Raw genomic sequence first — 288,358 nt, 5'->3', positions numbered from 1 at the left:
GGGCCTCCTTCGTGAGGATCAGAGCATCAATTATTCAACCTATTTGTTGAATTATTTCCTTATCGTCAGTGGCAGATCCGGGGGGGTGATCGGGGCGATCGCTCCCCCCCAGAAGAGGAAACTTCTTTATTTTATATATACAAATGAAACGCATCCCAGAGTTTGGAGCTCTTAAAAGTAGCTCTAAGTAGCAGTATTACAACCCACCACCCCCACCAGAAGTCCGTCTTGGATCCGCCCTTGCTTAACGTACGTTCTAAAGAAAGGAAACTAAACATATCATCGTATAACTTACTGTGGAACACCTAAAATGGAACAAGTGTTACAATAGAGATCTCGGTCGATAGTGACGTTTACATCATTTATCAACAGTATCCAATGCCTTTACTTCAAAATGTTCCTTGAACTACGATGCAAGCATAAGTATTCAGCCACACAAGGGCGGCTCTCATGAGGGTGAGGGTGAAATCAAGGTTTGATGAGTGGCGGCATAGTGACTGCCGCGGAATATATCTGTCAGAATTTGACGGTCAACACGTTGGCCATCCCTGATGTATGTAGCGTAACTGAGGAATTTGAACAAATTCAAAGGGAAAGATCTAAAGAGCTTAATTTTGAAACTCCGTCAGCAAACAAATAAAATACTTCAGAACACTATTGTTGAATTATCACTCGGAAATATATACCCACTCTAACCTATAACATGAATGACTTCATTGATTTGAATGTGAATCTAAGTTAATTGGTATTTTAAAATATAAACTGAAATGTGTCAATGTGCTTGTAAGGTTAATTTCGATGCTCAAATATTGTTAATATTCACCACTAATAGAGATACATTTGTCCTACCTTAACAATGTTAACATTTTTAATTATTTTCAATAATTGCCATAAATATGAAACTTTGTCTCAAGAAACTACCCTAGGGGCTAATTTGTGCACTTTATCACTTTGGTTTTGGTTCATTTTTGGCAGCTATCATTGCTGGAAAGTTTATTTTCAGTAATTCCCACAATTATGAAATGATACTTTCAAACGTTGTCTCAAGGATTCCTTACACTACAAATACGTAAAGGCAAATAAAAAATGAAATCTTTAGTTTAAGATCCCACTATTATGCAAGCTAAATGCTAGAGACAGAAGTGAATGATGAAAGAAATAGTTGAATGAAAATGTGGTAGGAAACTGGAGAATCCCCAGAAAACCCACGAACACGATGTCCTCCACCACGAACTTACTTGGACGGGAATCGAACATGCGACCCTTCGAACAAAGGTAATTTCTCTATCGCTGAGCCACCGTTCCTCCCTAAATGGCACGCTCAGAGCTTTGCACCTCCAGGGGCCTTGGAAAGATTATCGAGCCTAAAATGATTTAGCACTGACTTTTATAAATCCACCAATTTAACAATTAATAATGTCGTGAAAACTTTAATACGTGCAAACTTTAAGATTGTAGTAATGAAAGAAAAGATGAAATATTTAGTTTAGCGCCCCAGAGTTATGTAACTGCTAAAGGAGATGGATGAAATTGCAAGTGAATGATGATGAAAGAAATGGTGGAACGGGAAAGTAAGAGAACAAACCTTTATTTTCTTTAGCACAAATAATTAAATGTGTAGATTAATTGATTTCCAGAAATTTTATTATAGTTAGCAATTAAAAACTGAAAAGGCGATCACAAACTTTTCTTGCCCAGGACCTCGCAACAATTTGTTACACGCTGCCATACATCATTAAAACAGGAGTAGAGTGACTGAATTATTTTGCTCTGTGGTTGAAAAGTAATAAACGCAAAACAGACAATTATTGACTTGAAGAGATAGGATAGTTTAAAAATTCTGACTGGGGAATAAAATCTTCATTTTTACGTCCTACGATTATCGCAGTCTTGTAGCCAACCTGGAACGAAAGAGATTCAGCCCACTGAAGATTCTTTGCGAATATCATTTCAATGTGAATTTCGAACAAAGATCTAAGCTTACCTTCATGCTTACGTTACGTCAAACAACTAACATATAAGGTGGAAATTATTCAACTTTTTTCATAAGATGTAATCCAGCTGACTAATTAAAATTTTATAAGCTTTATATGTTATATGTTGATTGATTAAATGTTGCACCTGATAATATTTAAATATGTAGTCGTTACTGCTTGTTACATAGTATTAGCGTGTGTAATAGTTGTATGGGGGAGAGGAGTATTTAAACGCTAATATTCTAAAGTGAAATATTTACATAAAAATTAGGATAATTAAACATTTTCAATAACTCCCTCTTAGACTTCGACTCTGGTTATAGGTCGATTATCGGTGATTACTGAAAGTTAATGATATTGAAATATACAAAGGAAGTTAGTATAGTGTCTAGCAAGCATGTCTGCTTTGCAGCAAGTCTCAGGTTCGATTCCCTTGAGTGAAGTTTGAACGCGTTATGGTGGTTCGGATCCTACCATAAACTATAGATTCACGTACCCTTTAGCATCGGCATCGGTGATGAATTATAAAGGGACATTAACTCTAATACGTCAGAATACAGACAGATCGACTGATTCCCAGATATTCATAAGCTAAACTTATATTTTCCAAAACAGCAAATTACGTTAGTAGAGTGCTATTTTTTTCTAAATATAGATAATGAACGGTTTGAAATTATGTTTATTCTGTTGTGTGAGAACGTTTCTCTATAGTTAGAATTGAGGACATCTTCGAAAGTTCCCCTTCGGGAGGATGAATACTAAGAATCATGAAATTATAGGTGTAAATCTGAATGCAGTTTTACCCACTTATCTCAATAGTAATCTATGTAAATGTAAGGTCACTTGACAGGTCCAAATGTAAGGTCACTTGACCAAAGGCTTAGATAATGTCCCCACAACCTCCACGATGCGGGGCCACCAACTCCAGGGATGTAAAATATATAGAAAATGTTTAGAAAGTAGAGGCGAATAACTAGGGGCTGCAGCGGGCAGGGGCTGTGTTGCAATAATAGACTATCAAAAACTTCCTACTCAAGTCCTAAAATTTCACACGGCGTACACCATAGTCTTAAAATTTTCACAGAGTATACGCTAGTCTTAAAAATTTCACAGGTTATATATGCTAGTTTTGAATATAGTACTACACGCCTTGAAGCAGAAAATATGCGCAAATGACTAAGATTGAGCAATACACCTTCGTATACTCTCGACTACACCCCTGAATATATGCTTTTATTTTCTTAGTTTGCTTACATACGTGTGACGAAAATCTGGGAGGAACGCGACCACCCAAGCCCCTCGTTACGACGCCCATGATTAGATGAACCATAGCCGAATACTTCAGGTAGTTTTGTTTCTTTATTTCTAAGTTTTCCTATGCTTTGCTGACTAAATATCAGTTGTCAGGGAGCTTTAAAACTTGCGATATAGAACCAAATCATTCTATTTTAATATCCTATTTAGCGAAAAAAATAATAATAATAAAAACGTCGATAATGAAGGGTAACAGATCACAGAAAGAAGCCTACTGGACGCCCAAAATAGTCTCTCTTTTCAAGACTGTGCGCTGCATATTCTTACACTATATTAAAAACGCTTTCAAAGATACCAATCTTTAAAAAAAAAAATAAATAAATAAATAAAAAAATTTAAGAAAATAAATCTTTAGTTTAACATCCAACGGTTATGCCATCGATGGCTAAAGGAGACTGATGGAATTGCAAGTGAATTATGATGAAAGAATAGGTGGAATGAGAAAACTGGAGGAAACGGGAAAATCCCAAGAAAACCCAAGTATACGCTATCGTCCTCCACGAACTCACTTGGCCTGGGATCGAACGAGTGACCCCTGAAACCAGAGATTGGCTGTAGCACTGAGCCAACGTACTCACGTCCAATAATACCAATCGTGTTAATCGTTTAATTGCAATAAATATTTTCGTTTTTAGTTTTCTATGGCCATCTATGAACCAAAGTCATTCCATCAAGTCTTTTTCCATCTGATCTACTGCATTATGATGGTTCTCTCATTGATTGTGTTTGTTCAGATATCAGCGCTCTTGTCATTTACTGCTGAATGACGTGAGTGACTGTCTGTCTGTCTACCAACGCTCTTTAAACATGACAGTGTAGTGGACACTTCTTATCTAAAACGTCTCCAGCACAGGGAGGGCAACAATGAGGCACACTTACTTCTTAATGTAGCGCTATTTCTACCTGGAAACTTTCATGGGAAAAATCAAATATTATTCTTATTTGCATTATTATTTTTAATAATTATGTATGTACACACGAGAAATTGTCTACTGCAATTAATTGAAAGAAAAAATACGATTAATGTATAACCTTGCTATGACACTAACTTTTCATCTAGGGGACATGGCAGATAATATTTTAAATTTTGCCTCTCTCCAAAAGAGGTCAAACAGCAAACTCCAAAACAGTTGCTTTTAAGGAAACTTGTCCTCCTCCCTCGCGAGCCCTCGTTCTCCTGAAGGAAGTTGTCTCTAGCCATCGTGCACCCTCGCTCCCGCAGTAACACTTGGCCCTCACCCTCGTTCACCCTCGCCCTCTTCGTCGAAGCTTTTCCTCGCCCTCGCGCACCCTCACCTCCGCCATCGAAGCTTATCCTCGCCCTCGCGCACCCTCACCCTCGCCATCGAAGCTTGTCCTCGCCCTCGCGCACCCTCGCCCTCGCTGCCGAAACTTGTCCTCACCCTCGCGCACCCTCACCCTCTTTGTCGAAGCTTTTCCTCGCCCTCGCGCACCCTCACCCTCGCCATCGAAGCTTGTCCTCGCCCTCGCGCACCCTCGCCCTCGCGGCCAAAACTTGTCCTCGCCCTCGCGTCACTGTAGGCGAGGGAACTTGAGGGTGAGGATGCCCTCGAGAGGGCCACCCTCGCGAGGGTGAACATCTCTGACGGGAACTACTGATTAACATGGAATCCGAACCACATGAGATCCCACCGGGAATCGAACCCGGGTCTCCTACCTGGTATGAATAATGTATCTTGTCTAGTGTTTCTTTAGGCATATAATATTGTTCTCCCGCTGGCCTTATAGCTAGCACGTGCCTCTTTGGTCACATGGTCTCACGGAAGCATTAATAAAATCTGAACTATTATAGTGGTTCGGATTCCACCTTAACTTATAAGTCTCTCTTACAGCCTCGGTGCTGAAAAGAAACCCTAACCTTCATCGAAAAACAAACAGATATAACCCTACTTTAGTCTCGCCATTCCATTTCAAAATGAAATTAAATCTTACAGTTTAACGTCCCACAAATATCCTTGTTAGGTTAAGGGAGGCGATGGTTAAGGCAAGGGAATGACGATGGAATAATTAGTAGAATGAGAATGTGGAAGGAAATGGGAGAGTTTCGAGAAAACCCATGGAAACGATGTTGTCCACCACAAACTAACTTCTTCGGGGATTGAATCAATGCAGTATTCCATTTGAAATCAAATGAAATTTCTAGTTTTATATCCCTTGGTTATCATCTATAGCTTATAATCGACGGGTAATTAATGAGAGTGAATGATTATGAAATAATTGGTGGAAAGGAAAATGTGGAAAGAAATTGGAGGGCCCAAAAAAATCAACAGCATATATCCATGTGATTCATTTGCTACAAAGTTAACTAGTGTTTAAAGGAATTGCTCTAATTGCATTGCTCACATTTACTCACTGAACTCGCATTTTACACATTTTACACACAATATCTTTGTTTGTTTGTTAGTGTCTTCGTTTGTTACAATTACTCCTTTTGCAAATGCCCAGTTGTTTTGGGTGCTCACTTGTACGTACCCAGTCAGGTTCGAGATACTGCATTCTGGTGCCTCTGGAAATGTAGCTTTATCGCTGGCGCAACTTTTGAGAGCGTATCAGGAAAATAGCTCCATTGGTAAAGCAGATATGAGTGCATACTCGGTTTTCCTATGGCCCAGCTTGCATACACCTTTTGTAGGGTAGACAAACAGGTGTGTGTATGTGTGTGTGTGTGTGCGTGTGTGTGCGTTGGTGAACCCGCCAATCTTTGTAGGTCGATCGGCTAAAGAGCAGCACTCTGAGCAATTTTTGCAAAGCGAGAATTTTTTAGTGGTTGCTCGAAAAGTTTTTTACTTTTAACGCGTGCAGGACCATTATAGGGGTCCCCCCGCGAGTTCTTTTGACTCCGCTCGTTTATACGGATACAGCCGGTTTGTGTGTGAAAAGTGTGTATTCAGACTGAAAAATTTCGTTTCTCGATCGGTGTGTATTCCGACGCAGTGCCATCTACGTGTGTATTGCAAGCAGGAACTAGAGCAATTCAAACTCCCTGCAGCAACGTTCACCATTGTTGCCAATCAAGTATTTGTTGAAATGTTAAAGAAAATTAGAAGCTATAGCAGAGGAATTATTCACAGTACGAACTAGGATATGAATATTACGTAAAAATAACCCTATGCCTAAATTTTTTTCGTTTGAACTGAGGGGAGAGAGAGGTGTATATATATATATATATATATATATATAAAATCTATATTGTAAAATTGAAAGTGACTATGTTTGTGACTTAATCTCTTGAACTGCCCGACCAATTTCGATCAACTTTGCAACATAGATGCGGCTCTGGCCTGGGAGTCTTTTTAGCTGCTTACTTTGACAGTAGAACTTAGGGCTGGGGGAGGAGGGGGACGTATAAAAAATAAATAAAACTTAATAACTCTTGAACCAAATGACCGATCAGGATCAAATTTTCAATGTAGATGAGGTTTGGGACTGGGATGACTTTCATCATTTCATTTTGACGGAGAACGTAGGGGAGGGGGTGGAGGGGGAAATTTATGAAATCAATAAATATAAAAATAAAAGTGACCATGTTTGTGAATTAATAACTTTTGAACAACCCGATCGATCTCAATCAGATTTTCAACATATATGAAATTCAAACCTGAAAAGTTTTTTATCATTTCATTTTGACAGTAGATTGTAGGGGAGGGACAGGGGGAAGGGGAAAATGTATGAAAATGAATAAAACTTAACTCTTGAACCACCCCACCGATCTTGATCTAATTTTCAACATAGATAAGGTTTGGGTGGGGATGGTTTCTTCATTTCACTTTTACAGTACAAAGAAGGAGAGGGGGAGGGGAGGGGACAGATATATAAAAATAAATAAAACTTAATAAGTCTTGAACCACTCAACCGACCTTGATCAAACTTTCAACATAGATAGGGTTCGGGCATGGGATGTTTTTATCATTTAACTTTTACGGTGCAACCTAGGGAGGGAGGAGATATATAAAAAACAATTCATATAAGACTAAAAGTGACTATTTTTGTAATTTAATAACTCTTGAACTATCCGATCGATCTGAATCAAATTTTCAAGATACATGAGGTCCGGATCTGAAAACATATTTGCAATTTCACTTTAGCGCTAGATCCAAGGGGAGGGGGACGTATAAATAAAAACTAATAAAACCTAATAACTTTTGAACCACCCAACCAATCTTGATCAAATTTTCAACATATATGAGGGTCGGGCCTTGAGAGTTTTTTTTTATTGTTTCACTTTGACGAGCCAACGTAGCGGAGGGGAGGGGGAGATATATATGTAAAAATAATACAATAAAAATGACTGCATTAGTGACTTCATCACTTTTCAACCACCCGACCGATCTCAATCAAATTTTCAACATACATGAGTTTTGGGGCAGGGATTGCTTTAGGTTATTCAGTTTCACAATGGAACGTATGAGGGGGGGGGGGAGAAATTTCTAAATGATCCAAAATGACCGAAATTAGTGTTGAATCCATAGTTTTCGGGGTCGATGAGAGAAACAGTGAAACTTCTGATGCTGTTTCAATCCAAATTCAGCCCTGATAGTTGGGGAGGGGGAGGGTACAACGTAGTGGAAAGGAATAAACATTTAAAATGATCGAAAATGACTAATATTAGTGTCGAATTCATAGTTTTAGGAGTAGCTGAGATTAACAGTGACAATTCTGATGCCGTATGTCGCAGGAAGGAGGAGAGCTATATAAAATAATGATCGAAAATCACCGATATTATTAGTGTCTAATTCATAGTTTTCGAGATCATTCAGATGATTAGTGACATTTGCGATCCGGTTTAGGTCTAAAATTAGCCCCGCCACTTGGGGGAGGGGAAGAAAGAGATATATAAATATGATAGAAAATGGCCACTATCAGTATCGAATTTATAGTTTTCTGGATCCCTTCTATGAACATTGGTACTTCCGATCCCGTTTAAATCCAAATTCAAACTCACAACTTGGGGGAGGGGAAGAATATATAAAAATCATTGAAAATAACCGATGTTAGTGCTAAATCCACATTTTTTGAGGTCGCTGAGATGAACGGTAACACTTCCGATGTCGTGGCTCGCAACATGGGGCTGGGGGAAATGTATATATATAAATGGTCAAAAATGACAGATACTACTAATAAATCTATAGTTCCTGCGGTAGCCGAAACGAACAGTGACACTTCTGATGCTGTTTAAGTCAATGTTCAGCCCTGACACTTGGGGGATGAGGAGGGATGACATACATTAAAATGATCCAAAATGAGCAATATCAGTGTGCATTTAAATTATTTATTTCAACGCAGCGAAACGGGTAATATATGCTAATAAATCTATATAGATAGATAGATAGATGGATAAAATTGAAGATAACTGTTTGTGACTCTAAATCTACTGAACCGTCTGACCGATCTGGATCAAATTTGTAACATGGATGAGGTTTGAGGCTGGAGGCTGGGCTGGCTTTAGGCTATTCAGTTTGATGGTAGAACTGAGGGTTTGGGGTGGAGGAGTGGCTATAAAAATAAATATATCTTAATAACTCTTGAACAACTCAACCGATCTTGACCAAATTTTCAACATAGATGAGGTTCAGGCCTGGAATGGTTTCTATGATTTAAATTTGACGGAGCAATGTATGGGATGAGAAGGAAGGGGAGATATATAAAAATCATTTTATATAAGAATGAAAGTGACTATTTTTGTAACTTAATAAATCTTGAACTATCCGACCGATCTCAATCAAATTTTCGAGTTACACGAGGTTCGGATGTGGAAACTTTTTTGTAATTGCACTTCAACGGTATATTCTAGAGGAGCGGGAGGGGAAGGGGACGCATGAATAAAAATTAATAAAACTAATAACTTTTGAACCACACAACCAATCTCGATCAAATTTTCAACATGTATGAAGGTCGGCCGTTGGGTGTTTTTTATCGTTTCACATTGACGAGCCAGCATAGCGGAGGGTGAGGGAGGAGAAGTATATGAAAATTAAAATAAAAAAGACTGCTTTGTGACTTCATCACTCCTGAACCACCCGACCGATCTCAATCAAATTTTCAACATACATGAGTTTTCGGGCAGGGATTGTTTTAGGCTATTCAGTTTCGCGATGCAACGTAGGGGAGGGGGAGGGGGAGAAATTTAAAATGATCAAAATGACCGATATTAGTGTTGAATCCATAATTTTCGGGGTCGATGAGAGAAACAGTGACACTTCTGATGCTGTTTCAATCCAAGTTCAACCCTGATAGTTGGGGAGGGAAAGAAAACAACGTAGGGGAGGGGAATAAACATTAAAAATGATTGGAAATGCCTAATATTAGTGTCGAATCCATAGTTTTAGGATTAGTTTAGATTTACGGTGACAATTTTGATGGCGTGTGCCGCAGCACTGTTGAGGGGGAGGGGAGCTATATATGATAATGATCGAAAATGAACAATATTTGTGTCTATTCCGTAGTTCTCGCGATCATTCAGATGAGCAGTGACATTTCCATCCAGTTTAAATCCAAAATTCCCCGCAAGTTGTAGGAGGGGGAGAAAGTTTTATATAAAAATGATCGAAAACGACCACTATCAGTATCGAATGTAAAGTTTTCTGGGTCGCTTAGATGAACAATGATACTTTTGATCCTGTTTAAATTCAAATTCGAACCTTCAACTTGGAAGAGGAAGAGATTTAAAATGATCGAAAATGACCGATATTAGTGCTGAATCCACATTTTTGGTGGTCACTGAGATGAACGGTGACACTTCCAATGACATGGGCTGCAACATGGCGGAGGGGGATATAATGGTCGAAAATGACCGATATTAGTCTTGAATTTATAGTTTTTGAGATCGCCGAGATGAACAGTGACACTTCTGATGCTGTTAAAATGCAAATTCAACCCCACATCTTGAGAGAGGGGAAGAGAAATAAATCAAAAGGATAAAAAATAAGCCATATTAGTGTCGAATTCATAGTTTCCGAGGTCGCTGAGATGACCTGTGACACATCCGATTTCCTGCCGCGCAACATAGAAGAGGGGGAGATATATAAAAATGGTCAAAATTTTTCGATATAAGTGTTTGATCCGTAGTTTTTAGGGCCGCTGAGATGAAGAATGACACTTCAGATCCCGTTTAAAACCAAATTCAGTCCGCAACTTGGGAGAGGGAGAGATAATAAAATGATCGAAAACGATTAATATTAGTGTCGAATTCATGATTTCCGGGTAGCCGAGATGATCAGTGATCTTTCCGATGCCGTTTAATTCGATGCCATTAAAACGAAACAGCATATTTCGTGGTGACTGAACACATGAGAGACGGGATTGTGCATTTAAACTTTCATTTTACCCAACGAAGCGGGTAAATATATGCTGGTAAAACTTCATAACTTTGGAACCACTGAATCGATCTCATTCTAATTTTCAACGTGGATGTAGTTCGGAGCTGGAATGACTTTTATCATTTTAGTTTTACGGTATCTCTTTGCCTTTTGCAACCTCCGCGGCAGGTAGTTATAGAAATACGGAGTTTACAAAACCTCCGTAACACAAAACGATCTCAGAAATAGTTTAGGAAGGTCACTGGATCACCACTGGGACTTATTCTTCTGTCCACTTGAGGTCCTCTTTTATGACTGTCTTCTGAAGAGGAAGTTGGTGAAGAGAGGGTTGACCATCTTCAATTTCCTTCGGAACCAACTGCGCGTCTTTATGGTATCCTTCTTCCACCGTCTGTTGGTGATTATGTTTTGAATAGAAAACACGTGCTCCTGAATGAAGCATGCTTTATGGTAGTTGCTTACACCTGAGATACTGAACCTTACATCCCCCACACCAGGAACAGAATTCACAAGATTATTTGAAAAACACAAACATTGCTTTGGAAACATCTGTTAAAAACGTTCTATCTTCATGGCAAAATCCTTGATATGTGCCAGTAAGTAGGAACATAAGCCCGTAAAACTGCAAAATTCTCTTTTGGTGGAATCTTGAACTCTATATTTTTAGCTTTCTTGCAGAGGTTTTAAAAGAATTACCTGATACTAAATATACGAGAACATTCACTCTGAGTAAAATAAATTTGTCTTAGGTGAAGCACAAAAATTTCTTATTTTTTAAAATAAAATTCCCTTAGGTATTATTGAAAAGTGTAGCCTCTCAGCACGATGTCATCGGCAAAAGATCTTATTCGTTAATCAATGTAAAATCATCCTAGTTGCAATTAAGAGAGCTTGTGTGCTAATTTATTAGGTGGTTATGTATTTTTTGCCTTTTAAAGTGTTTAACACATACTCAATTGACTGGAATGGCACCCACAGGTATTTAATGTAAGTTTTACACTGCTGTAAATTCAAAACAATTCTAAATGCGTTCGTATTTGGTTTCTTGACAATAATTTGTGGCGAGGCGAAGCTATTATCGTCTGTGGGTTGTATAATTCTAGCATTAATAAGGTCTTGAATTTGTTTGTTTTCCTGATCTCGAACATGCATTGGAACAGGGAGATTTGTTCTGGAACACTGCCGATTTAGGGATTCTTATTTTATGACTGTAGCCCTAAAATGTCCAATGCCGTCCGGAGTGTATAAAAACATTTTTGTAAGTAGTTATATGTAATTATGTATACAGGAAGTCCGGTGTGATAAGATTGATTTATTAATGTATTTCCGGTATTGGTATACACTATGTTATAGAGACTGTATGTTTTGATATCAATGTTTTCCGGATGTTGATAATGATAAAACGTTAATTGGATGTAGTGGAAGGGGGGTGAGTGGTATGTTGTTGATAAGTAGAAAATGATAAATAGGAACAGGATGTAATAGAAGAGGGGTGAGTATCATATAAATGATAATAATAAAGATAAGTTCCGGAAAACGCGACGCGGCGCGGGGGTGTGGGCGCAGGGACGCGAACGGGAAATATGTGCGGGCGCGGGCGCGAGCGCGTGACGTCATTGAAAATTTTTCTTTAAATATTACTGTTAAAATTTGAGTGTATAGTTTTGTCAGCCATGGACAAGCATCACTTGGTTGAAGAACTTGTTGAGAAGCGAAAGTCTGACGATGAGAATGATACATCTTGTAAAAAGAAATCAAAAATAGAAGACCATCCAGATTCTCCCGATTCATCATTTAATGAAACGTTGTTAGAAAGATACGCAAATAATGTAGAAGTTTATCCTTGCTTATCATCAGATAGTGAAGAAACAAATGATTTATCCGATGACGAAGTATACGAGTTTTCGGAGGATCAATTGGATTCTGAGGCGGAATCACACGAAGCCGTGGTATCAAATGTGGATACGTCGGCACCATCACCTGCTGCATCGGAATTAGCTTGGAATTGTGAATGTAGTGATAACCAGGTGGATGTAAACTGTATTAGAGATTGTATTGTGAAATGGATTCCCGATGGTTATGTGATATGTTATGCATGTTATTGGAATGAAACATTTCAGTGGGCTCATGAATGTTTTTATTGTGAGGATGACATTTTAGGTATACGTGCATGGTCTGTGTTGATGACTCCTCGTGTACAAGACGAATTGTTTTATATTTACGGATTAACTCATGCTATTGGTCCATTAACAAGAGACTATTTTAATATTACATATGGTGAACTGACGGTTGATATGAATGCACGAGAAGATCTCGTACGCATATTACTTGAAAAAGACAGATATAATCCTGATAGTGAATGTGATTGAACTGTGTTAACAAAATGTCTTGCGAAAATAGTATATGTGTATATTGTAGTGATGATGAAATTAGTGAACAATGTGTTTTGAGAACTATAAACGTATACTTACTCTTTAATCCAACTGTACTGAATTCTGAGAACGTTGGTGATTTTGCAGTGCAGTATTTATCCAATGAAATAACTCTTATTGATTTGTTTGAAGTGTTTGAAGAAAGACATAGTGAAATCTCAAGTATAAACTTTATACGAAAAACGCGTGAATGTTTAAAGAACACTGAATTTGTTGGACAAATTATTCCATTTTTATTGCAACGTAAACATGAAATTTCACCATTTGCTAATGAATACATTATTGACATACAAGGTTTCAAGATTTCAAATCATGAATTTATTATTCGTGAATTTTGTTTAACTGCATGTGATGATACAGTAAATTTGCATTGCTTAATAAGATCACCAATAGAATATAATTTACTACCGTTAGGTTGTCAAAAACAAATTGATTGGTTAACATTACACTTACATGGACTAAGTTGGAATGATAAATGTGGTTATACTGTATCACACATACGTAACCTTGTATATCAACTTTGTAAACACGATGCAACCTTTTATTCCAAAGGTGCAGAAAAATCAGTTTGGATTAAAAAGATTTTTGCATTAGATAATGTTATTGATTTAGAAAGGAAACAATGTCCATCATTAAACACATTGCATGCGAACGTATTTAATGATTTGTGTTCGTTTCATGAACAAAATATTAAACTTGAGAAAAAATCCGGATGTGCATTTCGTAATGCACAACAATTATGTTCTTGGTGGAAACATGTAAGATCAACATCATTAACTAATGCATTTGCAAGAATGTGATTATTGTTGTTGTTGTAAATAAAAACACAAGATTTAAAATTGTAAATAAAACATTTTATTAATCTAATCTACTTGTTTTTTCTTTTTTTTTAATATTTTGGTTACATGGTTAAATACAATTTTATCATTTTGTTTAAGATTATTTATATTGAATAAATTTAAACATGCTTGAAAATTTTTCTTGCGTACAATATGATGAAGAAAATATAGAACGAAATATCCACACAAGATTGAATTTCCATCTTGATATGCGGAACTGTTTGTAAAATATATTTTGCAATTTTTATTTAAAAACGTTTTTATTTCTTTTGGAATTGGTAATGCCAGGCTATCAAAGTAATAGCCTCTTTGATTTTCATCAATGAATACACACACCCAATGTGATCCAGTAGAAGCAGAACTGTCCAAGTTTATGATAAGTCCACCCGGTGGTTGCACATTTTTAGGTATTCTATCAATTGCATAAATTCCAGTAATACTTGCACCAGTGAGTTTATCACGAAGTAACACTTTTATTATATCGTCCGTGTACATGACTTTTTGGAACACATCACATTTTATACATACGTGCGTATATGTTGGAAGACTTAGTGACGTATATGAAATATTCTCATGAATTCAATTAACATATTGAAAATATTATTGACAGATATTTTTATAACTTTACCAATAATTATAAATGGTGCTAACGATAGGAAAATACTTTTCACACACTTCATGGTATGACACCTTGCAAACTCTTTTAATAATCAGGCAGTATATTACAATATAGAATGTCTAGCGCCAACTTTGTACCAGTAGAACACATGTAATTTGATTGATTGATTAGAAGTTTACAGTTATACTTCTTTTAGTAAAATGATAATTTTAAAAAGTATTATCGGTATATATATTCCTATCTTTATCAATTTGAATTAAGGAATCGAACTGTGCATATACAATACAAGTTATAGGTTCAGTTAAATTTTCAGAAAAAGAAACTTTGATATTTACAGGTGCATCATGCACAAGGTCCCAAGTGCAGTCATCTAATGTTGCTGTAGGTGATAGGATAAATGCATAAAGAGTATAGCCGTGTGGATATTCTTCAGGAGTAATAGTATGTGCATCATCTTTATAATATAAACCAGTACCGGAAAACAGAGAATGGTAGCTTAGAAGGTACAAATCATTTTTAAAATCAGGGGTAAGAGGGTTGGGAGGAAAAGATTTTGATCCGACCTGTAGCTGCAGTTTGTTAACGTTAAAGTGTTGAAAATGAAATGGATTTAGTTCAGATTTTCCATTAAATGCCGAATTAGAAACAAACCCAATAACGAGACCTTTAGGTACGTTACCCAAGAAAATATTATCAAGATTGTATGAATTAACATTTGCAGGAATAGTATAAGATCTGGTTTGAACTCTTGTGAGAGGATATTTTGTTGTTTCCCGAACCATGTTAGTATTAATTTCCATTGCTAAATGGGGTGCAACATCTATACGTCGAATATGTAAAGTTACATCTTCAAGTTTTACTTTATAAGAAGTATTTGCAGGAGACATTAAACAAAAAGCATCTTTAGTACGATGCAATTTTATACGAAGACCTACTTTATTTACCAGTGCTCGTGGCAATCCAGCAATGTCTGTATACAAACGACCATACATTTCAAACGATTTACTATTTTTAACATAATTAGCACGTTGTTGAAAACCTGTATTATCAGCAGTTAATGTATTGAATTGTTTTGCGGTATCTTTGTACCACATACCTAATTTTAAATGTGTATCAGTAGCATCACGGGAATAATTTAATAATGTTTCAATGTATGCACGATAAGGATAAAATCCTGATGATGAAGTAATTAATTTATCATTTAATGAAATGTCAATTTGACTAAATAATTATTGGTTGGTGCTACCTTATCATTTTCACCTAAAGGTGTATCATCGGGTTTTGTAATTTTACAACGAACATATAGATAAAGATATGCAGTATGAATAAATTCACCTGTTTCACCCGGTATAAAAAATTCAATAGGACCATCAGAAGTTAATGTAGAAATAGGACGATATTCAGCATTGATTGAAGACTCAATTGCAGTTTGTGTCATTGGCGTACTAAATAAATCAAAATCATTGGTGCAACATTCTACACTGCCTGAATTAAGTAATGCCATTATGAAAATATATCTTTAACACGATTTATTTTCCTTTTTCGTTTGCTTTTACTTTTGTTTGTGCGTTTATGTTTTGTTAGTGGCCCAAATCGAATAATGGTCGGAGCTTTACGTTTGCGTGCCCGTCTCTTACCACTTCCAGTTAATAACTGACCAACTTTGTTAACAGCTTTTGTCTTTAATGTTTCACCAGCTTCTTTTACACGTGCGCGAACAGACTCTTTAAACGGTTTATCTTGTAATACATCACCCGCTACTTGTATTCCCGTTTGTAATGCTTGACGACCTATCGTTTTTGCACCTTGTTTAAGAAATGGTAATGCAAATCGAAATAAACCTTGGAAAAAACTACCTATGCCATGTCCCCGTTGATATACAGGTCCTGAAAAGTATGGGATACCATGCCCGTAATGTCGTCTAAATTTCATGTTTTAAATAAATTATATTTTATTAGGAGCACGCTTAAAATGAAGTGTTACACTCAGCGTCCCAGAACGAAATGGCAAATTTCGCCCTGCATGGTCTTTTAGTAGTATTTCAATAGTGTTGAAGGAAAATTTTGCAAGTGGTAAATAATGAATATCTTGAAATGTTAATGTTCGCACTTTACCGTATTTCACATTTGATATTGTTCCAATACGTAATAAAGGTGCTTTTGTATCACCTAAAAACTGATATTGTATGATATCAGTATAAATAAAAATTTGATGTGGATAACCAATATCAACGTACGGTTGTTTAATTCCGCGAGGATAAATTACAAGATTTTTATTTTCAGGAAAACCTAATTGTAACGCTAATGTTGGTGACAAAGTAACCGATTCAACGCGTTCATTACAATCTACTTGCACAATAGTTGATAGAGAAAATTTTATATCTTTTGACACTTTATTTAATTCATCAATGATATGATGTACAGATGGATAATATCCACTTACAATTTTACTTTTTTGCGGTTCATTGTTCTTTAGTTTATACCAAATAACATTTTCACCATCGGTAACATTATAACATGTTAAAGGAACGTGTAATTCAGTTAATCCTACATACCAATCGGTTTGTGATAATTGAATATTATTTTTTAGTTGATTTATAAAATGTGACGGATTATTTTTAGGATACACATCGGTACTAGCATTTGAAACTAATGTGATGTAAAAACTATCATCTATACTTTCAGAAATCATTTTCGTTTAAAGTGAAGTGTCAAGTTTGAAGTTCCAAATTGAAATGGCAATTTTAAACCGTGCTCATCTTTTAAGTTTACTTCAATTGTGTTAAAATATGATTTTTCAACTTTTACATAATGTGGTGTGTGAAATAGAAAACATTTTACATGCCCATGTTCAATATTATACGCACTAATTTTACGAAGTATCGGACCAATATTTTCTTGCTGTTTTACAATATCAACACAAACATTAATAATGTTTGGTATATTGTACTCTAAATTACATGGAAATTTTGCTCGTGTTATTGATGGAACTTCTATATTAAAAGGTTTTAGAAAAACAGTATCGTGAGCATAGCTTGTATTTTCATTTAGAAATCCAAGGATATGTTGTAATCCTTCTGTTATACCAATTATACATTGATCTTTTAATTTTAAAGAATGCTTAATGTTAATTTGATTTTTATTTTTATAATATTTTAACATGCGTACATGTTCCGGAATCATATCTAAAATAGATTGAACGGAAGAATAATATCCTGGTATTATATGAATATCATTAATTTCAAGTTCATCATCAATGATGCTTTGAATTACAATTTTTTCCTTTTCACGAACATTATAAAAGCTAAATGGTATATTAAGTTGTGTTAATGCAACATACCATTCTCCTTCACTTAAGTGAATAGGTTGTGCAAGCTTTACTGTAAATGATGACGTTGTATTATTACTAAAAATATCACTACTAGCATTTGAAGGAAGAGTAACATAGAAATCATGTTTTATCGTTGAACTCATTTTGAAGACTGAACAGAACTCGTTTTAATCCATGAATTCATACTTGACGGATAACCTAACCATTTTACATACATCATATCTTTCTTTCGTTTTAAGACTTTTTCAATTAAAAATGTTTTGTTTGAATTAAGATTTACTTTTTGTAATTCTTGTGTATAAAATATACCTTTAATTTCTTCCCCATTCCAATCTTTTAATTTATACGTAATAGGATTTGTTCGAATACATTTATCAATAATAAAAATTTCCTGTGACCATTTTGGTAAATACCCCTTTTCAAACTTATGTTTATATTTACTAACACGTACATAATCACCTGGATGAAATTTACATATTAATTTCTTTTTATTCAGTTTATCACCGTATAACGTATTCCACACTTGATCTACATTAGAATCATTTACTTTAGCAGGTGCCATTTTAATACTTCTGTGATACGTATGATTATAATTTTTTACAAATTGATCTAAAACATCTATATAACGATATGTATTTTTAGCAGTAAAATAACGATACAATTTTTCTTTTAATGTTCTTATAAACCGTTCTGCTAATGCACATTTAATTTCTAAATGCACACTATAATGATTAATTTCGTATTCTTTAAATAAACGTTTTACATGACGATTATAAAATTCTGTACCTAAATCAGTTTGTACATTAAACACGGGTAGTTTAAAGTTTTTTAAAATTTTTGTGATTGCTTTTACCATTTCAGGACCTGTTTTTGTTTTTAAGGGAACACAATACGCGTATCGTGAAAAAATATCTATACAACACAAAATATATTTAAAATTGTTGTTATACTTTGCAATATTTTGCATATCTGCTAAATCCATTTGTAATGTTTCATTTGGTGCACTAACATAATATTGCTTACGTTCAAATACTTTACGTGCTGGTGCATGCAATGTATAGGCATCTTGAGAAGCTAACCAATCTTTAATTTTCTTTTTTGATAATTTGGTTTTCTGTTGTATTGTTTTAATACTAGATAAAGAAGCAGGATTGGTATAATCATAATATAATTTTGATAATTTTACCATTTTCACATTTTATAATCTTTCCAATTTTTAAATATATTGGCTACTATTGACGGACTTCGTGATTTTTTAATTTTATTATGTGATTTTACTATAGGAGTAGAAATAAATTCACGTGGTACATTAAGATCATCTAATAAACTTTCAAAATTCATGAATGCCTATTGGATTTCTTGAATATTTTCGTGTACTTACAACATCATTTATTAAATCTATAATATTAGAACCTGGTATTGTTTTTCCTTGAATACGCACTGTTCCTGATTGATCCCAATGAATTTTATTGGAACTTGTTAACTGTTTTAATAATAGGTCTGTTTTCCTTCGTTGTGTTTTTGGTACTGATTGTAAAATATCAGATACAAAGGGTAAAATAGAATTATTCTTTTCTTCAGTTGTTGTTTCAACAACATCTTTTTCAATAATAGGTAATGTGATAGGATTTTGTGAAACTGATGAAGTATAATTTAAGTACTGTTGCAATGCTTGTTGATACAATTTCCATTTTTCATCAATACTAAGATCATTACGTTTTAAAATATTATTCATTTCTTCATCTAAACGAGATTGATGTGAATCTATTGATTTCATATTTGTATGCATTTGTTGCATAGCATTTTCAGGAACTAATATCATTTTACGAAATTCTGACATAACTACCTTCCAAATAAACTACTTGCTACTGCACCAAGTAATGGTCCTAAGATTAATGGTAAAAATGCACCTCCTTTTTGTAATAAAATTTTCTTTTTCTTCTTAAGTGATGAACGTTGCGCGGATAAAGCACGCAAGATCTTTTTATGTCTACGTAAACGTTGCTTCTGACGCGAATTTAACGGAATGTTTCCTTTTATTGTATTTTTAGCAACTTGTGAAATAGTACGTATTAAATCACCAGACGCATGTTGAATCATTTGTTTCCGCTTTGCACTTTTGCATTTGCACAAAGCACGGAGACTATCAATGTGTTGTTTCACCTTCAACATCTTGAACTAAACTAAACGTAAACTACAGAATTACTGTCTTTTACATTTGCATATACGTGCAGTGTTTCACCAGGAAAAATATTTGTACGTAATCGTAATGCATCACTTGTTTTTTGCGTTAAATCAAATAACAAATAAGTGTGAGGTTGGCGTGTTACTTCTTCGAACACATTTACAACTTGTTTACTATATCGGGGCATGATTTGTCTAGCTAAATATTGTATTTGTAATTTATCACGTGGATTTTTAAATACTATAATATAATGTGCATTTAAACTTATATCACGTGCATGTTTTCCTTTTGGAAATAAATTTTGTACGATGAATATAACAGTTAATTTTTTATGATGTGCATATTTTGTGAATAAGTTTGCAACATCCCCATTGGTTTCAGACATTAAGTCATCTAATATTAATAATGAATTTTCTTGTATTTCAAAATTATTCATATCTGGAATTCCTTCTACGAATCTAATTTGTGCACTTGCATCCAAATTTGGTATTACTGCACCATAACACCATACAATTTCATTAAACTTTATAGTAAACATTTCATTGCGTTCATTTAATAAACGGTTCACAAAACAGGTTTTACCTGCACGTGAAGGACCAGCAATTAAAATAGTAGAAGGATGTTGAAACTTTAACATTTTGTTTTAAACTGAATGCATACAACAAATACCTTACTTTATACACACACACACACACACACACACACACACACACATTTAACATTTTACAATGAGCTCTTAATATAATCACACATTTTAGTATTTTCGAAACGTATAATTTTATTCGATCACAATCAATTTTAACAACGAGTTCCCAAAAGAAACGATCCAATAAATAATCACAATCTACGATTGTTCAGAGCTTCTATAAGAATTTTAATATTTTCGCATTTTAACAACGAGTTTCCAAAGGAAACGATCCAATAAATAATCACAATCTACGATTGTTCAGAGCTTCTATAAGAATTTTAATATTCTCGCAACTATGTTGCTCTCAGTTTGCATAGCAAGCGACACAACTATTTATAAGTGTACACTGTAAGTGTTCTTACGACTTTTCAAAGAAAAGGAGAATATAAAATATAAGAAACGATCAAATAAAATAATCACTTATAGGTCAGGCTAAAATTACTGTACATAACCATGAGGTAAACTTCGTGTTTTTGGTATAGGTCCAGTATAATGTATGTCGTCAATTCGTTTTCGTTTTTTGTTTACCTCCTGGTGTGTTTTTGTTTCTTTACGTGAAAAGATCCTGAACCCCTGTTTTCGCACAATACTATTTGGATTCTCTATAGTTGTTGAATTTATTTCACCACTAACTAATGCATAGAAGCTCTCAAAGTTTATTTTTTGAGAAGTTCTATCATTCAATGTAATTCCCCTAATTTTGTGTATATATCGAAATTCCCCAGAGGCATTTTTAAGCCTAATACTGTAGTTTTTGGGCCCAAGACCTATAAATGTTACAAACTCCCACCCTTCTTCTATTTCATCAGTTAGATCACCCAAATAGTTTCCAAGCTTTAACGGAGGTTCCTTATCTTTTCTGCACGTAAACATAATACTGTCAGTGTCACAGTAAATAGCGTCATCAGGTCCTACAGTTACAAGCAAGTCATATAATTCTAGCCTAGCCCATGAGGTAATAAACCCAGCAAGTATGACATTGGAAAATTCCAGAGGTACATTCTCAGTTTCCAGGTCTTTATATGTGAGAATAAGATGTTCGTCACCAACTGGAATAACACTATGAACCTCATATCGCGGTGTTGTAAGATACCTATGGAACTCTGCCCCACTATCAACAATGACACACTGCGTCATATCTGTACGTTGTCCCCATTTTCCGTATAAGGAATTGAGGTACAACTTTGCGCATTGCCTAAGTCCAGGGTTCGTCCTAATATTTTCTTTATTTAATTTGATGCCTTCATGAGCATAATAATCGTCAATGTATTTTTGTTTGTCTTCTTCAGTTTTGCACCAAGCAGGATAGCCTGAAGCTTCCTGCTTCATTTGAAGAAACGTATTCACATAGTCCCGGAATAAACTAGGTGAATTCCGATCTTTTGAACCCATAAGTTCGAATTCCCAAATTTCATATATTTTGACGATTTGATAACCGTTTTCAAGAGCACGGTGAAGCTCTGGTGTACAAAAAGTTCCAGTCATTGCGCGTTCAGAATCGCTATGTGTGCAATTGTCAATACTTTCTTCTTCCATACATGTTCTACAAAGTCCAAATAGTAATCGACCTTGTGCCACGTACGGGAGAATGGGAAAAAAGAGTTGTTTTGGAGCCAATACAGTACATTTTATAATCCCATTTGTTTTTCCCACATCTGGGAAAACTGGCTCCTTATGCACCTTAGGTGGTCCCACCGGAAGAGGTTTCCTTGCCATGACATGGGGGTATAACGATGTAATATCGTAATATTTTACGGTTTCATTATCCGTACAATCCACATACGAACGAAAGACTTCTGTACGTCCGCCGTTATAGCAACTCTTAGGAATAAGAAAGTCGCTTGCATTAGTGCAATGTTCTTTAAGGAACTTTTGCAACTGTACATCTGTGCGAACTTTATCATCCCAAGAGCACTCCCATATTTCATACAAATTCATTTTTAGAATTTCCTTGAAATATTTACGACGGAGTTCCGTATGTTCGTATCTTTTTTCGAATGTGCTATACGGACCATGTGCGTTATCTACTACGGCATTACGGTTATACGGGAAACAAAGCCGACACCCGTGCCAGAAACAGCCCAGAAATTCAAAAACAGCGTTAAGCTCTGCGTGGTATCCGTCAACATTATACCTTCCAAAAGATTGTTCTCCATTTCGTCCAGCATGTTGGATTTCTATACCCAATTGGTGTTCCATATATGTTAGCCATTTTATTGCTTTTTCACTAGTTTTAGTTTTATGATGGAACCCCAAAGGTGGTATAACAGAAATACTTTCTTCAGGAAGATATGATGTACGATACGTTTGCATGGCTAAACTTGCAATTGTAGACGAAACAAGAAAACACTGTAACCCATCCGTTTTCTCTTCTATAATATTAGTAAATTTGATAACAGCTTCTGTGAGAATTCTCACATCGTTTTCACAGTACTCCAGCATTTCCTTTTGCAAATTAAATTGCTCTCCCAAACGCACACCTTCTTCGTGCCATGCCTCCAACCGCTGCTTTTCTTCAGCACTCCGCGATTCAGGGTCATAGTATTCTATTTCCGGATATGGTCCTACATAATTTTGATTTTCTAAAGTATTAAACAAATATGGGAAATCTCCCTTCTTCAAATTTCCAGAAAGGCCTAATGTTTTTGGTAATTTGCTTAATTTGCATCCAAGAAAAAGAAAAGAATCTCTAAAAATGATTTTATCTCGAATAGAAATACTAAAAATCTTTTGACCCTGAATTAAAGTTTTTGGAATAATGTGCTGGGACTCAATGAGAGATCTCAAACAGAAAATGTTGTCATATTTACCCCCATTATGTGCCACTACGCAAATCTTAATAAATAGAGGTCTATCTAATAAAATATGCGTAATAAACTCATCAATGGTTTTATAAGAAAACGAACGATTACCGTTTTCATCACCACATGTAGTGCAGGGCTCATCAATGTTTTTGTTTATGCATACATGGCAAACATGTCTAAGGCAAACTAGGCAAACTTCATGTTCCCTTTCCCCACGCTCATTTTCCGGCTTGAGCATGGTTTCCACGTCATAAACAATATAAAGAAACCTCTTGATATGAGTTGGTTTCAGTTTCTTCACATAACATGTGTGACCTTCCTGTACATGTTCACGACATGTACTACAAAAATATTCCCCACATGTATGATCCGATTTCCGTTTTCTTAAATCATAGAATGCATTACAGTTGGTGCAAACTTTAACATATTCACACACACTTTTGCCAACTTTATTACCTTTTAAGTGATTGTCAAAACATTCACCTCTAGTAAAGTATCTGTTGCATGCATTACATTTCATTTTATACATGTTAATATCTCGCTGATGACAATGTTCACAAGATGAACACACTACTTCACACTTATGTGTTCGAGGATTTCCATTATAACCAACTAAACAATGTAAACAATACTTTCTTCTTCTTAAAAATGAAGTAATGGTTCTAATTGGCCTAAAATGACCAATACTCCCCCTTTCGTCATAATAAATGTAAATTGGTTTTCACCCTGTAAATCTGATCGCTCTACTTCTGTTCTTGGGTAACGTACTCTAAATTCCCGTACTGTTTCCGGAACTTTTTCATAAATAATAATTTGATAGTTTGGACTTAAATGTTTTTGCAATAATTCAACATCATTAAAATCACAACCATTTCTTCCTTTAACACTAACACCTGCACGCGTACAGAGGGCAATAGCTCTATGCTTTAATGTGTTTCGATCAGGGTTTGTTAAATGACTTAAATTTACACGGTTTTCAGTATGCTTAGCTATGCCCCAAGCGATACTCTTTGGCAAACAAAGTTTGTCCGTATCGCTCCCCGGAAGATCTACTAAATGCTGAACTAAAAATTCGTTCAGGGGTAAATATTTGTTCAGTGAGGAATTATTACTTCTACTTTTTCCAGCACCAAACATTACGTTTACTATTTGAAAACGAAACAGAACATGATGACCTAAAAGGAAGTCTTCATTACTATTTAACACTCTAGTAATAGAAGCTAAGATGGATTGTGCAGAAATATCTTTGCGGCGTCTCCAGGGAACATACATTGCCTAGTTTGCCTTACTATTTGAGGAATCAATGTACATCCCAACAAAATCATTAGGTCTCGCATCAGTAAGTACATTATTTAATGCGAAGTTCATTAAGTTTTCAATATAGGCCGCAGGATTTCTAATGTCTTGATTTCCCCTTGGCCTAACCGCAATTTCATGTCCCACCAAGTTAAACTTAGTAAAACTTTTTCTGCTTTCACGTACCACTTCGAAGTTACCTTCCCCTGTATTTTCAACATCTTTTTGTGCGCTACGTTGCACCATAGGGACGTACCCAGACGTCCCGGGCTGTGGAGACCTCATCCCGTAACCCCGAGTATCGCGTGAACATTGTACACTTGAATGTTCTATTTCCTCAGGTACAACATTCACTTGATTTTGTCCAATTTCAGATAATTCATTAAACAAGGCCTCCACATACTCAGATGTTCCGTATTCATCACGATTCACAACCACAGCGGAATTTTGATTCATGTGTGTACCATCTGTTTCATTTACTAAATGTTCATTAAGAATTTCATCAATTAAATTAAAGTCTTCTTCTTGAAGTGTATTTACCAAGGGTTCACTTTCTTGGTGGACCGAAGTTACGGGATTCTGAACAACAGATGGCACCACGTTATTAATCGAAATAAATCGCGAACCATAATTACAAAATTCGGCTACCTCCGCTGCATTTATCCTATCAACCTGTCCTTGATTAAAATAATTTAAATGTATAAATTTATCATGTGCCCACTGGTACATGACTTGTTCACGGAAAAATCCGTGTGTAAACAAATCAACAATGTCAGCACTAGACATTGCGTATTGTAAGATTACCGCCTGATCATTTTGATAAAATTGAAACAGAGTGGAAAGCAAGGTATCATACCTTTCATTTCCCCGTAGGCCTTGGCGTTGCTTATCCATAATACGCCACCAAGTCTCCAACACGCGCTCCTTCGTGTGCAGGCCTTCTATAACAGCAGCCAGGTAAATTTCGTCGATTTCATTAAACTCGTTTACCATCGATGCGCCGAGGAATTCCATCTGAAAAACATACATAAAATAATTTTGAGTATTTTATAAACAAATACATACAACATATACAATAGAATTTTCATCTTTAAAAAAAATCTTCAAAACTGCTATACTGTGAAAATATTAAAATTTTAATAAAACACTTAATGAGTGTAAACCGAAAAATATTTAAAATATGATTTGAAAATAATAAATACATGTGTTCGCTAAAATCGTTATACATAAATGTATTAAGTTTAAATAATTGTATTGCATTATTCAAATACTCGCATATATATCAAACCTCATAATTATAATTTTCATTAACATTCAATATTTCTTTCAAAATCAACCTTAAATAATCAAGTATGTATAATATAAATGTACTTACGATTTTGTTTTTCTAATTTAATCTGCTAACTCTGCTGGAAGTCTGACAACAGTTCTTCTTTTTCCCCTTTAGCGTTTTTTATGCTGTCTCTTGCACTCTCTGTTATTCTTAAAATCTTCTTTATATATGTACAACTGCAACAATATAATGAATATTACAATACTTCTTTTATGTATTAACTGTGATATCTTTATTATAAAAATATTAGCTTAAATTTGCACAAGCAATAAAACACGTCATACAGCTATCCTCGCCAACAAATCTATGATAACATTCCCTGAACAATGCAGTATATATACACTACAAGATAATAAACTGGTTCAAACCAGTTTCAGCATGTTTCAACACATGTGCCAACACAAACAAAAAAAATCCCTGATAAAACAATAGTAGGGGAAAAAAAACAAACGAATACCGCGCCAATGAAAATACTTTACTGATAATAAGGAGGAAAAATACCGAAAACAATCTTTATACCGTCAAACAAAATCTTTATTAATGGTAGAAAAAAACAAATTATTTGTTACTTTACTTTTACAACTTTCAGTATTTTTCAACATTTTCTCTTTATGAGCTTCTATACAAGCGATTCAACTATTTGTAGGTTTACACTGTAAGTGTTCTTACGACTTTTCAAAGAAAAGGAGAATATAAAATATAAGAAGCGATTCAATAAATAATAACAATCATAGATTGTTCGGAGCTTCAACATAAAGTGAACCAATTAAAATTCAATAAAATACTAAAACAGTATTAAATAATCAACTCAATTAAAATATATATATGTACTACATCCTATAGTACGCACAACATTCACATTAATACTAACCAGTACGTATCCTGTGCATTCCACTTACAACAAACTAATATATTCCCAATACAAATTAATATGCACTGTACGTATTTGCTATACGTACTATAATTAAAAATCAAACGTAAAATAAAAATGGTGAAAAATTAATTTATACTGTACATATACCAATCACTATGACTATTTTAATACGTACAACATATAAAACAAATAAATATAAAAATGGCGGAACATGAATACTAATTAGTAACCAATTGCTATATATAAACAGAAGTTAATATTTGTTTACTATAAATGTTATCGTTACCCACTACAGTTTATAATATATCGGATAAAAAAGGCAATAAAATATGTTTACCGTATAATGAGCCAATAAGCCTCATACAAAGTGTGTATACGTGCAATGGTATATTAATATATGTATTATAAAATGAACATGTAAGCTTCATACAAAGTGCTAGCCAACCATTGTATATATTTCCTATACACATAAAATAAAAAATCTGTTAATATTTCCTTGCTGTCTACAATATGAGTCGGTATGTATCACATAAAGTGGTAGCTGGTATACGTTCATTCAAATAGTAATATAAGTATGCTGTAAACCTAATACAAACTGTTTTGCTATCTATTCACTGACATACTAAAATTATACGGCCCATATGGCAACCACTACGGTTCTGTGCTGTGCTTTATTCCATATACCGTAGCAAAGGTGAAAATGTTCACATTAATATTAGTACTAACTGATATCCGGTATGCATTGATCATATCTACTATACTTTATTACATATAGCACCTAAAACGTACTAATATAAAAATGGCGGGAAAGTTTCACGATTACTAAAAGCTAGCCGGGTAATGTGTCAATGTACAATGGTCTACTAATACTTTATTATAATAACAAATCTCCAATACTTTATTATATACTAATATAAACCCTTTATGCTAATATTACGTATTATGCGGTATATTTCCCATGTATTATGTATATCAATATATATATATACGAGGCATAAAAATCAAATTGTGCTAATACTAAGTGGTAACCGCCCCTATTTGCTATACATAAACAAAATCAAACTAAATTATAGGGTATCCATGCCACTCAGTGTACGCCAATGTCTGTATAATACATGGTCGCCATGTTTATTACACATAATGTAGATAAAAAAATTCCTCACGCTATTCTTTTCTTATGTTATACGTTTACTGATCATCCATTAGCAATAATGTGTACTATGTACACGATAGCGGTCGCTAACATTAATAGTGTGGCACCTACTGCATATACTACGCGCTCTGCGTCTACTTTCACTATTCATAGGATCTAATGTATACTATGTACACGATAGCAGTTCCTAACATAAACAATGTGAAAGCTATTCCATTTAGTACGCGCTTTGCGTCTATTTTCCGCATCCATAGAATCTAATGTATACTATGTACACAATAGCAGTCGCTATCATACCGCCGCTGTGCTAATGCTGTATCTTTCATACCATGTTACTGTCACCCGCTATACAACTAAGTTACATATCCATAAGTATAATTATATACGTCATCCCTTAATATCATTCTCAACCATCATATTTACTAAATGCTAAATTTGCATTTTCATACGCTATATACGCCATCCGTTCATGCTGTTGTCACCCATTACATCCATCTATTTTCCGTACGCTATATACGTCATCAATTAATACTATTGTCACCCAACACGCATTGTACATGTATTTTGCATTTTCCATACGATATATACATCATGCCTTCCCGCTGTTATCCATTGAATTTGCTATACACTGTTCACCCATTTGCAATATTGTATGCTGCATATAGCACAGCATCTATTCTTGTGGTCATTTATTACCATTACTACTCACGGTGTACCTATATGCAATATAGTATACTACATATAGCACAACATCTATTGTTGTGCATATTTAATGCCATTACTACTCACGGTGTACCTATATGCAATATAGTATACTGCATATAGCACAACATCTATTGTTGTGCATATTTAATGCCATTACTACTCATTATGCTCCTATACGCAATATAGTATACTTTTCACAATGTGACATTTATTGCCATTAATATTCACTGTACATAAAAACTTGGCAATGTCGGCCATCTTTGTTTTAAATCTGCAACTTTGCATACTATAAGCGGCCATTTCCACAAATATCTCTTACGCACGCTTCACCATAATACGCTACCATCAAAACCATATACGCAATGCCCGCATTTTTTTTTCATCGCACCGCATCGCAAAATACACGGGTCGCATATACTTCGTCACAAAATTAGCGGTCATGCAAAACAAATAGGGTTCCATAAACAAAATCATTCACAAAAGTATATTCCGCATACATATAAAATCAAGTAAATTCCTGTGTTCTTTTATTCAAATCATGTACAGTTTCTACTATACATTAGTATCAGTTACCGTAACGTAAAGTGTGTTCTGCCATATGAACATTAGGTAAGTAAACTATTTCTTGTTTTAATCCACTATTCATAAGTTCGGACCAACACAACAATATACTAACTTAAATTTCATTATTGTCTACAAGCTAAAATGTTAAAGCATTCATCTTTGGTGCTTCGGGGTCCCGGGTTTAATCCTAGTTCCCGCCAAGTAAACTTCGTAGTAAACAAACACCGTATGCGTGCAATTTTTTCGGGAGTTCCTTCCACTTTCTATATACCTTTCTTTACAAGTTTCATAAAACCAATAGGGCAAAAATTACCGTCTCCTTTTACCTCACCGGCATAATAGTGGGATGTAACACAATAAAATCGTTACATAGTTCTCTCAATATTCCCCTTCTCCGCCCGTCATCGTTCAGTTACTTTAATCATACGTCTCCCGTTAAACTCACACATCTCATTTCGCAAATGTACCATACTTTGTATGCTAAAACAGTCTCTTTTTTTCCCCTACATATTTAAATAAGGCAATGTCATTTAAAACTTGTACACCATTTATTCATTCATTCAAAATCTTTATGTTCGCCATTGCTTCTTACTCTGCTAAAAGAAAAAACAAAATGGTGGAAAACCACCAATGACCAATCTATCGTAATCGACACTCCACCCATTAAAGTCAACCCTTCTGTCAATGTCTTCAACACCCTCTGTAAGATAGCACTATTTTCAGCCCCGCCTTCCTGTCAATTTTCAACAGCTTAAAACTCCTTCAGCTCAATTTTCAAGAGCTCTGCAAGATACCAGTTTTCAGCCCCGCCTCCTATCATTCAACAGCTTAAAACTCCTTCAGGTCAATTTTCAAGAGCTACGCCCTCCTGTCAGTTTTCAAACCCCCTGCCACAGCCTCGCCTTCCTGTCATTCAACGCTAGTCATAGTTAACAACACTTCAGCCATTTTAAAAATCAAGCAAAGTCTCTTCATTATTTTTGTAATTCTGTTTTAAAATTACATGTAAATAGTTTCTTTTTTCAAATAAAGCTCTTTTAACTTCCAAGTTTAAAGCACTTGGCTTCAAACCCCAGCACCAAAATAAACATCCGTTGTAGCTAGCGTACGCGTCTTTGCCGTGGCAAAGCCAAATTCCATTCCCCCCGCAACAACTAACATACGCATCTTTGCCGTACAAAAGCCGGGTTCCATTCCCCCCCCGCGGCAGCTAGCATACACGTCTTTGCCGTGGCAAAGCCGGGTTCTATTCCCGGCATTAGCTAACGTGCGTGTCTTTGCCATAGCAAAGCCGGGTTCCATTCCCCCGCAGCAGCTAGCATACACGTCTTTGCCGTACAAAAGCCGGGTTCCATTCCCGGCATTAGCTAACGTGCGCGTCTTTGCCGTGGCAAAGCCAAATTCCATTCCCGGCGGTAGTTAACATACGCGTCTTTGCCATAGCAAAGCCGGGTTCCATTCCCCCGCGGCAGCTAGCATACACGTCTTTGCCGTGGCAAAGCCGGGTTCTATTCCCGGCATTAGCTAACGTGCGTGTCTTTGCCGTAGCAAAGCCGGGTTCCATTCCCCCGCGGCAGCTAGCATACACGTCTTTGCCGTGGCAAAGCCGGGTTCTATTCCCGGCATTAGCTAACGTGCGCGTCTTTGCCATAGCAAAGGCGGGTTCCATTCCCGAAAAAGCTTATGTCTTTCAAATTGTTAATATAATCATTACAAGCAAAGTCTTGTAAGCATATACAACAATATAGCCTCGCTGCCAATAATTAATAATTGCCAATAATTGAGTTAATTCAAAAGCAACTCAACAATCAAAGTACTACCATTATATATCTAATAACAGGGCATTTATCTCATCTTATATTTTTAATATTCAATTCATATAAATAAATAAAATTCCTTACCTTCAATAATAAATCCAACCGTTCCAATCAAATTACACCGTCTACAAACAACTTAGCACTTAAAACACAACATTAAAATCATGTAAGGCAATATACTTTATTTATAAATCAGTTTTTGCTTCTTATCCACAAAAGGAGGAGGGATTTATCTTCGCCCACGTATTTCATCCCACGTTCATACAAACGAAATCAATATCTCTATGCTTATTATCCAAAACTTCTCTTTTGCCCACGCAAAAGGAGGGAAGTCTGCTCCAATTAAAACAAGATGATACACATATCATTACTTCCTTTGATATTCTAATCGAACACACAAGTTACGTGACTCAAAGCATATATTGCTTTCCGTGAATATCTTATATTCAGTTTCCGCTACAAAAAGGGGAAAAAGAAATCATATCACATCCTCTTCCGCTCTAATTAAAATTATCATTACAGATTTTCAAAGTATCAAACTTTCTTCCCGCTCCAATTATCAACTCACAAAATTAATCATTCTTTGATAATTTTTATCACTTCCGGGTCTAATCTCCCCCAGTGCTATTCAAGGGAACACACAATGATAATTTCCACTCTATACTATACGTTTAATATGGGAATTAAAGTCTTATCAAAACAGGACTTCCTGTATACATCCTTACATATAACTACTTTTGTATTTGTATAATAACTCGTGAATGGCATGTTTCTGCGACTGGTCTAAATTAGGATTAATATCAAAAACATCAATTTTGAAAATTTTTATCTATACTTCAAAGAATTGTCAATCTCCTATTTTATTGTACAATTTTTATTTTCTTCTATTGAGTTTGCTTCCATTATTGCAAAAGATTAATCTTGACATGCCACAAGTTCCACCACTGGCGTATTTTCCTCAAAGTTACAGGATAACTGGACTGGACATTACCAGTCATGTTGTTTACGTGTAACCTTTGCTCGATAGCTTGTATATGTCAAGGAAGTCTTGGAGAAACGATACGAAGAAAGATGTAGAATCATCAATCTGTCTTTTTGCTATCACCGGAATAAATGCGTGGAAAAGTGGAACTAAAGTAATGCGTTTGTCGATAAAAATGCAAGCTTGTTTTCGTTTCCTAAGTATATGAGTCGTGCGTTGTGATAAAATGTTTTCCTGGTTCTTCTCTGGGAATGTTGGCTTTTTATGATTTTTAAATAGAGAGATAAGATTCTTTGTTAAATCGATTGTAACATGTAAGCGTTTTAGCAAGTCTAAACCAAAAATAACTGGAATACATGATTTCTTCATCACACGAAAGTAATGATAGAATTTCGTTTCCCAACTTTGAATGATACCATTGCTACATATTTCAAGTTAATTTTATTTCATATCCATTTAACCGCTGTTTTATGTTATATTAATTGAACATCAGGAAGTAAATATTCGAAGGGCCAGATGGAAATGCTCGATCCGGTGTCCACTAGCACTGTTCGTCTGCGTAATTTAGTGATTATTTATAGGATTTGTTCTGTCATTACAATTGCTTGATATTTGACTCCAGAACAAGAGTTGGCCCTACTCGCTTTTTGGACGTTTAAAATAGGTAAAAGCATAGGCGCCGGAACCTAGGGGCTCAGACCCCTTCAGCCCCCCCAATATTACCGATGAGGGGGCTGAGCCCCCCCCCCAATATTTCAGTTATGTTTTCGTATTATTTCTTCAAAATACTTTTTCCAGACAGTTTTAGAAAATAACTACTCAGGTGCGTTTTCAGTTTCAGAATATAATATTTAGTTTTCTTTAGTAAAATTAGTGTCGTCAAACAACTATTTTTCCGTTTCAGAACTTTTATTGAAAAGAGGAAAGAGAATACTTTTTTTCTCCCGTTCCCAGCTTCAATTCTTTACTGGTGACTGTATTGGTGAGTATTGTCTTCCTGGAGCATCAAAACAGAGAGAGAGAGAGAATTACCGTCATTTTATTACTATATGAGCGGATGTAAAGGACAAGTATAGTGCGCCTTTCTTTCTAGGGATTCTAGAAGCCTTCTGAACTTTCCCTGCTAGCAGTTGCAACACATGCTAGTTTATATAGGGGTTTATGACCCCTGGTTGCAGAAAATCAACCCTGCTTCCCTTTCTTTGTTCTGAAGTTTTTCTTTCTATATTTTCAAATATTGAGTTTTGGTCATTTTGTGGAGATAACGCAGTCAGTAATAACGTATACTCCGATGTGTTTTGTCCCAAAGATTTCGTGTCGTGTCGGTGTGTTAGTTTGTCGATAATGTTGACAGAAGAAATAAATATTATTGTGGTGACGTGTTATTGTTTCAGTTTTCTGGAAGAAGAGGAGCGTGAGTTTTAGTGGTGTTTGTTTTATTTATTCACTCATTCATTATTTGCGGGTCAATAGTGTTAATTGAACACTTGAAAAATGGATCGTTTTATAGTGAGAACGAAAAAAAAAGTGCAAAATGAACCTTCTATTTCAGTGATTGACAATATTATAGTAGTGCTTCTGTTGTTGAGGAAGAGAGAGAGGAAATTTCAATGCCGTCTTCATCTACAGACAGATCTATATCAAATAAAAGAACCTTTCAGGTACATTGGGGTGAGAAGTTTCCTTGGTTGTTTTATGACGCTAAAGTAGACGCGGCATTTTGTAAAATTTGCAAAGACGCATATGAGAAAAAACTTTTGAGGTTTTCATCAAAAATGGAGTTAACCTTTATTGAAACTGGTTTCCGTAATTGGAAGAAAGCGCTGGAAAGAATGAGAAAACATGAAAGCTCTGATTGTCACTGAGAATCGTTTTCAAAACTTCATGTTCTGAATAGCAAGATCAATGTATCTTCCCAGCTCTCTGATGGTAAAAGAATTCAGATGGAAGAGAGTAGAATTGCCCTACTGAAGATACTTTCTTCTTTGCGTTATTTGGCTGTTCAGGGACTAGCTATAAGGGGTCATACTGACGACAAAAGCAATTTCAATCATTTGCTCCGGTTGAGAAGTAAAGACAGCCCTATCCTTAAGTTGTGGCTTGAACGAGAGAGAGAGAGAGAAAAGATGGATATCACACGATATATGCAACGAAATGTTATCAATTATGAGTAATGCTGTAGTGATGCAACTTGTGTCCATTATAAAATCCACAAAGTTTTACGCTTTGATTGTTGACGAAACAGCAGATATCTCAGTGAAAGAACAGATTTCCTTTTGCTTTAGAATAGTCACCAACGATCTTGAAATTGATGAAATTTTTCTAGGCTTTTACTCAACAAATGACACACAGTCAAAAACGCTTTTCAAAATAATTCAAGATGTTCTTCTACGTTTCAGTTTGGAAATAACGTATTGTAGAGGCCAGTGTTACGACGGCGCTTCCAATATGGCTGGCGTACGTGGAGGACTTCAAGCAAAAGTATCTCAATTAGAATTGAGGGCTTCTTATGTACATTGCTTTGCTCACTCTCTTAGCTTGGTTGTTCAAGATACTTTAAGAAATGTGACAGGGTGTCGAAATGTCCTCAACCTGGTTAGGGAAATAATTGTTTTTGTAAAACATTCCCCTAAGAGACTGGCTTTCTTTCATCAACTGCAAAGTGAAAATGATAAGTCGATTAATTTACGACCGTTTTGTCCAACAAGAATGACAGTACGACATGTCTCTCTTCAGTCGTGTTACCTTAACTACCATGAGCTTATGGATTTTATGTCAGAGCAATCTTTATCAGATAAGTCAGATGCTGGTGCCAAAGCACATGGCTTCCTGGTTCAAATGCACTCGTTCGATATCTTTTTTCATCTCGCATTGCTAATGAAGCTGTTTTGTCACATACATAGCGCAAATACAGCATTACAAAAGAAAACTTTATGTATTTAAGATGCTGTAAATATGATTTCAGCCTACAGCTCACTTTGCAGAATTTCCGAACAGATACTGAATTTGACACGTTCTGGGCAGATGTAGTAGGAAAAGCAAACGAACTTGAGCTTTCAGAACCAGCTCTCCCGCGACCAAGAAAACTTCCAAAACGGATCAATCAAGGTGATAATCCCCATGAATATGAAAACCCGCAGCAGCTATATCGTCAACAATATTTTGAAACTATTGACACAGCAGTACAGTGTTTAGAATCACGGTTTGATACTAAAATAAAACATTTTCTAGGGCTCTGTGAACGGTTTATCATTGGTGAAACAAATGATGTTAGTGCTATAGACGAATTTTACAAAGACGATATAGATATCGAACGGCTCAAGCTACATCGTGATATGGTACTTGATCTTCGCAAAACACAAACTAGCTCCGAACCTTTCCGAAGTTTCGCGTGTGTTCTTGACCTCTTAAAGCAAAACACTTATCTTCAAACCATGTTGCCAGAAATCGTTAAGTTCGTTCGATTATTTTTGACGCTACCATCCACTAGCGGAGAGATCCATTTCTTCTTTAAGACGACTAAAGTCCTATCTACGATCTACCATGGGACAAAACGGCTCAACGCGTTAGCAATTTTAAATTGTCATCAAGAACTTTCTGCAGGACTCGATCTTGATCTTATTGCAGACGAATTTATAATGCGCACCGAAATTCGCAGGCAAACCTTTGCTATGAAAAAGAAGTAATTCTCCATTTGCCACCTACAAACCTGAACCTGGATAGAAGAAAATCAACTAAATACAAGTAAGTTAATATTAACATAATATTACAATTTAATAAGAAATTTAAATTTGGTAATCATATCTTATTCCTACATCTATTTTATTGTCTCGTATCATTCAAACATTGGAAATGTTCAAACTTTTTTTTTTCTGCCTCCCAGCACAAATATATGTATTGTTACGGGAGAGAACACTCCCTTTTACAGTCGCCTTTCATATATGAACAAATAGTCATGTCCCATTGATGTCCGTTATTAAGAGGTTTAACTGAACTTATTATGAGATAAAAGGTTAAACAGTTTATTGGTTATAGTGAATTCTTAGCCATTATCGTTTCTGAATTGTTGCAACTGTATTGTTGAGTTGATTTGATTATTATTCATCGTATCTTTTCAGCAACAAGGCTATATGAGACATGGATCTACAATTTAAGCTGAAATCCGACCCACTGTAGTTCAACGCTCTCCCAACGGGAATCCAACCCGGGACTATGTGCACCAAATGGACGCGCGCCAGCCACTAGACCAGTTGAGAGGACTGCAACTGCATTGTGACGAGTTGTCAGTAGTCCATTATTGACGCACAGAAACGGGGAACGTAAATAGTGAGAAAGTGAATGAAAACTGTTAACCAAACGAAGCGGAGGGAGGGAGAACTTAGGCTACAAGCAGGGACGTAAGCAGGGGTGGGCCCTGGGGGTCCGGATCCCGCCCCCGAAATCCGGACTTTTTTGTAAATTTAGTCTAATTTTAGGGGCAATTTTACAATTTTTAATATAATTTAGCCTGAAATTGTGTTTGGACCCCCCGAAAAGCTTTGGACCCCTCCCGAAATAAATTCCTGCAACGTCCCTGGCTACAAGGTGTCTAAATCCACTCTGATTAAAACCAGTTGGTTTTCAACCAACTAACCCTAAATCATTGTTTCTATTTAGAGTAGTTGAGCCCCCCCCCCAATGTTTTCTTCGTGTCGGCGCCTATGGGTAAAAGCACAGTGCCTACGCTTTCTGCATCTTGCGAAGTCCAGTATTTCATCTTCTGTTGTGGATTTTGTTGGAGGTTTTGTGGTGACCCCTGATTCCTCTATACTTCTCCCCGTTCTAATAGTTTTTTTTTTTTTTTTTTTGCTTCATCGATTATTCCCTTAATTCCCATTTCTGTTTTGGTTATGTAAACTGGTTTGTGCAACTATTAAATACGGCTCTACTATTTTATTGGCCAGGGAAGAAAAATCGTTTTAAACAAGTTTTCTCCTGCTGTGGAGATTCTACGACGTCGAGGTTAGACTTATGATCTTTCTCTAGTTGTGGTGGTGATATTGGAGTATGTAATAGCAGAGAGGATTATATTGAAAAATAGGATTTTGTATAGGTACTGCTAAATCGACATTAACTTTATCCTGTAATGATTCAAGAGACTGAGGTAGTACATTTATGTATATACAAGTATAGTGCGACAATAATATATCGATTTTTTTTTTTTTTTTTTGCAATAGAGAAATGAAAACTGCGCCGAAAGCAAATATGCTTCTTCGTTGCTAAGCGGTTATCGTGCGCGCCTTTGGAGTGGGAGACCCGGGTTCAATTCCCGGCGGGAGCTCATGTGTTTCGGATTCCACGTTAATCAGTAGTTCCCTTCTCATATAGCCTGAAAGGGATGTTAAACTCAAAATCAACTCAACTGAAAGTATATGTCTATCAAGTGCCTAGCACAAATGTCAGTAGTCGAACAATAACAGTAACACATTATTATTATTATTATTATTATTATTATTATTATTATTATTATTATTATTATTATTATTATTATTATTGAATAGAATCTTGCAATTAGGTTTTATTCCCTGAAGATGGGAAATTCAACTACGAAATCTCATAGGTAGTTATATAATGCTCATATATTAAGCATTGTGTAGCATTTGAGTTGCGCAATATTTCGTAGGGCAGTGAGTCTTTGAAGCATATCGGTAAGACAGAAAACCGAGAGAACAATACTGCACATGTAGAAGCCACTGATCAAGTTTTGTTGGTGACTAATTTTGGTTTCCAATGGTCTCGCTATTCTTTCATTAAATTAACAGTTGAATCCTTTAAGAGCATATGTATGAATTTCATGAAGAGATCGAAGTAGAAAAAATTCTGTAAGAGTACTGTAAATATGTGAGACAAATGGATAAAAAAAAGTTATCAGAAAAGTGAAGGCACAGATTATTGCTAACCATTCGCATTAAAATTGACAACATTGCATATTAGCATAAGCTATGGTTTGTTTCATAGTTAGTACGGCTAAAACAGTAAAGTAGATAAATTGATTCGATTAGACAAATATATTATAATATTCCAGAGAAACAAACATTTTAAGTGATACAAGATTACGACGTTTAATAGTATAATAGTATATTTGTGTTTTGTTGCTAAATGTTAATTGAAGTAACATGATAATGTCTTAACCTCTTAAAATCCACCCTTTGTCACTTTTAAACTTACTACCTTTTTCGTCTTCTTTTGCAGTATTCTTACCGTTTAGTACTTCATTTTCGACGTTATAACAAAAATATTAAATTCGGTGGTACGAATATTTCAGTTTAGTTGATTTTGAGTTTAACATCCTTTTCAGCAGCGAGGCTATATGAGACGGGAACCATAGATGTTCATTTTACTTCGACCTCACTCACCCTCGCCCTCGCAGTAGCAGTTGGCCCTCGCCCTCGTTCACCCTCGCCCTTGCGAATGATATTGTCCGTCGTCCTCGCGCGCCCTCACCCTCGCTGTTGAAACTTGTCCTCGCCCTCGCGCACCCTCGCCCTCGCCGTCGAAGCTTGTCCTCGCCCTCGCGCACCCTCGCCCTCGCAGCCAAAACTTGTCGTCGCCCTCGCGCACCCTCACCCTCGCCATCGAAGCTTGTCCTCGCCCTCGCGCACCCTCACCCTCGCCATCGAAGCTTGTCCTCGTCCTTGCGCACCCGCGCCCTCGCTGCCGAAACTTGTCCTCGCCCTCGCGCACCCTCGCCCTCGCCGTCGAAGCTTTTCCTCGCCCTCTCGCACCCTCACCCTCGCCATCGAAGCTTGTCCTCGCTCTCGCGCATCCTCACCCTCGGTGTCGAAGCTTCTCCTCGCCCTCGCACATCCTCGCCCTTTTCGTCGAAGCTTTTCCTCGCCCTCGCGCACCCTTACCCTCGCCATCGAAGCTTGTCCTCGCCCTCGCGCACCCTCGCCCTCGGGATAGGAGTTGTCCATTATCCTCGCTCGACCTCGCCTTCGTGCTCAAAACTTTTCCTCGCCCTCGCGCACCCTCGCCCTCATATCATTGAGGGCGAGGGTAATTGAGGGTGAGGAGGCCTCGAGAGGGCCTCCTTCGTGAGGAACAGAGCATCAATTATTCAACCTATTTGTTGAATTATTTCCTTATCGTCAGTGGCAGATCCGGGGGGGTGATCGGGGCGATCGCTCCCCCCCAGAAGAGGAAACTTCTTTATTTTATATATACAAATGAAACGCATCCCAGAGTTTGGAGCTCTTAAAAGTAGCTCTAAGTAGCAGTATTACAACCCACCACCCCCACCAGAAGTCCGTCCTGGATCCGCCCTTGCTTAACATACGTTCTAAAGAAAGGAAACTAAACATATCATCGTATAACTTACTGTGGAACACCTAAAATGGAACAAGTGTTACAATAGAGATCTCGGTCGATAGTGACGTTTACATCATTTATCAACAGTATCCAATGCCTTTACTTCAAAATGTTCCTTGAACTACGATGCAAGCATAAGTATTCAGCCACACAAGGGCGGCTCTCATGAGGGTGAGGGTGAAATCAAGGTTTGATGAGTGGCGGCATAGTGACTGCCGCGGAATATCTGTCAGAATTTGACGGTCAACACGTTGGCCATCCCTGATGTATGTAGCGTAACTGAGGAATTTGAACAAATTCAAAGGGAAAGATCTAAAGAGCTTAATTTTGAAACTCCGTCAGCAAACAAATAAAATACTTCAGAACACTATTGTTGAATTATCACTCGGAAATATATACCCACTCTAACCTATAACATGAATGACTTCATTGATTTGAATGTGAATCTAAGTTAATTGGTATTTTAAAATATAAACTGAAATGTGTCAATGTGCTTGTAAGGTTAATTTCGATGCTCAAATATTGTTAATATTCACCACTAATAGAGATACATTTGTCCTACCTTAACAATGTTAACATTTTTAATTATTTTCAATAATTGCCATAAATATGAAACTTTGTCTCAAGAAACTACCCTAGGGGCTAATTTGTGCACTTTATCACTTTGGTTTTGGTTCATTTTTGGCAGCTATCATTGCTGGAAAATTTATTTTCAGTAATTCCCACAATTATGAAATGATACTTTCAAACGTTGTCTCAAGGATTCCTTACACTACAAATACGTAAAGGCAAATAAAAAATGAAATCTTTAGTTTAAGATCCCACTATTATGCAAGCTAAATGCTAGAGACAGAAGTGAATGATGAAAGAAATAGTTGAATGAAAATGTGGTAGGAAACTGGAGAATCCCCAGAAAACCCACGAACACGATGTCCTCCACCACGAACTTACTTGGACGGGAATCGAACATGCGACCCTTCGAACAAAGGTAATTTCTCTATCGCTGAGCCACCGTTCCTCCCTAAATGGCACGCTCAGAGCTTTGCACCTCCAGGGGCCTTGGAAAGATTATCGAGCCTAAAATGATTTAGCACTGACTTTTATAAATCCACCAATTTAACAATTAATAATGTCGTGAAAACTTTAATACGTGCAAACTTTAAGATTGTAGTAATGAAAGAAAAGATGAAATATTTAGTTTAGCGCCCCAGAGTTATGTAACTGCTAAAGGAGATGGATGAAATTGCAAGTGAATGATGATGAAAGAAATGGTGGAACGGGAAAGTAAGAGAACAAACCTTTATTTTCTTTAGCACAAATAATTAAATGTGTAGATTAATTGATTTCCAGAAATTTTATTATAGTTAGCAATTAAAAACTGAAAGGGCGATCACAAACTTTTCTTGCCCAGGACCTCGCAACAATTTGTTACACGCTGCCATACATCATTAAAACAGGAGTAGAGTGACTGAATTATTTTGCTCTGTGGTTGAAAAGTAATAACGCAAAACAGACAATTATTGACTTGAAGAGATAGGATAGTTTAAAAATTCTGACTGGGGAATAAAATCTTCATTTTTACGTCCTACGATTATCGCAGTCTTGTAGCCAACCTGGAACGAAAGAGATTCAGCCCACTGAAGATTCTTTGCGAATATCATTTCAATGTGAATTTCGAACAAAGATCTAAGCTTACCTTCATGCTTACGTTACGTCAAACAACTAACATATAAGGTGGAAATTATTCAACTTTTTTCATAAGATGTAATCCAGCTGACTAATTAAAATTTTATAAGCTTTATATGTTATATGTTGATTGATTAAATGTTGCACCTGATAATATTTAAATATGTAGTCGTTACTGCTTGTTACATAGTATTAGCGTGTGTAATAGTTGTATGGGGGAGAGGAGTATTTAAACGCTAATATTCTAAAGTGAAATATTTACATAAAAATTAGGATAATTAAACATTTTCAATAACTCCCTCTTAGACTTCGACTCTGGTTATAGGTCGATTATCGGTGATTACTGAAAGTTAATGATATTGAAATATACAAAGGAAGTTAGTATAGTGTCTAGCAAGCATGTCTGCTTTGCAGCAAGTCTCAGGTTCGATTCCCTTGAGTGAAGTTTGAACGCGTTATGGTGGTTCGGATCCTACCATAAACTATAGATTCACGTACCCTTTAGCATCGGCATCGGTGATGAATTATAAAGGGACATTAACTCTAATACGTCAGAATACAGACAGATCGACTGATTCCCAGATATTCATAAGCTAAACTTATATTTTCCAAAACAGCAAATTACGTTAGTAGAGTGCTATTTTTTTCTAAATATAGATAATGAACGGTTTGAAATTATGTTTATTCTGTTGTGTGAGAACGTTTCTCTATAGTTAGAATTGAGGACATCTTCGAAAGTTCCCCTTCGGGAGGATGAATGCTAAGAATCATGAAATTATAGGTGTAAATCTGAATGCAGTTTTACCCACTTATCTCAATAGTAATCTATGTAAATGTAAGGTCACTTGACAGGTCCAAATGTAAGGTCACTTGACCAAAGGCTTAGATAATGTCCCCACAACCTCCACGATGCGGGGCCACCAACTCCAGGGATGTAAAATATATAGAAAATGTTTAGAAAGTAGAGGCGAATAACTAGGGGCTGCAGCGGGCAGGGGCTGTGTTGCAATAATAGACTATCAAAAACTTCCTACTCAAGTCCTAAAATTTCACACGGCGTACACCATAGTCTTAAAATTTTCACAGAGTATACGCTAGTCTTAAAAATTTCACAGGTTATATATGCTAGTTTTGAATATAGTACTACACGCCTTGAAGCAGAAAATATGCGCAAATGACTAAGATTGAGCAATACACCTTCGTATACTCTCGACTACACCCCTGAATATATGCTTTTATTTTCTTAGTTTGCTTACATACGTGTGACGAAAATCTGGGAGGAACGCGACCACCCAAGCCCCTCGTTACGACGCCCATGATTAGATGAACCATAGCCGAATACTTCAGGTAGTTTTGTTTCTTTATTTCTAAGTTTTCCTATGCTTTGCTGACTAAATATCAGTTGTCAGGGAGCTTTAAAACTTGCGATATAGAACCAAATCATTCTATTTTAATATCCTATTTAGCGAAAAAAATAATAATAATAATAAAAACGTCGATAATGAAGGGTAACAGATCACAGAAAGAAGCCTACTGGACGCCCAAAATAGTCTCTCTTTTCAAGACTGTGCGCTGCATATTCTTACACTATATTAAAAACGCTTTCAAAGATACCAATCTTTAAAAAAAATAAATAAATAAATAAAAAAATTTAAGAAAATAAATCTTTAGTTTAACATCCAACGGTTATGCCATCGATGGCTAAAGGAGACTGATGGAATTGCAAGTGAATTATGATGAAAGAATAGGTGGAATGAGAAAACTGGAGGAAACGGGAAAATCCCAAGAAAACCCAAGTATACGCTATCGTCCTCCACGAACTCACTTGGCCTGGGATCGAACGAGTGACCCCTGAAACCAGAGATTGGCTGTAGCACTGAGCCAACGTACTCACGTCCAATAATACCAATCGTGTTAATCGTTTAATTGCAATAAATATTTTCGTTTCTGGTTTTCTATGGCCATCTATGAACCAAAGTCATTCCATCAAGTCTTTTTCCATCTGATCTACTGCATTATGATGGTTCTCTCATTGATTGTGTTTGTTCAGATATCAGCGCTCTTGTCATTTACTGCTGAATGACGTGAGTGACTGTCTGTCTGTCTACCAACGCTCTTTAAACATGACAGTGTAGTGGACACTTCTTATCTAAAACGTCTCCAGCACAGGGAGGGCAACAATGAGGCACACTTACTTCTTAATGTAGCGCTATTTCTACCTGGAAACTTTCTTGGGAAAAATCAAATATTATTCTTATTTGCATTATTATTTTTAATAATTATGTATGTACACACGAGAAATTGTCTACTGCAATTAATTGAAAGAAAAAATACGATTAATGTATAACCTTGCTATGACACTAACTTTTCATCTAGGGGACATGGCAGATAATATTTTAAATTTTGCCTCTCTCCAAAAGAGGTAAAACAGCAAACTCCAAAACAGCTGCTTTTAAGGAAACTTGTCCTCCTCCCTCGCGAGCCCTCGTTCTCCTGAAGGAAGTTGTCTCTAGCCATCGTGCACCCTCGCTCCCGCAGTAACACTTGGCCCTCACCCTCGTTCACCCTCGCCCTCTTCGTCGAAGCTTTTCCTCGCCCTCGCGCACCCTCACCTCCGCCATCGAAGCTTATCCTCGCCCTCGCGCACCCTCACCCTCGCCATCGAAGCTTGTCCTCGCCCTCGCGCACCCTCGCCCTCGCTGCCGAAACTTGTCCTCACCCTCGCGCACCCTCACCCTCTTTGTCGAAGCTTTTCCTCGCCCTCGCGCACCCTCACCCTCGCCATCGAAGCTTGTCCTCGCCCTCGCGCACCCTCGCCCTCGCGGCCAAAACTTGTCCTCGCCCTCGCGTCACTGTAGGCGAGGGAACTTGAGGGTGAGGATGCCCTCGAGAGGGCCACCCTCGCGAGGGTGAACATCTCTGACGGGAACTACTGATTAACATGGAATCCGAACCACATGAGATCCCACCGGGAATCGAACCCGGGTCTCCTACCTGGTATGAATAATGTATCTTGTCTAGTGTTTCTTTAGGCATATAATATTGTTCTCCCGCTGGCCTTATAGCTAGCACGTGCCTCTTTGGTCACATGGTCTCACGGAAGCATTAATAAAATCTGAACTATTATAGTGGTTCGGATTCCACCTTAACTTATAAGTCTCTCTTACAGCCTCGGTGCTGAAAAGAAACCCTAACCTTCATCGAAAAACAAACAGATATAACCCTACTTTAGTCTCGCCATTCCATTTCAAAATGAAATTAAATCTTACAGTTTAACGTCCCACAAATATCCTTGTTAGGTTAAGGGAGGCGATGGTTAAGGCAAGGGAATGACGATGGAATAATTAGTAGAATGAGAATGTGGAAGGAAATGGGAGAGTTTCGAGAAAACCCATGGAAACGATGTTGTCCACCACAAACTAACTTCTTCGGGGATTGAATCAATGCAGTATTCCATTTGAAATCAAATGAAATTTCTAGTTTTATATCCCTTGGTTATCATCTATAGCTTATAATCGACGGGTAATTAATGAGAGTGAATGATTATGAAATAATTGGTGGAAAGGAAAATGTGGAAAGAAATTGGAGGGCCCAAAAAAATCAACAGCATATATCCATGTGATTCATTTGCTACAAAGTTAACTAGTGTTTAAAGGAATTGCTCTAATTGCATTGCTCACATTTACTCACTGAACTCGCATTTTACACATTTTACACACAATATCTTTGTTTGTTTGTTAGTGTCTTCGTTTGTTACAATTACTCCTTTTGCAAATGCCCAGTTGTTTTGGGTGCTCACTTGTACGTACCCAGTCAGGTTCGAGATACTGCATTCTGGTGCCTCTGGAAATGTAGCTTTATCGCTGGCGCAACTTTTGAGAGCGTATCAGGAAAATAGCTCCATTGGTAAAGCAGATATGAGTGCATACTCGGTTTTCCTATGGCCCAGCTTGCATACACCTTTTGTAGGGTAGACAAACAGGTGTGTGTGTGTGTGTGTGTGTGTGTGTGTGTGTGTGTGTATGCAAAGTGCAGAGAACATACCTCGAGTTCGTAGAGTACAAATATCCCATTCTATTATTTAAAATTTCAATTTATTAAAAGTCATGAATATTTTCCTATTCATTAAAACATACTCCACTTATTCATTCGATTCATGAAAAATTGTTCCACTTGTTCCTACATAGTACTGAAAATTGTCTAAGCCATGAAAATTTTCAGATTCTTTAAACGATCTTTCACTTTCTAACATTTCTATATATGAATTCAATCAATTTTATGAATACTGACGAATTGTTATTTGATCATTGATACTTGTTAAGAACGGAAAATTTTCCGGAAAAATATAGAAGAAAATTCTCCACCTCACATCACAGCTAAACAACGATGTAGGAATAAGTGGAGTATGTTTTTACGAATCGGAAAATTTTCCGTTTCAAAATTTCCCAGAAAATTTTCATCACTGTAGAGGACAGACAATTTTTCGATTCATGAAAAATTGTTCCACTAGTTCCTACATGCTACTGAAAATTGTCTGAGTCATGAAAATTTTCAGATTCTTTAAACGATCTTTCACTTTTTAACGTTTCTATATATGAATTCAACCAATTTTATAAATACTGACGAATTGTTACTTTATCACTGATATTTGTTAAGAACGGAAAATTTTCCGGAAAAATATAGAAGAAAATTTTCACCTCACATTTCGACTAAATAACGATGTAGGAATAAGTGGAGTAGGTTTTTATGAATCGGAAAATTTTCATCACTACTTATACGTCATTCTCTTCAGAATAAAACAGGCTTTCAAATGGTATCATAATAATATATATATATATATATATATATATATATATATATATATATATATATATATATATATATATATATATATATATATATATATATATATATATGTGTGTGTGTGTGTGTGTGTTGTACGAGAAAAGGGGAAATTAGGGTAAAATTGGGTAGATGTCATATATACTGATTTTCTAAATCATTTGACGTCATTAACCATGACATTCTCTTAAACAAACTGGCATCCTTTAACTTCTCGAAATCAACTCTGCAATATTTTGCTTCCTACCTTCAAAATCGTAAACAAACTGTACTATATCGTAATCATAAATCTCAAATCTTTCATGCAACATCTGAATCCCTCAAAGCTCGAATCTGGGACCTCTACTTTTCATTTTGGCGGTAAATGATCTTCCTGAGTGCTTTCAATTTTCTAAAAATCTACTCTTTGCTGATGACCTTAAAATATTCAACAGAATTGAAACAATTCAGGACTGTTTAGAACTTCAGAGTGACCTACAAAATCTTGAAATTTGGAGTAAAAACAATAAATTTAAGTTAAATATTCGTAAATGCAGTTATTTAAAATTCACTAGAAAAGAAAAATATACTCAATATAATTATTCAATATTAGGGGGAAAACTGAAAAAGCTTGATTTTATAAGGGATTTGGAAGTTATTTTTGATTCAAAATTATCCTTTATTCAACATATTGAAACTATTTGCAAAGAAGGCTACAGAAATCTTGGATATATTTATCCAGTCAGTAAAGATTTCCAAAATTACCAAACTTTAGTTGTTCTGTATTATGCATGCGTCAGGTCGAAATTAGAATATTGTAGTACTATATGGGACCCTAATATACAGAAATAATCATTCTTGATTGAGCGTACTCAAAATAAGTTTCTAAGGCTTCTTACTCTTAAGAAAATAAAATTCTATCCAAAATTTGAAAGCTACATTAACCTTGTTGAAAATTTTAATTTTGAAACATTAGAACTCAGGAGAAGAAATATTGATTTATTGTTTTTACACAAACTCTTTCATGACAAAATAGACTGTCCTGATCTTAACGAACAAATATGTATCCAAGTACCATCCATTAAATTGCGCACTGCTTCGAAAAATACATTTTTTTGTATGACTGCGAAAACAAACGTCTTTAGCAGATCTCCTATATGGAGAGTTAGTGCAACCTACAACAGGTTAGTTAAAGAAAATTTCAACCTGGATGTACTGGCAATGGATGTAAGTAGTTTTAAGAAGTCTGTTAATTTTGTAAGACAAATGTAATTATTACCAATATCTTTATTAACCTAATCTGTATAACGATATACTATGTACCGTAAAGGGAAGGGGGGTACTTTGACATGTTTTGGAAAGTTTATTGAACATAACTGTCGTATTTATTTTCGATATAATATTGCATGTGTTCAGTTACACCAAATGGACCTTAGGCTACAAACCCCTACTAATAACGTTTCCTTCCACTAAGTCTTACACCAAAATATTCTGACTTAAATTGGTGACTATGTAGCCCCACGATTTGGGGCTAGTTTGACACGTTACTTCTTTTCATTTTAGGTTAAATTTGGGTGGCTTTTGGGGCTTGTTTAACACTTGATTATATTTTTAAAAAAACATTGTATGATAAAGGCAGATTTTGGGGTAGTTTTGTACTTTTATTTACTCTTTCTACATTTGACAACATTTAAAAAAAAATAAACTAAAACTTGGCTATCAAACAAAGTGAAACAGTAGAAAAATAACAAAAAAAAAATTGAAATCGAAACTACAAAATGTTTTGTAATAACTGGTACAAAATGATTTCTATTACATATCATCTTGGCAATTTTCGCATTCATAGAACGGATCTCTGGATCCTTTGTTACTTATCCCGCAGACCCACAACTTGCATGACACACAACAAATCCAATCTCTTCCTCGGTAATGGGCGAAATCGCACTTACAAATTGAACAAAGATTGTCGTCTATTTTCCTTTTCTTGGTCACATTGGAACAAGCTGGCTCATCCAGTGGGAAGTCATCACTTTTCACTTCAAGTTCTGGAAGTTCTTCAGATTCGAGTTGATTGTTGTTCTTGTTGTTTTTCAAAGTAACTGATGCTCTAGGTGCTACGTTCACTTTCTTTCCTCTTCTGTGGTGGATTCTCTCTTGGTTGAAACCTTGTTTATCCTTCAGAAATTCTAAAAGGCTTTCATCCAAGATTTTTTTTTAGATGTATCACTGTCACCGCCAGGAAGATTCTTGAGCACAGTCTGCTTATCGAAAAGATAAAGTCCAGTTGTTCTGAAAGCACTTTGGAGATTGCTTGGAACTTTAGCAGCCAAAGCATGCATGAGTCTTTTCAACAAAACTTGAACTTACTCCTTAGGTATGGTTCCCTTCCGACGCAATTCCTTCCTCCATTTTTCCAAGATCTGTCTGCAGTGTTTTTTGAGGGGGGCAAATACTCCGACATCTAAAGGTTGCAGAAGAAGCGTTGAGTTAGGCAGCAGACAAGTGAAATAGATTCCTTCTTTCACTGCAGTTTTCTTTTTACAAAATTTAGGGATACATGAGATCCCATGTTGTCTCCTATTACAACAACCTTTTCTTTTCCATCTCGGTGTGCTTGAATGTGAGTTATCAATATCTTAAAGAACATGGTGTCAAAGTATCACCGAAAATGTCAAAGTTTCCTCCAAAGTTTAAGTAGCCCCCCTCTACGGTAACACTGTAATTAGGCCTGTACCTGTTGTGTTATATGTCAATAAATCAAATAAATAAATCAAATAAAACAACAATCGGCAAGAGCAGAGTTGCTCCAGTATCCCTGATATCGTTTCTCCATCATAGATATAATTTGGTAGAAATGTTTCCCATGTTCATCAATGACTGCTCCGCAATTTTCTGGGAAGAAATCTATGTGGGAGTGCAACATACGTATTTTAGTGATACATTACACCATATTGCTTCGTAGAAGGTATTAGGTGCAACTCTACTTTCTTATAGTTCTGAGACCGCTCGTTTCCCAAAACATTCGTCACCACTTTTCGCAAACACTAGCGGATCCAGAAGAATCATTTGGAGGGGGCGGTTTGCTTTCTGGAAGATGAGCGTACCCTCAAAGTGACCAGAATTTCAATTTGCAAAAAGGGGACACATATGAATCCGGGACTGGAGGGGGGTGTAAACTTGATTCCAGTTTATATTTTATGACCCAAATTTGTAAGTTTTTTAAAAATGAAATTGTATTCTTTCTCTAGATTTAAATTAAATACTCACTTCGGAGGCGTGGCGGTATCATGATTCACTTCACACTTAGTCACCGCGATTTATCAGATGCGCTGTATTGGACAGTACTTACACAAAAAAAAGTGCTATATTGACGATGGTATTTTTCCTGTCATCTGTCATCTGCTACGAAGCCTGACTCATTTCTCCTCTTTGTAAATAAATATAGCTTCCCTTTGTTTTACTAAAGTGATCGCAGGAAAACATGAAACTTGACATAAATCTATCAATTTCATTATCCAATAGAATGCGAGGGTATGTTCCGATCGTCGATCCGTATCCATGGCATTTTTTTCCAGTGCCTCTCTGAGAGGGACATTCTCTTTAATCTCTGGCGCTATGCGAAGAACATCTCCTGAGGGCAAGATGTTGAATTTCCGTTACGTTTCGTTTTTCACCATGATTTCAGTTTGTCAACATTGTTGACATTTTCTTAAGTGCGCGTAAAGATTGCGGCTACATAAATCGTACCAAAATCTTTTGATGTATTAAAGGTGAAGAAAACATTTCTATGATTGGTATAGAACCCAGGATTCACGAGAAGTTGGGGAGTCACTGACTGACAAACTTTGACACAAATGGAATTTTTCATTTCTCAAGAAAAGCTCCCAACTGTACTCAATTGATGTATTTAAAGAAGAATGTGTAAGAAATTCAATTTCTGGTACATCCAGGAATTTTTCACTTAAGCAGGAGAGAGCAAGAAGACAAATATACGGCATTATTACAAAAGTATAGACCTCTGTACATAGGGTATTTTGATTTGTTTCTTGAGTTTAATGTTCCACGGTAATGACATGACGGCTAAAGAAGACGTGCACTTACTGATTATAGTGGAATTCGAACCACCTTTTTCGTTAAAATGTACTCTCACCGGGAATCGAACCCGGGATCATGAGCACCGTATAGGGTATTTTGTCCAAATACTCCTCTTTTGCAGTGGTATAATTGGGTACGTAAAGAAAAAAACGCATTAAACCAGATTAGGAACAGGGGGTTGGAAATTGGCTCTATTAGGTAATTTCTTAAAAGCAGAATTTAGAAACATGTATAATTATAGTTATAATTATACAACAATAAAACAATAAAAGTATATTATAGTAGCCTTCGCTTAGGTGGGATTTCGCTCCCAGACCCCCAATTTGTTCGGAATACGGCTTCGCACAATATAGGAAATGCTTCTACGTAATACTGTGGCACAATATTTCGCGTTCTCCCTTCTGTGTCTTTCATACAGAATTGGATTGAGCTAAGACGCTGTCACGAAATTCAAACACCTCACAAACATTTTAGTGAACCCTCACCTCTGTTTTTGCCCTTCTACGTTAAGTGGCAAAAAATGTTCAAATCCATGTTTCATTATTTTAAATGAATAATCATACTAGCAACTTTCATATATCTAGCCGTAAGTGATCCTGACAAGGTGAGATATAGGCATCTTATAATAATAATAATAATAATAATAATAATAATAATAATAATAATAATAATAATAATAATAATAAGAAGAAGAAGAAGAAGAAGAAGAAGAAGAAGAAGACAAAAACGCTGAAATACGTATTGAATTGTTTTAAGTGAGAAGTCCATATACGAAATTCCATGTTTCTAAGCTTCAAAGATTCTTAGATAACTTATTATAATAATTGCAATCCCCGACCCCTTTTCTTTCCACCTCTTTTCCTCATTTTACTAAAGTATCAAAAAATGTTGAAACGCGTGTCAAATTACTTTAAATGAGAAATCCAAATCCAAATTTCAATTTCAAGTTTCTAGTTTAAGCGGTTTGGCCTGTGCGAAGATCAGGACGACTATTGTTATGTATAATTACAATAACAGCTTGTAGCTTGTATTACTTCCCAAGAAAAGATGAAATGCCATTAAAAGTCACAATTAATGTTTCCGTGTTGAACCTCAAAAGTCACAGTTCTTTGTTGATGTAGCATCTAGCGAGAGCACCTTTGATCTTTGATGTATGAGGTTCTGTGGTTTGATACCCGGTGAGTGAACATCGAACACACTACAGTGGTTCAGATCCAACTTTAAACTCTAGTTCTCGTTCTGTAAAGCATCACTTTTGACGAACGACATAAATACATATCAATCAATCAACCAACCTAAAAGTCTCATCTCAGATTCAGAGAGCTTTACAGTAAGGAGCGCTGAATATTCTATATTTCTCTTTATTCAAGGTAAAGGAAATTGAAGTTTCAGGATTTGAATTCCATTCCCACATTTTTTTTTCTAGGACACAATTTTAAAAAATATATATTTTAGTTCACAGAGTGAGCCGTCTTTGCTTCTTCTTACAGCTGTTCGTTCAACGTATGAATCATTCTCTCTCGTTTGCGGCTTATGGTAACCGTCCCAAGGAACTAGGGACAGAAGTACCATTAAGTACCACACATTTTGATTAGACTCTACTATGCTTGTTGCACAGATTGGATCGGCCGGTGAAAGACAATATTTTGTATTTCCGAACGATACATGCTGGTAGAGACCTGCACGGGCCGAATATTTCGGTCCGAGCCCAATCCAGCCCGATATTTTTTTTAAAATTCTTGGCCCAAGCCCGTCCCGGGCCCGATAAATTTTAAAAGTTTTTGGCCCGACCCCAGCCCGATAATTTTTGTTAAAAAATTAGCTCGAGCCCCAATCTTTCTCAAAATTTAGTACTAAATTTGACCTAACCTCAGAAACATTTACTAAACCTGACGCTTGCCTCCCGAATGGTAGCATTGCCTCCTAGAACTTTCCCTGTCATCGAAAGAACAAAAACTCCATTCCCTGTAACAAAAATCTAACTTAATTGATTTTTAGCATAAAGTGAAGATGGCAATATTGTTTAGCGACAGGCAAAACATTCCCACTCCTTCTTGTTATATTTTGAGTTCAGTGAAGGTTAAGGTCAGAGCTCAATTTACCGCATAATGCCTGCAATCCTCTATAGTGAAAGTGGAGCCGCTAAGCAACACAAACTGTAAATAGCTATTGCATTCTTTGTAACATTTTTCACGGACACACTTCTTCAACGTTTGTCTTTATTCCAATTATCGTTTAACGAAAGTCAATAATTATTAAAGAATTGCAATTGATCAGCCCCAGCCCCAGCCCAGTCTGACCTGAAGAGAAATCAGTGTCGGCCAGCCCAAGCCCGGCCCGGCCCAAAGAAATAACAGTGTCGAACCGCCCAAGCCCGGCCCGGCCCAAAGAAATAACAGAGTCGGCCCGCCCAAGCCCGGCCCGCGGGCCGGGCCGGGCTTCGGGCCTCGGACCAGGCCCGGCCCGTGCAGGTCTCTACATGCTGGAAGTAGAAGACCTTTGGGGGGCGGTCGCCCCCTCCGCCCCGCACGTGGATCCGCCAGTGTTCGGAAAGAATCTCATGCAATCATCTCTTCATTTTCTAACACTTCATCAAATTCAAGATCATTGAGGAGTTAGCGAATTTGAGTGCCAATAAGGATTCATACCTGATTTTAGCTTCAGCAATTTGTGGAAGTTTATGCAGAATATATTTGAAGAATGTTTTGATGCGTCTATGAATAGCCGCCATTCATTGAGATTATCGTCTATGTTAACTTTACTCATAAGACCAGTTAGACCTACATAGTTACAACCTAATATGTCACTTTCCACTGAAAATACTGTTTGGAGATTCTGACGTGTTCAAAGCACGAACACTTTTAGATCTTCAGAATAAGCTCCCCGCTTCTTGAGTTTGGATGGCAGCAGTTCTGCGCCACTTTTTGAAAACCCCAGGTAATTTAATTCAGTTTTTTTTGGATATACCTTTAATTGGAAGAACTATGCAAAAATAGCAGTTTGAAGTATGATCTGTCGGTTCTCTCCATATCATTGGAACTGCAAATGGCACGCATGGCCTTTTTCCGTGTAGCAAGTCCAGCCAATTTGTAGAACAAGTATTACAACATATATGTGGTGCTCAGTTCTTGTCCACATCTCACACTTTACAGCCAAAGTACAAGTGATAGGCTTTCTTTATGATAGGAGCGAAATACCACTTTTCGCTTCACTTCGTTAAAAACAACAATTTGCTCTTCACTGCAAACACATTTACGCGACAAGTTTCTGCTTAGTATAGTCATAGAAAGATAAATAATAATAATAATAATAATAATAATAATAATAATAATAATAATAATAATAATAATAATAATAATAATAATAATAATAATAATAATAATAATAATAATAATAATAGTAGTAGTAGTAGTAGTAGTAGCACCCACCTACCCGCCCAATATCTCACCACCACTACGTCCAAGATGGCAAATTGTAACTACAAAATAACGTTACACATCATGTTTTCTCTGTCAAACTCTTCAATACACACTAAACCGTGAAGTGGTTGATATTTCTTTGTCAGCGGTGAAGTGCGAGCAATATGGATAGCCAGAGACTACGCAGGAATTTATTTCGGGAGGGGCCCTAAGCTTTTCGGGGGTCCAAATACAATTTGAAGCTAAATTATATTAAAATTTGTAAAATTTCACCTGAAATTAGACTAAATTTACAAACAAGTCGGGGTTTCAAGACCCGCAGGACCCACCCCTGCGTATGTCCCTGAGGGTAGCAATGAAACTAACCGTCAAACAATGGAAGTTTATTGAAATAAGTAGACAGCTCCTGTTGCTACGAACCCTTAATTTGCCCAGCAGAGCACATCGGGTGATAACGTATTTCTTTGAAACCCGAACCAATCTTCAAAAACTAATTTCAAATTCGTTTTCAGCACCCTAAAATTAGTAAGAATTGATTAGTTTTATCTCCGAAGCATTTTCACTGTTGACCAGTGTTTTCAGAGCAAGTTTCTCTTTATGTAGTTAATACGTTTAATGTGGATTAAATATGATCGAAGATTAGTTGATATAAAAGGAAAATTAGTATAATTGAGTTCACTTTTCATCGAATAGTAAATACACATTAGCAACTAGAGTTTTGTAACTTGTATGCTTAGTGCATAAAATAATTTTGTGATCCTGATAACAGATTCCTAAAGTGAAAAATATTAACTGTTAACAATCGGATTGTACCTTTTGTTGCTTGATTTCTCTTAACACTGACACACATATTTCCAAGAATGATACGCGTATTCCTAACGGTCTTCCAATGACGAGACATATATCATTCCATTGATAATATTGAGGTAAACAAAATGCCATGTAAAAACCCGTGTAAACTTTTCTAGAACATGTAGTAAAATATCCTATTCGTAGATATGAAAATTGATGCTTTGTTACAGCTACTTACTCATATAAAAGTGAAACTGAATTATATCGTCATTAACCATGCGCGCTGATCTTGGGGATCGGCCTTCCTGGATGTAGATATCTTTATTCGAATTTGTGACAGGGAACTACACATATTTCAATGCCTCTCCAAAGTTATATAGAAGTCGTCGTCGCTGTCATTAAAATCTTTATTACACCAATTCTAAGACTACATTACTCAGTTAATGGGATATAGTCCAGAATGTTGAATGCATTTTTTTTTTCGCTCATTGAATCACTTCAGTTACATTCTTGCACCTGGCAAATTGATGTAAGTTAATTCCCAATAAAAACGGATTTCCAGTTCAAAGTTTGGAAGACATGTTTCACAAAGTTGTTCATGACAGGAAGGTTTATGTTCACTTACAAATTTATGTCAGATATATAATATTCACATTGCAGGAAACGTATATCTGAGCGTACATACAATGGATGGGCGTAAGTTGCATTCAGATCCGTATGAAAGCAATTGAGACTTCAAAATAAGCCACATTACGTTATATATTTTTTCTCCAATGCTTTATTGTAGGCGGTGAATAAATTAAATAATGCTGCAGTTTATGGCGTTATTTGCCTTTCTTTAGTTTTGCAGTGTGTATGGATCTTGTAGTTGAGATGAAGAGAGTGATCAGGATGGACGGTGTTTCGCTATCTGATTAGGAAATATCCAGGCTTTTGGAGACGGACGACTCTGGATACTCCGTTACTGATATTAGACTATCGTACGATAGCGATGCCGACTTGGATTTTGAGGTGGACAAAGATGAAAGTACTTCAAATGATGAAATGCTAATAGAAATAAATGTGGACACAAAATCATCACATGCATCCAAAGCAAGGAACATACCATCGAATCCCATGAACTGGAAGAAGAAAGCCAAACTTAATCGTAATTTGTGTAAGAAATATGTTACCAGTGCTGGCAAAATTCATGATTCGCGCAGAGTACCCAATGTTTCATGTAGATGCGTGTACAGTTGGTAACAAATTATCAAAGAAAAAAAAAACGGAAATTTGTGCATCGTTTATACTGGAAACTAGGAGACATACATAGACAGAGAGATTATCTTCTGCGTCACATGAAGCGAAGGTTAAAGTTACGCGGAAAATATAACACCACGTCCAGAAGGCAATACACAGTTGACAATTATTTAACTATCGATGGGAAAATGATACAAGTTTGCAAACAGTTTTTTCTTTGTACTCTTGATGTTAGTGATAAAGTGTGTCGTTTCGTTTTGCAGAAAGGGCATTCTTCGGGAAGTACAGGTCACGAGCTTCGAGAGAAACACAAACCGAAACACAGTTTAACATCAGCAGTCAAAAATATTGTAAAAGAGCATGTGCTATCGATGTCCCGAGTTGACTCTCATTATTGTCGATCATCAACCTGCTATTGCTATGTTGAGGCAGGACTGTCTTATGTGAAGCTTTACAACCTTTATAAGGAATACTGCAAGGAGAAGAAATTCTCACCTGGAAATGTGATAGGGCTTACTTCATACTGGAAAATTCGGAAAGAAATGAATATCAAGATACACAAGCCGAAGAAAGATCAATATAAAACTTGCCAGTTTTAAAAATTTGTCTTCTGAGGAAAAAGAAAGAGAGAAATTGGTTTATGAATAACATTTGAAAAGAAAAGAAGCAAGGTAAGAAGAGCAAAAAGACAAAGAAGAAGCAACAAAGGGCGATACTCATGTAGCTATCTGTTTTGATCTCCAAGTCTTGACAACGCCATCATGTAAAACGGGTGTTATGTATTATGTTCGTAAACTTAATGTTTACAACCTCACCATCTACAATCTAGCCACGCGCGAAGGGGTTTGTTACATATGGGATGAAACAAGAGGTAAGAGAGGTCCTGATAAAATTGCCTCCTGCATTCTACTCTACTTGCGAAATTTACCTCCTCGAGTAAACAAGTGACGATGTATTCAGACTGTTATGGTGGACAGAATTTGAACAAGAAAAATGCAGCAATGTGTATGTATGCAGCCATAATACAAGTGTAACCTGTATTGACCACAAGTTTCTTGAACCAGAACACACTCAGATGGAAGCTGATTCCATGCATAGCGTCATAGAACGCGCAAAGAAAAACATAGATAATTATACACCTTCTGATTGGTGTATAGTTGCTAAGATGGCAAGACGAAAACTGTAGCCATTCACGGAACATTGGATGACAACATAAGATTTCTATAATTTTGATGCCGCATAAAGCTATTATAAGTTAGCTACATTCAAAGATCAGAACGGTGCTACTTTTCCATGGCAAAAGTTAAGATGGCTAAGATCCACAAAATACGAAAATAAGATTCTCTTCAAGGAAAGGATGACAGAGCCTTTCAGAGAATCCTCACATTCAAGATCCTTCCGAACACCTAGAAAGAAATATAATCCTTTTCATCTGTACTCAGGACTGCTACCAATTTCCAAGGAAATGAAGAATGATTTAATGAAACTCTGTAACACTAAAGTAATACTGTAAGAGTATCACAGCTTTTTCATAAGTCCTGTTACAATCGATTATGCTAAAGACTACTTAGAGATTTCCTACTCGGGCACTCAGTAAAAGTACTTGTGCATAATATGAAATAGCTAATGAAGATTGGAATTAATCTTGTTATGGGTAAAAATCAATCAGCACTATTGAATCTCACTATTGCATCTCTATGTATGAAAAAAAAGTTATTGAATATTCTCTTTCGTTATCTTGGTTGTGTAAACTGGGTAAAGTCCAATCTAGAAAAATTACTATTCCTCTGATAGAAAGAAGTACTGACGGAAAGGACTACTGTTATAATTGTATTTTTAATTCATTGTGTATAATCTGTAACTATTTTTATACTGTTTTATTATTGCGTAAGTAAACAACAGCGGTATGTAGAAATGCATTTAAGTACTTTGTTGGAAATAAATTGTTTATGACATAAGGGCGTATGTGCGACACTAACATGTAGAAATTCAATAAAAATGTTATGTATGAAAATACACATGATAAAAGGCATAATAAATAAACTTTGACCTCAAATATCAAAATAACAAAAAAGATTTGAGTTTGCTTCTAATCTGAGAGAGTACCGAGAGAGATTCAAATCAAGGAAAATCTTTTTTCCTCTCTCCTGTAAAAAAATAAAAATGCAACTTACGCCCCTCTGCCATGTGGCCGACGAATATTACTCACATATTTATCTTCATATTCTCTTGTATTTCTTTCATTATAATATATTCATGGTCGTGTTCAGTTTCGTCCTTTGGAACAAATGCTATAACTTCAATAAAAGTATCACAAATTGCCTACTTATAATACAGTATATATAAAGTATATATGTTCTCTTATTATTTGGGTAAGTGTTATTCTCTTACAATTTTCACTTTATGGTTTTCAATGAATAGATTAGGTTCTCTAAAATAAAGATGTGTATGACATGTTCCTTTTTCTGTATTTATAAATTTATTTATAACTATAAACTTATTTACACAAAACTTAACATTTCGACTCATATTTCTTTGATTTACATAACTACTGTAGTTATATGTTTTTCATTAGTCATTTCGATAACCTGAGAATAGATATAAACTATAAATTTATAAAGTAAGTAGCCGTAACTTCGAAATCAACATGTATTCTTCTTCCATTTCTCATTCAGTCACCTTCTTTTAGATATAAAATGTACTTTTTTTCTTTTTACAATTGCAAACATAATATGGAGTCACAATTACACAATTTAATGACATGTATAAATATTATAATGTCTTACGTATGTTCATTAAAGCTTATACATACACGTTCTTGATAAAGTTATTAGAACCCATTACATGTCAATAGAGGCATCTTAGGAAGAAGGGCAATGCATTATACGACATTACATTAGTAGAATCGCTTTTGGTGTTCTTTTAGGTACCTCATTGCAACCACAACATTGGCCTACACCACGGGGATAGGTGCTGACTGCCACAGCCAATTATTGGTGCTGACTGCCACGACTGTCGCTGATTGCAAATATGAAGGTGCTGACTGCCACGAGCCTGGGAGAAACTGTATTTGGAAAGAGCGGAATTAATCCCTCATACTAAATTTATAATTACTAATTAATTTAGTAGGGATTAATTTAGTAATCATCACAGCAAATCTATGTGGCATCCTATAAGTTACAAAGTTGCTCACTAAGTGGAACGACATACACTTGGATGTTTATAAAGGGATTGTTTTTCTGTTATATGTACAATTTGCACATCTCATTGTTTATATTAATTTTTTTATTGTATTATTTAATGGATATGATGGTCTGAAGCCAGCTGACAGGGGAAGTTTGGGAGAAGCACTCGCCTGCAGAGAAATAAGCATGTCATTTGAAGGACCAATTCATGCTGATTACAACAGGTAATAAAACTCCTGTACGTTGAGAACTGTTCGAGATATTCAGCTTAGAAATTTATATGAGAAAATGAGTGGATGGACGTTTCAATGCGTTAAGTATTCTCTCCCATGGCGAAGCCTGATGACTTGAACTTGCTATTGCTTGATCACTGGGGTCCATTCACAGACAAATTGTCCATTACAAGTTGCATGACGGATGACAAAGACCTAATGGTTAAGAAGATACCAAAGAATTGCACACGATTTGTGCAACCATTTGATGTGTTTTGATTCCGATCAATCAAAGATTATGGCAGGAGATTTGTATATACATAGTATGAATCTTCTTCATCTGGACGTTATTTACGTACCAACGAAACAATCAAATAAAGTTCGTGTCCATACGAATCACTTCCGATCACCGCGATACATTGGGTTGTTTCAGTTTGCGTTCTGCAAGGCAGGTTACGAACAAATTATAGGCCTATAACTTTTGAATCACTTGTCGAATTTGCTTTTTGCTTTGGTTCTGCGAACCGTTCTCTTGACGGATGCAACGCAATTGCACATATAAAATGTTCATGGTGCAAAGGAGTATTTTGCCTGCGTCATTTCTTCATAAAACAGAACAACAACAGTGATCAATTTTCATCTCTAACCTATGATTATTGTGAACAATGTAATGACTAATTGTATCTAACAAACCCGTTAGTTATTGCGAAACACTTTTTTCTGTTACTTCCGATAGCTTTCAATTCGTATGTCAATATTCGTTACTAATTATGTTGTACCTAACGCGTATAAATGCGTATATCCTCATTTTCTCATATAAACTTCCAAGTTGAATATCTCGAACCGCTCTCAACCGTACAGGAATTTTATTAGCTTGTTATAATCAGCATGAATTGGGACTTCAAATGGCATGCTTAGATTCTCTACAGGCGAGTACTTTCTCCTGAACTTTCCTTGTGAGGTACAGCCAGCAGTGCTTTTTTGATGGAACTTTCAAAAGCTGCTCGAAACAATTTGCACAGCTGTACACAGTTCATGCTGACATAGAGAGTTCAAGTGAGAGCACATAAATCGTGCCAATTTTGAACGCACCACTCCCTGACAAAACTGAAAGTACACTCATGTCCAAAATTATTGTCGTATATCTGTAACTGTCTTCTTGTAAGAATATAATTTGATAATTTTGCAGAGTACTTTTAATACTTATATTATGTGTATAATTAGGAAATTTATATTTGTGATAAACTTCACAGGAAAAGAATTATAAATACGAAAATCATAATAAGTAAAATAAAATGTACCTAAATGGACAAGAAAATTTTATTTTCGTTTTATTGTTTTTATTTACTGCTCTTTTGACATGAAATTTACCACATACTTGCCTTTGCCGATTATACACATACTAACATTATAAGAAATACCGGGCGAATTCGTTATCAAATTATATTACTAGAACAACATATTTATATTCATGTGACAATAATTTTGGACATTAGTGTACATACAGAGACCTGTTTACCTTTGTTAGGTGTTGGTCTGAACAACGCGATCCTAAGGATCATATAGTTTCTTTCATGCTTCTTGGCGTCCGGTAATGTTACGTCTAGCAACTTTCTCTCAGGCTCGTGACAGTCAGCACCTTGATATTGGCAATCAGCGCCAGTCGTGGCAATCAGTACTAATAATTGGCTGTGGCAGTCAGCACCCCACCCACCACGGGATGTAGAAAGAGTAGAAAAAACATTTTGATTTTTTTCCAGTGATTATGTAACAAATTTAAGAAAAAAAGACGATAATAGTGAAATGAAGAAAGCGAGAGTAGCCGGAAATAACTAGAGAAAATTACACGATGTTTGTCCACAAGGCGCACTTGCTGGAAGCTTGGATCATAGCAGGGTCCTCCCCCCCCCAAAAAAAAAACAATAGATAAGTGTGTTTAAGTCTGATGAAGATACTGTTATAGTATTGAAACTTCACATCTTATACAGTGTTTTTACTAAAAAGTGTTGTACCTTGTTACGACTATTGAGTTAAATATAAAATATCTTGACAAGGTCTACAGGTGGTTTATTTAACGTTAGAAATATTCTTTGAACATATCGTTGTGCATGTTAAGAAGATGCAAAGAATTTTCACCTATACAAAATTAAACATTACTTTCATTACTGCTTACAGTAACTGTATACACATACGTAATTTTCAACTTAACCGGTGGTTTTCATTTGATAATCAGACAAAAGTGTCTAGGATAAGCGCATATTATAATTACACATGAGACTGGATTTGAGACAGGTCTAGTGCCTAGGAGATATCTGCCACACAAGAAGTCCTGGGTTCGATTCTCAGTGAGAGAGATTTTAAGTTTAAGCGCATTGCGGTGGTTCGGATCCCATCTCAAACTGTAGGTCCAAGTTATATATAGCCTCGGTGCTGGAAAGAAACGTTAAACACTAATAATTAACTAATTAGATTGGTGCTTCTAGGATCAAACATTTATAGAGGATTTTTGATAGGCGTTCAGCACCCGTAGAATTTTTCGCTGGGATTTATTTCGAAATTTATCCACTCTGATGCCGATCGATGCAGAGGAGAAAATGATTGTCACCTAAATTGAGCTTAACCAATGAATATCACTATTTAATTGCACGAATCACTCTTAAAACGGTAGTTACAATCAATCCAACCCACTTTCCCTCTACAGTTTTTATCAGGCGCATACGCAGCAATTTCTTTCTAGAGGGGGTCCAATTTCAATTTGAGAATAAAGAGTTTTAAAATTTGTAAAATCGCTCCTAAAATCAGACTAAATTTACAGAAAAGCAGCTTTGAGGGGGAGGAGCTGAGTCCTGACCACCAGAACCTATCGCCTGTGTATGTCCCTGGTTTGCATTTTATTGGTTAAACTAGCTGAAATGCCCGTGCTTCGAACGGGGAGATCAGGTTTATAAAAATATTTGAACTCCCAACTATCCTAACAATATACATTTCAATAATTGATTACACGGTTCATTCCGACTATGCCTGTCACCCCCCATGTGACCTCGAAGGGTTGATAGGGGTTTATTAGCCACATTTGGACAGAAATGTCATCGGGTATGGCACCATTCATCTTCACAACACCGAAAACCATGGATTCCAAACAAATATCACTCATTTTCGATTATTTGTACGTCATTCCTCCTGTGAACCCCCCTAGAGATGGTATGGGTATCTGACCTCCACTGAGACTGAAACGCTATCTGGATTGTCACCATTTATCTCCGTGACCCCGAAAACTGAGAATTCGACACTAATACCAGTCATTTTCGATTATTTGTATATGTGATCGCCTGTGACCCTCTTGGGGATGGTAGGTATATCTCACCACTACAACATTTTGTCCTGGTTATAAGTAATATATGTACCAAATTTCGTTAAAATTGCTCCGGGCGTTCCAGAGTTATGCTAAACAATATACAGATACATACAGACACACCTACATACATTATTTTTTTACATATCATCCTCCTGCGACCCTCCTAGAGATGAAAGGGGTATCTTTCGCCCATAGTGTTTGTTTCCTCACTGTAAGTAATACTTGTACCAAGTTTGGTTGAAATTGCTCCGGGCATTCGAGAGTTATGCTCGAACATAGATACATACACACACACATACATACATACATCGTTTTTATATGTATAGATAATGCCTTAACAAGTTTGAAGTTTTTAATCTACGTACAGTACAACCTCCTTTATCCGGCCCTCGTTCACCCGGATCTCCGGATAATCCAAACCGGATTTGTAGAAACTTTTTAAAATTTAATGTTCACATAGATAATAATTTTTAACTATGATAGCAAGAACGTAACCATAAGTACGACAAACATTTTCTTTTTGTTTTGATTAAATGTACAGTTCGTGTATAGATTTCACAGTAAATTATGGTAATACTGTACATAAAATGATTCTTATCGAGTTTTAGAAAGCTTTACTCACAAGACGTTGAAGTGAATTGAGTCAGGATTTGTTTTGCTTATTATCCATATTATCAGGATTATTCGGATTTTCGATTTTCCAGATTGCCTTTGCTCCCAGATAGTCTGGATAAACATGGATGTACTGTATATAAAAAAGACGTATGTATGAACGTATGTAGACCCTATGTGTATGTGTATATGTTCTAGCATAACTCTGGAACGCCTTGAGCAATTTCAACCAAACTTGGTACAAGTATTACTTACAGTGAGGAAACAAACACTATGAGAGAAAGATACCCCTTTCATCCCTAGGAGGGTCACAGGAGGATGATATGTAAAAAATAATGTATGAGGTGTGTCTGTATGTATTTATATATTGTCTAGCATAACTCTGGAACGCCCGGAGAAATTTTAACGAAACGTTGTACACATATTACTTATAACCAGGAAAAAATGTTGTAGGGGTGAGATACATCTATCATCCCCAAGAGGGTCACACGGGGATCACATATACAAATAATCGAAAATGAATGGTATTAGTGTCGAATTCTTATGTTAGTGTTCGGGGTCACGGAGATGAGTGGTAACTCCCAATGCCATTACCGTAAAATATTGCCTTCACTGGTATGGGAAGTGATGGGGGAGTTAAAAATAAAAAGTCACGGTGAGTATGACATGAACAAAGAATGGATTCAGTTGAGATAAACCGGGTAATCAATCTTTGAAATGAGCATTATATGGGGAGTTGGGGGATTCAAATATTTTTCACAAACTTCGTCATACTGTGCGAAGAACTAACATTTTAGCTAATGTATATAGTGAAACTTGTATATAACGGAAGGCGGTGGGTCCGAATTTTACTCGAAGGAATAACAGCGATAAGGACTGTGAGGAGTTTCCGTTATAGACAGATTTCCGTTTTATTCAAGTTCCGGTTTCTACAAGTTTCACTATATATATATATATATATATATATATATATATATATATATATATATATAATCATAGTCAACCATTGTTAATACACTGCTGGATGAAGGTCTTTCCACAACAACCTATCTTCCATTTACACTTACACTTCCTCTTGTGAATGGCTTGTAGTAGGTGCATACACTTGAATCACTTGTAGTGTATATCTCTGGGAGAGTTTGACTACAAGCCTTGCTACTCGACTAGATATACTATCTACCTCAAGGACCTTGTTTTTCAATTTTTCGTTGATAAGAAATCCCACTCCAACAGTCTTGCCACATTCTGATCCTCTGTAGTAAAATAAGTGTCCTTTCTTCAATTCGATTAATTCTTCTCCTTTTCTTCTTACTTCGCTCAATCCGACGATATCCCAGTTGACTTTCTGTAGCTCTTCTTCCAGCTCCTGGAATCTTGCCTCTGAAGCCAGGGATTTTGCATTGTATGTAGCCATAGTCAGTTTTAAATATCAACCTAGTCCGTAACTTCGGGGATTCTTAGCACCCTCTGCCTGCATGTGATTCTGAACGTTGCCTTGCCGAGACACAATTCGGCTCTCGGAGAATGAAGGTCTTGGCTTGTGTCTTATCATGATTGTTTAAACAAGTTAAAGGTATTTGGCAAAAATCACCGTGCCGACCAGGCATGTTGGTGATAGCCCTCCGTGTTCGCCTTCCTATCATTAGGGAAACCTGTAAGTTTCACCGTGGACAGGAAGTTACCGGTACCAGTCTGCACCACTAGGAGGTACGGATAGGACATAAGTGGCTAGCTAGCCCAGCCGGTTCCATACGTTGTCGACTAATTCTCAGCGTGCGGGTCTCCTTCTGATTTACTACTAGACACCATTTTGCATATATATATATATATACATACCGGGTGATTCAATAAGAACGTACCAGGCCAGCTAATACTGCACGTAGAGCCTTCAAACAAAAAATTGCATTACCAAATCGTATGTGTAGAATGCAATAAAAATAGTAGCGAGACCAGTGGCTTCTCGTGAATACCTCCAACGGGGGCAACTTCGAAATTTGCAATGGAAAGTGGTATAACTGTTGAAATTGTTCAAAAGGACATTAAATGTGATGAAACATTTAGAGGGCAAACTTTGTTATATCCCTTCCTATTTAACCGCTAGAGGCGTTGTTGCAGACTTTTATCTGACTACCCGTAGCAGGCCTTTCTCTCAGCTAATAATGCACATAGAGCCGTCAAACAAAAAATTGAACTACCAAATCGTATGTGTAGAATGCAGTAAAAATAGTAGCGACACCAGTGGCGTATCGTGAATATCTCCAACGGGGTTCATCTGTAAAATTTGACATAGAAATAGGGGTTGGTTGTGTCTCCATTGAAACAAGCGCACAATGGGAGAAACGTCGAGAGGAAACATCCTCGTACCATCTGACTTTCACCTAGTAATGCGACCGTGTTGCTGCCAACGAGGAAGAAATATGCCAAGGTGTTTCCTCTCGACGTTTCTCCCATTGAGATTAGAGAAAAACAAAAAGAGGGAAGGGAGCGAAACCTTGCATGAAGCAACTGTAGGAAGGGGGACACCTAGCCACGTATTGGTTAATATCATCGGATGTAAAGTATTGCCAACTCAACACAAAGTTGTATTTTTTGAATAGCACTACGTAAAGTTATTACAAATTTTAAGTCTACATACAAATCGAAAACAAACAATACCACTTTTATTGTTCAGTGTTTCAAACTAATTATGCTATAATATCACAAAAATCCAGAAACATCCCAATTTTGGAGGTCTCTATAACAGTGATGACGCAAGTGAGACGGATGGTGCATCGCACGTCGAAAGCACCTTAGTGTCGAATACTATGGTCAGCATATGATGTACTTCTACCAAACAGAAGAAAAAAGCTGCAAGGAATTCAAAACTTGGCTTCTTGCAAAGGGCTTTATTTCGAAAAAGAGCTGAGATAAATATCACATCTAATTACGTAGATTATTTTCAAAAGATGTAATGACCATAATGCCGTTTACAGCAATTTGATATTTTACACCGTTTAGGAGATATGATAATGAATGTTAAAGTTGGCAATACTGCTAAAAGTCGTGAAATTAGGAGAATATGTGGTAATCACAACTACCAAAAACTGTTGGTCAAGTGTCAAAGGTGCGAAAACAAACAACGATCGCTTTATAAATTTCTTGCAACTGCGTCATTTTAAAAAGTATTGCCAACTGTAACATGTATATATGATAATGTCTAGTGATGAGTGAATTCTCGGGAAGATATTTTTCCGGAATATTCCCTGGGAATATTTCCGGGAAGATTTCCCAAAATGGGAATTTTCCGGGAATTTATCTACAATCACAAATAAAATTGCATTCTATTACCGTACTATATTATGATTTCAAAGTTAAATTCGTTTTTATATCACAGTATATTATTACTCTTGTCCCCAGAGGAGTCTTTAAAATGTATATTCTGAACGATGTTATGTTATTTTATTATATTTAGAAAGTACGCATAAATCTATATTTATTTACAATATGTTCTACGAAAGTAAATATGTTTCAAAAATGGTATAGTAAGTCCACATACTTTTAAACCGCTAAAAAGTTTAAATTTACATGTAAGTGGATTATCTGAACTTGACTCTACTACTGATATAAACATATTAAATTTTTAACTGTTATAAACAAATTAGGTTGGGTAACTGCCAGAAGACACATGTCCCACTATTTTGTCAACATTTGCGCTTGCAAGATACTTTCTTATCTTTATAATTTTGCATATAATATTGCCATACACGACCTTCTTCCCTGCCCATTTCTCGAAATGTCATGCTTTAATTCACATGTAAGAGAAGTCCGAGTACCTCTTCAGAAATTCGAGTCAGAGACAGGAGACAGACCGACGTTTATTACTAACGGTGGTTCAGGGTTTATTAATAGTACTTCATCTCTATTTCTACATAATTCTACATTACTTTACAAAATGGATTCTTTTCATCATTTGTAAATTAGTACTTTGCTACTTTTGGCTATTGTTTAGTTTGGTGGGTCCAGATTTTGCACCTACTTTTTTGCGATATTCTATTCCGATACGGTTGTTTTATGGTTTCATACGTTAAATTACGTTACCAACATTAAATTCAGACATCATTGCCGAGCGAGAGTTAGCGAGTGAAGGCGGAGTAGAGCCCCGCAGGGCACGTTGTTTTCTATCTTCGTTACCAACAATTCACTTTCTTTTCTCATATAAATCACTTCCAGTTACCTTTACGGTTTCTACAAATCCCCTACTGCCCTAAACAAAATTGTGTTCAATACTTTCTTGACTACTTGAACACCACTATCAACTCATTTGTTCCGTAAATCGTACTACTTTTTGCTAGTTTTGGGCCCCCAATAATAAACAATTACCCTACCTTTTAGTGCAAATGGAAATGGTACTTAAAATCTCATATTATTAGTTATGTCAAGTACAGTAAAAAAAATAAATTTTTTAACCTCCAAATTCTTTAAAAATCTAGAAGTAAATCATAATACATTAAAATAATATAATTAGTCATACGGTTCTTATAATTTGGAAGATAAAGTAAAGAAATGGAAATAAATTCCTTCCCGGGAATTTATAGGCCAGGGAAAAACCCGGGAATATTCCCATTTTTAAATCCCTTCCCACCGGGAATATTCCCACTGCCTATCATTAGTAATGTCCAAGAGGTCGGGCGTCCCAAAATATAACCACAGTGCAGAAAGAGGCCAATCATTTCAGCAAATAACAAAAACATTCATTTTTAACAGTTATAATTTCATCAAAATTAACACATAATTACAAGCAAATTATCTCTCATTGCCTTAGAGCATGTACGATTTATTGAATTTTTACATCATATGTCTCTCCGGTCTTCACAAAATAACCAACTTTTTCAACATATAGGGGAGACCGGGGCTGGTTGGCGAACTTTTCATTCTTTATTTTTTTATGAGCATATTGTGCACTATATTGCAATGTAATGGTTGTGTACGGACAGACCAATGTTTCCTCTAATAAATTCCATTTTTGTTTTTGTTTTGTTGCTTACAGTTTTCGAGAAATAATTTTTCTTTCTTTTAAAACGGAGTATGCCAACCGACCTCTACTAAGGGTCTGGTTGGCTGATATTGTGGGGCTAGTTGGCATTCTTTTTAAATATAGCAAAACACAAACAAAAATTGGATTTATTAGAAATAAACGTTATTTTTCTAAATTCTATTATATATATTGCAATGAAGTAGGCTATTTGAAGTTTGAAATTACTTTTATTCACAACATTTAAAAGAATCAGCATTATAAAATATGAAAACTTCTTTCTTTCATTCTATCTTGGTTGTCATGACATTGAAAGCTACAAGATTATCAAACCACATCAGTTTCAATATGATTTGGTGTAGGTTAATTCTTCATATTATTTCAAAATGTAATTAAAATAACTGAACTATCAAGAAAAGTAGTTTATTTCCCGCTGTTCACAAAGAAGCTAAGAGAAACTAAGATATGTTTTAGCTGAATTATCGAGAAATACAGTTTATGTCCTATTTTCCACAAAAAAAGTAAAAGCAATAGCTAGGCCTCTCTTTTTGTAACAAAAGAGCACATGCAAAATATTCTTCATCCTGAGAATTAGGCCTATTCAGAAAATTCAGAGTCCGGCATACAGTCTTATCTCGATTTCTAAATTTGGACAGCAATCCAATAGGTGCATGCTATTCTATAACATTGAAGTAAAAGATTGGTAGAATTGTAAATACATAACAATAAAACAAACAATGTAACAATAGAAATAAAATGAAATAAAATTTCACACGAGGTTGTTTGGCGCACTTGCCAACCAACCCCAAATGCTATACGCCAACTAACCCCAAGCCCATTTTGTACAACAAAGTCGTAAATCCTCAAATATTTGGGCGATGATTTGATTACTTTCTATTAATTACTCTTAATTTCTTGCTTGTTATTCATAAATACTTTCTTTCTGTATGGTTTTTACTAGATTATCCAGTTATTTGATGATAATAAAAACAGAGTTGGGCGTTTTCCGTTTGACAGAATTGTCAATTGGAAGATTTGTCCATTTTCACGATTGGCGCATTTGGTCATTTTTGTGTTTAGCGCATTTGCTAATTGGCAGATTTGGTAATTGGCAGGTTTGGTAATTGGCGGATTTGTCAATTGGCAGATTTGGTAATTGGCTCATTTGTCCATTCTCACGATTGGCGCATTTGGTCGTTTTCGCGTTTGGCAGATTTGGTAATTGGCAGATTTGGTAATTGGCAGGTTTGGTAGTTGGCGGATTTGTCAATTGGCAGATTTGTCCATTGGCAGATTTGTCCATTCTCGCGATTGGCGCATTTGGTCATTTTCGCGTTTGGCGCATTTGGTAATTGGCAGATTTGGTAATTGGCAGGTTTGGTAATTGGCGGATTTGTCAATTGGCAGATTTGTCAATTGGCTGATTTGTCCATTGGCTGATTTGTCCATTTTCACAATTGGCACATTTGGTCATTTTCGCGTTTGGCGCATTTGGTAATTGGCAGATTTGTCCGGGTCCCAATGCACGCAGAAAGACGCATCTTTAGATTTGCTGTAGGTTAACCATTTTCGCCTTTTGGTATAATAATGTTGTAATTGACTTACTAACTAGTTTTCCCGTTTTTTGTCTTTGCGTTCAATGGGACAATTTTAATTATTTTAAATTTTAAAAGAATCCACCAAAACATTTTAATGACACCATTGGCGTCATATTCTCCCCTTGTGGGCAACCCTGACTGTAGATATTCCGTTAATTTCCATAAGATCCTTTGACACAAAGCCGTAAAAAAAAGGAAATATTTCTTTAAAGCAGCTGCCATATTAAAAGATTTTGCAGAATCATAATGATTTTAACGCACAACTGAGACATTGTACTTACCCATCTTTATGCTAACTTTGGTTTAGATAATAACTAGCAGAGTACCTGTTCTTTGCACGTGGAGAATACGTTTTATTTTGGACATAAAGAGCACAAAAACTACCACCAATCAACTTAGGGGCGCTAGAAACGATTAATTCGACAGTAATATCGGTAATTTTCAATGAATTTTACCAATCACCATCACCCTTAGGAGTAGTAATGGGGCTTAATTTAAATTTAAAAGGCATTGGAAGTTTCATTGTTCATTTCAGCAACCCCAAAAACTGTGGACTCGACACTAATATTGGTCATTTTCGATCATTTTTGTATATCTCCCCCTCCCCCTCCTCAAGCTTCGGGCCTGACTTTGGATTTAAACGACATCGGAAGTGTCACTGTTCATCTCACCGACCCCGAAAACTATGGATTCGCCACTAATATCAATCAGTTTTGATCATTTTTATATATCTCCCTCCTCCCCCAAGTTGCACCTTCGAAGTGAAATGATAAAATTCATCCCAGGCTCGAAACTCATCTATGCTGAAAATTTGATCTGGATTAGTCGGGTGGTTCAAGAGTTATTAAGATACAAACATAGGTACTTTAATTTTTATATATATAAATAGAGGAATAGGTTAATAATTGAGAAAATTGCGAATTTTTGAAAAGTTCCATCTTCCACCATTTTGAAATTTATCATACGATCTTGCTGGATAACAAATATATTTTCTAGAGGATGATGAACAGAAAAGAAAATACGTAAAATTTTTCACTAAACTTCTGATATTAGGGGTTCTGTAGTGAAATAGCGTTGCAAAGAAATGTTCCTTATAAAAACGTACTTAGAAAAGACATTTTTTATTGTTAGACGCCATATGTAAAAAAATTGCTACAACATACGCATGGTATTTTTTGTTACAGACGTTCCTTTTTTATGTATTATCAAAGAAATGAAACGAAAATGTAACTTTTCTGAACATTTCTGTATCATTTTTCCGGGTTTATTCTTTTATCTACTGTACTAGGTGCTGGGAGAAAGATTTGTTATATACATTTATTATTTTATTAAATTGTTAGTTAAAAGAGATTAAGTTAAAAATTATCAATAAAGTAGTTATGATTTAGTTTTGCAAACGTAAAAGAGATGCCGCGCTTTGATAAGTAATCTAGTTGAGTTGATTTTAGTTTAGCGTCCCTTTCAGCAGCGAGGCTATATGAGACGTGGACCTACTGATTAACGTGGAATCCGAACCACATGAGATAAGTAATCTACTGTTTGAATATGGATAAGGTTGATACATAGTGTGTTTCACAACCAGGAAGCTGAAATTGTGTTAGGAAGCTGCAAGAGGATGATGAAATTGTGTTAGGGTATAAGAAGTTTTTTTTCCTGGAGGTAGTTGAGTGACCTTTGTGGTCAAAGCATAGACTTTGAAGAGTGCCCCTGCTTATGTAATCGTTCGTAACTTTTATTCTTTCGTAATATGGCCCGTGAACAGTTCCCCTGGTTCCCAGGAACACACCCCGGATGACCCCCATGACACTTTCCTGCTTTTTTAATGGCCTCTGGTTTCCAGCTTTTTCTTTTCGTATCTTTTAATCCTTTACATGTATAATATACTTGAACCTAATGGATGGCCCCTGACCCTCGCCCTCCAGGGACCAGCTATAGAAAAATGACCCCAATGAATTAAAAATGAAATTATATGTATGTGACATTCAACCGCAACTATACAGATACGAACATTGTGTGAGCAATCTAAAAAGCCCCTGAACGACTACAACAATCCCATATTGAAATGATGCAACTATTGAATGGCAAAGCATGGAATCGAACCCAGGAACCCTGCAGGGACCATACGAACAGTGATCATATTAAAGAAGAGAGGGAAATAAGTTTATTCATATTGGGACTTTTTCATTCATTCGTATGTCAAGGCATACTCGGTGACCGTACTAAATCGGGAGCGTGCTTCTCGTACTTCTTTCGCTGGTGAACTCAAGACATGAACTGAAGTTTTCGCGCGCTTTTGGAACCCGGATGAAGTGACCTTAGTACTATTAGATAAACCTAATAACACAGCGATAACTAATCATGGACGCCAACGTATGCCTAAGATCATGTGACCATTAGATAAATTTGTTGACACCGCTATAAGTAGTCATGACCGTTGACACATGACCAAACAACATGTGACCATTAGAGAAATTTGTTGATTTTACATGATATGAACACGTGATGGGTATGAAAATACTTTAAATACAGGTCATAAGAGAGAAAATATATAAAGATACATCATGCAGTCGTATGAGAAGAAGCATCACTGTGATAGTAATATTGAAGCATCATCATCTGATGCTGAAACAGAATTATATGAATCATCTTCAGATGAAGAATTTGATATTGACGCAATAGATTCACCAGTGCTAACAGTTTCAGAAACTCCATCTTCATCACTATCATCATCAAGATTTTGGAGTTTAGACTGTTGTTGTAATAGTCAAAATGTGACCTTAGAATGTATAAAGAAAGCTATTGACAAATGGGATTTTAACGATACATTAATATGTGATGGATGTAGAGAAGGATCCTATCATGTTTATGATCATGATTGTATGAACGTACCCCCAAAATCATTAGAAATCCGAACCTGGAGTGTTATAGCAAGCCCTAGTGTTGAAGAAGATGTATTTTACCTGTATGCCAACACGCACATTACTGGAATATTAACAAGAGAAAAATTTTATGAAGCATATTTGGAATTATTAAATGATACGGACTATCACCAGGAATTACTAGAGGTTCTATTAAGAAAAGACAGACGGAAATCGGGCATTGCAGAGTGAAAAATGTATCCGAATAGTATTAGTGTTTCATGTGTTATGTAATGCTGAAAATATTAATGTGAATTGTGTATTAAAAACAATAGAAGTATACTTACGTGAGAATAATCCAATTGAATGTATGGAATGCAAATTAAATATTCTTCATAATTATACTCGTCTTCATAATACTGGATCATTTGCAGCGAATTATTTATCTCTTGATAAAACTTTTGGTGAACTTTTTGAAGTGTATGAACAGGAACATAGTGAAATCTAATTTATATGCTTTATGCGTAAAACTTGTGATATTTTAACAAATACAGAATTTGTTGGTCAAATTATACCATTATTCATTCAACGCATAAATGAAATTTGACCATGCGTAAGTCAATATATTATTGATACTCAAGATTTTAAAATGTCTGATAACGAATTTATTATTCGTGAGTTTTGTCTAAGTGCATGTGATGATACAGTAAATTTCCATTGCTTCGATAAAACACCCATAGAATATAATTTATTGTCATTAGTATGCCAAAAACAAATTGATTGGTTAACATTAAACTTCCATGGTTTGAACTGGGATAGTAAAACTGGATATGCTGTATCATTCATACGCAACCTTGTATATCAATTATGCTTAACGAATTCAACCTTTTATTCTACAGGTTTAGAGAAATCTCTTTGGATTAAGAGAATATTTGTATTAGATAATGTTATTGATTTAGAAACAAAACATTGTCCACCATTAAATGAATTGTGTGGAAATACATTTAATGAATATAGTTCTTCTCACAGAAATGTTGTAAAGAAATCAGGATGTGCATATCGTAACGCACAACAATTGAATTACTGGTGGAAATATGAAAGATCAACAGAATTAACTAATGCATTATCAAGATTGTAATGAGGAATTGTAAATCAAATGCGTGAGTATAATTTTTAAAAAATATTGTAATAATAATAATAAAAAGTATATATAGAATAATAAAAAAATAAAAAAAATATTTGTGTTTTCTTTTGAAAAATTTTGTTTACAAGGTCATACACAACATCATCATTCTTTTCAAATTTTTGTCGTTAAACAATTCTAAACAACTTTCAAATGATTGAGTGGGAATAATATGACGCAAAAAGAATAAAACAAAATATCCGCACGACACAGAATCATCGTCCTGATATTGTTCACTGTTTGTAAAATATATTTTAGTATTTTTTGATAAAAAAGTTTTTTTATTTTCTTGGGAATGTCCATAGCAAGACTGTCAAAGTAAAAGCCATGTTTTTTCTCATCAATGTACACTGTCCCAGTGGGAGCTACTTCAATCGGATGTATCAAGACTAATTACGAGTGCTGCAGGTGGTTCTACCATTACAGGAAGGTTGTCAATAGGATAAATTCCAGTAACACTTGCACCAGTCACTTTATCAATCACTAACACTTTTAACAATTCGTCAGTATACATGATGATTATTATTTTTCTTAATGATAGTAGCTATGTAATTATCACTGTTTTTCACATGTAAAACATAATCATACACTTTTACATATTCACTATATAGTAATGCTTCATGAACACTGCACCTATATTGTCCAAAACGATGTTTATTATGTGCACACTTGTGAACGTGAAAACTTAATTTGGTATACTTTGGACAGTCTATTTTTTTCCAAATTTGTAACATTTCTTTGTAGAATTTCTTCAAAAAAACACTTCCTAGTTATTCCATACATGTAAATGCTGGTAGTATTTGAGCAATATGATTGAAGTATCTCCTTAAGAAGTGTATAATCTACATCGCCTTCGTCCCAGGTAATGCCATATACATTTTCACTTAGATATTTGTTTATAATTATGATTGGCTCAGACAAATTATTTAATGGATATGGTGGTTTAAATATCCAATTTTGAAAAAAACGGAACGTCAGGATTTACAATTGCTAGATCCTTTATAATAAATTCATCATCATTATTATGGAACGCGGAGAAGTGTACAACAACCCTCATTCTACTCAACTGAATAAATTAGAAGGTGTTATCAGTATAAATATTTGTATCTTTGTCTACTTGTCTATCTTGGTCTACTAAGGAATCAAATTGAGCATACACAATACATGTAAGCGGTTTATTTAAAGTTTCTGAAAATGATATTTTTAAATTTACTGGAGAATCACGAACTACATCCCAAGTGTTATCATCCAAAGTTCCAGTTGGAGATAAAATAAAAGCATACAGAGCATATCCATTAGGATATTGTTCAAGAGTAACAGTATATGAATAATTTTGATAATATATACCAGTACCTGATATTAGAGTATAGTAACTTAGAAGGTATAAATCGTTATTAAAATCAGGAGTGAGGGGGTTGGGGGGGAATGATTTTGATCCAACATGTAATTGCAGATTGTTAACGTTAAAATTTCGGAATTCATGGTGAATTAAGATGTAATTTCCCATTGAAGGCTGTGTTGGAAATGAAACCAATAACCAGGCATTTAGGAACATTACCCAGAATGAGATTATCAATGTTATATGACTTGACTTGTGCAGGAATAGTATAAGATCTTATTTCTACTCTTCTGATAGGTAACTTGGCCGTTTCTGAAACCACTCGCGTATTTAATTGCATAGCTAAATGAGCAGCGACATCAATGCGTCGTACACGAAGAATAACTTCCTCAAGTGCAACTTTATAACTTGCATTTTCAAGAGACATTAAACAAAAATTATTTTTACTACGATGTAATTTTACACGTAAACTTACTTTATTAGGAAGCATACGATCTAAACTTACAATATCGGTATGAAGACGTCCGTACATTTCAAAAGATTTACTATTTTTATTTTATTGGCACGCTTTTGAAAACCAGCATTTGTATTATCAAATGTATTAAAATGTTTTGCAGTATCTTTATGCCGCATGGCACATGCTAAATGCGTTCGAGGAGCATAATAAGAATAATTAAATACAGTTTCAATGTATGCACGATAAGGATAAGATCCTGATGAAGAACTAATTAATTTATCATTTAACGAAATATCAATTTGACTATATAATAGGGGGGGTCAAAAAGTATATGATTTTTAGTTTTTGAGTATCCACACTATGCACAGAGTTTAACATGTCTTCCTCATGATATGTATAAAATTTCAGGGTTTTGCGACCCTCCCTACCCCTCGCACCCCTCCCCCAGCCATTCACTATATTGTATAGCAGCACTGAGTAAATCAGTAATAAGAACTTTTTAGCCATTTTCTGAAATAACAGGTATTAAATAGGTAGGCCTAATTTATACAGCTGTAAGAATTGAGGCATGTACCAAGAAATTTATTGAAGGTTCAGTTTTTTTTTGTAGAGTGTAATGTATATAGAAATATAAAAATATCGCATAAAATTTTAATAGATTTTCAAACATTTTGGAATTTCGGGGATATTGACTTAAAGACTCACCACGTGCGTACATGACAAGGAGTGATATATTATACAACGTGTAATAAATGATACAGAAAGTAAATTGAAGCATTAAGTAGAGTAGAGGTGTGGTATTCTTTTGGAAATTTGAGAAAAATAATCGATAGTAATAAATAATAGTGATGTTTTGAGATTACAGCATTTCCTACTTTGTGTTGTATACTGCGTGTTATATAATACAGCAAGGTTCTTTTCCAGCCATCCAGAAGAGCACTCTGACTTTCAGCAAATGAAAACTTTCTCTGGTGGACTGTTACGTACTCGATACCATTGATCAGTGTGGAGATGGCAACCAGAAGCAAAACACAGAATTCAGCGTTTGGACAACCTGCACTACAGTTTCCTCCATCGATGATACCATCAAAAGCGGACGTGTTCAGACATTATTTGTATGTAAGAAAACGTGAAGAACAACTTTCTGGTGCTAGCAGAACAGCAAAGGAGTGTTACCGAATAGTTGCTAGAGAAGTGCAAAATATTTGGGAAAAGTTTTCATTTCCACATATTGGGTTTGAAGGAATTGTGTTAAAAGTGCAACGGGTAATAGAATCTGCTATTAAACTAAACAAGGTTCCTCGTAAACGGAGAAATGTAAATTTTCAGTGTAAACTAAGATCATACAACGACATGTTCGACATCTGTACTTGTTCGTGTTATGACAAAGGTATTAGTAGAATGAATTGTAGATGTGAGATCAGAATTCCTGTTTTAGAGTGGGATTCATTCGTCGGACAGAAAAGAAGAATAAATCAGCTAAGCTCTGTTGATAAACGCATAACTGCCGCACGAAGGAGAACAGCAAATAGGAAAGATGCACTTGAAAGAAGACAGAGATGTTCAATTGCAGCCTCAAGTGATACGATATGTGGCGATATTGTTAGTGATAGTGTTGAGCCTGAAATGTGCAATGACAGTGACTATGTTCCTAATAATGAACTCATGGAAAATCAGGAGAACCGATTCACTTACGAAAATTTGGCAATTACAGCAGACAGATTTCGAGTCAGTTCCAGGGCTGCGGCTGCTATTGTAAATGCTGCTTTGAAAGATATGGGAATCCTAGATCAGTCTAATATGTTAGATAAGAAAAAAGTGGAAAGGGAAAGAAAACGAATTGGAGAACAGTATACTTTACAAATCAAATAAAAAAATACTCAACTTGAATGTATTGGGTTTGACGGAAGAAAGAATGAAACGAAAACTGCAAATGGGATGGAGCATGAGGAGCATTATGTTATAGTAAAGGAACCTGGAGATGTTTACATGGACCACGTAACTCCAGACAACGGGACTGCTCACTGCATTTCTGAAGAAATCATCACTTTCCTAGCAGATACTGAGAGCAAAGAAACAATTAAAGCGATATTATGTTATGGTACTCCGGTAAATACAGGGCGACGTGCAGGTGGAGTTATCAAGTTGATTGAACTACATCTCAACAAACCACTTCAATGGATAATTTGCCTTTTACACACAAATGAGCTTCTCTTTAAGCATGTTTTTGAAGTAATAGATGGTAAAAGCTCAGGGCCGCACACTTTTGAAGGGAATATCGGGCAACAAATTAGCAAGGATTTGACTCAGTTGAAAATAGTCAAATTTGACGTAATAGAAAGCAGTGTTCAAGAAATTCCAGCAGAGGTTGTTGTCACTTTGAGCTCAGATCAAAAATACCTTTATGAAATGTGTTACAGTATTCATCGCGGCAATGTTTCAGACCAGTTAGCTAAGAGACCGCCAGGAAAAATGCATCATGCAAGATGGCTTACAAAGGCCAATAGAATACTTCGACTATATGTTTCTCTAAATGAACCATCAGAAAACGTAAAATACCTAGTGGCATTAATTATGAGAGTGTATGCGCCTAGTTGGTTTCGGATTAAATCGCATCCAAATGTATGGGAAGGAGCAAGAAACTTCTGGTATATTAGCAAATTATTAAGAGATGCTGATGATATAAACGAACACCACAAGGAAGTTATGAAAAAGGTGCTGAAAAATAATAGTTATTTTGCTTATCCGGAAAATATTCTTCTTTCAATGTTGACTGACCCAAAGAAGTATTGTAGACAAAAGGCAATTCAGCAAATCACTGAAGCAACACAAGTAACCTCTGGCGAACTAAGAGACTACCAGTTGCCAAAAACTCTTAATTTAGAAGCAGACGATTACTTAAATATGATTAATTGGGGATGTGAACCGATTACACCTCTTCCAATTCTGGAAAATGTAACCAGTGAGGATCTTCTTCAAGCTCTTGATGGACCACTTCCAATTGAACCTATACCGTGCCATAGCCAAGGCGTGGAACGTGCTGTGAGTTTGGTGACCCAAGCTGCTCAATTGAGAATAGGTTATGTTAATAGACACAAATTCATCTTAAATGTTCAAGAATCAAGAAAAACACTTCCTACATTTGACTGGAAAAGCCAGTGGTCTTAATGTATAAAGTGTTTCTGTACGTATGTTTGCTGTGTTTGGTTTGTTATGTTGCCAAGGTGCCCCGTAAACACTGAAATGTTTAGTTTAACATCACATTCCACTACCCTAAGCTGTATTCTATATTTTCTTACAATTAAGACTGCAGTCGTCTATTGTAACCCTCAAAATCTAACTCGCAATTATGTGCTATTAAATATGAAAGAATTCTATTTTATATAATTGCATTATAAGCAATAAAATTTAACACAATACAGACTGGTTTAAATCTATATGTCAATTAAGCTACATTTTTGGAGAATTGTCAATTTGGTAACACTGTAATTTCAATGGATGGCAACTCTGACAATGCTTCTGTCACCTTCTCCGGTGTAGAACAACATTATCTATGATTGTGGTAATTAGTTATATTTCATTATCTGCTTGCATTTAAGAAAGACGGGCAAACGAGGAATGATCACTTTTGTAAGACATTCGGTATCCTTGACTCCTAGGGGGGTATGCTGTGCGAGGGGTAGGGGGGTCGCACAACTGTTCTTTTGCATTCTCTTATTCAGGGTAGCATAATGAAGTCCAGGCAATATGTGGAATACAAATGTAGAATTTCGATCCCCCCTACTATATAATGAATGTAAGAAATTATTTACTAGTGCAATAGTATCATTATCAGTTAAATTTGTACCATCAGCTTTTGTAATTTTAGGACGTACATAAAGATATAGATATGCAGGATGAATAAATTCTATTGTTTCACCAGGAATAACAAATTCAATACGTCCTTCTGATGTTAATGTAGAAATAGGTCGATATTCAGCATTTATAGTTGCTTCAATAGCTGTGTGTCATTGTTATCGAAAAGAAATCAAATTCATTGGTACAGCATTCACAATTATCTGAATTTAGTAGCGACATTATGAAAAAATATCGTTTATATGTTTACGTTTTGTTAGTGGTCCAAAATTTACAATTGTAGGAGCCTTCCTTTTGCTTGACCGTCTCTTACCACTACTAGTTAGCAAATGTCCAACTTTATTAATTTCTTTTGTCTTTAAACTATCACCAGTTTCCTTTACACGTGCACCAACCGATTCTTTAAATGGTCTATTCTCCAATACATCACCCGCAACTTGTATACCGGTTTGTAATGTCTGACGCCCTACAGTTTTTGCGCCTTGTATAAAAAATGGTAATGCAAAACGAAATAACCCTTTAAAGAAACAAATATACCATGTCACCTTTGATATACAGATCCTGAAAAATAGGATATACCACGTCCATGACGTAAAGTAACACGTCTAGATCTCATCTTTATTATTATTATTATTATTATTTAACAGATGCAGGAGAGCGTTTAAAATTAAGTGTTACGGTCAGTGTCCCAGATCGGAATGGCAAATTTCGCCCTGCATAATCTTTTAATAGTAATTCAATTGTATTAAAACAAAATTTGGCAAGTGGCATATAATGAATATCTTCAAAGGTAATTGTTTGAACTTTTCCATATTTAATATCAGAGATTGTTGCTATACGAAATAATGGCGCTCTTGTATCACCTAAAATTGATATTGTATAATGACAGTATAAATAAAAATTTGATGTGGATATCCAATATCTACGTATGGTTGTTTGAATTCACGACGTTCTTTTATAACATCTGATTTTTCAGAAAAAAAGAAATTGTAGAGGTAATGTAGGTGACAATGTAACAGATTTTACACGTTCATTGCATTCAACACGAACAATATTTGAAAAGTTAAATCGTATAAATCTTGATAATGTATTTAATTCATCTATTAAATGATTAATGGATGGATAATATACAACAACAACTTTCTTTTTCTTAGGGTCTGTATTTTTAAATTTGTACCATACAACATTTTCGCCATCAGTAACGTTATAATATGTTAATTGAATATTACTTCACTTAATCCTACGTACCAATCGGATTCTGATAATCGTATATTATTTTTAACACATTAATAAAATGTGTTGGACGATTTGTAGGATATACATTTGTACTACCGTTTGAAACTAACGTAAAGAAAGACTATCATCAGTACTTTCGAAATAATTTTCGTTTAAAGTGAAGTGTCAACTTTGAAGTCCCGAAACGAAGTGGTAATTTTAACCCGTGTTCATCTTTTAAGTTTACTTCTATCGTATCAAAATATTCCTTTTCAACTTTAACATAGTGCGATGTATGAAACACAAAAGATTTTACATGACCATGTTGTACATTATATACACTAAGTTTTCGAACTATCGGACCAATATTTTTTGTAGTTTTACAATATCAACACATACATATTTGTATTGGCAATATCATAATCTAAATTACATGGAAATTTACCTCGTGTTAATATTAAATCAACATTTCTAACTTTTGTGTATACTACATTTTTAATATCATGTACATTTTCATTAATAAATCCGAAAATATTTTGTAATCCCGTTGTAATACCAATCATACATTGATCTAATTTTAAAGAATGTGTAATCACAATTTGGTTTTTATTTTGTAAGTAATGTAACATACGAACATTTTCAGGATTTAACTGAAGAATAGATTCAATAGAAGAATAATATGCCGATGTTACTCGAACATGATGACGTTCAATTTTATCATCGATAACACTAGTGATTAATATTTCTTCATTTTCACCATCATTATAAAAACTCCACGGAATATTAATTTGTGTTAATGCAACACCCCATTCTCCATCACTTAAATCAATAGCTTGTGCTAATTTAACGCGAAATGAAGCTGTAGTATTATCAAAAATTTACTACTGGCATTTGAATAAAGAGTAACTTAAAAGTCATGTGCAAAGTTTGAATTCATCTTGCAGACTGAATAGAATCTGATCTAATCCACGAATTCATACTTGACGGATATCCCAACCATTTTACAAAGATCCACCCAATTTCACGTTTTAATACTTTTTCAAAGATAAGTTTCCTTTGAATTTATAATTAGTTTTTGTAATTCTTGCGCATAAAATATTCCTTTAATTTCTTCCCCATTCCAATCTTTTAACTTATAATTTACAGGATTAGATTTAATACATTTATCTATAATAAATATTTCTTGTGACCATTTAGTTAAATATCCCTTTTCCAATATATGTTTATACTTACTAACACGAACATAATCACCAGGACTAAATTTAGAACTTTGGAATCATTTATTTCTGCAGGTGCCATTTTAATACTTGAATGATATGAATGATTATAATTATTGACAATTTGATCTAAAACATTAATATAACGATAAGTATTCTTTGCAGTAAAGTAACGATAAAATTTTTCTTTTAATGTTCTTATAAAACGTTCTGCTAAAGCACATTTAATTCCAGAATGAACACTATAATGATTAATTTTATATTCTTTAAACAATTGTTTTACATGACGATTATAGAATTCTGTACCTAAGTCGGTTTGTACATTGAACACGGATAACTTGAAATTTTTAAAAAATTTTCTTATTGCTTTTGCCATTTCAGGACCTTTCTTTGTTTTTAAGGGGACACAATATGCATAACGTGAAGAAATATCAATACAACATAATATATATTTATAATATTATTATACTTTGCAATATTTTGCATATCTGTTAATCCATTTGTAATGTTTGATTTGGTGCACTAACATAATACTTTTTCCGTTGAAAAATTTTACGAACTGGTGCATGTAATTTATATGCATCTTGAGAAGATAACCACTTTTTAATTTTATTTTTAGATAATTTTCTTTTACGATGTAATGTTTGTATACACGATAAAGAATCAGGATTTGAATAATCATAATATATTTTTAATAACATTGTCATTTTTAAATACTATATTATTTCCAATGTTTAAATAAATTAGATACTGCTGTAGGACTGGATGATTCTCTTATTTTACGAATACGTTGTCTTTTGCTAGTACTACTACTACTACTACTAATATTCAGTTTTGATGATGGTGTGCCAATAAATTCTTTAGGAACATTAAGATCTTCTAACAAATTTTTAAATTCATGAATACCTATAGGGTTTTTTGAATATTTTCTTGTACGAACGTCATCATTTACTAAATGTAAAATATTTGAACCAGGTACAGCTTTTCCTTCAATACGTACTATACCAGATTTATCGCACTGAATTTTATTAGAATTTGTAAACTGCTTTAATAATACATCTTTTTTCTACGTAGTATTTTCGGTACTGATTGTAAAATGTCTGATACAAATGGTAAAATAGATGTATTGTTATCCTGTTGTAAGCAGATGATTTTTCTTCTTCTTCCTGAATAACAGATAATGTAATAGGCTTATGTGAAGAAGAAGATGTATATTGTAAATAACGACGCAAAGCTTGCTGATATAATTTCCATTTTTGTTGTACACTAAAATCATGACATTTTAAAATATTATTCATTTCTTCATCTAAACGTGATTGATGTGAATCTATAGATTTAAGATTGAATCGAATTTCATGTAATGCATTTTCAGGAACTACAATCATTTTACGTAATTCTGACATGATTATCGACTAAAAATACTACTGCCTACTGTTGCTAGAAGTGGTCCTAAAATTCATGGTAGAAGCACACCATCTTTTTCTAGTAAAAACTACTTTTACTTCTTTAATGCTTTACGTTGCTGAGATAGAGCGCGCAAGATCTTTTTATGTCTACGTAATCGTTTCTGACGCGTATTTAAAGGAATGTTTCCTTTTATTGTGTTTTTAGCTACTTGAGAAATTGCTCTTATTAAATCTGATTAAGCATTTTGTAATATTTGTTTGCGTTTTGTATTCTTGCATTTGCACAGATTACGGAGCGTGTTGTAGTGTTGTTTCACCTTCAACATCTTGATGCAGACTAAATAAAAAATTCTATATGCACGTCTTTTAAGTTAGCGTACACATGTATGATTTCATTAGGAAAAATATTTGTACGTATTCGCAATGCATCGTTTGTTTTTTGGGTTAAGTCATACAACAAATAAGTGTGAGGATCACGAGTTACCTCCTCGAATACATTCACGATTTCCTTACTATATCGAGGCATAATTTGCCTTGCTAAATATTGTATTTGTAATTTATCACGAGGATTTTTAAATACTATAATATAATGTGCATTTAAACTAATATCATGCGCATATTTTCCTTTTGGAAATAAATTTTGAATAATAAATATTACAAATAACTTTGTATGATGTGCATACTTTTTAAATAAATTAGCAACATCACCATTAGTTTCTGACATTAAATCATCAAGTATTAATAATGAATTTTCTCTAATTTCAAAATTATTCATATAAGGTATCCCCTCTACAAAACCTATTTTCGCATGTGCGTCCAAGTTTGGTTTCACTGCACCGTAACACCAAACATTATCATTAAATTTTATACTAAACATTTGATCACGTTCATTAAGTAATCGATTTACAAACATATTTTCCCTGCCCTTGATAGGCCTGCAATTAAAATAGTAGAGGGATGTTGAAACTTTAATATGATGTACTCAAATGAATGCATACAATAGGGCTTTTCCTTTATATGCAGACACTCACACACTCATACACATTTAACAATGAGCTTCTAATGAAGCGATCGAACAATAATAAAAAATAAAGTTTAAAATGACTATTTTAGCGAAACGATAAAGTAAATGAGTATGCACAGCATACGATCCAATAAATATAAATTAAGGATAAATATGAAAACTTTCGAGTTAAAATAAATCATTATGCACAGCATACGATATAACAAAATAAATAAATAAGTAAATAAATTAGAAATAAATTAAAGAGACATTCATACAAGTCACCTTTGCTCGTTCGTGGGCCTATAACCGTAAGGTACACTTGCATGCTTTTGTATGGGTATATCGTGAGTCACGTCATCATCGTCAACACGTTTACGTTTTTCGTTGACCTCACGGTGTGTCTTTGTCTCCGTACAGCTAAAGATACGGAACCCTGGTTTACGCACTATACTATTTGGATTTTTAATTACTGTGGACTCTAATTGTCCAGACGCTAATTTATAGAAACTCTCAAAGTTAATTTTCTGAGAGGTCTTACCATTTAGTGTTATCCTCCTAATTTTGAGTATGTGCCGAACATCCTCTTTGGCATTAATTAGCCTATAACTGTAATTTTTTGTAATTTACTGTAATTGTAATTTTTAGATCACCCAAATAGTTTCCCAGTGGTAACAAAGGTTCCTAATCTTTTTTCTGTATGTACATAATACTGTCAGTGTCACAGTAGATGGCTCTGTCTGGTCCTACTGTCGTCAGTAGTTTGTAATATTCAAGTTTAGTCCACGGAGTAATAAAGGCGGCTAGTATAACAGTGGAAAACTCAAGAGGTGTGTTTTCAGTTTCAATGTCTCTGTAAATGATAATTAAATGATCTTCATTAATTGGGACCACACTTTGAATATCATACCGTGCCGTTGTTAAATACCTAAGAAACGTGACTTCGTCTCTAACGATTACACTATGTGACACATCAGTGCGCTGTCCCCATTTGCCATATAATGAGTTGAGGTAAAGTTTTGCACATTGCTTCAAACCCGGGTTGGTCTTGATGTTATCATAATTTAGCTGTATACCTTCATGGGCATAATAGTCCTTGATATATTTTTGTTTGCCTTCTTCAGTTTTACAATAAGTAGGAAAACTAGAAGCTTATTGCTTCATCTGAAGGAAGGAATTCACATAAGTTCCGAACAAACCACCTGAATTCCCCTCTTCAGGACCCATGAGTTCGAATTCCCATATTGCATATATATCGAGTATTTTGTATCCCTTTTGAAAAGTCAGGTGTAACTCTGGAGTACAAAATGTCCCTGTAAGAGCACACTCATCGTCACTATGAGTACAATCGTTAGTGTTTTCCTCTTCCATACATGTACTGCAAAGACCGAAAAGTAATCGACCTCTCGCAACGTACGGAATAATTGGAAAATATAAGTCTTTCGGAGGCAAAATAGTGCATTTTACTACAGCATGAATACTTTCTACATCTGGAAAGTCCGGCTCCTATTTCCTAATTTCTCAGCTCTGGCAACAAAATGTGTTATTTTTCCAATTGGTACCACGTCAGTGGAGAGATCATCTTCAACAATGAATAGAATTTTCACTTCAAAAAAAATGCCGGCAGGCTCGGACTAGCCAGTGAAGGAAGGCAGGGATCAATGCCGGCTCCCTCTCTAAATAAATATACAGTAAATATTCAATAAGATGGAAAGTAAGATAAAACATGTCTGCTGTGTTGGAGCATAGTTACTCGTTGTAGTTTGTTTCGTTCCCAGAGTTCGGTGACCCCTGCATTGAATGTAATGTTGGACTCCCATTATTGGAATGAAATTAACAGTAGACTTACTATAAAGTCCCGTTTGAGACCTAGTATGATTACATTTAAACAATATGAAGAATGGGGCCCCAGCATCATATTGCCTAAATGTATTTTGGAATCCCATGAATGTCGAAATGAGACAGACTGAAAGTCCTGCTGGGGCCCTTTGTCGTTTGTTCTGGGGCAACACGATAAAAAAACAGAACAGGTCCCCTCCCTTGCCTGCTTACCACGCGTAAATGAAGCTGGAAATAGGGTGTCATTACAATAAGCAGAATAACAAAGAAAAAAATAGGTTATAAAATTTAGGGTAAATTTTTAGCAGAAGATGTCCAGAAGTATGTTCAAAATTCAAAATTTACGGGAAAATGGAAAATGCAAGTACTTAGAGTTAACATAACGTAACCAAATCTAATCTAAACTAAAGTAAACTCGCAAACTAACCTAAACTAACATAATATATATAAGCGAAATTCTATCATTTTTTCGAAAATTATGCTGGACCGCTACACTAATATAATCTAGCATAAACTAATCTAACCTAACCTAAACTAACCTAATGTGTGAACAGAAACTACCGAAATTGTGACATTTTTAGTATTAATAGCTGGACCCCATCAGCTAAACGTTGTCCAAACTTAGTATAGTTTGCGAGGCTCCTACATGCTACATGGGAAGGGAAGATGGTACCCCTCCAAGTGAGGTTCCCGCCGAGACCCTATACTTTCCAGTCCAAGACTGGGTGCCAGCTCACTCCAGAACACGTTAATAATTTAATGAAGGTGTCCTTCGTAGAAGGAGACTTAGATGTACTCAGTTATCAGTGATTATTTCCGGTGAATTATCATTGTATCTCCGGTGTTGTTATACAATATGTTATAGACATCCTATCTTTTTGACAACACTGTTTTCAGGATGTTGATAATGATAAATGTTAATTGGATGTAGTGGGAGGGGGTGACTCGTATTTTGTAGATAAGTAGAAACCGATAAATGTTCCCGATGTAGTGGAAGAGGAGTGAGTAGCATGTAGATGATAAAAATAATAAATTATATACAATATAGATGGCGGAAAACGGATGCGGGCGGAGGGGCGCGATGGGAATGGGCGCGAGCACGTGACATGATTGAAAATTTTTTTACATATTTTCTGTTAAAATTTGAGTGTATAGTTTTGTTAGCCATGGAGAAGCATCAGTTGGTTGAAGAACTAGTTGAGAAGCGAAAGTCTGACGATGAGAATGATACATCTTGTAGAAAGAAACCAAAGATAGAAGACTATCCAGAGTCTCCGAATTCATTATATAATGAAACGTTGTTAGAAAAATGTGCAAATAATGTAGAAGTTTATTCCTGCTTATCATCAGATAGTGAAGAAACTGATGATTTACCCGATGACGAGGTGTACGAGTTTTCGGAGGATAAGTTGGATTCTGAGGCGGAATCACACGAAGCCGTGGTATCAAATGTGGTTGCGTCGGCACCATCAACTGCTCCATCGGAATTAGCTTGGAACTGTGAATGTCAAGAAAATTTTGTGGATATAAACTGTGTTAGGGATTGTATTGTCAAATGCATTCCTATAGGTTTTGTGACATGCATGTTATTGGAATGATACATTTCAGTGGGCTCATGAATGTTTTTATTACGACGATGATAATTTAGGTATACGTGCATGGTCTGTGTTTGTGAGTCCTCGTATACAGGACGAATTGTTTTATATTTATGGATTAACTCATGCTATTGGTCCATTAAAAAGAGATTATTTTAAAAATTACATATGGTGAGCTGACGATTGATATGAATGCAATAGAAGATCTCGTACGCATATTACTTGAAAAAGACAGATTTAATCCTCACAGTGAATGTGACTAAACTGTGCTAACAAAATGTCTGCCAAAAATAGTATACGTGTATTTGGTAGTGAAGATTAAATTAGTGAACTCTGTGTTTTGAAAACTATAAACGTATACTTACTCTTTAATCCAATTGTAGTAAGCCCTGAGAACATTGGCGATTATGCAGTGCAGTGTTTATCCAATAAAATAACTCTTATTGATTTGTTTGAAGTGTTTGAAGAAAGACATAGTCAAATCTCAAGTATAAACTTTATACGGAAAACGCGTGAAGGTTTAAAGAACAATAAATTTGTTGGACAAATTATTCCATTTTTCTTACAACGTAAACATGAAATTTCACCATGTGCTAATGAATACATTATTTACATACAAGGTCTTAAGATTTAAAATCGTGAATTTATTATTCGTGAATTTTGTTCAACTGCATGCATGATACAGTAAATTTGCATTGCTTAATAAAATCACCAGTAGAATATAATTTACTACCGTTAGGTTTTCAAAAACAAATTGATTGATTAACATTAAACTTACACGGACTAAGTTGGAGTCATATTTGAGGTTATACTATATCACACATACGTAACCTTGTATATGAACTTTGTAAACCGGATTCAACCTTTTGTTGCAAAGGTGCAGAAAAATCAGTTTTGATTTAAAGATTTTATCGTTAGATAATGTTATTGATTTAGAAAGTAAACAATGTCCATCATTAAACACATTGCATGCAAACGTATTTAATGATTTGTGTTCGATTCATGAACAAAATATCAGACTTTAGAAAAATTAGGATATGCATTTTGTAATGCACAACAATTATGTTTTTGGCGGAAACATGTAAGATCAACAGCATTAACTAATGCATTTGTAAGAATGTAATTTTTGTTGTTGAAAATAAAAACACAAGATTTAAAATTGTAAATAAAATTTTATAAATTTAATCTACTTTTTTATTTTTTAATATTTCGGTTACATAGTTAAATACAATTTTATCGTTTTGTTTAAGATTATTTTATTGAATAAATTCAAACAAACTTCAAAACTTTTCTTGCGTACAATATGATGAAAAAAGTATAAAACGAAATATCCACGCAAGATTGAATTTCCGGTTTGATATGCGGAAGTGTTTGTAAAAAATATTTTACAATTTCTACTTAAAGCTTTTTATTTTTTTGAATTGGTAGTGCCAGGACATCAAAGTAATAGCCTCTTTGATTTTCATCAATGAATACACACGCCCAATGTGAACCAGTAGAAGTAGAACTGTCTAAGTTTATTATAAGTCCACCAGGTGGTTGCACTTTTTAGGTATTCTATCAATTGCATAAATTCCAGTAACACTTGCGCCAGTGAGTTTATCACGATTAACACTTCCATTATATCGTCTGTGTACAAGACTATTTGCTTTCTTGAAACACATCACATTTTATACACATATGCGTATATATTGGAAGACTTAGTGACGTATATGAAATATTCTCATAAACTGAATTAACATGTTGAAAATATTATTGACAGATATTTTAATAAGTTTACTAATAATTATCAATGGTGCTAACGTCAGGAAAATATTTTTGATACACTTCATGGTATGACACCTTGGAACTCTTTTAACAATCAGGCGGCATATTACAATATAGAATGTCTAATGCACACTTGGTACCAGTAGAACACATGTACTTTAAATGATTTCAAGTATAGAGTTATACTTCTGTTAGTAAAATGATGATTTTAAAAAGTATTATCGGTATATATATTCCTATCCTGGTCTTTTAGTAGTATTTCAATAGTGTTGAAGGAAACTTTTGCAAGTGGGAAATAATGAATATCTTGAAATGTTAATGTTCGCACTTTACTGTACTTAATATTTGATATTGTTGCAATACGTAATAATGGTGCTTTTATATCACTTAAAAACCAGTATTGTATGATATCAGTATATATAAAAATTTGATGTGGATAATCAATATCAACGTGCGGTTGGTTAATTCCGCCAGAATCAATTACAAGATTTTTATTTTCAGGAAAACCTAATTGTAAAGCTAACCTCGGTGACAGTGTAATCGATTTAACGCGTTCACTAAATCTAGTTGCACAATATTTGATAGAGTCTTTTCACACTTTATTTAATTCATCAATGATATGATGTACGGACGGATAATATCCACTTACAATTTTACTTTTTTGCGGTTCACTATTCTTTAGTTTATACCAAATAACGTTTTCCCCATCGTTAACATTTTAACATGGTAATGGAAGATGTAATTCAGGTAATCCTAAATACCAAACGGTTTCTAATAAATGAATATTATTTTCTAGCTGATATATAAAATGTGACGGATTATTTTTAGGATACACATCGGTACTAGCATTTGAAACTAGTGTGATGTAAAAACTATCATCTGTATTTTCAGAAAACATTTTCGTTTAAAGTGAAATGTGAACTTTGAAGTTTCAAACGGAAATGATAATTTTAAACCGTGTTCATCCTTTTAAGTTTACTTCAACCATGTTAAAATATAATTTTTCAACTTTTACATATTGTGGTGTGTGAAATAGAAAACTTTTTTCATGTCCATGTTCAATATTATACCCACTAACTTTACGAAGTATAGGACCAATAATTTCTTGCTCTTTCATAATATCAACACAAACATAAACAATGTTTGGTTATTATATTCTAAATTACACTTAAATTTTCCACGTGTTATTAATGGAACATGCACATTAGAAGGTTTTGCAAAAACAGTATCGTGAAATTCGGTTTGTATTTTCATTTATGAATCCAAGTTTATGTTGTAATCCGTGTGTTGTACCAATTATACATTGATCTTTTAATTTTAAACAATGCTTAATGTTAATTCTATTTTTATTTTTATATTATTTTATCATGTGTACACGTTCCGGAATCATATTTAAAATAGATTGAACGGAAGAATAATATCCTGGTGTTATATCAACATCATTAATTTTAAGTTCATCATCAATGATGGTTTGAATTAATTTTTTTTCGTTTTCACGAAAATTATAAAACGAAATGATATGTTAATGCAACACACAATTCTTCCTCACTGAAGGGTTTAGGTTGCGCAAGCTTTACTATAAATGATGGCATATTATTACTAAAAATCTCAACACTAACATTTGAAGGCAGAGTAACATAGAAATCATGTTTTATCGTTGAACTCATTTTGAAGAATGAATAGAAATTGTTTTAACCCACAAATTCATACTTGACGGATAACCTAACCATTTAGCATACATCATACTTTCCTTTCGTTTTAATAGTTTTTCAATTAAAAATGTTTTGACGAGTTAAGATTTACTTTTTGTAATTCTTGTGTATAAAATATACCTTCAATTTCTTCCTCATTCCAATCTTTTAATTTATACGTAATATGATTTGTCAGAATACATTTATTGATGACAAAAAATTCCTGTGACCATTTTGGTAAATATCCTATTTCAAATTTTGGTTATGTTTACTAAAACGTACATAATCACCCGGATGAAATTTACATGTTAATTACTTTTTTATTAATTTTATCTCCGTATAACGTATTCCAAACTTGATCTACATTAGAATCATTTACATTTGCAGGTGCCATTTTAATACTGCTATGGTGCGTGTGATTATCATTTTTTACAAATTGATCTGACACATCTATATAACGATATGTATTTTAGCAGGAAAATAACGATACAATTTTTTTTTAATGTTCTTATAAACCGTTCTGTTAATGCAGTTTTAATTTCGGAATGAACAGTATAATGATTAATTTCATATTCTTTAAATAAGCATTTACATGACGATTATAAAATTCTCTACCTAAATCAGTTTGTATATTAAACACGGGTAGTTTATTTTTTAATTTTTTTGATTACTTTTACAATTTCAGGACCTGTTCTTATTTTAAGGAAACTCAATACGCGTGCCATGAAAAACTATCAATACAATATTATAATAATTATTATTATTATTGTAAATATTAAAATAAATTTATAATTATTGTTATACTTTGCGATAATTTGCGTATCTCTTATATCAATTTTTAATGTTTCATTTGGCGTACTAACATAATATTGTTTACGCTCAAACACTTTACGTGCTGCATGTAATATATGGGCATCTTGAGATGCTAACAAATCTTTAATTTCCTTTTTTATAATTTGGTTTTCTGTTTTATTGTTTTAATACTTGATAAAGAAGCAGGATTTGTATAATCATAGTATAATGTTGACAATTTTAACAATTTCCCATTTTATAATCTTTCCCATTTTTAAATATATTTGCTACTATTGACGGACTTCGTAATTTTTAACTTTACTCTGTGATTATACTATAGGTGTAGAAATAAATTCTCTCGGTATATATCCCCTTTAGGATCCTGGCATTTTGGGCTATTTTTTAGACTTTCAGTCAAGCAGCTACTGCATCGTCACTATTTATTCTAGGATCATGGTCCATACCTCGTTCTCTTCAGAATGGAGCTGGCTTTCAAATGGTATCACTTGCATGCCCATACCATATACCAGAAGCGGGGAAAAAATGTCAAAGTGAAAATTTCGGAGGGAAAATTTTTTTCTCGAACTTTGGCCCCCCCTGGACCCCCCTGTGTGATCGTAGCCATCTAAAAAAATCTGATAAATAGTACTTAGTATACTGAATGTGTGTGTCAAGTTTCTATCTTGAATAGTAAGGGCGAGAGAATTTGTACACAAAATTCCCACAATGCCCCAAATTACCATAAAACACTCTGATCTCAGGGGAAAAATCCTGAGACATCCCTAATTTCCCTAGGACTATAATTCGCCAATCATTCTCTTCAGAATAGAACTGTCTTTCAGGCGGTACCATTCACATGTCTCCATCATGTATCTAAGGCGGGAAATTCCTGAAAAAAGGGATTTTTGGGGCAAAATTTCCCTTTTTTTAAACTTTTTCCCCTCTGGACCCCCGTGTTTTTACGCAGAAATCGGAAAAAAACTCCTGGTAAATACTACTCGGTGGACTGAATGTTTTGCAAAATTTCAATCTTCTACGTGAAAAAATTGGCCCACCAGAAAAAATTTCCCTACCATGCCCCACTTTTACCCTATACAGAAGTATATTTGAATAAAAATTCACTGAGACGGCCCTAATTACCCTAGAATAATAATTCGACCGTCGTTCTCTTCAGAATGGAACTGCCTTTCAGACGGTATGACGTGGTCCTATCATGTATGTAAGACGGGAAAATTACGAAAAACGGGATTTTGGGGGTAAAAATTCCCTTTTTTACCCCTTTGCTCCTCTGGTTCCCCTTTGTTTTAGCGCTGACATCGGAGCACAAAATCTGGTAAATACCACTCGGTGGACTGAATGTTTATGCAAAATTTCAATCTTCTACGTAGAAAAATAAGCCCGCCAAAAAATATTCAACATAGGCTTAGAAAATGAGAAAATAAATTTTTGAATTATGATGTCATCACCTCCTATGTCTGGACGCAGGACGGTATAAAACCATACGTAATGTCATGTACAAGGCCTCTGGACTTGGAAAACAAAAAAACCCGGACGAAAAAGCTCAAATGGAAGAGAAATAACGCAATGTGCCTTGAAAAACGCGTATGGTACAAATTGTACCATAGGATCCCAAAAGGGTTAAAATTAATCTTTTACATTCTTGAAGGCCTATTGGATTTCTAGAATATTTCCGTGTACGTACAACATCATTTTTTAAATATATACTATTAGAATCTGGTATTGTTTTCCTTGAATACGCACTGTTCCGGACAGATCCCAATGAATTTTGTTGGAAATTAACTGTTTCAATAATAGATCTGTTTGCGTTCGTTGTGTTTTCGGTACTGATTGTAGAATATCAGATACAAAGGGTAAAATAGAATTATTGTTTTCTTCAGTTTTTGTTTCAATAACATCTTTTTCAATAATAGGTAATGTAATGTGATGTGTAACGGTTGAAGTATAATTTAAAAATGAAATGAAATCTTTGAGTTTAACGTCCCACGATTATGCCGGTTAGGTTAAGGAGACGGTGATGATGAGTAATGAATGAAATATTGGAATGAAGAAAGTGGAGGAAACGGGAGAACCCCGAATTAACCACGCAAACGGTATTCGTCTCTCACACAGTTCACTTGGCGGAGGCTGGGATCGAACCCGGGACACCAAGTACCAGAGGTGAACGCTCTACCACTGAACCACCGCGGCCCCAAATATAATTTAAATACTTTTGCAATGCTTGTTGATACAATTTCCATTTTTCATCAATACAAAGATCATTACGTTTTAAAATATTATTCATTTCTTCGTCTATACGTGATTGATGCGAATCTATTGAATTCATATTTGCATCCATTTGTTGCATAGCATTTTGTGGAACCAATATCATTTTACGAAATTCCGACATAACTACCTTAAAATATACTACTTGCTACTACACCAAGTAATGGCCCTAAGATTAATGGTAAAAATGCACCACCTTTTTGTAATAAAATTTCTTTTTCTTCTTAAGTGATGTACATTGCGCAGCAAAAGCACGCAATATCTTTTTATGTCTACAAAAACGTTGCTTTTGACGAGAATTTAACGGAATGTTTCTTTTTATTGTATTTTTAGCAACTTGTGAAATAGTAGGTATTAAATCACCGAACGCATGTTGTATCATTTGTTTTCGCTTTGCACTTTTGTATTTGCACAAAGCACGAAGACTATCAATGTGTTGTTTAACCTTCAACATCTTGAAGTAAACTAAATGTAAACTACTGAATTACTGTCTTTACATTTGCATATACGAGCAGTGTTTCACCAGGAAAATTATTCGTACGTAATCGTAATGCATCACTTGTTTTTTTTGCGTTAATACAAATAACAAATAAGTGTGAGGTTCACGTGTTACATCTTCGAACAAATTCACGACTTGTTTTCTATACCGTGGCATGATTTGTCTAGCTAAATATTGTATTTGTAATTTATCACGTGGATTCTTAAATACTCTAATATAATGTGCATTTAAAGTTATATCACGTGCATCTTTTGCTTTTGGGAATAAATTTTGTACAATGAATGTAACAGTTAATGTTTAATGGTATGCATATTTTGTGAATAAGTTTGCAACGTCACCATTGGTTTCATATTTTAAGTCGTCTAATATTAATAATGAATTTTCTTGTATTTCAAAACTATTCATATCTGGGGTTCCTTCTACGAATCGAATTTTTGCACTTGCATCCAAATTTTGTATTACAGCGCCGTAACACCATACAATTTCATTAAATGTTATAGTACATATTTCATCGCGTTCATTTAATAAACGATTCACAAAACAGGTTTTACCTCCACGTGAAGGACCAGCAATTAAAATAGTAGAGGGATGTTGAAAGTTTAGCATTTCGTTTTAAACTGAATCCTAACCAGAAATACCTTACTTTATATCCACACACTCATTCACACAAAATTAATTAAGAAAATACATAAATTAATAACGATCTTCTATGAGAATATTAATATGATCAAACTCACAGAGTGTTCTCTTAAGAATTTTAATATTTTCGCAACTATGTTAATCTGAGCTTGCACAGCAAACGATTCAACTAAAATTCCTTAGGAATTTTAATATGATCACAATCATAAATTGTACAGAGGTTCTGTGAGAAGCGATCCGTTAAAGATAAGAAACGAATGAATAAATAATTAACACACATTGCCACTTATAGGTCAGGCTACAATTGCTGTACATAACAATAAGGTAAACTTCGTGTCTTAGGTATAGGTCCAGTATTAAGTATGTCGTCAATTCGTTTTTGTCTTTTCTTCACCTCCTGGTGGGTTTTCGTCTCTTTACGTGAAAGGATCCTGAGCTCCTGTTTTCACACAATATTATTATGTTTCTCTATAGTTGTTGAATTCATTTCACCACTGACTAAAGCATAAAAACTCTCAAAGTTTATTTTTGAGAGGTTCTATCATTTAGTGTAATTCCCCTAAATGTGTATATTTCGAAATTCCCCAGAGGCGTTTTTAAGCCTAATATTGTAATTTTTCGGCCCTAATCCTTTAAATGTTACAAACTCCCACCCATCTTCTATTTCACCAGCCAGATAAACCAAACAGTTTCCAAGCTATAACGCGGTTTCTTATGTTTTCTGCACGTGAATATAATACTGCGAGTGTCACAGTAAATAGCATCATTAGGTTCTACAGTTACAAGCAAGTCATATAATTCTACTCTAGCTCGTGAGGTAATAAACCTGGCAAGTATGATGTTGGAATATTGTAGAGGCACATTCTCCGTTTCCAGGTCTTAGATGTGAGAATAAAATGTTCGTCACCAACTGGAATAACACTGTGAATCTCATGCCGCGGTGCAGCAAGATACCTACAGAATTCTGCCCCACAATTAACAAACACTGCGTCATATCTGTGCGTTGTCCCCATTTTCCGTATAAGGAATTGAGGTACAACTTTTCGCATTGCCTAAGTCTAGGGTTCGTCCAAATATTTCCTTTATTTAATCAGATGCATTCATGGGCATAATAATCGTCAATGTATTTTTGTTTGTCTTCTTCAGTTTTGCACCAAGCAGGATAGCCTGAAGCTTCCTGCTTCATTTGAGGAAACGTATTCCCATATTCCTGGAATAAACTAGGTGAATTCATATCTTCAGAACCCATAAGTTCCAATTCCCAGATATCATATATTTTGACGACTTGATAACCGAGTCAAGAGCACGGTGAAGGTCTGGTGTACAAAAAGTTCCTGTCATTACGCGTTCTGAATCGCTATGCATGCAATTGTCAATAATTTATTCTTCCATACATGACCTACAAAGTCCAAATAGTAATCTGTCTTGCGCCACGTACGGGAGAACGAGATAAAAGAGTTCTTTTGCAGCCAATACAGTACATTTTATAACCCCATTTGTTTTTTTCATATCTGGGAAATCTGGTCCCTTATGCACCTTAGGTGGCTCCACCGGAAGAGGTTTCCTTGCCATGACATGGGGTTATAACGATGTGAATCCACATACGAACGAAAGACTTCTGTACGTCCTTCATTGTAGCAACTCTTAGGAATAAGAAAGTTGCTTGTATTAGTGCCATGCTCTTTAAGGAACTTTTGCAACTGTACACCTTTGCGTACTTTATCATCCCTAGAGCACTCCCATATCTCATACAAATTCATTTTTAGAATTTCCGTGAAACATTTACGACGGAGTTCCGTATGTTGGTGTTTTTTTCGAATGTGTTATACGGATCATGCACATTATCTACTACGGCATTACGATTATACGGAAAACAAAGCTTACAGCCGTGCCAAAAAAACATGAATTAAAAAAACAGTGTTAAGCTCTGCATGGTTTCCGTCAACATTATACCTTCCAAAAGATTGTTCTCCATTTCGTCCAGCATACTGGATTTCTATACCCAATTCGTGTTCCATATATGTCAGCCATTTTATTGCTTTTTAACTAGTTTTAGTTTTATGATGGAATCCAAAAGGTGGTATAACAGAGATACTTTCTTCTGGAAGATATGATGTACGATACGATTGCATGGCTAAACTTGCAATCGTTGACGAAACATGAAAACATTGTAAGCCATCCGTTTTCACAGTACTCCAGCATTTCCTTTTGCAAATTAAATTGCTCTCCCAATCGCACACGTTCTTCGGGCCATGCTTCCAACCGCTGTCTTTCCTCAGTACTTCGCAATAAGGGTCATAGTATTCTATTCCCGGATAGGGTCCGACATAATTTTCATTTTCCAAAGTACTAAACAAATATGGGAAATCTCCCTTCTTTAAATTTCCAGAAAGGCCTAATGTCTTCGGGATTTTTGACAGCTTCACCCCGAGGAACAGAAAAGATCCCTAAAAATGATTTTAACTCGAATATAAATACTAAAAATCTTTTGATACTGAATTGAGGTTTTTCGAATAATATGCTGGGGCTCAATGAGAGATCTCAAACAGAAGATGCTGCCAAAGCGCGAAGCATTATCTGCCACTACGCAAATCTTAATAGAGGTCTATCTAATAAAATATGCGTAACAAACTCATCAATGATTCTAAAAGAAAACGAACTATTACCGTTTTCATCACCACATGTATTACAGGGCTCATCAATGTTTTTGTTTATGCATTCATGGCAATCATGTTTAAGGCAAACTAGGCAAACTTCATGTTCCCGCTCCCCACGCTCATTTTCCGGCTTGAGCATGGTTTCTATGTCATAAACAATATAAAGCAACCTCTCGATATCAGTTGGTTTCAGATTCTTCACATAACATGTATGACCTTCCAGTACATGTTCACAAAATGCACTACAAAATTATTCCCCACATGTATGATCCGATTTCCATCTTCTTAAATCAAAGATTGCATTACAGTTGGGGAAAACGTTAACATATTCACACACACTTTTGCCAACTTTATTACTTTTAAAGTGATTCTCAAAACATTTACCCCTAGTAAAGTATCTGTTGCACGCATTACATTTCATTTGATATATGTTAGTATCTTGCTTATGACAATGTTCACAAGATGAACACACTACTTCACACTTATGTGTACGCCTTCGTCCATCATAACCAACTAAACAATGTAAAGAATACTTTCTACTTTTTAAAAAATGAAGTAATGGTTCTAATTGGTCATAGTAGATATAAATGGGTTTTGCTCCCTGCAAATCTGTTCGCTGTACTTCCGTTTTTGGCTAACGTATTCTAAATTCCCTTATTGTTCCCGGAACTTTTTCATAAATAATAATTTGATTGTACGAACTCAAATGTTTTTGAAATAATTGAACATCATTAAAATCACATCTATTTTTCCCTTAATCTCTAACACCTGCACGCGTTCAGATGGCAATAGCTGTATGTTTTAATGTGTCTCGATCTGGTTCTGTTAAATTACTTAGCGTTTGAGGTAAATCCGTATGTTTAGCTGTGCCCCAAGCAATACTCTTTGGCAAACAAAATTTGTCCGTATCGCTTCCCGGAATATCTACTAAAAGCTGAACTAAAAATTCGTTCAGGGGTAAATATTTGTTCACTGAGGAATTATTACTTCCACTTTTTCCAGCAACAAACATTACGTATACTATCCGAAAACGAAATAGGATATGTTCACCTAAAAGGAAGTCTTCATTACTGTTTAAAACTGTAGTAATAGAAGCTAATATAGATTTTGCAGAAATATCTTTGCGGCGTCTCCATGGAACATACATTGCCTTGCTATTCTTACTATTCGAGGAATCAATGTACATCCCAACAAAATCATTAGGTGCGCAACAACAAGTACATTATTTAATGCGAAGTTCATTAGGTTTTCAATATAGGCCGCAGGATTTCTGATGTCTTCATTTCCCCTTGGCCTAACCGCAATTTCTGTCCTACCAAGTAAAACTTAGTGAAACTTTTACTGCTTTCATGCACCACTTCGAAGTTACCTTCCCTTTATTTTGAACATTTCTTTGTGCGCTACGTTGCACCATAGGGACGTAGCCAGACGTCCCGGGCTGTGGAGACTTCATTCCGTAACCCCGAGTATCGCGCGAACATTATACACTTGATTGTTCTATTTGTTCAGCTACAACATTTACTTGATTTTGTCCAATTTCAAATAGTTCATTAAACAAGGCCTCCAGATAGTCAGATATTCCGTATTCATCACGATTCACAACAACAGCTGGAATTTTGATTCATGTGTGTAAAATCTGCCTCGCTAAGTAATTGTTCATTAAGAATTTCATCAATTAAATTAAAATCTCCTTCTTTTTTTATCCAAGGGTTAACTTTCTTGGTGGACCAAAGTTACGAGATTCTGAACAGATGGCACCAAATTATTAACCAAAATAAATCGTGAACCATAATTACAAAATTCGGCTACCTCCGCTGCATTTATCTTATCAACTTGTCCCTGATTAAAATAATTTAAGTGTACAAATTTATCATGTGCCCATTGGTAAACATGAGTAAACAAATCAACAGTATCGGCACTACACATTACGTATTGTAAGATTACAGCCTGATTGTTTTGATAAAACTGATAAGGAGTCGAAAGCAATTTTCCATACCTTTCAGTTCCCCGTAGTCCCTGGCGTTGCTTATCCACGATTCGCCACCAAGTCTCCAACACGCGTTCCTTAGTGTGCAGGCCTTCAATAACAGCAGGCAGATATATCTCATCAATTTCATTGAAGTCGTGTACCATCGATTCGCCGTGAAATTCCATCTGTAAATATACATAAAATAATTTTAAGTATTTTACAAAACAAAATAAATAAATACAACATATGCAATAGAATTTTCTTCTTGAAAAAATTAAAAAATCTTAATATCTTTTCATCAGCTCAATAATTAACTTGAAAAAATATAAATGAAAAATAATAAATACATATGTTCGCTAAAATCGTTATACATAAATGAACTGGGTACAAATAATTTCATTTCATTCTTAAAACTTTTTCTTTATTCAAAATACTTGCATAAATGAAAAACTAATAAGTAGAATTTTCATTAACATTAATCAAAATATTCTTTCAAAGACACCGTTAATAACAATTCAATCTTAAGTGATGAAATATGTATAATATAAATGTACTTACGATCTTCTAATTTAATCTGCTAACTCTTCCGGAAGTCTCAGAAAAATTATTCTTTTCTGCTTTCGGCGATTTCTATCGCTACTCCTTGTGCTCTCTGCCGCTCTTATTCTTTTAGGTATGTACAACTGCAACAATACAGTTGATATTATTACTATATTTTTTATGTATTACCTTTGATATCTTTTTTATAATAATAAAAATATTAGCTTAAATTTGCACAAGCAACAAAACACGTCATGCAACTCTCCTCACCAGCAAATATATGATAACATTTCATGAAAAAAAATGCGATATATATATATATATATATATATATATAGATAGATAGATAGATAGATAGATATTACAAGATAATAAACTCGTTCAAACCAGTTTCAACATGTAACAAACAAAATAAATGCCTTCCATCACTGACAAAACAATTCTTACAACACTGGGGGAGGAAAACCAAGGTATAACGCACAATTGAAAAAGCTTTACTGACGATAATGAAGAAAATACCGGAAACAAACAACAATCTTTATGCCCCCAATCAAAAACTTTATTAATGGTAGGGAAACAAATTATTTATTAGTTTGCAATTATTAGTATTTTCGAATTTTAACGAGTTCTTAATACGTTCATACAGTATGTGTTCTTATGAGTTTCTACAAGAAAGGAACGAATAAAATAATCGTAGCATATAATTTTATTCGATCAGAATCATAGATTGTTCAGAGCTTATATAACAATTTTAATATTCTCGCAGTTTAAGAACGAGTGCTATTATAAATAATACGAGAGAATAAAAGATGCTATTCAATGAATAAACAGAGCTTCTTTAGAAGCGATCCATAAAAAATAAGAAAGGAGACTAAGATGGTATTCATGTTACACTAGTTTATCACTGTCAACAAATTATTTTAGGTTCCATAAAATGATAAAACTTTGTTAAATAATCAACTGCATTAGCATGTTCTACGTCCTATAGAATGCACGAAGTTTACATTAATACTAACTGCTAACCCGTAGGTATCCCACCCACAGCGCCTACAAAGGTGTAATATCATCCCAATACGAATTAAAATGCACTGTTCGTATTTCCTATACCTACTGAATTCCTATACGTGCTGAATACGTATAAGTTCGTATTTCCTAAAAATCAAACTAATGTAAAAATGGCGGGACATTTTCTAATTCATACGATACGTATACCAACGACTACGGCTATTTCCTATACTTCAATACGTACAACATATAAAACGAATTAATACAAAAAATTGCGGAACGTTAATACTAATTACTAACTGATATGATTATTAAGTCCTGCATCTATTTGCTGTACGTACAACACATAAACACGGAATAATATTTATTTCGCATAAAATTTTAATGTTTCCTAAGTGTTAGTATATATGTTCACCTATGCATATACGTCCTATAGTTTATGATATATAGTGCAAAAATGTAGTAAAGTAAGTTTGCCGGAAGTGAACCGCTACGGCTAATACAAAATGATATCCATTACCTACCACGGCACATATTTCCTATACGTAAACACAAACAATGTATAAATGTGCTAATATATGGTTGCTGGCAAAAAATAAGCGTTGACATTTATACTCACTGGTAGCTATTATATATATCTACCAATTCACATATGTCATATACTTCATGCAATATAGAGGATAAAACCGAGTAAAATAAGTTTGGCAAAAATCGTATGCTGAGGCTAACACAAAGTGCTAGTGTGTATACGTGCAATGGCATACTAATATATGTATAGTGTAAGATGTGCACGTAAGCTTAATACAAACTGCTAGCCAGCCACTGCGTTTATTTCCTCTACATTATTACATACAACGCAAAAAATGTTAACATTTAGTAAAATTATACGGCCCGTATGCCAACCACTGCGCTTCTGCGCTATGCTTTATTCCATACAGCGTATCAAAGTTGAAAAATTTTCACATTCATGTCAATACTAACTTATATGCTGTATGTTTGCTATGCATTGATCGTATCTGCTATTCTTCAATACGTATACAGCATAAAAACGTATTAATATAAAAATGGCGAAAAAGTTTCACGATTATTAAGTGCTACCTCTGCACTGTGTACTAATATTAGTATACAATAGTCTACTAATATTTTATTATACTCACTAATCACCTATACTTTATTACATACTAATATAAATCGTTCATGCCAATACTAACAAGTAAACCTTACGTTTGGGTGAATCGAGTTGCTGACTGAGACCCATATGAGAAAGTAGTACTAAATGTGGTCAGTATTTCAGTGAAGTTGTAGGTGCGAAGCTCCAGGGGTTTAGGAGATACAGCTACCAGAACATCACGTGGAAGTACAGAATAGTCTTCATACAGTTGGAGGTAAAAACTCTGTAAGACCTCTTGTAACGACAAAAGGTGAATAACAAATATATGGGTACATATTAGGGCTAGGGGGAAGTCATATAGTAAGGCTATACCTGACAGCGGTCGTCTTGAAATCCGCCATTTTGAATTAAGATTAAGTTTTCAAAATAGGAATAGGGTCATGTGATAAATGATTTAAGGCGCAAATTTAATTAGAAGAACAATGGTGACGTTAATTTTGATTTACGCGCAATTGGTAAAAACTTACAGGGAAATTAAATATTGTTGCAGCATTTATATTAGTCTTTTACCCCACCTTGTAAATTTTGTGCTAATGATAATGATTAAATAAAAAGCAGGTGGATAAATATTAGGTCTATGGTAAGAGTTGCCTTGATGGCGGCCAGGTTCAAATCCGCCATTTTGAATCAGACAAAAGTTTTAAACAAAACGCACAACATTGACACCTTGTTAATAGCAAATTTTACCATAAATCCAACGGTATAACCATTTTTGCTTTATCATTAACCAGCATTTGTTATCGCATAAAAAAGTTGCTAATTTAAGGAAAAATGACCAAAGTGGAATTGAGTCATAATTGAACTTGAGTCTTTCTTCCAGAAAAGTCATCAATTAGTACAATCAATATGTAGTTCAGAAAAGAGTGCACAAATGCTCTGTTCACAGTGAGAACACCTGACAAAGGAAATCGAGTTACACTTGACACATTTGTCGTTTACAATTCCGTCAAAGCAGTAGTCGTAAGAAGCGATCCAACGTCCAGGTTCTTCATTCAAATATCCAGACTGATTGAAAGCGAATCGAATCATATTGCGAAGGTGGGGTAAAGGACTAATACATATACTGCAACAATATTTAATTTCCCTGTAAGTTTTTACCAATTGCGCGTAAATCAAAATTAACGTCACCATTGTTCTTCTGATTAAATTTGCGCCTTAAATCATGTATCACATGACCCTATTCCTATTTTAAAAACTTAACCTTAATTCAAAATGGCGGATTTCAAGATGGCCGCCGTCAGATATAGCCTTACTCTATGACTTCCCCCTAGTCCTAATATGTACCCATATATTTGTTATTCACCTTTTGTCGTTACAAGAGGTCTTACAGAGTTTTTACCTCCAACTGTATGAAGACTATTCTGTACTTCCATGTGATGTTCCGGTAGCTGTTTCCTAAACCCCTGGAGCTTCGCACCTACAACTTCACTGAAATACTGAACACATTTAGTACTACTTTCTCATATGGGTCTCAGTCAACAACTCGATTCACCCAAACGTAAGGTTTACTTGTAAGTAATATCCGGTATGTTCGCTGTTCATTATGTACATCAATACGTACCATATATAAAAATCGAATTAAAATGTGCCAATACTAAGTGGTAGCTTTCATATATATCATGTACCGCCCCTATTTGCTATACATAAACAAAATCAAACTAAACTACATGGTAGCCGTCACCCATACCACCCACTGCACGCCAATACCTGTATTATGCAAGGTCAACATGTTTTATTTTTAACATTACACCTAGTGTATATTGGGGAATCGTTGACGCTATTGTTTGCTTATGCAGTACGTTTACTATCATTCATAAGCAATGATGTATACTGTGTAAATGGTACCACTCGCTAACATCGATAGTGTGTTACCTACTGCATTTACTATCCGCTATACGTCTCTTTTCGCATCCATTGGAAATAATGTATACTGCATACAACAAAGCATGCCTTAATGTTAGCTATTACATTTACTACGCACTGTATATCTATTTTCCACAGTCTTAGGCAGTATTCTGTACTGTGTATAACATAACATGCCTTGCAGCTAATGCTGTATCAACCATAGCATTTACTAAACGGCGTGTATTCATACGGACTATTATATATTGTGTATATCATAACGAAACTTAACGTTCTCAACCATTGCGTTTACTAACTATTGTGCATTCATATGTAGTATTCCATACTGTGTATAACATAAATCCCTTCCCAATGTCATCCTTTCCGTTTATTGATCGCTGTGCGTTTATCTTAAGCATCTATAAGCAATAACGTACGCTGTTTGGAACGCAGCACCTCTTGCCGCTGCTCTCTCGTTCTCCAATGTCCTTACTACCCGCTCTGCATCTATTTCGCGCTTCCGTATACAAAAATGTACACTATGTATAACATATGTCTTGCCGCTGTCATCCATTGCATTTACTATGCACTTTTCACCCATACACAGTATTGTATGCTGTATATAGCATAACATCCATATGTGTGGTCATTTATTGCCATTACTATGCACGGTGCACCTATACGCAATATTATATGCTGTATATAGCACAACATCCTTGTTGTGCTCATTTATTGCCATTACTACTCATTGTGCACTCATACGCGGTATTGTATGCTGTATATACCACAGCATCCATTGCTGTGCACATTTCTGCCATTACTACTCATTATGTAGTTATACGCATTATTTATACTCTGTGTAGCACAGCATCCGTTGGCGTTGTCATTAATTCTTATTACTATTCACTCTGCATAGAACTGGGTAATGTCGGCCATCTTTGTTTTCAATCCGCGGCTTTCCATGCCATAGGCGGCCATTTGCACAAATATCTACCACGCACGCTTCAACATAAAACGCTATCTAATAAAACATAATACGGTGCCGTCAAAACACAATATATTTCTATCTTTTCATCGTACCACTGCCATCGCGGCGTGGTCGGCGTTTTTCCACCGCATCGAGGCATAGCGGGCTCGCATATGCTTCATCACAAAATTTCCGTGTGCCGCTGCTAACTGTTACTCAACAAAAATGGCGGTCACGTAAAACAAATTGCGCTATCGCACTTACCGTCGCGCTCCGTACACCGCTTCTTCAACTGTTTCCATTTGTCAAACCCACTCAGCATAAAGCCTGCCATGTTCTCGTACACAAAAGTATATTCTGCATATCTCATACATATATAATCAGTTTACTGTGAATCAAGTAAACTCACGTGTTCTTTCATTCAAAAACAACGTTGCAACTTAGTTATGTATGTTATGGTAACGTAAAGTGTGTTAACTCGATAATTCATCAGTGTGTTCTGCCAAAACATAATCATGTCGGCATTAGGTGAGTAAAATATTTCTATTTTTATTCCTTTCACAATGTATAGATGCATTCTTATGTTATTACTATTCATAAGCTCGGACCAACACACAAACATAAATACAAACATACATAGACGCTCTTCATGATATGATCACCATAAAAATACGTTACATAGTTCTCTCAATACTCCTCTGTTCTTTCACATTTTCATTCCGCGAGTTATTCCATCATCATTCAGTTACTTTAATCATACGTCTCCCGTTCAACTCAAATTAATAAACACTATACTATACCGCAGCTTATACGCCACTAATACTCTTTTTATTTCCCATTCTGTTCCTAAATATTTAAGTTAAGCAATCTCATTTTTATATCTACTGTATCTATGTAACAATACAGCATTTACTCAATGAAAAAACATAAAAGCTTTCCTTCCATTTATCTCAATGAAACAAGATTGGAAATACTCATTGACGGCCATGTTAAAACAGCAACAACAAGAGGGTGTCTCCCTTAAGGGGATGTTATACCATTTGCCACTGGTTTCTCAGTCCCCATAAGATAACATGTAAACTTTATTTCATGAATATCTAACGAAATATGGCACGTAACAACTTAAATTTTTTCATATGTATACAGAAAAGCAATAGAAATGAAATGATTGTTTCAATTTCACGCTTAATGACGTAGATCAAGAGTAATGAATTTTTTAAAGTAACATTGTAATGGACTATATATTGAAGGTTGTGTGTTCCAATGTGATCTTCGCGAACAGATGTCCTGCTGACAGGCAGGTATTTCCCTCCCCCTCTCAAGTCCTTTTCCAATGGGTGTGGTAGAACGCCGCGGGATGCCACCCTCATCCCATTTCTTTCCTCCGTTTCTGCAGAGCGGATAGATTTTCTGTAAATGTTACAAAGAAAGAATATTTGCTTCCAAGACAATTTGAAATATTTGCTTCTTGCTATTTCATGCTGTATGATGTATACTGCGAAAGCAAAGATCAGGTAGAGAACGCCAATTTCTTCATTACTAGTAACTCTAGTTAGATAATTATTGCTAACCACTAATTTCATATTAGTACGTTCCAACTCTTTGTAATAACACTGCCTCAACAGTAGAAAATAGGGGAGAGTATATACTTTGAAGAGGAGGATCAACAATTTGATACAGATCATGGTTGAAATTTAGCTTTCCTTTGCAGCGCTAAGTTTGTATGAGACGTTTGCATGGATACAAACTGCAGAATTCCCTCTAGTAACTGGGATTTGAAATTCGTGACAGGTAGTTACTTCTACTTTCTGGCAACATTAGCTATTCAACACATATTTTTCTGGATGTAATAAAAAAAATCAACTTTACTTCAAGCTAAATTCTACAGATTGAAACGATGGATTGAACCCGATGAACCAACTTTCCCGTGAATAAACATACATAGATAACATTCTAAAAAGTGCAATAACTCTTCCCGTTCGTCTGTCTAGTGGCTAGCTCGCGCACCTTTGGATCACAGATCTCGGGTTCGATACGCGGCGGAAGAGCCTTGAAATATCAACAGATCACTAAGGACTCGGATTCCACTGAAGGCTCACGTCTCTTATAACATCGGTACAGAAAGGGACACTAAACTCTAAACCCACCAAACCAACCAAGCTAATGAAGAACGTACATAGTAATGTCACTATAATTTAGACTACGTGAACGATTTTTTAAAGTTTTCATTATGGTAATAAATATAAGTGGAACTAGGGCCTCGAACATTTTTAGATCTTGTTACTCGAAAATAAGCAAATATAATATATACACATGGTGTCAGGAAATAACTTCGGGATGTGAATCCTCGGTCGAAAACATGAAAAAGCCTATAGACCAACCTTGGTGCACAGTTGCGTTATTTCAGATATATTGTCCACAGAAAATTGGTCGTAACGGTACAAGAAAGCAACAACTCGAGCAATATTTTGGAGTTTTCCCAAAACGCCTTAAAGTTTTGTTGTATTTGACAGCAACATAATATGATTTAACATAAGAAATTTAAGCGAGAATGTTTTTAGTACGGACTTTCATTTTATGTTCTCGTGTAAGGATTAATTTCCTTAAGTAATTTGATGTCGTTTTCGAACACCCTGTGAACATACATAGCGAGACCTCGGGTCACGAACTTTATACCTATTCCACTGTAGGGATGGATACGAGTGAGTTTTCTTTGAAACTCGACTCGGCTCGAAGCAGACATTTTTGAGCTCGGCTCGAAAAATTTCCTCCAACTCGACTCGAATTCAGTCGAGTTTCGAGTCGAGTCGAGTCGTGTGTAGTTTCAATTTCTATTTTTAAGTATCCAACATAGATAATAGGTCAATGATACTACTACTACTTATATTATTATTATTATTATTATTATTATTATTATTATTATTATTATTATTATTATTATTATTATTATTATTATTATAACATCATGTATAACCAAGAAAGTAGGCGGGGTGTACCTGTATACTAAAAACTAGTTGACTTCCGATCTCGGTCGCCGAGAAGTCTTCAGGAGGCAAGGACATTGTTCACGAGGATCTGGGTTTGAGTTCCGGAGAAGCAAGTATTCAGGCTCGAGCCAAAAATTGTTAAAAGTTATAGGGCGCCGGTCAAATATGTTCAAAACTGCTCGGCTCGGGTCTAGGGTTGTCAGTGGCTCGAGCGGCTTGGTTCATAGCTCATTCACTATCGAGCTGAACCGAGAAGTGAGCTAAACCAACAGCTCACCCAACCGAGCCAACTCGAGCAATCGGCTCAGTTGAGTCGAGTCGAACCGAGGCGACGAACTCGTTTCAACGGAGCTGGCTCGAGCCGATGGCTCATCTCAGCTGAGTTGGTGACTCATCTGAGCCGAGTCGGTAGCTCATCCCAACCGAGCAAGCTCGGGCCAAAAGCTCAATTGTGCCAGTCGACGGCTCGTCTCAACCGTGATGGCTCAAGCCATTGGGTCAATTGGGCCGAGCCGATGGCTCATCTGAACCAAGCCGGCTCGAGTTGTTCGCTCAGTTGAACCGAGTGCCGAGCCGATTGACATCACCACTCGGGTTGGGCTTCTGCTTGAGCTCAAAAATTCGAACGTGCAGATCTCAGCTTTGATAGTAAGAACTACAGTATATACTTATATTGATGCTCATGACACTTGAGGCTGTCTCGTTATAAAAAAATAAAAATATATTGTCGTCTCGTTATCGAGACGAGACGAGATGCGAGTAGTGTTCCTTGTCGTGAGCAACACTAAAAGTATTCCACACTACTGCTTACATTTCTCATGGCTTTCGCTTTCCAGTCTAATCAGACCATTATTTCAAAACGAGTTAAAACGAGCTGAACGAGCGAGCCATTTATCAAACTCGACTCACTCGAAACTCGACGTCAAAAACAGTGACTCGGCTCGAAACTCCACTCGAGAAAATTACCTTTGACTCGACTCTAAACTTGACTCGAGTTTCGAGTCGAGTCGAGTTTTAGCTCGACTGGTGCTAAAATTATCCAAAATTATCCAAAGATCCAAAATTATTTTCCTATTGAAGTTCATAGAATTTGTATGTGTATGTTAAACAAACAATTGATTTAAACCAATAAAATAATATAAATGGTTCAGAACCAGAGTGAACTCAATTGATTCATATCTTTATTCACTTCTTATATTTATATGCAAATTAAATTAGGTCGCTAAATTTTTGACTCTGTGAACTAACTTGGAGGAATAAAGTATATCTTCTGCACTTTGTACTGATTTCACTTGTGCAGTTTTTTTTTCTCTTCTTGTAAAGTGATTCTTAAAATATTCACAAGTACAGTACATGCAAGATCAGTACAATATATCTTTATCAGGTGTTCTCCGTGGATGAGTCTGTAGAATTGTCACTTTTGTAATCAGGCAGGGGTCCCAGGTTTGAGCCCAGCTAGAGGACAATCTCTCTCCGATTCAAACCGAGAAATGGTTTGTAACCCACTTTAAACTGTAGGTCCCGTCCTTCATAACCCCCCTGTTACATAAGAACGGGCTAGAAAGAACTTATTTCTATCCATATGTAATCTAAATAAATTAAAAGTTTTGTAGCCATGGCCCCTTCTTTAAAAAAAAATGAATAACTGCAACTTGAGGGTGCTAATTCGACTGATCTCGGTCTCAATCTTAAGAAGTGACCGTAAACCGGTCTAACTCGAGGTCAAAGGTCAACTAGCTGTTTTCGCTCAGAATCAAGACTTTCATTACAAAAATGTGTTTTATACTTCCCGCTTTACCCCAACTTAGGCTCTAGCCCAATCTATCTTATTCTCTTATCAATTTCTTAACTGTAACTGTGTGAACCAAATAACCTCTCAGATGTTTAAAATTTCTTATCCCTTATTACAAATCTAAAGTAGGTTTTATTCATGCAAATACTCTTATGTATTAGCTTCCCTAACTCACTCCTTTGTTCAGACACGCTACTCGGTTTGGCTTATTCAATCTTGAACAGTAATGAATGGGCAGACCAGTAAATAATTTGTGCTCTACTGGTAAATCATTTGTAAAACTAGTTTACATATGACCTCGAGTTTGACTTATTTTATTATTTAAAAAATAGAGGCCACGATTATCCACAAGATAAAGAAAATGGTTCAAAAACAAGTAGCAGTGCCACGTGCACATCACGCAAAAGAGTTTGGTTTCTGTGGTACGATATTTTCACAATTAATATTGAAACTGTAAATTGTAGTAGATTTCTACCACTTCCGGTTTTAGTAAAGAGATTAGACTATAGACGAAATATATTCTTGGGACGCCTAATTAATTGCAGAAAACCGCTTCTTATCTATTACAGTTTTTATTCTATAGCCATCAAAGTTAAAATCGGAAGTAGTTGATTTTCACATCTTTTGGAAGACAGAATATAGTAGTTATTTTTAGAAAGCTGAACAGAAAGCAAAAACCCGCTTCATTTCTGTTCTATGGAGATCACTATTGAAACCGAGCTTTCAATTGAAGATCACAAGAGGAGATGAAAGGTACACCTGAGACGCTTGAGAGCTGCTCGATTGGAAGAAACAGTTTACATCTATTTTTTACCGTTTTTGCTATATATAGATCAATATTTATTGAAAACAGAAATTATAGTTGATTTGAACCATTGTAGGTTGTAGTAGAGTTAATAATAGAGATTAAATATATTCTTACGAAGCAGAAAACCGGATCTCACTACATATTGCCGTTTTCGATCTATGGTGTCCAAAGGTCAAACCAGAAATGGTTTATTTAAATCACTTCCGGTTTGGGTGGTGGTTTTAATGACAAATAAAATTCCTTACTCTTGACTATATTTTGACCAAATTTGGTGATGATCCATCAAGCAGTTCTTTAGTTTTTTCTTTTACTTTTTCTTTCTTTTTTTTCACACACGTGCACACACGGGTATGGTAAATATATAAAGGAGTAGGTAAACCAAATTCTAGTTATTCAAAAACCAAACAAGGAAAACTTGGTTTTTGCCACCCCTGCATACAATTAATCCGTTCTATCCACAGAAACGTCGCACTGTCTGTTTTCTATGATAAATAATATAAAATGAAATGAAACCTATCCTTCCAGAAAACAAAAGATAGGTAAATAAGAAACATTTAGACTTTTCTTCGTTGTATAGTTTTGAGTGGCAGAGAGGTGAAAGCTACTGCTTGGAAGAAGAATCCATCCGTTTCAAGGAAAAAAAAAAGATGTAGAAAAGCAATCGGAAACATATGTTCGATACTGAGGTTTCAAAGATCATTATCTTTGTTCTACCAAAGTATTTTGTTGACACTTGAGTCACTCCAGTTTCCATCGAAAAGGCAAATTCAGGTAGTTGCCGTCTGGGGCGGGGAGTGGTAAGTAAAACTGCTCAAGGCGTAAATGATTATGAAAATGGAGGGATAGACATGAGTTTCGCTGTTCAAATTGCCACAATGCATCCTTCCCCAGCATGTGTTCTTCAAAGAATTTCACCTGTAGTAATTTGTAAAGTATGAAAGTGGTCTTTTGATCCTTTACCTGCAATAGTGATTTCGTTATTACGGAAGTAATTATTACAATTAATCTAAGCCATTAAGTTTAAAATTGAGATAACCACCTCCTTTGTATTGCTCTTTGGTATCCGTATAGAAAATTGCAAGTTTCTAAGTGCAGTATTTTGTAAGATATTTACGAATTAAATTTTGCATGTTACCTTATGGAGATTCTGAAGCCTCTGATGATGGGTAGACACACCCTTAACATCAAACCCCGCTGATCATTTTCTCTTCTAGTGGTAACCATCTCCCACCATTACTCTCTGATTGACAAAAGTCCATCCTATTGCGCCGCCTACGACCACTTTTCGATTCAGAAACTTGCTCCTATCCTCAAAGACCACTGTTATCTTTGTCTAACAAGGTTCCTCCATCTTAAAACTAGAAACGTTCTCACCATATTCTCTTACAAAAAGTATATTCTCTTACAAAAACGAAAATAAAGCAACACCTCAACCTATAATCACAATATAACCCGTTAAGTTTCTAACCCAATTTGTGTATGCTATTCTCCAAATATATACAATAAAGGGGGGAAAAGGGCGTTTATCTCATATTTTCAGTATTCGCAAATCCAACACCAAAGTATTCAGTATCCAACACCAAAGTAAACATTAGAGCTCCCTCGTGGCTAAGCGGCTAGCTTACGCGTGTTTGGCGTGGTAGACCCGGTAGCAGTTTATGTGGTTCAGATTGTTAATATAATCATTAAAAGCAAAGTCTTGTAACCATATAGAAAAATATTGCCTCGCTGCTGAAAGGGACGATAAACTAAAATCAACTCAATAACCAAAGTAAACATTATTCTACAAATATATCCAATAAATGGTAAAAATGGCATTCATCTCATCTTATATTTTTAATATTCTCTTCATATGCAAAAACTTTCTTACCTTCAACGATGAAACACAGCCTTCAAATCAAACTACACTGTTTATATAGCCACAAACAACTCAACAATCATTGACACAAATCAAATTACACCGTCTATATAATTACAAAATATTCATAAAGGGGTATTTTCCACTTAAAATCAATATTAAGTTTGCTCCTTATCCAGAGAGGCGGAGCGATTTATCTTCTTCCATTCCAAACTTACGACTTTCATCCCACGTATTCTCAACTTATTTCTCCCATTAATATTATAATCGTTATCCGAAAACTGCCGCATCTCCAAACAAAACGAAATCAATATCTAATTAAGTCCGCCTCGCTTATTATTTACACTTTAGTTAATTGGTCTTTTTCTATTTGATAGTATCCAAAAGTTCGCTTTGTACACGCAAAGGGGAGTTATCAATAGGAGGGGAAAAGAAATCATTCTGTTTCTGACTATCAAATCAGCCTTTTCAGGAAGTCTGCTCCAAGTAAAAGTATCTTACTTGATTAATTATCATAATGCAATTCCCTCTAACAAGCTTGATACACATATCAACATTTCCTGTATCCGATATTTCTATCTATCCCATTTCCGCTAAATAATAATTATATTTAAGAGGGAGTCACAGTGATAATTTTAACTGTATCTTAGTATCAAATCCACAGTGACAGCAACCGGAAATAATCACTGATAACTGAGTACATCCAAGTCCCTTTCTACTGTCCTTGGAAGGGCCTGGTTTACCTGATGTTTGAAGTGAAACTAGAAGTGTTGAGGCTGATTTTGAAAATTTTATAAGTTGTACATACGAGGAATGGTTGAGAAGTCGTATACGAGTAGCATCGGTTCAGTTGCGCCATGAGTGAATAAAAATAAATGACTTTGCGTTTCAAAGAACATTAAAGGACTTGGAACAGCGATTTTCAATCTTTGTAAGACTGCGCCGCCGTTCACAAGTATGCTTGTAAATATATTTCCAATACTTTTTTCATCAGAAACACAAGAATCATTTAACTTGACTATAAAATAAGCTCGCATAAGGCATGTATAGATTATAAAGTGGTGTTACGATGTGTGAAATTGTGAAAAAGCCTAATGAAGGTTCAGAGGAGAATTTGTCAAAATATGCATCCGGTAGTCATCAAGACTATTAATACTTTCGTGAATATATGAGTCACATTGGTAAAAAAGTACGAAGTAAAAAATTACACTGGCTATAAATTTAAACGGATTAAGTTGTCTACAATATTGCGATAAAGATACAATATCTGCAATTAGCAATAAATGTTCTAGTATGTCAAATTGTTGTTTTAACACTTCAGATATCAGATCGAATTCATCTAACCTAACCGATCTACTGACTGATCTCAGTCATGAAAAAAAATTCATTTTAGGCAGAGCAAATAGAAATCTAAGAACGACAAGAAAAGTGATAAATTTAGAACATCCGACGTTTATTTGTCCACGCATACATTAATCAAGAAAACTACGACGGATTTAATTCAACATCAGTCAAGTGAATCAATTCGTTAATACTATAATTTACTTGATCGTAATGGGTATTCACTCAAAATTAAAATAAATAAATAAAAAAACGAAAAAAAAGTCAACTCAACATTTTTTTTTTTTTTTTTTTACTTTGTTGAAGTTAGGATTGCAGGGGAAATCTGTCATCTTGTGTTATTGCAGAATTTTATGATAATACGAGAAAGGTAAAAATAATAATATAAGTTTTCTAAAAATCAAGCACCAACACCCCCCTTAAATTTTTGAACAACCCCCTGATTTTGAAATCCTGGCGGAAACCCTGGGTCCAGAGGTGGTTGCTCGACCATCTCCTACAATTATAAAAATTTGAGTGTGACGAACCTCGTGTATGAAAAGGTCAATAACACTATTCACATTGCTGTATATACAAGTGTTCCTGAATGCTGGCCATCTTTGTTGTCGGTAGAGCGACAAATTTTGCTTTTACAAGCGTTTACGAAAACTACAGTTGCTCAGGACGTACGTACCAGACGAACACCAAACCAAAACAAATGTTTAGAGGAGAGACTGAGATATATAAAGAATATAAACTGTTGCTTTTAAATAAATATACATGGCTGCAAACCAATACATGAAATCACCAGGAAAAGTACTGAAAATTACACTTTTAAAGGGGCTCTATTTTTGAATAGCATAAAGTGGGGGTTCATAAGTTTTGAGCTGAATACTATTGCATGTATAGAGTTTGCAGAAATATCAACACCTATGATACTACAAACACCGTAGATTTATGAAGGGGGGGGGGAGAAAGTTGAAGTTTGTGATTTTGTTACCAGGTTTAGGGCGTAATATCTCAGGAGGGCAAAGTGCCAAGAATTACTGCTTAAGCCACAAAGTAATTCTGTATGTGAATAAACTACTGCAGAAAAATCATGACTGACATTACATGGAGAAAAAAGTAAGGACATGGTAAAAGCGCGAAGAAAGCAGGTGTGTGACGGTGGTCGTAGCCCGGAAAAATTTAAATGTTTTAAAATTTATCTTGCTAGATCTAAAAGAGAAAAAAAAAATACGCACGGTTCAGCAATTGGGCCCATTTTTGTTTGTGTTCAGTTGTGCAAAAGCTTCCGAGGGGCTTTTGTTCCATCTTTCTAGCTCCAGGATCATTGCCATGTCTATAGGGTGGACATTGATCATCCGCTATAATAGAAACCAAAAGAGAGAGAAAAGCGAAACTTTTCCCGACGTAAGTATAAGGAAAGGAACATCTATATATGTATTAAACAGAAAGACCCAACATACGGTGTTGCCAACCCAATATATTTTTTTTTCAAATAGCACTACGTCAGATTATTACACATTTTAAATTCACGTATCAAACGTAAACTTAAAATATCACTTTTATTATTCAGTGTTGCAAACTAAGGATGCTATAGTATCACAAATATCCAAAGTTCGGAAGCCTCTAACGCAAATACAGTGTAACGGAGACGCACAGGATAATGCACATCGAAAGTTCTTTAGTGTTGGATACCATGGTATGACTTGTTTCGAATGAATACAAACGAAGTTACCAGGGCTTGAAAATTTTATTTTTTGAAAGCCTTTCTTTCGAAAAAAAAAAAATGCTGAGATAAGTATCATATCTAGTTATTTGTATGGTTTGTAATTTACGTGTAAATTATTTTGCCGTTTACAGCACTTCGATATCTCAAAACGTTCCGAAGATATGATAACATTCATGAAGTTTTCAACACTGCTTAAATCGTGTAATTGCGAGAACTTGTAATTACAGCTACTAAAAGTTGTTGCTGTGATGCTATAAAAGATAAGGGAGACAACAATCATTTTAAATATTTTCCACAAATACGCCATTTTCAGCTGGATAGGATAGATAGGTGTAACGCAGCCTTGTGAACACATTAACTTCAGTAACCGGGATTGAATTTCAATGATACTGTGCCTTAATACCGCGTTCCAGTTAGGCGATGGATATCGTGGGTGCAAGCGGGAGCTAAACCCCTTACCATATAGATGTGGCAATGGTTACGGAGCTAGAGAGACGGAACAAACGCCACTTGGAAGCTTTTGCAGAACTGAACACAAACAAAAGCGGTCCTAATTGCTGAACCATGCGTAGTTTTTGAGATCTAGCAAGAAAGTTATCAAAACATTTAAATTTTCCCGGACTATGACCATCGTCACGCACATGCTTTCTTCGCATTTTCACCACACCATGTCCTCACTTTTTTATCCGTGCAATATCAGTCATGTTTTTTTTTTTTTTTTTTTTTTCAATAGTTTATTCACATACAGAATTACTTTGTGGCCTAAGCAGTAATTTTTAGCACTTTCCAAACATGGCATTAAAATCACAACCTTCAACTTTCGGACCCCCATAAATCTATAGTGCCAGTAGTATCATAGGTGTGGATGTTTCTGTAGACTGTTTACATACAATAGTATTCAGCACAAAACTTATGAGCCCCCCACTTTATGCCACTCAAAAATACTGTCCCTTTAATAGTGTAATTTTCAGTACTTTTACTAGTGATTTGATGTATTGGTTTGCAACTCTGCATATTTCTTTAGAAGCAAGATTATATATTCTCGGAGTACCTCGGTCTCTCCTCTAAACATTCGTTTTAGTTTGGTGTTCGTCTGATTCGTATGTACTCAGCAACCGTAATTTTCTTAAATGCTTGCAAATGCAAAAAATGGCACTCCACGGACAACAAAGATGGCCGCCATTCAAGAACACTTGTACATAAGAAAACGTGTATGATGTTATTGACCTTCTCATACACAAGATTAATCACACTCCAATTTCTATAATTTTCGGAGATTGTCGAGCAACCATTTTCCTAATCTTTAAACCACTTCAGATGGATTGACCCATCTGTCAGAATTATATTGCTTCCTCCAAAGTAGGGGTACAGTGGCTTAGTGATAAAGCGCTTACTTCGGTGCGGGATGGACCTCGTTCGATCCCCGACTATAAAAGTTTGTGGTGTATGCCATCGTACCCGTGAGTTTTCTCGGGATTATCTTGTTTTATCCTACATTCTCATTTCACGAGTTATTTCTTTATAATTAGCTTCCATCTATTATATGTCGCTATTATTGGATCGGATTTGAGTTTAGTATCCCTTCAGTAGCAAAGCTATATGAGACATGGAGCTACAGATCAACGTGAGATCTGAACCGCTAGAGCTCCCGCCGGGAATCGGAGCCGGGTCTCCTATGCCAAAGTCATATACGCTACCCACATAGCTATGAGTCATCTCTTTGTCTTCATTAGCCAAAAAGACATAACATTTAAACGTTATGGACTTCATATAATTTCAGTTCTTCTTCGATAGCCAATTCTGTACTGAGACAAAGGAGATCAATCAAATGCGTGTATCTTTCCTTTTTTCTAATTTTAACGATGTTCTTGTAACTTGGACCACGCCATATATTTAGGACTTTTGTTAGTTGAAATATCGTATTTAATTGTAGTCGATTTGTCTCAGTCAACGTTTGATAAAATATCCTCAGAATTCTTTAATTTCTTTGGGGTGACCATACACCGCCCCTGTACCACATTGAGTTAAGCAATAATGGAAGCTACGGTTAAAAATAATAGGCATTCCTTTTCCACCGACTACAACCCGACATAGGAAATTACTACTGCTGGTACCTCCTGCCTTCTAATTTTAGATAAAATTCCTATTTAGGTAGATGCCTGAATAGATTTCTTGTTGGAAAATAATTATGAACAGTAGTAGATCTAGGGAAATAGTTTGAGAGGGGCTTCACTCAGAAAAGCTTTTTTTTTTTTTTTTTTTTTTTAAGAAATCACTAGAGTTTTGGGAGTCTTGAAGCTTTATACGCATATGAATGACTAAATTAGATAAAAAAAGAAAAAGAAATAAAGAAAAAAGAAAATAAATCATTCAATTTCGGTGGGCTTTGGCCTGAAATCCCCAAACCACGTAAATATTCCACTGATTACGTTTGGGATTATATTCTTGGACATAAAGATCAAGCAAGGCAAATCAGTTCACGGGGACTTTTTTTCTGTTCATGAGTTGGCATTTTTGTGGGACATATTCTAAACTATCAGAATGTGGTTCCTCTGCCGGTACTAGAAAATACATAATTTTCTTTACAAATATCGATAATTCGTATTAAGTACTGATACCAGTGCCATTATTCTAATATCAATATTTGTAGACTGCATGCAGTTTTGTGTAGGAAGTGAAATGTATTAATATAAAGGGAAAGCACTGCACAGAAACTTTATGTTCGTATGTTGAACATACTTTTTTGTATGTTGTGCGAGATATTCCCTATGGGGTTACTTTGCACCAAAGATTATATTTCAATAACTATGGTCATACTGAATATTTACAAATGCACTTGCACTATTGTTTTCTTTACATATATCTAGGTATTACACGTTTAAAATACAATATTCTAAATCATTTCGTTTGTAAGTTACGATTAAATGCGATTTTGTTTAAAATTCCTTAAATCTGCTGCGTAGTAACCCAGTTATACGGTATTTATATTGTAGTTGACAGAAATTGTCAATATTGACTGAAATATCTGATTAAAAATGCTAGTAGAAGAATTTTCTCTATAGCGCAAAAATTCCCTCCTTGCATCTTACCATCATTTTAGGCGAGATGGGATTAAACAAGATGGGAATTCCCATCTCCTCGTAAATGGCGAGCATTTTTATCTTGGAGACATCAGTGGCTGATAAATCGTTAGGCGAGATGGGATGGAATCAGAGAAATATGGAAAGAGGGGGCCCAAGAAGTAAAAAAACAGCTTTGTCTAGGGAGCCCAAATACGCGTATTAATGCTTGCCTCCCGAGAAAAAAATCTAAGTTACGGCGCTGCATATGATTCTAGTTAATAATCGCGTAAAGGAACATAACAGTTGAATTACGCATCTGTTTATTGTGTAATTGGTATGAAGAAACTGAAATGATTTCTTTCTTTCTACCCGCTTTTTAGTTACTATAAACATTTCACTGCACTTACAATTATCAGGTTTGGTGGAAGTAACTTACTCTTTGTTCGCTAGGTGGCATTGATGTGAAAATCTATGGAGTAACAGGTGTTCCATCGAAGCAGCTGAGTTAGTTCAAGCTCATATGTGCAGGCGAGTGGGTTGCACGAATCTTGTGGTAAACAAACGCGCGAGTTCTGTTGAGGAATGGCTGAATAAAGGAGAAAAACTAAGGAACTTCAGAGACCTCATGTTGAATTTCAGTAATGTTCATAATGATTGAAATATTGTATCTCCACTTGCGTTGGAAAGGATTGTAATCATAGAGAAGAGAAGGTGTTATTGGAGAAACCGTTTAAGTAAGTACATATTTATTTATTCTTTGTTTACTATCTTTAGAAACTTGACTGAATCGCTTTCTTTAGTTGTAACTAATTGTTTACATGTTACATACTGCTTGTTGCTAGCTTATTTTCATATTTTAGTTTCAGATACAAAGGACAAAAAGTGAATTACAAAAGTTGTTCGAACTGGGTTGTACGACGGAGGAGGGGTTCTAGGATATTTTTTTTCAAATATCTATGCCGGTATGCCAGCGTATTATATATCTTTCTATTGATATATTTTTTTTTTTACAATATAGTGTATTTTAGATGTAGTTAAGATTATAAATATTGCCAGTTTATTTTATTTGGAGAAATAAATAACGATATATTTACAGGAAGTCAGTGGCGTACACAGAATTTTGTCAAGGCGTGTTTATGCTCCCAAGTTGATATAGGCCTATTTACAATATTTTGCGGTACAAAATTAATGCGTGAAAATGAAGAGAATAGATTAAGACCGTGAAGCACGGAAACTTGTCAGGTGCGCCAAATGACCTGCCAATAAAGTACTGATGGAATGATAATGTGGGAGGAAACGGGAGTACCTCGTGAAAACCCACGGACACGATGTTGTCCACTACAAACAAACTTGGACGGGAATTGAATACGAGACCTCACGCACCAGAGGTAAGCGCTTTACCACTGAACCACCGTGCCCCCTATCTGTTTATCGAATACACTATGTCTAGAATTCAGCTGGATATGACCCCTGGGTAGATGGGCGCACATTCCCTCCGCGAAGCTGCAACTTTGGTTACGCACTGATAGAAAAGTGATCCTTCTATAACAGAATACAATACTAACATGGGAGCTTCCTCATGGCTAAGCGGTTAGCTTACGCGCCTTTGGCGTGGGAGGCCCAGGTTTGATTCCCGGCGGGAGCACATGTGTTTCAGATTCCACGTTAATCAGTAGCCCCGTCTCATATAGGCTCGCTGCTGAAAGGGACGATCAGTGTTTTTTTTTAAATTTGGGTTTGATTACTTCTAATTTCTTTACGGCATTGCAATTGTTAATTATTTAAAAATAAGCACTTTAAGCAGAAATGTAAACAAGTGCATGGTCAGTTGACTGGGCCAGATTGGGTACACGGTAGCTGAGTGGTAGAACGCTCGAGGCCAATGTTTTTATGCGTTAGTATTCTGATATTTTTTTAAAATTTTAAAATTCCTGTTTTCAGTTGGAAATTTGTCTGTTACTTTTTCGAAGTCCAGTTTCGTAGCCAAATCTCCTCGATGCAGAGAAGTGCTAATTCTTTCAATACTTCTTGAGCCATGGTGCTTCTCAGCTATTATTATTATTATTATTATTATTATTATTATTATTATTATTATTATTATTATTATTATTATTGTCGTTGTTGTTGTTTCAAATTCAGAAAATAAGCTCTGCACTCACGGTTGACAGGAATAGTTAGAGGCAACATTATCTTCCAGAAAACTGGATGAAAGGAATCGATATTTTGCTATAAGAAAAGCTGGCTCACGTTTTCTTGTCACTTCGGAGATCGCATTATTAGGTACTGTATGTTTTTGCGAGCTCACTAGGTGACAGATTTTGCAGTGATTTAGTTACTCGGTTTAATGTCATGGATGGTCCTCTGAACTTTTCAGTCCAGCCACCTCGTAGTTACAACCCTGTGTACGTAGTCTTTGAGTACTTTCCTTGCCTATAAATTTCCACTTTACACGTATGGTGTATTTGCCGTGGGTTCGATTGAATTTAGGAAATATTGTAATTTGAGCTCATTACGGTGGTTTAAATTCAAACTTAAACTGTAGATTCACATTTCATATTCATATAGCCTAGCCTAGGTACACCCAGCTACAAAAGTAATTCCCCCCCCCCCCCCTAAGCGCTCTAATTCCATTACTTGGGGTCCAGGTAATTTGCAGTTGTGAGAACGCCTAGACAGATGCAACCCAACTTACACGTAACTTTTCTCCGCACTGACAGCAGTTGGTAGCCCTGATCCAGATGTTTATGCGAGTAAAATTGTGAAGTAGGTGACTAACGAAACAGTTCTCAATTCTGAGATCAATATCTCTGGTTCAGAGCATGTTGTCCAATTAACATCATATGTTAATCTCAATATTGCTGTGTATGTAATGTATTTTTTCATTATATACTGTATAATCAAAGAAATAAAAACACTGATCACATATGAATCATTAAATGCTTGAAAGTAGCTGAAAACATCAAAATATAGAATAACTGCTGGAAATAATTTTGTAAATGATTGCCTCCATTGAGAGACCTTCTCGTCATTCCAACATCATCTTTGAGGAGGAGAGAAGATCTTGCTTATCACACTGAGTATGCATTAAAATTGAAACAAGAAAACTTGAAATAGAATCCTGGCCGGGACTCGAACCAGGGTCCACCAAATAGAAGTTCAATACGCTAACCACTCACCCACCGCGCCATTTAAATTGCCACTCAAACTAACACCTAGTTAAAATCGTCTCATGGAAAAATATAAACAAAATACTCAAATATAACAAAAAATATATAAACAAAATATAAATAAAAATATAAATAAGAAAATATAAGCAACTTGTGTGGGTGTTTTAATGACTTACTCGAGATTTCCTTGTTTAACTCAAAAACAAGTTATATAGACGTTGCTCAATGAAGAAAGTATCACGAAATGTTCTTCAGTTGAGCCTACGTCATAGGCAGAGCCGTAACTTGTGTGTGTGTGGGGGGGGGGGGGGGCAACTGTCCCCCAGAGAAGCTCCCGCCGTTCGATAGGGCCCATTTTCAGACAAAATTTTCTTACTCCATATACGATAGGAACATGAAATTAGAAATGCATCAAACAGGGTCGCTACATTACATAAACAAAACAGCACTCAAAAGGTAAATAGAACAAAAATGTGTCTTGGACCAAATTTCAGTAAAAAATGTCTACTACTAGGGGCTCTAGAAATAATATTCGTATGGCTTTGAGATTTGTCAATATTGTCCCCTTAATAATCTTGTCATGTATGGAATGGACCCAGGGAGTAACTAACGAAACCGAAGACCTTGCCGTGCGAGAGGGTCCACAGGCTCCGGGAGGTTCATAAAGGTTAAGAGAAAATTGGAAAGAGGGGACCCAAGAATCAGAAAAACTTTTTCTAGGGGGCCCAAATAAGCTTATTAATGCTTTCCCTCCTCAGAAAAATCCAAGTTACGGCGCTGGTCATCTGTTGCAGGGATTGTCCCGATTTACATTACATTTCTTCTTTTACATAACTTCTAATTTCCAAAGAAGAAAAGACGACAGAAATTATTTTCACATTCTTTAAATTGCATCAACACGTGTAGAAATAGACAGTTCTATGTTTATGTTCCATAACTACTAGTTTATTTTCTTATGTTCATATGAGGAATTTGTGGTAAATTGAGGCCACATGATCATGAGGCTGCTGATCATAAGACGCAATCCACTAGGGGTTCGAATTCCTCTGAAGAGCAAGGTCGGAATTTTAACTGTCCTCCGTATTTCGGTGTTCGTGTTTCTGTAGTGTTTGGAATACGTCGAAAGGAGATGAGGTGCCAGTGGCGAACAATACTCCGGTTGGGGCGATTTGTTTAAAAGAAATTGTTAAAGCAGGAATCTCCCATTGCAGCTACCTGGGTTCAAATCCCGTCGTGGCAGTTATTAATTTTTCTGAATGGGAAGATAATGTTTATGTAACTGGTGTTGTAATTATGTCCTTTATTATTATTATTATTATTATTATTATTATTATTATTATTATTATTATTATTATTATTATTATTATTATTATTATTATTATTACCACATAAGGAAAGAAAAAGTAACATAGTCAAAGGTATTCATAGGAACAGAAAAGATATAGTGTGTGTCAGATGTTTCTTAGGTTTACACATGAACGCAATATTATTATTACCTTTGTGGATTTACAGATAGAATTATCATTTTATGACAACAAAAAATTTAATATAAAGATTTGTTAGCTGATAACAGTAATGCATTTTGTTTCGCCCTTCTTCTAGGTAGAAAGGTGAGGTGACATTTGAAATAGGATCATTCTCGTGACTAGCGATCCCTTTTGTAAGTTCGATCAGTATTAACAATTTGTGCACAGCGACGAACAATTCCTTGGAATTCAGTTTTGGCTCATACTTCAGCAGTAAGGACGTGTTTAGCCCTTATGTATAATCAATTCTTGTACAAACACGTTACTTGCCAGACGGTTACGAATTAAATTGATACGGATGATGTGATTTTGTGTAGTTGGCATTGGGGTCGATACCCATGATCGGCGCCCTTGACGACAGTCGTTGTGTAATAAATGTTCTTGACGCTTCGTGTCTACATCTGTTGACAGTGTGCGATTACAAAGGAGTTCAGAGGGGAAATCCCCTTTGCTAATACTGGATGTTGCTATAATCACAACAGATTTCCTCCTCATTCTCCTTGTAATTCTCACACTGTCAACAGATGTAGACACGAAGCTTCAACAACATTTTTTACACAACGACTGCAGTAACAATAATATTTACGGAGGAGATTAGATTTTGTTCCTATTTAACATGGAACATCAAAAGAATTTACAAGTAATTAAAAATTTCAATTGTTTTATTCATTATAAACATACGGTGAATTAATATTTTACTTATAATTACAAATGCCTACTTTATTGGTTGAAGCAAAAAACAAGAAAAAAAGGTTTGACTCGAACGAGGATCGAACCCTTTGCACTTGAGTCGCTGATTCTTCTCACTCTGCCACGCCATCACTTGATAAGTTTGCGCGTTGTACAATATATGCGTCGAATAGAAAACTTCGAGACGGTTTTTCTCCGTTATTTTTGCCCATTGCACGTACACTCTGATGAGGATCATGGCTAGAAGGGGACTGACTTCATCGAGGGAGTCGAGTGACTCGAGGGAGTCAAGGGAGTAAAAATAATTACTAGAGGCAGTCGAGGGAGTAAAAATATTCACTCGAGGGACTAAAAATATTCACTCGAGGGAGTAAAAATATTCACTCTAGAGAGTCGAGGGAGTAAAAATATTCACTCCAGAGACTAGTGGTAGTAAAAATATTCAATCGAGGGAGTCGAGGGAGTAAAAATATTCACTCTAGGGAATCGAGGGAGTAAAAATATTTACTCGAGGGAGTCGAGGAAGTAAAAATATTCAGTCGAGGGAGTAAAAGTTTTCACTCGAGGGAGTAAAAATATTCACTCTAGAAACTCCCTCGACTGAATATTTTTACTACCTTGCCTCCCACGAATGAATATTTTTACTCCATCGACTCCCTCGAGTGAATATTTTTACTCCCTCGAGTGAATATTTTTACTCCCTCGACTCCCTCGAGTGAATATTTTTACCTCCTCGACTCCCTCGAGTGAATATTTTTACTCCCTCAAGTGAAAAATTTTACTCCCTCGAATCCCTAGAGTGAATATTTTTACTCTTTCGAGTGAATATTTTTACTACCTCGACTGAATATTTTTACTCCCTCGAGTGAATATTTTTACTCTCTCGAGTGAAAATTTTTACTCCCTCGACTCTCTCGAGTGAAAATTTTTACTCCCTCGACTCTCTCGAGTGAAAATTTTTACTCTCTCGAGTGAATATTTTTACTCCCTCGACTCTCTCGAGTAAAAATTTTTACTCCCTCGACTCTCTCGAGTGAATATTGTTACTCCCTCGACTGAATATTTTTACTCCCTCGAGTGAAAATTTTTACTCCTTCGACTCCCTAGAGTGAATATTTTTACTCCCTCGAGTGAATATTTTTACTCCCTCGAATCCCTCGAGCGAATATTTTTACTCCATCGACTCCTCGAGTGAAAATTTTTACTCCCTCGACTCGCTAGAGTAAATATTTTTACTCCGTCGACTCCCTAGAGTAAATATTTTTACTCCGTCGACTCCCTCGAGTGAATATTTTTACTCCCTCGACTCACTCGAGTGAACATTTTTACTCCATCGACTCCCTCGAGTGAATATTTTTACTCCCTCGACTCCCTCGAGTGAATATTTTTACTCCCTCGACTCCCTCGAGTGAATACTTTTACTCCCTTGACTACCTCGAGTGAATATTTTTACTCTTTCTACTAGTTCGAGTGTATATTTTTACTGCCTCGACTCGTTCGAGTGTATATTTTAATGCCTCGACTCGTTCGAGTGTATATTTTTACTGCCTCGCCTCCCTCGAGTGAATAATTTTACTCCCTCGAGTGAATAATTTTACTCCCTCGACTCCTTCGAGTGAATATTTTTACTCCCTCGAGTGAATAATTTTACTCCCTCGACTCCCTCGAGTGTATATTTTTACTTCCTCGACTCCCTCGAGTGAATATTTTTACTCCCTCGAGTGAATATTTTTACTCCCTCGCTCCTTCGAGTGAATATTATTACTCCGTCGAATCCCTCGAGTGAATATTTTTACTCCGTCGACTCCCTCGAGTGAATATTTTTACTCCGTCGACTCCTTCGAGTGAATATTTTTACTCCCTCGACTCACTCGAGTGAATATTTTTACTCCATCGACTCCCTCGAGTGAATATTTTTACTCCCTCGCCTCCTTCGAGTGAATATTTTTACTCCCTCGACTCCCTTGAGTGAATATTTTTACTCCCTCGACTCCCTCGAGTGAATATTTTTACTTCCTCTACTTCTTCGAGTGAATATTTTTACTCGCTCGACTCCCTCGAGTGAATATTTTTACTTCCTCTACTTCTTCGAGTGAATATTTTTACTCCGTCGACTCCCTCGAGTGAATATTTTTACTCCCTAGACTCCCTCGAGTGAATATTTTTACTCCCTCGAATCACTAGAGTGAATATTTTTACTCTTCCGAGTGAATATTTTTACTCCCTCGACTCCCTCGAGTAAATATTTTTACTCCCTCGAGTGAAAATTTTTACTCCCTCGACTCCCTCGAGTGAATAATTTTACTCTCTCGACTCCTTCGAGTGAATATTTTTACTCCCTCGACTCCCTCGAGTGAATATTTTTACTCCCTCGACTCCCTCGAGTGAATATTTTTAATCCCTCGAGTGAATATTTTTACTCCCTCGACTCCCTCGAGTGAATATTTTTATTCCCTCGACTCCCTCGAGTGAATATTTTTACTCCCTCGACTCCTTCGAGTGAATATTTTTACTCCCTCGAGTGTATATTTTTACTTCCTCGACTCCCTCGAGTGAATATTTTTACTCCCTCGACTACCTCGAGTGAATATTTTTACTCTTTCTACTAGTTCGACTGTATATTTTTACTGCCTCAACTCGTTCGAGTGTATATTTTAATGCCTCGACTCGTTCGACTGTATATTTTTACTGCCTCGCCTCCCTCGAGTGAATATATTTACTTCCTCGACTCCCTCGAGTGAATAATTTTACTCCCTAGACTCCCTCGAGTGAATATTTTTACTCCCTCGAATCACTAGAGTGAATATTTTTACTCTTTCGAGTGAATATTTTTACTCCCTCGACTCCCTCGAGTGAATATTTTTAATCCCTCGAATCCCTCGAGTGAATATTTTTACTCCCTCGATTCCTCGAGTGAAAATTTTTACTCCCTCGACTCCCTAGAGTGAATATTTTTACTCCGTCGACTCCCTCGAGTGAATATTTTTACTCCCTCGACTCCCTCGAGTGAATATTTTTACTCCCTCGAGTGAATATTTTTACTCCCTCGACTCCCTCGAGTGAATAATTTTACTCTCTCGACTCCTTCGAGTGAATATTTTTACTCCCTCGACTCCCTCGAGTGAATATTTTTACTCCCTCGAGTGAATATTTTTGCTCCCTCGACTCCCTCGAGTGTATATTTTTACTCCCTCGACTCCCTCGAGTGTATATTTTTACTCCCTCGACTCCCTCGAGTGAATATTTTTACTCCCTCGACTCCCTAGAGTGAATATTTTTACTCCCCGACTCCCTCGAGTGAATATTTTTACTCCGTCGACTCCCTCGAGTGAATATTTTTACTCCCTCGACTCACTCGAGTGAATATTTTTACTCCCTCGACTCACTCGAGTGAATTTTTTTACTCCATCGACTCCCTCGAGTGAATTTTTTTACTCCATCGACTCCCTCGAGTGAATATTTTTACTCTCTCGACTACTTCGAGTGAATATTTTTACTCCCTCGAGTGAATATTTTTACTCCCTCGAGTGAATATTTTTATTCCCTCGACTGCCTCGAGTGAATAATTTTACTCCCTCGACTCCTTCCAGTGAATATTTTTACTCCCTCGAGTGTATATTTTTACTTCCTCGACTCCCTCGAGTGAATATTTTTACTCCCTCGAGTGTATATTTTTACTTCCTCGACTCCCTCGAGTGAATATTTTTACTCCCACGCCTCCTTCGAGTGAATATTTTTACTCTCACGCCTCCTTCGAGTGAATATTTTTACTCTCACGCCTCCTTCGAGTGAATATTTTTACTCCGTCGACTCCCTCGAGTGAATATTTTACTCCGTCGACTCCCTCGAGTGAATATTTTTACTCCCTCGACTCACTCGAGTGAATATTTTTACTCCATCGACTCCCTCGAGTGAATATTTTTACTCCATCGACTCCCTCGAGTGAATATTTTTACTCCCTCGCCTCCTACGAGTGAATATTTTTACTCCCTCGACTCCCTTGAGTGAATATTTTTACTCCCTCGACTCCCTTGAGTGAATATTTTTACTCCCTCGAGTGAATATTTTTACTTCCTCTACTTCTTCGAGTGAATATTTTTACTCGCTCGACTCCCTCGAGTGAATATTTTTACTTCCTCTCCTTCTTCGAGTGAATATTTTTACTCCTTCGACTCCCTCGAGTGAATATTTTTACTCCCTAGACTCCCTCGAGTGAATATTTTTACTCCCTCGAATCACTAGAGTGCATATTTTTACTCTTTCGAGTGAATATTTTTACTCACTCGACTTCCTCGAGTAAATATTTTTACTCCCTCGAGTAAATATTTTTACTCCCTCGAGTGAAAATTTTTACTCCCTCGAGTGAATAATTTTACTCTCTCGACTCCTTCGAGTGAATATTTTTACTCCCTCGACTCCCTCGAGTGAATATTTTTACTCCCTCGACTCCCTCGAGTAAATATTTTTACTCCCTCGACTCCCTCGAGTAAATATTTTTACTCCCTCGACTCCCTCGAGTGAATATTTTTACTCCCTCGACTCCCTCGAGTGAATATTTTTACCCCCTAGACTCCCTCGAGTGAATATTTTTACTCCCTCGACTCCCTCGAGTGTATATTTTTACTCCCTCGACTCCCTCGAGTGTATATTTTTACTCCCTCGACTCCCTCGAGTGAATATTTTTACTCCCTCGAGTGAATATTTTTACTCTCTCGAGTGAAAATTTTTACTCCCTCGACTCTCTCGAGTGAAAATTTTTACTCCCTCGACTCTCTCGAGTGAAAATTTTTACTCCCTCGACTCTCTCGAGTGAAAATTTTTACTCTCTCGAGTGAATATTTTTACTCCCTCGACTCTCTCGAGTGAAAATTTTTACTCCCTCGACTCTCTCCAGTGAATATTGTTACTCCCTCGACTGAATATTTTTACTCCCTCGAGTGAAAATTTTTACTCCTTCGACTCCCTAGAGTGAATATTTTTACTCCCTCGAGTGAATATTTTTACTCCCTCGAATCCCTCGAGTGAATATTTTTACTCCCTCGACTCCTCGAGTGAAAATTTTTACTCCCTCGACTCGCTAGAGTAAATATTTTTACTCCGTCGACTCCCTAGAGTAAATATTTTTACTCCGTCGACTCCCTCGAGTGAATATTTTTACTCCCTCGACTCACTCGAGTGAATATTTTTACTCCCTCGACTCACTCGAGTGAATATTTTTACTCCATCGACTCCCTCGAGTGAATATTTTTACTCCCTCGACTCCCTCGAGTGAATATTTTTACTCTCTCGACTCCCTCGAGTGAATACTTTTACTCCCTTGACTACCTCGAGTGAATATTTTTACTGTTTCTACTAGTTCGAGTGTATATTTTTACTGCCTCGACTCGTTCGAGTGTATATTTTAATGCCTCGACTCGTTCGAGTGTATATTTTTACTGCCTCGCCTCCCTCGAGTGAATAATTTTACTCCCTCGAGTGAATAATTTTACTCCCTCGACTCCTTCGAGTGAATATTTTTACTCCCTTGAGTGGATAATTTTACTCCCTCGACTCCCTCGAGTGTATATTTTTACTTCCTCGACTCCCTCGAGTGAATATTTTTACTCCCTCGAGTGAATATTTTTACTCCCTCGAGTGAATATTTTTACTCCCTCGCCTCCTTCGAGTGAATATTTTTACTCCGTCGAATCCCTCGAGTGAATATTTTACTCCGTCGACTCCCTCGTGTGAATATTTTTACTCCGTCGACTCCCTCGAGTGAATATTTTTACTCCCTCGACTCACTCGAGTGAATATTTTTACTCCATCGACTCCCTCGAGTGAATATTTTTACTCCCTCGCCTCCTTCGAGTGAATGTTTTTACTCCCTCGACTCCCTTGAGTGAATATTTTTACTCCCTCGACTCCCTCGAGTGAATATTTTTACTTGCTCTACTTCTTCGAGTGAATATTTTTACTCCCTCGAGTGAATATTTTTACTTCCTCTACTTCTTCGAGTGAATATTTTTACTCCGTCGACTCCCTCGAGTGAATATTTTTACTCCCTAGACTCCCTCGAGTGAATATTTTTACTCCCTCGAATCACTAGAGTGAATATTTTTACTCTTTCTAGTGAATATTTTTACTCCCTCGACTTCCTCGAGTAAATATTTTTACTCCCTCGAGTGAAAATTTTTACTCCCTCGACTCCCTCGAGTGAATAATTTTACTCTCTCGACTCCTTCGAGTGAATATTTTTACTCCCTCGACTCCCTCGAGTGAATATTTTTACTCCCTCGACTCCCTCGAGTGAATATTTTTAATCCCTCGAATCACTCGAGTGAATATTTTTACTCCCTCGATTCCTCGAGTGAAAATTTTTACTCCCTCGACTCCCTAGAGTGAATATTTTACTCCGTCGACACCCTCGAGTGAATATTTTTACTCCCTCCACTCACTCGAGTGAATTTTTTTTATTACATCGCCTCCCTCGAGTGAATATATTTACTTCCTCGACTCCCTCGAGTGAATAATTTTACTCCCTAGACTCCCTCGAGTGAATATTTTTACTCCCTCGAATCACTAGAGTGAATATTTTTACTCCCTCGAGTGAAAATTTTTACTCCCTCGACTCACTCGAGTGAATATATTTACTCCCTCGCCTCCTTCGAGTGAATGTTTTTACTCCCTCGACTCCCTTGAGTGAATATTTTTACTCCCTCGAGTGAATAATTTTACTCCATCGACTCCCTCGAGTGAATATATTTACTCCCTCGCCTCCTTCGAGTGAATATTTTTACTCCCTCGACTCCCTTGAGTGAATATTTTTACTCCGTCGACTGCCTCGAGTGAATATTTTTACTCCCTCGACTCCCTCGAGTGAATATTTTTACTCCCTCGACTCCCTCGAGTGAATATTTTTACTCCCTCGACTCCCTCGAGTGAATAATTTTACTCTCTCGACTCCTTCGAGTGAATATTTTTACTCCCTCGACTCCCTCGAGTGAATATTTTTACTCCCTCGAGTGAATATTTTTGCTCCCTCGACTCCCTCGAGTGAATATTTTTACTCCGTCGACTCCCTCGAGTGAATATTTTTACTCCCTCGACTCACTCGAGTGAATATTTTTACTCCCTCGACTCACTCGAGTGAATTTTTTTTACTCCATCGACTCCCTCGAGTGAATATTTTTACTCCCTCGACTCCCTCGAGTGAATATTTTTACTCCCTCGACTCCCTCGAGTGAATATTTTTATTCCCTCGACTCCCTCGAGTGAATAATTTTACTCCCTCGACTCCTTCGAGTGAATATTTTTACTCCCTCGAGTGTATATTTTTACTTCCTCGACTCCCTCGAGTGAATATTTTTACTTCCTCGAGTGTATATTTTTACTTCCTCGACTACCTCGAGTGAATATTTTTACTCCCACGCCTCCTTCGAGTGAATATTTTTACTCTCACGCCTCCTTCGAGTGAATATTTTTACTCCGTCGACTCCCTCGAGTGAATATTTTTACTCCGTCGGCTCCCTCGAGTGAATATTTTACTCCGTCGACTCCCTCGAGTGAATATTTTTACTCCCTCGACTCACTCGAGTGAATATTTTTACTCCATCGACTCCCTCGAGTGAATATTTTTACTTCCTCTCCTTCTTCGAGTGAATATTTTTACTCCTTCGACTCCCTCGAGTGAATATTTTTACTCCCTAGACTCCCTCGAGTGAATATTTTTACTCCCTCGAATCACTAGAGTGCATATTTTTACTCTTTCGAGTGAATATTTTTACTCACTCGACTTCCTCGAGTAAATATTTTTACTCCCTCGAGTAAATATTTTTACTCCCTCGAGTAAATATTTTTACTCCCTCGAGTGAATATTTTTACTCCCTCGAGTGAAAATTTTTACTCCCTCGAGTGAATAATTTTACTCTCTCGACTCCTTCGAGTGAATATTTTTACTCCCTCGACTCCCTCGAGTGAATATTTTTACTCCCTCTACTCCCTCGAGTAAATATTTTTACTCCCTCGACTCCCTCGAGTAAATATTTTTACTCCCTCGACTCCCTCGAGTGAATATTTTTACTCCCTCGACTCCCTCGAGTGAATATTTTTACTCCCTCGACTCCCTCGAGTGAATATTTTTACTCCCTCGACTCCCTCGAGTGTATATTTTTACTCCCTCGACTCCCTCGAGTGAATATTTTTACTCCCTCGAGTGAATATTTTTACTCTCTCGAGTGAAAATTTTTACTCCCTCGACTCTCTCGAGTGAAAATTTTTACTCCCTCGACTCTCTCGAGTGAAAATTTTTACTCTCTCGAGTGAATATTTTTACTCCCTCGACTCTCTCGAGTGAAAATTTTTACTCCCTCGACTCTCTCCAGTGAATATTGTTACTCCCTCGACTGAATATTTTTACTCCCTCGAGTGAAAATTTTTACTCCTTCGACTCCCTAGAGTGAATATTTTTACTCCCTCGAGTGAATATTTTTACTCCCTCGAATCCCTCGAGTGAATATTTTTACTCCCTCGACTCCTCGAGTGAAAATTTTTACTCCCTCGACTCGCTAGAGTAAATATTTTTACTCCGTCGACTCCCTAGAGTAAATATTTTTACTCCGTCGACTACCTCGAGTGAATATTTTTACTCCCTCGACTCACTCGAGTGAATATTTTTACTCCCTCGACTCACTCGAGTGAATATTTTTACTCCATCGACTCCCTCGAGTGAATATTTTTACTCCCTCGACTCCCTCGAGTGAATATTTTTACTCCCTCGACTCCCTCGAGTGAATACTTTTACTCCCTTGACTACCTCGAGTGAATATTTTTACTCTTTCTACTAGTTCGAGTGTATATTTTTACTGCCTCGACTCGTTCGAGTGTATATTTTAATGCCTCGACTCGTTCGAGTGTATATTTTTACTGCCTCGCCTCCCTCGAGTGAATAATTTTACTCCCTCGAGTGAATAATTTTACTCCCTCGACTCCTTCGAGTGAATATTTTTACTCCCTCGAGTGAATAATTTTACTCCCTCGACTCCCTCGAGTGTATATTTTTACTTCCTCGACTCCCTCGAGTGAATATTTTTACTCCCTCGAGTGAATATTTTTACTCCCTCGAGTGAATATTTTTACTCCCTCGCCTCCTTCGAGTGAATATTTTTACTCCGTCGAATCCCTCGAGTGAATATTTTACTCCGTCGACTCCCTCGTGTGAATATTTTTACTCCGTCGACTCCCTCGAGTGAATATTTTTACTCCCTCGACTCACTCGAGTGAATATTTTTACTCCATCGACTCCCTCGAGTGAATATTTTTACTCCCTCGCCTCCTTCGAGTGAATGTTTTTACTCCCTCGACTCCCTTGAGTGAATATTTTTACTCCCTCGACTCCCTCGAGTGAATATTTTTACTTCCTCTACTTCTTCGAGTGAATATTTTTACTCCCTCGACTCCCTCGAGTGAATATTTTTACTTCCTCTACTTCTTCGAGTGAATATTTTTATTCCGTCGACTCCCTCGAGTGAATATTTTTACTCCCTCGCCTCCTTCGAGTGAATATTTTTACTCCCTCGACTCCCTTGAGTGAATATTTTTACTCCCTCGACTCCCTCGAGTGAATATTTTTACTTCCTCTACTTCTTCGAGTGAATATTTTTACTCCCTCGACTCCCTCGAGTGAATATTTTTACTTCCTCTACTTCTTCGAGTGAATATTTTTACTCCCTAGACTCCCTCGAGTGAATATTTTTACTCCCTCGAATCACTAGAGTGAATATTTTTACTCTTTCTAGTGAATATTTTTACTCCCTCGACTTCCTCGAGTAAATATTTTTACTCCCTCGAGTGAAAATTTTTACTCCCTCGACTCCCTCGAGTGAATAATTTTACTCTCTCGACTCCTTCGAGTGAATATTTTTACTCCCTCGACTCCCTCGAGTGAATATTTTTACTCCCTCGACTCCCTCGAGTGAATATTTTTAATCCCTCGAATCCCTCGAGTGAATATTTTTACTCCCTTGATTCCTCGAGTGAATATTTTTACTCCCTCGACTCCCTTGAGTGAATATTTTTACTCTCTCGACTCCTTCGAGTGAATATTTTTACTCCCTCGACTCCCTCGAGTGAATATTTTTACTCCCTCGAGTGAATATTTTTGCTCCCTCGACTCCCTCGAGTGTATATTTTTACTCCCTCGAGTGAATATTTTTGCTCCCTCGACTCCCTCGAGTGTATATTTTTACTCCCTCGACTCCCTCGAGTGTATATTTTTACTCCCTCGACTCCCTCGCGTGAATATTTTTACTCCCTCGAGTGAATATTTTTGCTCCCTCGACTCCCTCGAGTGTATATTTTTACTCCCTCGACTCCCTCGAGTGTATATTTTTACTCCCTCGACTCCCTCGAGTGAATATTTTTACTCCCTCGACTCCCTCGAGTGAATATTTTTACTCCCTCGAGTGAATATTTTTGCTCCCTCGACTCCCTCGAGTGTATATTTTTACTCCCTCGAGTGAATATTTTTGCTCCCTCGACTCCCTCGAGTGTATATTTTTACTCCCTCGACTCCCTCGAGTGTATATTTTTACTCCCTCGATTCCTCGAGTGAATATTTTTACTCCCTCGACTCCCTCGAGTGAATAATTTTACTCCCTCGAGTGAATATTTTTGCTCCCTCGACTCCCTCGAGTGTATATTTTTACTCCCTCGACTCCCTCGAGTGTATATTTTTACTCCCTCGACTCCCTCGAGTGAATATTTTTACTCCCTCGACTCCCTAGAGTGAATATTTTTACTCCCCGACTCCCTCGAGTGAATATTTTTACTCCGTCGACTCCCTCGAGTGAATATTTTTACTCCGTCGACTCCCTCGAGTGAATATTTTTACTCCCTCGACTCACTCGAGTGAATATTTTTACTCCCTCGACTCACTCGAGTGAATTTTTTTTACTCCATCGACTCCCTCGAGTGAATATTTTTACTCCCTCGACTCCCTCGAGTGAATATTTTTACTCCCTCGACTCCCTCGAGTGAATATTTTTATTCCCTCGACTCCCTCGAGTGAATAATTTTACTCCCTCGACTCCTTCGAGTGAATATTTTTACTCCCTCGAGTGTATATTTTTACTTCCTCGACTCCCTCGAGTGAATATTTTTACTCCCTCGAGTGTATATTTTTACTTCCTCGACTCCCTCGAGTGAATATTTTTACTCCCACGCCTCCTTCGAGTGAATATTTTTACTCTCACGCCTCCTTCGAGTGAATATTTTTACTCCGTCGACTCCCTCGAGTGAATATTTTTACTCCGTTGACTCCCTCGAGTGAATATTTTTACTCCGTTGACTCCCTCGAGTGAATATTTTTACTCCGTCGGCTCCCTCGAGTGAATATTTTACTCCGTCGACTCCCTCGAGTGAATATTTTTACTCCCTCGACTCACTCGAGTGAATATTTTTACTCCATCGACTCCCTCGAGTGAATATTTTTACTCCATCGACTCCCTCGAGTGAATATTTTTACTCCCTCGCCTCCTACGAGTGAATATTTTTACTCCCTCGACTCCCTTGAGTGAATATTTTTACTCCCTCGACTCCCTTGAGTGAATATTTTTACTCCCTCGAGTGAATATTTTTACTTCCTCTACTTCTTCGAGTGAATATTTTTACTCGCTCGACTCCCTCGAGTGAATATTTTTACTTCCTCTCCTTCTTCGAGTGAATATTTTTACTCCTTCGACTCCCTCGAGTGAATATTTTTACTCCCTAGACTCCCTCGAGTGAATATTTTTACTCCCTCGAATCACTAGAGTGCATATTTTTACTCTTTCGAGTGAATATTTTTACTCACTCGACTTCCTCGAGTAAATATTTTTACTCCCTCGAGTAAATATTTTTACTCCCTCGAGTGAAAATTTTTACTCCCTCGAGTGAATAATTTTACTCTCTCGACTCCTTCGAGTGAATATTTTTACTCCCTCGACTCCCTCGAGTGAATATTTTTACTCCCTCTACTCCCTCGAGTAAATATTTTTACTCCCTCTACTCCCTCGAGTAAATATTTTTACTCCCTCGACTCCCTCGAGTAAATATTTTTACTCCCTCGACTCCCTCGAGTGAATATTTTTACTCCCTCGAGTGAATATTTTTACTCTCTCGAGTGAAAATTTTTACTCCCTCGACTCTCTCGAGTGAAAATTTTTACTCCCTCGACTCTCTCGAGTGAAAATTTTTACTCTCTCGAGTGAATATTTTTACTCCCCCGACTCTCTCGAGTGAAAATTTTTACTCCCTCGACTCTCTCCAGTGAATATTGTTACTCCCTCGACTGAATATTTTTACTCCCTCGAGTGAAAATTTTTACTCCTTCGACTCCCTAGAGTGAATATTTTTACTCACTCGAGTGAATATTTTTACTCCCTCGAATCCCTCGAGTGAATATTTTTACTCCCTCGACTCCTCGAGTGAAAATTTTTACTCCCTCGACTCCTCGAGTGAAAATTTTTACTCCCTCGACTCGCTAGAGTAAATATTTTTACTCCGTCGACTCCCTAGAGTAAATTTTTTTACTCCGTCGACTCCCTCGAGTGAATATTTTTACTCCCTCGACTCACTCGAGTGAATATTTTTACTCCCTCGACTCACTCGAGTGAATATTTTAACTCCATCGACTCCCTCGAGTGAATATTTTTACTCCCTCGACTCCCTCGAGTGAATATTTTTACTCCCTCGACTCCCTCGAGTGAATACTTTTACTCCCTTGACTACCTCGAGTGAATATTTTTACTCTTTCTACTAGTTCGAGTGTATATTTTTACTGCCTCGACTCGTTCGAGTGTATATTTTAATGCCTCGACTCGTTCGAGTGTATATTTTTACTGCCTCGCCTCCCTCGAGTGAATAATTTTACTCCCTCGAGTGAATAATTTTACTCCCTCGACTCCTTCGAGTGAATATTTTTACTCCCTCGAGTGAATAATTTTACTCCCTCGACTCCCTCGAGTGTATATTTTTACTTCCTCGACTCCCTCGAGTGAATATTTTTACTCCCTCGAGTGAATATTTTTACTCCCTCGAGTGAATATTTTTACTCCCTCGAGTGAATATTTTTACTCCCTCGCCTCCTTCGAGTGAATATTTTTACTCCGTCGAATCCCTCGAGTGAATATTTTACTCCGTCGACTCCCTCGTGTGAATATTTTTACTCCGTCGACTCCCTCGAGTGAATATTTTTACTCCCTCGACTCACTCGAGTGAATATTTTTACTCCATCGACTCCCTCGAGTGAATATTTTTACTCCCTCGCCTCCTTCGAGTGAATGTTTTTACTCCCTCGACTCCCTTGAGTGAATATTTTTACTCCCTCGACTCCCTCGAGTGAATATTTTTACTTCCTCTACTTCTTCGAGTGAATATTTTTACTCGCTCGACTCCCTCGAGTGAATATTTTTACTTCCTCTACTTCTTCGAGTGAATATTTTTACTCCGTCGACTCCCTCGAGTGAATATTTTTACTCCCTAGACTCCCTCGAGTGAATATTTTTACTCCCTCGAATCACTAGAGTGAATATTTTTACTCTTTCTAGTGAATATTTTTACTCCCTCGACTTCCTCGAGTAAATATTTTTACTCCCTCGAGTGAAAATTTTTACTCCCTCGACTCCCTCGAGTGAATAATTTTACTCTCTCGACTCCTCCGAGTGAATATTTTTACTCCCTCGACTCCCTCGAGTGAATATTTTTACTCCCTCGACTCCCTCGAGTGAATATTTTTAATCCCTCGAATCCCTCGAGTGAATATTTTTACTCCCTCGATTCCTCGAGTGAATATTTTTACTCCCTCGACTCCCTTGAGTGAATATTTTTACTCCCTCGACTCCCTCGAGTGAATATTTTTACTTCCTCTACTTCTTCGAGTGAATATTTTTACTCCCTCGACTCCCTCGAGTGAATATTTTTACTCCCTAGACTCCCTCGAGTGAATATTTTTACTCCCTCGAATCACTAGAGTGAATATTTTTACTCTTTCGAGTGAATATTTTTACTCCCTCGACTTCCTCGAGTAAATATTTTTACTCCCTCGAGTGAATATTTTTACTCCCTCGAGTGAAAATTTTTACTCCCTCGACTCCCTCGAGTGAATAATTTTACTCTCTCGACTCCTTCGAGTGATTATTTTTACTCCCTCGACTCCCTCGAGTGAATATTTTTACTCCCTCGAGTGAATATTTTTACTCCCTCGACTCCCTCGAGTGAATATTTTTATTCCCTCGACTCCCTCGAGTGAATATTTTTGCTCCGACTCCCTCGAGTGTATATTTTTACTCCCTCGACTCCCTCGAGTGTATATTTTTACTCCCTCGACTCCCTCGAGTGAATATTTTTACTCCCTCGAGTGAAAATTTTTACTCCCTCGACTCCGTAGAGTGAATATTTTGACTCCCTCGACTCCCTCGAGTGAATATTTTTACTCCGTCGACTCCCTCGACTGAATATTTTTACTCCCTCGACTCACTCGAGTGAATTTTTTTACTCCATCGACTCCCTCGAGTGAATATTTTTACTCTCTCGACTACCTCGAGTGAATATTTTTACTCCCTCGAGTGAATATTTTTACTCCCTCGACTCCCTCGAGTGAATATTTTTATTCCCTCGACTCCCTCGAGTGAATATTTTTATTCCCTCGACTCCCTCGAGTGAATAATTTTACTCCCTCGACTCCTTCGAGTGAATATTTTTACTCCCTCGAGTGAATATTTTTACTTTTTCGACTCCCTCGAGTGAATATTTTTACTCCCTCGAGTGTATATTTTTACTTTCTCGACTCCCTCGAGTGAATATTTTTACTCCCACGCCTCCTTCGAGTGAATATTTTTACTCCCACGCCTCCTTCGAGTGAATATTTTTACTCCGTCGACTCCCTCGAGTGAATATTTTTACTCCGTCGACTCCCTCGAGTGAATATTTTTACTCCATCGACTCCCTCGAGTGAATATTTTTACTCCCTCGCCTCCTTCGAATGAATATTTTTACTCCCTCGACTCCCTTGAGTGAATATTTTTACTCCCACGCCTCCTTCGAGTGAATATTTTTACTCCCACGCCTCCTTCGAGTGAATATTTTTACTCCCACGCCTCCTTCGAGTGAATCTTTTTACTCCCACGCCTCCTTCGAGTGAATATTTTTACTCCCTCGACTCCCTCGAGTGAATATTTTTACTCCGTCGACTCCCTCGAGTGAATATTTTTACTCCCTCGACTCACTCGAGTGAATTTTTTTTACTCCATCGACTCCCTCGAGTGAATATTTTTACTCCCTCGACTTCCTCGAGTGAATATTTTTACTCCCTCGAGTGAATATTTTTACTCCCTCGAGTGAATATTTTTACTCCCTCGACTCCCTCGAGTGAATATTTTTATTCCCTCGACTCCCTCGAGTGAATAATTTTACTCCCTCGACTCCTTCGAGTGAATATTTTTACTCCCTCGAGTGTATATTTTTACTCCCTCGACTCACTCGAGTGAATATTTTTACTCCATGGACTCCCTCGAGTGAATATTTTTACTCCCTCGCCTCCTTCGAGTGAATGTTTTTACTCCCTCGACTCCCTTGAGTGAATATTTTTACTCCCTCGAGTGAATAATTTTACTCCATCGACTCCCTCGAGTGAATATATTTACTCCCTCGCCTCCTTCGAGTGATAATTTTTACTCCCTCGACTCCCTTGAGTGAATATTTTTACTCCGTTGACTGCCTCGAGTGAATATTTTTACTCCCTCGACTCCCTCGAGTGAATATTTTTACTCCCTCGACTCCCTCGAGTGAATAATTTTACTCTCTCGACTCCTTCGAGTGAATATTTTTACTCCTTCGACTCCTTCGAGTGAATATTTTTACTCCTTCGACTCCCTCGAGTGAATATTTTTACTCCCTCGAGTGAATATTTTTACTCCCTCGAGTGAATATTTTTGCTCCCTCGACTCCCTCGAGTGAATATTTTTGCTCCCTCGACTCCCTCGAGTGAATATTTTTACTCCGTCGACTCACTCGAGTGAATATTTTTACTCCCTCGACTCACTCGAGTGAATATTTTTACTCCATCGACTCACTCGAGTGAATTTTTTTTACTCCATCGACTCCCTCGAGTGAATATTTTTACTCCCTCGACTCCCTCGAGTGAATATTTTTACTCCCTCGACTCCCTCGAGTGAATATTTTTATTCCCTCGACTCCCTCGAGTGAATATTTTTACTCCTTCGACTCCCTCGAGTGAATATTTTTACTCCCTCGAGTGAATATTTTTGCTCCCTCGACTCCCTCGAGTGAATATTTTTGCTCCCTCGACTCCCTCGAGTGAATATTTTTACTCCGTCGACTCACTCGAGTGAATATTTTTACTCCCTCGACTCACTCGAGTGAATATTTTTACTCCATCGACTCACTCGAGTGAATTTTTTTTTACTCCATCGACTCCCTCGAGTGAATATTTTTACTCCCTCGACTCCCTCGAGTGAATTTTTTTTTACTCCATCGACTCCCTCGAGTGAATATTTTTACTCCCTCGACTCCCTCGAGTGAATATTTTTACTCCATCGACTCCCTCGAGTGAATATTTTTACTTCCTCTCCTTCTTCGAGTGAATATTTTTACTCCTTCGACTCCCTCGAGTGAATATTTTTACTCCCTAGACTCCCTCGAGTGAATATTTTTACTCCCTCGAATCACTAGAGTGCATATTTTTACTCTTTCGAGTGAATATTTTTACTCACTCGACTTCCTCGAGTAAATATTTTTACTCCCTCGAGTAAATATTTTTACTCCCTCGAGTGAAAATTTTTACTCCCTCGAGTGAATAATTTTACTCTCTCGACTCCTTCGAGTGAATATTTTTACTCCCTCGACTCCCTCGAGTGAATATTTTTACTCCCTCGACTCCCTCGAGTAAATATTTTTACTCCCTCGACTCCCTCGAGTAAATATTTTTACTCCCTCGACTCCCTCGAGTGAATATTTTTACTCCCTCGACTCCCTCGAGTGAATATTTTTACTCCCTCGACTCCCTCGAGTGAATATTTTTACTCCCTCGACTCCCTCGAGTGTATATTTTTACTCCCTCGACTCCCTCGAGTGAATATTTTTACTCCCTCGAGTGAATATTTTTACTCTCTCGAGTGAAAATTTTTACTCCCTCGACTCTCTCGAGTGAAAATTTTTACTCCCTCGACTCTCTCGAGTGAAAATTTTTACTCTCTCGAGTGAATATTTTTACTCCCTCGACTCTCTCGTGTGAAAATTTTTACTCCCTCGACTCTCTCCAGTGAATATTGTTACTCCCTCGACTGAATATTTTTACTCCCTCGAGTGAAAATTTTTACTCCTTCGACTCCCTAGAGTGAATATTTTTACTCCCTCGAGTGAATATTTTTACTCCCTCGAATCCCTCGAGTGAATATTTTTACTCCCTCGACTCCTCGAGTGAAAATTTTTACTCCCTCGACTCGCTAGAGTAAATATTTTTACTCCGTCGACTCCCTAGAGTAAATATTTTTACTCCGTCGACTACCTCGAGTGAATATTTTTACTCCCTCGACTCACTCGAGTGAATATTTTTACTCCCTCGACTCACTCGAGTGAATATTTTTACTCCATCGACTCCCTCGAGTGAATATTTTTACTCCCTCGACTCCCTCGAGTGAATATTTTTACTCCCTCGACTCCCTCGAGTGAATACTTTTACTCCCTTGACTACCTCGAGTGAATATTTTTACTCTTTCTACTAGTTCGAGTGTATATTTTTACTGCCTCGACTCGTTCGAGTGTATATTTTAATGCCTCGACTCGTTCGAGTGTATATTTTTACTGCCTCGCCTCCCTCGAGTGAATAATTTTACTCCCTCGAGTGAATAATTTTACTCCCTCGACTCCTTCGAGTGAATATTTTTACTCCCTCGAGTGAATAATTTTACTCCCTCGACTCCCTCGAGTGTATATTTTTACTTCCTCGACTCCCTCGAGTGAATATTTTTACTCCCTCGAGTGAATATTTTTACTCCCTCGCCTCCTTCGAGTGAATATTTTTACTCCGTCGAATCCCTCGAGTGAATATTTTACTCCGTCGACTCCCTCGTGTGAATATTTTTACTCCGTCGACTCCCTCGAGTGAATATTTTTACTCCCTCGACTCACTCGAGTGAATATTTTTACTCCATCGACTCCCTCGAGTGAATATTTTTACTCCCTCGCCTCCTTCGAGTGAATGTTTTTACTCCCTCGACTCCCTTGAGTGAATATTTTTACTCCCTCGACTCCCTCGAGTGAATATTTTTACTTCCTCTACTTCTTCGAGTGAATATTTTTACTCCCTCGACTCCCTCGAGTGAATATTTTTACTTCCTCTACTTCTTCGAGTGAATATTTTTACTCCGTCGACTCCCTCGAGTGAATATTTTTACTCCCTAGACTCCCTCGAGTGAATATTTTTACTCCCTCGAATCACTAGAGTGAATATTTTTACTCTTTCTAGTGAATATTTTTACTCCCTCGACTTCCTCGAGTAAATATTTTTACTCCCTCGAGTGAAAATTTTTACTCCCTCGACTCCCTCGAGTGAATAATTTTACTCTCTCGACTCCTTCGAGTGAATATTTTTACTCCCTCGACTCCCTCGAGTGAATATTTTTACTCCCTCGACTCCCTCGAGTGAATATTTTTAATCCCTCGAATCCCTCGAGTGAATATTTTTACTCCCTCGATTCCTCGAGTGAATATTTTTACTCCCTCGACTCCCTTGAGTGAATATTTTTACTCTCTCGACTCCTTCGAGTGAATATTTTTACTCCCTCGACTCCCTCGAATGAATATTTTTACTCCCTCGAATGAATATTTTTACTCCCTCGACTCCCTCGAGTGTATATTTTTACTCCCTCGAGTGAATATTTTTGCTCCCTCGACTCCCTCGAGTGTATATTTTTACTCCCTCGACTCCCTCGAGTGTATATTTTTACTCCCTCGACTCCCTCGAGTGAATATTTTTACTCCCTCGAGTGAATATTTTTGCTCCCTCGACTCCCTCGAGTGTATATTTTTACTCCCTCGACTCCCTCGAGTGTATATTTTTACTCCCTCGACTCCCTCGAGTGAATATTTTTACTCCCTCGAGTGAATATTTTTACTCCCTCGAGTGAATATTTTTGCTCCCTCGACTCCCTCGAGTATATATTTTTACTCCCTCGAGTGAATATTTTTGCTCCCTCGACTCCCTCGAGTGTATATTTTTACTCCCTCGAGTGTATATTTTTACTCCCTCGATTCCTCGAGTGAATATTTTTACTCCCTCGACTCCCTCGAGTGAATAATTTTACTCCCTCGAGTGAATATTTTTGCTCCCTCGACTCCCTCGAGTGTATATTTTTACTCCCTCGACTCCCTCGAGTGTATATTTTTACTCCCTCGACTCCCTCGAGTGAATATTTTTACTCCCTCGACTCCCTAGAGTGAATATTTTTACTCCCCGACTCCCTCGAGTGAATATTTTTACTCCGTCGACTCCCTCGAGTGAATATTTTTACTCCGTCGACTCCCTCGAGTGAATATTTTTACTCCCTCGACTCACTCGAGTGAATATTTTTACTCCCTCGACTCACTCGAGTGAATTTTTTTTACTCTATCGACTCCCTCGAGTGAATATTTTTACTCCCTCGACTCCCTCGAGTGAATATTTTTACTCCCTCGACTCCCTCGAGTGAATATTTTTTTTTCCCTCGACTCCCTCGAGTGAATAATTTTACTCCCTCGACTCCTTCGAGTGAATATTTTTACTCCCTCGAGTGTATATTTTTACTTCCTCGACTCCCTCGAGTGAATATTTTTACTCCCTCGAGTGTATATTTTTACTTCCTCGACTCCCTCGAGTGAATATTTTTACTCCCACGCCTCCTTCGAGTGAATATTTTTACTCTCACGCCTCCTTCGAGTGAATATTTTTACTCCGTCGACTCCCTCGAGTGAATATTTTTACTCCGTTGACTCCCTCGAGTGAATATTTTTACTCCGTCGGCTCCCTCGAGTGAATATTTTACTCCGTCGACTCCCTCGAGTGAATATTTTTACTCCCTCGACTCACTCGAGTGAATATTTTTACTCCATCGACTCCCTCGAGTGAATATTTTTACTCCATCGACTCCCTCGAGTGAATATTTTTACTCCCTCGCCTCCTACGAGTGAATATTTTTACTCCCTCGACTCCCTTGAGTGAATATTTTTACTCCCTCGACTCCCTTGAGTGAATATTTTTACTCCCTCGAGTGAATATTTTTACTTCCTCTACTTCTTCGAGTGAATATTTTTACTCGCTCGACTCCCTCGAGTGAATATTTTTACTTCCTCTCCTTCTTCGAGTGAATATTTTTACTCCTTCGACTCCCTCGAGTGAATATTTTTACTCCCTAGACTCCCTCGAGTGAATATTTTTACTCCCTCGAATCACTAGAGTGCATATTTTTACTCTTTCGAGTGAATATTTTTACTCACTCGACTTCCTCGAGTAAATATTTTTACTCCCTCGAGTAAATATTTTTACTCCCTCGAGTGAATATTTTTACTCCCTCGAGTGAAAATTTTTACTCCCTCGAGTGAATAATTTTACTCTCTCGACTCCTTCGAGTGAATATTTTTACTCCCTCGACTCCCTCGAGTGAATATTTTTACTCCCTCGACTCCCTCGAGTGAATATTTTTACTCCCTCTACTCCCTCGAGTAAATATTTTTACTCCCTCGACTCCCTCGAGTAAATATTTTTACTCCCTCGACTCCCTCGAGTGAATATTTTTACTCCCTCGACTCCCTCGAGTGAATATTTTTACTCCCTCGACTCCCTCGAGTGAATTTTTTTACTCCCTCGACTCCCTCGAGTGAATATTTTTACTCCCTCGACTCCCTCGAGTGTATATTTTTACTCCCTCGACTGCCTCGAGTGAATATTTTTACTCCCTCGAGTGAATATTTTTACTCTCTCGAGTGAAAATTTTTACTCCCTCGACTCTCTCGAGTGAAAATTTTTACTCCCTCGACTCTCTCGAGTGAAAATTTTTACTCTCTCGAGTGAATATTTTTACTCCCCCGACTCTCTCGAGTGAAAATTTTTACTCCCTCGACTCTCTCCAGTGAATATTGTTACTCCCTCGACTGAATATTTTTACTCCCTCGAGTGAAAATTTTTACTCCTTCGACTCCCTAGAGTGAATATTTTTACTCCCTCGAGTGAATATTTTTACTCCCTCGAATCCCTCGAGTGAATATTTTTACTCCCTCGACTCCTCGAGTGAAAATTTTTACTCCCTCGACTCGCTAGAGTAAATATTTTTACTCCGTCGACTCCCTAGAGTAAATATTTTTACTCCGTCGACTCCCTCGAGTGAATATTTTTACTCCCTCGACTCACTCGAGTGAATATTTTTACTCCCTCGACTCACTCGAGTGAATATTTTTACTCCATCGACTCCCTCGAGTGAATATTTTTACTCCCTCGACTCCCTCGAGTGAATATTTTTACTCCCTCGACTCCCTCGAGTGAATACTTTTACTCCCTTGACTACCTCGAGTGAATATTTTTACTCTTTCTACTAGTTCGAGTGTATATTTTTACTGCCTCGACTCGTTCGAGTGTATATTTTAATGCCTCGACTCGTTCGAGTGTATATTTTTACTGCCTCGCCTCCCTCGAGTGAATAATTTTACTCCCTCGAGTGAATAATTTTACTCCCTCGACTCCTTCGAGTGAATATTTTTACTCCCTCGAGTGAATAATTTTACTCCCTCGACTCCCTCGAGTGTATATTTTTACTTCCTCGACTCCCTCGAGTGAATATTTTTACTCCCTCGAGTGAATATTTTTACTCCCTCGAGTGAATATTTTTACTCCCTCGAGTGAATATTTTTACTCCCTCGCCTCCTTCGAGTGAATATTTTTACTCCGTCGAATCCCTCGAGTGAATATTTTACTCCGTCGACTCCCTCGTGTGAATATTTTTACTCCGTCGACTCCCTCGAGTGAATATTTTTACTCCCTCGACTCACTCGAGTGAATATTTTTACTCCATCGACTCCCTCGAGTGAATATTTTTACTCCCTCGCCTCCTTCGAGTGAATGTTTTTACTCCCTCGACTCCCTTGAGTGAATATTTTTACTCCCTCGACTCCCTCGAGTGAATATTTTTACTTCCTCTACTTCTTCGAGTGAATATTTTTACTCCCTCGACTCCCTCGAGTGAATATTTTTACTTCCTCTACTTCTTCGAGTGAATATTTTTACTCCGTCGACTCCCTCGAGTGAATATTTTTACTCCCTAGACTCCCTCGAGTGAATATTTTTACTCCCTCGAATCACTAGAGTGAATATTTTTACTCTTTCTAGTGAATATTTTTACTCCCTCGACTTCCTCGAGTAAATATTTTTACTCCCTCGAGTGAAAATTTTTACTCCCTCGACTCCCTCGAGTGAATATTTTTACTCCCTCGACTCCCTCGAGTGAATATTTTTAATCCCTCGAATCCCTCGAGTGAATATTTTTACTCCCTCGACTCCCTCGAGTGAATATTTTTAATCCCTCGAATCCCTCGAGTGAATATTTTTACTCCCTCGATTCCTCGAGTGAATATTTTTACTCCCTCGACTCCCTCGAGTGAATATTTTTACTTCCTCTATTTCTTCGAGTGAATATTTTTACTCCCTCGACTCCCTCGAGTGAATATTTTTACTCCCTAGACTCCCTCGAGTGAATATTTTTACTCCCTCGAATCACTAGAGTGAATATTTTTACTCTTTCGAGTGAATATTTTTACTCCCTCGACTTCCTCGAGTAAATATTTTTACTCCCTCGAGTGAATATTTTTACTCCCTCGAGTGAAAATTTTTACTCCCTCGACTCCCTCGAGTGAATAATTTTACTCTCTCGACTCCTTCGAGTGATTATTTTTACTCCCTCGACTCCCTCGAGTGAATATTTTTACTCCCTCGAGTGAATATTTTTACTCCCTCGACTCCCTCGAGTGAATATTTTTATTCCCTCGACTCCCTCGAGTGAATATTTTTGCTCCGACTCCCTCGAGTGTATATTTTTACTCCCTCGACTCCCTCGAGTGTATATTTTTACTCCCTCGACTCCCTCGAGTGAATATTTTTACTCCCTCGAGTGAAAATTTTTACTCCCTCGACTCCGTAGAGTGAATATTTTGACTCCCTCGACTCTCTCCAGTGAATATTGTTACTCCCTCGACTGAATATTTTTACTCCCTCGAGTTAAAATTTTTACTCCTTCGACTCCCTAGAGTGAATATTTTTACTCCCTCGAGTGAATATTTTTACTCCCTCGAATCCCTCGAGTGAATATTTTTACTCCCTCGACTCCTCGAGTGAAAATTTTTACTCCCTCGACTCGCTAGAGTAAATATTTTTACTCCGTCGACTCCCTAGAGTAAATATTTTTACTCCGTCGACTACCTCGAGTGAATATTTTTACTCCCTCGACTCACTCGAGTGAATATTTTTACTCCCTCGACTCACTCGAGTGAATATTTTTACTCCATCGACTCCCTCGAGTGAATATTTTTACTCCCTCGACTCCCTCGAGTGAATATTTTTACTCCCTCGACTCCCTCGAGTGAATACTTTTACTCCCTTGACTACCTCGAGTGAATATTTTTACTCTTTCTACTAGTTCGAGTGTATATTTTTACTGCCTCGACTCGTTCGAGTGTATATTTTAATGCCTCGACTCGTTCGAGTGTATATTTTTACTGCCTCGCCTCCCTCGAGTGAATAATTTTACTCCCTCGAGTGAATAATTTTACTCCCTCGACTCCTTCGAGTGAATATTTTTACTCCCTCGAGTGAATAATTTTACTCCCTCGACTCCCTCGAGTGTATATTTTTACTTCCTCGACTCCCTCGAGTGAATATTTTTACTCCCTCGAGTGAATATTTTTACTCCCTCGAGTGAATATTTTTACTCCCTCGCCTCCTTCGAGTGAATATTTTTACTCCGTCGAATCCCTCGAGTGAATATTTTACTCCGTCGACTCCCTCGTGTGAATATTTTTACTCCGTCGACTCCCTCGAGTGAATATTTTTACTCCCTCGACTCACTCGAGTGAATATTTTTACTCCATCGACTCCCTCGAGTGAATATTTTTACTCCCTAGACTCCCTCGAGTGAATATTTTTACTCCCTCGAATCACTAGAGTGAATATTTTTACTCTTTCTAGTGAATATTTTTACTCCCTCGACTTCCTCGAGTAAATATTTTTACTCCCTCGAGTGAAAATTTTTACTCCCTCGACTCCCTCGAGTGAATAATTTTACTCTCTCGACTCCTTCGAGTGAATATTTTTACTCCCTCGACTCCCTCGAGTGAATATTTTTACTCCCTCGACTCCCTCGAGTGAATATTTTTAATCCCTCGAATCCCTCGAGTGAATATTTTTACTCCCTCGATTCCTCGAGTGAATATTTTTACTCCCTCGACTCCCTTGAGTGAATATTTTTACTCTCTCGACTCCTTCGAGTGAATATTTTTACTCCCTCGACTCCCTCGAATGAATATTTTTACTCCCTCGAGTGAATATTTTTGCTCCCTCGACTCCCTCGAGTGTATATTTTTACTCCCTCGAGTGAATATTTTTGCTCCCTCGACTCCCTCGAGTGTATATTTTTACTCCCTCGACTCCCTCGAGTGTATATTTTTACTCCCTCGACTCCCTCGAGTGAATATTTTTACTCCCTCGAGTGAATATTTTTGCTCCCTCGACTCCCTCGAGTGTATATTTTTACTCCCTCGACTCCCTCGAGTGTATATTTTTACTCCCTCGACTCCCTCGAGTGAATATTTTTACTCCCTCGACTCCCTCGAGTGAATATTTTTACTCCCTCGAGTGAATATTTTTGCTCCCTCGACTCCCTCGAGTGTATATTTTTACTCCCTCGAGTGAATATTTTTGCTCCCTCGACTCCCTCGAGTGTATATTTTTACTCCCTCGACTCCCTCGAGTGTATATTTTTACTCCCTCGATTCCTCGAGTGAATATTTTTACTCCCTCGACTCCCTCGAGTGAATAATTTTACTCCCTCGAGTGAATATTTTTGCTCCCTCGACTCCCTCGAGTGTATATTTTTACTCCCTCGACTCCCTCGAGTGTATATTTTTACTCCCTCGACTCCCTCGAGTGAATATTTTTACTCCCTCGACTCCCTAGAGTGAATATTTTTACTCCCCGACTCCCTCGAGTGAATATTTTTACTCCGTCGACTCCCTCGAGTGAATATTTTTACTCCGTCGACTCCCTCGAGTGAATATTTTTACTCCCTCGACTCACTCGAGTGAATATTTTTACTCCCTCGACTCACTCGAGTGAATTTTTTTTACTCCATCGACTCCCTCGAGTGAATATTTTTACTCCCTCGACTCCCTCGAGTGAATATTTTTACTCCCTCGACTCCCTCGAGTGAATATTTTTTTTCCCTCGACTCCCTCGAGTGAATAATTTTACTCCCTCGACTCCTTCGAGTGAATATTTTTACTCCCTCGAGTGTATATTTTTACTTCCTCGACTCCCTCGAGTGAATATTTTTACTCCCTCGAGTGTATATTTTTACTTCCTCGACTCCCTCGAGTGAATATTTTTACTCCCACGCCTCCTTCGAGTGAATATTTTTACTCTCACGCCTCCTTCGAGTGAATATTTTTACTCCGTCGACTCCCTCGAGTGAATATTTTTACTCCGTTGACTCCCTCGAGTGAATATTTTTACTCCGTCGGCTCCCTCGAGTGAATATTTTACTCCGTCGACTCCCTCGAGTGAATATTTTTACTCCCTCGACTCACTCGAGTGAATATTTTTACTCCATCGACTCCCTCGAGTGAATATTTTTACTCCATCGACTCCCTCGAGTGAATATTTTTACTCCCTCGCCTCCTACGAGTGAATATTTTTACTCCCTCGACTCCCTTGAGTGAATATTTTTACTCCCTCGACTCCCTTGAGTGAATATTTTTACTCCCTCGAGTGAATATTTTTACTTCCTCTACTTCTTCGAGTGAATATTTTTACTCGCTCGACTCCCTCGAGTGAATATTTTTACTTCCTCTCCTTCTTCGAGTGAATATTTTTACTCCTTCGACTCCCTCGAGTGAATATTTTTACTCCCTAGACTCCCTCGAGTGAATATTTTTACTCCCTCGAATCACTAGAGTGCATATTTTTACTCTTTCGAGTGAATATTTTTACTCACTCGACTTCCTCGAGTAAATATTTTTACTCCCTCGAGTAAATATTTTTACTCCCTCGAGTAAATATTTTTACTCCCTCGAGTGAATATTTTTACTCCCTCGAGTGAAAATTTTTACTCCCTCGAGTGAATAATTTTACTCTCTCGACTCCTTCGAGTGAATATTTTTACTCCCTCGACTCCCTCGAGTGAATATTTTTACTCACTCTACTCCCTCGAGTAAATATTTTTACTCCCTCGACTCCCTCGAGTAAATATTTTTACTCCCTCGACTCCCTCGAGTGAATATTTTTACTCCCTCGACTCCCTCGAGTGAATATTTTTACTCCCTCGACTCCCTCGAGTGAATTTTTTTACTCCCTCGACTCCCTCGAGTGAATATTTTTACTCCCTCGACTCCCTCGAGTGTATATTTTTACTCCCTCGACTGCCTCGAGTGAATATTTTTACTCCCTCGAGTGAATATTTTTACTCTCTCGAGTGAAAATTTTTACTCCCTCGACTCTCTCGAGTGAAAATTTTTACTCCCTCGACTCTCTCGAGTGAAAATTTTTACTCTCTCGAGTGAATATTTTTACTCCCCCGACTCTCTCGAGTGAAAATTTTTACTCCCTCGACTCTCTCCAGTGAATATTGTTACTCCCTCGACTGAATATTTTTACTCCCTCGAGTGAAAATTTTTACTCCTTCGACTCCCTAGAGTGAATATTTTTACTCCCTCGAGTGAATATTTTTACTCCCTCGAATCCCTCGAGTGAATATTTTTACTCCCTCGACTCCTCGAGTGAAAATTTTTACTCCCTCGACTCGCTAGAGTAAATATTTTTACTCCGTCGACTCCCTAGAGTAAATATTTTTACTCCGTCGACTCCCTCGAGTGAATATTTTTACTCCCTCGACTCACTCGAGTGAATATTTTTACTCCCTCGACTCACTCGAGTGAATATTTTTACTCCATCGACTCCCTCGAGTGAATATTTTTACTCCCTCGACTCCCTCGAGTGAATATTTTTACTCCCTCGACTCCCTCGAGTGAATACTTTTACTCCCTTGACTACCTCGAGTGAATATTTTTACTCTTTCTACTAGTTCGAGTGTATATTTTTACTGCCTCGACTCGTTCGAGTGTATATTTTAATGCCTCGACTCGTTCGAGTGTATATTTTTACTGCCTCGCCTCCCTCGAGTGAATAATTTTACTCCCTCGAGTGAATAATTTTACTCCCTCGACTCCTTCGAGTGAATATTTTTACTCCCTCGAGTGAATAATTTTACTCCCTCGACTCCCTCGAGTGTATATTTTTACTTCCTCGACTCCCTCGAGTGAATATTTTTACTCCCTCGAGTGAATATTTTTACTCCCTCGAGTGAATATTTTTACTCCCTCGAGTGAATATTTTTACTCCCTCGCCTCCTTCGAGTGAATATTTTTACTCCGTCGAATCCCTCGAGTGAATATTTTACTCCGTCGACTCCCTCGTGTGAATATTTTTACTCCGTCGACTCCCTCGAGTGAATATTTTTACTCCCTCGACTCACTCGAGTGAATATTTTTACTCCATCGACTCCCTCGAGTGAATATTTTTACTCCCTCGCCTCCTTCGAGTGAATGTTTTTACTCCCTCGACTCCCTTGAGTGAATATTTTTACTCCCTCGACTCCCTCGAGTGAATATTTTTACTTCCTCTACTTCTTCGAGTGAATATTTTTACTCCCTCGACTCCCTCGAGTGAATATTTTTACTTCCTCTACTTCTTCGAGTGAATATTTTTACTCCGTCGACTCCCTCGAGTGAATATTTTTACTCCCTAGACTCCCTCGAGTGAATATTTTTACTCCCTCGAATCACTAGAGTGAATATTTTTACTCTTTCTAGTGAATATTTTTACTCCCTCGACTTCCTCGAGTAAATATTTTTACTCCCTCGAGTGAAAATTTTTACTCCCTCGACTCCCTCGAGTGAATATTTTTACTCCCTCGACTCCCTCGAGTGAATATTTTTAATCCCTCGAAACCCTCGAGTGAATATTTTTACTCCCTCGACTCCCTCGAGTGAATATTTTTAATCCCTCGAATCCCTCGAGTGAATATTTTTACTCCCTCGATTCCTCGAGTGAATATTTTTACTCCCTCGACTCCCTTGAGTGAATATTTTTACTCCCTCGACTCCCTCGAGTGAATATTTTTACTTCCTCTACTTCTTCGAGTGAATATTTTTACTCCCTCGACTCCCTCGAGTGAATATTTTTACTCCCTAGACTCCCTCGAGTGAATATTTTTACTCCCTCGAATCACTAGAGTGAATATTTTTACTCTTTCGAGTGAATATTTTTACTCCCTCGACTTCCTCGAGTAAATATTTTTACTCCCTCGAGTGAATATTTTTACTCCCTCGAGTGAAAATTTTTACTCCCTCGACTCCCTCGAGTGAATAATTTTACTCTCTCGACTCCTTCGAGTGATTATTTTTACTCCCTCGACTCCCTCGAGTGAATATTTTTACTCCCTCGAGTGAATATTTTTACTCCCTCGACTCCCTCGAGTGAATATTTTTATTCCCTCGACTCCCTCGAGTGAATATTTTTGCTCCGACTCCCTCGAGTGTATATTTTTACTCCCTCGACTCCCTCGAGTGTATATTTTTACTCCCTCGACTCCCTCGAGTGAATATTTTTACTCCCTCGAGTGAAAATTTTTACTCCCTCGACTCCGTAGAGTGAATATTTTGACTCCCTCGACTCTCTCCAGTGAATATTGTTACTCCCTCGACTGAATATTTTTACTCCCTCGAGTGAAAATTTTTACTCCTTCGACTCCCTAGAGTGAATATTTTTACTCCCTCGAGTGAATATTTTTACTCCCTCGAATCCCTCGAGTGAATATTTTTACTCCCTCGACTCCTCGAGTGAAAATTTTTACTCCCTCGACTCGCTAGAGTAAATATTTTTACTCCGTCGACTCCCTAGAGTAAATATTTTTACTCCGTCGACTACCTCGAGTGAATATTTTTACTCCCTCGACTCACTCGAGTGAATATTTTTACTCCCTCGACTCACTCGAGTGAATATTTTTACTCCATCGACTCCCTCGAGTGAATATTTTTACTCCCTCGACTCCCTCGAGTGAATATTTTTACTCCCTCGACTCCCTCGAGTGAATACTTTTACTCCCTTGACTACCTCGAGTGAATATTTTTACTCTTTCTACTAGTTCGAGTGTATATTTTTACTGCCTCGACTCGTTCGAGTGTATATTTTAATGCCTCGACTCGTTCGAGTGTATATTTTTACTGCCTCGCCTCCCTCGAGTGAATAATTTTACTCCCTCGAGTGAATAATTTTACTCCCTCGACTCCTTCGAGTGAATATTTTTACTCCCTCGAGTGAATAATTTTACTCCCTCGACTCCCTCGAGTGTATATTTTTACTTCCTCGACTCCCTCGAGTGAATATTTTTACTCCCTCGAGTGAATATTTTTACTCCCTCGAGTGAATATTTTTACTCCCTCGCCTCCTTCGAGTGAATATTTTTACTCCGTCGAATCCCTCGAGTGAATATTTTACTCCGTCGACTCCCTCGTGTGAATATTTTTACTCCGTCGACTCCCTCGAGTGAATATTTTTACTCCCTCGACTCACTCGAGTGAATATTTTTACTCCATCGACTCCCTCGAGTGAATATTTTTACTCCCTAGACTCCCTCGAGTGAATATTTTTACTCCCTCGAATCACTAGAGTGAATATTTTTACTCTTTCTAGTGAATATTTTTACTCCCTCGACTTCCTCGAGTAAATATTTTTACTCCCTCGAGTGAAAATTTTTACTCCCTCGACTCCCTCGAGTGAATAATTTTACTCTCTCGACTCCTTCGAGTGAATATTTTTACTCCCTCGACTCCCTCGAGTGAATATTTTTACTCCCTCGACTCCCTCGAGTGAATATTTTTAATCCCTCGAATCCCTCGAGTGAATATTTTTACTCCCTCGATTCCTCGAGTGAATATTTTTACTCCCTCGACTCCCTTGAGTGAATATTTTTACTCTCTCGACTCCTTCGAGTGAATATTTTTACTCCCTCGACTCCCTCGAATGAATATTTTTACTCCCTCGAGTGAATATTTTTGCTCCCTCGACTCCCTCGAGTGTATATTTTTACTCCCTCGAGTGAATATTTTTGCTCCCTCGACTCCCTCGAGTGTATATTTTTACTCCCTCGACTCCCTCGAGTGTATATTTTTACTCCCTCGACTCCCTCGAGTGAATATTTTTACTCCCTCGAGTGAATATTTTTGCTCCCTCGACTCCCTCGAGTGTATATTTTTACTCCCTCGACTCCCTCGAGTGTATATTTTTACTCCCTCGACTCCCTCGAGTGAATATTTTTACTCCCTCGACTCCCTCGAGTGAATATTTTTACTCCCTCGAGTGAATATTTTTGCTCCCTCGACTCCCTCGAGTGTATATTTTTACTCCCTCGAGTGAATATTTTTGCTCCCTCGACTCCCTCGAGTGTATATTTTTACTCCCTCGACTCCCTCGAGTGTATATTTTTACTCCCTCGATTCCTCGAGTGAATATTTTTACTCCCTCGACTCCCTCGAGTGAATAATTTTACTCCCTCGAGTGAATATTTTTGCTCCCTCGACTCCCTCGAGTGTATATTTTTACTCCCTCGACTCCCTCGAGTGTATATTTTTACTCCCTCGACTCCCTCGAGTGAATATTTTTACTCCCTCGACTCCCTAGAGTGAATATTTTTACTCCCCGACTCCCTCGAGTGAATATTTTTACTCCGTCGACTCCCTCGAGTGAATATTTTTACTCCGTCGACTCCCTCGAGTGAATATTTTTACTCCCTCGACTCACTCGAGTGAATATTTTTACTCCCTCGACTCACTCGAGTGAATTTTTTTTACTCCATCGACTCCCTCGAGTGAATATTTTTACTCCCTCGACTCCCTCGAGTGAATATTTTTACTCCCTCGACTCCCTCGAGTGAATATTTTTTTTCCCTCGACTCCCTCGAGTGAATAATTTTACTCCCTCGACTCCTTCGAGTGAATATTTTTACTCCCTCGAGTGTATATTTTTACTTCCTCGACTCCCTCGAGTGAATATTTTTACTCCCTCGAGTGTATATTTTTACTTCCTCGACTCCCTCGAGTGAATATTTTTACTCCCACGCCTCCTTCGAGTGAATATTTTTACTCTCACGCCTCCTTCGAGTGAATATTTTTACTCCGTCGACTCCCTCGAGTGAATATTTTTACTCCGTTGACTCCCTCGAGTGAATATTTTTACTCCGTCGGCTCCCTCGAGTGAATATTTTACTCCGTCGACTCCCTCGAGTGAATATTTTTACTCCCTCGACTCACTCGAGTGAATATTTTTACTCCATCGACTCCCTCGAGTGAATATTTTTACTCCATCGACTCCCTCGAGTGAATATTTTTACTCCCTCGCCTCCTACGAGTGAATATTTTTACTCCCTCGACTCCCTTGAGTGAATATTTTTACTCCCTCGACTCCCTTGAGTGAATATTTTTACTCCCTCGAGTGAATATTTTTACTTCCTCTACTTCTTCGAGTGAATATTTTTACTCGCTCGACTCCCTCGAGTGAATATTTTTACTTCCTCTCCTTCTTCGAGTGAATATTTTTACTCCTTCGACTCCCTCGAGTGAATATTTTTACTCCCTAGACTCCCTCGAGTGAATATTTTTACTCCCTCGAATCACTAGAGTGCATATTTTTACTCTTTCGAGTGAATATTTTTACTCACTCGACTTCCTCGAGTAAATATTTTTACTCCCTCGAGTAAATATTTTTACTCCCTCGAGTAAATATTTTTACTCCCTCGAGTGAATATTTTTACTCCCTCGAGTGAAAATTTTTACTCCCTCGAGTGAATAATTTTACTCTCTCGACTCCTTCGAGTGAATATTTTTACTCCCTCGACTCCCTCGAGTGAATATTTTTACTCACTCTACTCCCTCGAGTAAATATTTTTACTCCCTCGACTCCCTCGAGTAAATATTTTTACTCCCTCGACTCCCTCGAGTGAATATTTTTACTCCCTCGACTCCCTCGAGTGAATATTTTTACTCCCTCGACTCCCTCGAGTGAATTTTTTTACTCCCTCGACTCCCTCGAGTGAATATTTTTACTCCCTCGACTCCCTCGAGTGTATATTTTTACTCCCTCGACTGCCTCGAGTGAATATTTTTACTCCCTCGAGTGAATATTTTTACTCTCTCGAGTGAAAATTTTTACTCCCTCGACTCTCTCGAGTGAAAATTTTTACTCCCTCGACTCTCTCGAGTGAAAATTTTTACTCTCTCGAGTGAATATTTTTACTCCCCCGACTCTCTCGAGTGAAAATTTTTACTCCCTCGACTCTCTCCAGTGAATATTGTTACTCCCTCGACTGAATATTTTTACTCCCTCGAGTGAAAATTTTTACTCCTTCGACTCCCTAGAGTGAATATTTTTACTCCCTCGAGTGAATATTTTTACTCCCTCGAATCCCTCGAGTGAATATTTTTACTCCCTCGACTCCTCGAGTGAAAATTTTTACTCCCTCGACTCGCTAGAGTAAATATTTTTACTCCGTCGACTCCCTAGAGTAAATATTTTTACTCCGTCGACTCCCTCGAGTGAATATTTTTACTCCCTCGACTCACTCGAGTGAATATTTTTACTCCCTCGACTCACTCGAGTGAATATTTTTACTCCATCGACTCCCTCGAGTGAATATTTTTACTCCCTCGACTCCCTCGAGTGAATATTTTTACTCCCTCGACTCCCTCGAGTGAATACTTTTACTCCCTTGACTACCTCGAGTGAATATTTTTACTCTTTCTACTAGTTCGAGTGTATATTTTTACTGCCTCGACTCGTTCGAGTGTATATTTTAATGCCTCGACTCGTTCGAGTGTATATTTTTACTGCCTCGCCTCCCTCGAGTGAATAATTTTACTCCCTCGAGTGAATAATTTTACTCCCTCGACTCCTTCGAGTGAATATTTTTACTCCCTCGAGTGAATAATTTTACTCCCTCGACTCCCTCGAGTGTATATTTTTACTTCCTCGACTCCCTCGAGTGAATATTTTTACTCCCTCGAGTGAATATTTTTACTCCCTCGAGTGAATATTTTTACTCCCTCGAGTGAATATTTTTACTCCCTCGCCTCCTTCGAGTGAATATTTTTACTCCGTCGAATCCCTCGAGTGAATATTTTACTCCGTCGACTCCCTCGTGTGAATATTTTTACTCCGTCGACTCCCTCGAGTGAATATTTTTACTCCCTCGACTCACTCGAGTGAATATTTTTACTCCATCGACTCCCTCGAGTGAATATTTTTACTCCCTCGCCTCCTTCGAGTGAATGTTTTTACTCCCTCGACTCCCTTGAGTGAATATTTTTACTCCCTCGACTCCCTCGAGTGAATATTTTTACTTCCTCTACTTCTTCGAGTGAATATTTTTACTCCCTCGACTCCCTCGAGTGAATATTTTTACTTCCTCTACTTCTTCGAGTGAATATTTTTACTCCGTCGACTCCCTCGAGTGAATATTTTTACTCCCTAGACTCCCTCGAGTGAATATTTTTACTCCCTCGAATCACTAGAGTGAATATTTTTACTCTTTCTAGTGAATATTTTTACTCCCTCGACTTCCTCGAGTAAATATTTTTACTCCCTCGAGTGAAAATTTTTACTCCCTCGACTCCCTCGAGTGAATATTTTTACTCCCTCGACTCCCTCGAGTGAATATTTTTAATCCCTCGAAACCCTCGAGTGAATATTTTTACTCCCTCGACTCCCTCGAGTGAATATTTTTAATCCCTCGAATCCCTCGAGTGAATATTTTTACTCCCTCGATTCCTCGAGTGAATATTTTTACTCCCTCGACTCCCTTGAGTGAATATTTTTACTCCCTCGACTCCCTCGAGTGAATATTTTTACTTCCTCTACTTCTTCGAGTGAATATTTTTACTCCCTCGACTCCCTCGAGTGAATATTTTTACTCCCTAGACTCCCTCGAGTGAATATTTTTACTCCCTCGAATCACTAGAGTGAATATTTTTACTCTTTCGAGTGAATATTTTTACTCCCTCGACTTCCTCGAGTAAATATTTTTACTCCCTCGAGTGAATATTTTTACTCCCTCGAGTGAAAATTTTTACTCCCTCGACTCCCTCGAGTGAATAATTTTACTCTCTCGACTCCTTCGAGTGATTATTTTTACTCCCTCGACTCCCTCGAGTGAATATTTTTACTCCCTCGAGTGAATATTTTTACTCCCTCGACTCCCTCGAGTGAATATTTTTATTCCCTCGACTCCCTCGAGTGAATATTTTTGCTCCGACTCCCTCGAGTGTATATTTTTACTCCCTCGACTCCCTCGAGTGTATATTTTTACTCCCTCGACTCCCTCGAGTGAATATTTTTACTCCCTCGAGTGAAAATTTTTACTCCCTCGACTCCGTAGAGTGAATATTTTGACTCCCTCGACTCCCTCGAGTGAATATTTTTACTCCGTCGACTCCCTCGGCTGAATATTTTTACTCCCTCGACTCACTCGAGTGAATTTTTTTACTCCATCGACTCCCTCGAGTGAATATTTTTACTCTCTCGACTACCTCGAGTGAATATTTTTACTCCCTCGAGTGAATATTTTTACTCCCTCGACTCCCTCGAGTGAATATTTTTATTCCCTCGACTCCCTCGAGTGAATATTTTTATTCCCTCGACTCCCTCGAGTGAATAATTTTACTCCCTCGACTCCTTCGAGTGAATATTTTTACTCCCTCGAGTGTATATTTTTACTTCCTCGACTCCCTCGAGTGAATATTTTTACTCCCTCGAGTGTATATTTTTACTTCCTCGACTCCCTCGAGTGAATATTTTTATTCCCTCGACTCCCTCGAGTGAATAATTTTACTCTCTCGACTCCTTCGAGTGATTATTTTTACTCCCTCGAGTGAATATTTTTACTCCCTCGAGTGAATATTTTTACTCCCTCGCCTCCTTCGAATGAATATTTTTACTCCCTCGACTCCCTTGAGTGAATATTTTTACTCCCACGCCTCCTTCGAGTGAATATTTTTACTCCCACGCCTCCTTCGAGTGAATATTTTTACTCCCACGCCTCCTTCGAGTGAATCTTTTTACTCCCACGCCTCCTTCGAGTGAATATTTTTACTCCCTCGACTCCCTCGAGTGAATATTTTTACTCCGTCGACTCCCTCGAGTGAATATTTTTACTCCCTCGACTCACTCGAGTGAATTTTTTTTACTCCATCGACTCCCTCGAGTGAATATTTTTACTCCCTCGACTTCCTCGAGTGAATATTTTTACTCCCTCGAGTGAATATTTTTACTCCCTCGAGTGAATATTTTTACTCCCTCGAGTGAATATTTTTACTCCCTCGACTCCCTCGAGTGAATATTTTTATTCCCTCGACTCCCTCGAGTGAATAATTTTACTCCCTCGACTCCTTCGAGTGAATATTTTTACTCCCTCGAGTGTATATTTTTACTTCCTCGACTCCCTCGAGTGAATATTTTTACTCCCTCGAGTGTATATTTTTACTTCCTCGACTCCCTCGAGTGAATATTTTTACTCCCTCGAGTGTATATTTTTACTTCCTCGACTCCCTCGAGTGAATATTTTTACTCCCACGCCTCCTTCGAGTGAATATTTTACTCCCTCGACTCACTCGAGTGAATATTTTTACTCCATCGACTCCCTCGAGTGAATATTTTTACTCCCTCGCCTCCTTCGAGTGAATATTTTTACTCCCTCGACTCCCTTGAGTGAATATTTTTACTCCCTCGACTCCCTTGAGTGAATATTTTTACTCCCTCGAGTGAATATTTTTACTTCCTCTACTTCTTCGAGTGAATATTTTTACTCGCTCGACTCCCTCGAGTGAATATTTTTACTTCCTCTACTTCTTCGAGTGAATATTTTTACTCCGTCGACTCCCTCGAGTGAATATTTTTACTCCCTAGACTCCCTCGAGTGAATATTTTTACTCCCTCGAATCACTAGAGTGAATATTTTTACTCTTTCGAGTGAATATTTTTACTCACTCGACTTCCTCGAGTAAATATTTTTAGTCCCTCGAGTAAATATTTTTACTCCCTCGAGTGAATATTTTTACACCTTCGAGTGAAAATTTTTACTCCCTCGAGTGAATAATTTTACTCTCTCGACTCCTTCGAGTGAATAATTTTACTCTCTCGACTCCTTCGAGTGAATATTTTTACTCCCTCGACTCCCTCGAGTGAATATTTTTACTCCCTCGACTCCCTCGAGTGAATATTTTTACTCCCTCGACTCCCTCGAGTGAATATTTTTACTCTCTCGACTCCCTCGAGTGAATATTTTTACCTCTCGACTCCCTCGAGTGAATATTTTTATTCCCTCGACTCCCTCGAGTGAATATTTTTGCTCCCTCGACTCCCTCGAGTGTATATTTTTACTCCCTCGACTCCCTCGAGTGAATATTTTTACTCTCTCGACTCCCTCGAGTGAATATTTTTACCTCTCGACTCCCTCGAGTGAATATTTTTATTCCCTCGACTCCCTCGAGTGAATATTTTTGCTCCCTCGACTCCCTCGAGTGTATATTTTTACTCCCTCGACTCCCTCGAGTGAATATTTTTACTCTCTCGACTCCCTCGAGTGAATATTTTTACCTCTCGACTCCCTCGAGTGAATATTTTTATTCCCTCGACTCCCTCGAGTGAATATTTTTGCTCCCTCGACTCCCTCGAGTGAATATTTTTACTCCCTCGAGTGAATATTTTTACTCCCTCGACTCCCTCTAGTAATTATTTTTACTCCCTCGAGTCTCTCGACTCCCTCGATGAAGTCAGTCCCGCTAGAAGATCGAAACGTCACGTGTAAATGTGTGTTTATATTAAATAAGTGCAGTCGTGTTCAGCAGTGTGTTTATTTTTCTGAGATTGACATGTAAATTTTATTACTTGCAGAATTATACATTTCACTCATAATAAAATGATCATTAAAACAGTTTGTGTTTCCGTGGAAAAGTAAGAATTTATTTCATGTTAAACTTGTGAGCAGTGAAGCAAAGCGAATTGGACTCATGGTTGTCCGAATACCTGACGATTTGAATAAATCATACGACACGCCTTTAGTATGGAGTTAAAGAGCTTTCTGATACGTATAAAGAAATCTCACTGACCTAAAATCCATTACGAAATAGGACCTACCAGAAGCTTCAACACCACGTCTGCGTCACTTCGGTGATTGCTGTATCGAAACTTCCTATATAAATTTCACTCACTTGAGGTCTAGTCAGTCGACCGTATTTGGTTTGTAAGCTAACTATATTGAAGGGGTATATACGAACAATATGCAAAATCAATTTTTCAATTTTGTCAGGAAACTAAGAAAATGTGACCCCGTATGTTTCAGAATTGTTGAACTTTTTTTGGGGGGGGGGGATAGATTTCACTCATCTGCTGTAAGTAGTGACTACTGCTGTTAACCATTGTCTTGTTTCATTTTTCATTTACACATCCTATCCTCTTTTAAGTTCGGTTCCACATGCCATTCCATTTAGTTTCATATATTCTGTTCGATTAAATACACATTCCTCAATTTCTTATATGTCCAAATTAACAAGACTGTTCTCTTGCTTTCTTTCTAATAATGATGATTTATATTTCAAGAGTTAATTTTAAATAAACTTGCCACCAATTTGTTAATTACTACGAGCATGCATTGAGTTCTTCCTCATTGTGTGTTAATATATATTCCTCATTGTTTACATTCTAATAATAATAAATATTTATGCCACAATTAGATATAATTGCAGTATACGAAGGTTAAGTGGATAATAAAGCAGCTCAAGCCAATATCTTACTTCAATCTGTATCGTAGATTACTATCGTTAAAAGAAATTGAACATTCGAATCCAAAATTGATTTTATCTAGGTAGGATGTATAGGGATGCGCACGAGACAAGATTTGAGGCCGTCTCGTCTCGACAATATGCTGTAAAAGTGATGTCTCGACTCGACAAATGTATATTTTTCTATTGGAAGAGCTATGTTTCGACTCGAATTTTGTCAGGAAAATTCTGCCTCGACTCGACTCTGAGCATCCCTGAGGATGGACAGTTTGAGGAGCCCATTATTCCAAAAGTGGCGGGGTAACCAATTACTCCATTACGCAACATCTATTTCATATACAACCATTATTATACGCTTCATTTTCACAAGCTTCTTCTATAATAACTATACTTAAATTCAATTATAGATAATTGTTTCTTATGTAGCAGCTAATATACTATACAGTATAAAACAAGTACACACTGAATGTAAATAAATACAAGTGTAAGATATTACAGATTATTGGCATTGCGATTTAATCCGATTTTAAGCAGTACATATTTTCTAAATAATTGTTCAGATTCCTTTATAAGAATCCAGATTATGAGGTGCCCTAAGTTTTTGTAATGCAAAAAATACAAGTATATATATATATATATAGGGGTATTTTAGGGGACGTCCGGGCTTGATCCCTTAGAATGAAGTTAGCAAAGCCCCCAGAAATATATATATGAATAATTTTCATGTTGGACGTGTGGTTTTAGGTATACAACTGTGTTCAGCGTTTTCCTATATGAATTATGGACATGGCGGGTTAGTAAATGTGACAGGGATTTGAAAAGTGGCAGTTCGTCGGATAATGTGTTTCCAAACACTTCACAGTAGAAATTTATATTTATAAAAAAGTTCTCATATATTTAGGAAAAAGGAAGAAAAACTTTATCTTTCCGCACGGATGCTCGAACCGCCGCCCTTCGTATCAGAAATGTCAGTAGAAGTAGTAAACCCGCTTGACCACACACGCAACTTACAAGAGATTGAGTTATAATATTGGTAATAGGGTCGTTCCAAGCACAGGTTCCTACTTGGAGGTTTAAATATCCATTTTCTGTCGTTTTCAGCAATTTCTACTTAAGATAATGGTTGATTTTGCATATTGAAACTGTGCATGAGATGTGCAATCAATATTAATCTCAGAAATAAGTAGTTTGATTTTGTCTTTACATTTTCACATCGCTCGGATGACAGTACGGTTTGCAGCTAGTGTCTATATAAAAACGGTGGGAACATGCAATTCCCTGTGTATAGATCTGCGGGAATAGACGGATCTAGGCTCACTTTTTCGGATTTTATTTCTGAACGAGTTTCCAGCTTTTTGTAAACAGGTGTGTGCAATCATGCTAAGAAAATTAACACCGAATTTCATTTATAAGCGCTACACTCGCACTCGTAGATAGTACTGTATGTTTTAATACACAAGTTTCCAGTCATCAGCACTGGTGAGAGGTTATTTGTCGCGTAAGTTGTTAATTATAGCTAGAGTAAATGTAAAAGCTCAACTGTGGTCAATCCATTTTCCCTATCTTTCCAATGTATGTTCTATGGAGAGGAATTATTCAAAATAACTGAGTTCACCTCTGGTACATGGGGCCCTTGGTTCGATCCCAGCTCGCGCCAAGTGAACTTTGTAGTGCATGGGTTTTCTCGAGGTTCTCCCTTTTCCTCCCACTTTCTTCATTCCACCATTTTATTAATTTTTATCACCGTCTCCTTTAGCCTCGCCGGCATATCTGTAGGACGTAAAACTTAGATTTCATTTCATTATTTTTCAAAATAATTCAATTCACATTCAAGGGATCAATATTCAAACTTTGTCCATTAGCGAATTGAATTGTTAATTGTATTCGATAATTATCGTTCAGTTCATTGTCGATATCGCTTAATTTTACTCTTTAAAATGTTGGGTTCGTAATTTATTTTGATACCACCTTGTATCTTTTCAAAGTGATACAGAGAGAAGGCAATGCAGATTCAAAGTACTTTAGTGTCTAATAGTATGATCACGATTGGTTGGTTTCGAATTAATACGAACAAATTCACAAAGGATTGAAAATTTTACTTATTTTTTTCAAAAGCCTTTATTTAGAGAAGTACTTAGTACTATCTCGTCCAATTGCATAGATGGTTTTAATAGATGTGAATCAGATGCCGTTTACAGTAATTTGATGTCTGAAGCAGTTTTGGAAATATGGCAATAAGTGCTAAGGTTTGCAACACCATTTAAGATTATGTAATTGTGAGAGCTTATTGTAATTAGCCTACCAGAAAAAGTATTATTGTAATGTTATAGAAACAAAGTAAAGCAAAAATTGTTTTACAAGATGTCCACAAATATGCCATTTTAGGCAATTATATCATTTTTTCGTCTCTCTCGAGTGTTTTGATACATCAAATTCCTGTAAACGGCATTATGGTCTTTGAAAACTATGTACGTAATTCGGTGTAATATCTACATAAACATTTCTTTTTGGATCCTTCGAAAAAAAATATTTTTTTAAAAAAATTTTTTGCAACTTTGTTTCTGATTTTTCGAAACACGTTGATGATCGTAGTATTCGACATCATAATACTTTGGATGTACTGTACATTACCCTGCCCGTCTCACCTGTGTTATTACAGTTGTAGATCCCTCCAAAATTTGGTTGTTTTTCGATGTTTGTGATTTTGTAGCGTTCTTATTTTTCAACATACATGACAAGTGTGTATTGTATGAAAAGGATGGAGAGTTTTTCTCAGGTAATGAAGAGGTTGTTCATAATGGTGTAGAAGTCATTCTTGGTAAGCGCTTAAAAGAGATTAGAGTGAAAGTAGAATGAGTTGATAATAAAGTTATGATGTTAAGACTTGAGAAAGGATCTAGTAGTGATACAGAAATATGCACTGTCATACAATTAAAGAAATATAAAAAAATGAAACAATAGAATAAATTATAGACAAGAGAAGAGGATTGCATGTGTAATTGCAATGAGAGATTTCAATGCAGTTGTGGGAGAAAAACAGGAAGGTAGTGTCGTAGACAAATACAGTTTAGGCGAAAGAAATGAAAGGGGAGAGAGACTGGTCAGTTTCTGTAGACAGAATTCACTAGTAATTGGGAACACGTGGTTCAATCAGCCCAAGAGAGAATATATTCATGGAAATGTCCATAGACGGCGAATAGACTATGTTAAAATTCACGAGATATATCGGAATTACTTGAAGAACGCGAAGAACCTCCCCGGGACTGACGTTTTTTTCTGATCATAATCCCTTCTGCTGGCCGAAGTGAATGTTCAACAGAGAATAGTAGGTAGAAGAACAATAAGCAACAAGATGTCGAATACTAAAAAGGTGGCAAACGAAGGAAAAAGAAATCTTTACGTTGAAAAATTCGAAGAAAAATGCTCAAACGCGGAGAGTATAGGTGCTGGTAGTAACAGACGGTAAGAGCATATTAAACTTTGCATACAGCAGGCTGCAAAAGTAGTAGTAACGCGAACACAAAGCGGTTAAGGAACCGTGGGTTACAGAACCGCTGTTGCAGAAAATTAGGGAGAGGAGGATGTGGAAACATGTTGAAGAAGGCAGAAAGATGTACAGAAAATTAAACGAGTTGCAAAGGGAAACACAGAGCAAAGGAAGAGTTTTACAAAAGAAAATACGAGAACATAGAAGTATTAGAGTTTGGAAATATGAGGAAATGTACAAGGAGATGAAATCTATGGAACTTCGGAGGAAACAATGGGGTATTATGATAGCAGTAGAAAATAAGAATGGGAAGGTAGTCAGCGAGAGAAGTGAAGTCTTAGGAAGATGAAAAGAATATGTTGAAATAGAAAATGAAGTAAACGAGAATGATAAAGGGTTTAATATTCTTCGGGATGAGTTTGAAAGCCATGTCCAAGATTGGGAATGGAAAGGCAACCGGGATAGATAACATACCCATCGAATTCATTAAAAATACGAAAGACAAGAGCAAGAAAAAATTGTTACGACTGTGCAATGAAATATATGAAACAGGAGAGTGGCCAAAATATTTCCTCAAGACGATCATGATACCGATGGCTAAGAAATCGAACCCAAACAAACGTGTTGATTATAGAAGTATTTGTCTCGAATCTCATGCACCAAAAATTTTGCTTCGAATTCTGAACAGAGGGTTGCGTGGAAGAATAAATTTAAAAGTTGAGGAGCAACAGTTTGAATTCAGGAGAGATAAGGGCACAATAGATACAATTGGATTATTAAGGGTGATTGGTGAAACGTTTATAGAAAAATAGAAAGAGGTGTGTATTGCATTTATTGATCTAGCACTGATATAATATAAGGTATGTTTTTTTTTACGTAGAAATCGAACGCAGACCTTCCTTACCACAAATAGAACGTTAACCACATGGTCCCTTGGTTTGCCTATTTATAATCATGGCTATGAACTTAGGCATTATTTTTTCGTGTCTTACGAAGAATTTTCAGTGTAAGAGTTATTTTGGGCACACTGACATATCTCTAAATTTTGCTTTGTGTGGACCGAGCATCTTGAACTCCGAGGCTGTATATAAAACCTATCAACTTGAAAATCGTGGAGCTCTTTATACTTTTCGCTACTAAAATGTGTAAGGGATTGTTATTGCAGAGAATTGCATCATCCATTTTTTTTTCCGCAATGGAGTCAGCAAGATGATGAATCTTAAATAAGCAACATCATTTCTACACGAAAGCATGTAACGCTAGATTGCAGACAGTTCTCCTACGAAGAAATTTGTTAAATTTAGCTGTAAGTAAAATAATCACACCGTTTCTTATTTTGTAGCTAACAGTACTTTTGTTGTGGAAAGACCCTGTTTATTTTGACTGTGTAGTGCTTTGAAAGGAAAAAAAATGCAAAAGAATTGTTTGATGGCACAAAATGCAATCTTAGCTCTAGGACGTATAGCATGTGGAAGAAGGCAGAAGGAACTGTGTGCGCATGAACTAGGTAGATGTTTCTGTAGGTCAGAAAGCTTGATTTGCTTCCAGATAGCGGTACAGACACGAGGTGCGCCAAGATGAAAGATACAGGATAAGGACTGAGAGGGAGGCGTTTAAAAATGGAAAAGCTGCACAAAATTGTGTTTATATTTGTAGTTGCTAAGAAAGACACTATCATTTGATCGTAACTTATGAGAGACCTGAATTAACAAAAGTTTCTATTTCGGGAACTGTTAAAAGAGAGATCAAGTAAAGTATGTTAACCTTGTGATAGAGATTCCAGACATCAAATCCAAGTGTGGTTCTTAATATGTGCATCTGCGTGTCCTTGAATTCCTCTGTTTACTGTCCATTCTTAACACACTAAGCTATAAGTTGACAGTGGAAGGACATTTTACAACTGCTAGTATGATGTTTATTTTCTATGAATTTTTGTGATTGGTAATTTGTCCCATAAAATAGTGTCCAGTCAGTGCGACCAATCTCAGATTTGGATCTGTATCCTCTCGATTGCAGTGAGAGACCATAGCCGCTATCTTATTCCGAATTGATAAATTAATTTTGAACTAAGTGAGGAGTAAATGAAATAGAAACTTGAGACAACCCGCTTAGGTAGTGTTGATAATGGAATATCACTTTTAAATTGAATATACTTTCTTTTATTTAACTAGTACGAGTATTTTTAATAACTGGTGAGCCAATTCGTAAAATTAGGTAAGCAAGAAATGACTGAAGTATTCCGTAAGAAGCCATGCGTATTCGATCACCGACTGGAATATGTAGTGTTTGACTTACGTAGAGTGGAGTTTCATCTTAGGAATTACATATGGAAATAACTCATGGGCACCCGAAGAAAATTTTCTAGGGGGGGGGGCGGATCAAATCTCTCGTTGCTATTATTACGTTTGGCCTTTTTTTGTATTAAGAAATCTTAAATTTAATACATTTTCGTGAGCCAGGGGGCTATGGCCCCACTCTGTTTCCTCCCCCTTCGAATGCCCATGGAATAACTTGCTGATGTTATTTGCTAAGTACACAAACTTTTTACATTTTTTTTTATGAAATGAAATTAATTTTCTAATTTTACGTTCCACGATTATGCCCTTTAGGCTAAAGGAGACGGATAAATTATGAAAGTGAATGGTTATAAAGTAGTGGAGTAATAATGTGGGAAACTACGAGAGAACCCACTAACACAAGTGTCTGGGTATTTTATTTTATTTATTTATTTAACAATCACCAGATACAGCTCCGAGGATATCCAACAACAACAATAATAATGGAAAGGGTTTGGGAAGGTATCGGCCAGGGCCTGTTTAGTAGATACCATCCCGGCATTTGCCTGGTAGGACTGAGGGAAACCCTGGAAAACCTCAGTCAGGATGGTCGGCAGCGGGATTCGAACCCACGACCTCCCGAATGCGAAGCCAACGCTCTACCATTTGAGCTACTTCGCTTGGTATCTAAAGTTTGATGTAATGCATTGTCACATGCATCAAAATTGTCTTGGAATGTTTACTCTGAAATTGTGATCATTACACTGGACACACCGGACACATGGGATTTTGTAACGCCCTATTCTACATAAAATCAATAATTTGACCATTAATAACGTTTCTTTTGAAACTTGTAACAGTGCAAATTTAGATCGTACATGAAAGTTGGAAATTATCAAAAGAGATTTCTGCGTTTCTTTTAGATACACTATTTTCTATAGAAGTGCTTTATTTGGTTGATTAATGCATTTACGTATTTTGCTTGTTCATATTTCTTTTTCATTTTGTCCTAATCAACCGTATTACTGGACCAGAGTGCCAGTTTTACGTAACAGAGTGTATCTAATGACGCGTCAAAGTGTCAGATCTTAGTTTAATATACATTATATTCCCTACATAACATGTTTGTAAGTGTACAATAGTATCGAAGTACATATTTTGACAAGGGGCCGACAGTTTTGTGAATTTGGAAAGAATAATATTCAAAACGGGATGATGTGTTACTGTTGTGAAAACCTACGATTATCTTACCTAGGTAGTTGCTCGTGTATCGCAAATGTTTAATGTTCCACGATCATGCCCTATAGTCTAATGGAGGTGGAGAATACATGTAAATGAATAATGGTGAATAAATTTATAGAATGGATAGATTGTAAGCCAACTAAAATTGAAATAATACCTGCGGTACCCGGGGACACTTCAAATCAGGGTGGTTTCTCTCTCTCTCTGAGCCATTGTGGCATATTTTTTCCCATCTTATTAACTAGTAATGCTTAGAGTATTGTAGCTATTATAACCGGTGTGATTTACTGCATTTCCAAAATGGCCGTAGGTTTACGTACATCACTTAACCCTCGCACAGCCAAGCTCAAAATCATGACATAAACGATGAAGTGGGGGACCTAAGTGACTAGGGATGCGCACGAAGCGAGTCGAGACAGGATTTTTCTTATAAAATTCGAGTCGAGACACAGCTCTTCCAATAGAAAAATATACATTTTTCGAGTCGAGACATCACTTTTACAGCACATTTTCGAGACGAGACAGCCACAAATCTTGTCTCGTGCGCATCCCTATAAGTGACCCCATTAGAAATGGTATTAAATTTGTTCTTATTGCCTTTTTTCTCTACACAACTCCTGTTACAGCGTCTATATGCTTATTTTGACTGGATAACATACTGTTAAAATATACGTACATGCAACTCCAAACAGTGCTTTCATAACAAAGTTTTAGTAACACATTTTTTGTATTCCTATCTATATTGTGTGTTTCACTACCTATATTCTTCGCAATTTATCTTTTTTCCATTCAGATCTTATGCACAATTGTTATACCTCACAACTGTTGCAGTCTTTCTTTGCCTCCTACATATTCATCGCTTACAGGTTTCGCATTTAAACTTTGACTTAGTATCCTGTTTTCTGTCACACATGAAATAGCCTCCTCGTTTTACTTCCTTCTGTGTTTTTATTTCAATTTCATCATCAGACACACATTTTTGGCGCGTTCCAATAAAAGGCATTATCAAAGCCTCAGAAGAGGTATTTCTATGTCTCTTTTGGTAACTCTAATCTGGATATATATACAGGGTGTTCCAAAAGTCCCCTGACATAAGATAACTCTGTTATTATCAGAGATACAACAAAATGTAAGAGAGGAAACAGACTCAAAATATTATGCTTTCAATCTAAAATGAAGTTTTTTTTAAAAAAATCGCACGAGCAGTTTGGGCTGCACATACTCTATGTACACAGTGTTAAATGAAAATGCAACGTTGCCATTTACCGCAGCATAAATGACTGAAGTTACTGTCATTTACACTACCATGTCGATGGCCAGCCCCCATTTCAAACAGTAACTTCATTCACTTATGTTGTGGGTCCAGGCAAATGGCAACGTTGCATTTTCATTTAACATTGTGTACATAGTGTGCAGCCCAAACGGCTCGTTCAATTTAAAAAATTCCTTCAGTTTAGATCGAAAACATCATATTTGGATATGTTTTTTCCTCTTACATTTGATTGTAACTCTGATTATACATGATTTGCATTCATCGATCTATCTTCCTATCTGTTTATACGTTCTTCCGTCCATTCACACATCTGTCGATATATCTATCTGGGCTGGCATGTAGTGAAGTCGGTAGAGCTCCGACTGGTAATCCAGCGATCCGGGTTCGTTTCCCGGAGGTTGAGTAGAAAGAACTTTTCACCTCAACCTCCAGAAATCAGTACCGGGAGCAACCCTGGGGCTAAACCGGCACTCATAAAGCGCTGGTAATAGCGGTTCGCTGACCACGTGCCACTCACTAAAAGCCGCGTGGCAGGCCTTAATTCTTTAGAGGTGTTGTGCCATGTGGTTTGTCGTACAGGTATAATCAGTCAACACTGCTTAGTTATTTTTGTGGGCATAAAGATATACTGCTAATTCTAATGAAAAATACCTTCTTGGCATTTATTGTGTGAGACTAAGGACAAGGAGGAAAGTCTCAGTAATGATGGCCGATCCCGGAATTCGAACCTTGAACTTCCCGATTATACAGCAAGCGCGTTCATTCACTTCGTACTGATTATATAGAAATGTCATTTTTTTTTTAAAAAAATGTAATATTTACATGGCTTAAAAAGTAAAATTGTAATAAAAGAATATAAAACCTTACCTTAATAAGTTTGGAGTGACTTGCAGGCGGTAAACAATACGTGGAAGAGCTAATTCCTTACAAAGTTCCTTTATGAAAACCTTCCGATGGGAACTTTGAAACTGACTCCAATCAGGGTACTTCGTAATGTAAATAATTGCTTTTATCAGCAACTTAATAGGTCTTCATAAATATCATTTATATTCATGGGGTACCTTGGGTCCCCCACTATAACCAAAAGTGAATACAAAATTTTAGGTGGCATGAAGGTAAACAGTGAGGGACATTAGGTACCCCAATGTTTATAACAAATAAACCAAGAGCTACGTGGGAATGACAATCACATGAGAATATGCATACTTCGAAAATATTAACATAGCTAAAGAAACAATGTTCTAAGAAACTAACATGCAAAATGATTTCAAAAAATAGTAATCTGGGGGACCTTAGGTGCCCCACTTGGCCGTGCGAGGGTTAGACAGAAAGTTTGTCATTTATTAGAATTAAGCTTGATTTGATTTTGAGTTTAACGTCCCGTTCAGCAGCGAGGCTATATGAGACGTGGACCTACTGATTAACGTGGAATCCGAATCACATGAGCTCCCACCGGGAATCGAACCCGGGTCTCCCACGCCAAAGGCGCGTACGCTAACAGTTTAATTGAAACAAATTTTCAGCGGAGATATGTTCTTAATCGGTCGCGGTTAGTCATAGGTATCCGGAAAAGCATGAATTGTCATTTTTTCCTTAGAAGAATCGTGAGTTGAAGTGGAGTCTCTTAATTGGAATTATTAGCTTGATGCGAATAAAATACGAAGCTTCCTTGAATAGAAAGTTTTCAAATGACTTGTTCCATCTTCCCTGACGCAATGGTGACACTGTTTCGTACTGTTCGTTTCTTAATGTTCGTCAAATTGCTCCGGTACACACACTGCAGCAGAAAAGACGTAGACGAACATGATTTGGAGGTGGATAATAGGTTTACTTCTTGGAAATTCAACATGCTTTGCAAGACATGCATGATTATTTTCATGGACCTTTCAATGTTCAACTGGCACATAAAGTAAAATATATTAAGTCTGACTGATCTTCTAGGAGTAGACTGAATAGTGTCTTGGTTAGAAATTTCTTGTGGATGTGCGCTATAACCTCGTAAATTTTATTATAGCTTTTGGTGTTAATTATTTCAGTAGTATTGTTTCAGTTTGTATTTTGACTTTAATGCAGATACTTTTTTGGAGGAGGAGGGGGTGTTACACGAATTTGACCAAATACGCCTGAATTACTAACTTATGTCTCTAAGTTATTGTGGGTCTGCATGATACCTTCTAATTACGAAGAGAATCTATTTTTGTAAAGATTATTGCGTTCAACAGATTAGCTGTACATATTTTGGTTGAGCATTAGGCTGATGTCATATTTTGATGGCTATTCTCAGTCGGATAAGGTTTTAAGGAAATCAAATTTATGAAGCAGAACACGACCAAATGTCATAGGAGTGGCGGAATAATTATATGATAATTATAAGCATTAATGTTAAATGCAGCTAGACCACTGAAATGTGAATTACTATATGTACAACCACCGAGAAAAGAAAATTAGTTAAAGTACTAATATAATATTAGGGTGGTCCTTACTTTTCGACTTACGATTTTTTTTTCTTTTTTTTTTTAGTTTCGCCCCCTACAATTGTTCCATGTTAGACCAAAATAACCCATGAAAGAAATGAACTCAATTGAATAATATTAAATGATGCCCCAAACAATAGGAAACAAATGTACCTTGTCAGACTCAGAAAAAAAAAAACTCTTAAGCCGAAAAAAAGAAAAGATCATCCTAATATATTATGGTAGTAAAATTGTTGATGGTTTCTTAATAAGGTAATGGCGATTTTAATTGCATTTTCTGAGGTCATATTTCCCGATAAAATCTGTGAAAACAGGATCGATCATATAATTTGTGAGTAATTTGCAGAAATATCCAAAACAAGTGAAATACGCATAGTAGTAAAAAAAAAAGTGTCGTTTCGTTTCGTTTTTTTTCCTGTCCAAAGTTGATCTTTTACTGCTTTTTCCACAGTACTTATTACGTTTTTATTATGCTCAGTGAATTGATTTAGAACTTAGATTGTGTGTAACTTAGAAACCACAAGTTGGCATATATTTCACATGCTTGTATGGGTCAAGTTCTACCACCATCCTGAATTTGATCCCGATTGAATGAGTTTGGTTGAGCTCATACGGTATATTTTTAAAATGTTTTACTATTACTAATGGAAAAAATATAATAAAAGTTAAACTGAAGATTTATGTTAATATTACTCTTCTCAGTGTCGACCTTTTTCTCCATCATACACGGAGCGTCTACGGTTACACTGGAGGTAGTGATCACTTTTTCATTATAACTACTCTGCATGACTTGGACGGCGTCGCTCACACCATCCGGTTGGATATGTCTCTATTCCTCTTCCTTACGTCTCCCGTCATCTACCGCTCATACCTAGCCCAAGTCGCAACTTTCCTCCAGTCAAGGAAATATATTAACTCTCTGCAACAGTTGACAGCTCATATTCTAGAAGATGCACGCCAGTGGTCGAAGTGAGACGGTATGTGGTGGTATGCCATACCGCCTCTGGTTTTCCAATGATCAAGACATACTGTCACGGAAGAGTGGATGCTAAATACCTTTAATAAATAAATTTTTATACACATAACTTTGTACGTAAAAAGGTTGATTTCTTAGGTAGAAATAATTTTTAAGTTGACCATACCGACATTTTTAAATATTTCTTCTATCTTTTGTTTTTCAAATGAGATGTTTTTGAAGAAGTTAATGTAGTTTATATTTTGATGTGCCATATTGAATTGTTTCTTTCGTATGTATGTGTGTGTCGTCTTGTCTTAACTCATATAAATGTCGTGTTTTGAGCATTGGCAAACATCTCAAGGACCTTCCATGTTAAATTCATCTCATGTTACTACTGGTTTTCATGTTTCGTTCACTGGCTACATTTCAACAACCTGGGAAAACCACTGGGACGTGAAAACAGCTATCGACCCATCACACTGCTTCCATGCATCAACAGGGTTTGGGAAAAAAATCATTTTCAGGAAAATGCAATGCCATATTGTATATAACATCTTCCCCTAATCCATTATTGGGCCTCGAAAGGGCAAGTCCACTATATATGGTCTTCTTACGTTCCTACTAGATGTATGGCAAGCTTATGAACATCACCAATTCGTCGTAGCATTAAAGCTGGACTTTGACAAAGCCTACGATTACATCTTGCTGGATCGTTTGATGCATCATCTGCACACCGCATATCTTTCGTCACAATTCATCAAATATATACATAATTGGCTAATGCAACGTAGAATAAGTATTAAATATAATGGGAAATTTTCAGCTTCTCTAACTTCATACCAAGGTTTACGTCAGGGTTCCTGCCTTAGACCTCTCTTACTTAATTTTTACATGTTAGATTTTAATTTTGCTCTTCGCCAACATGTACGGATTCTCAGCTATTATGATGAACACCTGTTATATATGCGAAGTACCTCGCTACCTGAAGTACAATGCCGTCTCCAACACGCCTTAGAGTATATTCAACAGTGGAATCATCAAAACGGCATTAATATAAGCTGGACCAAAACGAAATATGCAACTTTTACAAGAAAACGCTCGATGGGAACAATCCGCTTTCAAATTGACGCCCACATGGTGGAACGCCAGTTGAAGTTCACTTATTTGGGTCTTCTATTAGATTCTCGACTTACATGGCCACCCCAACTGGCATCTCTTAAGGCGAAGATACAGCTTTACATTCAAATAGCACGAGACGTTACTCACAAAAAAGTGGAAACGTGTGTATGATCTCTTCTCAGGATCCCTCAACAATGTGTAGGCGGTTATCTCCTTGTTCCTCTTCTACTAGACTCTGGATTTCACCCCTACGTCTCCAAGCTCTTACCCACCACACGATTTTCAATCAACCTCACTCGACACCGATTAGTCTCATGAGATTTTTGCATTACATCGGCTTTTCGTAGCAGGTTTTGCATGTGCTTTGTGTGCGGATGCCTTTCTTAATAATTTCATTACCTTATAACTAGTTTTAATTACTATAGTGTTTTTATATTGCCATTTAATTAGTTTTGTGTTTTACTACAGCATTTCCTCATGGTCTTCTAATTTGATTTCAACTTTTTATCCTTACTAATCAGAGCAAACCCCACGAACACCTCTCGCCAAGCTGCCCCGGCGAAGATGATTAACCTGTCATTGTTTTAACTAACATTCTCATTATGTGTATATGGGTCGATTGAGTAGTCTTTTTACCTTGTAATATATGCTGACTTTTGTCTATCGTTTTCTATTTGTTTCGGTGTGCTCGTGTTGTTTTACGTTTTACTTTTCCCTTATCTATTTTAATTATGGTCTAAACGAATATATATATATATATATATATATATATATATATATATATAATTATATAAAATATTATTTGGCTCACCCATGTAATTGCTTGTCCTTACCCTTAATGCCAAAGACGAGATGGTGTTCACAGCGTGGAGTTCACTATATATCGTGAGAACAATTTGGGATTCTCTTGAATGAAAAGTCAAGAAAACCGCAACAACGCTAAATGATTCGCGATGCGCTGACCGCCTTAAATTTAAAATCTTTCGACTGATCAGCTTAAGGGCTTCCGGGCTTCGTGGCAGCATATTCTGGTTTTCTCTTTAGTTTAACCACACCGTGAAGAAATTAGCTATTTTAATTACAAGAAAGCAGTATCTGATCTAGAATGACTGAAATAATATTGTTAGGAACCCGTGCTCTACGTTGAACTTTTCTTCTTGGAAGCAGTAGTTTTTCGTCAGTTCCAAGTTTGGAAATAATAATAATTAATAATAATGTTTAAATGTTTATTAGGGACAAACAGCTACAGCCACAAAGTGCCCCCAAGAAGGATTATACAAATATAGGGCGCTTACATTTAAACAACAAAAATGAAACATGCAAAAAAAAAAAAAAATGCAATGGGTATTACAGATAGAAATACAATGAAAAGCATAATGAGAAAACAAATAAGCAGAAATATCATCTTAAGTACATCTCAAACAAGTACACCCTGTCATGAGACTAAAATAACATTGATATGAGTATACAGTAGGAAAAAAAGTATATAACATATTAAAAGGAACATACATATAGTCAAAGTTACAAATGAACATACATGAAAATCATAAAATAATATAAGCATGATTTTCAAATCAATTGACACCTTAATTATAGTACACTCATACAAAGACAGAAATAAAAATAAGATAAATTTACCAAAGAATACAAAATAAGCATATGACATGTGAATCTCATAACCGAGATAATAATAATAAAAAGAAGTGTAGTATCCAAAAAAAAGCAAAGATAAAAGAAAAAAGATGATAGGAAAAGAGAAAGAAAGTTAAAAGAGAGAACAAGAAAACAACCTAAAAAAATTAAATTTTCAAAATTAAAAAAAAAATTAAAAATTTCAAATGGCACCTTACAAGTTAAAAAAAAAATATTTGTCCTCTTAGAATTTTAATTAATTGTGAACGAATTTTAATAAAATTACTTTGAAAGATATCTATAGCATTGTAGTACTTATTGGCTGTATCTATAGTTTTATAAATTGAACTCTTCGGGGTAGGAACATTCGAAACAAAGGGTACAAAATTTCTAACATTGCGATATGGAATTCTTATGGACCAGAGACCATCAATAGAAAAGACACCTTGAAGAATATTATGAAAAAAACTTAAATAAAAAATACACCGCCTATCAGTTAGAGGTAACAAATAAAGCTCTTTAGGTATGCAAGACAGACTCATATCTTCGAAGTTTTTAAACTTCCATCGTAACCAAGCCAAAAAATTGTTTTGAACAGATTCCATAGCATTCACAAAATACTTCGTTTCACAATTGCAAATAACAGTGCAGTACTCCAGATGGGATCGCACATTGCAAATGTACAAAGTCTTACAGGTGTTGACACTCGAAAAATTACGGCATTAGGGATGCGCTCGAGTCGAGACATGTCTCGAATCTCGACTCGACTCGACTCGAATTCGAGTCGAGATTCGAGTCGAGACACACTTTGTAAAATTCGAGACGAGTCGAGACAAACGTATTTCTCGACTCGAATTTTCGAGTCGAGACACGAGTCGAGTCGAGACGGCTCTTAAAAATCTCGACTCGACTCGAATGTCTCGAAAATCTTTCTATAATTTTTAATATTATTTTGAAGAAAGTATTCACTCAGAAACAGCCTTGAAACCAATTCCAGCTTTTATTCCTTTAGAAAGGTACAGAACGCATAAAATTAATAGTTAATCTTTAAAGATCAAGATTTAATTTTCAGCTCAATTCAGTTAATTAGAACTAATAGTTAATGTCGTTGTATTTGGTTGTACTGTAAATATAATAATAATAATAATTGATTATCTAGTTTGTATAAAACTATTATCCGTAGTCTAAATCTAGTTTGTATAAAACTATTGCGATAGAGTGAACTTCATAAATTCTCTGAATGAGCAGTTGGTAGTCTATAGTAATTTAGCATAGTTATAATTATTGTGTTTTCGTTCCCATGAACGCAATAGGGTTACGTAACTTCTGGATTATTCGCTTGCCCAACTATTCTGAGGCTTTAATATGTTGCAGCATATCACGAGCTACGGATAATATATAATGTAACATTTGTTGTACATCACATATTATGATACGAGACTATTTTACATAGTATATCTTGACTAATATAAATAAAATAAAGAGTTTGTTTGTGTGTTTGTCTGTCTGTGCGACCTGGGGACCAGACGAGTGGACCGAGAGTTCCCAAAATTTGGTCACGGGTACCTTGGTCCAGGCCCCAGATCAAGACGAAGCGTTTTTTTTTAATTTCGAACCAGGGGGGTCTCGGGGGGGGGACGTTTACTGGGACCGACCTGGGGACCAGACAAGTTGACCGAGAGTTACCAAATTTTGGTCACGGATACCTTGGTCCAGGTCCCAGTCTAAGGCGAAGCGTTTTTGTCAAAATTGGAACCAGGGGGTCTCAGGGGGGCGTTTAGCGAGACATGTAGTAAAAGTAAGCCAAATTGATCGACATTAGTGTCAAATCCATAGTTTTCACGGTCGCTGAGATCAATGGTGACACTTCCATCAGCGATGACTTGCAAATTCAGCTACTACTGTATGCGGGCCGGGTGTCAGCGGGTGAGGAATACCGAGACATGTATAAATAGCCCATATTGATTGATACTAGTGTCAAATCCTTAGTTTTCGCGGTCACTGAAATGAATGGTGATACTTCCACAGGTGTTGACTTCCAAATACAGCCCCCACGCGAAGAATGGGTATATTAAGCTAGTATTACAATAAATGGACTGCTTGGATGCCAATAACTAGTACAGATAAGTACCATCCACTTCTATGAATAGGTTTTTTTAAAGGATTTTTGTAAACACTAAGTTATAAAACAATGAACTACATACAGTAGTTATGGTTTTGGTTCCCAACATAAAAGAAATATGGATTGTTCATGAGATATTGAACTTCAACTTTCACTCCTGGGAAATTTCAATTTTGGAGTTAGGCCACTTGGCATCAAAGCAGTTCACTGTAAGATAAATACATTCCGCACATTAGTAACATAGTTGTTCAGGGGCCTTCGATTTCCATCCTCTCAAATGAAAGCTGAATGATTGTTTGATACATGCTGACTATATAGGAGAAATAGTGTATTAAGTTTTCGAGCTTTGGTGCGTATCCGTATTTACACTCTGATATAACTTTAAGTTCACACTCAAATCGAGCTAATTGTTTAATGCATTTCGAAAGCTTTTGTTTTTATGCAGCTCATTAAGGAAAATCTATTTCATAATCGTAACATTTATGTACTAAGAAACTATGAACGTAAAGGGGACTCGACCTAGCCCCGTGGCCGCTGTGACTCAGTGGCACAGCCCTCACCCTTGGTGTGTGAGGACTCTGATTCTGTGTGTGTGTGTGAACTCCGCGGCTAGTGTATGCGTACAGAGTCGGAAGCGGTATGTATTGTTTATACTACTTACAACGTTACCCCCCACATAAAATATAAATTCACCCTTTCTCCCTTCTCTTTTTCGAATACAATGAACCGACTCTTTCGCTGAAGAACGATGCTAAAAGAAAATTGAAACATATGTGCCTAAACTTTCTTTGAAGCGCAGTCTTTTGTATTTGTAAGGTTTTGCGAGTGTTTTCGAGATAGCCAAATTTTTACCATGGACTCCTGCTGCGAACTGACCGTGAGTAAACACCCGATCTCGCTGTGCTCAATTTCTCTCGCACACGTGAAATGGGTTTCTTCTTTCCAAAACAAATAGGAAGTTACCTTGTACTTTTGCATTTCTGCACGCACACAGGTACCATTGTTGTTTTAATGATCAGAAGAAATATCAAAACCATCCGATATATATGATACAAAACAGCTAACAGAGGGAGGCAAAGATAAAAATAGGCCTATACCAAGTTTTCCGCATGGTACCATTATGGAGAATAAATATTTGATAAAGTCACATAGATGCGCTTAAACCTATTCCATCTGTCCTTATAATTTTTCTGGTCTCATCAATTTCTCAGGAGAATACGTACAACATATGTCCAAATTCCATATATACTCTTTCTAAACTAATGAGTAAACAAATTAAGAACATCAACTGATATCAATAAACAGGAAAAAAAAACAATACTTTATAGTTCTATCATTTGGTACACATCTCTATGAAGCACAGCTTGTTTCTTTTTGAAATAGCTCCTTCGTGTCACAGCTGTGGTTAGTTTTGTTTTGTGTTAGGATGAAAGAGAGAAATGCAACATTTGCTTCGAGGTGAAGTTATATATATTATTAAGATGAGCGGTGATAAGCGAGGTTTAACAAAGAGTGCCTTTCGGATGCACAATTTAACGGGTAGTTGCAGTCCGTGTTGAGAATCGAACCAAAGCTATGTAAGACATGTTAATATTGAGCTCTTTTGTGGTAAAAGTAAACTTCAGAAACACACAAAAGACTTGAAACATCAAGCTAATGTAAAGCAATTGAAAAATAGCCTACCTATCGCTGCATCTTTTCTGTGGCTAGAAACATGCAGTGTGTAGCAACAAGAATCGTGTTAAGGACTTTTTTTTTTGAACAAAACATTCCCTTCCACACCATAAAAGACAATATAATGTTTGTTAAAAGAAAGTGCACATAATATTTTTAAATTTTGTTTGTGATCCTATCATGCATAATTATAAATAATGCCTTTCATACTACGAGAATGAGTTCAACTATACGTCATGGCCCCTCTAAAGCGGGGCCGCGGTGGCTCAGTGGTAGATCGTTCACCTCTGGTGCTTGGGGACCCTGGTTCGATCCCAGCTCGTACAAAGTGAACTTTGTGGTGGACAAACACCGTGTGCGTGGGTTTCCTCGGGGTTCTTCCGTTCCTCCCACTTTCTTCATTCCACGATTTCACTAATTTCTCATCATCACCCCTCTCCTTTAGCCTAACCGGCATAACCGTGGGACGTAAAACTCAAAGATTTCACTTCATTTTTTCCCTCGAAAGCGATATCTTTCAAAATTATTTATTGTTAGATATTGTAAATTTACGGTATCTATTTTAGTGGACGGGAAATTTTGTATCTAATCGGATAATTTCATGGCTTCTAACAGGAATTCGCAGTTACGAAATTTGCATCACTGTCTTTTGAAAGGATGCCTAGAAAAAATACTACTAGAAAATAACTGAAAACACAAAATGGATTTGATAGCCAAATTCACGTCATCTTGGTGCGTCATCATTTTTCTTTAAATATTTGTATTTAGTATTAGATTAGAGTTTAGTGTCCCTTTCAGCATCAAGGCTATATGAGACGTGAACTTACAAATTAACGTGGGTTCAGAACCACAGGAGTTCCCATCGGAAATCGAACCTAGGTCTCCCGCACCAAAGACGCGTACGCTAATCATATGGACAAGGGTGTTCGATATTTAGTAATGTGTACATAAAGTTGTGAAATTGCGCTTGTATAATGGAATGCAATTCCTTCTACTGACATAAACCTTCACAATACTTAGCTGGACAAAGTATCTTTAAAAAGAAAATGTCACTCTTTATGTTTCAGTTCCTGGTTCGACTGAAGGATGGAACAAATTGCAATTAGCGTTTTTGGATCCTACTTTGTGTAGTTGATTCATCATAAACTTGGTATTTGATACGGATATGAACTATTACACTTATTTGGTGTTTATTTCTAAATAATAAGTCCTAATACAATTTCATAAAGTTGTAATTCTTCTTTAGTTTGTATCACTTTACACAATGACAAATCCAAAAGGTGTGTTGTATCGGTGCAGTACCAGTTTTTCACGTTTTTCAAAATGTTCCAAAACCCAAAGAATAATCTTTAATTTCTGATATTCTAGTCGTCACAAATTACAATTTTATAATGTAGTCAATGTTTATAATTACTGGGCAGTTGTTCGTTTAAACTAATGACATCATAATAAAGTCAAAACCCTAATTTTGAGTTGAATTGATTCTGATTTTAACGTCCCGTTCAGCAGCGAGGCTATGTGAGACGTGGACCTACTGATTAACGTGGAATCCGAACCTCATGAATTCCCACCGGGAATCAAGCCCAGGTTTCCCACGCCAAAGGCAAGTATGCTAACCGTTAGCCACGAAGGAGCTCCACCATAATTTTAGTGGGCGATAAGAAATATCTCGCCAGTGCTTTTACAATAAATAAAATTCTATAAGTATTAAAGAATAGTGGTAAGAGATTTTATAATAGCTCTTTTATTTATGAGATATGAGTATTTTGAAAAAAACAACAACTAAAGAATAGGTTGGCGGAACCACAAAAGACTCGTAAAATAAACTTTCTTATAAATACATACGCACCTTACTCACCTTTTATAATTGCTATGATTACGTTCTTCATAAAAACAGAAATTCTCTTTTAGTGATACTTTACACAAGATCAAGAAGTGGGTTCAAATTTAATTAAAGGCAAAATACAATACAATAATCCACAAATATTGCCTCAAGTGAGTTTAAAGATTTCTAAACACTAGTGCGAAACCGGGCTCTGCCGTTGCGATCGATTTACAGGTCTTGAGACGAAAGTAAGAAGGGTCTTACGCACACAGTAAGTAAAAGCAATTAATATGCCGGTAACTTTCCCCCAAATGGGTGTATCTTAAAACTAACCTCACCATTATTTTTCTAATTAAATTCTAGCCCGAAATTATGTATCATATTACCCTATTCCCATTTTGAAAACTTAACCTTAATTCAAAATGGCGGATTTCAAGATGGCTGCCATCAAGGTCATATCTACCATACGACTTCCCCCAGGACTTATATGTATCCACATGGTTTTTCTTCACTTTTCTTCATTAACGCTCCGTTTACAAAGGGTAGTAAGGGACTTCTGTGGTAATCTCTAATAACCACATCACAACTCTTAAAAGTTATTAAAAAAATAGAAAACATGCACCATGGCAAAAATTTGTCATCACAAGTAATGATGCATACATGCCTTCTATCAGCAAAAAAAGTTTCATTGAAATTGGAGCCGGACATTTGAGTGATGTCCCTTGTGGGATGTGATTGAACGTGACGTCAGAACACATCGCCCCCCTTCCCGGAATTTACGGGAATTAAGTGACTGAGTGAGCACATGTGGTGCCAGCTCTTTCCAGCGACCTATCAAGTATCATTGCGTGTATGCCAAGACGTGTCGCCGTTTTTATCCATGCCAAAAGTCGACATACTGACAATTAGGTAGGTAGTCATGATGGTCTGGCTGATGTGTGCGTATATTTTAACTCGTACATTTTGTCTCGACTCGAATTTCGAGACGTCTCGACTCGAATTCGAGTCGAGTCGAGACAGAGACTGTCGAGTCGAGACACGAGTCGAGACAGAAACATATTTTCGAGTCGAGACACGAGTCGAGACAGAAACATATTTTCGAGTCGAGACACGAGTCGAGACAACATTTTCTCGAGACGAGTCGAGACAGGCTTAAATCTCGACTCGACTCGACTCGAATGCATCCCTATACGGCATAGACATTTTAACATAGCTAAGTTCTTCCTAGCCTCAGAAGTTATTACCTGTAAGTGCTTATTGAATAATAACTTGTTATCCAAAATTATTCCTAAATCCTTGACATAGGCTCCAAAATCGATTCTCTGTTTACCGACTGTGTAATTATACAAAAGATCAGTTTTCCTTGAGAAAATTATGCCTTTAGTTTTGGTAAAATTCAAAGGCAAAAAATTGGTTTCAGACCACTTGACCACTAATTCAATATTATCTTGTAAGGATACTTGATCTTGAAAGGTTTTAATTTCTTTAAAAATTTTTATGTCATCGGCATACATCAAATATCTACAATTTATCTTCTCAGGTAGATCATTTACATACAACAAAAACAGCAACGGACCAAGATTAGAGCCTTGAGGCACACCAGATGTTATATTATGAATAGAAGACATATAGCCATTATACCTTACTTTGAATTTCCTATTGTTTAAGTATGAATCTAGCCGCTTTATTATTTGATTCGATAATTTGTACTTATACAACTTACTTATCAATAAGTGATGAGGTAATTTGTCAAAAGCTTTGGCAAAATCAAAATAAATAACATCTGTCTGACCACCCGATCGAATAACAGAAAACAAACTATGTACAAAACATGCCAAATTTGTAGTAACTGATTTACCATTTATAAACCCATGTTGATTTACATCCAACTGATCACATACAGAATTATACAAGTAGTTGTACATTATTTTTTCAAAAATTTTAGGAATAACATTCATTATAGATATTGGTCTATAATCGTTAATTTTGTCACCTTTAGTCTTAGGTATTGGTGTTACGGCTACAATTTTCCAGGCTTCAGGATAAATGTTTTCATTTAAACTCCAATTAAACAAAGATGCTAACACTGGTGAGATTACCTCAGCTACACCTTTTATTATAAAAACAGGTATTCCATCTATACCTGACGCAGATTTAGTCTTTAAGGATTTAATAGCATCTCTTACATTTCTAGTTGTAATAGGATGTATTTTCGTTTCACAAAAAGTTTCTGATGATGTTAAATAATTATTTGTATTGCTAATATTTGAAAATGTCTGGTAGACTGATGCGAAGTACTCTGCAAACAGATTTGCCAACGACTCGCAGTCGGTAACCAGAGAATCATTTACTACTATTCCAGTTGCAGTCTTGTTATTACCCTTAGATACATATCTCCAAAATTTCTCAGGATTACTTTTTAATTGATTTTCCATTTTAGTATAGTGAATACGTTTGTCATATTTTAACTGAGTCTTAAAAGCCTTGCGGCAGTTATCAAATAATAAATAGTCTTCGTGTTTTAATGTATTTTTATACTTTTTATGAGCTAAATTCTTTGATTTTAATAAAGAAACAGATTTTTTGGAGTACCAACACGGATATTTAGATATTCTTGGCCTAGATTTCGGAATATTTGTTTCCATAGCTAATACAATTGCTTTTTCAAAATCGACAACAGCTTCATTTATATCTGGTTTTAACAAGATATTATACCAATCTATATTGGCCAGTTGTTGATATAATGCATAATAATCACCTCTAACAAATTGAAAACGTTCAGAAAACTTATTTATTTTACAACCTTTAGGTAAAAACACAATGATTTCAATCGGATAATGAAAAATGTCAGGATAGACCATGCACTGATTGGTTTTTCTTGACATAGAAGAAGCATTTGTGATAACAAGATCAAGACCAGAAACTGAAGGTTCAACACACAGGTTAGTATTTTCCAAAAAAAAACAGACAATTGCTGAAACTTCAATTTGGAGTAATAATGTATTCCTGGAAGCTGTTCATTATTTAACCAATCAACTTTGGATATATTGAAATCTCCAAGAATCAATATATCATTTTTCAAAGGATTTAACCTACTAGAAATATGGTTCAAATAATTTTCAAAATTCACAGGGGAAAAAGTTGGTTGAAAATAAACACACGATATTAAAAGATTCTTTCCAGTATTACATTTTAATTCAATCCACACACATTCACTTATAAGTTCAAGATCAGGCCTGCGATTCACCATAAAGTTTTTCTTTATTGCTATGAAAGATCCACCACCTCTTTGACATTACTCTTCACTATATAGTCTGTCGGCTCTAAAACATATATAGATATCTGGGAAATAATCGTAGTCTCTATGAATATCGGATAACCATGTTTCTGTTACTGCAATTATATCATATTCACAATCAGAAATTGAAGAGAAAAAAATCACTACTTTTAGTTCTAAGTCCACGGACATTTTTGATACCAAATTTTAAGGTTTAGGTTCATCATGCTTAGTAGGAGAATTATGATTAGTAACTTCGCCATAATTCCGCAATCTACCATAGAAAGGACCTATGAGAACACCTGTAGGCCACACTTTAGGATTATTAATTCGGGAAAAGTCTAATTCATTCACCTCTATATGAAAGGAAGAATAAGAATTATGTTTAGTCTTCAATCTGGTACAAACCACTTCTTTCCCATTGAGTTCCTTAACAATTCCTTCAACTTCTTCACTAGTAACTAACGGGTTAAGTCTTGTTACAAACAGTGCTTTCCTTCTTGATTTAGATACCAGGTTTGAATTACCTGAGCCACAGCCAACGGTGAGTTTCCTTGGTTCTCTCCGAGAATCTGAAATCGGCAAATTGTTAGCTCTCAGAGCTTGATTATTATTTTTGGATATTACTTGAGACCAGAGTGAAGGTGTGGATTTAGAGGATATTTGCTCATCTTTTCCAGTTTCACTATTATCCGTTAAATGTGGGAAATTATTTTGATCATTGATGTTTGGAGTCGGTGTAAAGTCTTGTTCAAAGTCCTGGTTAGAAGTTGAGATCTTACGGGTGTAGACTTGTTCTCCAATTAACAAACTTCTCAACAAAGTTTTCTTTCCTCAGACTTACAATTTCATTTTTAAGTTCAAATAGTTCATGTAAAAGTTCGCTCTTGATCTTGTTTACACTAAATTCAAGTAATTTTGATATCATTTCAAAGTCCATAGAAGAACCCTTACAACAAGATAACTGGTCATCTTGTCTCTTTTCATTTTCAGAGACACGTAGTTGCCTAGCACTAGTTGAACTACCACAAACAAGAAAATTATCTTTTTGAACACAAGCACTACATTTAAATTCACTTAATTGGATATGTTCCTTTTTACTAATTTGTTCAAAGCAAGCTGAGTGACATTTTCTCTGACAAGTATTACATTTCGAGAATGGGGAATGGCGGAAACTTCATAACGAGGAACTACATAGTTTATACGGTTTACCCAACATTGTTAGGGTCGTCAAGTCTAGGAGGCTTAGGTGGGCAGGTCATGTAGCTAGAATGGAAGAAAGTAGAAACGCTTTCAAAGGCTTGACTGGAAGACCCATAGAAAAACGACCATTAGGAAGACCTAGGCGCAGATGGGAGGATAATATTAAGATGGATCTCGCAGAGATAGGAATACAAAGTAGAAACTGGATGCAATTAGCTAAGGATAGAAGTCAGTGGAGAGCTTTTGTGAACGCGGTACTGAACCTGCGGGTTCCATAGGCCATAGAGTTAGTTAGTTAGTTAGTATTACATTTAACAGTTTTCTGCTTTCCATATATACATTGATTACATTGTGGACAATCATCTGCTAGAGGTGCCATTTAATATAAACATAATAACACTAAAAAAATGAAAAGAGAAAAAAATAAAAACAACGAACGCGCACACAGACGTACAAAAGACTCCAAACGGCCAAAGAAGAATCTGTTCACAAGTTAAAAAAAAAATCAGCTTCTCGACCTGCCAGAGGATCTAAAATCACTGAAGACCTCACGACCCAACCTATTATTGTGAAGCTTAGGAACAGAGAAGATGGAAAGGTCCCTGCTTAGCCACCATAGAGCCCTGCTGCAAGATACTAATGCACCTCGACTTACTGCTCACGGTGTTTCCAGTTCCACCTCGTGGAGGAAGGGACAGTTGCTCATTGATGGTAATTGGCCAGAAAAAAGGAAAAGATCTTAAAAGAAATGAGCAACCACGGGGCTAAAGGCCGAGAAGCGATAATAATAATAATAATAATAATAATAATAATAATAATAATAATAATAATAATAATTTATTATTATTATTATTATTATTATTATTATTATCATTGCTGTTGTTGTTGTTGTCGTCGTCACTGCTACCATGTCTCGGTTTAAATAGATTTTTATCTTAATAATCTTTGTTTGGCAGGTAAAAGTTGGATGTTCTAACTTCAGAAAAGCTATATAGGCACCAGACTGTATTTTCAGTTGCAATAACTACCTGGCGCAAGGGTTATTCGATACATACATATATATGAAAACATAAGCGTATATGCGTTCATGCACTTCTTTGACGTGGTAATTAATAACCTGGCTACCGCTATTTTTGTGAGAAGGAAAACTATCACCCAGCTAAGTTCCTTAATGCATGCGGACAAACCAAAGTTCTTCTCCTTTCCTCTGTGTGGTCCATGTTAAATTCGCACAAATCAATAACATAACCATACTATGTGTACTACTAAGTAGAGTTGGATTTACCATATTTCGTGTTTTTATATCTAGCAATTCAAGCTTGTGATGGTAATAGAATTACGGTCTCTACTTCGGACTGCAATTTTTAGATGCTTAATAATAATGATGAAAGATAATATTCATTGCCTACTATTCTAAAAATGTTCTCTGCCCACAAACTAGCTTTTGTGTTATGAAGTGTACATTTTGATATCTGAAAATTCAGTTCTATACAATAGATTGTATTTAACATTATCGTAATGAGTCACCTTGTTTATAGTGTATTTTTTTTATTCCCGATTATGGTATTTCCAGGGGAAGGAGCAAGCTTGTCCACCAATACAAGATATTCACATTTTTTTTATTAGTACAGTATATTATGGTAATAGTTTTGAAACAGCATGTGGTATTCAAACTCAAGGTGGGGGACAGTTGCTCCCTGTCCTCTACAAATTACGCCCCAGCTTAAAAGGACGTTCAAATGATTACTAGAGTGAACGCTCACAGCTAAGATAGGAAACACCTTTGATAATTTGAGAAAATGTTTCCTGACAGCCCTGATCCAATCCATGAGAATCACGTCTTAGATTTTTATTTTTATTATTAAAAAAGCTGGTGAAATTGATATTTTGCAGCCGGTAGTTTTATTGTGTGTGTGTTTGTGTATGTGTATGTGTATAACTCCTTATAGAGTTGTAGAAAAATATCTTGATGCAGAATGTTCTTCTCGTATCTTTTTTCGCTGTAACTGTAGTATTTCAAGTGACCATTTGGAATCTTGTAACTCGATCGACACATCCTGTCACGTGTTGGCAATGACAGCTAAGAGCAGTGAATGCAATTCAATTAAATCATGACTGACTGCTTTAGTTACAATTTACTTTGCTTCGTTCAGAAGTTACGTAAAGACTGTGGTGGTAAGTGACCTGCTGATTGGCAGCATGATGAGTGCTTAGTGTCTTTCGTCCTTCAGAAAATGGAAATTGCATTGCCCGTGGTTAGTACTATTAATATCTCAAGGCTAATTTGTGCAAGTGGCGATGCGGGTGTGTCGCGAGGAGGCGAATGGCACTAACTTGTGTTGGGTTATCTTCACAACGAAAATCTGTTAATATTTGTGTGTGTGGCATATGTAATAGTAACTTTGCTAAGTGCGTGTACTACTTTCCATTACTTTGTTTATTTCGGATTACATTACAAGATAGTAGTGTTAGTACGCTCCTTACTCTACACGATAACTTGAAAGAAAGTACATTTTTAAATTGTTTTTCGCAATATATAGCCAGGGCAGTTATCTCCTCTGTCTCTGTCTCTCTCTCTCTCTCTCTTTCTCCCTTTCCCTCACTCGCTCTTTCTCTGCTCTCTGTGTAAAGAAAGAAAGCAAATGAGTGACCAGGACCGGATTAACCCTCTGGAGGCCCGGGCCTGGAAAAAAATATGTGGCCCCTGCTGATTTCGCCTAATACTTTTCTGCTAAAGTACAGTAGGAAAGTGAAGGGAATATGTTTCATATTTTTGGTCATATTTTATTTTATGATGATGAGTGTCTCTTTATGACTCTCTTTAAATAGCCAGTTGAAATTTTGATCAGACTAAGGTCCCCTGTCCACCTGGAAGCCCGGGGCTACAGCGCCCGTAAGCCCCACTTTAATTCGGCCCTGATTGAATCCGAGTCGTTGTAAAGTAAATGTTCAGTGCACTTCTTCAGTTATTAAAAGATTGGTCTACCAAACCTCCTTCATATATTAACTCTGTCCGTGTGTCCGTCTTTCCGCCCGGGTGATGAAAATCTCGAACGATTTGGTGAATCAGAATGAATTTTGCCCAAAATGTAGTAGGCAACAAGCTAGGAATGAAGTTAGTTGGTAAAGGTGGTATGCAGAACGAAAGTTGTAGAAATTAACCATTCTCAGTTTTAACGTTGATCACTATTGAGCAAAAACGGTAATAGATAGCCAGAAGCTTATGTGATCAATTAAGCGTCCCAAAAATACATTCAATCTCCACTCCACCACTTCCTGTCAAGAGAGTAATTTAGAAAATATCACGTCATACACACCAAACTCCATCACGTGGTGTACTTACTTTGTAGGAGTTTATATTTTTGGATGCTGACTTTCCAAAGAATATCTTGGTATTGAGATGTATTTAGTGATCAAGGGGTTATCTTGTGAGTCTTTGGTAAATAAGAATCTGCGTATGCCACAATTTTCAAGGATGTGTTTATAATTTAATAACTGACTCCTTGATGTAAAAGGTTGTTAAGGGAAGCAATGGAAACAAAAGGATAGCATTATGAATAGAGAAGACAGTTTAAAGATAAATAAAATTTGGACAACAAAAAGTGAAGAAAAATATATAATAACGGTGATAATAATAAGTCGGTCAAAATTATTAGCGAAAATAAAATTGAACTGAAAATCCGATCAACGAGATGTCCTGACTCCCAAATTAAGTTCTGTCAACTTTTATAAAATTTGAGCTTGAGGCCGCTGGGCTTTAGAATAAGAAAGTGTGGAGTAATCTGCTTTATTTGTCCTGTCAGTGAATGTAAATTACTTTCGAGTACTATATCTAATAAGTCAGTACTGCAGCCTATTACGTAGATCTGTCAGTTCGTAAACTACTAGAGGAATATTTAGTGGAGGGGAAAGCATATCCTAAAATATGAAACTATATACTACTGGTATATCTAATGACATCGTAGAGTACTGTTAATTAGATGTCATGAGATATAGGGCGCTGGTTTCTGTGGTGTAAGTTGTTGAGAAAAATAATTCTTGACTTAGAATAGGATCTGAAACATTTCCCACTCCTGACTGTAGGGGGCTTTGGCTAGGTTTGAGTTTCTTTTCAGCACCGAGGCTGTACGAGACGAGATATGCTGTTTATAGTGGGATGCAACGAATACTCATGTTTGTATCTGAAGTGAACGCTCCGACCGGTAATCGAACTTGAGACCACGCCCACATAAAGCATACGTATTGGTTGCTTGACCACGAGAAGAAACTGCAAAAGGTTTTGAATACTACCTAGTGGTAAAAAGAGTCATTTCGTTAGGACAAGACATTTGGAAGATACAAGGTAAACGCTGAAACCCCAAATCCCGCCTTGGTAAACTCATAAAAGTAAAGATTTTGTTTTTATTTAAAGGAAAGAGAGTATAGGTCTCCTAATTTTTGATATACATTCATATATTGAAGATTTTGGGTTCTTTTAAAATATTGATCTTACATTCGAGATGAATTCAGAAATCTGCTGGCATCAACTAATAAAGATAATTTAAGACATCAACAACAATAATAATAATAATAATAATAATAATAATAATAATAATAATAATAATAATAATAATAACCTTGAATGATATTCAGTAAACAATGGTCATTCAACTCCTTTTAGAGACTTTGCTCACAACATTGTGTGATGCTTAAACATTTAGGCTTATAATCAAGATTTAATAGGACAAAGAATATAGATTCTGTTTAATGTGGTTTTACCAATTTGTAAGAACTTTCAAAGGTGGATAGCTATACATAAAATTATATTATATTTGATCTCAACTTGACTATTTTATCCTTTACAAAATACATATTGACTAGCACAATTTTCAACAAACACAATTATAAGAGCAATTCTCGTATGTTTATACATTGAGTAGTTGTAATAGGAGCAAAAAGGAATGCATTTGTTTTATGTTCACGTTTCTTTTTAAACAAATTATGAGAGCTCGTAATTTATTCCAGAAAAGAAAGGAACGCATTCCTTTCAATTACTGATATAAAATGCATTATATAGGCTACTTAATGTAATGAACATACTATCTGGACCATATGTTAAAACTTTGTCAACAGACCGTTAGCTCATACGTGTATGACATAATATACAATTCTCGTAATGGACGCTACTCTAGTGGACAAAGTGGTTCAGTGGTTAAAATGAATAACACTCTTTAGACGTAAGTTTTCTTTTGTATTGACAAAATTTTAACATTTAGTATACTTACAACTTTGAGCAATGAATTGATTCACATATGGATTCTTTCGTGTAGAGAGTTACTGCCAGTTAAGTATAATTTGTCCATGTTCCGTTAACAGTTAAGAATAAGATGTACAAGGAAATTATGTTATTTTAAGTTCTCAGTGGGGAGGGTACAAATTTCTGGGAGTGGTCCAATTTGCACACTTCTTGAAAGGACTTTTGGTAAATTAATAATTTAATGTAAATGGCAATAAAAGATATGTATGCAGAATCGAACTTGCAACAATGAACAACAAAGTTATGCATACGAACAACTCAGCATAATTTTCCGCCGAAAAATGTTAGCTTTGATTTTAGTTTCTTAGTTTTCCTTAGTTGTAGAATTATGCAGTTAGGGAATGAAATTACTTGTGACACGTATATAACATTTGAGATAAGGCACACTAAGAGCAGTTGTTTTTAGAAAGCTTCAAAGCTAATTCAATTTTTTTATGCGCTAATTTGCATATGATCTTAGAAATTTATTAACAAGGCACAATCTTGTAAATATAAACGTTAAAAATAAATCAGTTTCCGACTTAACAATTCTTTTCAAATAAAAGGTACGGGACGCCAAACTAAACTTTCTTGCTCCAGTTCTTTAAAATAAATCTTGGAGTTATTAATGAAACATGTTCTAGTAAAATACGAACAAAATTATAAGGTATTTCCGGAAAATTTCACCCAAAGAAAACCCATTCCCAAAACTAAACTATCTCTTGTAGATTTCCCCATAAGAAATTAGTTATGCTGTATATTTGGGTTTTTAATGAAACATTTGTTTATAAAATAACAAAATAGCACGAGTGGCATTTAATAAAAAGTAAACTATCCTTTGTGGATATTTTCGGGTCTAAGTGGTTTATGCAATATTATAGGAATAGTTATGAAATATTTGTGTATAAAAAAATGAACAAACTCACTTGAGTAGTTTTAGAGAAAGTAGTCTGAAAAGAAAACTCACCCCAAGAATAAACTACTCTTTCTTGATATTTCCCAGAGAAATGACTTACAATATCTAGTTATTGAGAAAATTATTTTGAACGAAAATCGTTACAGGCGTTTTTGAGAAAATCGCACATATTTGTATTTTCACATTTCAGTAAATTATCCTTACTTTTAAGAGCAAGAAGAAAGTTCGAAATACATCGTAAAAAAATCACATGAAAACCGTAAGTTTAATATTTGGTTGAGGTAAGCTGAACGGCATGATATCTAGGCGATTGTACATCGAGACGAACAGACAGACAGATGTCGAAAAAACATACTGTTTCGGTGTCTATGGGTATGGGCCATAAAATGTGTAAATCTGTTGAACTCTCGAATTCGAGTTTTTCGCGATCACCAAACTTTCTTCTCTCCTTTTGCCACCTGAAAGTAAAAAGGATTCTTTTACAGATTCCGAGCAATTCTGAAATTTATATATTTAGACACAACCAAATCGTTTTCGCTAGTTTCCATAATTTTCTAAATAGGACGATTTAAAACTATTTGCAAGTTTTGCATAATATTTCAGGCATAAGTATGACGCGTTGATTTTTGAAGCACGGGGTTTGAAGTATCCTACGAGAGAAACATTTGTAATCATTGGAAAGAGCATGGACTTGTATTTAAGGAAGTAACCAAAACTTGAGAAAGTCGAAAGAAGCTACAATATGAGGTTTACATAGTTGAATCTCAGGTTTCGATCCGGGGGCCGCAGTAGCTCAGTGGTAGAGCGCTCACCTCTGGTGCATGGGGTCCCGGGTTCAAACCTTGGCCCCGCCAAGTGAACTTTGTGGTGGACAAACACAAAGGGTGTGCGTGCGTTTCCTCGAGGTTCTCCCGTGTCCTCACACTTTCTTCATTTTACCATTTCATTCATTTCTCATCGTCACCGCCTCCTTTAGCCTAGCCGGCATAATCGTGGGACGTAAAACTCAGATTTAATTTTATTTCATTTCAGGTTTCGATCTCTTGGTCTCAGAGTAATGTGAAGTCACCTTACCATTTATTTTTTTTTTACATGCGTTATTTTCTTGACATTATCTAGTCGTTTAAACATTTCGGTGTTTAAATTACGTTATTTACTAGTAAGGGGAAGAAAAATGTTGTTCCCTTCAGTGCTTGATTATGTAACTTCCTTTTTGTCCTTATTGATCCCTCTTTTTTTCGCCTATTGTGAGAATAATGCCATTATTGAGGACCTTTTGTTGCACTTCACGATCTGCTCGAAGCGCTGGAGAGGACTGGAATTTGAGAGTACCGTTGCTCAGAAAACGAGGTGCAGTCTCTTCGTGGCTGAATCTGGCATTCACGTCGAAGGCTTTGAAGAAAACTTGCATGATAGCTGCTTTTGTGATGTCACGAGCTTCAGCAGGTCACGATGACTTCACCCTCGTGCCCATTAGGTCATATGACATAGTAGCCATGTGTATTTTTTTCCGGGTTGTAGGTGAGATTTTAGGTGATGGGAAACTGTGTACCTATAACAACAACTTATGTGTATGTGTTGAGTATCTAAATGACCTACAAATATTTGTTGCATTTATTGACTCAACATACAAGATTATCTGAAAGATCTACGAATGTCTGAATATATATATATATATATATATATATATATATATATATGAGTTACCACTCTCCTACACTACTTCAGAGAAGTCAAAAAGTTGTTAAACTAAAGTTTAGTTTGGTCAGAGATGATTAATCAGTTTATTTTGCTTACAAGTTTGGAAAAGCTGGTATGCCTTTTGTTTTTTTTAACTTGTTAAGAAATAAATTATGGAACATTTGATAATCAGTTCGATGTAATTGCCTAGCAATTGTCTCTAACTTGGTTCTCTGCTAACTTAGTTTCGTTTGAAGTCTCATTAAATGCAATGTAGTGTGTATTTGAATTGTAGATATATTATTGAATATATTTACAGCTTTTAATTTTATTATATCATTAAATACATTTATAGTTTTACTATTTATTTCAAGGTTGAAGAACTTTCTTTTTTAGATATTAATGAACAGAATGGGGAAAAACTACTGTCTTAGTATCCTCACTAATTAAGCTAGGCAAGTGGGGTGGAACCTGTCTTAATGCTCGTTTTTGGCCGGGTGGCTGGCATGTGATCTCAGGTTCGATTCATGGTAAATGTACTTGAAATGTACTTGACTCTTCTACAAACGTAAGTAGTGGTTCGGATCCCACTTTAAAACAATAAAATCCTGTATCACATTAACTTATTATGATTCCGCGTGATTTGGTCTCATATATGTATAGAGTGGACCTATTATTTTTTTGTTCAATATTTTAGTATTTTTAAAAAGTTACTTTTGCGTACTTATTACGAGAAACGTCTCTTTCTCAAAACACATTTTAATTTATTGGAAACATTTTCAAAAACGGAATTAAAAATGAAGTCTTTCAGTTTAACGTCCCACAATTCTGCCCTTTAGACTAAGAGACGTGGATGATTAATTGAAGCGCATGATGATGAAAGAATTGGTGGAATTAGAATGAGGGAGGAAACGAAAATACCCTGAGAAAGCACAGGGACACTGTTGTCCACCACAAACTTATTAGGCCAGGGATCGAACCAGGAACCCCACGCGCCAGGTAAGCCCTCTATCACTGAGCCACTGTGATCCTCCCAGAAAATGAAATCAACTACAATAATTAACTTCTTTATCCAAAGGAGCTCCATTTGTGAGTAAGTGGTTAGCGTACGAACCTTTGGTGTGGGAGGTCCGGGTTCGAATCTCGTCGGAACCTTATGTGGTTTGGATTCCACGTTAAGCTGTAGGTGCTCGCTTAAAGAGGAGCTTCTCATATAGCCTCGCTGCTGAAAGAAACTCTACCCTCAAATAACATTTTAAACTTTTTTTTTCAAAGAACAGCTTTCCTCGAAGTCATTTAAAATTTAGTGAGTTTGTTAAATTTGAAAGAAAGTTATGGGCATTTCTTTTAAAACTCTTTCGAGAGAAAAGCATCTTAATTAATATAACGTCATTCGTTCTTTGTTAGTTGCAAAAAGGAATGATTTTCGTACCATAGGCATTCTCTAACATTTTGCTTTGTAAAAAAAAAAAAAAAAAAAAAAAAAAAAATAACTATATTGTCAATATTACTTACAAACATTTCCTGACAATTTTTAACACAATTGTAAATACAAATTTATATTTGATTTTAGGATGCGAAAGAAAGTAATTATTTAAAAAAAATGAACGAACAGGAAAATATTGCTTCCATTTTTAACTATTAGGTCATCTTTTACGTAACTCTGATGGTATAGACAACTGAAGATTGGGATGACAGCCACACAATCGGCACTGATAAGCGCGCGCACATATTTGTCAGTTTGTTTGTATTGCTCGGACTTACTTATTCCTAGTACTGTGCGATTTCGTTCTACGAAGTCATAAATTGGTTCATTTTTTTTTCAAGTAACGACACCTTTAGCCGTTCTATATAGTTTTGTCTAATATTGCTGTAGAGAGCAAGTTTGTGATTATTTTATTTCATTTTTAAAGGGAGGAAAGTGATTAGGAAAAGATGTCATTTTGGCACAAAATCCGTCAGAGTACAGAAGAAAACTCAGGAAAGTTTGAAAGCGAGACTCAGATCCGCGAGATCTAATCCAATGAATCTGTAGATAGCATTATCAGAGACTAATTCAATCTCTAATCTATATCATAGTTAATGTTTTGGAGGTTGGTACGCACCGTCTGGTTTAGAGTTTGCAGAAGAAGACTGGATTGGAGTCAATGTTCAGGGTCAGGCAGGTGAGTTCAAAATATGAGACCATAAAGGGTTTAAGCTGCGTTTTTTCTAAAAACAAATGCAAAATACCTCCATAATTATCTAACGTAATGATAGCGATTACTTCAATTATTAACATAAAATGTCTTGATAAACCCGGTAACAAACCATTTTGCTATCTTAAAATGCTATATAAAATTTTCTAAGTTTTGTGGAAATGACAAGATTCAGAATGTCAGCTTAATATCCCCGCATCTGTATCCAATGTAGATAGGGCTGTTACATGTTAGTTTGAGAGAGGATGTTTTATAGAATTCACACACACACACACAAAAAAAAATCGATACATCTCTTAATGGTGTTGAGTACTAACGTCATTTTTGCTGTTTATCCCATTGGTTTGAGTGAATGTTACCGAGATGAGAATGCTGCACTGGATGTATGGGATAAGAAGAGCCAGAGTAAGAAGTGAGATTAAGGGGAACAATCAATGTTTTAAAGGTAATTAAGAAGATTCAAGAAAAAAGATTGCAGTGGCATGGTCACCTAATGAGAAGAACTGCTGTGTGATCAGGAGCCGAAGATACCTCGGATCGAGGTCGAGGTTTATGTCGCGGTCGCTACCTCGATGTCTAGGTCGCGATGAATGAAGGGCGCACATAGTGAAGAGGTCGCACCCTCGCTGTTAAGTTCTCAGTTTAAGGTGAAACATTGCTGTGACGGATATAAAATTATTCCGTCAGTGCATAAAAAATCACTGCAAAACCACATTTTGAAACTGAAAGTGCCAAACAGTTTTAAATAGAGGTGGACGCGAGACGAGATATGAGAAATGCCAAAGCCTCTTCTCCTGTTTCGCAAAAATATTTGAGTTTCATCTCTTGTTCATCTCTATCAATATTCTAAATCAGACTTTTAATTTTTTTATTGAATTTTCTGTGAAGAAAATGCCCTCTTTCAGCACTCAGGCGAGAAATCGTTTCCCAGTAAAATTTAATAAATAAATAAATCAGGTATGTCTTCAGGTTTCGAGGAGGAGGGGGTATTAACTTCAGCAAATGAAGTTTCGGCACTGCAATTCCATTATTCGACGTTTCCTTCCTATGAATACGTGTCTGTCTTCACAGGTATCTCTTATATCAATAACGAATTTAGAAGAAACCCCTTTTATTAATCTTAGAATTGAAGGGGGGCGTGGAGCTTTAAGCATACGTATGATTAACAGTGGTTTCTTTTTTTCTTTAAAAATTCTGCAATTTACGGACTTCAGCCCAAAAGCCCCCTCCCTGTGACTACCACTATCTTATATACTCTCTGTGACCGCAAATAAGCTACAGTACATATACTTCTCAAATAAATAACTTATCTGAAATTCCCATTTCAGTTGCTATTTTCTTCCATTCTCTATTTAAAACTTGTCTATTATGATGCTGTTTGTATTTCTTATTCCATATTGCTGGAACATTTCTCATTAGTTCTATTAATATGTCTTTCATAATCGAATATAATACTTTCATTCAATTTTAGTGACAATGTAAAGAAATAGAATTTATGCAACTGAACTTACAATACCGATTTTTGTATATATATATATATATATATATATATATATATATATATATATATATATATATATATACATATTAACAGAGGAAAATCATATTCACGAAGAAATTAAATGTCGACTAAAAGCAGGGAATTCGTGTTACTATTCGGTTCAAAATCTCTTGTTGTCGCGAATTCTGTCGAAGAATTTGAAGCTTAAAATATATAAAACGATAATCATGCCTGTTGTTCTGTATGGTTGCGAAACATGGTCGCTTACTCTGAGGGAAGAACATAGACTGAAAGTATTTAACAGGATCCTGAGAAGAATATTCGGACCCAAGAGGAACGAGAATGGGGAATGGCGGAAACTTCATAACGAGGAAGTACATAGTTTATATGGTTTACCCAACATTATTAGGGTCGTCAAGTCTAGGAGGCTTAGGTGGGCAGGTCATGTAGCTAGAATGGAAGAAAGTAGAAACGCTTTCAAAGTCTTGACCGGAAGACCCATAGGAAAACGACCATTAGGAAGACCTAGGCGCAGATGGGAAGATAATATTAAGATGGATCTCGCAGAGATAGGAATACAAAGTAGAAACTGGATGCAATTAGCTAAGGATAGAAGTCAGTGGAGAGCTTTTGTGAACGCGGCATTGAACCTCCGGGTTCCATAGGCCATAGAGTTATATATATATATATATATATATATATATATATATATATATATATATATATATATATATATGTAATATAAATAAATTGAAGTCGCCTCTAAGTTTCAGACTTATGCTTTATAATATGGTTGGTGCATTTTATTTATGTATTTTTTTTTTTTGTATGATAAATTTGCAATATATGTATATTAGTTGACAACCTTTTCTTTCGTAACTTCATTCAATCAAAATAAAAAGAAAGTACTGGTGGACGTATTTGATAACCGAGATTGTGGTTGCGTGATCATGTTAGTATTGTGCCGTGTGATTATCCTTTCCATGCAAGTTGCCGGTGATTTAACGTGATAGATTCAGAGTAGTAGTTAGTGTTTCCAGTAGCTGGCTTGAAGCCCAGGCAACAACTTTCTTACCAAGATTACTCTCTATCTTTTTTCTTTATTTTTAGTGGATATCCTGCAAGCATACGACTGATCGAAGGGGCGGTTGCCTTCTCTTGAAGTTTTCGAGTGAAGGGATAGTATAACAGAAAGCTAAATGAAAGAGAAAATAATATTTAATGTCTCACAATATTCTTTAATTGTTCTGTCCACTTTCTGCAACAAACTTAAGTCGAATGATTTATTATTACTAATACGATATAATGTAACCATTTTGCAGTCTGGCTAAAATTACAGACAAGTTTATTTATAACTAGCATATATTACCCGCTTCGCTATGTTGAAATAAATAATTTAAAGGTGCATCTTTGTATGTCACCGTTCATCTCAGCGACCACCCCCCAAAAATGTAGATTCAGCACTAATATCGGTCATATTCGATGATTTTTAAATCTCTTCCCCCTCCCCTAAGTTGCGGGTTTAAATTTGATTTAAACGGAATCGAAAGTATCACTGTTCATCTGAATGATCCCAGAAACTATGAATTAGACATTAATATTGGTTATTTTCGATCATAATTATATATAGCTCTCCCTCCTCCGTGCTGCGGCACACGGCATCAGAATTGTCACTATTAATCACAACTACTCCTAAAACTGGATTCGACACTGATATTAGTAATTTTCGGTCCCGACATTGTACTCTCCCCCTCCCAACTATCAGGGCTGAACTTGGATTGAAACAGCATAAGAAGTATCACTCTTTCTCTCATCGACCCTGAAAACTTTTGATTCAACACTAATATTGATTATTTTTGATCATTTTTAAATTTCTCTCCCCCTCCTCAAAGTGAATAGCCTAAAGTAATTCCAGCCCCTAAACTCATGTATGTTGAAAATTTGATTGAGATCGGTCGGGTGGTTCAAGAGTGGTGAAGTCACAAAGGCAGTCATTTTTATTTTAATTTATTTTACATATCTCTCCCCCCTCCCCTACGTTGGCTCGTTAAAGTGAAACGACGAAAAACGCCCGAGGCCCGACCCTCATATGTTGAAAATTTGATCGAGATTGGTCGGGTGGTTCAAAAGTTATTAGGTTTTATTAGTTTTTATTTATACGTCCCCCTCTCCTAGGATCTAGCGTTAAAGTGAAATTACAAAAATATTTCCAAATCTGAACCTCGTGTATCTTGAAAATTTGATTGAAAAAATGAATGAAATCTTTAATTTTACGTCTCATGGTTCTGCCGGTTAGGCTAAAGGAGACGGTGGTTATGAGAAATGAATAAAGTGGGAGGAAACGGGAGAACCCCGAGAAAACCCACGAGCACAGTTTTTGTCCACCACAAAGTCCACACGGAGCGAGCTGGGATCGAACCAGGGACCCCAAGCACCGGAGGTGAACGCTCTACCACTGAGCCACCGTGCCCTCCAAAATTTGATTGAGATCGGTCGGATAGTTCAAGAGTTATTAACTTACAAAAATAGTTCCTTTCAATCTTATATAAATTGATTTTTATATATCTCCCCCTCCTTCTCCTCCCCTACGTTACTCCGTCAATTTTAAATCAGAAAAACGATCCCAGGCCTGAACCTAATCTATGTTGAAAATTTGATCAAGAACCATCGCACAGTGGGGCGAAAACGCAAAAATCTGGCCAAAATATGATAACTATATTCAAATTGAATGAAATTTAGTATTAAGAGGTTATTGAGGTTGCTGATTACGATTCTGCAACTAAAGTTGGAAAAAACAAAATGGCGGATCCAAAATGGCGGAATAAAATTTGCGAAAGTCGCAAAAGTCGTAGAAATGTTCTCAAAAGTGGCGATAAAGGGGTTATTGAGGTTGCTGATTACTATTCTGCAACGAAAGTTGAAAGAACAAAATGGCGGATCCAAAATGGCGGAATAAAAAGAATGTCAACATACTTCGTAATTTTCACAATGTATCTTTAACAACATTCACTTTTTTCACATATTTTGATGAACAATTACTTGTTACTTATGTTCTTATTTATTAGAAATGTATTATTACTTAAATGACACAAATTATTGGTATTTGATTCCGTTATGATAACTGCAACGGCTTGTCACTGTAACATTAAATGACAATAATTAACATCAACACGCTTCGTAATTGGCACGTTTTGGCAGCTACGTGTTTGTCGACAGCATTAATTAATATTCAGACTACCATTCTACAAAATATGAACGCGGTGCACGAGGGTGCATATAATGTTTTCAACGCTTTAAGTTAATAAAATATATAAACAATGTGAAAATTTTGCCTGACTTGCGATTCAAATTATAAATTATTACACCATTATTATTAATTTTTCACTTAATACACTTATTCTACTTACTAGTACGATATAGGAAAACTTTACAGATTTAAAAACTATGAACGCGTTAGAAAGTTACAACCGTTTCAACGGACGCGTCCCAATTCTTCTATTCTTCTCTACGAATTGGCCTGCTGACGGGTCTACTTGAGAGTGGCTAAGGTAGTCGGAATAAAGTAAAAACCGTATTCTATTTATGGATTTGGGCCCTTCTAACATCACTTTAGCCAACTACATAAAAAAAATTCCTATATTACTAACTTCCGTTCTTTTTTTTTTTTTTTTTTTTTTTTTTACTTTTGGCCAGCTGTTTGCGTTTTCACCCCACTGTGCGTCGAGTGGTTCAGGAGTTATTAAGTTTTATTTTTTATACCCTTCTCGTTAGTTTTACCATCAAAGTGAATAGCCTAAAACCAGCCCAGTCCCGAACCTCATCCATGTTACAAATTTGATCGAGATCGATCGGGCGGTTCAGGAGATTTAGTGTCACAAACATAGTGATTTTCAATTTTTTATATGTGGATTTCATTCTTTACCATTATTACAAAGTAAAAAAGAGCACTACTTTTCAAAATACTATGCAAGAACTTAAGATACAAATTCTTTTTAACTTAGTAATGAACCCTTCGGTATGGTTATCTAGCATATTGTCAACAAAATCCAAGGTTGGTTTCCTTCTTTTGCGCAACAGCCCATTTTGGGCTAGTACATCCTTATCTCCATCTTCTCTTGGATCGTCCTCTCGCTCTTTCCTACGTTAATATTTTGGTTGATCAGCCGGTTTGTGATTCTCGTATCGTTCATTTGTATGACATTTATTATCCACTTGATTTTATGTGACTTTGCTGTTCGTGCTATGTAATGTTTTCATTGTTGACTAGCTTATATATTCTATGATTGTATATTCGTCTATATGTGTTATCATCGTTCTTAATTGGCCCGAAAGTTCTTAAAAAAAATTCCTTTCAAATATTAACAGCTGCTCTGTAGATCTGCATGTAAATTTCCACGCTTTGTACCCATAGGTCATACCGGACTTATTCGAATTTCATACACTCTCTCCTTTATTTCCCTTGGTAATATCTTGCTTCTGACCAGCTTTTCGTATTTATAATAACATTTATTGCTAGCCTGTATTTTGTCTTGTAATCCTCGTTACATCATGGTCACTCGTTATTAGCTATTCTAAATAGTTGAACTGTCTGACGCTCCGAAACTATAATTTCTCATTAGTTCTTGTTCATTGGTGCACTTTTCAGTACGGGAAATTCTCATGTATTTCATTTTTTCTTCATTAATTTGGAGCCTCCTTGATTCGGGATAGTTTGTCCTATTGCTCAAATGTTTCTTTTAAACTTTGTACGATTAGAACTATTATCAGTATGTCATCAGGATATGCTAGTAGTTGCACAGATTTATGTAAAATATTACCGTGTCCTGTTTATTTATTCAACAACGTCCTGAAGTACACGGTTGAAAATTAATGCAGACAACGCATCTCCACTAATAATTTTCAAATCTTGTCGACATTTCTCCTTGAATTAATACCCTTGCTGTTGTCCTATTCAGCGTGAATTTTTAGTCTTACTATCTTTCTTGGTATGCCAATCCCACTCAGAGCTGGGTAAATTTTATTTCTCTAATACTATCGAATGTTTTCTGTGATCTATGAGAAGTAGGTGTAAGTCGATATTGTACTCATGGAATTTTTCTAAGATCTGGATCACTACAAATATTTGGTCTATTGGGCTTCTTCCAGGTCCAAATCCGGATTGTGATACTCTCCAATTTCAATCAGACATAGCACAGAAGTTAATCCACCCGTTGTTTGTTACACTATTCTATGTAATAATACAAGTAAAATTCAAATAATATATTCTTTTAATATTTATTTGACTAAAATTCGTTATTCATACGTTTTTTCGAATAATTTGTTATTCTGATACCTAATCATTATTCGATCAGTTATTCAGATAATGAATAATTATTCAGTTTTTGAATAACAGAAAAAAAAACTAATAATTGTCCCAGTAACGAATATTCGATTAATTTTAACAGTGCTAGCATGTAATGAAAATGTTTGTCAAACTTTATTTGCATTTAGAGCGTAAGGTCTCACAATTAACACTTCCCAACTGTAGGCTAATACGGGATTAGGAAATATGAAGGAGGGTTTAACACAACTTTTCAAAATGTGACTTTTCCTAAGCTATGACTGTTCATATTCAAGAAGAGCATAGCGTAACGCAATCAGAATTTTTAGGAGGAAGCATCCGGACAACGATAAAAATTCAAAATAAGTTCAGATATCTTCAAGTGGACGCAGGAAACCCATGAGAAGTATTCCTGATATAGTACATCTATATAGGTTATCCGCACGTATTTGTAATGTCATAAGTAGTAGTGTCAATCTATAGAAAATTGATTCCCGGTTACACTGGTTTGGGTACAAAACCTCGCCGCCCAAAATCTCGCCAGACCAAAACCTCGCCTGGCCAAAACCTCGCCGCCCAAAACCTCGCGGGACAAAATCTCGCCGGGCCAAAATCCCGCCGGGCCAAAATCCCGCCTGGCCAAAACGTCGCGGGCCAAAATCTCGCGGGGCCAAAACCTCGCGCCCCAAAATATCGCCATAGCAAAAATCTCGCCTGATCAAAATGTAAATGTTCCAACAGATGATAAGGATGACGGTATAAAAGACGTTGTTTCAGAAGAAGTATCACGGGTATTTGACCAAGTCCCGCGATACCATATGAAAATTCTATTTCTGTATTAGAGGATTTCAATGTGAAGGTAGGGCGACAGGATGTTTTTAAACTGGTTATAGGGAAAGAAAGTCTGCATAAGGAAAGTAATGACAACTAACGAGGTTAGTTTCGTGAACTTTGGATCATCAAAAAACTTAAAATTTTAACAAAAATCTAATAATATTTATGAAAGTATGAAACAATATATGAGTTTTTACGACGTCCCTTGATTATGTCCTATAGGTTAAAGGAGACGTAAATGACCAGGATGAAGGAAATGATCGAATAAAGAAAGTGGGAGGAAACGGGAATAACCCGAGAAAGCCCACGCACACGATGTTTTGTATCATCTTATTATTATTGTTATTATTATTATTTATTATTATTATTAATAATAATAGTAATTATTATTATTATTATTTGTAATGTGGAATTGTATATTAGGAAACACATTGGGTAAATTTTAAAGATAAGTTTCATTCGCGGCGAGGTTTTGGCCCGGCGAGATTTTGTCCCGCGAGGTTTTGGGCGGCGAGGTTTTGGCCACGCGAGGTTTTGGCCGACGAGATTTTGGGCGGCGATGTTTCGGCCGCGAGATTTTGTCCGTATGCCGGTTACACTACGTTTAAGTTGTATATTCGGAATAGATGGTAACGTTAAACAAAACACAAGTCTTACATAAAGTAGTATTGCTATCGTTAATGGAAATACAGAAGATGGATTGAGTATTTATTTGCAAATGTTAAAATATAAACTAAAGCTAATTTGATCTTGATTATTTCAAGAGAAAACCCCTGTAACTTTAGTTACAATAAATATACAATGGCAGCACAGCTTTTTCAGAATATAAAATTATCTTTGAGTAATTTTGTAAAGAATTATTCCAAACGGTACATACAAAGTAACTTAAGCAACGTATGAAAACACTCCAACCACACAAATGCCAGTGAATTAGGGTAAATAATTACCAGGTAAACAGGATAAATAGTGATTCGAAGAGACATTGCTTTCTACCGATTTTGCACTAGTGCACATCTGTTACAGATAACCTGTAGAGTACACAGTATGTGTATGTTACCAAAGTGTATCGTTAATTTCCTTATGTATGAGCGTATCCTTGAACACAAATGCGTGTTTCCTGAAGTCCCAAGAGATGTTATCCGTCAGACATATAAAATACCCTAATAATTAGAAATTCCTAAACCTTTGATTACAAACTAATTGACGATGTATCTTCGGCTACTTCATAGTCTCCCATTGGCGCAACTAAAATTAAGCAGAATTGCATTTGATTGACTATTCATGAGAATAAATATTTACCAAATTGTTGGATTGTTCAAGGAGACAGTAAGTTACGTGATACAAGTAGCAGATATCACTCATGCATGACTTTAATTATGGGATGTAAGCATAGTGTTTCGGAGTGGCATGCAGCGATTAACCTTCTCTCTTCTTACATAATGGTAAGCGATGCTAACGTCGGATTGTCTAACGATAAGTGACGGGTAGTTTATAAAGTCCAAGGTCATTTTAAGTACTTCGAAAGACTTCCTTATTGTGAAAGGTGGTCAGCTTTCATTTCCCCTCCTCTATTCATTCACTCCAGAACTAACGAAACTCACTCAAGACGACGAAGACTAGTAGATGCATTGGGTAACAAAAGTGGCGTAGAATAACTCGAGGTGAGAGTTTGGTATCGGTTGTTTTGAAGTGCGTTCAATTCAAATTGATGAAACAATCAGATGCGCAAAAATGTTGTCATCATTGCAGATAAACGGTTGTAAAAGCGTTGGAATGCGGGAGATCGCGTCGGGAATTAAGTACAATCATCACTTGATGGGAATTGTAATTTGTAATAATTGTGCTCTTTTTGGGAAGATTTTGAGCGTACCGCAGGTCATCCTTGATCCATTGTGGTTTTTGTTCTTGAGACTGCTAAAGATAAAATGTATTCAATTAACAGTATAGAAGAAGGTTTGAGGAATTTATTTCGCGCTGACTCGAAACTACAATAAGAGCCTTAGATTTCCAACAGACAAAATGTTTGAATACATGTAATCCCTAAACATTGATAATATAATCGACGTTATACGATTTAGCATTGCAAATCAACTGAAGATTCTAATCTACATTTATTGTATGTAACATGACGTCAATCATCATCATCGTAGTTCTGCCATGCTAAATTGTTTGTAGACTGTATGAACGTAACACTTGAAGTTCTGCACAATACTACGTGCGTTCATAGAAGCTTCCCTGTACACTGTCACGTTCTCGTCTTCTGTTCAGGAGATCTCAGTTTGATTCCCGATGGTAGCTTATATACTGTATATAGCCTCTTTCTTTGCCTCGCCAGAATTTAAAAATACTAATAAAATAAATAATCCCAGGACCTGCTAATAGGCAGAATTTTTAATAATAATAATAATAATAATAATAATAATAATAATAATAATCTTTGTGTTGACCTGCTATTGAAAATGTCATTTCCAACTAATGAATGTATGACCTCTAAGCGCTTCAATTAACCCAGAGCAGGCACAAAGAAACCCATGGATCAAAGGAGGGAGAGAGTTACAAGCCGAGAACGAAGTACAGCAGTTTGGTCAGTGTACAGTCAACGACAAAAATTCTTTCCGTTTGATGAAATTAGTTTCGTAAATAACTTCCAAATGGAAGGACAATTTGAGTACAGTTTTCGGTAAATTAAAAAGAATGTAATTTTCTATAAGTTCCATCCTTGACATTAGGTGAAACTGTGTACGTTCCACCGTTATTCCATAAATAAATTTTACCAAACGGAAATAATTTTGTCGTTGACCGTACAAGTAGTTACGGAACTAAAAGTGTTGTATCTGCTAAACCATACATTGTCTGGTAAGGATATTTTTGTTTGCCTGTCACCACTGCCTTTGTCAATGCCAGGCTCCTCACCTGTTCTTGTGGTGTACTGAGAATAAAGGAAATTAAAATTTGGCCATAGTGCATTGTAGATGCATCATTACTGGATGTATCGTTAACACTGCATTGACAAAAACGAAGTAGTTTCTAGTTTAACGGAGGCTAAGGGAAACTGTTAACAATGATAATGAATGAAATGATGGAATGAAGAAAGTGGGAGGAAACTGAATAATTCAGAGAAAACTCACGCACACGGTGTTTGTGATAATAGGTACTGTATGCGTAGTTTCAATGGCTACACTGGTATATCTATGTAAATGCTTGTCTAGTCTGATATTGGAATTGTATGTGCAAGTCACACACCGAAAGCTAGGTTAGAAAGTAAAATTGAACATGATGGTCCTCACACAGTCGTTCTTACTTGTGATTAGCGTCATACTAAAGGTTTGCCTACCGCATAATCCAATTGTTAACCATGCCCTTAATATCATGTTAATCACACGTAATAACGACTCTGAATAAGGCCCAGTATCTTTGAAAACATAACTTACGTCGTGAAATCCATTTTGAAAGCAATCCTTCATCTTGTCTGTATGAACTTGATGCTAGTCAGTCCTGAAAGTCGGCTTCTAAAACATGCATTCTCAACTTTGATTTATTACTATTAATTTGTGTGTGTTTTGCATGTTATTGTATAATTGTTTTTTATAATTACATATACTTTCATTAACTTTCCTGCATATAACATAATCATAAATTATACTATTTATGCAATGCAATTACTTTCACCTTGTTTGTTTGAATAGAGCATTCTGCTTTGTAAGATGTGAAAGTAAATTCAGTTTATATATATATATATATATATATATATATATATATATATATATATATATATATATATATATATATATATATATATAAAATAGCGTTTGTTAAGCGGCATCACATCGTAGTTTGCGACACATAATCACAGGAATGTGATGCAAACGAAACATTGCATCGCAAAATGCGATACAGTTTTATGATCATAATTTATTACCGAAATGAGCTACTTTTCCAACAACGAGGAGACAGTGCATCTTTATCTCTCCTTCAAGACGGAACAATTCTATTTTGATGTCGCATGTACTAGTAAGCGTTTAGTGATAAATGTCTCCTCGCTTTGAAACCTAACCTTTCCCCTTCAGATGTATTTTAGATTCCTAATAATATAAACTAATCCACTGCGGACTGCACATCATATTACTGGAAAATTCTCACAGCATTGACGACAAAGACATCTTTTGTAATTTGATATTTTATTGCATTTGGAAATAAAGCGCCTTAATGAGATTTTAAGATGCAGGACTCCCATTTCCCCAATCTTACGTTTCAGAAACAAGATCGCTGGCAAGAACGCGGAACTTCGGCATTACACTCTTCTTGTGTTCCATCTTTTTATAGCGGTTTCAAGCTGTGGTAAAGATCTCATGAATGATGCATCTAGTTGTTACATAGCATTTATTTGGTAAGCCTTTAAAAATGAAGAAATAATGTTCAGTTTAGAATTACAGAAAAGTGGGAGGTTGAATTACGTTCAAGTAGCATTTGGCTACGATATCAGTTAAGAAATTGACATTTGTCTGAAATTATTCTGGGTTTTGTACAGGGTATAAAAGAACCTGTTTCCTTAAAAAAAAAAAACCTACCTGGCCCCATAAGGGTTTTTTTTTTTTTAAATATTTCAATGTTTTTAGGGTAAAAGTGTTAAAATGTCATTTATATTTGAAGATCGTCATTGTCACAACTTGCAAGACTTTTCAATTCAGTGCTGTTTTGAAAAAATGGCCGCCATTTTGAAATTTTACGTTGGTATGCCGCTAAAATATATACACAAAATTTAGTGTGTCTCGTGCTTCTACCCTGAAAATTTAAACTTAAAAGAAAGTTGTACCCTGCAGTGTGTGAGATACAGGCAGATAAACGAATAAATGTAGATCGAGTCATCCCTGGAGCCTCAGTGACATTCGCCAAATATGAATACCAAATATATTAATTTAAAACAAAAATGTAATTCATATTTTATAAAATAAATGTTTCAAGATATCTTGCATGAAATAAATATTTTCCAGCGTAATATAAATTGTTTTTTATTATTGAAGTATTCACTTCCGATGCATTGTGCGTTCAATTGCGGGAATTTCCCGAGCATTTCTTTCACGACGGGATTTTCCCGATATTTTTATACTGTACATCGAAACTTCCACTAGTACCGAAATTTGAATTCAGCACTTGAAATAGTAAGTGTTACGTAGTCTTCGGAACTCCGAGCATTAAGCTTCTTAAATTTGATAATAATTTTTACGCTATTACTGGTGTTGATTCTAAAGAAGCTTATTTGAAGAGTAGCAGCAAATGACTGAACTAAACTGTTGTTGAAAAACCAAATTTTACCGAAGAATACTTGCCACCATCAATGGCAAGTAATAATGCTAATAGTTTTATTAATGTGTTCACTTATTTACTGGTAGTACCTGTACATATGGCCTTAAATTCGTCAAACGTATGAGGGATAACGTCCCTCGGCATCGTCGAGCACACTATTCACGGAAAGTATTTTCTAAAATATAAAATTGTATATTTTACTTCTAATAGGCTATAAGAATAATCCATACATTAATTTGTTCTATAGTTATCTCAAGCTAAGGTAAGTTTTATTTATTCATTCATTCACAGCATTCAGAACTTTGTAAAGATCTTATGTTGAATGTTGTTGTATACCTTAACGTAAAAGCATCTAATTCGCCCGAGGAAAGTCCAAAATCTGTTAAAAATCACTTTCATTATGATCACCTTAGTTGTGCCAATAATATACTAACAAAAAGGTTAAAAACTCAGGTGGGTTTAAAGTGTTTTCTCAAGTGGGTCCAACCCGAAGAAACCCACTGTGTTTTTAAGGTTGAGCCCTCTTGGGCAAACCCTGGTTCTGTAACGGTGTTACAGATTCAGTACTTAACAGAAAACTTGGTACGGACACATTCAAAACCAGTTATCAGGTTAGGGAATCTGTAGAACAAAGTTACACACACACACACACACACACACACACACAAAATGTATCTGGCATTACTTTTTTTCTTTTCGTTGCTTTTCATTATCATTATTGTTAGGGACATAGAAAAATGTTTTTGTTCTTTCCATATAAACCATAAAACATTAATGACATTTTCCAACACTGTTGAAAATGCGATACAAAATCTTCCAAATTGCTAGGTAAATTTAAATTTGTTTGGCAATTTGTGAATCAAAATCCAAAATTAGTCTTTCTCTCTTAGGGAGGGGAAGGAGAGATGTATAAAAATTACCGAGAATGACCACTATTAGTGTCGAATCCATAGTTTTCGGGGTCGCTGAAATGAACAGTGACATTCGCGATGCCGTTTAAATCCAAATTCAGACCACAATATTAAGATTTAATTTTTATGTATATAGATTACTTATTTTCTGATTTTTCGTTATATTTTTGTTGTTCCTATTTGAGTGCGCTTCAGTAATAGTAAAAGGAAACATATTACTAATTTTTCTTATTTTAACACAGCGAAGCGGCTAATCAACGTTTTGTATATATACATATATATATATATATATATATATATATATATATATATATATATATATAAGATGTATAATTACGTATTATTATTTTTCCTGTTTGTATGATCTGAGACTAATGAGATTTTTCTTAGGTTCAGACCTGGCAATGTTTCTTCTATGTTTCTCGTTATTCAGTGTACTCTTAATATTTTCATCTATTTTTCAAATCATTGTGGTTTTTCCTACTTCTCTCTTTCCTTCCGCCTTCCTACGAAGAATGCTGGCTAAAAGTGTCCTCTTTCCATATACCCGTTTTAAAGGATCTTCGTTTGTTAATCTGTCCATTTTATCTTCCTCCAACACCACATCTCGAAGCTTCTAAATATTTCATTAACTTCCGTAATGTTCAATCTCTTAACCACACTGTCCAGTACTCCGTATATAGCAGATCACCACCTTCTTAGTCCTATATAATACTGTCTACTAGTTAAGAGTGTGCTTTTCTTGTTGAATTCCTCTTTGGCTAGGTAATTCTTGACCTTATATTTTTGATACGGTAAACATCTTTCATTCAACGCTTCCCAGATATTTGAAGTGTTCTAAATTTTTAAGTTCTTTTTGTTCTACTCTGACCCGTAAAGGTGCGTTTCCACGGGATATTCTCACGACTTTCGATTCTTCGACATTGATTTCCATTCCCTATTGTTTTGCCGTGCGAACCAATCCGTGTCTGTGTCAAGACTGTTGAAGCATTTAGTCTTGCGTGTACTACTAAAACCACCAAGTAATCTGCAAGTGTCATGAATTGGAAATTGTTTACTTCCACTGGGATCGGTAGAATCCATATTTGTGATGGTACTGTTAATGCACAAACATACAAAATTATACTTTCGACGAAAAAATGCTGAACGGTGAATCGTTTATTTTTGAAGACTATTCTGCCCGTTGCACACTGTGTCGGTCACAAAAGATTATAATCTATTCTGATGGCATGTTACGTCACTTTCTTGACCCGGTAATTCGTCGGACTTAAATCCTACTGAAAATTTAGTACGTGATTTTGAGGGTATGGTTCGTGCAAGGACACCCACAAGAAATCGGTTCATTGAAGCAGTAAACGAGGTCTGGCAACACTGAATTCTATAGATGGCCATGTTGGAGTGGGCTCGCTCGCGCTCACTCGGACTCTCGCTCACTACTCGCAAGTGGGCTCGAGCTCACTTCTCTCAACTGGGCTCGCGATCAATAATTGTGCCCGAGCCCGGTTGAGCCAGAGTGCCGAGCTCGCGAGCGTTGGGCTCGCGATTTTGGACACGTATGCTACATTCAAGTAGAGACTGCAAAACTTACAGAACTCCATACCTAAGCGGTGCAATCTAGTTACCAAATAGCGTTGATATTCAATTAAGTATTAGCTAGTTTTCTACAAACCTAAATTTAACTTCTCTAACTTTAATTTGCATTCTACATAATTTTCATTTCAGTTGATGTATATTTCATTGTATGTTTATGCTTACTTAAGTAGAAACCTATTAAACCTTGTAAACGCATATAATTACATGGAGTTGCTATTGATTTTTCTATTACTGTTTTATATAACATCCTACATGTGGTCTATATTTGTAAACACCTGCTTTATATTTGTAAACAAAACCACGTGCTCTTTTCCTATAACTACTATGAGCAAGCAGACGACCGGCATGAGCACCATCATCAGTCATGTGGCAAAGGAAAAGTAGCGCCACCACTGTCCAGAAGTGCGTACAAAACACGCTAGGAACTTCATTGACATCAGTTTCGGCTGGTCGTCAGTTTTCTTAGCTTGCCTGGAGCTATGAGAAATCTAACCTAACCCAAGCCTCTGTTTGCCTTTAGCTCTGAGGTCTGCAGCTCATTTAGCTTGCCTGGAGTTCTATGGAAATTCATCCTCTTTGCTTGCCTGGGGCACTGAGAGTTCCTAACCGCAACCACCTAGCTTGCAGGAGTTTTGTGGTTTCCCTACCTACTTAGCGTGCTTGGAACTGTGGTACCCGCCCTTCCCCCTTCTTGCTTGGTTGCCTTTGCTTCGAACGCCTATTTTATCCGGACAAACTACATACAAATATTTGTATTGATCTTCGGACCACAATTATAGTGACTTCGTGTGTGTGTATAACAACACCCGCAATAAAAGGTTGTGGGAGAAATTAGGAATCCCCTGTGCCATATTGCTCTAGCTACTACACCTTATCAAGGTGTAATATATATATATATATATATATATATATATATATATATATAATAGAGAGAGAGAGAGAGAGAGAGAGAGTAATAATATACATGCTTGCAAAGAAGCACAGTGGCTCAGTGTTAGTGACCACCTCGGCAATTAGGCCCTGTTTCGATTCCATCCTATGTGAGTTTGTTGTGGAAAACATTGTCCCCTTGGGTTTTCCCTTTCGCCCCACATTATCATTCCACCAATTATTTAAGTCATCCGTCTCCTTTAGCCTGAAGTGCATCACCTTATGACGTGAAACTAGAAATTTCATTTTTATTGGTCACAAATATCAGGCAGAAACATATGTATACTGACTATAAAACCCGTGCTAAGTGCCAAAGTGAAAATGTTGAGTAAAAGGCCCAGATATTACTTGAGAACTGGTGGCACATAGTCCCACGCGCATTCTTCTGGCGATCATTTGAACTACTTCCACAGTGAATACTAGAGAGCCTGATTTTAACTAAGTAGTGTTATTCATATAGCCTACCTTTCGACATTAAACCGAACTTTTTCCATTTTTGACACTTAGCACGGATTTTATTTTCAGTCTACATATGTCCATCATGGTTAAAAGTGCATCAAATTATCGCTACGCGATTTATAGTCGTTAACGCATCGTATTATAATACGTTAATTATTTGTTGTTGTTTAAAGCAATGCGTATAAACGACACCAATGGATCAAGTGACGTGCAGTATATTTTTAAGTGAATAGTTTCTATATCATGTTCTTGATATAAGGGAAGTTACTTTCTAACGCACAGACCTAATTGTTAGTTGGTTGGACTTTAGCATCCGTTTTCAGCACCGAGGCTAAAAAAGATGTATGCCTACAGTTTGTGGTAGATTCCGAACCATCGTAAGGCATTCAAGTCTCAACTATCTTACCGGGAATCACACCCGGAACTCCGCTCATAAGAGGCGCACGCGCGCTAGCCACTAGACCAGCTGGAATTGATTAGTTTGTTGATTTGAGGTTTGGCATCCCGTTTAACACTAAGGATAATTAGACGTTGGATCTGAACTATGATCTCACACTGGGAATCGAACCCGAGTTCCCTCGTCAAAAACTCGTATGCTAATCATATAGCCATCAGAAAGTTTTAGACCATCGGGAAGTGCAAGACTATAATGTACAGTACATACATAAGAAATTGTGTATTGGCATTCGTTTATTCTCTTTTCCTTTCTTTGTTTCTGCAATGAGAAATGTAAGTTACACTTTTTTTGTGCATGTTTCAAATCGTTAATTTAAGTTTTAGGCTAACCTTAACTTCATGCTCAGTGAAAATGAATGTCGTAAGAAAATGACTTAAGGTTCATAGTTCAGGGAAATTTTGTCATTGCCTGAAATATTCTCTAAATTTGTGCCTTGATTGCGTTGTTGATATATAGTTTTCTGTAGCTCAAACATTTCTCACTCCCAAGGTATAACGTAATAGACTTTATGATTAGTCAAAAATAGAACCGGTTGAGCAAATATGAAGAGAGAATCGATTCGGCGGCGGTGAAGATTATATCTTCACGTTGACGTTCTATCCAAACAGGAAGTGGTTCAAATTAAATTAAATCTTTAGTTTTACGTCCCACGGTTATGCCAAAGGAGACGGTGATGATGAGAAACGAATGAAATGGTGGATTGAAGAAAGTGGGAGGAAATGGGAGAACCCCGAGAAAACCCAAAATCCACACGGCGCGAGCTGGGATCGAACCAGGGACCCCAAGCACCGGAGGTGAACTCTCTACCACTGAGCCACTGCGCCCCCTGGTTCAAATTAAACAATTTCCGGTTTGTTTATTCTCATAGAACGAAAATGTTACCAGCTATCGAGAAGCTGTTGTTTTAGGCATACGATCCACCGTCCCAAAACAACATATGACTATCTCCAATACTTTACCGAAAACAAGATTCCTTCAAATTTATACTATTGTTTCCTGTTTCAGTACTGATTACCATAGAGGAGAAAAAATAAAGGAGAAATCTCAAGTGTATTGTCGTAATCGATTTAGCGTCCCAAGAATAGGTTTTGTCTCCTACAGTCCCTCTATTCAAATCGTAAGTGGTCAAATTAACGATTTTTTTTTTTTCGTTTCAACCTTTATCGCCATAGAACAAAATCAGTAAGGGTTAGCGACTGATGATTTTTTATATAGATTCAGAGCCGAGAAAAAGATTCTGCCTTTGTTGTTATTCGTCTATTGCAACCAGTAGCTATAAGATGTACTAAAAGTATTGAATTCCCGTAGTTTTGTAAGTCTGCCGTAAATTGACACAATGAAACAACTCACTTCTTCTTTCACGACAGGGAATCTTCTGCAGGTGTACGCGAGTTCTCGCTGGAACGTATGGTAATCTATTTTGTTTTCTTTTTCCATATTTTTAACACGTCACTCCAGATAAATACAAGAAGAAAATTTTGTACTTCTTTTATTGTTGCCATTCATCAGTTTGTTGCACGCATTCAGACATTTATGAATGATTTCAGCATGAAATCTGACTCAAACATTTATCATCAGCTTGATTCAGTAATGGACTATAAGATAGATACAGTGACTCAGCTTTAACCGAAGTTCAGGTGGAAAGTCAAGACTAGTAAAGTGTTCAACATTATTACTACTAGAAGGAATAAAATGACAACTTGTTGCCGCGGCCAAGTTTTTTTTTTTAATCAACTGTTCGAATAAAACTATGAAAGAAGTAAAGTTATCCATTTGCTTGTGTAATTTTACGTACAGACGAAATCACATATGTCATTTTTACTTTCGAACGACAAAAGGGAAGAAGAAAGTATGGTGACTTTGGAGAAGAAACAAAACTGAACACAAGATTTCATCGAACGTACACGTTTTAAGACCCATCGATGCCGAAAAGTGACTTTTCGACAATTGTCCGTCTGTTCGCTCGTTTGTCCTGATGTACACTCGCCTATAGGCCATACCATTCAACATATCGAGAGCAAATTTTAAACTTGATTTTTGTGATTTTCCAGAAAGGTTTATCGAATTTTTTACTACTCCTAGAAATAAAAGTAGTTTACTGAAGGGTGAAAATAATTACAATATTCTCAAAACCGGCTCTAGCTTTTTTTCTTTTTTTTTGTTTCATAAGTAATTTTTTCAATCACAACTCCATATTATGTCACTCATGTAGGGCAAAAATCGAAAAAGGGTAACTTACTCTTGGCGGGTGAGCTTTTTTCAGACTATTATCTCAAAAACTACTTGGGATTTTGTACATACTTCCTAAATAAATACTCTATTACTAACCTGATAATGTCACAACTCATTTGTCCTGAAAGAGTCTACGGGGGGTAGTTTATTCTTGGGCCTGAGTTGTTTTTCGAACAATTTTCTCAAACGACTCAGGTGATTTTGTTCATACTTCACAAAAACGTTCGAATAAAACAACTCATTAATAACTATAATTTTGTGTAAATTATTCCTTACGAAAATTTCACAAGATATAGTTTACTATTGGTGCTTTTGTCAGAATACTTTCTCGAAAACAGGCAATTTTGTTCATATATCATTAAAAGAAATATTTAGTTCGTATATGTTGCATAAATCACTTCCGTAAGAAAATCCTCAAGGGGTAGTTTACTCTTGGGAGTTATTTTTATTTTATTATTATTTTTTTTTACAGTTTTGTAAAATAAAACTTATGCCATTTTGTTGTTACCTTATAAATAAATATTTCATTAATAACCTTAGTACATGGGGCGCTCAGTGCACAAGGGATTCAAGTCCACTTTTTAAGTAAGTTTTGATATATTTCATCTGTAAGATTTCTATCTGAAGATCTTTTCAGTGCTTAAACGATTCATATCCAGTTGGTGTAAATAATTATTATAATGTAAAATGCAGTGTTTAACTTTCCATGTATTTAAACGTAGCGTACGAACTTTATTCCTTTTATCTCACAACTTTGGTAATTGCACTTGAATTCCTTGTTTTCTGAACGCCCCATATGATACAATCATTTCTTTTGGAAAAATCTAGAAGCGGAAGTTCAATTTTGGTGGTGACCCTTCTTTGGAGGTGGTTTTCCGAAAAACGCTTTAAAATTTTGCTCGTATTTCACAAGAAAATGTTTCATTAATAACTCCAGCACATGATTTAGTTCAAGGAAATGGAGCGAGGAAGTTTAGTTCAGTGGTCCGTACCATTTATTTTCTTACCTACACATCAAATGGAAAACAATGTTTGCTATTATTATTATATAAGGGAAAATATATAATGCGTCTCTGCGCTGAAAACTACTCTTCTGTGTTTCTTGCCCTTACCGCTGGTCTAGTGCCTAGCGTACAGGCTACACGTTGTTCCCGGGTTCAATTTCCGTGGTCTACGTCTCGTACAGCTTTGGTGCTGGAAAGGAACGCTTAACTGCACAGAAAAAATGAGCAAACAAAGAATTACCCTTCTTATAACAAATACTTTCAACCGACTTCAAAACAGTTTTTCATTTTGACCTGTATATATGTATGTATGTGTGCATGCACGTATATATGTATGTTTGCAATTATATCTAGCACTGTTCGTCATATTTAGATGCGATTTTTACCAATCGAATAGGCTATTTCGAAGAAAGACTTTTACGTACAAAATATTGAAAAAAAAATCTCCATTGGTCTTGAACTATCGTCTTGTGTACCCTGTGTTCCCGCTGCATGTTATACGAAAATTAGGAAAATTGCCCTCATCCTTCTTTTGTCTGTAGTAGTTTTATTTGTCCTTAACATTTGATCTCGGTATTAGCAGAAGTGCTCGTTTTCAGCACAAGAATAAGTGTAAAATAAAAGCGGAAATTTGAATATTATGGAAATAATGTCCATCTTTCCACCTTTTTAGAAGTGGCTGAACACTTCTATGCTTTTGTATAATAGTTTGGATTAAGTTTTGAGTCTACTGTAATTCTGTATTTCACCTCCTTATTTTGATAGGCTGATCCCCCTCCCCCAATCCTGTGTACGTGCCTTTCTCATTCGGTTAGATGTTGTTCGATAGGGTGGGCCTTAAAAAACTTTTTCTTTTCTTTTTGGAATTTCGATTGGCCGGGTTGCGGAAAAGTTGCCTCGTGTTAATGGTAGTCTACACAGAAAATTTGGATTTTTTTGGGTCATCCCATCCTTTGCCTCATGGGACTTGAATATTTTAGAGGTGCAGCTATGCAACCCGCATGACGCTACGAAGAAAATTCTGCTGCACAGCTATAACCTTTCGTTCCTTTTCACACTGAAGCACTCTGAGGCTGAATATAAAACGCAAGATAAAAGTGAGATGCAATATTGTTCCTATGTGGTTAAAAATTATAATCAATTTGACGAAAAATTGTATTATGTTTCAATTCATGTTCTTCATATACAGCGTGAAAAATATGTTGTCAACCTTCCATTGCAGCTTTTTTCTCGTATATCGTGAACAATTTTTTAGACTTGTTCATATTATAAAGAAAATTTTAAACAAGTAATCTAATATGAAGTAATTTTGAAATCGGCTGCGCTATAATAGAAAATTTATTACCTACAACGTAGTACACGACTATAATATACGTAAAGCATTGGTTTATAAGAAGTCGGAAACATTATAATTTTATACACAGTCCAGCGGCTGTGTTAAAAGATTTGAGTAATGATCAGCAATACCTTTTGGACATTTGTCGAGCCGTTTCAGAAGGTTTGTGTCCGCCAGACCTTCTGAAGGAAAAGCCTGGACCTATTGTCATGTCCCGATGGTTGATGATAGCTTCTCGCATCTTCCGATTATACGTTTGCACCGAAGATCCCTAAGAAGCATTTCGTTGGCTTGCACAGTATGTCAGCAAAGTATTTACATAAGTTTGGTTTGAAATAAAGCGAAATTCTTCTCTCTCGTCAACGAGACGCGACACTTGTGGCTACTCGCTCGATCTGCATCCTTTCTTCCAGAGTGATTAGCTGCAACGCTTGCTTTGCCCATCCGGAAAATTTGTTGTTGGCAATGACCACCGACAGGAACCAGAACCTCCAAGTTTTAGGAGGGAGAAGAATTAAACAAAAGTATCAACAAAGAGATCAAGTCTACGTGAATTTATTCCGAAAGTAAACTAACGCAAGTAAATATCATGAGATGATCGATTGTTTCTCAACGGATATCACCAAGCCGCCATTAACAAGAGAATTTTCTTCGAGCCAGATAGAAGAAAATATTATAACGGTGGCTACAGCTTTTGAGGAAATTAGATGTTTTTCGTGGCATTAGCAAGCAGTGGAGAGGATGATAAAACTAGTTACAGAAGCGTCAGCATTAGTGTGTGGAGCGGATCGAAGAGAAGGCTTTATTATAGCAAAATTAGAATCTCGAAGAAAAAATGCAAAAATTGAATTCCCAGCAGGACTATCAAATGTAAATGAGCCAAGAAACGGAAGCAAGTGGACGGACGGGCGGAACTCAGTTTGCAGCCATCTCCTCGTGGTGGGTTCTGGGGAGTTTCAGAGTGTATGTGCCAAGACGAGCTAAGAGATACAAGGGAAGGTTTATCAAGAATTTTTCATGACCTGTATTCATAATGTGTTTTGAAAACATCAATACAAATTCTTCGTCTAATTTATTATAATTTTTAACCGCATAGGAACAATATCGCATCTCATTTTTATCTTGCATTTTATTTTCGGCCTCAGAGCGCTTCAGTGTGAAAAAGAACCAAGGTTATAGCTGTGCAGCATAATTTTCTTCGTAGCGTCGTGCGGTTGCATAGCTGCAGCTATAAAAATATTCAAGTCCGATGAGGCAAAGGAAGGGGTTGACCAAAAAATCCAAATTTTGTGTGTTGACTATCACTAACACAAGGCAACTTTTCCGCAACCCGGCCAATCGAAATTCCAAAAAAAAAGTTTTTTTTTCGGCTCACCCTATTGTTCGATTACCAGCGGGAACACGCGGTCGAAAAAGTGTGAAAGCTTTCTTCAGGCCAGCCATCCTGAGTGAGGCTTTCCAGTGTTTTTCTCATTCACACCAGGCAAATGCTGGGATGGTACCTAACATATACCCATCCCAGGTCGCTTCCTTCCTTCCCTTTCCTCGGATAGTGTGATCGTTGACGGACGTCATCCCTCATACGTACCCGGCTAGCATGGCCATAGATACTGAGAGCCCAGAAATCTAAATTCTAATCCTAATCAATTGGTTATTGGCTGAACAGTGCAAATTTGACTGTTATAAAAAGAAAAAAAATTAGTTTTGCATTTGTTATTTAATTGTCTATAAAAAAATTTTCAAGTAGGTACTTGTGTATGTTTACTAATGATCCTAATAATAATAATAATAATAATATGTGAGTCTGTGCGTCGCACTCATTCCTAAGTCGCGATAATTATAGGGTGTTTTAAAACACCTACAAAGTTTGGGAGCTGATTTCTGACACCAAGATAAGACAAAAAGTGTAGACAAGCCTGGGTGCACAAATGCTTTTTATCAGAATTATAGGCTGCCAAAAACATGAAAAAATGAACTTTAAGGTCCATACCTCCAAAACTAGGGGACCTACCATAGTCGGCTTAAGACTTCACGTAGGAACTAGTATGTGCCCTATCCAAATATCAAAGTTTCAGAATCCTGTGGTATTTCCGCAACAATTTTTATAGAGGTAGTTGGTGAGTACTTCAAATTATACGTCCGAAGAATAAATTTTAAGATTTAATAACTCCTAAATTTTTAGTTTTATTCACGGACCAGATGAAATATACACGAGAAATGCACTTGACCACCACTGATTTCGATCAACAATGTGTTTAATGAAGTTCTTGAGTAATTGCATAATTATGGTCTGGAGTTTGGGATAGTTGGTGGACAAACTCATAATAATAATAATAATAATAATAATAATAATTTAAATGTAAACAGTTGGCTTTTAATTAAGCATTAATTTAACTTATAATGAACAGCGGGTCGAAGGCTTTAGAGAGAGCAATTAGTTATTTTAAGGTAGTTGTGTTCAGCGCTACCCTTGTAAACATTAACTTAATACTACGGGACTCCGTGTTAAAATTTCAGAGAAGTGTTTAGCATTAATTCTTACGTATTTAAAACAAATTTGCTTATTCAGTGGCTTAGCACTTAGCTAGTATGTTGAAAGATAATTTAAGGAAGTTTTACTGTAGGATTAAAGACAAAAATTTGAAACGACATATATATATATATATATATATATATATATATATATATATATATATATATATATATATATATATATATATATATATATATACCCGCTTCGCAATCTGCATGATTAACTACCCACGTTCAAGAAATGTTCTCGTAAAATTACCTCTCACGCAAGTTTATGCGAGTATCTACGATATGTAAAATGCCCAGTAGTACCCGTATGCATAGCACAGAGCTCTAAGCAGTTGAGAAGCAATATAATTTTGTTCATTACCTTGAACCCAATATATTGGATCAATAAATGAACTAACATGATCTTTGCATAGGTATTCTGTCCCATTGTTCGTGAACAGAATAAGGTTCTTGAGAATGAAACCGAAGTTAAAAGTTCAATGTAAGGCATTTTCTTTTTCTTGTGAATTTTGGTAAGAGTTCGTGACATTCTAGAAGTTGGAACTTTTTGCATGACTGTCTCGCAACAAACGCTATGTGCAAGTAATTGTGCTGATGTTAATTGATTTACAATATTTCATTCTTTGGCTCTGTTGAATTGAACCTTTCAGCATTCTCTCCAGTGGGGAAAAAAGTCAAATTGGTGTTTTACGTGTCTGCATGTAGACAGGTATATGATGGATTAACTACTGAATAGTCAAGAGTTATAGTAATGAAGTCATTTTTTCAGTTGATGGAACGTGTCGACTTAGCGATTAATTATAGCGTATAATATCTTAAAAAAAAAAAAAAAAAAGAGTGTAAAACATTAGAAACGTCGTGTTGTTGATTATACTGATACCACTTAGTTGGATTTTATTGACATATTACTCAAGCTGACATAAAGTGCAAGGATGGCTTGATCTGTTTCGAATCATGGCTTTACGTTGTTGCACCTGATTATTTCACTTGTAACGGTGCACAAATTGAGTTGGATTCATAACAAATTTTGTTACACTTAACCCTCGAGAATTCGCAGCGCGGTCTTTTCGACCGCACCTATAAATATTCTTTGAATTTGTTTAGTGACTTTGAGCAAACTTCCCCTCACCTACCCCCAATAATCCTTCCCCAGACTATATTGTTGCAACACACCACCGGTTTTGGCAAATATAAAATTCATTTAAAATTTTGTAATTCATTCCTTAACGTCAAATTTTACAGCGCGGTCGTTTCGACCGCGTGCGAGTTCTCGCGTGACGGTCTGTGAGCGAGTGCTGAAGGGTTAAACAAAGAAAACTTTCATAGAAATTAGATTCAACTTTTATTGTGTAAATAATATGCTTAAACATACATCTTAAATACACATAAATACGAGAATGTCAAGGTCATTTAGGTAACTGATAGAAATTACTCCAATTTCAACAGTAATTCAATACTACGGATATTAGGATTTAAAAAATGAAAATGAAAGCGGGTTTTCCTTTGATATTTTTCTAAAATTTAACTGACGTCGTATAAAATGGTCGAGTGGTCTAAGTCCATTAGCCTGGCCGTCACAAGATACGTTTTTTGCAAGTTCAAATCCTGCTCAGGATGTGGGTGAATTGTATTGTCTAGTTTTATGTCTCACGTTACGAGGGTATTTTCAAAATTTTCCGGTCTGACGCTGAAATATCATGCCACTGGTAATCTATTCATGATATATACGTAGTGCCATCTGTGTAAGAGATAATGGATCAGTTTCAACTATCTAGATGCGTCAGTGTGTAGGATTGAGTCTTTTGAATCAGACGCTGTGCATTGAGCTCGTATACTGCATGACAATGCTCCGGTCCACTCAGCTGTTGTTGCCAAGGCTGCAGTAAAAGACTTTGGCTTTGCAGCACCCACTCTACAGCACAGATTTAGCACTACAGCCTTGGCAACTACAACCGCGATAACTTTAGCATTGCTATGCAGTACAGTGCTCAACGCACAACAGCTAGTTCAAATGACAGCCTGCAATGAGCTGAAACATCTAGACAGTTGAAACAGATATATCGTCTCTTCCCTAAATGACACTATATACCAAGAATGGCTTATTACCAGTTGCGCGACAAATTAGTGTCAGGTCGGGAACTTTTTTGGAAATACCGTATGCTCTCTAGGCTGAAGATAACGGATGCTTAATGAAAGAGAATGACTACAAAATATTAGACTATGTGGGAGGAAACAGAAGAACTCCGAGGAATCCCTTGAGTCCACCACAAACTCGCATGACCAGGGATCGAACCTGTGACCCTTTGCACGAGAGATAGGACTAAAGGAGACGGTGAGAAATGAATGAAATGGTGGAATGAAGAAAGCGAGAGAAAGCAGGAGAACCCCAAGGAAACCATCGCACAGTGTTTGTTCACCAAAAGGTTTACTTGGCGCGAGCTGGGATCGAACCAGGGACCTCAGGCACAAGAGATGAACACTCTACCACTGAGCCATCGCGGTTCCCTTTCTAGATCGGAGTCCATAGCCTCTTAATTGGGAGACTGTGTAAATTATGTCACGAATGAATTTTGAATGAATTGTCAACATTGATTGAATAATACATGCCCCCAGTGAGAGTCGAACCTGTCATCACACGCAACATTCATACACACTAGTACATAGTCTGTATAGGAACAAGTTTATTTTTACGTTCTTAATATTTTATAATTCTTAATTTACGTAAGTGGCACCGTTAACGCTAACACTTTCCTTTGGTGCGACAGGTCCCGAGTTCAATTGCCGGTGGAGACATTCAATTGAAGATGTGTAATAACCTTTTCAGGACAGTCATCCTGAGTAAGGTTTTTTCTGTGTTTCCCTCATTCCCAGCAGGCAAATGCCCGAGTGATACTAAGAATTCCCAGGCCACTTCCTTCCTTCCACCTTCCCCGGATAGTGTGCTCGCCGAGAGACGTGACGGGCGTAAGACCATAGATGCCGTAATGACCATATATATAATTACTTAAAGGACACTTAAAACTTATTTATACAATTTAAGTACTCTTGTTCAAGAGTCGATTGAATTATAACATCAGTTCGTTCAGATATGATTCGCAAGGATGTTCCTGTGTATCAGTCACTAACGCTCTCGTCTTTGCTGCGAGCAGTCCTGGGATCGATTCCCGGTGGAGATACTCGGTTGAATAGGTGTAACAGCTTTTTTTTTACGTCAGTCATCTTGATTGAGGTTTTCCTGGGCGTTCTTCATTCACACTAGGTACCAAATTTCACAAAATTAAATCCCCAAGTTAAGCGGGTTTGCATACCCAGGCTCCTAACTATGAAAACATTTACGCTCAGTCCAATCTCAATCATTTCACGAATTCAATCTGTTTTACGTATGTTATTAGGACATAATATCGATTGTGATTTATTCTAAAAACACTTTTATACATTGCAAGAGCTGTAACGTCCAAATATTTACTGAGAACTCATAGTCGTATCGGAATAAACAAAAACGAGTATGGAACAGTAAACTGCTATAACAAAAGGCAAAAGAAGATATGCAAAGGCATACAAACTGGTCGAGTGGTTTGGGTCGATACGCTATCAATCACATGTTTGTGTGTTCAAACCCGGGAGCAAGTTTTTTCTTTTTAAGTGTCTTCCTATTTTCATCCGGAGTCTGAAAATATTTCTTTGAGTAACTCATTGAAAACTTCTTTTGTTTCAAATTCGATTAGAACAAAACATTATATGAATTGCGAATCTTAAATCCATAACTAAAAAAAAAAAAAAGAAAAAGAAGTATACTCACTACTCCATTATCTCTGATTTGTAACGAAAAACTATTTATAAACAGTGGTGACTTCAGAAAATTATCCTCGGGGGGAATTTCAATATGCGGGTGGAGGGCAAACATTGGTAGTCCACATTGAGCACGATCCAATATATGGTCCTGAAGGCGGAAATTTCTTAGCTCGAGAGGGGTCTCAAATTCTCCCTCAGATCACGTCCTGAAAGCATCATTGCTTAAAAGCTTTTCGTAACAAATATAATATTACACCTGTTTCTCGTTCTACATTTAGAATTGGTAAAATCATAACTTACAGAGGATTATAATAAAAGTATAAAAATTACAATACCAATCATGTATAAATTATCCTGTAAGTTACCAACTTTGGCTCAGATTAAAACTCAAATATTTGTTTTCGGATTGCACTTAGAAGTAAGTCCTCTCTATATAATCCTGATTGGAAAGCCATGTTTAACACTAATTAATTAATCAATATTTATACGAATATTTTTTTATTTTACTATTTTTACTATTCAATATTATATACACCTCATTTCAAAAATCAAAATCTCGAAAATGTATATTGTACGAGTGCAGACTCGCAAATAAATGATTATTTATCATAAATATTGGTCTCTATTCGAAATTCTATTTAATCGAATCCGACAGAAACACAGACAGAAATATCGAGAACAGGTGAAAAAAGAGAGAGAGAAAGGCGTTGTACCCGGGGGGGACTCGAAGTAAGTTCGAATGGTGCTTTACAAGCCCAACGCCTTAGACCACTCGTTTATGGTAACAACTAGTGGTTGTAGCAAAGGCTTCGAGTAGTAGTTCTTATTACAGAATAACATTTTCTATTGCCTAAAATTTAAACCTAATTTACTTTGATATATCTATTAATTTGTTACATGAACACGTTTTCGTTACTTTGTTGAATGATGTATGTTGTTGATACAGATTCTATTACACGTTCTTTCGTAAATATTATAGAATGTATCAGGGTTATTTATGATCTTTCATGGTAATTGACTGGCGCATGCGCAGTACACAGACAGTTCAAAGGCGAGGAAGGGAACGCTAACACACTGTTAGAATATTTCATCGCTGTGAAGTATAAAGAACAGCTAAAATGTATTTTACACTTGTCATTACGTAAAGAATCACCAGGTTTAATGTTTGTCCAAGTTCTCACTAATCAATTGGACTCATGAAAAATAATTAACATTGTCATTACTGCACAATATGAAGAATAAAGAACGTATATTACACCACATTGTTCTCGAATTCGAACTTAGCTATGAAAGGGACAATAAACAAAATGTGATTTATTCATTCGAATTGAGATAATTCAATGAAACTAGAAATTACACGATCAAAAGGAAATATAGCGTTAAAAAGACAATAATACTTTTATCCGATATGTGAAATAAAGTTATTAATTAACTGAAATGAAAGTAATATTGGGCATGATATAGAGTAAGAAAAAAAAGTAAATGTATTCTTAGAAACGTTCAAAGTAAATTCACAAATACTTTTTGAAGATACACTACTCTTCCTTTACGTTTTAACGAACTAATAAGTAAACAAGCAAAGGAAAAGAATGAAGAACGAAAGTATTGCTCTTGAAAAAAATATAATAAATAAATGAAACTTTAATAAATGTTTACACAAAAAATAACACACTAGTACTTCGTGTAGTCACCTCCAGAGTCAGTAACTTCTTTAAGTCTGGAGGGGATACTAGATATAAGTCTCGAGCAATACGACGGTGTGTCACGAAAATGTTGCCACAGTTCCATAACATGAATTTGAAGAAACGTTTGTTCTCTGTCTTTACGTCTCTCTTCCCATTCTTGCACCATGTAGGCCCACAGATGTTCAATTGGGTTCAAATCTGGGGATAGAGGGGGCCACTCAATACAAATTAACTCTGAATGTTCACTTAGCCACTCTCGTGTTTTTGCCGGGAAGTGTGAACAGCACTGTTGTCATGCATAAATATACATTCTTCCTGTTCGGGGAAGTTTCTTTTTAAGGACGGTAACAACGTATTTTCGAGGATATTAATGTAAACACTGCTGTTCATTCTCTCAGGCACCGCAACCAAATCTCCAGGACCAGCAGCCGTCATGTATCCCCAAAAGTGTGCTGATATTCGTCCTGAACAAGAAGTTCTGATAATATTTTGTTCAGCATACCTGGTTCCGCGCGGTCTATACAATATAACTCTGCCTTGTTGGTTAGATTTGAAAACCTCGTCGGTCCAGATGACTAAGTCCCAATATGACTGAGGTTGGGTTATGTTATTCTGTGCCCATTCCATTCGTCTGGCCTTACGAGTTTCAGTCAGGAGAGTCTTCCTAGCGGATCTTGAACAGTGTAGACCTGCCCCCAATATTCTTCTCCTTATTGTTTCGTGAGAACAATTATATTCTCTGGCTTTGTCCAAGAGGATTGACGTGTGGCGTAGAGGTCTGCTGATTACTTCTGTAACTAAAGCTTGATCTTGAGCTGCAGTTGTCACTTTTGGCCTTCCACTTCTTGACCGAGACCTGAACCATTCACCACCTTCTTCATGTCGCTGAACCCATTTCTTGACCGTTTTCTTGTCACATCCCAGATCTCTAGCAATCTGAGGCACAGTTTGTCCCATTTTTGCTCGGCCTATGATTTCTCCTCTCAGAGCAACAGACAGTTCTCCACAACCTTTAGAACGAGGCATTTTGAGAACCTGTTAGAAATTTGCGTTCTGGCGTGTATGACAAATGTCGGTAAAGTGCATCTTTCTGTTTCTACTGCGCAGGCACCAGTCAATTTTCATGAAAGATCATAAATAATCCTGACAATTGCTGTAATATTTATGAACGAATACGCAATAGAACCTATATTAACAACATAATTCGTCAAAGTAAAGAATGCCGTAAACATAAAACAATTTCAACAGACTATTACATCAGGCCAAAATAGGCTTAATCTTCAGAGAATACAAAATAAATTTCATACTGTAACAAAAGATTGAACATGAAACACGCTTACTATATTTTCAACTTGTCACATTAGCCGAGTGGACTAAGGCATTCGGCTAGAGATTCTGAGACACCATTCAAGAGTAGTTCGAATCCCACCACAGTACAGTTTGGTTTTACCTCTTCTTGACTTTTCTGTTTCTGAAAATGAAATGAAATTTTTGTTTTACGTCCCACGGTTATGCCGGTTAGGCTAAAGGAGACGGTCATGATGAATAATGAATGAAATGGTGGAATGAAGAAAGTGGGAGGAAACGGGGGAACCCCGAGAAAACCCACGCACACGGTGTTTTTTTCTGTTTGTGATCCTGCCGGATTCTATTAAATATAATTCCGTAATACTCTAAAATATACGTAATATCTGAAGTTCTTAACCTCCCGTTTTTACATTTTTCAAGCTCAATTGAGAAGAAAGAGGGAAAATGAAAGTACAAAGATTTACAATAATTACTTAGCATTTACTGTCATTGTAATTGTGGGAAAATGTATAATGAACTAAAAATATATTTAGTAGGTCACATGTCTCCATTTTTCGATTCTAACTTGAAAGTTACAGTTTAGGCGGTGACATATCGAAGACCCAGGGGGTTGAGGGGGTTGTAACCCCTCCCATTGAAACTTTTATATTCTATTGAAATAAAAAGTGTTTCAGTTTGTAATCTTGGAAAAGCAATAATCACTGTGTGTGGAGGACGGTTTATTTATACTACGATCAGTGGCGTATTTACGATTTTCTTTCGGGGGGGGGGCTTTGCTAACTTTCGGGGAGGGCTTTGCCTGAAAATGTGAAAATTCTGCAAGATATTTCATATACTTTATTATAGTAAGTAAGATTTCGGGGGGGGGGCTTAAGCCCGGAAGCCCCCCCTAAATACGCCACTGACTACGATTTATCACTTCCAAATGTGTAGAAGATGTGACTGGATATTGTGTATAATCATTCAAGAAATATAAGACAACGAAGGGACTTCGTAAACCCTTCACGCCACCCCAGTGACCTACGAAGTGCGTCCCGCCGTCCCTCGGTTGGGAACTACTGCTTGCGAGGAAAACATTCTAACAGTGTGTTAGCGTTTTCTTCCTCGCCTTCCAATTGAACTGTCTGTGTACTGCGCATGCGCCAGTCAATTTCCATAAAAGATCTGAATAACCCTGATACTTTCTATAATATTTACGAAAGAACGTGTAATAGAATCAATATCAACAACATACATCATTCATCAAAGTAACGAAAACGTTCATGAAACAAATTAATAGATATATTATATCAAAGTAAATTAGGTTTAAATTTTAGGCAATAGAAAATGTTATTCTGTAATAAGAACTACTACTCGAAGCCTTTGCTACAACCACTAGTTGTTACCATAGCCGAGTGGTCTAAGGCGTTGGGCTTGTAAAGCACCATTCGAACTTACTTCGAGTCCCCCCCGGGTACAACGCCTTTTTCTCTCTCTTTTTTCATCTGTTCTCGATATTACTGTCTGTGTTCCTGTTGGATTCGATTAAATAGAATTTCGAATAGAGACCAATATTTATGATAAATAATCATTTATTTGCGAGTCTGCACTCGTACAATATACATTTTCGAGATTTTGATTTTTGAAATGAATTGTATATAATATTGAATAGTAAAAATAGTAAAATAAAAAAACATTCGTATAAATATTGATTAATTAATTAGTGTTAAACATGGCTTTCCAATCAGGATTATATAGAGAGGACTTACTTCTAAGTGCAATCCGAAAACAAATATTTGAGTTTTAATCTGACCCAAAGTTGGTAACTTACAGGATAATTTATACATGATTGGTATTGTAATTTTTATACTTTTATTATAATCCTCTATAAGTTATGATTTTACCAATTCTAAATGTAGAACGAGAAACAAGTGTAATATTATATTTGTTACGAAAAGCTTTTAAGCAATGATGCTTTCAGGACGTGATCTGAGGGAGAATTTGAGACCCCTCTCGAGCTAGAAATTTCCGCCTTCAGGACCATATATTCGATCGTGCTCAATGTGGACTACCAATGTTTGCCCTCCACCCGCATATTGAAATCCCCCCCGAGGATAATTTTCTGAAGTCACCACTGTTTATAATCACTGTCACCATTCGATAGTTTTTCGTTACAAATCAGAGGATAATGGAGTAGTGAGTATACTTCTTTTTCTTTTTTTTTTAGGTATGGATTTAAGATTCGCAATTCATATAATGTTTTGTTCTAATCGAATTTGAAACAAAAGAAGTTTTCAATGAGTTACTCAAAGAAATATTTTCAGACTCCGGATGAAAATAGGAAGACACTTAAAAAGAAACAACTTGCTCCCGGGTTTGAACACACAAACATGTGATTGAAAGCGTATCGACCCAAACCACTCGACCAGTTTGTATGCCTTTACACACCTTCTTTTGCCTTTTGTTATAGCAGTTTACTGTTCCATACTCGTTTTTGTTTATTCCGATACGACTATGAGTTCTCAGTAAATATTTGGACGTTACAGCTCTTGCAATGTATAAAAGTGTTTTTAGAATAAATCACAATCGATATTATGTCCTAATAACATACGTAAAACAGGTTGAATTCGTGAAATGATTGAGATTGGACTGAGCGTAAATGTTTTCATAGTTAGGAGCCTGGGTATGCAAACCCGCTTAACGTGGGGATTTAATTTTGTGAAATTTGGTACATTCTGGGATGGTATATAACACACAGGTCCCCGGCCACTTCCTTCCTTCCCCGACTAGTGTGCTTGCTGAGGGACGTCATCCCCAATACGTGATGGATTTAAGGTCATAGATATCGGTAATGTCCAGAAATATGTATAAATAAATAAAATGATTAACAATGAATTTTAAATATGATTTATAAGTTACTATTTATATTATAGGAAGATCCAACTTTCTTAAGTCTTTCGTTAATACTAGTTCAACAACCCTATGAGACAGTAAAAGCAATTGAAACAAAAGCAGTTTTTATAAATGCCATTCCCTCTCACGTTTCTCAGATTTTGTCGTTCTTTTAAACCCGATATTAATGTGCACATTTATCATACCTCAAATACATGTTTTTTACGCTGCAAGTGGTGCTGGACAAAGAATTCTACATCTGTTTCAGAGTAATGCTTTTTTTTTTTTCGAAGTAAGAAAAGCACTCGAGTTTTCACATGATTCGAAGGTGCAAACAGGTAAGTAAAAAGAAGTCGTGACCAAAGAGGAAGGACAAATTATGTGATGAGAGAGATTAATGCTGAGTGCAATGGCATTCACAGACAAAAGAAACTATTTGTACAGTAAGGTGGTGGGAAAATAAGATAATAGTCTTCCATTTAACATCAGTTGTATACCTATAATTTTATAGCAAAGTTAGAATACTTCCATTCAAATAAGTCCAGAAGGATTATGATTGAATTGTTTTAAAATTTTCTGGGTATGAATTTGACTGATATAATGCATTTATATAATATAATATAATCATGGGTCAAACCAGAGCGGACCGAGTTCCTCGCTTTGACCTTCTGAAATATTCTTGTTGAAGCATATGAAAATTGGTTGAAGACTGTTTTAATTGTATATTGACGATCCATTTAATGTCTTTTTTCATTTAAAATTTGAATTTCATTGCTAAAATTTACTGACTTTTGTGTTTACTGTGTAATAGCATTTGTGGCTGTCCGCGCCAATTCAATATATTTAAAATAGTAGAGGCCCATTGTCGTAAAAGATTAGTTTTTACACCTGTTACTATGGTGGAGACCAGAATTTGATTCTCAGTGATTCAGATTCCAGGTTAAGCTGTAGGTACACATAGCTCTTTAGTGCTTTAAAAGAGATGTCAGGTTATTATTCGCAACTAGGGCGCACGGTGGCTCAGTAGTAGAGCGTTCACCTCCGGTGCTTGGGGTCCCTGGTTCGATCCTAGCTCTCGCCGTGTGGACTTTGTGGTGGAGAAACACCGTGCTCGTGGGTTTTCTCGGGGTTCTCCCGTTTCCTCCCACTTTCTTCATTCCACCATTTCATTCATCTCTCATCATCACCGTCTCCTTTAGCTTAACCGGCATAACCGTGGGACGTTAAACTTAAAGATTTCATTTCATTTTTTTATTATTCGTAAGTTAAAAAAATCCATGTGCTGTAGTACCCAGCTTACCTATTAGTCTCTTGTAGTTTTTCTTCCCAACCTTATTTAGTAGGAAAGACAAAATGTCTCAGATATAGCGTTTGAGAAGTTTACTAAAGCTGAATTGTAAAGGGTCGCTACAGGTGGCGCTTTATTCATAATTTTACAGTTTATTTCTATTGGTAGCGTGCACCTCTTTCGATCGCTCTTCATGCTTTCCCTGGGGAGTGGGAGAGCCCCAAGTTGGTAACACTCATAGGCGCCAACTTCTTAATTTTCTCAATGGGTGCTCACGCTTGGATACTTCTAAGATAAATCACATCTAGAGTCTCGTATTCTATTTCTTTGTAACATATTCAGTAGACCAATAGCTTCCAAACTAATAACAAGGGAGGGGTTCTGATAGGCATAAACAACCATCAAGCGGGTAGAGGTTACTGTAATGAAATGAAAGGCGTAATGATTTTGATTTACTAGTTTACTATTTTATTCGATCGACGCTGTTAAGGTAAAACGTCGTAAGCCTCATTTCCGGCTTTTTTTTCAGGAGAGCAAAAATAAATAAAAAGAAAACTATAACTTCCGTTTACATTCTTGCAAGACACAAGTGTAAAAAGTGGTTTATTTGCCTTAATAATACACGCAAGCTTACAATATTTTTCTCACCTATGGCCTGACCTATAGTGAGCTAAATAAGATAAAAATACACATTTTCAATTTTTTGAGGGTTACGACCTTTTATCTTAACACCGTCGATTTCCTGTATAGGGCTATGGAGAAGAGGAGGAAGATGGGGAAGATAAAACGGATAAAGGAGAGTAACAAACGAAGACGCATTAACACGGATGGGAGAAAAGAGAACGCTTTTAGCTAGCATTCTTCGTAGGAAGACCAATTGGTTTGGACGCATCTTGCGAAGAATTTGTCGTCATACCGCCATAGAGGGAAAAGATGGAAGAAAAGCGAGGAGTAGGGAGAATAACACAACTGATTGATTTGAAAAATAGAAGAAAATATTGGAGGTAGGAAGCTGAAGATCGAGAAACGTGGAAGAAACATTTCCAGGCCCGAGTCGAAGAAGAAACAACTCATTACTCCCAAACCTGCCAATATAGTCCGGCAGCCAAGACCTAAACCCGAAGATAGCGTATTAAGTTTATCTGTTTGTATATTCTGAATGATTGACATGTGGGCTTTTCAAATTCGAGTGATACCACCTTGGCACTGTTTGGGAACTTGGGCAGTGACGTAATCAATTTCGTCATTCGAGAGTCATTGAATACACTACGACACGTTTAAATACTTGACCACAGTTCCCATAATTTTTATCCGATTTGCATCCTGCAACTTTCTGCTAATAGATAATGCATTCACCTTTTGCTAATTGTATCTACTAGTTACAGGGACGCACCAACGGGGAGTCCACCAGGTCCGGACCCCCATACTTAGTAACTCAACATACATTTGTACACTATCTCAATAAAACTATAATTGTTTAACAGGGAAATGATTGATATAGTATGAAAATTTAATCTTACGCTTCATCTGTACTCTTTCTCGTATAAAAACATTCTAGTTCTATATTTTTTTCTGGAAATATTTTACAATTACTTATCGTCTTTTCGGGTGCAGAATAATACCCGTTCAATACTTTCTTGACGTAGTGTCTTGTAGTATTGGACCCTTCCCCCCCTACTTCCAAGCTCGGAGCTCCCAAAGGTTGGACCCCCCAACAAAACTTTCTGGGTGCGCGCCTGACTCGTTATGTATTCGTTTTCATTACAGTTAAAAAACACTTTAAAGAATTAAAATAGTCTGTTCTTTTAAAGAAAATTTGCATATATGAAATTCATTTAGTTCTATTTCTACATTCCAATTAAGCTAGAAGCTATTAATGTGACATAATTCCAAATCACGAGGTCAGCAGTGTAAAATAGACCACATTATTCGAATGAGAATTGAGTATATGATCCCAGGCATTAGAGGTGAGAGCGCCAGTCAACTTGAAAATATAACTTTCCCTTCGAGTACCCACAGGTAGGAAATAAAATCAAGAATTTCGGCTGATGCATCACTCAATTTTGAGAAGCTTTCATACCCATCATTCAGAAAATTCAAAGAAAAAACTTAATACGCTAACTTCGGGTTCAGCTAATTTCAGACTTTTGGCTGCCGGACTAATAGGTAGAATATAATAATAATAATAATAGAACTATGCTTTTTAAAGAATATCATAAAATTGCAACTCAGAAGAGACATTATGCTAGTTTGCTCTATTAAGTGTTTCGCCTTTGTATGTTGTCTCGGTCTCCCGTCCCGATCTCGTCTCGAAATTTTAAGACGAGACCGAGAATAGTCTTGGTCTCGGTACCATCCCTAAATAATTTTACAAACACTTATTCCTTATCAGTGTTTGTCTCTAGAAACCTGTCAGTACTTGGAAGAGCGTCTTGATCGTTAGACCCTTCTCTTCGTCACTGGACGCTATACAGAAAGATACAGATCTCAAGTAATTTCAGTCTAGTCAAACTGGTATTAATGTTGAGTTTGAATTGGTGTTTGCTACCTCTGTACTGCATGATTGTTTATCCAGAATATTGCAAAAGAATGTGGCTATTTGCGCTTCATTGTTGTGTACAAGCACAAACAACACATTTTCTAATTAAAATATTGTGCCTTTGGGTTCTATTGGATCATTCAACTAGCTATAATTTTAGGAATAACTTGAAATTTGGTTGTTTACTCCTAGGCATACCTAACTGTTCCACAGTTCTTTCTCGTAAAAAATATATATATATATATATTTGGTCTAGGAATTAATTCGTGCGGGTGGACAAGAGATGGCGCAACGAACGGAGCGTTCCACAGTTCCGTGTATCCACACATGTGTTGCAAACCCCTGTCATCGCGTATCGTTCGTAGTATAGGGCAGTGGATTAAAGCGTCAACAACAACAGTTTGTAGTTAAGTGAACATGGCGCAATTTGTGCCTGATAAAGTGTTTTTTGCGGGGTGTCCTGCTGCATTACTTTAACACGCAGAAAAGTGCGACTGAAAGTCATCGTATTTTGGTGGAAGTGTATGCTGACCATGCTCTAGCTGAGCGAACGTGTCAGAAGTGGTTTGCACGGTTTAGAAGTGGTGATTTCGGCTTGGCAGACCAAGAGCGAGCTGGATAGCCAAAAAAATTTCAAGACGAAGAATTGACAGCATTGCTCGAGCAGGATTCGTGTCAAACGCAGGAACAACTTGCAGCAGCATTAGGCATTGATCAAACAACAGTCTCCAAACGCTTGAAAGCCATGGGAATGATTCAAAAGATGTCACATTGGGTTCCACATGAATTGAAAGACAGAGACGGTGAAAGACGAAAAACCATTTGCGAATTGCTGCTTCAACGACAGAGCAGAAAGGGGTTTCTGCATCGAATTATTACGGGTGATGAGAAGTGGATCCATTACGAGAACCCTAAACGAAAAAAGGCCTGGGTGAAACCAGGTGAACCGGTCCATCACAACCAAAACGAGATATTCACTGTGCAAAGGTTATGCTGTGCATATGGTGGGATATGAAAGGTGTGGTGTACTATGAGCTGCTGCAACCGGGTAAAACTATAAATGGAGAACGTTATCGACGACAATTAATGCGTTTGAAGCAAGCTCTGGCCAGAACACGACCAGAATGGGAGAACAGACATGATAAACTTATTGTTCAACATGATAACGCTCGCCCACATGTCGCAAAACCTGTCAAAACCTATTTAGAAAATGTCGGATGGGAAGTTTTACCCCACCCGCCGTATTCACCAGACGTTGCTCCTTCGGACTACTACTTGTTCGATTGCATGAACAACGATTTGATTGGACAGCGGTTTACTTCTTCAGAAGATATCGAAACATGGGTCTCTGACTGGATCGCTTCCAAGGATGAGGACTTCTTTCGCCACGGAATCCGTATATTGCCTGACAGATGGGCGAAAGTGGTGGCTAGCGATGGACAATATTTTTCTTATTGTATTTATGTATTTTGTGTTTGTACTACAGCTTCAATGTGTGCGTACCAACCGCACGAATTAATTCCTAGACCAAATATATATCCACATATCGAACTCCGGTTCTTGTAGAAAATAACCTGGTGTTTCCTTACCAAATTACTTTTTACGGAAAATCGAGAATATGTGGCAAGCTAGTGTATTTTTGCATATTTACAGAATGACTATCAAAAGCTTTTGTGTTATCATTTAAATTTTACTTGCACATTCCCATTCTTCAGTGGGAATTCTGAGGAGGTATGGGTAGCCATAACCGTGTTCGTGATCTTTTTGAGTTTCTCATGACCTACGATGGGAGAGTAGAGTCGACGCCGTGAAGAAACACGGAAAGTGAAGCGCTAGGTCACTTCACCTTTTTACCTTGACCCGCTTGCATTGTTTTACTAAATGACAATTACGCAGAATACGTTACTTAAACGCTTTGCAATTTGCTCAAATTACTGAATGAGTGAACTTTCGTGGTCTGTGATAAGATATTGTGATTTGGGAGGAGTTTCCATTTGACAGAATACATTCTTTTAAAAATGTCCTTTTGCAAAATTCTAAATAGAGTTTTAAAATGTAATACACCTTGTGCTTGTTAGATTCACGGAAGAGCTCCCTCGTGGTTAGCGTACGTATCTTTGGTGCGGGAGACCTGGGTTCGCTTCCAGGTGGGAGCTCAAGTGGTTCGGATCCCCGCGTTAAGCTGTAGGTCCGGTGTAGATGAAATTCCGGCTGAGTTAATTTTAGCTGGAGGCGGAAAATTGTGGAACAAGATACACTAACTCATTCTCCTTATCTGGAACAAGGAAGAATTGCCACAAGAGTGGAAAGAATCAATCATTGTTCCAACTCACAAGAAAGGCGACAAAACTGGCTGTAATAATTATCGAGGCATTTCTCTTCTGTCAACATCCTATAAAATCCTTTCAAATATTCTGTTAGCAAGACTGGCCCCATACGCGGATGAAATTATTGGAGATTATCAGTGCGGATTTAGACGAAATCGATCAACTATCGACCAAATATTTACCATTCGCAAAATACTCAAAAAAAAAAAAGTGGGAATACAATACCCCGGTACATCAACTATTTATTGATTTTAGAAAGGCGAACGACTCGGTTAGGAGAGAAACATTATACAACGTCCTTAGAGAACTTGGAATACCGAGAAAGCTAATTAGATTAATTAAGATATGTTTAAATGAATCCCAAAGTAAAGTCCGGGTAGGAATATTTTTGTCCACGAGCTTTCACGTCGAAAATGGCCTGAAACAAGGAGATGCGTTGTCGCCATTATTATTTAACTTCGTTCTGGAATACGCTATAAGGAAAATCAAAGATAGCAACCAGGGCCTAGAGTTGAATGGTATTCACCACGTTATGGCATATGCTGATGATGTAAATTTAATAGGAGAACAATAGAAAGAAATGCAGAGATCTTATTAAACGCTTGCAGGGACATAGAAGTAAATGCAAAGAAAACTAAATACATGGAAGTGCGTCGGGACCGGAATACAGCAAATTATGGATGCGTTAAAATATTAAATAATACTTTTGATAAAGTGGATAGTTTCAAATATTAACAGAGGAAAATCATATTCACGAAGAAATTAAATGTCGACTAAAAGCAGGGAATTCGTGTTACTATTCGGTTCAAAATCTCTTGTCGTCGCGAATTCTGTCGAGGAATTTGAAGCTTAAAATATACAAAACGATAATTATGCCTGTTGTTCTGTATGGCTGCGAAGCATGGTCACTTACTCTGAGGGAAGAACATAGACTGAAAGTATTTTAAAACAAGATCCTGAGACGAATATTCGGACCCAAGAGGAACGGGAATGGGGAATGGCGGAAACTTCATAACGAGGAACTACATAATTTATATGGTCTACCCAACATTGTTAGGGTCGTCAAGTCTAGGAGGCTGAGGTGGGCGGGTCATGTAGCTAGAATGGAAGAAAGTAGAAACGCTTTCAAAGTCTTGACTGGAAGGCCAATCGGAAAACGACCATTAGGAAGACCTAGGCGCAGATGGGAGGACAATATTAAGATGGATCTCGCAGAGATTGGAATACAAAGTAGAAACTGGATGCAGTTAGCTAAGGATAGAAGTCAGTGGAGAGCTTTTGTGAACGCGGCATTGAACCTCCGGGTTCCATAGGCCATAGAGTTAGTTAGTTATTATTATTATTATTATTAGTAGTAGTAGTAGTAGTAGTAGCAGTAGCAGTAGTCAGCCTAGTAATAGTAGTCTTGTAAAACCTTTGCGATGGGGGGATTTTCTTCATAAAGCTGTCAGCTTCATTTACGAGTGATAATGGGGCATTAGTTTGGGAACCAGCTCTGCTTCTTTATGGTGTTGAAATAACTTGTGAAACAATTAACAGAGAGCCCCAACAGAACTCTATAAAAATCAGTCTCATTTCGGCGTCCATGGGGCCCCATTATACATTTAGACAATGTGATGCTGGAGCGCCATTTTTCATATTGTTAAAATATACTGTTACTAGGCCCCAAACAAAGGGCCCCAAACATGACTTTATACTACTGTTAGTTTCATCCTAATAATGGAACTCCAACACTACATTCAATGCTGGTGACCTCCGAATGCTGGGGTAACGAGTAACAACGAGTAACTGTTCTCCAACGCAGCAGATATATTTTATGTTACTTTCCATGTTATTCAATATTCATTACATATTATTTAGAGAGGGCTCCAGCAGAAATCCCTGCTCTTCTGCCTTAGCCAGTCCGAGCCTGTCATAATACACGGAAACACTTGAAAAATATAATAAAATTGTTTCTGCGTTAGCTTGCTTCAACAATATTATATTACTATTTCTGTGTTTACGTAGCGCATGTCGGTTTACCTTTTGCGCCTTTATAAGCACATAGAGGATTTGTATAAATTAATCAATACGTACGTGATGAGAACCTGAAACCTTTAGTATTATATTATTTTTTCATTGTTGTGGCGAAACAAGATTCACTTATCACATAATAAGGGACGCTGCCTGAAATCTTTATGGTTTATTTGCACGACATAACTCATTTTCGATAAAAATGTCACATAGCGGTTCTTCGATTCGCAGCGGCGATATTAAACTTTGCATACAGCAAGTTGTACAAGAAGTAGTAGGTTACCGCGAACATATAAAGCGGCTAAGAAACCGTGGGTTACAGAACAAATGTTGGAGAAAATCAGGGAAAGGAGGGCGTGGAAATGGGTTGATGCAGAAGATGAAGGGCTGTAAATTAATTCCCTAATTGTTGACTAAATTTAACTGCAAATATATACACTAAAACACAAAACGTATACACCATTTTATATCAAAATCGAATACTTTTTTAAAAAAAGGAAAGTTATCAAGGAACATATTTCCTAGATCGTGTGGGAGGGTGTAAATTTACTCTCGAATTCGAGTAATTTTAAACCCAAGCAGTGGGTATGATTGGAAAGCCTCAGATAAATATATGCTATTTTTTTTTCTAAAACGAATATTTTATTTATCGTGGAACATATCATTTAATTGGAGGGAGGGTAAATCCGCTCTTTTATTCTCTTCTGATTTTAACTTCATGCAGTAGAAATCATTGTAAGCCTCGAAGGAATATGTGCAGTATTGATTGATTCAAAGTCATATTGTGCAAGTTAGTATTCTTTACATGGCAGGAGAGCAGATTAATTAATTCTTTCATTCTTAACAGACTTTTAAATGAAGCTTTGGGGATTATTGATAAGCTTCAGAGAGAATATTCTCCATGTTGCATTAAAATTTAATAATTTTGGTGAAAGTTATAGAGAAACATTATTTTCTTGTCATATTATTTCAATATGGAATATTTAAATAAAGAAACTTCAAACTTTTGGATAACATACCCACTTGTAGCCGCTTTTCCTTGACCGATTTCAACTGCAGCGAATGAGCTTCTAATAATGTAAGTTGGTATCACACAGTTAAAATAAAAGAAAGAAACCTTAATAATTTCTCCCTAGTCACCATTTTAGGTGAGATGGGATAGTATAGGCAAGATGGGAGTTTCCGACTCGCCTGAAATGGTGAAAGTTCATATCTTAGAGAAATCGATGGCTGATAAGGCGTTAGGCGAGATGGGAAGATTTCAAACAAAGTACGCTCTTGATTGTATAAATATTATTACTTAAATAGTAATACAGTCACAAAAAAACTATTTCATTGGCGCAGTCAATCATTTATCAAATACTATTCGAGCTTTGCAAGGATCAGTTTTCATCTTAACAAAAATTAACATAATAACTATCATATAAGTCCATTTCGTTCACTCGCGAATATCTTTCAAAGCATTAACACATAAATAAATAGTTTATAATAAAGTTCATAAATGTGAGTTCCTTCTTTTAATTAACCATTCTTTAACCTTACAAACTATACTTATACATAATATATAGGAATATTTATACATAGGAAATATACAAAACTTAAATCTATACAACTACGGTTTCAATAATACGGTTAATATGCACACTCTTTCACTAAAAACAACATAAAACTTTTGGTCTAATAATATATATTGCTTCTATAGCATTTATGCTGTAGAAATATAGTAAATATTGCAATTCTAACATAAATTTATTTCCAGGACATTATTCCATTCGGAAACCATCCTGCGTTCCGCTACTTGTTAGGTTGGATGATGCCTCTAAAAGTGTCCTTCCTGAAGTTAACTCAAACATCAGCAATCAAGGAACTCTACGAGAATAACCACATTATTCAAGATATGCTAATACCAATAGAAGCTTTAAAGGACTCTATATTACTCTTCGATAATGAAGTAAAGGTTAGTGATTCCTTAACTTTTATCTTCTAACTCCATATAAAACTTAATTTCTTAATAGCTTAAAGTTACTGCATGCTACCAAAAGATTCGTTAGTGGTAGACTTCGAGATTCGTTAGTGGTAACGTCTTTTCTAAATTTGGAGACGATTTTAAATAAAAACATACTTGATAGCCATTAAACTCCATAAAAGTGACAGGCAATAAACCGGACAGTTTTCTGAACGTGTAGTGCAGAGAAGCATATCGATATGATTATTGGCACCATTAAATGTCACAAACAATCCCCGTAGTTACAATAAACGAACGGAGAACAGACCACTACAATTTCATAGCGAAAATGTGTTATTCGACATTAGTCTGCCACGACGGCAAGAAATGCGCCTCGTCGGCAGCTGTATTCCCAGGTTTCAGCAGTCATATCAAACTGGTGGAAACACCTGTAGTTTTCAATACGTAAAATGTCTACGGTATGTGGTAAGACTAAATGTGTGTGTGGAGCACCTGGCTATTACTAGTGGTGTGCTACGTGATCGTCAGGTAGTACGTTAGGTTGAGTAGATCGGAGGCATATGCAGAAGTTGGCATTCGGCAGTGATACAAAATGGAAGACCTCTCCCAGTTGACGCAAGTATATCTAAGACAGGGCCGTGCCGTGGAGGGGGCGAGCGGGGCGACGGCCCCGGGCGCCAAAGTAAGGGGGCGAAAATTCGGGAGAAAAAAGGAAAAAGATAGGAAAAAATGCTTGGAATATATGTATGGGGGCGCCGTCGTATACTCTTGCCCCGGTCGCTGATTTTCCACGGCACGGCCCTGATCTAAGACGACCAGTATGTTAGGTGTGTTGCGAGGAACAGTGTTCAAGGTTATGATAGCCAACATAACACATGGCAAACGAAATTGGTGAAGTCTAATAGTGGGCGCAAGAGAAGTTTCAGTGGTAGAGGTTGAAGATTGGTTGGTTGATAAATTTAGCGTCCTTTTCAACATGGAGGCAATATGAGACCTTAACCTACATATTATCGTGGGATTCAAAGTACATATGCTCTGTCCAAGAGTCGAATCCGGGTCTCCCGCGTTAAAGATGCGTTCGCTAACTATATATTCACGACAGATCGAAGAGAATTGTCACCAGGACCGTAGAGAAAATGCGGAAAAAAGTGACTGTGGAGCTCAATCAGCACCTAAAAAGGCCTATTACGACAGCCACAGTCCCACGAAGCTACATAACTAAACATCTGTTGTGAGGATGCAATTTCCAGAATGCTCATCACAGCCAACAACTTTTTAGTGTTAAAAAATTGTGAGAGACCAAATCATTTCAGGATCAAATAACTAACATATTTTAGTGATTACAAGATTAGACAACAAACAACACAAAATTCATCACATGGAGATTTGAAGTACAAATGCGCCACTTATTTATATAGGTTATCTGATATTCGACAGATATGCTGAGTAAAACACGATAAACTAGATGTTTTATTTTGACACAAGAGACATAATTCATTTGAACAAAATTGAGAGATGACACCTTGAGATATGTTGAAGTAAAACAAGTAAATACATCAAGCAAATAAAGTAATTTTACTGCTAAATATAATTTTCATTAAAAGTAATTAAGGAGAACATTTGTGTTTGATTCCAATTGTCATATACACCTATATTTGATTTATTTTCAGTTAGGCTATAAGAACGTTTAGTGCCTGGGATAGATTAATGTGCTACTGGAGACAAAAACTACTTTCTTTATGTGCTTGAACAATTTAAAATTCGAACTTTAATATTTTAATAGACTGTTGCTGTTCAAACCTGCTACGAATACTAACAACCCCAATGTACGAAATAGCTCCTGCACTGTGTTGATATTTTACGTATTTCAAATAGTCGGCTAAGTAGCACTTCCATATGTGTCAATAATTTTACTTGATGTATAGTATACATAATATTTAAACTTATTACCAGTACTAAAAGAACTTAGCTATTATAGGTTTATCCACTGTGGTTATGCCCCTTCAAATTACCAAATAATCCAGGCATGGTTCACCCTCCTAGTGATGCAGAGAAAATGTATGTTGATATTGGAATATACGGCGTACCGAAAAATAAAGATTATCAGCCTAGAGAAACTACAAGAAGAATTGAAGCATTTGTGTGGAAAGTGAATGGGTAAGGATAGTATATATTATTCATGTTGTAATGTAAATTCTACTAAACACTATAATAATACATCTCTATTTATAAAAGAAATCCTGACTTTATGACTGATCAACGTCTATATCAAACAGCTTGCAGTAGAAACTTTAAATTTTGATAGGGCATAGGATTTGTAACTTAAGGTACCACTAAGGAAAGATTAAAAAAATGGAAGAGGAGAAATGAGAGATGCAATTATTATAATATTTCAATCTCGAAATCCTTTGAAGTTAGAGACAACATTTTGTATTTATACTTTTAATTAAAATAATTAAACGTGTTTCAAAAAAATTGACATATTTGACACAGAATAAAAAAAAAGGTATAGATGGTTCACTGAAATGCTCATACAAGGCGTTCCAATTTCGCGGACCACCTTCGCCTTTTTCGGCTATCACCTTTGTTTCACTTTGATGTCCATAATGAAGACGCAAGCGAGGTAACGTACGTGGTTAGAGTTGCACCAGTTGCAGAGTTTCTGATGAATGCATGGAATGAAGATTCTTAGCACGCAGACGCTTGAAAGTTCTGTCACCTTGTGATCGTACGTGTAGCCCTGTACTGCCATTTGTTGTCGAGTTACAGAACTAGTTTCGTAACCTTTTGTTATCTTTGGTATATACAAATGGGGTCAAAATAATATATTTTAACTTTGAAAGAAATAAAAATCTATTAATATTTAATACATATTTTGAATTCTTATCACTTTTATTAAGAATATGACTGATTATTCTACTAGCCACGCTTGTCCGAACTAGATGAGACGGCTGTCTATTGTACTGATAGAAATATCTATCAATACCATAGAGATTAGGGGAGGACTTAGCCGGATCAAACATCTTCTCTTAGTATAGTGATATCGAAAATAGATTCTACTTACATGTAGTATGCTTAATTTCTGATTTCAGTGTCATACGTTTTTTAAAAAGTAATTTGTCATAAGAAAATAAGAACTATAGTTCTGTTCAATAAATCTTTATAAAAAAATACCTTTACCTCTGCATAACGTTTCAGCAAATTATTTACATAATGTATTCTTTATCTTTCTGAGCTCTTTCTCGTTAGTATCTATGCTTCAAAATTCACCATACTTGGATGTGAATAGGAATCACTAGAAAATATAGTAGATGTTAAAGTCCTTTTTTTTAAAAAAAAAATATTACTGAGTTCCTGGTTAGTCGAGTTGTTAGCGTGCACAAATATGCTGTTCGTGGTTGCTGGTTCTGTTCCAGGTGAGAGCACTAAAATTTCTCGGTGTTGTCAGCATCATAAGGTAATTGGAAAACTGCCTGAATTGACAAGTCCAGCCCAGAAATACAGAAGTAATGGCGGAAGCATCACTCAATTGAACGTGTGCCTTGAGGCTGGCCACAGGTCTTTATCAGTTTCAGCGCCAGAGAGTTTAGATTAGTTCTTCCTCTTTATAATTTAGCTAATTTCATCAGTATTTCAATATCGTGTAACTAAAGAAAACTGGAAAGAACATTATTTCTTTATCTGTCTCTCCTGAAATTTACCCCACTTCTGTGTACTGAAATCAAATACGTACTAAACTTCGTGTTGCAAGAACCCATGAAGGACTCTGGCCGACTATTTTAGCCAGCCATACGTGGTCAGTGGATGTGCTTTCAATGTCATATTTGTGATATTTTCTTGCCATTATATACAGGATATACCGAAGTCTGGGATCATAGGCCAAATCCGTTATGAGAAAAAAAAAAGGAAAGAGAGAAAATATGTTTCAAATAGGTGATTTTCAGTCTAAAACGGTGACACTTTTCCAATTGCACCAGCCGTTTATAGTTTCGACACTGGTTAGGTAAACTATGTTAAGGAATGTAAGGGCACCCAAAAATAACACGGTTAACGTGCGCGTTGTTGTGTGAGGCAACTTCAAACACCTCAAATCCTTTTCCTAACGATACTGTATTGTTGGTATGGTGAGGGTCCAAAAGAACCTGTTGAACTGGCAACGCTGCTTTTTGAATTAGCATAGGACGCCTTACGAGTAGTGTTGTAAATAGAAGAAAAAACGTTCGTATTTTTTCAGAAATGTACGTTTGTTTTTGGAAAAAAACATCGCCTCTCGTTTTTTTTTTTAAATTTCGTTGTTTTTTTCAAATACTCATTTGTAATGCATCTTACGTCTATTTAAGTATGAAATATTTTTATGTAGGTGTAATCCCCGTAAAATGCAACATAAATTAAACACTAGATACTGATATGCTACAAATATTTTACAATTTATATGAATAGCATACCTACTAACAATTCGGGTTTCATCAATATCAACTAAGAAATAAAAATAGAAATTAAATTTTATTTTTCCGTGAAAGCAGGCCTTTAATAAGTACGAAAATAATGTCACGAACAGTATAAAATTCAAATAACTTGTCTAAAGGTAAAAACTAATACTAATTTGCCTAATAGTATTTTTCTCAATATCATATATAAATAATTTGTCGACTAGATATATATGATATGCAGAGCCGGCTCTACCATATATGCAAAACGTGGATTTGCATGGAGCGGCAAGTTTGGAGGGTCCGGCAATTTCCGTCATTTAAATGAAATATTTCTTGTTGAAAACAGACTTCATGATTATGGTAGTTACATCTACTAAGCTGGCCTTCTATTTGAATACTACATTCATAAATTATGTTTAGGTCGCATTAGTTTAAGGTCACATGGAGAATGCTAAAGCAAAAGGTCAAATAAATCCGAGAACAAATTGTTGATTGTTGTCAAATGCAAGAATTCAATTCTCGAATAGTAGCGAATATCTGTTCCATTTAGTAAGTTATCACAGTTTTGATATGACAACTAATCTTGTTTTTGTCAGAAACAAGTTCCTTATCATTGAAGATAGAAACAAGTTTTTTTTTTTAAAAAAAAAATGTTAACAGGTGTAGAAGAAAAATCAAGAAATAAAGATAAAAGAGCTAGTTGCACTGGAATTGCAAACTGATACATTGAGATTGAAGCTCGATATTGAATTCTACAAAAAGGATTACCATCTTTCCTCTGCAGGTGTGTTTGCTTTATCTTTCACTATCATATTAGATTAATATTTAAAAAAAAAACGGACACAACTGTATTATATTTTTAGTAAGTATTTAAGCCTTTCTGAGTGCAACTGCACTTACCCTCCCCTTCGTTTTCATGCTGGAGTAGCATACGTAAAATCATGACTTTTAAGATTTGTTCTTTCTGGAGAAAGGGGGAGGCGGCAAATTATGCCATTGCACGGGGCGACAAATTGCCTAGGGCCGGCCCTGATGATATGTATATACAAGACATGAATATAGAATGACTCAATTTGAAGTAATGCAGAGTGTTTCTAAATTAATATTAGGGCTTTGAAACTTCGTAGTATCTATTACAATTAACTTACAATTATAAATATTATATCAAATGTAAGAGCAACTCAAACAGTTTTGTACCCACGCATGTACATGCATTGTTTCTTCTCTCTACCGTTAGAGAGAGCAAGTAGCAAAGATGGAGACTAGAGAGCAGAAAGATTTTTGTGTTTTAATAAAGACTGAATCTGTAGTTACAGTGCAACCGTTTGTGTGAAGTACATTAAGGAGACGCTTGCAACTACGTCCTTATCGTTTGCAGTTGCTACAGGTCTAAAGACTACAGACAACGGTTTACGTACCAATTTCGCAAGTGAAATATTGCTGCCTAACAATGAAGATTTTCTGGATCGAGTCGTCTTCAGTAATAAATCGACATTTCACCTAAGAGCTAATGTGAGCACTCATAATGTTTGCATCTGGCCGTCAGCAAGTCCTCAGGAGATGACTACAGTTGAAACGAGACTCCCGTAGATTGAATGTATTTTGTGCCATATGGCGGAAAGTTTATGAGCCTTTCTCGCCTATCGACTAGATGTGTGCCGTGTGACGAATGAATCCCACATCGAACACTTGTAGCAAAGACTGTTTGAGGTGCACTTTTACTTGATATATTGTTTATATTTGTGCGTAAAATGTAAGTACTACGAAGACTTAAAACCCCGATATTCATTTTGAAACACCCTGCATTTCTCACCAACAGTGTTGGAAGTAAGGTGTAAAAAGGAGAGAAAATTTTCCTTATAAAGTTATTGTTTACGACAAAGATGTTATTATTAGTCGAGACTATAACTACAACAACACGGGTTAGTAGTCAAAAAAATATAATCAAATGTAACCCTTTCGGACCCAGGTGGCCAAAGTGGCACACACGGGTGTGTCACTTTTTTCATCTGCTCCTGTGTGTACACTAATTAAGATATCGGGATATTTATTTTTGCCAAATATGGTTGGACCATAGTTTCTCATATTCATTTCTTTTTCTTCTGGTGTCGAATTCCCTTCTCAAATTTCACCCCAGTCAAAAATTCGAGACTTTTCGAATTTCCTTTACTTTTTTCCCCTGTAGCTTCCTTCGTTGTAGAGAGACCCCCTTAAGACTTGTCAGGTAGATACCTCGGATGGATACCTAACTGTTGACATCAATTGAACGGGCCTGCGCGCAGTATTGCCAATCAAGGAAATTAAAATTTCCCTAAATTTGGGGAAGAAATTCGAAATTTTTAATTATATAAATCCGTACCTATATGTCCGAGTGCAAGTCAGCTTACGCCAATTGAACATTAGTTCTTACTGAACAAACGCGGGTACAGATCGTTACAATGGGGTAATAGGAGATGCACGAAAAATTGCATTTAAGTTGTAAGCCTTGATTTTTCTAGTTTTTCCCTACTTTTCTCTTTACCGTAATATATTTTTGGTAATTAGAAACTTTGTTCATTAAAGATCGCCATAATACTTATAGGATATATTAGTGGTGTACCAATGTTTAATTTAAGATAGTTTGCGTCTGTCTGGTAGCAGTGCTGCCAGCTACAGAAAATTTTAACTCCAGATTTTAGAGGAAAATTTTGGGAAAATTATCTTTTTGCCTCTATGATTTCCCTCTTGTTGGCTACATTAGAACAAACGTACCAGTGTCTAAAAGCTTTGCCCTTAGTCTACACAGCGCAGGATAAAAAGTTTCACTCGAATAATTAGGGGAAGTACAGTTGAGGTTTATAATAAACCATGTTCTGTAAATGGTAAGAAAATGGTGAATTTCTGAGGTAGGATGAGAGATTTTTTTAAATTTTATGCTTACTTTGTTAAATATCGCCATGATACTTGTAGGATATATTCTTGGGGTACCAAGGTCTATTTTCAGATAGTTTTCGTCTGTCTGATGGCAGTGTTTCCAGCCTAAACAATTAATTCCTGATTTTAGGTGAAAAGTTCGGAAAATTTCCCTTTTCCCTCTATTATTACCCTCTTGCTGGCTACATTGAGTTGAGTTGATTTTAGTTTAGCGTCCCTTTCAGCAGCGATGCTATATGAGACGTGGACCTACTGATTAACGTGGAATCCGAACCACATGAGCTCCCGCCGGGAATCGAAGCTGGCTACATTGAAACAAACGTACCACTACCTGAAAGCTTTGTCTTTGCCCTAGAGAACGCATTACAAAAGTTTCAATAGGATAATTAGAGAAGCTGTAGCCCAGGTATATCTGTTGATTTTTGCTTCTGAGGCGTAAAAAGTGTCAAAATTTCATGTGTATGATGAAAGAGAATTTTTTTCTTTCCCTCTTTGAATAGAAGCCAGCGACTTCAGGATTTCACTGTACCTTGTCAACACACCAAAGAACTTTTTTTGGTGACTTGAACCCATATGGCAGCAGTGGTGCTAGATACAAAAAATTTTGAAATTCGGTTAGGGAATTTTTTGTAAATTTTCACCCTAAATCTCCCTCAACAATTTCCCACCCGTTGGCAACACTGAAATACAACTTATACCAAAAAAAATTGCCACATCCATTTTCTAAAAGACAAGACCTTAACCATATCAATAGAATAAATGGTTTTTGAGCAATAAGTCACTAACTGAAAATGTAGGAAAACGCCAAAAATGACCTGGGTCCGAAAGGTATAATCACACAATTTTGCTCGTATAGGTACAAAGAATCAAACGATTTATAAGTTACGATGGCTTCGACTCAAGTTCTGTTGATTATTTCAATAATTTGCAACATAAATAAAAGAAATTTTCATAAATAAAAGTTATAGTTCCTTTTAATGAAATATATCAGGAATAATTTAAATTTATTTTACACTTTTGTAAATAATATTCGTATGCATTGTCAAGGGCGCCGATCCCGGGGGGCCGTGGGACCCGGGACCCCCCAAAGCTCATGTAAGCCTCTATTGTATTTATGAATATACAATATTTGGCATAATTTGAATGCAATTTGTCTTAAAATTCTCATACATATATACCTTCTACATCTGAATGCCCCCCCCCCCAAATTTACAGAGAAATCGGCGCTCTTGTGCATTGTCTAGCCAACCCTAGAATTTTTCTTCGTTTGCAATCTTTATTTTAAAAATTAAACTAAGCATAAGAGTAAAGACATTTTCGCAATTTCTTATAAATAGTTTGTTTTACAAAATTTTATTTAATCGTATGTAATCACGGAATCCAAATTAAGTTCCATCTGCCCCTCGAGATAAAAATATAATTGCGTTATTTAAACTAATTAATGCAATCGAACCTCCGGCACACTATAGAGTATAATTTAAAATAGTTCTTAATTATAAAATTTAATTGTTTACATTTAACGTTATCGACAAATGTTAAATACTTATTTAAATCTATATATGCTTACGGCTCTGGTCTAATAATGGAAAGCAAAGCACGTTCATGTTCAGTATAATCATTATCCATTTTGAAATAATTAAATTGAAACAAGACAGTTTAAGTTACAGTAAACCGTCACAGTATACAATACAAGGTGAACCAAAATTAGTTGGACGGTAGATGGAGTAGGATTTGTGTTATGATTACGCTATAACAATGGTCTACATTGTAACTACAGTGCTTGCGTTATATTATATTAAATTCTGTAACTAAAGGAGGTGGGATGATAAGGGCCATTTTTCGCCCATCAGGCCCGAGACGTGAAATGCATGGTTTTCAATAGTATACCTCATAAAAATAAGAAAACAAATATATTTTGACGGAAAGCACTATAAGGGAGAGATAAAAATAATAAACAAAGACGTAAGTCGTGTGTTAATGAAAGAACGTAAAGACTAATGTCATGAGTTGGAATCCGAGAAAGCAATAGTAAATAGAACACTAACGGCAAGAATAAGAAGAATGAAGTCTACTACGACGATGAGATCAATATATTACATCGAAAATAATCAAGCATAGATAATAACCAGACACCTAGAGACAATTGTAGCTAGTTTGTAGATTAGGCATCGTGCTTGCTGTCGTCATCCGAATCGCCACTGGACCATCCTGCAGCGGCGGTATCTTGTAGTGTATGAGTATATTATAGACTTGGTTTCTTAACTGCGGTGGAATTGTGGCGCCAGTAAGCCAGAAACCATAGCAACATGCGCACAACATCCGACGACCCGTGCGCCTACTTTACATTGACAGTACCACTGTATGTGTGCGATGTTACTTTGCTCTGTTTTGATCCAAATATTATAGGTTTTGGATCCTAGGTATCGTGATCATAACTGAACTCGGAGAACAGAAGCATCGTCATGGTGTATGTACAGAGAGTACATACCTTCGTCACTTAAGTGCTCGTGAGTGTAAGATTGGCTTTAAGTTGATATCTGCCAAGAGTTAATTGCCGTAGCTCATCCGAAGTTAGCCGTGGAAAATCTTGAAGATCTGCATCGGTTAACTTAGCCCAAATTGCCTTTTTTTTTTTTTGCGTCCAGCCTTGTTCGTCGACCCTTTGTTTTAAGTAATTAGATTTTTTAATTAAAGCCAGCATCCGCTGAGCGATTATTCCATCTTCGGTGTTGTGAATCCTTGTAGGATAGAAAACATTGAGAAGAGCACATATAATTCGCACATAGTCACCAATATAAGGTATTTGCGTATTGGGTACCACTTTATCCAATGTGCGCCAGTTTTTCAACTGTCCATTAACGGCTTCGACGACCCATCTGAACTTTCGTCACAAAACGCGCCTCGTTAGCATCCGCTATTGTAAACTGTGGCTGCTTATTGAGGAATCGAGGCATTTCAGGTACGAGACCCATTTCTTCCAGAAGTGCCAAACAGTCACGGAAGCCTCTATCAACAATCAGAACATCCTTTGGCTGCAGCCACTCTCTGACATTGTGTGCATCATTTTTTAAGATATGAGTGAGTATGTTAGCGTCATATATTTCTTTGAATCCGCGAAGTAAGGTCCAAAGACATCCAAAATGTTACCTGTCGTCGTGACCAACATCATAGGCTTCACCAAAGGTCTTCCTTTGTGTAACGAGAATTATCGTAGCTGAAAGGAATAGTGTGAACTATTCTGGATATAAATGTATGTGCCATCAGCAACAAGTATTACAGTATCATTGTCGTCGTCGGGAATGAATAATCGTCGTGCTAAAGGCATCGTATGGTTTTCAATAATCTGTGTTCTGGTGATGTGTTCCGTTCCAAGATATAGTGGAACAAAGTTCTGCATCAAAGCCTCACGTGCAGAGTGCACAGAAGATGATATTCTTCGTTTTCTGACATTGAATAATGTGGACAGGACACCATTTGAGAGACCCGTTCGAAGCTTTACAAGTAACACTGCCAAACAAGTACGAGAGGATCTCTGTGTTGAGGAACGCATTTTGGACTTTACTAGGTCATAAATACAGTTAAAATCAGACATTGATATACCCATAAGAGTATAATAATAGGACTCGGAAAGTAGTCCCGGTGAGTCGAAATCGATACCTTTCTTCTGTGCAACGGTTCTGATATCGTTTATCAGACTTTCAATATCTTTCGCAGACATTGTTGTCTTCTCACTTACAGGGCGTACAGCTTGCAGAGCCTCCTCACGGAATACCGACTCTGTAAGATTCGTTTTAAAGCAGCGTTTTCCCGACGAATTATAGATTCCCGTTTCTGTAAAGGCCTGCGTTCGAGCTGCTTTTGGTACAGCCACTAAGTATTTCTTACGCTTACATATTATACAACAGCTATTAGAGTTGTGACAACGAGGTATTGCTAACTCTAGTTTAGGACTCTTACAAGTGGTGTCGACGGCAGTACTCGTAGACGCACGATCTCTTTGTACAACAGACGAAGGCATAGGAATGCTTCGAGAACGAAGCACACGACATTCATATTATCTGCATTTCGAGCACAACTTCGCACTACTCTGTATATCGCAGTTTTTAGAACTTCTCAGGATCGATATAATTGTTTTGTTAGAACAGGTACGAAAAGCCATAGATTTTCTTTGCCAGGTTTTACAACAATCACACTGGCCGTTCGGCATTATGTCTTATTCAGTTCGTTAATATATGTTTGCACAAACAGTTGCAAACTCACGATTGATATCTGCACTTCTTAACTATGGTTTGATTGCGGCACAACACAACTGAACACTCCGATCGCAGCGCAGCAAATAGGGCAATGGAAACGTGTAATTCCAACAGTTGCCGCCCGTGGCGCTTATCTAGGTGCACAGGACGCAGACTCCACACTTCTACACCTTGACACACACACACGAGCTCGCGTATATCTGCCTTTGATCTCTCTCTCTCTCTCTCTCTCTCTCTCTCTCTCTCTCTATATATATATATATATATATATATATATATATATATATATATATATATGGGGGTAAGGTGGGGGTGTTTGTGGGTATGGGTATGTATTAGCTTGGATCGGATACATCAGGTAGCTATTGTTGGTCGTTGTTTTTCATCTTTCCCTCAGTATTGCAATATAACGCATCAATGAATTCCCATAGGTACTTCATTGACGCGTGGTATGTATGATTCTTCGATATATAGATATATATTGCAGAATTTCATGCCATTCTGCGACTGGTTTTCCTGCTCGCACTTTTACTCATACCACTTTTAGAAATGACACGCCTTCTCAATACTCCATAACTTGCTGTCTCTATTTTTGCTGCCCTACACACACATCCGCGCAAACAATACATTTTCTTTATATATTTTATTGACATGCTGAGCATGTATTTTCAGTCACAATCGGTACATAACATCAGAGCTGGAGTCTCCAGTTGAACTCGTACATTACAGCGTATAAACGGTAGTCATCGCTCTATATTCTCGGGCAATATATTTTGTTATCTAATAGATAGAAGGACACACTGAACCAAAGTCAATTAATACTCATATCAAAGGTTACACAGCGTTATATTATGACGAGTCAGATTTATTTTGGTTCATCGACTCCTTCTTCCTATAAGCCTCAATCAAAGACAGCAAACATTACCAAAATGTCGCAAAACGCTGAAACGAATTCTTTTTGGGCACTCATTTCTATGATTTACTATTTTTTGATCACGTATCTATTATCTTTACATATGCAACATATCTTCTAGTATACAAATACATTACAAACTTGTCGGAATCGGACACTTCATTTTTCCGTTGTCTGATGGGCGAAAAATGGCCCTTACCCGCCCACCTCGATAGACCACAATGATAAACAATTTAAATGCTGATGCAAGAAAATGAATGTTAAAAAGTATTGGACGTTTCAAAATGCTGAAACCGTTACAAGAAAATATATTGAACCATTTGGTACTCACTCCCCAAAGAGATTACGATTTACCGCATTCGTGACAAATTTGGTACTACTGGATCAATTCTTAATGCCCTCAAAACTAGTCGATCCAAAACAATTTGCACACAGGATCAAAAGCAATTTGTTGCCAAAGCATTTATTCACAACCCCCTCAAAAAATCCACGAGAAGAACCTCAGCTAAATTAAGGATTTCATAATATTCTGTTATAGAATCAAAAAATCTATTGAGTTGAAGGCTTATTGTCCACAGCGAATTAATTCATGGCTTATTACAGTAGATAGGCAGATGCAGACCATGCTAAATAAAATTCGAGAAGTTCCAATAACTTTAGATAACATTGTGTGAACCGATGAAACTTCTTACTAATTATCCGGTCGTATTAACAGACTTAATTGGACCTCTTGGATACCAAGTGGTATAAGTCTAAAATTGAAATTTCCTAGAAGAGAACTTTGAACTTAAAAATCTTATACAAATCGCATGAAGAGAATGTTATTAACTATCAGTATTAGAAAAGAAAATCCATAACTATGTTTTTGGTTGCAACGATGAAATAAAGATGAATTTTTCATGACATATTGAACTTCAAATTTATCCCCTGAAAAAAAAAATAAGTTACGCCATATGGCATCGAAGCGATCCAGTTATGTTTACTGGTATAGTGAGAACATGCATTTAATATTAGTGCAACAACTAAACCAGCCTGGTGTCAATGTTTGGAGTGGTATTTAAAGTTGTAGTGTTTTAGGACCAATTTTGATTGAACAGTCATAGGCAATAAGTACATCAAGATTCTAATGAAACAACTTGTTTCCACGGTTACAACAATAGTCTAATTCACATAATTTTTATTTCTAAGACAACGAGGTCCTTCCGCATTATTCAAAAGCAGTCCGTGAAACATTTCCTGAGAAATAGATTGGATAAAGAATGCCAATTGATTGACCAGGATATTCACCTGATTTTACTCCAAATGACTTTTTCTTTTGGGGTGTACAGATAAGTTTATAGTCAAAAAGTACCAAATGTTGGTAATTTGAAAAATTACATCCGAAAGAAATTAATTCATAAAGAATATTGTGCTAAGAAGTTTATCGAAGCGTGAAAAGTAGACTTCAAAGCTGTGTAAAAGGTGATGGACAGCAGTTTGAGCACATTCGCTCATAAAATTTGGAAAGCTTTTGTATTGTGTTATTGTATACAATAAAATTTAACTTTAAATGTAATAAGTATCTATTAAAATTGAATTGTATTTGTAAATATAATTATATATTAACATTAACTGTGCAGCTACTTTTGGCATATCCTTTGTTTCTGTAGAAGCACACAAATATTAAGATTCGAATCTAGATACTGTTATACCTTTTTCCTATTTTACAATTAACTAAATTGAAACACTACAGCTTTCAAGTTTAAGTTAAATAATTATAATAGCTTTAAATTGGTAAATCACTTGCACGATAGTGACGTAAAAGAGGCAAGAGATAGCATAGATAGCGACATCTATTAGTGCGACTGCTTACTATTAGAAATCACGTGAACATTAGACGTTTGTCTTTTATAAATAGGATATCACAATTCTAATTATAAGAGGGAAACTTGTCAATTCTTCACTCTGTGACGCCACGACAATTCCTAATACTAACCAGTCACGCTAATAAGTGTTGTTACCTGTGCTTCCTGACACTGATAGATGTCGCTAGAATGAGGCAATTTGTCGATTTAAAACTCAGATTGTCTCAAAAGTACTTAGCCTTTGGAGGTCAAAATCAAGAATTCATTCATTGTGATTTGGAGAATACATTATGAAATCACATATGCATCATCTTCTTCAATGATCTCGATTTTTCTGGAAACAGCACAATCCCATCGTTTTAAAACTTACGTGATTTCTGGTCAAAAAATTATGACACGTGGTTATTACACGACTCTTTTCAAGCTAACATCATTCAAGGATAAAAAGTTTGACGGTGCCAGGCTCGGGATAGACCGTGGATGCACCAAACCCTTCCAGCGAAGTTTTCTAAATTTCTGATGGGTCGTTAAAGATGTGTGATGTCTGCCACTGTCAAGCGTGGTATACGACACCCTTTATGTTGACCATTTCTTTTGAATTACTAAGTGCACTCGTCCTAATTGTCGACTGTACAGGTGAGAATTTATCATTTTACCCCGCTGCAGCAGCTCGTGATGCACGGTGCTTTTCAAATCCCTTCAAACGTACAGCAAAACGTCCCTGGCCGTCAGTGTGGGCTTTGCTCTAGATTGTAGATCTTCTCCTGGTTTCGAACTCAAACCTTTTCACACATTACTGTCGCATGTTATCTATTTTGCATCATTTTGAATCGCCGCTTTAGAAATGGCTCGAGTTCGTTACGTTTCAGTAGAAATTCGCAGATGGAAATTAGATTGAGTAGATGCTTTTGTGTATGATCATGTCCCCATGTGCAAGACATAGGCGGATCGACCGCGAAAATTTGGCGCGGCCCGTCGAAAATTTGGCGGGCCGATGGCGACTAACGCGGCGTACTGTTACGAAATTACACGAATGCCGCAATTTTGCCGACATTGCGGTAATAAGGCGGCTTTCGTTGTTTCTTCTCGTCTGAACCGCTAGTACCGCCCTTAAACAGGCATGTGGTCTCTTTGTAACCACCTCGTGGCCTCTTCATAACCGCCAGTGCCGGATAGAAACCGCTAGTACAGCCATTAATCCGCCACATGGCCTCTTCATTGCCGCAACATTGTTTCAGCATCTCTACCCAGGATGACGAGATAAAGTGAAGAGAGAAACAATTACATTTCAAGAATTAAATCAGAAAAAAATTCTTTACCTGACCAAGACTCGAACCTTTACATTCGAAAGTCAGAGCCCTACCGACTGACCTAACAACTGATTTAATATTACCGTGCCTAATGGTGTTTATTAGAGGACCTGTTGCCCTGTCATGATCTGTTCGAAAGACACTCCACCAAATCTTAATTGTTCGCGTGAATTATTACATTCACCTCACTGTCTTTATTTGAGAATGGAAACTGATTATGCTGAACATGAATATTTGCTGTTTATTACCAAAGCAAGGCCCGTAATAAATGTAAATAAGATTCTAATTATTATGTGAAATACACAAGTAATTATTCCATGTAAAGCACAATATAATACAGTAACTGGTAAATACAATACAGACACAATATAATACAGTATATTTCTATATTGTGTTGGATCGAAGTTGGCTCTGGTGACTCATGATCAGACGAAAGGGTTAATCCATAATCACCATCGCACTCTACGATCTACATTCAGGAATTGTAGAGACACCGCTATCTCCTTGAAATTAAACTACGCAGTAGTTTATGCATATGTTGCGCACCTAAACTTCCCCGCGCTAAATTTCACAACCACTTTCTTTTTTTCTTTCTTCTTAACCAGAACGGTATAAGTAATGAGTACAACTCCGCCAAGTATTCTGTTAAATAATAAAAATTGTAAGAGTCACTGGATGGCCCAACTCGGTCGATTTGTATTGGCCTGTACTTTGAAACTTGGTTGTTCTCTGCTCAACCCTCCTTGGAATAAACAACTGCACGGCAAGTCGCCAGTGCTGCCAACGACGTGAACAGTAATGTTGCTAAACATAACTCGAAAACCCGCTAAAAATATAAATTTTAATGTAAATAATGCTAGTTTAGTCATTATACATTTTAAAAAAATTGCTAATTCCCTATTCTAACAATGGTAAATGAACAAAATGTTGTCGCTAAAATATATTATTAAATCGCTGGATCTAGGGACAGAGTCGCTTACTATGCAACACTGCGCTTAACAAAACACATCTTCACAACTCAGCGGATGTTACCGAGTTCTCACGATCATTCTGCGGTCATTCGTCGAAAAGTCTCTTTAACACCATCTCACCGCAAAACAACTGACATCTAATTTTACGACTGCGGCAGTTACTTCACTTCCGCTTCGGTGGGTTTCCGCTTGGAAGCGAAAGCGGAACGATGCTGGCAGTCATTTTTCCTTCATTTTGGCGGCTACCCACCAAAAGGCGACAGCGGACCGATTATAGTTGGCTGCAATTTGCACAGGGTGTAACAACAGAACGTCAATCATCCTTTTGTAACCAACTTTCTGTAAATGGCTGAACACTGTTTGGTGATGGATGTTTAGGTCATCGAGACTGCTTACATGCCAGTCTTATTGGTCTTTTCCCAGAATATCATCCACTTTTGCTGTGATTGGTTAGTCACTGTGAGGAGCATTTTGGACATCAAAAATTTCCAGAACGAAAGCTATTGAATCGTCTTTAGGCTGTTGATTTTGATAACATATCTTGCCCATAAACATCATTTACTTCGTCACGGGACTGCACAGCATTTGCGCCCTTATCGAAATGAAATTGTAATATGTAACGTAATTTTGCTGAAACTTCACTTATCTTCACGGCGCGATATCTTACATGTGATTGAGATCCCTCGTGGCCAAACGGTTGGCGTACGCACCTTTGGCATGGGAAAACCGGCTTCGATTCCCGGTAGGAGCTCTTGTGGTTCAGATTCCACGTTAAGCTGTAGGTCAATGTCTCATAGCCTCGCTGCAGAAAGGGAAGGTAAACTAAAAATCAAATCAAATAAAATCAACCTTACATCTGATTAAGAATCACATTTCTTATACATCTATTAGCTTCAATTGTCAGCTGTGAAATGATTTTAGGCCTGATTTGCTGCCACATATACGAGGGTTACCGCAAAACTCATGGCAAATATTTTCTTTAATGAAAATGGGAACAATGCAAAATATGCTGAAATATGCAAATAGAAAGATAGTACATATCGTCGCATGAGAACCATTGATCATCTGTTGTAATGTAGCTTAATTATCATCTTGTTAGAAACACAGCTTTCTAAGAAAATTATATTTTTGTCTTCTCGCCTGTAAACCTACGAAAATGCAGTTACGTTCCTCTGGTTCTCAGGCGACGATATGTAAACGTTGCATGTAAGGAAATGGATAACATGCATATCCCAATCAGTATATATCAGGAGAAAAATGAATATAACGAAACGTTCCTTTCGTACGTGTTACAGACCATACGACATTGTGTTTGCAGAATCTTCTTAAGTGATCGGGATAGGATGTACTCGATTATCTTATATATTCACCACACTTATCACTCTGAAATTTTAACCTGATATCAAAACTGAAGGAGCCATTGCGTGGAACACGTATGAAACGAGAGATTCGTTGTACTAATTATTCTCGTGTTGTATCCTGATAGGAATATAAGTGTTCATCCAATTCCCTACATAGGCCTATAACGTTTCCGTATGTACTAAACTTCCATTTGCAACTCCTTGTTTCGTTCCCATTTTCGTAAAACAAAACAGTTGCCACTACTTTTGCGGTACCCTCCGTATATATATATCCTGAGATTTGGGATACTAACGCCGTCTCGTGCGCGTGCGCGGCTCGATGCTGTTTAGACTTCTAATGTTCTGACTATTTACTTCCAACTTTAAAACTTTGTAGTTTCGTTCCAGTTGTTCCAGTTTTAGAAGAAGAATCGTAACCATGCTGAGATTTGAGCGTTAATATTTATATATATCTACAATAATATATTGTGACGATTTAATTGCGACTTTAGAGCTCCTTCGTGACTAAGGGTTTAGCATACGCACCTTTGGCATGAGAGACAAAGGTTCGATTCCCGACGGAGCTCACATGGTTCGGATTCCACGATAATCAGTAGGTCCACGTCTCACATAGCCTCGCTGCTGAACGGGACATTAAACTCAAAATCAACTCAACTCATGAATTGCAATTTAAACCGAATTGTTTCAATTTAATTACACTAGCCAACAAAATTTTACTATTTTTTTGGAACTGGTATGAAAATAGATAATCTTTATGTTTTTGGGTGTGTCGATAACGAAAATGGTGATGAAAATGCAAGATTAGCTCTTGTTTTGAAGTTATGATAACTTTATGTTATAGCCTATATAAGCTTATCCATGTATTTACCTTGTTATTACCCCTTCGAAGAGGATCACTGAAGGTACAACCGCTTTGCCTGGCGTATATGGTTTCCTGCTGGTGATTCCCTTATTTGTGTCCAGCAGTAATCAGCTACCATTAATGCACTCCACTTTCCCTAGTATCTCATTTCCATGCCTGAAATTTGCTAGTGGAAGCGTTCCCCGTGTTCCTCGCTTACAACACCACCGTTGTCAGGAAAGATGTAAAGTGGAAATCTAAGAAATGTAGCTTTAAGGATATGTTGCACCCTAGTATATCGTAGTAGTGCAGAAGATTTGCCACAAGATCCTTATATTTTTCTGCCCTCTTATTTCTTAGAAAGTTTGTTGACACCTGAACAAAGTTAAGTGGAGCAGGAACAGGTAGTCCGTCTTCGTGAGACACTGGCCTCATGGCTGACGGTATGCTAGGATATGTCAAGGAAGACTTTTCTTCTTAGAAATACCATGTTTTAATGGAGTTGCCATTCAAAAGTAACAATCATTCACATGGGTTGATGGTTTTTGCCAGATCATGGGTATAGCAAAACCCATGGAAGATCCTTTACATTTCAACCACGAACGAAGACTCGAGACACAAGATAAGCAACATACGATTTCAGTTTAGCCTGTCTGCAAATGTTGCAAAACTTGTCAGCACTGTTTACGCATTTGCGAGGCATATTGAATCACAATAATTACAATGACCACATACACTAACTACACTTCAATAACATGTTCTTCCAGCACACGAACAGAATACAGCTTGTAACAAACTGAAACTACGCTTAAATGAAACTTGCTCCGTTCATCCCTCCTCTCTTCTCCTTCTCCTCCCCCTTGTTGCTACTAGCCCGGGCTAAAAATAGCGACAAAATACACACAGCTGTTGTTGCCTGCAGGAAACTTAATCATTATATCTACCATCAACGAGATTTCAAAGAATATAGAGGAAGGGATTTACAATGAATGCTAATAAAATATAATACTTATAATTAAATGAACCCCTCTTTAACTTGGAAACGAGAGCTAATTCGAGTTTTTCATCGTCGTTTTCGTTATCAGCGTGTTCGATATAGTTAAAAAACATTTATTTCATTCCAGTTACATTTTCACTGTTGTCTAGTGTTATCTTAAAATGGATTGTGATTATGATGAACATGAACGTGCTTTGCTTATTTTATTCAAAGGCCGTAACAATATTTAGGGTTGAGCACTAGTATTTGTGTAACGCATGCTGGTTGGTAGGGCGGAAGCTCGGGCGCAATAACTACTGGTTTTAAATGGAATTAATGCTTTAATCTTTCACGTTTCAGATTCCAAATGCTTTATGCGGACACATATACCACCAGAGAAGAATTCCGTTCTATGTTTGACCACAGCCTGTACGACAGAGTGCGTCAAAGATTACAGTGTCAGAATGCATTTCCTGAAGTCTATGATAAAGTGAACAAAAAAGCAAGAACATGATAAATAGTATGGAAAATTTATTGACTGATTATTTGCACTGAAAGGGAACACTTGTACACTTATGTCAGAAAGTACTTTCTAGTTTAACGATTTCTGATATCAACTATTTTCAAATAAGCTAAGTTTCAAATAAATTTTAATAACTTACAGTCCTCTAGAATTCAAAACAACGAATCTAATCAGTCAGTACATATTAAGGACTTTTGAAAGGGAAACTATAGAAGAGTTTGCTTTTGCGTTAACTTACAACAAAAACAATTTATCTCATACGGTGTAAATTTAAATGATAATTATAACACAATAGGCCTAAGTACTGTACCTATAACCCAACACAAATATTTCTTGGTTTTTGATAAGGGTTATATCTGTTCATTTTTTTGTAATTCCAATAGAGTATAATTGCATTTGAATAAGAATATGTGTTTAAATTTCGCAAATAAAGCTAGTCTACACGACATTATATCATTGTAGTGCTTCCTTTACTTTCCTGTTAGTGGCCCCGCATAGCGCAGTCGCTAACGCCCTCGCTTTTGGTGGGAACGGTCCCGGTTTTGATTCCCGATGGGTACACTCGGTCGGAAAAGTGTAAAAGCCCGATATTCTGAGTAAAGTTCTTACTAGGTTTTCCTCATTCACACCAGGCTATTGCCGGGATTGTACCTCACATAATGGTCCTAGGCCACTTCAGTTATTCCTTCTCAACTTCCCGGGCAGTGTGATCACCGAAGGATATCGTCCCTCATATGTGATGGGCTAAGATGGCCATAGATGCCGAAAACCCAGAAATATAATTCATAATCCTTTACTTTTCTGTTTACTAGAATTGGATAAAAGATAAATGTGTGGGGTTTCTCGGGGTTGTCCCGTTCCCTCCCACTTTCTTCTGTTCATCATTTGATTCATTCTTATCATCACCATCTCCCTTATTCTCGGTGCATAATCGTGGAACAGTAACCTAGTTTTTTTTTCAACTGGATGCTCCGTGACATCACAGTTTACTGCTCGCGTTCCCAGTAAACTCCTCATATACGGCAAGGAGAAGGCAGCAAACCTAACGTTGACAGTAGACAGTCGTAATAGGCAAACAAGGCGTAGTTGATGGCTTTACAGATACACTACTCGTAGATTCATGTCTAATCGAACACTGTCAAACTTGTTTTATTCCATCCCTCGTATTTTCCCCTCTCCTTTCTTGATCAACCTGTTCTCTTTCTCCTGGCTCTCATCATTAAAGCCCTGTCCTACGTCATACATCGTCTAGCTCGAAATGTCTGGTCTAAAGGAAAATTTCTCATTTGTATGTTCTACAGTAAATCATAACCGTGAGAAATTATACTAAAATTTTATTTTGAAAAACAAAAATCTGCCGCAGAAGTGTGTGAAAGAGTAAATACTATTTTGATTGTGTACGTCTCTTCATATGCTTCAACAATAGCGGAAGCTAATGTTATGCGAATATAGTGCTTTGCCAGGTAAAGTATCGTCATCCACAATAAAAAGTTTGCATATACTGTAACTTCAGCATTTTCATTAGTAACTCAGTTTTCGTAATATATTATCGCTTTTTCGTGCTTTCCTTAACAAAGCAGTGTAGTAATGAATAATTATTTATAATTTGGGAGAAAAATAAAGCAAAATAAGAAAATTATAAGCAAAAAAACCGTTATTGTTATGAAACCTTAGTCTGTCAAATAATTACGCGAAAAATATCCCAGGGGAAATTAGAGGGAAAATGACTCGACACAGTGCACAAGTATTAGGAACACTAACTAACATGTGAAATTATTGACTAGAAACATGAACTGAACAGGCAACTACGTATTTCTGCGTTGAATACACAATTCACACTTCATGCACAGTTCCAATATGCAAAATCAATCAATATTTTCAGTTGAAATTACTGAAATAGGGAAAAAATCTATCTGTTAAAATGCTACAATTTCAATTAAAACGCTTTTTTTCGCTAGCCGTGGCTAGCACCCACCCAAAGGGTTACGCTCTTTATTTGGGATGAGAGTTTAGGATGAACTATAGCTGGAAGGCAATTGTTGTGAGGCAAAGGAGATTGCATAAACTTTATTAGAACCATGCTTTTCATATTGCAGGACATTATGGTCTTTAACCATAATCATATGTATAGGTTAAGGATATGAACCCTGTCTAACAATGCATCAGGAGAGTGGTGAGAGCTGAATAGTGGTGATAAAATGAAACTATGAGGTGCACTTCACATCACAATACAACACAGATAGGAGTGTTAGAGAGATGAATGAGTGTTATCTTCTGTCCAGGGGATGCTCTGGACGCAATGAGAACAAGAGGAGCTCTATTAGTACGGTAGGATTACTGTGCAACATAAGATGGAGTGATGTATTGTGGGGGGATGGCAATGAGAAAGTCATCAAGAAGTTGCAAGTCCGGACTATTTGACGGAAGAACGTAATGGTATAGAGTCAACAGCAGAGAAAGTGGGAAAGGCTGTAGAATAGTAGAGGGTTTGGGGAGAGTGGCTTCGTGGTGCATAGCACCAAACAGTAGTGGATGGCAAGTCTGGAATCGCTTCGTTACTTACCAGAGTCTGAGATCTTCCAGATGGCAAAGGAAATGCGGAAAAGGCGTTTTCTCGTATAAGTCTCTTGTCGGGCTTGGTAGTCTAATGCGGAAGGCAAGGCGGAGGGCGTGGCGCTCAAGAATTTGGAGTCGGCGGTAGTATGAGAGCTTGGCTCGGATGCAGAAAGCCAAGCTGTAAATCCATATGTTAATACAGGTCGTAAAAAAGCTTTGTAGGTGTTAAGAAGTATGTAAGGTTTTAATCCCCAGTTAGTTCCAGGCGTCGGAGTAGGTTCAGACGGTTGGTTCCTTTAAGAGTAAGACTTTTGAGGTGAGCAGACCATTTTAGATGTGAGTTAAAGAGAATATCCAGATATGTGACAGTGGGACTTGCAGCAAGGGGAGTACCTGCAATCTCGATTCTGAGGTTTGACGGATTGCGATGGACACGACTGCGTTTACCTGGTGGCAGAAAAATAATGACTTGGATTTTATTGGCGTTAAGTTTAAGGCTCCACGTATCAGACCATTGAATGAATGCATTTATGGCAGTTTGAAGGATGTGGTTGATATTGTGAATAGTTTTCGCCGTTGCCAGGAATACCGTATCGTCCGCATATTGAAAAAAAACTGACGTTTGGGGGAAGAGCAGGAAATTCAGCGACATACAATAAATAAAGAAGAGGGGACAGGGCAGAGCCTTGACTAACATCAGAGTGGATAAACACAGGGTGAGATAGAACGTTATTGATGGAAGCATAGGTCAGGCGGCTAGAGAGAAAATGGTAAATGAAGCGTATGTAACAGATTGGAAGTGGGAAAGAAAATAGTTTGTAAAGAAGGCCTAGATGCCACACTTTATCGAAAGCCTTTTCTAAATCGAAAAGGACGAGACAGGAAGGCTTAGATTGATTAAACTGAGAAGTGATGTACGTGGTCAGGTTGAGCAGTTGATCATTGATACTATATTTTAGACGGAATCTGGCCTGATGAAGGGGAATTAGGTTGTGATCGGGGAGAGGCCAGTATCCGTTCAAGTATCTTGCTGAAACGGGGGTGAGTTGAATTGGACGATAGGAAGAAACAGACGAGGCTGGTTTGTTTGGTTTCAGGAACATTAAGGTTTTGGATGTTTTCCAAGCGTTAGGGATAAAACCAATACGGAGGATGAACGTGAAGATGAGAGACAGAAGATAATGGAGAATGTATGGTCCTTCTTTGATATGACGATACGTAATAGAATCTAGCCCTGGAGCGGTGTTGCGCTTATGAAAGACGATGGTGGTGATTTCTGTGACGGTGATAGGAGCTGTCAAAGGTGAATTGTCGGGTAGAAGATGGTCAACATGGGGTTGGAGTGATGGCGAGTTGAGATTGAACCGGTCAGTAGGGTGAGTGCAAGCTGAGAGGGTAGGTCCAAGTGGCGTGGAGACACCTTGAAGTTGGTCAGCGAAGGCATTGGCTTTGTCCATGTCGGTGTGTAAGAGCGTATCATTGAGAATAAGTGGAAATGAAGAGCTAGAGGTTTTACCAGTGAGCTGATGAAAGCGTTTGCAGTACTTAGTTGGATGTGCTGTATCGGAGAGAGTGTTACAGGTTTTAATCCAGCTTCTGGTCTTGTAGGCAACGAGATATTTATGCACTGCCCGCTGGTATTGGCGATGTTGCCGAAGCGATTCCAGATTGCCCGTGCGAGTAAAATCCCAATAAAGCTGGCGGGAACGATGTATTAAAGGTAAGTATTGTGGTGGCAATTTTGGTATATAGAGATCAATTGTAGTCTGAGGGATATACTGCAAGGACACCTGATGAATACTATCAGTAATTTCATCTATAGTGTCGTATAGATCAGACTCTGAAGTTAGAGATGTTAACCTGTTGGAAAAGTATTCCCTATAGTTAGGCCAAATTGCACGTTCGAAACGAGCCACTGTGCGGGGAGTTGTACGCGGAGCGGATTGAGGTGTACTTGGATTTCGAATAGTAGCTTTGATTTGGATGTGATCACTCCCAAGCGGGTCAAGCACAGAAAGAGTGAGCTTGGAGAGAATATTGGGTGATGTTATGACTATATTGGGAGTTGTATTCGAAGCAGGTCGAGTTGGTTTAGGAATGGGATGAATAAATCCAGTCGTTTGGATCTGAATATAATTGCAAAAGGTGCGTTTTTGGTGGTCTGAGCGACTATGGTAATTAATATCGGCCATTATGATGTAGGTCCTGAAATTGTGAGAAATATATTGAAAGAAACTTAGAGGAATAGGATGGCCTGGTCGTATATAGATGGTAGTAACAGTGGCGTAGCATTGTTTGAAATATAAGGCAGTGATAAGATGTTCAGGCAGTGATGTATCACCAGTAGCGTGTGCTCGATGTGAAATAGCAGCGGAAATCAAATAGGTACGCCACCATTGGCACTGTGAGCGGGGTTGGTATTATCATATCGAAGAAGGTGATAGAATGAGAGTTTGCAAGAGATTTTAGGCGTAAGAAATGTCTTGTTGAGGAAAAAACAATGAATGTGTTCTTCCAGAAGTAGCTGTTCAAACAAAGGCTTATCTTTTTGTAGAGAACGAACGTTCAGAAATAGAAAGTGAACTGGCATAATGAAAATGGGGAAAATGGACGGAGAGAGAAGCTAGACAGCAGATTCATGAACTGTAGAATGAGAATGTGATTAGTGCTTGGAGTAAGTACCGGTGAAATTGACATGCAGGATAGTTTTAGGAGCGAGTTGCACTTGTTGGAGTACATGTTGACCAAGAAAGGGATGTATGTTCTGCAGTGTAACAGTGAGAAATGACAAAAAAATTGTCTATGGTGATTGGTTGATGTGCAGAACTAGGAGGCAGGGTAGTAGAATCGGATTTATGAATGCGGATAGGTATAGTGAGCTCTGGTTTAAGTATCTCTGCAGCGGGTTTGGCCTTACGTTTATAACTGTACGTGGGATGCTGATCTTGGCCAGTCAAGCATTGCGATGGATTAGTAAGATTGGTGCAAGACTTAGTGGAATGTGGACCCGCGCAGTATCCGTATTTGAAAGGGTTCCTACAGTCGTTAGTGTGATGTGAGTTATAAGCTTGATATCGCTCACAACGTACAGGAAGAAGCGGAGGTAAGTGAGACAGTTCTATCCTATGTCGCTTCAGGTATGTGAAAGCAACATTGCTAAGAAGATCATCCACGGTGTCTTGGCTGTTTGTGAGGACACGGATCATATAAGTTGGGCCGGATGCGTTCTTTATGGGAATGCATTTTAAGATTGAATGACCCTCCAGCTTAAGTTCATCAGCAACCTCGGCATCCGTGTATTGTGGATCTACTCCTCTTAAGACAACATATAGAGCTAGATGTTTGCGAGGAGGTGGAGGCTGTTTTACCGAGTTCGATGTAGCTTCTGAATGTTTGCAGAGGCGCCGAAGATCTCGAAACAGTAGATATTGCAAAGTGTAGAGGCCATGTTTGGATCGGTCGAGCGAATAATAATACCATTCTTGGTAGGTATTAGCTGTTTAACGTCTGAGCGTGGTACATACTTAATCAGACGTAGGTAGATTTGCTTTAGATCACGATATTTCGCATCGTAATTGGTAAGTAGAACAACCGATTTAGATGGTGGTACTTTGTTAGCGGTCTCAGTCTCCATGTTACTAATTGTTGCTGAGGACTCACTTAAAGTATGATGGCGTTTGGTTGGTGGTGTCAACTGGAGCACATCAGCAAAAGTAGCAGCTGTTGTAGAGTGAGCCGTTGGATTACTGGGTTCTGACTTTTGGCGGGCTTTCCGTTTATCGATTTTTGCCGCCGTCTGGGAAGGACACTGTGCAACAACAGGAAGTAGTCCAGTATGACCGCGGACTTGTCGAGAAGCCATAGCGAAGGTCGTTTAGAAGGCTACAGGTTTGAAGAAGACCACCCGTTTAGATAGTGGTCTAGGTGGGACAAAGAGGCTACCAACCTGCGTAGGTATCTGATGAGGTGGGCTAGATGAGTCTCTCAACCAATACACAGAAAACAAGCTTCAGTGACCAGGATAGTAGGAGAGGAGACTACAAAACTCGTCACCTATATGTATGAGTTTCAGAGGAGAGGAAAGAGCTGTTAAAGTATGAATTAAAACGCTTTTTGTACTGTCTTTCGCAGACAATAACGTCGTCTCTTCGGGAGGGACTTAAGTTTAATTTCAGTGAGAAGTGGAACACATGGATTGGCTATGGGGTTTTCCAAGAACAATAATAAACAAGCTCACTTTATTCATACATATAGGTATTATTGTTGTTGTAATCATGGCAGGAGACACAAGGATAAATACACAGAGCCTAAGTAACATCAAGATGAGACTGCAATAATCATAAATTTTACATTAGGAATGGAAAATAAACAAGGGAGGAATATTATAAAATCTGAGTAGTTGTAAGGTTATGATGATGAGATGAAGTGCATGGATGCAACAGTTCACAGGGCAGTGTTAGTAGTCACAAATGAGGTTATCTTCTGTGTTTGGGCTACTCAACACTGATGATCGACATGGGGAAGCCCTTGTTAGAATGAGAGACACTGTGCAAGCTGTGGATAAAGTGATGATTGAATTCTGGTGGATGATATGTTTGAAAGAATTGTTGATTCGGATGCTCTGGATGTTTCTGACTATAGATTTTTAAGTTTTACGTCCCACGGTTATGCCGGTTAGGCTAAAGGAGTTCTGGCTATAGGTCGTAAGTAGATGCTGTAAAGGTGTGTAAGCATACTTAGGAGGAGTGGAAAGACGGACATCAATGTGTATGGTTTACAAGAAGTGTGATGCTGAGTTGTCCACTTTTTATCTATGTACCCGGAGCGAAGATCTTCAAGATGTCGAGTGATATGCGCAAAGGTCAGCTTAACATACAAAAGACGAGTAGGGCTAGGCAAGGTGATGCGGTAGGAAAAACGCAATATATGACGTTCGATTATAAGAAGCCGCTTATAAAATTAATCCCCAGCGCTAACCCAGGCAGTTTGGCCATGTGTCAGACAGGGGCGGAAAAACGCTTTATACGTATTTAATAGTGTGTCAGTGTGTAAGCCCCAGGTAGTACCGACAAAACGCTTCAATAAATTCAAGCTGTTTTGGGCCTTCTCTTTGATAGAAAGAAAATGAGGTTTCCAGGATAGTTTAGCATCAAAGATCACTCCCAGATATTTAGCGGTAGTACTTGCATGGATGGGTACACCTTGGACTTGAATATTAAGCAGAGATGGATTACGTTTCACTCGACTGCGTCTCTTATGCGAAAGGATGACTAGCGTCTGGCTTTTTATCACAGTTTAACTTCAGTTGCCACCTACTACATCAGTTGCTGAAAACATCAATGGCCCGTTGTAAATGGGTATTGATTTGATGCATGGTTTTACAGCAAGCGAATAGTGGTGTATCATCCGCAAAGGTGAAAGTGTAAATCGGTTCTAGCATAACAGGTAGATCACTAACAAATAGAATATATAATAAAGGCGATAAAGCTGGGCCTTGTGGGACGCCAGTGCAGGGGAAGATTGAAACAGATAGACTGTTATTTATTGATATATAAGCAAGACGGTTGGTGAGAAAATGATAAACCATTCGAAGATTGGAAGACGGAAAATGTAACTTATAGATGAGACCATTGTACCACACTCGATCAAATGCCTTTTCGAGGTCGAAGAGAAGTAAACAGGAAGGTGCTGTTTTCTTATAATAATTCGTGAGAATAGTGACTAGACGTAACACATTATCGAGGAGGCTGTCATTAGGTCGAAAACCGGCTTGGTGTGTAGGAAGAAGATCATGGGTTGATAAGCGGTGATGAAGTCTGCGAACGATTATAGTTCAAATATTTTGCCTAGCTTTGACGTCAGTTGAATTGGCCTGTATGATGCTGGGTTTGACTTTCCATTATGTGGCTTAAGAAACATGAGGATATTGGAAACCTTCCAGTTGGGTGGGTAATAGCCAGTTCAGAGAACGAAATTATTCAGTGACGCCAAAATGTGGAATAAAAGAGCTGGACCTTCCCTAACGTGACATTAAGTGATAGAATAGAAGCCAGGCGCAGTGTTCTTTTTGTGGCGTAGGACCTCGGTAATGTCTAGTGGAGTTACAGGTGCTGTCAAAGGATTCAGATCGTCCAAAGTATGATCCATATTTAATCTCAGGTACCCGTTATGAGCGTTGCTGTACTTCGCAACACGTTGATAGAGATTGAACCTGTCTCGAAAGGAGATTTCTGGTGTAAAGATGGTTTGAAGAATTCCGGCAAAAATATTAGCTTTCTCTGTATTTGTGATCAGGGCAGTATTGTTCTCGACCAGTGTATACTGAGGTGCACTGGTTTTCCCTATAAGACGATTGAAATATTTCCAGTAACGTGTTGGATGGCTTTCTGTAGCTAAAGTGTTAACAGTTCTGATCCAGATACGTTTCTTATATGCTCGGATGTAATTTTGCACCATAAGAAGATATTGGGGATGGAGACGTAGAGTGACAGCATCACGAGTGCGTAGGTACTCCTTTTATGCAGTCCGGGCTAAAGAAATGAAGGAGAGGTACTGAGGGGGTAATTTAGGCCTGAAGAGATTTCTAGTGGTGACAGGAATGGAGAGTGCACTGGCGGTTTGAATGCTCGTAGTGAGTTGGTCTAGCGTAGCGCCAAATGATGGGATATCGGTTGGGAGTGGAACATCAGCTAGCCAATCCGTTAGTTCCATTCGGTACTCTATCCAATTGGATACAGAGAGCTTCCGGTTGTGGTTTCTTGGCGGTAGGAAAGTGTAAGTACACTTTGATAGGATCATGGTCACTACCTATTGAATTAAGATACGTCATGATCTCGAGATACGGCATGAGACGCAATGACTACATCAGGTGTGGTATTCGAAGATGGACGGGTTGCTCTAGGTATAGTGCAGTTTTCACTATTCGTATGCGAGTTGATAAAATTAGAAAATGCACGTTTCTCAGCATCACTTCTGCTATGGTAGTTGATATCAGCCATGATAATATAATAGCGGAAGGTAGTATCCAGATTAGTGAAAAAGGAAGTTGGGATGCGAACATGTGGACGAATATATATAGTAGCTACAGTGATTGGTCTAGCTTTAAAGTAAATAGTAACAATATTATGTTCCGGAAAAGGTTCAGAAAAGTTATAAGTAATGATTCGACTGGGTAAATTATGTTGGGTCCCTATAGCCGTTCCGCAGTTTGCTCGTTGCCCTGGAGGGCCATCGTGGCGGATGAAATCATAACTTGGAAAATAGACAGAGTGCTTCGATGTCAGTAAAGTCTCAGTCAATAGAAAACTATGGACCTGATGTTCACGTAAGAGGGCGGTAAGAAGATCTTTCCTTGTACATAACGACTGGATATTTAGGTAGAGTAACGTTATAATACGCTTACAGATCCTATCCATGAAAAAGATGATTAAACTTGGGTTGTGAGGGGATTGATTTAAAAATGGACAGTCTGACCGGAATAAGTCGCCTTGACTTCGAGATGATATAACTCTTTGGTCGTATAGATGACTTGAGTGACAATGTGGACTCGCAAGAACGGATGGATATTTTGAAGCATGAGACTGACAAAACTGATCATATCCTCAACAGTAACTGGCTCACGCAGAGAATTATGTGGTAGCACTGGAGCATCGGGAGTGCGTAAAGGCACAGCTAGCTCCGGTTTCGTAGGCTCCGCTGGAGGTTTGGCCTTGCACTTATAGCTGTATGTAGGTCGCTTTTCCTTACAAGTATTACATGTGGCGGTGCTGTTCCATTAGGACAATCTTTAGTGAGTTGAGTTTGACCACAATAACCGCAGTTAGAATTGTTAGGACAGTTAGCTGTCAGGTGTTAATTATAAACCTGGCACTTTTTACAACGGATCAATAGTGGCGGAGGTGTACGAGAAGACTCCACCTTATGGCAGCGTTTGAAAATGTAAGCTCCATGTTGTAACAAGTGATCAAAGGCCTGTTGTTCGCTTGTCAGAACGCCATCTAAGTGGGGCATGTATTGTTGAGGATTCGAATACATTTTTGAACGCCGACTCTTCGATCTCAGTGTCAGTTATCTCGGGATCAACACCCTTGATGACCACAGATAATAATAGTGTCCTTGGTGGTGGAGCGTGGGTCTGACGTTTTGGTTGCAGGACAGAAATGTTCCCATTTTTGCCAAAAATTTCAAATGAAGCCTTGTTTCGGACATGACGATGAAAACCTGGATTTTTCGATTTCAGTATGACACCATTTGAAGCGAATTTCGGCTATCTCCAGGCACGGAATGTATTTGAGAAGTTGTTGGAAAATATGCTTCGAAGTTCTTTATTTGGTGTCAAAATTGGTTAGAAGAAAATTATAAATCTTAGTGGTCGAAGGCTGAGGAGAAGCGGTTGGTTTGATAACAGAGGTTTGAGTGTCCATAATCAAATCCTGTTCGTCATCGGCATCAGCAACATTGGCCGCCTCAGGGCAGACCCAGAACGGGGCGCTTATCAACAGATTGATCAGAGTTGTCAGCTTCCCGCCTAGTGCGCCTACGCTGATCCCTAGGATGGGGAACCACAGGTGGTAGCATCGGGCCAACGGCCCTACGAAAGCGATAGAAATGAATGCAATGATACAGGTTATACTCCGTACCAGCTTGCAAGATATGAAGTGAAATGAAATGAGAGAAGATGAAAACAAAAACACAGGTTTTAACCCTCGGAAAGGCGTAGAATCCTTTTGTTGACCTTGTAAAAAGCGTACTTGCACCGATATCAGAAATACGTGTTGCAATACTTCGTCATTGAAGGTGCAATACTACTTTAAGGCAGATTAGGCTAACCCAAAGTAAGTATGTGAATTAAAACGCTTTTGTTAAGGTAAGGAATTAGGTTTGTGAAAGTTCTTTAATCATCTATTTTGTTTGTTTCAACATATTTGGCTTTATATCAGAAAAAACTAACCCCAGCTATTAGAGGGTTACGCCCTCTCGTTGACAAAGGCTTCAATACATGGTGGCAATGCTAATACGTGTACAATAGGTAGTTTAAGTGCAATGCAAAAGCAACAAGAAATTAAAGAAAAACACGGAAAATTAGTCTGGAGAAATGAACAATATATAAAGCAGTGCAAGATATCATTAACGGTACAAATATATGAATATAATGTAATTAAAGAATAAATGTAATTAGGTATATCATATATAAACAGATATGATAATGATATGAAGTACATTGACGTCACAATCACATTGGGAACATTACTTGAGACACATGTGGGTTAGATCTTCTGTCTCGGGGCGTCTCGAGACTGATGTAAGACGTAATGAGAGCCCAATGTTAGTGATGAGTGAAGAACATGTGCTAAAATGAAAAAATATGAAGTAGATGATCTCTGATGATGTATATGTCAAATACTGCTCTCTCTGTGGAGTCTGAACATAGAGTATGGTGAGGATGTTGAGCTGTGAGTGCTGATATCGAGATGGAGCATCTGTACGGGCATCAACTCTTAAGGTATCAAGATAGAGCGGATGAGCATTTGTAACGCGGGATTGAATGTATCTTGTCCGGAGTGTAGCAAGATGATCGAAAATGGTTGGATAATCTATGCGTTCGCAGGTCATGTAATTTGGATATGGTAATCGAAACCGGAAATCCGCATCACGGTTGATTAGGACAGTTGTTAGTGAAATGAGAGTTATATAATTCATATCTCTCGCACCCAAGAGGTACTGGTCCAGGAGTTTTAGGAGGTTCGACTCTATGGATTTGCTTATAAACAGGGGCACCATGTGCCAGAAGGTAATCAATAGCCTGTTGGTTTTGTGATAAAACGCGAACCATATATATTGGTCCGTCATTGTTTTTTATGCGTATGCATTTTTCAATGTCGATGCCCTCTTGAATAATCTCCTCGCACACTTCGTCGTCCGTAAACTCTGGGAGAACATGACGTATAACGACAGATAACATTTGCAATTTCTTAGGAGGTGGTGGTTGTTTCGGCCTAGAATTAGACTTTTTTGTTAGTTTTGCGTTTTCCCCAAAGATTTCGTAAGATGCTTTCTTACGTAAATAGGTTCCGAAGTTAGGATCTTTTGATTTTATAATGTAGCCATTTCTAGTCTAGACTATTTGATCAACATTAGTGGAACATATTTAATGATCTGGAGAAAGATCATCTTTGGATGAGTGTATTTCGTGTCAAAATCGATGAGGAGAAAATTGTGAACAGGATCTGGAGTTATGCTGAGAGTTACTGATGATGATTCTGAATGTGGCGATCCAATGTCCATTGGTTGGAAGTTAGAAGATTGCGATCCACCGCGAAATCTCTTTGCAGATTGGGTTGAGTCAGTGGATGGATGTCTTTCTTTAGACGTACTCGCTATTGGTTGACTACCCCATGAAAAGTGTTGAGTGCGACCGGTAGTTCCAGTTGGTTTAGCTTGGACACGTGATGAGCCTATACTCTATACTTGTAGGAAGAAAAGCTGGTAATCCTGTATGTCGACCGAGAGCCAATTGTCCATTAGCATTGCCAAGAGTCTGCCATCACTATGAAGAAGTCTAGGGCTGAAGCCCAAAATAATATGAGAATTAATCAAAAGATGATGATGATGAGGTTGAAGAAACAAGTTTGCCCAATTAAAACGCCTCAGCTCCAACCTCTAGCTTTTGATTTCGAATCTTTGATTTACGGTTATTTGTAATTTCATGTTGTTGTTTTTTAAAAAAGACAAATATTTTAAGTATGTGTACTTTTAATAAATTATTTAAATAGATCTTTTTCACAAGATAAATTTCTTCTCCAAAATGAATGCAAATGAATTGTGCTGCCATCTTTGGAGTTCTTTTAAACTATACGTTTGTGGACGTTTATATGTTTGTGGTCAATATTTCGACAACGAGATCCCGGAAACTACAGGCTCTAGAAAGATGACGTTTTCGCTGATCGATTGCAAATTTTATGTAGATTGTCCAGCTCCAATTGAATATTTAAAAAACATGGCCATTATTTCTTTATAACATTTTTACGGGTACACTGGAAATGTTGAAATTAGAGCAAAAACTGAAGCATCATATCCTACGCACTATACATTCCAACACCACATAATTGTATACGGGGTTTGCATAACTCTCAGATGTTTGTTTCATGTCCAAATGATAATGAAAAACTAAGGATAACCATTTCTCCATTCTAAGTTGAATCCTTATTGTTTGGAGTGTTTTGCCCAATGAACACCATATATCACTGACATTATAATTAATTGTGTGTGTGTATAATTAATTGTGCATTTGCTTATTACGTACTACATGCAAGAAGAAAACATAGATCATACATGAATTAAAAACACCAATCGGAGGTAGGCTCAAATCTTGCAAACGGTGCGAGATATTGAAAAAGTAATCGAAAAAATCTCCCCTTTATGGTATCTCTTGCAAATTTTTATCAAGACATCTTTCAATTGTGTCTGTAAAGGGACATGTACAGATGTGAGGAATAACAAGGAGATTCATGCTCAAATTAATGCGCTGTGTAGAGCGCGCAGGTTCATCTAGTTTATCTATCTATATATCTATTAAAATGCTACAATAGCAATTAAGAGTCACTTCTTTAACTGTCTTTCATTGCCATCTTGCGATGGGCGCGCCGCAGAAGGTCAAGCCTTCTCTGTAGCCAGTGGTGTATATTAGAATATAATAATGGATGGTTACTGTAGAGATGAGAGACAGGGTTTAATTACATGTGTTGAGTAAATAATATTAATGTCAATTTGGAGGCACCATAGTACGATGTGATAATCTGAGGCTAAATTTGTGGTCTATGTGATCAGGTCATTATCGATATAGATGTGTATTTGTTTCGCATATATTGCGCTCCGGGTTGTAGTCAGGTGGATTTGTTGCTCTTTCGTAAATTGCGAGGAGATGGTCCAGAGGAGGATATCCAGCACGGAAGAGAGCAGGAATCTGGTCCAAGAGTTCTGTGATTGTAATATGTGATGTAGCTATACGATGGGTAATATATCGGAATCGCAGGTTTAAGAGATGGTCCAAAATAGGTGGCATAGTAGTATTTTGATAGAGTTGAGCGATTGAGGTTTGGTATGAAAGGGAGCAAGCGATGGTCCTCCTTGCGCTCGAGAAGTTGAAGGCGGTCGTAAAAATGTGGTGGTTCTGAAAGCCACGCTAGATTGCCGTATGTCATAGCTGGACGGACAAATACTTTATAGGTGTAAAGTAATACATTGGCGCTTAGGCCCCAAGTTGTGCCTTTCAAGTTCCGTAATAGATTTAGACGTTGGCTTATGTTTTTTCTCGAGAGCGGAGAGGTGAGTGCACCAGGTTAGATGTTTATCAAAATAGACGACAAGATATTCAACGCTGTTTTGAAGTTAGATCGCTGATCCGAGTACCATAACATGGAGGCGTTCTGGATTTCGTGAGGGGCAGTATTTATGTTTCTTTGGACCAAAGAGCGTCATCTGTGCTTTTATTGGGTTCAATTTTAGTTTCCAACATAAACACCAGGAGATTAAGGTATCTATTGCTGTTAAGAGTCACTGAGCTCAAACCTATAACTTTAGCTTTGAAAAACCTTTGATTTTCGGTTATTTGTAATTTCATGTTTATAACAAAGACAAATATTTTTAAAAAGGTGTACCTTAAATAAATTACTTAAAGACATCTTTTTCACAAAGTTTATCCTTTTAAATTATTGTGCAAAGCCTTTGCATTTTAATAAGCCTTCTCCTAAATAAATGCAAATGAATTGTGCTGCCATCTCTGGAGTTTTTAAAACTATACGTTTGTGGACGTTTATATGTTTGTGGCAAATCCTTTCGACAGTGAGATCTCGGAAACTACAGGCCCCAGAAATTTGACGTTTTCATTGATCGATTGCAAATTTTGCGTAGATTGTCCAGTTCTAACTCAATATTTAAAAAATAAAACACGGCCATTATTTATTTATTACATTTTTACTTGTACACTGGAAGTGTTGAAATAAAAAAAAATACTAAAGCATCATATCCTACCTATTATACATTCCAACACCATATAATTGTATATAGGGGCTGCATATCTCTCAGGTGTTTGTTCATTGGCCAAATTATAATGAAAAACGAAGGATAAACATTTCTCCATCTAAGTTGAATCTTTATTGTTTGGAGTGTTTTGCCCAATGAACACCATATATCACTGACATTATAATTGATTGTATGTGTAATTTATTAGCTTATTTTAAAATATATAAAACGATAATCATGCCTGTTGTTCTGATGGTTGCGAAATATGGTCTCTTACTCGGAACGAAGAACATAGATTGAAAGTATTTGAGAACAAGAACCTGGGACGAATATTCGGACCCAAGAGAAACGGGAATAGGGAATGGCGGAATCTTCATAACGAGAAACTACATCATTTATACGGTTTATCCAACATTGTTAATGTCATCAAATCTAGGATGCTCAGGAGGACAGGTCATGTAGCCAGGATGGAAGAAAGAACGAACACTTTCAAAATCTTAACTGGAAGACCAGCCGGAAAACGACCATTAGGAAGACGTAGACGCAGATGGTAGGACAATATTAAGATGGATCTCGCAGAAATAGGAATACAAAGTAGAAACTGGATCCAATTGGCTAAGGATAGAAGTCAGTGGAGAGCTTTTGTGAATGCCGCATTGAACCATAGACCATAGAGTTACTTAGTTTATGTATTTGCTTATTACATACTACATGCAAGAAGAAAGAAAACACAGATCATACATGAATTAAAAACTCCAACCGGGAGTAGGCTCAAATCTTGCAAACGGTACGAGATATTGTAAAAGTAAACGAAAAAAGTCTCCGCTTTACGGTATCTCTTGCCGATTTATACGAGGACTTCTTTCACTTGTGTTTGCAAAGGGACATGTACAGATGTGAGGAATAACAAGGATATTCATGCTCATATATCAATGATGCCCTGTATAAAGAGCGCAGGTTCAGCTAGTCTATATATTAAAATGCTAGGTTTATATGTTCGTCGCCAATTTTTTTCGACAATGAGATCTCGAAAACCACTAGTGCTAGAAACGTGCCGTTTTCATTGGCCGATTCCAAATTTTGTATAGATTGTCCAGTTCTCATTCATATTTTCAAAAACCTTGTCGTTATTGTTCTATTCAACATTTTAGAGGCCGTTTTGAGCCCATAAGATTATCATTGTTCCAGGCCGAAATTACGGTGTCAGGCAACCAGTAGAGAAGTTTCGTATTGCGGGTTGACGAACATTGCAGGCACCTTGCTTAAATATGAATGGCAAAACCTTTTACATGCTGGGAAGTTCAAAAGCCGCGAGAGACCCAGTGAGCCGTAATGGGACGGATATGGATTTATTAGAAAAATATTTCTACTTGATATCGTGCTACTTCTACATATTTGCTACAAACTCACTTCAAGATCTATACATAGCAATTCACTTCCATTATGAGTCTCCTATCCTTTACTTGTGTGAGTAAGGAGACATGCACAGTGGGAAGAAGATTCATGGTCATAACAGAACGATGCGCTGAGTATAGAGCGCAGGTTTAGCTAGTCTATATATTAAAATGCTAGGTTTATATGTTTGTAGTCAAGAAGATTTATGAAAAATTCTTTTCGACAATAAGATCTCGAAAACTACAAGCTCTAAATACGTTCCGTTTTCGCTGGTAGATTCCAAATTTTGTGTAGATTTGCCAGGTCTAACTCAAATTTTCATTTTTTTTTTTCTATTCCACATTTTAGGATCTATAAGTTTAATATCGCCACCACAACGTTAAGATTGATACCTTGTCAAAGGCAACCAGTAGAGAAGCTAAGTATAGCTGGTTGATGGACATTTCAGGCGCTTTCCATCAATCTGAATGACAAAACCTATTGCAAGGTGTCAACGTCGAAGGCTTGTGGACTTACAACAAGGCGTATTTGGATATGGAATTATAAGAAATGTATAATACATATCAGTATTTGGTATCACCCAAGTTTGTCACCCAAGTTTGCAACAAACTCACCGCAATTCTATTTATTAAAATACTATATTTGTGTTCTATAGCAAATCACTGCCTTCTTGAGACTCTTTCTGTCTTTTATTTCTGTCTGAAAATGGACTTCTACAGATATGGTGAGAAATGGGAAGGAAAACCACATTCACATTCAGACGGCGCGCTGTGTAAACAGCGCAAGTTCAGCTAGTGACTATTTAAAACTTCAAGTGTTAACCTGCGCTTTGAGCAAACATTAGCAATATTACAATGCGTTCTTTCATAAGTTGGCTCGGTGGTCAAGCGTGTTTAGTAGTGGTCTTGAAATTCTAGCGTGGAAGGGTGGCACTTCGAATCTACCTCCAGAAGGTTTTCATCAATAAATGGAAACATTTCTTTAAATATAAAGTTCAATTTTGAAGTGCTTCAAAAAACAAAATCAGATGAACTGGCACGTTTCAAAGTTCAGTCACATTTATTCACACTTTCATCATTTATATACGAAGATGCTAACATGAGGATCGTTAACATTGTTATAATGGGAACAGATTTCTGATTTCAATACCAACCTTAAACCACAAATCCAAAATGAAAATTATTCATGCTCCTGATACCTATTGTAATATACAGGTGTATACGTAGAGAGAGAGAGAGAGAGAGAGAGAGAGAAAGAAAGACAGAGTATGTGAGAGAGATAAAAAAACAATATACGCTTGTATGTTTACTTACAACGTAAAAATTTATTGCAATTCATAATCTGGATTGTTATAAAGCGATTTGAACGCTTGAAGCGACTTAATGTTCATAAAGCTTCTTTTTCTTAAAGCTTTTGTAATTAATGTCGCAAATAGTCCGATGCTTTGTAATATGTGCCAGACAAATAAATACATGTTTTTAGCAGGATAGTATCGTCTACCCCTTGCTTCTATTGATGGTATAAAAATAATGTTGAGTTGATTTTAATATCCCTTTCAGCAGTGAGGCTGTATGAGACGTTTATCTACTGATTAGCGTGGAACCCGAACCACATGAACTTACATCGGGAATCGAACCGGGTCTCTTACGTCAAAGGTGCGTACACTAACCGCTTAGCTACAAAGGAACTCGGTATGAAAATAGAATGCTACACATTATCCCATATTACTTCACCGACCGATTTCTGTTTTATAATCAGTTAAAATAATATTTCAGGACACTGTAGCGAAAATATAATTGCTATTTCATGTACTGTAAGAAAAATACAAAGAATAAACACAATAAAAAAAAATCAAAGAAAAGAATTCAATGTAAAGTGCTTTGCCTCTCTCAAATAAATCACACAATATATTACAAGTGCATATCTCGAGCATTTCTAGTAGAACTATTAAACCGCGCTGGCTTTATAACTTGCCTGTGTGGTTTAGTAGCTAGCACGTGCGCCTCTGTTGGACGGGGTCTCTTGTTCGATTCCCGATGTGAGAACTTTTTGGAATCTTAAAGGTTCTCAGTGTGTCTGTGTTCGTTTCCCTGTCGTTCAAGGTTACTGGAAATAACTGTAAAACCTCTATAACCTAGTAGGAAATGTACACAAGTTACTGACAAGAGGAAAGCAGACTTTGGTAAATGAATTTCGGGGCGACCTTTCGTGAGGTAAGAGTGCACATATAGTGTCAATATTACAAACTGCAATAGCCAGAAGACCCGTCTTAAAGTTTATGACTCTCCGCATATATGATAGAAAGCGTTAACTTTTTAACGCGCCATTTATTCGATCAGACTGTTTTTTTTTTAAAAAAAAATTGGAGTGGTTTAGTTGTAGGAAACACGGGAATTGTTTTAAAAAAATATTAATGCAAATAATATGGGGTCTACGGGATATTTTATGGTGTATGTATTTTTACGCAAAGTTGCACGTTGAAATCTGAAAAGTACACTAAAACCAGATAGAACCAATAAAACGTGACGAATATAAGCGTACTTTCACTTTTGCATTCATTACACTTCTGTCTAACACAGAAAAATCAACAGTTCAAAACATGTCCACCTAAATGAGCAAAGAAAGTTCAAAGATTACATCATAACAACTCCGAGTGCAGCGAGTAAGAAAAAAAGAGTCCAACGCTGGCTTACTATGACATCTAGTGGGAAATTCAGCACTTCATTAGTGAAAGGACATCTTAGCTGATACGCAAAGCTGCTTTTCTATGTCCGAACCAGAAACTAAATAGTGCAATACAATTTCAAAGTAAACTTTGGATATATGCAAAGCTTCACGCTAAAGAGCTAAGTAATCAAGTGGCAGAATGAAGAGTAGGTACAGCTTACTCGCTGAGTGAAGAGCGCAAAAGGTCGCGCTCGAGTCATTTTTCTTGTTTTAACATATAAAGTAGCCATTTGTAACTACAAGCAAAATATTAATTCACCATATGTTTATAATGCAAACAAAAATTAAAATGTTCAAATCAGTTGTATCCGTAAATATATTGACAGTGACGTATTTAGGGGGTGGCTATCGGGCTCAAGCCCCCCGAAACAAATTTCGTATATGCACAATTTCAGTAAAATTTGTCGCCACACAAAAGGAAAAATGTAAGATCTTATTCACGTGTTGTGCATAGCCCCTAAACGAAACAAAATCCTAAATACACCACTGTATATTGATATCACTTGATATATTATGGTTACCACAGGCGTTGTGCAAAAAATATTCTTGACGCTTCGAATCCATATTTGTGAACAGTGCGAATTTCAAGGGATATGAGGAGAAAACCCCCTTTGGTAATACTGGATGTGTGCTACAAATACGACCCCTCCAAACCTTTGATCACGAAATATCAAAATTGCTAATCAGAGTATGTCAGAAGTGCCTAAAGGACATGAAGAATTGCAGCGAAACTTTGTGTAGTGACAATACGCAAAAAAATAAAATAATATGTTTTTTATTTAATGCCGAAAAACAGTTTTAGGGGTAAAATTCCGCAAAAAAAAAAAAAAAAAATTGAAAGTTGACAGCTGAAAGGGAAGAAGAAGTGTACAGAAGTCAATGAAACTGTGCACAGATATTGTAGACGTAAAATGAGGGAATACTGTTTCGTACTTTTCTTTTAAAAAACGGTTGGGTGAAGCACAGAATATGAAGAATTCCAAGGATACTTTGTTTATTGACAATTCGCAAAAATAAATGAACAGATGCTTTTAGTTTGTGCATAAAACAGTATTGGGGGGAAGTCCCAATCCGAAAAAAAATTATATTACCGTAGTAGCGCAGAAAGGAGTGAACGGAAGCAAATGAAATTGTGTGTAGATATTGTATATGTTAAATAAGGCCTCTAGTGTTTTCCAAGTGTCCGCATCCGATTCTCTTCAAATTTGCACATCAACGGTAAACGGGAAATTAATTGACACTTGTTTTTGTTTATGCGGAAAAACATAGTAGGGGTTAAAGGTGTCCCCCTCAATACTACAAAATACGCTATACTGTTTGTGCTAAATTTGCAGTTGATGTTCCAAATTTGAAGAAATCGGATGGGGATACTTGTTGAACACCAAAGGTCTTATTTTACATATGTAATATCTACACACAAGTTCATTCGCTTCGGTCAACTCTTTCCGCCACCCAATGCTTCGGTCAAAACAACTGTTTTATTTTTCAAAAAAATTCGAATCACGTATTCCCTCATCTTACGTCTACAATATCTGAGCACAATTACATTCACTTCAGTCCACTTCTTCTTGCCTTTCGAGCGTCAACTATCACTTTTGAGTGGGTGCTTTTGCCCCTAAAATCGTTTCTCCGCAGAAAATAAGAAACCCGTATTAGTTTATTATTTGCGTATTGTCACTACACAAACTTTCGTTCCAATTCTTCATGTCCTTTAGGCACTTCTGATATACTGTTATTAGAACTTTTGTTATTTCATGATCAAAGGCTTGGAGGGGTCCGTGCCCCACTCAACCGTTTCTTCCAGAAAAATACGAAACACGTATTCCCTCACTTTACATCTACAATATCTGTGCACAATTTCATTCACTTCGGCCCACTTCTTGTCTTTCGAACGTCAACTTTCAAAATTTTGTGTTGGGGCTTTTGCTCCCTAAAGCCGGTTTTCCGCAGAAAATATAAAAACACGTACTCGTTTATTTCATGTGTAGTATCCACCTGCCAATTTTTATCAAAATCGGAGTTTTACACTTGGGAAGTGTTGCATCTTAGACTTGTAGGGCCTTATGCAGAGTTGTGTTGATGCGTGATTAGTGTCATACTAAAGAGTTTGAGTAACATATGTTTCCTGTAGTAGTCAGGCCTTTAGTATGACGCTAATAATACGCCTAAACGACTCTGCAAAAGGCCCATAAAGTTTAAGCCGGGACGCGGTGGCTCAGTAGTAGAGCGTTCACCTCTGGTGCATGCGGACCTTGATTCGATCCCAGCTCACTGCAAGTGAACTTTGTGGTTGACAAACACCGTGAGCGTGGGTTCTGGGTTCTCTCTGTTTCTTCATTCCTTCCTTTCATTCATTTCTCATCATCATCATCTCCTTTAGGTCTAGCCGGCATGGGACGTAAAACTTAAAGATTTCATTTTGTTGTATAGTTAACGTCCCTTTCAGCAGCGAGGTTATATGAGACGGCACCCATTAATTAAGGTGGAATCCGAACTGCATGAGATCCTGCCGGGAATCGAACCAGGGTCTCCCACGCCAAAGGTATAGATAATTTTGTCTTACATAGCAGGTAATATTCTTGCTACAAAGTATAAGATAACTAAACATTTGATGTAAATAAATGAGAAACCTAGGATATTAGCTGTCATTTAAGCTCAAAATTTTGTGAATTTGTTTTAAAAAACCTTATAAGCATGGGACTTTGAGGTTAGATGCTTTCGGTTGTAGTGAACAACATACTAAAAGTCCGAAAAAATCACAAGTGTGCTACGGCCTCATATTGAAAAATGTCTGTCGTAATAAATCAATTTTTTAAAGTTGTGATCAATAAAGTAAGTATCTTATAGGCATGGGGCTATGTGAATAGACGCATTTTTTGATGGTGAAGAACATACTGAGATCCTTTCAAAAGCGCAAGTGTGCAATGGCAGACATATTGAAATCTGGACATTGAAATATGAGATAATCAGAAGACGTTATGATTTTTTTATACACATGAATTAGCTATAATGAATAAAATACAGAAACCCCTTTACACTATCTCTGGCATATTGCAATATGACAGCCATTTTATTTGTTTACATCTTCAAGCGTACTGATACATTTTTCTTATCAGCGTCAGTGAAAATTAAATTTCACACACAATTGCAACCGGGTGTTTCTGGCTACCGTATACGGTTGCCCGATCATCACCCTTGTTCTTCGCGCGCAGAGTCATTCGAAGAACTGAAAACGTACTCTGTATACAAACAGTTTATGGTTGTGAACTCGGAAAGCCTGGTACTTCTGCTTGTAAAGGTCAAAAAGTCGGAGAAAAAAGGATGTGTAGAATGCAAAGAGGGTGCAACAGTGACTGATAATTGTAAGAAACATATTCATTTGTAGTTCGTGCACATTACACCTGTAGCGCTATTGTGGCACAACGTATATTGTAACTGCATAACTCTTGTACACCGCTTGTAGGTCTACTGGCGTAAGTGACGACCGAAACTATGTTGTGAGCTCTGACTGGGATAAGGCGCTACTGTGCTGCTTTTGCTTTTCCTTTTTCTCCTTTGTCATTTGTGAGATGCCAAACCAGGGGCGTCATTTCAGACTTTGCTTGGGGGGGGGGGGGCAAGAGCATCACCGACATAAGACTTTCACGTTTTATACTAGTATATTAGTAGGCAATCTATTAAAGTATATGTGTTCCTGAAACTCTTGGGGGGGGGGCAATTGCCCCCTCCTGCCCCCCCTAAATGACGCCCCTGTGCCAAACATGTTGGTTTTGCTTGTTGCACGCGCTGAACGGGTTCCTGCGGAGCGAAGTATTTAAGAAGTTGACTACATATTCTTGTTTACGATAAATATAATAAGTACTTTGAATTATAATACGGTTTTAAATTGGTTAATTGATGAAAAAATGCGAAAATAAAGCTGTACTTGTAAATATATATTAGTCGGTGACGTAGCTACTGACAGTGTTGATTACAGATTTTCTCGTGGAAGAATTTCATTACACTAGAGCTGAAAATCAGACGTCCATTTAGACAGCCCCCCTTTTCAGACTCAATCGGAAATGGTCTCAATCGTTTGTACAGAAATATGCAGGCCACATTTTAGTTTGTACAAATTAGGGGCGCCGCCAGAACGAAAACAAAGTGGGGGGCTGTCTAAATGGTAGCCCCCCACCGTGTCCAATTCAATCACAAATTGTCACAATCGTTTGCACATCGTTTCTACAGAAATGTGCAGGCCAAATTTTCGTTTGTACACAATTAGGGGCGCCGCCAGAACGAAAACAATGTGGGGGCTGTCTGAATGGTAGCCCCTCCTACATGTCCAGTTCAATCACAAATTGTCTAAATCTTTTGTACATCATTTGTACAAAAATGTGCAGGCAAAATTTTCGTTTGTACACAATTAGGCGCGCCGCCAGACCGAAAACAAAGTGAGGGCTGTCTAAGTGGTAGCTCCCCACCATGTCCAATTCAATCACAAATTGTCGCAATCGATTGTAAATGGTTTGTGCAGAAATATTAATTGCAAAATTTTCGTTTGTACATAATTAGGGGCGCCGCCAGAACGAAAACAAAGTGGGGGCTGTCTATGTGGTAGTCCCCACCATTTCATATTCAATCTCAAATTGTCGCAATCGTTTGTACATCGTTTCTACAAAAATGTGCAGGTAAAATTTTCGTTTGTACAGCGAGGGACACTTCTAAATGGTACAGCCAAATGGAGATTTACGGATAAGGTGCTCCACCAACTGAGTCCGAAGTATTTGCCGTGGAGTATGCAACCAAATTAGCTGTAAAGGAAGGCGGGTGGAATAATCGCCAGGAGCTGAAAATTCCCGTACACTTGGTCGAAATTCCCACTACTGTCTACAGCATCATTTCTCCAAAATGAAATAAATCTTAGACGTGTAGTTCTTAAGGCAAACATATTACTTGATATTTGTCCTATTTAAGACGATAAATTGAAACAAAAAATGAAAGTCCAATCCTGTTGCTGTTGGAATGAACTCTCTTTAAGACGTTTGATCTGTAATGACTTTGCAGATCCTGAATAAATATTCTGTCACTTCAGGGGGGTGTAGGAAGAGAGAAAGCTCCCCTAAGACAGTATGATAACACATACTTTTAATCAAATGCTTAGCGAGATCGGTATAGCGCTTTTATGATTTGAAATCTTGCTCCAAAGCCATCTTATGTCATAATTGACAACATAAAAGAACGGGAGATGCAAATATGATGAAGGAGAAATACACTCACATGTGAAAATTCAGAATTGGAGACAAGATGATCGGATAGCATCCATATTTTGTCGAAAATTTTGATTTTGTAAGTAGACATGTAAAAGCTCACCCGAACCTGAGAGCATCCCATTACCAAGTGTTGAATTCAAGTCGAGAACTCAGTTGAGAGCATCAGATGATTAGGGAGGGAGAGAAACAACTTAAGATATGAGAAACGAACAATGAAAAAAAAAAGTACCAACTTCCCCCGACCGGACTCGATCCCTAAACCCCATGATTAGCAACCCACGCCTTAGCTTACTCATCCACGGATACACACAGGATGACAGACAGTCATACGTCAGGAAAAAATGTTCGTTACGACCAGTGATTTATTTGTATGGGGAAGCTAGAGAAATTCCCCGTCTCTAGTTTTTCTTTCCTTGACACTAACTTAATTACTCTTGTCCCAGCCTGAGAAGAATATTTTCCACCTCTCTAGAAAATTTCCTAACAATTTGCATACATTTTTAGCAACGCAAAACATTTATTCATCGATGTTCTGCATAATTATACTTATACAAACGAATTATTTCTAATTCTATGAATTCCCGTGCCAAGTAAACAGAAGTACTGAGTATGAAATTCCATATCTCGCGAATAGTTTTGCAGAAAATACCTAAACTAAATTTTCTATTGAGAACAGGGAAAAGCACACACGCGGGGCTTAGGAAGCACATTGCGCCCATAAGGTTTGTTTTGGTCAGTAAGGAACATAAATTTACATTCAAATGGCAAAATCAAACGTTTAATTATACCATAATTTTACTTTTAAGAGCGCCAAATGCGTAGAACGAAGGCATTCTTCTTGGTTTGGAAGAATAAAATTATTGCTGATGGTGGAAGTGAACAGACTGATTATGATCAGGAACAATGGATGCTACCAAGCAGTGGCGTAGCCAGAAGGTTTGGAACGCCCGACATTTGTAGAAGTTGTTAATATAAGACCTAAGATTGCGGTTTAATTTAAAGTTTTTCCCGGGGTGAACCCCCGGATACATCCCAAATGAACATTTAGTCAGCGGTCCTCCTGAAATCAAAACCTGGCTACGCCCCTGCTACCAAGTGATGTATTCTCTGTCACATAAGAAAATGCATGTTTTCCGTGGGATACTATCTTTTTCCCATTACTATTAGAATGAAATCGCTACACATTCCTTGCTACCATATCGTGATTTAATTAAATGTTTTAAAAGTTTTTAAAGCTCAATCCCTAACCAAATCAATAACTGCATGATCGATCTCTTTGCAGTTCACCCAAGACACTATAGAAATATCGTAAAACTTAATAAAAGGAAAAAAGTTCTTGCACAGCGTGAAGCTTCCGATTATTGCCATATATTTATAGCGTAGATGTGTCGTGTACCTTATTCCGTGTAGAGTTCCCATTTCCGCGACCCGTGTTCGAATCTTCGTGTCGCTATTTTTATTTTTATTTTATTATTGATCAGGTAGGACTCCAGTAGAAAGAAACATATGGTTACAGTTCAAGGTGTCATTCGATATTCTGCAAGTATTTATCTATTGTTTTCTTGTCAAGCGAAAAAATGAAGTAGAATTTTACAAGGGTAGAACTTGTAGATTTGACTGTTAATAAAAAACTGAATAAGATTACAGCTCAAAATAAATTGAATATGGTGAAGCAAATGGATTTCAGCTGTTTCGTGTGTGATCAACACATTGACTTGCA

At 36.8% G+C, this 288,358-nt stretch overlaps 2 protein-coding genes across 3 annotated transcripts; both read left to right on the top strand.

Moving 5' to 3' along the window:
• The first annotated feature begins 34,414 nt into the window (after positions 1-34,414).
• Positions 34,415-35,934, top strand: LOC145687392 (zinc finger MYM-type protein 1-like). The gene is made up of 2 exons (XM_081760850.1): positions 34,415-35,094; positions 35,214-35,934. Exons 1-2 carry the CDS (start codon positions 34,415-34,417, stop codon positions 35,932-35,934), a joined length of 1,401 nt encoding a protein of 466 aa, XP_081616976.1.
• Positions 35,935-119,442: 83,508 nt separating this feature from the next.
• Positions 119,443-262,072, top strand: LOC145688365 (delta(24)-sterol reductase-like). 2 transcript variants are annotated; one of them, XM_081762513.1, is made up of 5 exons: positions 119,443-119,708; positions 196,858-197,109; positions 241,147-241,344; positions 243,332-243,510; positions 261,526-262,072. In XM_081762513.1, exons 2-5 carry the CDS (start codon positions 197,092-197,094, stop codon positions 261,677-261,679), a joined length of 549 nt encoding a protein of 182 aa, XP_081618639.1. In that variant the 5' UTR covers positions 119,443-119,708; positions 196,858-197,091; the 3' UTR covers positions 261,680-262,072. The 2 variants fall into 2 exon arrangements, with proteins under 2 accessions (XP_081618639.1, XP_081618640.1); XM_081762514.1 differs by lacking the exon at positions 196,858-197,109 and having other exon boundaries at positions 119,448-119,708.
• Positions 262,073-288,358: the final 26,286 nt, after the last annotated feature.

This window comes from Thermobia domestica, chromosome 6 (assembly GCF_964235325.1).
Source record: "Thermobia domestica chromosome 6, izTheDome1.hap1.1, whole genome shotgun sequence".
Classification (NCBI taxonomy): Eukaryota; Metazoa; Arthropoda; class Insecta; order Zygentoma; family Lepismatidae; genus Thermobia; species Thermobia domestica.
This window is presented reverse-complemented; position numbering and strand designations above follow the sequence as displayed.

What these genes read in the sequence shown, in the direction of transcription:
- LOC145687392 (XM_081760850.1), top strand. Translation starts at nt 34,415, where the DNA reads ATGAGTAATGCTGTAGTGATGCAACTTGTGTCCATTATAAAATCCACA. An exon ending in TTCCTGGTTCAAATGCACTC is followed by an intron (nt 35,095 to 35,213) that starts GTTCGATATCTT and finishes ATATGATTTCAG; the next exon opens with CCTACAGCTCACTTTGCAGA.
- LOC145688365 (XM_081762513.1), top strand. An exon ending in TCTTCGATAATGAAGTAAAG is followed by an intron (nt 241,345 to 243,331) that starts GTTAGTGATTCC and finishes TAGCTATTATAG; the next exon opens with GTTTATCCACTGTGGTTATG. An exon ending in TTTGTGTGGAAAGTGAATGG is followed by an intron (nt 243,511 to 261,525) that starts GTAAGGATAGTA and finishes TTCACGTTTCAG; the next exon opens with ATTCCAAATGCTTTATGCGG.